At 37.4% G+C, this 253,386-nt stretch overlaps 21 protein-coding genes, 2 long non-coding RNA genes, 1 other non-coding gene and 2 pseudogenes across 37 annotated transcripts in view; 11 read left to right on the top strand and 15 right to left on the bottom strand.

Annotated features, from left to right (window-relative positions):
• Positions 1-8,280: 8,280 nt before the first annotated feature.
• Positions 8,281-8,362, bottom strand: Trnas-uga (transfer RNA serine (anticodon UGA)). The gene has a single exon. It is a non-coding gene; the product is annotated as a tRNA-Ser (tRNA).
• Positions 8,363-11,351: 2,989 nt separating this feature from the next.
• Positions 11,352-15,720, top strand: LOC131787640 (uncharacterized). The gene is made up of 2 exons (XM_059104729.2): positions 11,352-11,781; positions 13,158-15,720. Exons 1-2 carry the CDS (start codon positions 11,657-11,659, stop codon positions 14,770-14,772), a joined length of 1,740 nt encoding a protein of 579 aa, XP_058960712.2. The 5' UTR covers positions 11,352-11,656; the 3' UTR covers positions 14,773-15,720.
• Positions 15,721-16,586: 866 nt separating this feature from the next.
• LOC131787641 (uncharacterized) lies at positions 16,587-20,963 on the bottom strand. Of its 2 annotated transcripts, none has more exons than XM_059104730.2 (3): positions 20,836-20,963; positions 20,396-20,650; positions 16,587-18,245 (listed from the first exon to the last, which is right to left on the bottom strand). In XM_059104730.2, the coding sequence occupies exons 2-3, from the start codon at positions 20,647-20,649 to the stop codon at positions 16,868-16,870; spliced, it is 1,632 nt and encodes a 543-aa protein (XP_058960713.2). In that variant the 5' UTR covers position 20,650; positions 20,836-20,963; the 3' UTR covers positions 16,587-16,867. The 2 variants fall into 2 exon arrangements, with proteins under 2 accessions (XP_058960713.2, XP_058960714.2); XM_059104731.2 differs by having other exon boundaries at positions 16,587-18,242.
• Positions 20,964-22,299: 1,336 nt separating this feature from the next.
• On the top strand, positions 22,300-23,074 carry LOC136277951 (uncharacterized; annotated as a pseudogene).
• Positions 23,075-23,686: 612 nt separating this feature from the next.
• Positions 23,687-26,349, top strand: LOC131787643 (uncharacterized). The gene is made up of 2 exons (XM_059104733.2): positions 23,687-24,200; positions 24,994-26,349. The coding sequence occupies exons 1-2, from the start codon at positions 23,953-23,955 to the stop codon at positions 25,721-25,723; spliced, it is 978 nt and encodes a 325-aa protein (XP_058960716.1). The 5' UTR covers positions 23,687-23,952; the 3' UTR covers positions 25,724-26,349.
• A 1,153-nt stretch (positions 26,350-27,502) lies between these two features.
• On the bottom strand, positions 27,503-32,501 carry LOC131787642 (uncharacterized). The gene is made up of 2 exons (XM_059104732.2): positions 32,018-32,501; positions 27,503-29,295 (listed from the first exon to the last, which is right to left on the bottom strand). The coding sequence occupies exons 1-2, from the start codon at positions 32,170-32,172 to the stop codon at positions 27,906-27,908; spliced, it is 1,545 nt and encodes a 514-aa protein (XP_058960715.2). The 5' UTR covers positions 32,173-32,501; the 3' UTR covers positions 27,503-27,905.
• A 2,549-nt stretch (positions 32,502-35,050) lies between these two features.
• On the bottom strand, positions 35,051-38,609 carry LOC131787638 (uncharacterized). The gene is made up of 2 exons (XM_059104728.2): positions 38,482-38,609; positions 35,051-37,194 (listed from the first exon to the last, which is right to left on the bottom strand). The coding sequence occupies exons 1-2, from the start codon at positions 38,583-38,585 to the stop codon at positions 35,541-35,543; spliced, it is 1,758 nt and encodes a 585-aa protein (XP_058960711.2). The 5' UTR covers positions 38,586-38,609; the 3' UTR covers positions 35,051-35,540.
• Positions 38,610-53,251: 14,642 nt separating this feature from the next.
• LOC131787719 (uncharacterized) lies at positions 53,252-54,100 on the bottom strand. The gene is made up of 2 exons (XR_009340489.2): positions 54,006-54,100; positions 53,252-53,713 (listed from the first exon to the last, which is right to left on the bottom strand). It is a non-coding gene; the product is annotated as an uncharacterized lncRNA (long non-coding RNA).
• An 8,515-nt stretch (positions 54,101-62,615) lies between these two features.
• Positions 62,616-82,169, bottom strand: LOC131787725 (ATP-dependent translocase ABCB1). 2 transcript variants are annotated; one of them, XM_059104809.2, is made up of 27 exons: positions 81,884-82,169; positions 78,644-78,713; positions 77,903-78,282; positions 77,176-77,347; positions 76,487-76,611; positions 75,909-76,025; positions 75,595-75,649; positions 75,402-75,515; positions 74,773-74,889; positions 74,437-74,562; positions 74,016-74,219; positions 73,680-73,850; positions 73,072-73,233; positions 72,640-72,724; positions 72,160-72,272; positions 71,540-71,713; positions 70,914-71,018; positions 70,711-70,788; positions 70,376-70,459; positions 70,031-70,243; positions 69,672-69,772; positions 67,803-67,943; positions 67,502-67,658; positions 67,182-67,379; positions 66,210-66,416; positions 65,643-65,789; positions 62,616-64,401 (listed from the first exon to the last, which is right to left on the bottom strand). In XM_059104809.2, exons 1-27 carry the CDS (start codon positions 82,051-82,053, stop codon positions 64,195-64,197), a joined length of 3,993 nt encoding a protein of 1,330 aa, XP_058960792.2. In that variant the 5' UTR covers positions 82,054-82,169; the 3' UTR covers positions 62,616-64,194. The 2 variants fall into 2 exon arrangements, with proteins under 2 accessions (XP_058960792.2, XP_058960794.2); XM_059104811.2 differs by having other exon boundaries at positions 78,644-78,710.
• A 5,703-nt stretch (positions 82,170-87,872) lies between these two features.
• Positions 87,873-91,366, top strand: LOC131787715 (uncharacterized). The gene is made up of 2 exons (XR_009340487.2): positions 87,873-88,156; positions 90,946-91,366. It is a non-coding gene; the product is annotated as an uncharacterized lncRNA (long non-coding RNA).
• Positions 91,367-105,940: 14,574 nt separating this feature from the next.
• On the top strand, positions 105,941-115,461 carry LOC131787636 (beta-1,3-galactosyltransferase 5-like). 5 transcript variants are annotated; one of them, XM_059104725.2, is made up of 4 exons: positions 107,255-107,282; positions 109,791-109,858; positions 112,444-112,963; positions 114,666-115,461. In XM_059104725.2, exons 3-4 carry the CDS (start codon positions 112,458-112,460, stop codon positions 115,399-115,401), a joined length of 1,242 nt encoding a protein of 413 aa, XP_058960708.2. In that variant the 5' UTR covers positions 107,255-107,282; positions 109,791-109,858; positions 112,444-112,457; the 3' UTR covers positions 115,402-115,461. The 5 variants fall into 5 exon arrangements, with proteins under 5 accessions (XP_058960706.2, XP_058960705.2, XP_058960708.2 ...); XM_059104723.2 differs by lacking the exons at positions 107,255-107,282; positions 109,791-109,858 and adding an exon at positions 105,941-106,261; XM_059104722.2 differs by lacking the exon at positions 109,791-109,858 and having other exon boundaries at positions 106,934-107,282.
• Positions 115,462-117,604: 2,143 nt separating this feature from the next.
• On the bottom strand, positions 117,605-126,768 carry LOC131787637 (protein Wnt-16). The gene is made up of 4 exons (XM_059104727.2): positions 126,475-126,768; positions 126,108-126,346; positions 125,716-126,026; positions 117,605-119,258 (listed from the first exon to the last, which is right to left on the bottom strand). Exons 1-4 carry the CDS (start codon positions 126,549-126,551, stop codon positions 118,797-118,799), a joined length of 1,089 nt encoding a protein of 362 aa, XP_058960710.1. The 5' UTR covers positions 126,552-126,768; the 3' UTR covers positions 117,605-118,796.
• A 3,355-nt stretch (positions 126,769-130,123) lies between these two features.
• On the bottom strand, positions 130,124-135,518 carry LOC131787693 (U8 snoRNA-decapping enzyme-like). Its single transcript, XM_059104780.2, has 3 exons — positions 135,342-135,518; positions 132,297-132,587; positions 130,124-130,972 (listed from the first exon to the last, which is right to left on the bottom strand). Exons 1-3 carry the CDS (start codon positions 135,480-135,482, stop codon positions 130,769-130,771), a joined length of 636 nt encoding a protein of 211 aa, XP_058960763.2. The 5' UTR covers positions 135,483-135,518; the 3' UTR covers positions 130,124-130,768.
• A 2,751-nt stretch (positions 135,519-138,269) lies between these two features.
• LOC131787650 (serine/threonine-protein kinase A-Raf) lies at positions 138,270-160,190 on the bottom strand. Its single transcript, XM_059104743.2, has 19 exons — positions 160,095-160,190; positions 159,780-159,881; positions 158,230-158,478; positions 156,751-156,854; positions 153,869-153,920; positions 153,068-153,124; positions 151,733-151,800; positions 151,421-151,498; positions 148,899-149,055; positions 144,820-144,877; positions 144,126-144,328; positions 143,561-143,678; positions 143,310-143,394; positions 142,675-142,851; positions 142,128-142,174; positions 141,759-141,877; positions 140,960-141,091; positions 140,352-140,486; positions 138,270-139,846 (listed from the first exon to the last, which is right to left on the bottom strand). The coding sequence occupies exons 1-19, from the start codon at positions 160,167-160,169 to the stop codon at positions 139,658-139,660; spliced, it is 2,205 nt and encodes a 734-aa protein (XP_058960726.2). The 5' UTR covers positions 160,170-160,190; the 3' UTR covers positions 138,270-139,657.
• Positions 144,917-146,174, top strand: LOC136278005 (uncharacterized). The gene is made up of 2 exons (XM_066161097.1): positions 144,917-145,216; positions 145,321-146,174. Exons 1-2 carry the CDS (start codon positions 145,201-145,203, stop codon positions 146,172-146,174), a joined length of 870 nt encoding a protein of 289 aa, XP_066017194.1. The 5' UTR covers positions 144,917-145,200.
• Positions 146,763-147,992, bottom strand: LOC131799573 (putative nuclease HARBI1). The gene has a single exon (XM_059117286.2). It carries the CDS (start codon positions 147,940-147,942, stop codon positions 146,779-146,781), a length of 1,164 nt encoding a protein of 387 aa, XP_058973269.2. The 5' UTR covers positions 147,943-147,992; the 3' UTR covers positions 146,763-146,778.
• A 7,525-nt stretch (positions 160,191-167,715) lies between the features above and the next one.
• Positions 167,716-169,274, top strand: LOC131787709 (uncharacterized). Its single transcript, XM_059104795.2, has one exon. The coding sequence runs from the start codon at positions 167,876-167,878 to the stop codon at positions 168,512-168,514; it is 639 nt and encodes a 212-aa protein (XP_058960778.1). The 5' UTR covers positions 167,716-167,875; the 3' UTR covers positions 168,515-169,274.
• A 71-nt stretch (positions 169,275-169,345) lies between these two features.
• LOC131787652 (cadherin-like and PC-esterase domain-containing protein 1) lies at positions 169,346-185,456 on the bottom strand. The gene is made up of 22 exons (XM_059104745.2): positions 184,752-185,456; positions 182,777-183,028; positions 182,342-182,426; positions 181,990-182,167; positions 181,381-181,543; positions 180,802-180,992; positions 180,243-180,315; positions 179,609-179,749; positions 178,671-178,775; positions 178,086-178,243; positions 177,808-177,851; positions 177,403-177,432; positions 177,051-177,240; positions 176,367-176,547; positions 175,759-175,882; positions 174,924-175,060; positions 174,379-174,435; positions 173,718-173,884; positions 172,035-172,136; positions 171,760-171,847; positions 171,529-171,675; positions 169,346-170,919 (listed from the first exon to the last, which is right to left on the bottom strand). Exons 1-22 carry the CDS (start codon positions 185,100-185,102, stop codon positions 170,761-170,763), a joined length of 3,123 nt encoding a protein of 1,040 aa, XP_058960728.2. The 5' UTR covers positions 185,103-185,456; the 3' UTR covers positions 169,346-170,760.
• Positions 185,457-186,092: 636 nt separating this feature from the next.
• Positions 186,093-195,534, top strand: LOC131787628 (uncharacterized). 2 transcript variants are annotated; one of them, XM_066161173.1, is made up of 5 exons: positions 186,093-186,234; positions 191,146-191,266; positions 193,867-194,020; positions 194,640-194,781; positions 195,113-195,534. In XM_066161173.1, exons 1-5 carry the CDS (start codon positions 186,127-186,129, stop codon positions 195,206-195,208), a joined length of 621 nt encoding a protein of 206 aa, XP_066017270.1. In that variant the 5' UTR covers positions 186,093-186,126; the 3' UTR covers positions 195,209-195,534. The 2 variants fall into 2 exon arrangements, with proteins under 2 accessions (XP_066017270.1, XP_058960696.2); XM_059104713.2 differs by lacking the exon at positions 186,093-186,234 and adding an exon at positions 186,610-186,852.
• Positions 195,535-199,240: 3,706 nt separating this feature from the next.
• LOC131787627 (intermediate conductance calcium-activated potassium channel protein 4) lies at positions 199,241-220,718 on the top strand. Of its 7 annotated transcripts, XM_059104709.2 has the most exons (9): positions 199,241-199,296; positions 199,376-199,569; positions 200,782-200,842; positions 202,442-202,670; positions 212,717-213,591; positions 217,129-217,330; positions 217,726-217,920; positions 218,711-218,877; positions 219,033-220,718. In XM_059104709.2, the coding sequence occupies exons 4-9, from the start codon at positions 202,664-202,666 to the stop codon at positions 219,552-219,554; spliced, it is 1,968 nt and encodes a 655-aa protein (XP_058960692.1). In that variant the 5' UTR covers positions 199,241-199,296; positions 199,376-199,569; positions 200,782-200,842; positions 202,442-202,663; the 3' UTR covers positions 219,555-220,718. The 7 variants fall into 7 exon arrangements, with proteins under 7 accessions (XP_058960692.1, XP_066017499.1, XP_066017500.1 ...); XM_066161402.1 differs by lacking the exons at positions 199,241-199,296; positions 199,376-199,569 and having other exon boundaries at positions 200,772-200,842; XM_066161403.1 differs by lacking the exons at positions 199,241-199,296; positions 199,376-199,569 and having other exon boundaries at positions 200,825-200,908.
• Positions 220,719-221,921: 1,203 nt separating this feature from the next.
• LOC131787651 (protein cereblon-like) lies at positions 221,922-229,458 on the bottom strand. The gene is made up of 12 exons (XM_059104744.2): positions 229,328-229,458; positions 228,796-228,881; positions 228,336-228,476; positions 227,672-227,733; positions 227,154-227,312; positions 226,556-226,733; positions 226,017-226,070; positions 225,467-225,551; positions 224,834-224,949; positions 224,112-224,173; positions 223,466-223,597; positions 221,922-223,086 (listed from the first exon to the last, which is right to left on the bottom strand). The coding sequence occupies exons 1-12, from the start codon at positions 229,446-229,448 to the stop codon at positions 222,879-222,881; spliced, it is 1,404 nt and encodes a 467-aa protein (XP_058960727.1). The 5' UTR covers positions 229,449-229,458; the 3' UTR covers positions 221,922-222,878.
• A 102-nt stretch (positions 229,459-229,560) lies between these two features.
• Positions 229,561-233,296, top strand: LOC131787654 (dnaJ homolog subfamily B member 9). Its single transcript, XM_059104747.2, has 3 exons — positions 229,561-229,912; positions 231,113-231,523; positions 232,388-233,296. Exons 1-3 carry the CDS (start codon positions 229,696-229,698, stop codon positions 232,456-232,458), a joined length of 699 nt encoding a protein of 232 aa, XP_058960730.1. The 5' UTR covers positions 229,561-229,695; the 3' UTR covers positions 232,459-233,296.
• A 1,157-nt stretch (positions 233,297-234,453) lies between these two features.
• On the bottom strand, positions 234,454-240,600 carry LOC131787653 (WD repeat-containing protein 82-like). The gene is made up of 9 exons (XM_059104746.2): positions 240,399-240,600; positions 240,178-240,275; positions 238,852-238,918; positions 238,307-238,406; positions 238,079-238,195; positions 237,146-237,301; positions 235,737-235,806; positions 235,430-235,572; positions 234,454-234,726 (listed from the first exon to the last, which is right to left on the bottom strand). The coding sequence occupies exons 1-9, from the start codon at positions 240,557-240,559 to the stop codon at positions 234,664-234,666; spliced, it is 975 nt and encodes a 324-aa protein (XP_058960729.1). The 5' UTR covers positions 240,560-240,600; the 3' UTR covers positions 234,454-234,663.
• Positions 240,601-250,920: 10,320 nt separating this feature from the next.
• LOC131787670 (uncharacterized) lies at positions 250,921-251,490 on the bottom strand (annotated as a pseudogene).
• An 898-nt stretch (positions 251,491-252,388) lies between these two features.
• On the top strand, positions 252,389-252,994 carry LOC131787669 (putative nuclease HARBI1). Its single transcript, XM_059104758.2, has one exon. It carries the CDS (start codon positions 252,389-252,391, stop codon positions 252,992-252,994), a length of 606 nt encoding a protein of 201 aa, XP_058960741.2.
• Positions 252,995-253,214: 220 nt separating this feature from the next.
• The window catches only part of LOC136278300 (uncharacterized), a 1,302-nt gene continuing 1,130 nt past the window's right edge, over positions 253,215-253,386 (bottom strand). Inside the window, 1 exon segment of the mRNA XM_066161812.1 lies at positions 253,215-253,386. This exon segment is cut by the window's right edge and continues 554 nt beyond it. Coding sequence (XP_066017909.1) covers positions 253,266-253,386 — 121 coding nt within the window. The 3' untranslated portion in view covers positions 253,215-253,265.

Raw genomic sequence — 253,386 nt, 5'->3', positions numbered from 1 at the left:
GTCTGACAATCTACAGATAAGATCAGGGTTTGAGATAGAAATGAACGTAAAGTAAACGCCGTTTCTCATCTTCGTTACTCATTAGGCCCCCAAGATATCTATAATTAAGAATGAGAAATATATTTAGATCAGGAAAGTGGGAAGTGCCTTTTTCTAAATATACACCTGTAATTTTTCTCACGTTTAGCTCAGCTGCTTTGATTATTTAGAGACAACGACTACATTCATTGTAAGGGAAAATAATGTCTCACTCGATCCAGTTCTAATTAAATTAACTGTGTTTTGTTTAACTGGCGTAAGGAATAGTGATCTCTCCACTTAATTTCTTGTTGAAGTAAACAACAAACCTGAAAGGATAATTTTGGTTACTCGCGTTTTAGCGTGACTGAGCAGTAGGACTGATCGGCACCCGAAAGACAATTGAACACCTTTTTTAAGCATTTTTCCAAAACCAAGCAGCTCCTGCGGGCATGTGAGGCCATACTTAACATACTTACTTGACCGAGAAATAAAAATAAGTATGAGTAAGAGGAAAACATACTCACGATTTATAAAAACAGTAATCTCAGATCCAGATTTTGATATAAGTTTTCAAACAAATAAATTACGTCTCTCTCTCGGCCATAGGCCGTTCAGTACTTATTGCAATTACTTGGCTAAAGGCACGAACACTTTCTTGATAGCTCTTACTATCTGCTAAAATTGTACAAGCAACTCCTCCGTACCGTTATCGCGAAATATATCTATGAAAGGCCCCCCTTGTTAGCAAAATCTTCGAGTATCTGAGTCACATGTTTGCGAGATTTTGTTATCTTATAGGTTAGCAAACGCTAGGACATAAAGCTAAATTGATTAAGGCTATCGTATCAAAACACTGCCTCATTTTACATCAAGAACATATAATCTCTTGTTTTACATGTAAAAGGTTTTCTTTAAGATCTTTAGCCTTCTGATTTTCACTCCTTTTTTTAGTCATGATGAAATGAAATTCTCGATAAGTTCTTAAAGGTTTCAAAACTGTGAATAGATATATTGAACTGTTGTCTTAAAAACCATGTATTTTACGTTTTAAGGTGAACATGAATTGTTATAAAAGATGTGTCTGGTTTTGAGCAATGTTTAGGGCTTGATTGATTAATGTAGAACTAGACCCAGTACTACAGAACAACTTGCGTTGAAACATTGCCAACAATGGAAATGATTAATAAGATATCAAGTCGGGCAAGTTTTCTTGGAAAAACACACCTTTATTTAGTCGGAGCGAATATGCTCGAATATGTTGACGATATGACTGAATTTACCTATAGCGATAGGGCTTAATTTTTCATTTTCTATCAATTCCTGTTGGCAGTTTCATCCAGTTAGGGTGTTGAAGTGATTTTTATTTTTTTAATTACCCGTTGTAATGAAATTTTCAGTGAGAAAACGAAACAAAAGTAGCGGCAGATGAAACCTACCATGATGAAACTTTTGCATATTTTGCCAAACATGAGTGACTTCCAGTTGTAACATTCTTACTCATAAATCCTTTTATTGACCACGTCGAATGGAGTTGATTTTTTAAAATTTTTAAAAGTAATTATGGATTACCTCTCTGATAAATAGATAAATAGCAAAATAGGCGGAAGAGCCAAGCATTGGAGGAAAAAAATGTGAAACTGAGTGGTATTCAGCTCCGGGCAGAAATGAACATTTAGAATCGTCTTTACATGTTTCTTTAATTGCTACGTTTTGTATTTCAGTCCCATGCAGTCCTCGTTTTGCAATTTATCTTCAAATGGTTCCAGTATTCTTTTTTTGCAACGGTCGACTCATACTTTCATTAGAACAAACTAGTTTATTTAAACTATTTTCCCAGTATTTTTTGTTTATGTCCAAGAAGGTTTTTCCAATCAGTGATGATGAAAATAAATACAATACCTGAATCTTTGGTAAAGGAATATTCGGTCGCAAGCAGGCGCAAAATGGTCAAAAAGGTGGAAAATCACACCGCTTCCATCCGTTCTGTTTATTTTCGAATGAATGAAATAGAGAAAGAACGTTTCAAAAGAAAAAAAGAAGCATTAGGCAAAACAAATTGGATTTTTGTGGTCATCATTTAAGAAATAGTATTGAATTCATTATCAAAGATGTCTCGGGGACTGGCAAACAGGTAAAAAATAAGCTGATTGATGAGAAAATCCAGAATGATATATACATTTTTGTTGTTTTTATGCAACATGTATGCTTCAGAAAATTACAGATAAAAAAGACGGAGCATTTAATTTAACGCAATGGGACTTGGAACGCTATATTTTCTCTGAATATCTGAGAATTCTAAATACACTTCCTGTAAAATGTAGAATAGTACGCCAGTAGGTTTCACAGGCAACTCCTTCAACATTTTATTCAGAAGAGAAATAATGTGACATAAATTGAAGCAATGCTTAGAAAAGCTGGCTATCTAATCTGTCAGAGTTCCAAGTTAAAATCTTACGCAAATCGTTAGGTTCATTACTTCTCAGGATTTCCCAAAAGATTTTAATTGAGAATACATGCTGTCTTGTTGTCTTGTAAATATATTGCAGCGCAGTTTCAGGCATTAATAACTTTATATGATGGTCCTTTTTTCCCTATTGCTAAATTAACTTTGCTCGTTTTGAATTTTCTGAAGCCAGTGGTGCACCGTTCTTGCAGTCTGAATTCATAAATATTCTAATATCAGAAGACCTGGAGAAAAGCAAGAAGCGTATTTTTTTTAATGAAGTAAACATTAAGTCGCTATTGACGTTAGCGGATGAAGTTTAATTTAAGATAAAAGAATGACGGAGATTTGTAAGACGAAATTTTGTCTGCAATTCTACGAAACTGTTAACAAAGAAAGTGAATGTTTTTCTCATTTCCTGTAAGAGCAGGTGAATCTTTTGTCTCCGTCTTTTCCTTGCATACATTTTACGATAACGAGCACTTTATGGCCATCGTTTGCGCAACATTTGAATGCAATTTGGCCAAATGAAATTCTTTTGAATCATTTAGGGCCACAGGGTATAAAATGCAGATTTGTTTTTCCCACACTAGAAATATATATGTAGAGGGAAATTTTAATGTCGGTTACAGCCACTGAGATGTTATCTCTCAGGAAAAATTCGTATATCTGGGCTGGATAAACAAAAAGTAATCAGATCTAGAGAAAAGAACGTTTTCTTTATAGTTTCCATGTCCAAAATTACTTTTGTGAAATTAGGCTGGCATATAGTCAATCTTGCTCTCACAAACAATTTTTATTCACTTGCAAGCGGTAAATTATAAGAGTACATGAGGCGAGGAAAATTGAAATTTGTCAAAAGGCTGAAAACGACAAGAATTTGACAAATTTTTTTTGAGTCAAGAATCAGGATGAACGATTTAGCCCCAAAGTCATCATAATTCGCTTCAATATTAATTTTACCTGTTAGGATTCACTATCTTGTTATAGTCACTTGGTGTTATCGAGTAAACTTTCATCACCATTAGATGACCCTTAGATCGCCCTCAGAAGAATCTCCTTTGCTCTGATTATTTGACAAGCCTTTTCATTTGTACACATTCATACACATCAAGGCTTGCACTATGGCTAAAACTGTTTGCAAAAGGAATTATAAGTGCCGTCAATCCTACAATCCTACAGCAGTCCCTAGTTCACTCCAAAAAATACTGGAATTCATGTAATGTCATCTTTCTTTCTCGTCTGTATTCCATATTTCATACAAGGTGTTTGACATCAGTCAAAAAGGTTCAGTGAGACAATGAAGAAATGAAGAAATTGCTAGAGATCCATCATAAATATGAAACTATCGTCGTCATAGAAACAAAGACATTTCTTGTCTAGTGAGTAACAAATAAATTCGGAATATTCGAAAAATGGTGCATGTTTAAGATCGATACTAAAAGTAGAAAGCAACAGGAAAGTTGTCAAACGATAGAACCACTTGAGAAAAGAACGTGAGAGATGTTTATCGCGAGATTTAAAAAAACATAACAAAGGCCTTAATCTTAAATGGATTTGTCCCCCTTTTCATCGAAAAAAAAAGGCACAACCCATTAGGTTTTTTTTAATTATCAGACAACACCATCAAATCTAATATATTGCTTTTAATTTTTTAGGGAAAAAAATGTTAAATGCATTTTTATCTTCCGCCATCAACCTCACACCAGCATCCGTTTGCGTTCTCCCCGCATCGAGTTTGTTTCATAGTTGATGGCCAATAATAGTTTCAAGAATGATTCCTTGAAGCGGCGGCCGGATGCAGATGCAGCCAGTAAGACTAGACGTTGGTTCCATAGTGCTACTTGTTTAGCCGTAGATTGCACGTTTCCGGGTTAAGGCGGATTTCTTTAATGTCATGTAATAAACAAGAGGATTCAGACTTAAAGCTGTGAAAAATGCGGTTGTTAACCAAAGCTTTATTAAGTCCGTCGAATGACTAACTCTCTGCTTACCAACTAATCTGTTAAACTGGCTACGAGCTCTCTCGCTTTTGTCATAATAACAGTACATTTCACGCAGTGTATCACTGAAATACGTCGCTGTATTGTCACTATGAGAACACCGTGAAAAGATACTGAGCTGACAAAATTCTGTAAGTCTTCAAGAAAAATCTGAGCTGATCTTTGACGCACACCAATTTTCCCCAACAACAAAGCTGCAAGGAGCAGTGTATGAGACGGGAGAATCACATACCTAATCATGGCATCTGCCACAGCCAGGTTAAACAGAATCATGGTAGAAAACGTCCATTTCTTTTAAACGACGTTTAATTCCACTAGCCAGGATTTTTGCATTTTAGAAGATAGTTACAGCGCTGAGTAGCACATGAAAGGCGCAATTTAACCAGGCGAGGGAAAAGTTTAATGTTCTATGCTTGTGAAATTCCACGAGAGTGGCTGTCAGTTTACCATCACGATGAATTGAGACAGCCATCTAGATACCCAAACAACTAGATATTCTTTCCATTGTTTTATTGACCATCATTAATTAATTGAGTTATTCATGACACGTTTGTAGTCACGTGTCTAAAACATGCATTATCATTCACGCATTGACGCCTCCAGAACAGTTGTATATTTAACATGCAATTTATTATGCTGTTTGGAGACAGGGCACGATCTTTACTGAAAAATTGTTGGTTTTTCTCTAAATTGGATTATGAGCGACATTTTTGAAGTACTCCACGTAATCGATGAACACTTAGACGGATAGAGACATCTTATCGACCCTAAATCTCTGAACAATTCAACAAGAACAAGTGCGTTCTAGGGAAGCTTACAAGATAGAAAATAACGATTTTATTCCTCATTAAAGCCCACACTAACTCATTTTGCATCAAATAAATTCCTTCTTTTCTTGTTAAAATGGCCGAACATAATACGCTGTGGGCGGTTTCCGATTTGTCCATGCTTTGAAGCCTCTTTTCTGGTCTCTACATGTAACTTCAGATGAAAATGTTGATAAGCAACTAAAAAGACATTCTGAAAAAATAAAAAAACAGGCACAACGAATGACGAAATCATAGCACCGTTTTCAACTTTTTAAATTCCTTTGAAGGAAAATCATTGAGAATTATCCGTGGTTTACGTAATGAGATGCTTTGAGAAACCTGTCAGGCCACCTGACAGTTTACTCCGATTATTATGTATGATTATTTCAATTGTTTTCATTATGCTTATTAATATCATCAATATCAACTCTTATAAATGGTTTACAGTCAAGTCGCCCGAGAGTCATCTCGCCCGAAGTCATGTCGCCCGAAACCTAAGTCATGTTGTCCGAAATTTTTAGTTATGTCGCCCGAAATGAAAGTCAAGTCGCCCGATGAAACAAATACTAAAAATATCAGAATTTCAGACTGTTAATAGGCAATAACGTTGAGAAATTTTTATCACTAAAGTGCTCTTTGTTTCCGACAACACCATGAAGATTCTTAAAGCGTTGTTCGTTCCTAACAACAAAGGGAAACGTTATTCGTTTCCAACAACAAAATGCAGTGTTGTTCGTTTAGTATGTAATCGTTTCTAACTCTCGGACGTTTCGTGAGCTTGAGAAACCTTTTTTTTGGTTTCTAATAATACCACGAAGACTTTGACCACACAGAAATCGATCACATGCATGTTCGGAATTGAGATATGTTTGAGTAACGATTCTAAAAGCGGTGTTCGTTTCTAACAACAAAGGGAAGCGTTCTCCGTTTCAAACCAAAAAAAAAAGCCATGAAGACTTTGACTACACAGAAAACGATCATATGGTCAGAAAGGCCATATGATCGACCATTATCGTCGCACTGTAGGGCTTGTTGACGTGGTCTAACTTCATCATCACACACAATGCAAGGATGAATGCTCATTTTGATCAGTTCGTATTCGTATTGTAGCTAGCTTTACCCTCTTCATATATACTTTGATCGGATCAAAATATACATGCGACCGCCAGAGGAAACAGAGCACAACTACATAATTCTTACCTATTCTGATCCTAAGGGAAATGATGCTAGCAGACTTCTACTGTGAAAAAAGTCACAAGCATAAACAATAGACTGTTGTCTTAAAAATATCACACTTACCTTACGCAACGCAACAAGTTAATTTTATTTGTGTTACTCGCTTTACCTTTTATCGACTTGTCGAACGCGACAATCGACATTCGTTTACCAGGTGTTTTCATCTGTTAATGTTAGGAAAGTCACAAATAGACACAACAGAACTTTACTTGTATGTTACGCTGCATCCATGCATTTGTTGTTATAGCAACGAACAACTCTTCGCTCTGTTGTTAGAAACGAACAACGCTTTTAGAGTCGTTACTCAAACATATTTAAATTCTGACCATACAATCGATTTCTGTGTAGTCAAAGTCTTCATGGCATTTTAAGAAACAAGAAAGAGTTTCCTAAGCTTACGAAACGTCCGTGAGTAAGAAACCAGTGTATACCAAATGAACAAAGCTTCATTTTTTTGTTTGAAACGGAGAACGCTTCCCTTTGTTAGAAACGAACAACGCTTTTAGAATCGTTACTCAAACATATCTCAATTCCGAGCATACGATCGATTTCTATGTAGTCAAAGTCTTCATGGTATTGTTAGAAACCAAGAAAAAAATTTCTCAAGCTTACGAAACGTCCGAGAGTTAGAAACGATTACATACCAAACGAACAACGCTGCATTTTGTTGTTGGAAACGTACAACGTTTCTCTATGTTGTTAGGAACGAACAACACTTTAAGAATCTTCATGGTGTTGTCGGAAACAAAAAGCGCTTCAGTGATAAAAAATTTCTCAACGTTATTGCCTATTAACAGTCTGAAATTCTGATCTTTAAGTATTTGTTTCTTCGGGCGACTTGACTTTTTTTTTCGGGCGACATTATTAAAATTTCGGGCAACATGACTCAGGTTTCGGGCGACATGACTTCGGGCGAGATGACTCTCGAGCGACTTGACCGGTTACCCTTATAAATATTTTTATTATTTAATAAAACTACGCAGCAAGATGTCCTTCAAATACTGAACTACTTGTTCAGCGATTACATTGAGTTAGCTATTCCAAAATCCACTATTCCACAAGTCCGTTACAAATGTAACCAAAGCTCACGGCTTTTCCGAAAATCTTTCGAGAGAGGGAAGCAAAATATATTTTAATTTAAAGCAGACGCAATTGGTATTAATCATTAGTCATTAATTTAGGGTGAAAGAACTGTTAAGCTGTGGATTTTTGAAGGTCAATAACCACTTTACCCAAAACTATGGTAATTTCTCCAAATGGAGCCTGATTCCTCATATATCACGCGAGTGGACATAATCTAAAAAGTTGCGACTGCAGTAAACATTTTCGTTTAAGCCATCTGTGAACATTTTAACCAATTCTTAGTAATTTTGAAAAGGAATTTAAGTTAATGTAACCTGTTTGTCAATAATACTACCTCAGTTACAGATGTTACATCACAGTCTCGTGTGAGTGTTTTGCAATGTAGCCTCTCCTTGTCTCTTTAAGCATACTGTACAGAGATTTTAAAACGTTAGTTCACTTCATTTGATGTTTCCAACACTTTGAGTTGTAAATTTCTATGACCATTTGGTGTCTTACTCGATCCCCATTGTCACAAGGATGTCACTATGCTCGTTTCAAGTATTTGGGCGCTGCCATCGAGAAATTTTGATGTTCCCTGCGATTTTAATACCTTTGCATCTACTTTATGGACTCAAAATTTGACTTACTCGAAAGAGAGACATGAAAAAGAACGTTTAGGGGGATGGAAAAAAAAAATTAATATCGCTGCGAGCAGGGTTCGAACCTGCGCGGGAAGATCCCATTGGATTTCAAGTCCAACGCCTTAACCACTCGGCCATCACAGCACGCTGCAATTTCGAGGTGAAATGTTTATATTTAAATATGATATTACTTCTAGCACCTTGGATACATCTTCTCATTTTAAGAAAAAAAAATGAGTGAGAAATGCGGGACTAAAACCTGGCTTGTAACGGCTAAAGCACTTCTCCTAACTTACAGTGTAGAGAAAGTAATTCAACTAAAGAGCACCGTTGTTATGGTTCATTTCTGTTTGAAAAGGAAAGCTTGCCGCACCGGCCAACACAGACAACACTTACTTTGCCTTGTAAAAATAAGACTTTAGGATAATTCATTATTCGTTATCATTATCTTACCTTTGAGCAGGTAGTCAATTGAAGAGCTGCAACTGGCAAATACTATTAAATTTAGTGGATCGGGTCACTAGAGACTTGGAATATAGGACGCGATCGGCCTTTTAAAACTATATTGTCATTGAACTTATTGGCCCAGATACCGAAATCACTATGTATCGGACTCACGATGCCGGTCAAGCCGGCTCCTAGTTTCTGGCGGCGTTACTTCTGATCTGAATTCATTTATACTCACTGGTCTAAGTTGTTGCTTTTCATTTACCTCTTTTAATCCATAAATGAAGCTGTTTACTCAAACTTTCAGCCTCATCATTGAATTCAAGGCAAAACTTTCGTTGAGCGCAGCAAAGGCAGTGGACTAAGCGAGAGTTAATTTAAGATGCGTCGTACAAAAACTGTGAATGTCCACTCGATGTACTTCAGTATATTCTGCCCACATAAACCAGCACAGCTTCAATCGCTACACAGCTTCAATCGCTACACACAAAAGAGTAAGGCAGGCCAAATTTCTTGCACTGTGGCTTAAGAGTCATATCAGTTTAGCTTTTTTTGTCCTCCGACTTCAATTTTATTGCTTTGGTTTGATATATATATTTTTTATCTAGTTCTTTCGAAACAAATACACCTCACTCTTGACACAATACCTGTAGGGATTGGAGGGAGGAGGATCAGTTTTGGTCGAAGGTGACTTAGATGAATAAACTAAAAAATCGTCGGGCAACAGCTCAGAGTTGAGATATATTTTTTCCAAATTAAGCATAAACAATAGACATCGCTACGAGGTTCTGAAGAGAAAACACCCCAAACTTCCCAGAGTCTCGCGCTGAGGTCTGTCGTGTAACGCTGTATCTTAAAAAACATCGAAACAATTCACTTCCCGAGCAACGTAAAGCGTCCTACTAATCCTTATTTTCAATTACCTTTTCAAATTTGAGTATATACTTCGGCGGAGGCCCCCCGTACTTCAAAATGCATTTAGTTCTGATATAGGGAAACAGTGGCGAATACAGGAGATAACCTTTAGGAATTGGCTTTGTTTTTTCATGATATATGTTTTAGTTTTATCAACTGAGTTGTCATGTAAATTAGCCACCGAAAAGAGTTTCTAGCTTTATTTAGAAATCGTTTACTGTGGCCTATTATCTTGTAAAATCCCTCTACTGACGCAGCACCACAGTTTCTTCAGCGTTAGAAACTTACCCCTTATTCATTTGTTTTAGAAAAGTATTGAGGTAGAAGGAAATCTTCGCTAGGCTTCATCCATTCTGAATTTCACTGTTCCAATATGGAACACGTTTCGCATCATTTTCAAACCTAGGTGCATTTGAGATAAAATTACAAATTTACCATGTTTGGTTTTTTCTTTTTAAATTTGTCACCGATACAGGTGAAATAATGCAATGATAAACACCTGACAGCTACTTAGTGTGTAAATGTCTATTATAAGGCTAAATATTTTTGTTTCGGAGAGAAAATAGAAACAGAAAGCAAATAGCTCAGAAATTGGAGCAAATAGACCCCTGGTCAGATAAACTCTCTATGCGTATATTTCAGGACTTGCGTTTCTTCCTTTTCAACTTTTTCACCTTTAAATTAGCTGTTTTTTCCAGTATGTTGTAAATGACCGATAACCTCAATAACATCCGTGATGGTGTTGTTTTCTATCTAAAACGGCGAATGTGTCTTTGTTAATGGGTATATGTGCACGTTTAAAAACAAGATTAACTGCCCATGCTCGACAGATTGACCTTCCTCACCCCACCCCCCCCCCCGAACTCCGTGGCCCTATACCCCCAGCCAAATCAGCTGGCGAATTAACCAATTTGGTATTTGTATCCTCTTTCGAAAGAAGCCCCTGTCTTACATCATTCTTCACGTCCATTTTTTTCGAACGTCAGCTCTCAAAAAAAATTCCTGAATATAGATAAAACATCACTTCTTTAGATTACGGGTTTAAAACGTTCCTTAAGAACAAAAACGATATCTTTATTCTTTAATCGTGATTAGCCATTTTAAGCAGGGTAGACATGCTTTGTTTATACTTACTACTTATCAATAAATTATTGAAAAACTTTTTTTAAAGGAAAGTTCATCGCCTAGAATCTAAAAAACGTTCTTCCCATTTTGTTTCGTGACTCGGGGTGATGCAAATTTCAAGGAAACTGAAAATGGCAATTAAGCTGTCAATCATTGTTGCGTGCGAGCCGTTGGCTGGTCGAGGTGGAAATATCTTTCGCTTTCTAGGCAAAATGTAAATCCACGTGGTGTCTCTCAGTATGAGTTAAGACATGAGGGAACACACGATATACAATTTTTTTGTCTCCTTTATTTGTGTTTATTGGTCCCACCAGACACGAATCGACCCTTTTCAAATTCATACTTTGTAAAGCCACCGGATTTATCGAAAATTTAGAACTAGGATTAAAACGAGAAAAGAAAGATATGATAATTTTCAGGCTTATACGTGCTTTCTGTGAATAAACATGAGATAATAGATAATAGCTGTACTTTCTGGGGTAATTTGTAATGGTGTGAGTGGAAGAATCGAACAATGGGGATTGTTTTCATATCAAATCTCGCTGACATCATGCAATGGATAACTCTTGACAGAACGTCACTATAATACGAAGCGTCATCAACAATCTTTATTTCCTTTCATAACAAAACAAGTTGCCACCGTTTGGCGATATAAAATTGTTCGTCGGCGTGTCTAATGCCGAAAGCGTGGTATAAAGTGTTTCTCTTTTACTAGTATTTGAAAGTGAAAATTCTGACACATATGCTTGCTATATATATATATATAAACACCAAGGTTCGGTAACACTCTATTTAGACATTGCCTGGTGAATCTCGTTCGCAGTTTGATCGACGTATTTGTTCTTCTCTGCTCTCTGAAAACAAGTCGCTGCTGTTGTAATCTGAATTCAGGGATTTTGATCATTTTGCTTTTCTTCGATTAAATTAAATCGAAAATCATCCATCCAGCTGATGTCGACCAACCAACTTGTTCGATGCTCTCCAATTTCATCCGATTGTTTGGGAATAGCGAAGAAGCAGGGCTCATTTGTACTAAAGAGGAATGGCTGTGAGATGAACGCTGCCATGACCTGCAGGTAAATTGCTTACCGAGATAATTCGTAAACAAGCTTTCCAGAGGAAATTTTATCAGCTTTTTCATTACCTGTATCACCCTTTCTGTTCATAGTATTCATTACTTCAGAACTAAAACGGATCGAAGTCTTACCATCTAGGCACAATTACTAAACTCTACTTCATGGATCTTGAACTTCTCACCCTAGACGCCATAGATCAGCGCTATTTTGGCGTTGCTTTTTCCTTACTTCATTGCCCATCAATGACCAAGGCTTTGTAGAAAGTAGCGGATAAAATAATTCATTTCTGATGACGTTATTATTCTTGTGAGTATTACTAAAGGTTCGCATGGTACTTCATAGGCTGAAAACACTCATACACCACGCAAATGACGATCAAAATAAACTCCGTACAAGGACTTATATTTCTGTGTTGTGCTTCCTGTTGAGAATTTCAAGTCTCGTGTTAAAAAAAATGATTAGACATATTACTGTTGCTTCGAACAGGTGTTCGCTGTTCACATTTGTGTGCTGCAGGCCAGCCTCTCAAACGCTCCCACTAATTTAGAGGATTATTGATATCATTTTTCGATGATAAATTTCCTTCACAGCGTACTCTTATAAAACTATACTTTAAATCAATTGCTAAAAGATATTTCTGAAAAGCACAATTCTTGCTTAAAACGGTCGGCAGAAATGCGTGGCTATATCATTATATTTATTTAGCCTACCAAATTATCGCGCAGGCTCGAGTATAGATCTTTGTAAGCCACGTCTGAATCCAAAATTACTTGAAAATAACAAGAGATGCGATATGACTTGAACTGATGATACATTCTGTTCTTTCAGAGTCTTTATCTTGTCAGTTGGTCATTAAAACGGTTAAGGGCCAAACAAAACGCCGATTTGAACTTCGTATAAATATTTATTAACAATTCCATAAGGAGCCAAAATTGACACAACAGACTGTAGTTTGTAGCAGTCTCCAGCATTTAAAGGTTGATAACTGGAGCTGTTTCGCACAAGCTGCTGCTACAGCGAAAAAATAATAATAAAAAAGACCAAGCAGTATACTTGAAGTAAGTTTCGTTCACCAATGGTCCTTTTGAAAGTGCGCTAACGAATGAAGGAACGAATCAGGATCCAAAGAGAGCTCTACCGGCAAGAAAGTTTCGACAAAGCTTAGTTGATTGCGACTATTCACCATAATATTTACATCGCTTAGATGCACTTTGGTGCCACTTATACACTTAGTTACCTCTATAAATCTCATGTTAATGTCAGGGTTGCAAATAGTGATTTGGCAAAGTTAGATCCGCCGCCTAATTTTAAAGTGCTTGATAGATTTTGTGACTTCTAAAGAGCTGAATAGACTTTTGCATCTTGATATTGTACAGGGCAAACGATAAAGACGAGCAAGGAATCACCAGTTGTCTGTCAGCGGTTGAAGGACATCTACCTTATTTGAACCGGAAGTGTGGCTGTCCGGAATGTATTATCGCCAGCGAAAAGATGGAATTAAAGCACCCCTGTGGGATCCAAAACGGACGTCAAGGTTTATGTCTGAATGAATCCTTCTTCAATCAAACTAGAAACGAATACATTCATAAGCATCAAACTAAGGAACACAGAAAAGAAACAAATCATTATAACGCTCAGCTACGAAACGGCACTGGTTCATCGTGGCCAAAAAAACACAGATTCACGGAACCAGCATGTGACAAAATTTCCTCTCCTTTACAATACAATAACAATAACAGAATGTCCGAAATGTATGCAACTACGCTGGGTTCAAATGGGACAAATACCTTTTCCAGAATGCTGAGCATAAGCCCTGTCGGTAAAGGAAACCAAACTGAAACAAACCAGTGGGCATGGAATGGCTCCTTGGACTCTTTTGGCAATCATCAAACTCAACTGAAATTATCAAGTATTCAACAACCTCATCCCACCCAACAACTCAGTAGAGACCCACGCTTACGGAGAAAAAGTGAAATGTTGAATGGAAATGATGCTTCAAGTATATATTATGTGTACCAAGCTCAAGACAACGCTCAGCTTGTGCAAGGGGGCCAGGAAGGACACAAACAACAAAGCAACAAAAATAACAACAAGGGATGCCAGGACCAAGGACTAAAGAGAGCTCTAGACTGGAATATGTCATCACAGCCTCAGCACCCCCAACCACAGCACATACCAACTATCTACCCAGAGAGAAGTGGACTGAATACAAAAATAAGGGAACATAAACAAAGTGTTAACGAAAGGAAAGACCAACCATGCCGGGTAAGCAAGCCGTCGCGGATAAAGCTCGAAGAACTCTTAAAGAAACATAATACATTTGACGGACGTTCTTATTCACACAATGCTACTCGTTGGAATTATCCATATGTTCAAGGCGAGAAAACTTGCAGAACATCTATGGCGGAAAATAAAAAAGATATGAAAAGGGCACCGACGTCGGTAGATAACTGTGGCTCTGAAAGCAAACGAGCAAAGGGCAATTTCAATTCATTTCCAAATGACCATGGGCTTCGAAGCAAGTCACCATGGAACACCGACAATGAAGAACTGGAAAATGAAACCCAACATTTAGAAATGGTTGCCCGTGAAGAAAGGATAAGAAAATTGAAAAATCTACTTGCTAAACAAGAGAAAGCACTGGAATCACTGAGATTTCGAAAGAACTCTTCCAACGACAAAGCTATTCCTAAACCCTCTGTAAGAAGTGAAGCAATTTCCCAGAAATCAGGTGATCAAGGGAACACAACCAAAAGCAATGACCCGCCTCACTCTAACTCATCATCAGGGACGACTTTGGGAAATTCGTTGAAGCGGAGATGGCTCCAAAACTGGAATGAGGGAGAGGAGCACTGGCATGAACCCCCCTTTGAGAAGGAGAAAGAAAACGAAAGGCAATCTAGCGGTAGCCTATCTGAAAACGAAGATCAGAACCTCAGTAATGCTGAATTTACAGCATTGGAAGGACTCGTGACACTCAGCAAGAATTAGACTTATGATTTGAACAATCGTTATCATTTCACCTTAACCACGAGCCCATATTTAGGTACTCTACCTGAAATGTTTTAGTTAAACAGTTGTCCATTCACTCATCCTTAATCAGATTTTTCACATGCGAACGATCAAAGATGTGTGTGCTGTACTAAACTACGATCCGGCGCTACTTTCTAGAGGATAAAATGAGTAGCAAAGAGGTACATGAAAGATGGACTTCTCCTCATTACAGAGAGCAGCTTCACGCATAATCAGTTCTTCACAACTTTCAGCGTTACGAATTGAAAAACTGATCACAGTTTAGGTCAGGTTAGACGGCACCAGGTCAGTCCATAGGGCACGTTCTTCGCACGACCGTCTGTAATGGACCAAGGAAATTTTTACCAGGAAGCATGTGTACCAAAACTGACGACTAAAGACTCTTCAAAACTAAGCCCAAAGAATGATACATACGTTCAAGTAACCTGGTTAAACTTGAAAAAGTAAACACATCTTTGACGTTAGCAGCAAACCAAGACTTGGGTCTGCGTTTTACAGACAATTGAGCCCAAAGTGAAATTTAAAAGCTGTTTGAATAATAGTGTCAATCAAGTACTTTCGCTAACCATTATGTGATTCAGTGGATTCAGTGGATGAACCTTCAACATGGAGCAAGAAAGGCGCAATCGTGGGATGACCCCTTTCCGACCCATGCATGCAGTCTGGTCTGACTCTCCCGCCGGCCCTAATCTAATTTTGCCACTGCGTCTCGTGTTTGCTTCGAGGTCATTCCTACAGGTTCTCCAGTCTTTCCAAACACTTTAAATTCCATCTTGGTATTAAAGCATGTACATTTTAAAACCTGTTTTTCGGCAAAGTAATGCAACATCGTTATACTGATTCTAAAATTTTTAATACAATTCTGATTGTAAAATTCCACTACTTATTGCGAGAGCTTGATTTGCTCAATTTTGTTTTCATGTCCCTTCGATGTTTGATCGTGGCCTTTATGAACATATCTTAGGTGTTTTGATAGCTCGCTGTACAATCTTAGAGCTAATTAAAAAGCGAAAGAAGTTCGCACTTGGGGTTGTGCTGACTGGACGATTAGAGTGTACTAAATGCCATCATAGAGTTCATTTGTCAGACCATAAGGTGATATAAAATAAACAGTTAATACAGCCTGCCAATTTATCGAAAAATGTACTTTATTGATATAGACATTAACTCAAGAGTCACAACTGCGTTCAACATTCCTTAAAAAGTCAAACTCGCTTAATATAAATATCCTAGTTACGGTCGATGACCGTTTTTTAACAAGAGTTTTAGATGGCAAAATAAAACCTTGCATGGATCTTCGACACTTGAGTCGACTGTAGCGGCGGCAGAACACAACCATAGCTTTAAATGTCGACTGAGCAACTAACGGAATTATAGAAATCAGATATCAGGAGGACTGAGTAAGAGAAATAATCCATTCCAAAGTTTGGGTCAGAAACTCTAATACTAATAATGAGGGCGAAAGAGTGAAACTAACCTGTAAGTTCAATTACATTTTACGGCGTTCAACACCACATAAAGTTTTAAATACTTTTGAAAGAACACTGACACGAAAAAAAGGTTGAATGGCCATTGGATCCACTGTTTTCTGAACATAATAACCGGAAAGAAAGAGAAAGATTAAGATAATTTATGAGAGTATACTGGCATAGTATGTAATAGCGTATGGTTCAGAATAATATCTATTTTAATAGAAAACATCCATCTCTCAGGTGTTATGAAAACTCCACTTTAGCGACGTGAAGACGATTTCTCGCAATATTCCTGAGATAAATAAGTACTATTATTGTTGGAAACATAAAAACCAATCTTTAAATAGTAATGTGTTTATAAAAGAATTAAAAATTGAAAAACGAAGAAAGCGGAAATTTACTAAATTTAACTTGAAGTTAAAAAAGTTCCAGGCTTTTTCATTGTCTTTTCGGCGTCAGCAACATAACGGACATAGGTTACCATTTCCTTTACTACGGCACCCTGTACTAAAGCTCACTTGCAGAAACAAAGTTGAACAGAGTTAGTTACAGTTCCTTCAAAGGGATGAAAGTTCAAGTGTCTAACTCTGCTTCTGGCTCATTTTCAGCAGGCCAAACAACGACAGGAACTCCTCCTGATTGGTGTCTTCAGGGGTACAAGCTCTGTCTAAATTTGTTACAGGGCTAAGTTCCTCTTGGGCTTTATCATTCAAAGACTGTGTCCCTTTAAGTTTGAAAGTCGACGACTTTCGTTGGCCTCTTATGCGCTTCCGTCTTATTTTGGTCTTTTTAGAACACTTTGTTCCTTTGGCTTTCTTATCGTCACTCGACTGTTCCTGTAATATTCCATTGGGTAGATTGAGCTTTCTCTTCAAAACCAAATTTTTAATCGCTATCTCTGTTGGAACAGTTCCTACATCATCGGCCTTTTTCTCAATCTTAACGTTGAAAGGAGAATCAATTCTGCGAGGCGATCTTTGCTTTCTAGAGTTCTTTCTTGGAAAGATTGTTTTTCGTTCCCCTGAGGGAAAATAATGAATCTGAGCAGAGGGACAGTCTTTAGGACATACCGTCACTTCTCGATCCCCTGAAGATTTGCTGCATTCAATTATTTCTCCTTTGATGTGTCTGTCTTTTTTGTTTTGTTGGTAAATTCTATCTAAATGTCCATTACTCGGTATTTCTTCCTTTATTGACTGCTGCTGTTTAAGCTTTTCCAGCTCTATTGTATGTTCAGCTAGACGTTTTTTCAAGTCCAGTATCTTTTCATCTCTTTCTGTATACTGCTGGGATCTTCGTGGATTGTTCGGCTCTTTCATGAATTTGTCACGATAAATTGGATGGTATTCTATTGTATAGCCTTTAAAAATGCGAATATGGTCTTCTGTGACTTGAGTATCGTGCTCATCACAGTATTTGCTGTTTTTGTCATCAACACTTGTTTTGGGATCATCTCTCTCGTCGCTAGAACTCTCAGAATGGTGGTTATATTCGCTTTGATCCACGCTTCCATTCGCCTTTAAAACAGGATCTTCCAACTTGTTTAGAGAATACTTTTGCTGTTGATTTTTTTCAAAGATAGGCGGTGTGACTCCACGGGGAATTTCAGCACCAGCACTTTCTCTAAAAGAGCATGATTCCTCAAGCTCAGACGGTTCTTCTTTGACATCACTGTGGATGTCGTCGTCACTATCATCAATGTAAATGACGTCATCCTTTTCCTTTCTGCTTTCACGAGCAGCCGCCTCTGTGCTGTGGTGTTCAGAGTTTACACCTAAAGACTGAGTTGTAGACCCGTGATTTACTATCACAGGAACATAGTAAAGGTACACATTACCTCCCTCCACTGGATAAGTAGGCAAGTTCATCATTCTGTATTCTCTATGAAGGATCTGTTGGTATCTTAGTGCAACTTCCTCCCATACACGTCTTTGCTGCTCTGTACTTCCTGACGCGCTGCTGCATAAAAACATCAGTGCTCATTATCAGTCAAGTCAAACTCAAATTAAACTTCGTGCTCAAAGTCGATCTAGTCGTAGATTCCTACATAAACCACATGAATTGGACAACTTCGACTAAAAGTTCGACCTTTTGAATTCACGCTGATGGCGTAATGCAGTAAAAACTATATTAGAGCAATTTTCAATTGTGTCGAGTATATTTGAGATTGCGTTAGCTTTGCATCTTCAGTCTGTGATTGGTGAATAAAACTCGCGTCATAAAAGTTATAAAAGGACTAGATTTCAGTGGTCGTTATACGTTGGTGCAAGTAAACACCAAGTCAAATGAAATCGGAACTTAAGTTGGGTGTGCGGTAATTGCTCTGTTCTATTAAAGACAATACCTCATGTAGCATCATTGTTCTTGTTATGAGCAACGTACCTTGCCAAGTTGTTCATTGTCATCAGACGGAATGGAGACCCCCTCCCCCCTCCCGAAAAAAAATGAACGCTAACGTGGCAGTTTCTCGTTCTGCAAATACGCCATTTTCGCTAACGCTAGGCTTTTAACATTGAAGGATACTTTGTTTTTCCGCCAAAATAACGCAAGTTCGACAGTGGCCGCGGTCTCACTTTTGGAAAATCTCGAAATGATAGTGCACTCGTCTTAAAGGTAATTTATACTTTCAATATTCGGTAGTTAGTAGGTTGTTATTTTACAGGCGTAATCAAAACATTAGAATTTAACCCGAAAATAGCGCGAATTCCAAAGATATGAACTGTAGGCGCCTTCTTTTCACTTACAGAGGTGAACAATTGATCACCAAGCAGGATTGTCCCAAAGCTGTGCCATGTCGGTAAAAAACATACCGATATGGCCTTTGTAGACAAGAGCTTGCTTTCTTTCTTCTTAGAAATATCATTATGGCTAAAAATCAAATGAGAATCCAAATTGTTGTGTTCTTCCTGTTATTTGTAAATTGATAGTTTTAACGAAGTTGGTTTTACCTTCCCGCTATTATGGCTATTTGAAAGAAACCAGTTCTTTTCAATTGAAATAAAGAAAACAAAAGCATGTGTGCCAAAAGGAAAGCGACAATAAACCGGAACATAAATTTTCATCCTTTTGGCTCTAAGCAACGTGTCTTTCGTTTTCAATCTCTATGTCTGGGGCATGACTATTACCAAAACAGAAAACAAAACTTTCGAACCGACGTTAAAAAAACGTCAACAATTAAAACCATTTAAGGTGCGAAAGTGGCTCGCTTGGAGAAAAATAAAACATGTTGCGTGTTCTGTAATAATCTGAATTAAACCGCACACTCGCACCAGGTGTCTCATGGAAAAGCGTGGACAGAAGAAGTTAAAAACGGCGAAAAAGATGTAAACGGAACTCAATATGAAAATATATGGAACTCAACTGCGTGACATTATCCTACCAGTTGGTCGCCCGAGATTGAAGTCATGGCAGCCAAAGCAGCTGCAAATAAAGAATTTTTGCTCCTGGGATAACTGTTTAGCGCTGCACGGTTTCAAAATAGACATAGTATGCAAGAACTGATTGGGAAAATTGTTACAGTCCAGTAACATTTTCAATTGTCTTCTTCCTCAGCAAATAACCTGTATTCATTCAGCTGTCTCGACAGAGCTGACCTTCATTAAAATGCAGGCACGCAAATGATAAGCATGCTATGTCTACACGAGCAATAGCTCGGTTAAAATCTTCACACTTCAAGTGCGGAATTATCCTTCGAACAGAGATTCCGTTGCTTTACCAGTTTGCTCTCTCACAAAACCATCAGCATAAAAAAAAGAAATGGTGCCCTTGATGATTTCTTAATTATTCCTGTCGTAACAACACTCATGAGGAGCGCGTGTTCTCCAGCGCGTGACATCTTGTCTCGCCAGACAAGAACTTAACCATGATACAGGTACTGTAGTCGTTTAATCTCCCTTTTATTGAGCATCGATTTCTTATTTTAAACGATTTCTCAATTTAGGAGTATTACTTTCAACACATGTCTTTGTGGATGATCAACATTCAGTAAACACGTTCACCAACAACCTCCTTTGTAGATGAGTGTCATGACCTTCGACAAATCCGAATGGCCTCGAAAAAACAGACACTGGCACGGGCAGTAATCAATTGTTGTAGCGAATATCACCTACCTGTTTGTAAACGCAACAGAATTTGAAAAGGGGGGTTCAGGATCGTCAGCGATTGTTACAATCGTTTTTCCTCTCTCTGTGGTTTTGTCGAGATTTCCATTTGTTTCGATTTCGTTGTCAGTTCCTGTAGTGGTTTGAGAAGACGTGCCATAGCGAACATCAGTCGTTAATTTCCCGTCTACAGGTGAAAACGCGTTGCCTGGTTTTGAAGAACTCATCAATTTTTCGTGTGAAACAGCTTCAGCATTTCCCATGCTAGGTATTGAGATAATTTTAACAATAAAATATGAGTCAACATAAAAACTGCCTCGCAAACCCGCGACTGACAAATGAAAGCACAACTTAACCACTGCTGCGAATTATGCATGAATAATAACAAGCCAAAGGACAATATCGTTATTTTAAGATGCCCAGCTACTGCTCTCAAACTAGATCCCTACCGTAATCAAGTTACAAGTTGAATTGACTTTGACATAATCTCGAGCCTTTTCCTGAGTGTAAGCTGATTTTTGCCAAAAAGTTCCTAACACCTGACGTCAGCTTTGTCCCTTCGGTTATGAGTTTCGTGCCTTACTCTCGCCCGCCCGCGCATTCGTCAACAGTGACGCAACAATAATTTATATGAATTAAAAGAGCGGTTGCGTGACTGAGGTCAACGAAATAAACTAATTTGCATTTCCGATGCACATATAGCCCCATAGCAACTTCATATTGTTTCACGACACGCTTACGGTCCTAATCGACGTTTTTCTCTCGAAATTTCAGATTTCTTACACACGTTCTGTAGTTTACGTTTAAGCAATTCATAGTAGGCTGACCCGCGGTCTGAGGAAATTCAGGACTGGAAAAGTGGACTTTAAAAAATAATCTGGACTGCTAGTGTGATGGTGAAAAAAGAAAAAAGAACAACAAACAAAGGAAAAAAAAGAAGAAATACAAAAAAAAAAGATCGAGGATGTCTGAACTTCATCTTTTTTAAAGGTCTATGAAATTAAATTTTAGCTTGTCTTCCGCGTAAAAATTAAGATTACGAAAAGTAGAACCATCCATGTGTTCTTACAGGGAGCTAGTCGTTAAAAAATTTACTTTAGTTTATACCCAAGTTTACTGGCGCTCTAGGTAGGTAGACAGCAGAAGAAATGACTGGTAGATGTCGGCAACAGTGAAGCCTACACGACTGTTCGATCTCCTTAAACAAGAAAATGATCTTCAAAGGTGGATTTGCAGAAAAGACGCCTGCAAAAATCTAGGCTTCGACGAGATTCGAACTCAGGCCTCCCAGATACTAGATAATTCAGCGTTAACAACTGAGTTGAAAACGTGAATTGGCCACCATAGAGAGTTGAAAGGTTGACGTTTCGAACGTTAGCCCTTCGTCAGAGCAATTGGAGGAGTTGTGCGTTGTGTGTGGGTTTATATTCAGAATATGGAGCTACGCTATTGGTGGGAATATGGTGACGGATAACAGTCGGGCGCTCCTATCAACTGAGCTACGAAGCCAAATTTCAGCGGATTCTTGACCCGTTCGTCCGTATGACCCCGTTAATTTTACTCCTAAACTAGAACACACAAAAAAGGGAGTTGCTGTGATAAAAACAGAAAATCAGTGGTTTGGCGTGGGCGCATGGTGAACAATCAACAGTTCACTACAATCGCACGCTTAAACTCTCGATAAAAGGTTTTGGAGAAAATGATGACCTAGAGAGACTTCTTTGAGTTTCATGTACTCGTTAGAAAGTTGCATAACCAGTGTAAATTACCAGCTCGCATTATCAACTGGATTATAGATTTTTTATCGGAGAGATCCTAGCGGATTAAATTTGCATCAGTGTTTTTCTGAATGGGGCCCAGTCCCCGCCGGCGTACCACATGGTACTAAACTAGGCCCGTGGTTGTTCGTCCTAATGATTAACGACCTTGATAGGAACGCACAGCAATGGAAATATGTGGACGACACCACGGTATCTGAGGTAGTAGTAAAGGGCGGAGAAAGTCACGCGCAAGCAATAGCTAACAGAGTAGTTGAGTGGTCTCGAGAGAACAGGGTCCAACCAAACGCCGACGAGTGCAAAGAACTCAGGATCTTCTTTGCTAAAGAGCAAAGAGTCTTTGATCCCGTCATCATAGAAGGGAAGAAGGTAGAGCTAGTCACTAGTACAAAGCTACTAGGCCTTACAATGGCGAACGATCTAAGATGGAACGACCATGTAACTGAGATAACCAAAAAGGCTAGCAAGAGACTCTACTTCCTACTTCTACTTCCTAACTCAGTTAGAGCGGGAGTTCCGAAACAAGATCTAGCACTGTTCTACGCATCGTGCGTGAGATCTGTTGTTGATTATGCAGCACCCGTCTTTTTTAATGGTCTCCCCCAGTACTTAAAGAAAGAGCTGGTACGGCTCGAGAAAAAGCAATATCAATAATAACCTCAGGAAAGTGCAACTCGGTAATAGAGGTGGGGTTAACACCCATTTTGGAGCACTATTACGTACTATGTAGCAGGCTTTTTGATAACATTGTCAGTGATCCAAACCATAAATTGAAGGCGCTCCTTCCACCAGACCATGACAACTCATGCCTAACCTAAGAAGACAGCGCCTTTTTAACATGCCAAAGCTTTGCACGAACAGAACAAGTGATACTTTTATATATGCGATGTCGAAACAGTCGGGGCTGTAGTTTTATCCCACTTATATTCATACTTTATCTTTCAACATATTTCAATATGAATATGTTATATGGAATTTTTTAATATTGTCTTAAAAATTAGTTTTCGATTTATTTTCTAGGATTCATTTGTAATTTCAAGTATTGTAAATTTTTTTGTAATAATTGCATAATTCAGCCTTTGGCTGCGATGCAGTTTTAATAAACTATCTATCTGTACCTCTCCCAAATAACGGTTAGGTACTGGGACAATGATGCCCTCAGGGATAGGTTTAAAAGAACTCGGTAAAAGTACCTTGAAAACAGTGAATCGACAGACTCTTTATTTTCAATCAAATTTTGTTGAAACAAGGTGCTGTATATCTAGTTATGCGTCTTTGACCTAAGAAAGCAGTTGTGGGCAGACGTGATTGTTTGTATTGTGTCTCCTTTGAAATATGTGGCGTTCTTCTCTCGTCACTTAACGGACGGCTGATTGGCAGAGAAAACAATGGCATTAATCAGGACGCAATTCTATTTTGCTTATATTTGAATGTGATCAATATTTAATTATGATTCTTTTTTAAATTTGCAAGCCTTTAAATACTCAATGTTCAATCAAGCGTCTCTGTCTCCGTTGTTGATTCGAGGAGAAAGGACAAGGAAGCCGTGACTTACATCACACGGTAAAATATTACAGCGGTATCTTCGACGAGATGACATGCTTTGATTAGAATTCTTTTGCTACAAGCTTCAAATCAAAGGTATCGCTTATCACTCGCCAGTCAGCTTTGATAGCATTTGTAACTGTCTCGTGTTGTGAAAGTAACGCTGCCGATATTGAACTAAACCGGGCCGAATGTAAACGAAACTAGAACCGAAAAGCTCGTACGAAGTTTCCGGGTTTGCAAATGACCGCGGATCCGATAGCAAACCCGACGCTGACAAAAGCAATAACGCTGAAGGGAAATGGAAGCAGACTTAACATGTTTTCTGATGAAGAGAAGGCTATTACTCATGAGAGTAAACAAGACGTGAATAAATTGATCAATTTGAGCTTAGTTTTGATGAACAGTGTCGAAGAAATCCCAGATGAAGACGCTGCTGCGTACCGCGGAAGTACGCGGACACCAGAAGAGGACACACTACCCATTGAAAGGTTGGTGTATTATACTCTGGCCTCGACATTGCATGATAACGAAATAGAGGTTTTAATGATTTCTTCGTCATTTCTCGAGAGCCTGGTTTACCAAACAACCTGTGTCTTTTCCAGCGCTGCAACGATTCAGTGTGCACTCTTATAATCTCAGCAAAACATCAAGCTTAAAGCGAAGCTAGCTTGATATCAGTTAATTAATTAAATATTTTTGCCCCGCGTTTTGCGTTGCGTCACAAAAATCCAAGTTGACTTCGTGCAACTACTATGAACAAAATAACGTTTGATTATTCAACTATAGCAGACGGTCCCTAAACCATGTAAACAAGTGCATGGCGTGAAAATATTCAATTAAATGCTTCGAATAGTGATTATTAGCTCGCGCGTAAATAATAAAACAGATTGATTCGGTACATCGTATGTCTAGGGTTTACTAGTCAACATTCATAATGTAATTTCGAAAATCTGTACTACAAAATATCTTATAGAGGGAAAAATGAGAAAAAGTAGCATCTACATCATTTTCACTTTAATTTCGCTTTCGTTGCCTTTCATGAAGTCCATAAGCTGTGTTTGTGACCAAGTGAAGTCACAAAATTCGGCCCGATCGCCTGTCTTACAGACCTTCAAGTGTTTTCCTACGTTTTTGCACCCGATCTGTTCACCAAAGGAATTGTGAACTATTCCCCTGACAGCCCAAAGCGTGCTGCAACCGTTGCCCTTGGCTAGTCTGCGACGTGATGTTTACTTGCTGTCGTTGTTTCTGTTTTGTTTTTTTATATACATATATATACAGTGCACAAGGTTTTGACGACTGGTGGAACCATTCCTCAGTTCGGCTGTACCAAACAGATGAAGAGGAACAGCTTCCTTATTGGCTCGACTATACCGAGCACATAGACAGTAATGTCTACAACAATGAAGTTAACGACCCTTTTGGCTCATTAAAATTCAAAACTGTTGTCTCAGATCATGACAGCGATCAGTTGAATTCCCCTTATGGTCACGAACATGGTGAGGTCAACATAACAACTAAGACAGACCAGAGAATACAAAGTTTGAAGGCTTTGCTGGCGGAGCAAGAGAAGACAATTAGCCGGCTGAGGAGTGAAACCATTACGAGGCTTCCCGAGTCAAAAGAAGTTCTTAGGATATTAACACAAGAGCAGTCCGACTGCGGTCAAAATGAGAGGAATATGCCAATTACTCAAACTTGTCACTCATATGAAACAAAGAATCATTTTTGCCAAGATCTCAGAAGCGCAAATCGTAAACGGATAGGCCCAGAAGATACAGGTTTGTCGAACTCAAAGCGATATCGCTACAATCTTAGAAAAGATGTTCCACGGCAATTTAGAACTAATTTTGAAAAGAAAACCGGCAAAGTAAAAAGGTTTCCCAAACACGATTTTATGACTGAGTGCGTCCACTTTCCAGACGTAAGGAAAGATGACCTCACGCAAGAGGAGTTCTTGTCTTCTCTTGGACTTTTAAGGAGCACCAATAAGTTAAGTGGAACTAGTTGATTTAATGGCAAGGATGAAAAGTCTTTCCAATTTCGAGTACCAGTGCAAGGATTCAGGATAATTTAATTCTGTAGCAGCCCACACCTCGGAAGGAAATGGTGTCTAAGGGCAATCCTGACAGAAACCAGGCAAAATAAGTGGGGGACAAAGGGAAAAGAACGGGAAGAAACTAAGTTTTGTTTCCTTGCAACAAAGCAACAGTTAAAATAATTCATAGGAAAACCGAATGTCATAATTCGAGATGCGTGACATCTTCAATTCCAGATCGATGGTCGCAGCCTCGCAACAATCTCACTGGAAAGCAACCTTTTATATATATATATATACGAAATACGGAAAAAAATCCGGTTTAATTCTCCTAATCAGACCTTGTCGTTAACCATCACCTAACAAAACTTCATGATAATCCTGAGTCATCGTGATTATCGTACTTGAAAAATAAATCGCCCTCGTGGAAATACTCCGAAACAACTGGATGTGACGTAGACGGTAAGGGCCGATGTGTCTTACTTTAGAGATTATCAAAGCCGGAAGCTTTCAGCTGCTTACGGATTAAGGCATGATTGTATAACTTTCAGTTTGGTTGGGGTTACAAACTGTATCGTTCGTTATCACAGTTTTGAAGAATCAAATAAAAATAAGATTTATATATCATTGTAAAACTTAAAAAGTAAAGATTATGAAAATAACAAAATTTTCGAATATGGAAGCGATCCTCGCAGTTATAAACACTACTTAAGTAGCAGTGAAAATAAGGCCTGAAAAGAATTCAGGGGCGTACGGGATTTAAACCCATGACCTTTGCGATACCGGTGCAGCGCTCTGGTTATTATGTTGGTTTCAAATAAACCCCGGCCTTATTTTCACTACTACTTAAGTAGTGTTCATAACTGCGAGGATCGCTTCCATATTCGTTTCTCCAACCGCAGTTCACATATATGATTTTCATATATTTACAGTCACTTATTCACCATTTCGAGGATTTATTTGGAACCAACAACCATCCCCGCAAACATCGACACCCTGCTGGAGGCCTTTCCAACTTTGACGCGTTTCTTTCTTCGGTACAGGTTTCCCTAAAACATTATGTCAGCCGCATCTGGCGTCCTTTTTCTTCGGCAAATTAAACTTAACTACTTTCTCTAACTAAAGAGCAAAAAAACGAAATTTGACAATTTTAACCAGACTTTGTTGACGGCAACCTTAATTGCTCTCATATTTTCAAGGGATCTTCGCATATTGCATCATTGCAGATTACTTTGAGTCGGGTGAATTCTGTGGGTCCAAATGTGCCACTTACTTTGCTCTAAAGTAAAGCAAAGTAAACCAGGATTCGATTTAAATCACCCCCTCCGTTCTTTGGTTGATTTTACTTTTTCTTTCAAGTGGGTTAATCAGCGCTTATCATTGCTGCAAATCATTTGAAGAGCTCTTTAAGGGGGACCGCCCTGTCTTCATTTGCATCAATTGGACCCTTCGGTTGTGATATCAGAATCGTGGCTTAACAGTAAAGACGCAACACAACAAGGTAGATATTGCTTAATCTGGACAGGTCGTCATCTGGTACTTTCCTGTCTTCAGGCTTAGCAAAATTAAACTTTCGTCACCGAGTCACTTTTCGGCATGAAGTATTAACCTCAGTCGCTTCACTTCACTTTTCAAGATTAATTTTGAGAACACAGATTTATACCAAAGAAAATGTTCTTTAGATTTCGATGCAGAAGGCAAAACAATTTGAGTTTTAAACGAGTAACATTAAACTTGAAATCTCTACCCAGTAGAAACTTGTCTAAGTTGTGAGCCTAACAAAGGGTTTTTCAACCAGCCCACTTTGACTCACCCAAGTCAAGGAAGAAACCTGCTATATTGGTAAACTGTGGCACTCTTTATGTCAACTCTATTTGTCAAGTATTTTCTTACAGTTGAATATGGAAATGATACAACACGACAAAAAATATGTATAGAATAGTTACTTCCTTCCTTCTTGTGAAGTTAGTGAGAGAAAATTTAGTCATTTGGAAAATACGATTTCTTCTTTGTGGGAAAATGACATAACAAGAAGAGCATAATAATAATTAAGGTGGGATATGTTGCAGAGACGGTCAATGTTCAAAACTTGCTCCGGATCCTGTGCAACTGCGCGAAACACTGTACCATGTCCTTTCCCTGAACTGATTAAATTTCAATTTCTTTTTATACACCTTCTTTTCAAACCAACTCGCGACAGAAATTCATCTTGCTCAGTTTGGAAGCAGATATCATTGCCATCTTGCTTAACCACGCAAGTATTGTTAGGAGACTGCGGCGCCGCCTTTTCCTTTTTTCTGTTCCTGAACCGGCGAGCATTAAAAATATCAAATGATTTTAACACGTGTTGACATATGTCATCTACACTCACTGTTTTAAAATTTCGCTTTTGTTCCATATCGGTTTTTGCACATGAATCTGCCAGGCTTGAGAACCATTTGCCACGTGTATCTAAGGTTTTATGGTTTGATTGGACGTGTAATCTTTCCTTCTGAGTTTTAAGCCTTGCAAGCTCTTCTTCTTGTTTGGCTAGTCTGGCTTTAAGTGTCGTAATCTTGTTCGCACGATACGTCGAGTCCAACACACTACTCGCGTCATGGACAACACCGATGCTACTTAAGGTTTGATTCCTGTCTTCTGTAATTTGGCTCATTTCGTCTTTACTCGAACTGCTGTTATTACTCTTGTCCCATAATTTTTGTACACTTCCATCATTTCGATTGTCAACCTTGCTATTGTTACAACTGTTGTACAGAGTTCTTTCACTGTCACATCCCTCGGCACCGTACTTGCTCAAGCTTTCACGATATGTTGTTTGACACCTTCGTTTTCTTTTCCTACCTCTGTCTTTGTGCTTATTTTGGCTACATTCAGTTTTAGCTGCATTACCTTCTTCATTATCAGCTGTGTCAATTTTCTCCTTTAGTTCATCATGCTTACTTGGGTCGTCCAAAATGGATTTTGAGATATTTTCATTCATATCATTAGATCCTTTGTCGACACTAATTTGTTCTTCTCCTTCTTCGTCGATAGTAAGATCTATTATCTTATCCGGCTGCGGAGATTTCTTGACAGAACTGGGGCTACAAAGATCACGATCTTGTATAACCCTTTTTGCGGTTTCACCGTGATTCAACGGAAACTTATAACGGTTCCCCTCGTTTAGACTGAACTCTCGAAAACCGACTATTCCAGTTGTTTTCATGTTCGTTTTGACGGAATTCAAACTGTAGACATCTACAATTTGAGGAAGAATTTTGTTATCCATTGTCTTCTTTAGCACTCTGCTATTGCAGTTATTAACATCGGTGGTGTCATTTCCTGTTTCCGTACGCGTCTCTGTTTGCTTGCATGACGTGTCCTTTGGTTTTCCTTGTAAACGTGATCCGTCATGCCCATTCAAAATTACTTGTGTTAATACCTCAGGTGAACCAGCGCTACTCTGGGTAACCAGTTGATCATCATAGTACTGGCCCAATATTTTGTATTCTTTTTCAATTATCTCTTGATATCGCTTGGCTACCTCGTTCCAAATTGGGTCAGACCTAGAAGAGATGTCAGAAATTATCGATTAGTCGGTAATCCGAGGCGACATTGTTATGTCACAAACCTTGACATGTTAACAACAACAATATTTGAGCCATTAACACTTAAACAGAATTTCTCTTGAATCCTTGGAACTCTAGGAGCAAATGTCTTTCTTTCCTATCTGGGCCAAGGATATTGACTTTTAAGTCCTAGTAATATGAAGCGTAACCTAGTTAGAATAGTTGCGTGACGAGACAAAATAGCCGCTGCGAAGGAGACCACGCTTACACTTCGTCAGAGACCAAATGAAAACATTCGGGTACAGTAAGCTTCCGCGAAATATCATTCCCATTATTTTACAGAGAGAACAAACTGTTTTGTCTCAGGTTTCCGCATGTCTAATTCCGTAAACTCCCGCATATTAGTCCCCCCCCCCCCCGAGTTAAAAGCTCCCAGTTATAGGCCCAGCGACCAGAAAACAAAAAACTATGTATCTGATAATAAGTCCCCTTTGGCTTTTCTTGTTTTTAGGGTTAAAAACTAAAAATTTTGATGAAAGGAGGGCAAAGATGAATTTCGAGGGAAATATATCAACTCCCGCTTCATATGTCCCGGTTTTGTTCGTGTTGTTGGTTTAAATTCTGTTCCAGATGTAACGAAATTAATTCGATTTATTTTGACAATGTTAAGCTTCATTGAATGAAGATAAAGTATCATATTTCAAAGGGTTTCACTTGGGCACAACAATGGGGGGCTCCCTGTTGCCTATCTGGTCTTTGCTTCGTTATTGTGGAGTACGCAATAAATTGCAGGTTGTTTACAAGGAATTTACACACGATAGGGTTAAGTCCATGGTACCTAAGAGCGAATGTGGTTGGTAGAAATGTCGAAACACGTGATAATTACGTGGAAAATTAACCAGTGTTATGATCCCTGTGAATTTTTTTTTCAGTTGTATAGGAATAGTCGCATAATTTAGGTTGTTGACTGGAAAATGTAATTTAAGGAAGCTTAAGCCCAATTCATAGTGAAAAGTTACCTTGTAACTATATTGGGACAATACCATAGCGCTCTAATTGGTACGAGATAAACTCTAATGCTGTGATTTGTTAGGTGCGAGATACCTGTCCTAATGCTGCGATCTGGTTGGTGTAAGATACGTACCTCAATGCGGCGACCTGATTGGTGCGGGCAACAAACCTCTCGATTCTGACAAAAAGTTATTTTACTATTTATTATGATTTTTTCAAACAACTCAAAAACGCCAGGCAGATTTGTTAAACACGCTATGCTACTCTCCGTCAGTGGAGACAGTCATTGTTTGGTCTTTTTCACCGGTAGGACGGGTGCGACAACAACTGGATCTAGTTCGCACCTTAAAGTTGTTAAAGTTGTTTAATTCATTTGTGGTGAATGTGGAATTTTGAAGAATTTACAGCTTCTCGACCCGGGATCGAATCTATTTAGTTTGCGTTCAACCATCGTCTCCTGTAATCCGTTGATCTCCTCGAAAGCTTGATACAGGCTGCATACGACATTCCCTGCATACTTCTAGTGAAGATTTTCGTTTCACCATAATTATTTCCTTTGGTGACCAATGTGACTAAATTTATGCTTATCGTGATATCAGATACAGACCACAGTGTCGTTTGAGAAGCATGATTGCTCGTTCCGCTGCTGTGTTACTTCCGAAGGAGACTATAAAGAAGACTTATGACGTCAGATAAAATAGCACTTCAAAATAAGTGAGCATGGTGATCCTATGGGTCATAGGTTACTTGCTGGTTGACAAAATCACGAATCTTTGGAAGAAAGCGCTTCGCTCGCTATTGTCACAATATTTGTGAGGGATATTTAGTTTTCCGCAACTCTCATTAAAGGATTGCATGATCGTGAGATTCAAAGTACGCGGTATTAAAATGAAACGTGGATTGTCGCGCGATGAGACCCAGGCCACCTCGGCCTTCTCTTCAGCTTAAGCAACGATAAACTCCTCCATTTTTATGAATAAAGCTCCACATGCTATCGATTGATAACTGGTGACCAAAACCAACGTCACGTGTTGTACTTCGTGTGACTAGTAGTTATTTTGTTCGTCATGTTAGTAAAGAGTAAGACCCACTTTCCCGCAAAAAAGAATTTCGAAACAAAAGTCCTAACAAATAAAGATAACTTTAGCAATTAATACACAAACCAACGACGATGTTGAGACGACAGAAAAACTGCAGTTGGTTCGGGATCGGCGCTAGCAAACAATCGTTAAAATTATTACATTCCAACACAACATAACTTAGTCGCTTTGTGATATCAGGTATCTCCAAAACAGGAACTTCGGTCTGCAAACCACCAGTAATTAATCAGTGAGAAAATGAACCGCGGTACAACATCGCTTAATTTGCCGCGCATTGTTTGACACAGTTCTCTGACCTTTGAGTGACGAGAGTTTCGGCGCGACTTCGGTTAGAATATAAATTAGGAACGTTCCGCATGAGCACTTCTACACTTTTGTCTGTACAAATATGAGATTAGAAGCATTCTCTCTCTTCTCAAAAACCTCCCATCTTCGAAATTACAAGTTAAACGAACGTGCAATGTGTAACACGCTTTTCTTTCGTTAAGTCGTGCGACAGATTAGGGCGCGAAGCCTCTGTACGGCTTGACCTCCGAGCAGGATACACCATCGGTCCCTTCAAAACAAACGAAAATTTGCTCTACACTAAAAATTACACTAACACAAACCTGTGTTCTGTTGATTCAGAGTTATCGTTATATGACTGTTGACGATGACCGATCGGGATAAAACTGTTCGAAGAAGATTTACACGCGTCTTGCGGCTTGCTTGTGCCGCTGTCGAGTGATCTTCGAGGACCGCAACAATCAACGTACGATGACATGCTATGGAGGCTGAACTTTCATTTATAGTTGGAGGATCTCTGGATCTTGTGATACTGACTACAAGTGTTTAACTTCAAAAAGTTTGGTAAAACACGTCTTGCTTTTCAAACAACAAGGTGCCTCCGTTCGTGGAGGAGGTCACGCTGTTCTCAATCTCCCACGTGCCTGGAAAAATATGAAACATGAGCGATGATGTTTCTCGCCGATGAAGCGTTGCGAACTTTGATCTGTTTACATTAGTCTGTGACGTCAGAAAGACGTAGAATATCCCGCTTTGGAGGACATATCGTAAGGTGCGACAGTGTTTTCTTCATGAATCAGTAACGAGAGTTCGTACCTTGTGGCAGTCATGCGTGCTTTTATTATGCTAATTTGAAGGTTTCGCATTATTATTATCATATCTGTATCACGCAGCATGCAAAAATAGAGATAATATTGAAGAGATCCTGGCTCTAGAAATGTTCAACTCGATATTTCGCTTTTAAGACATCTTTTAGACGACATCTTTTAACAAACACTTTTCTGTAAGGAATATCATAGCAAAATATAATTGACTTAAGCCCAACAATATCGCTGACAAGGATAAGTGGTAGAAATATAACTCTTCATTACACTCCCCGGTGGCTTCGCTTTTTAGGGCTGCACTAAAATTCCAGAGACATCCATCTAGTGTTCTTCAATAACTCATCTCACTTAAGTTGTCGCACTCAAAAGTATTTCCTCTTTGCATACGTACTTAAAGGAAGGTAAGTGCTGGTTTCGAGAACCGAATGAGTTACACTCGGTCTATAATGTGCACAAAATCTGGCCTCTGAGAATGATTGGGTTCGAATCAAGCGGATCAGTTTAACTATTCTGTATGCTACGTCAGGAGCCTATTAGTGATGGGCTCCTGGCTACGTGGACTGACGTTCGGTAGCGACAGCCATAACGGAACTATTAAGATTTTAGTGCGCAAGACAGAGCGGCAATCAGTCTAAACACTACATCACATTGGTGGCTGAAAATTCAAGTTTACCCATTACTAAAATGCATTCGAACCCAAAGGTGCTTTCTCTTTATTTTATAATTTATTATTATTATTATTATTATTATTATTATTATTATTATCATCATTATTGTTACGATAATTTTATAATCTTTCCGAAAGCGGTAAAAGGTGGAGTCTTCTATCGTCTACTGAGGGAGACCCCCTCTCGGGTCAATGGCCTAATGATGCTCCCTAACAAGGGAAAAAAAATCTTAGCAAGTCTCACGTGAGAAAGTGTTGCTTCAGTCGAGAAAATGTAATTTAGAATGAGGAAATATGAGAAACTTGAAAATTTGTCTAATTAGAGCTTATCACTCAGTTGAACGTGCGACTGTCAACTTTTCGGTAGTATTAATTTCACCAACTTGTCTTTTCGTTACTTTTTACTTGAATAAAGCCCTCTGTTTCTACGGAGATTATTTTTCCCGATGATAAATTTCAAATTTCGATCAGATTTCAAACAGGGTTTACTTACCTGCCCGCAATCGTACTTAATCAACACTTATGAAACTGAAAATGGCTCGATTGTAAATACGTCTCATTCCTTTGGATTACCTCTAATAGGAACAAGTTGCGATTGGCCGTACCACTAATAGTGCCGTCCAACCGAGCTTCATTAAGCTGGTCTCTTACTTCCTTTCCTCTGTCTCATTCATCCGCTTAAATGGCAAGTTTATTCTCGTCAGTCGTAGTGCTGCTACTATACGGGTAACCGATCAAGTCGCGCAAAAGTCGTGTCGCCTGAAAATTTTTTTAGTCATGTCTTTAGTTTTTATACGCGTTAAGAAACAATTGCTTCTAAGATCAAACTTGAGACTGTAAATAGGCAATTAAGTTGAGAAATCTTTATTACTCGAGCGGTGTTCGTTTCCGACATTGACTACAAAGAAAACGATCAAATGGTCAGAATTGAAATGTCTGCGTAACGACCCTAAAAGCGTGGCTCATTTCACAACTACGCCTATTCCAGTTTGTAAATCCGGCCAAGCTTTTGCATTTTGTTGGCCCTGAACGTTATAACAGATACAGTGTGTAACACGGCTAATAAATACAATTTTTTTGTGTTTTTTTTGTGAAACTCCCTTAAAAAAGTGTATGACAGTAAGATGAAACACGTCGCAGAATTAAACAAGTTTAACTACAACAGTTCGCAGTGTGCTGCTCACTACTTTAATTCAGAGAATTAATTGTCAGTATGGAAAACGAAAGACAGCAATTCAGTCGTCATAAAAAAGGTCTGGATAGAAGCAGATATGTAACGAATTTAAGAAAGTGAACGACACTTGTTTATTTTGGTCAGAAAAAGCTCATGTGATTTGAGCCACGTGTTAGAAATAAAATTTAGAAAACATCAAGAATTATGAGATCTGATTGGTAAAAGTAAACTAGTTTTCTGTAATGACTTATTGATGAATTAAAGAAAATGAACAATACGTTTAAAAACATGTTTCGACAGTTCTCCTGTCATCTTCAGTTCTGAAAAATACAACGTAAAAAGTTGAATTTAAAGTGTGTAGCAAAATGCTTATTGGACAAAACAAACAATAGTGTCAGAACAATGTATGCATTTACAAGGAAAGTTAAATTAACATGTGAGTAACCTACTCTTAATCACCAACTTTATCATGTTAATTTAAAAACTTTCCTTGTAAATACATACATTGTTCTGTTACTTTTGTTTTTTGTTCAATCAGCAATTTGTTACACATTTCAAATTCAACTTTGTACTTTGTATTATTCAGAACTGAAGATGACAGAAGAACTGCCGAAACATGTTTTTAAACGTATTGTTCATTTTCTTTAATTCATCAATAAGTCATTACAGAAACTAGTTTACTTTTACCAATCAGATCTCATAATTCTTGATGTTTTCTAAATTTTATTTCTAACACGTGGCTCAAATCACATGAGCTTTTTCTGACCAAAATAAACAAACAGACTGGACGTTAAATCCACAATGCTCCATCCTCTGGCACCGTAAATGCTGAGATTGGAGACAACTGGTAAAGATGGCTACAGCAGGCATTGCTAGCTCAATAAAAAGTTTTACAGAAGTTCTTACTGTAGTTAAGTCGAAAATTTATGCAATTAAGGGCTTTGTTATAAAATTATCCTCAAATATGCCGTATTAATCCTTGCAACCAAGCAGAAACTTCAACAATTACTGCAAAATGTTTCGTTTTTTCAACGTAAGTTCAGGCAAAAATACTATATGAAGTCATGCGTGGTAAAACTCAGCGACGCCTAGTTTTTGAGCACATTACTCAAGCAGATAGTATCGCCTAAAGGCAACAATGACCACTATTTTCATCAGCAAACTTGAATTCCTTTTATTGGCTAGTAGATTCTCAGCAAACCTAGCTGAAACAAGAACTCTTCCTGACTATCAAAATCCCCGGGTATCAATTGGTTGGTGATGCCAGTAGAAAAACGTTTGTTATCGACGCCTACCGCATAATTCCTTGTCGGGAGGTGAGCGTAGTATGGAACTCTTCTGGTGGAATACAATTTGCCATCTAAGGTTCTACTGAATGATTTGATCACCTTCTGAAACGCGTTCTTTAGATCATCCATTTCGCCCATATTAACAGCCTCTTCGATTTCTTTTCCATCGGACCAGATCTTTGTGTCTTGCTTAAGGCTTACATCACGCACTTCGTTGTCTCCCAGAGACTCTGTGTCTTTCATGTCTTTTGGCTCAAACCATTCTTCCTCAGCTTCTTCTGTTAGTACACCTTCAAACTCTTTTTTGCGCTTAAGATTCTTAAGTTCCTGTTCCTGCTGTGCAAGTTTTTCTTTAAGATGAAGAATTCTATTTTGATGAATGTCAATACCAGGTAAGGAAGAAATCGTACCTGACGGGAAATAACCATTACCCTTACTGCTTCCTGCTGGCTCCTTTGAAATCACCCCCGTCTCACCGGGGACGGGTTCCCCATTAAAAACTGCCAGAGAATCCTGAAAGGATTCCTGAGTATCTTTCTCAGACCTTCCTTGTGTTCCAGCAGTGGTCTCCGTCATTTCTGTTTCTGTATCCTTAAATGAGCCACAGTATTCAACCTGAGAACATGCTTGGTTCACAGTATCGCTTTTGAATTCTTCACCTATCAAAGATTGATCGATAGTCTTGATATCATTAATTAAACGCCTCTTTTTGCTCCTCCTTGTCTTGGCCTGCTGAAAAATGGCCCTCCTTTTCCTTCTTTTCCTTTTCTTATTAGCATCGATATTACTTAGTTCTTGCTCCGAGACGTTTTTTTTTCTCGCATTGACCATTACTTCCGCCTCATTAACTCTTTCATTCTTCGAAAAAGGGTTTTTTTCGGGTGTAGAGTTGCAAGGTATTTGGAACCACTCTTCCATGAAGGTTCTTCCTGACAAGCTACCACTTTGGACGTCCTTCTCTCCAAGTTGCATTGTATCAATGTCTGCCATACCAAATATATGCTGGTTCCTTAAAAAATTGGTATCACGCGAACTTTTTCGCCTGCTAATACCAGTACACTGAAAATTTGGTACACATTTATTGTCATAATAAGTCTGAATTTTGCCTCCTTCATTGTTTGCGCTGCTGTTAAAGGTCTCCTTCTCAATTTGCTCGCATGGTTCATTCTCCCATGACTTTCCAAAAAGGGGTTGGGCAGTTGCCTCCTTTGGTGAGATGACTATGGTCACATGATCTCGGAAAATTTGCACAGGTAATGAGGGTTTTAAGCTAAATACTTTAACAATTTTGGGAAACGTTTCAATATCTTTCTTCTCCTTTTGATGCATGACAACTGAATGGTGAAATTGTTCTTCATTATCCACTGGCTGTGCTTGAGGACACTGGGCCAACGGATATGTTGCCGAGTGTGTCTGTTGTTCTGTTTGCAAGGACGTAACCTTGAATGATGCCATAGTTTGACTGGAATTTCGCAGTTTGATATCCTTTTCGATTATTTCCTTATATCGTTTGGCAACCTCCTGCCAGATTTCATCAGCATTTGTCCTTCAGGGAAAAAAAATTAAATCACTGAGAAAAACATTCGTTAAGTCTGGCGGTAAAAAATTAATTTTAAAAAAATCGCTCCGAGAGCAAATACTTACAGAGAGACAGCAAATTTCACGATGTTTCCGACCCTTAGATATAACGAAGTCTTCGGCGTTTTAAAAAATGTTATTCAGCCCAAACTGTCGGCAGCTTTTCGCTACGACGAAAACACTGTACCACTAAAATCGTCTGCTTTATTGAAACTGGAATGTGTGTCCGATGTTCGAAGACTTACTTCATAAACGTGACTAGAACGTTTTAAGAGGCGAATGCGTCAGGTCCGGTTCTATCTTTGATTAGAATGTTAAAATGTTAAAACTCAGCAAAACCAGTATTTATGCCTGATCATGCATTTCATGTCCTAGTACTCATATGTCAGTTTAATTTTCATGACCGAACATTCAATGATGATTTATGCGGTTCAACCATGATTTCCTCTGGTACAAAAATCGATCAAAGAATTCCCAGAGCAACCGTAATTCAAGAATGGTCGGGGTCATGCCCCCCGGCCTGCGTCACAAGGGTAGCCATGTATAAATGTCAGCATAATCTGCTTAGTTGAGACAAAACGTAACCGCAAAATAAAAACTAACTTTAAGTGTGACGTGGTTAAGATCATTCGTTTAAAAACAATCATTAAACCTACTCGTCACGTTCAGATTCTTTCCTAGTTTTGTTTTGAAGAGCAGGAAATCTTTACTCTAAAGTAATGCTAAAATTACTCTCTAAGTTCCCTATGGCTACTCGAGTTTTTATCTAAGGTATGATGTGGAACTATGGGCAACTTTCAAACGACATAGTGTTTATCTTATCAAAGTATTATGCAGGGACGCATGCATGTTAATTTCCATGACGCGGCAACAATGAACACGAGACTTAATGAGTTAAAAAGTAGCTCTACAACCCAGACAGTAATTTACCAACATGGCTCAAATACGGCTAGGTTATAGTAATAACGGAAAGCGAAACTGACATACGCTTTTATTTCCCTCCGTGTCCTTTTACTTCGTTCACCAAAGCATTTGTACCTTGGACCATGATTACATCAGACAACACACGAATTTAACGACAATAAATACTTTATGATGAAAGAATTATCATTTGGCGTCGATATTTTGATGCTTGCAATTTACTGCGAGTATCTGTGAGTATCTGATAGTATAAAAGAGGACATTATGATAGGGTTTCAGTCGAACTCTAACAAACTCCCTTTATGACAAATCACCAAATAGTGTCTTCACTAACCTGTAGTCGGTGAATCCGAAACCTAAAGCGGACGGCTGTTCCAATACATCGCTCGAAGAAAGGCGACGCTGTGAAGATTCTGATACAGTCGTTGCCCAATCCATATTATTATCATGTGCAGATTCCAATCTAATCCACCAGAGCGTGACCGTCATGTGCCCGTGGAGTATTGGGGAGAGTCATGTTTAGCATAAAGAAATTCGATATGAGGCAAGTCCATATTTAGTTATTCAAGTTTGAGCATCTTATACTAAGGAAACGTTAGTTATTTAAGTTTGAGCATCTAATACTAAGGAAACGTTAGTTATTTAAGTTTGAGCATTTGATACTAAGGAAACGTTTGTCCCAAGATTGTAACATTGATTCCCTAATAAAGTGAATGGGAAACAAACCTTCCCCCACCCTTGGTACCCCGGATAGAACGCAACGAGGGCGGAAGAACAAAGCCTTTTCAAATGGTTGGAGAAGATACAAGATGACGCTTATCAAAATTAGGCCTCTATGGGGAGCCATACAGTTCTGACATATAAGAAGCCAAACTAGCCTGCACTTGTAATGTTCCAATGCACAGGAAACATATCATGCATAAAGGCGGCAGCAAAATTGGTTAGTTGTTCTGTTTCTTCAGGTGCAGTCCAAAAACAACCTAATAGCTTAGTTTATTGCAATCTGAACACTTTGTTATCCAATAATCTCTTAACTGCGGAGGATATAAAATCAGAGTTCATTTACTGTCCATCATTCCTATAACGACAACATAAATGAAATCTTAAAATTTGATTTTTATATGGGGACTGAAAATCAAAATATTTCTGTCACATGACAAGGGTGATGGGGGGGGGGGGGGGTGGGTCACTGGCCGTCAGTTAACTTTAGCTCCTCTGATTTTTAACGAAATTGTTTGTTTATCCTCTTTTTGTATATATCTTGAAATGTCTTACTTCTTTGCATTTCTTAGCTAGTTTGTGATGATATTCATTGTTTATTCTCCTTTTGTAAATTGTCTACATCCCTGTATTTCTTACCTAGTATTTAGTCTTAGCTCGCGAGTACCTTCTTGTTAACCACTTGATTGTGATGTTGGTTTCTGCAATCAAAATTACTATTATTTTTATTCATAAGTGTTTCAATTGTCGAAGCCCTTTTCAACTTTCTTCTGGGCATTTTGTGTCTCGCTTGAAAAGCTCTCGCTTTCGAGGAAGGGCCTGATTCTTCTAATCATTGATACATCAACAGGTAGACGTCAAGGGGCGATGGAATAGGAGGCTCAATGAAAAACGCTCATGAAATCTGGGTGCTTTGCCCACTTTGAAAAAGAGTGATGAAAATCGTGGTTCTGATACCACTTTCTAAATAACCATTATTAATATAAAACATTCCTCCTCAGGAATGATCACCAGGTTACCTGCTTTTTATTTTGCTTTTGTTTTTGGGATTGTCCAATCGACACTGACCCTCATCATTAGGAATATGAATGACACACCACAATGGACCCAAGCTAAAAGGAATAACAGAGAAAAGCAATCTAAGTTTAATGTTTTCCAAATGGGTTTCGATGATTTCATTGTATATAAAATTTTCTATAGTGGTGGTGAGATCTGAGTGACTGCGCTTCCCGTTCTCTTCTGTTGATAGTTACGCTTTGTTTTGTTTTGTTTTTTTCAGTTCACAGTTAATAAGAAGGAAAAGGGAGTTTGATAAACATTCCATAAACTCCAACTCTTCATTGAGGTATTTCCATACGAAATAAGTTAGTCCCTGTTTCTTATATTTAAACGTATTGCGACTCGCACAGACCGTTGTCATTATTTTTCTAATATTTACACCTATATAGATTATATAAACATTTTTGCTCGCGCGTTGCAAATTTTATGAAGGATAACAATTACAATAGCCTCTAATTTGCGCGAAAACATGCATGAATATTTTCCGCGGATATTACCCATTCCAAGATACCAAATTTTTCCTAAAGTGAAGCTCAAGGAAATCTGTGGGCTTTGGGGAACAGATATCGTCCGAGGAAAAATATAGAGGCTATTGTATTTGTAAGAAAAACGAAACAAACTACCAAATAGAAAATTCCTGTCCTTACGCCCACACAACAGAGCCACCTTTAAGCGACAGTGCATCAAAGTTTGGAATCAAAAGAAGAAGAACAGCCGAAAGAACTTACCTCGAAAAACCTGCGCGACTCGCATTAAATACCCCAATAAAATTAACATTTGACATGGAAAGATTTTCAAAAGGTTAGGTTTTTTTTTTAATCTCAATTGCTGCTTGAGAAGAAGGGAAGAAACTAAGGCTTCTGATTGAGACTGAGAGTTTTCCAAGTTGCCAGATTTATCTCTGTGTTGTATTTTTTCTTTTCTCTTTCTTTTTTTGTAGTCTTCGATTTAACATTATTTACGTGGGATCAGGTACGTGAGAAACATTTGAGCAATTGTCACAATATTTTTCGCAATAACCGGAGAATCCTACAACATGCAAAGCAGTGGAAAAAAAAAAAAAAAACAAAAATAACGGAAGCAAAATTTCCAACTGCTTGTATTTTTGTTTAAATCTCAAATCAATAAAATTTCAAGGTTGTGATTTGAACATCGAGGTGTTAATTGGGGCCGAAAGGTATATTGGCAGTAAATAACAGAGCATTTCATGACCATATCTTTTCCGTTAACACGTTTCTTCATCCGATAGGTAGTTTGCCTGAAGTTCTCAGCAAAAAAGGCCAGTTTCATCTTATTCAGTAATCAAACAAGGTATGTATTTGTTTTAAGCTGGAAGAAATATCTTCAATATTCTGAAAACGATGTTCCAATGGTTCACTTTGTAATATATATATATATATATATATATAGGAAGTCTGCCAGTCGATTTTCGCGTGGAACAGTGCTCAATACGTTGAAGCAGAGCAGAATAAATATATATATATATATATGGGAATAAGGAATATATATATATATATATATATTCCTTCATTTGATACTTGGATCCTTATTTTTGGTAATACTTTATCGCAATTCGGTGTCTATCACAGTCATAAGTTTCACAAGAAACTGCTTTAATGCTGAAGATAAGTTGTTTGTCTCCTCTAGACAGTTGACGTCTGTCCAATTTATTTTCATTTTATTAAGAAAGAGATGATTTACCAAATTTTTCTCAGCTGATGAAGAGTTATTTTAAAAATGAGAATTTAAACGTTTTCCCCATCTTTACATTCCATATCAGTTATATTTTAGTTCAGGTTTTTTTTCAGCATTCATCGTTTTTGGAGTTTAATTTCTTATTCGTATTTTTTTTAATGCAGCAAAATGTGTATGGTTTTTAATTACATTGTCTGATTTTTCGGGTAAAAGTGGTAATGAAAAGAGCAGTATTGATGACTAACGTATTGACCGTGATTTGAGCGGAAATCCTTTCTCATAACGGCACTCCAGTGAGAAGATGTTTCACTCGAGTATTATTAGGCTGATTCGCGAAAACTAATTAACAAGTAGAGAAGCTTTGACTGTGCTCTGTTCTATTGTAAAGCAAGCAGGAAGACGCGAGACGTAGTCGAGTGTTTCTCCCTACTTCTTCTTCCTCTCCCTATTTTGTTATATAATAAGGAATCCGTTAAATTCTCCACGCATTACTTTCAATTCTCAAAACATAATTTATTTCCAAAGCGAACAACAGTGTCGTCAGCAGAATGCTACAATAAGCCAATCAGAACTCTTGAAAGGAGACAAATAATCTGATAGGTTGAACAAGACTAAAGCTGTCAAAAATGTCAAACGGTCAACGTTCACAGTTCGGCAGGTCGAATTTGACACTTTTTCTTGAAGTTTTTGGTCTCTAACACAGAACCTGGGAGAGAAAGTTTAGTGAAATCCGACCGTACTGAAGCTCATAAAAAAACGCGAGTGTTTTTTAAAAAACAAACTGCTCAAGGCGTGTGTTTTGTAAATGAAGACAGTCGAATTCAAACCTGAAGAGTGCTTGGGGTGACAGCGCCGTAAAACTCGGCTGCTGTGACCGATGTGGCCTTCCACTCAACGCTTCCGAAAGGATATCAGAGCAAGCGCTTAGTCGTTCACTCGAAGGGCGGCCGATGTAAATTCTGAGGCGTGCTTTAATGCGATGACCGGAGATTGCCATGATGAGCTACCCGCGATGTAGCATGATCGCAGTCGCTCTGGCGCCCTCATAGACTTCTTATGCGAACTTTTGGCCGCCGTCAGTAATACCAGATTCACGAACATGTCTTTGCTTCCCTAGCTTTTAGAATAGACCAGAGGGTAGGTGTTTATGTTTAACACTGTTCGGCTCGTGAAATCCGGAATAGAAAATATCACTTTTATAAGTTAAACTAGGTTTCAAAAGGGTCCTAGAAACGAAATTTCACAATCTAGTGCCTTCTAATAAAAATACGCGCGTAGGTTTGCTAACGTTCAAGCCTTCATTAGCGTTAATTTAGTATATTAACTATCATCTTCTTGCTGTTGACGGATCTTCTTTAATTTCTTTCTCTCCAAAAAGCCGCTACCATGAAGCTTCCTTTGAGAGCTGTTGTTTTCATTTTATTACTGACGTTATCCGCCTCAAGCAAGTCCAAACAGAGATCAACGTCTCACGCAGATCATTGCCTTAACCATTGTTCAGGTGTTTGGCACGCGTGCATGACATCATGTGACAATTATCTTCATTGCATGGAATGTACGGTCAAGATATCTAAATGTCGAGAAGATTGTTTGACAAGGCGAAGGCTGAGTCAACTGCACTCTACAGAGAAGAAACTATACCACGTACGTAAATGATTTACAGAACTGTACCACGCTCGTAAACGATTCACAGAAAATGCAAATGAAACATGTATCTAAGTGGAGCTGAACTCATATCTTGAACATGGTAGACGATGTACTGTGATCCGTGCTTCAGCATCACTTTATAAAAAGATTTTATCAGCCAAAAAGGGAATAAATATTCTCTATTGCAATACTGTTTATTTGAAATCCTCCTTCAAACTACCGTATCTTCCCGAATAAGCATTAGGGCGCTTATTAAAAATTTCGGCCTAAAGGGGGAAGGGGGCGCTTATTGGAAGGAGGGCGCTTTATCGAGGGATAACAACTTATTGAAATAGCGCAGAAATAGCAAAAAAATCCTAAAGAACAGATAACACACATAAAGAAACTCTGCAAGCAGATGGAGATAGAAATAACTGGAACGGAAAATTAAAAATATTCTCCTGTAATGATTCCGCTGTAGATGAAGCTTCTAAAGGTCATAAAGTAAACTGCAACAGAAACAATTTTTTCTTGCATCCCTACTATTTACGAAAATGAGGGGGCGCTTGTTTGAAATTATGGCCCTGGGGAGGGGCGCTAACTCGGGGGAGTCGTGTTGTTGGTGTGGCTGTTATCCTGATGGCGTAATCACAAAGCGTTAGTCTCCTCTCATGTTTAGTGCTGCTGAGAAGTGTACAACATGCTCGTGGCGCTATGGAGGCTAAGAAAAACAGCTATTCCTCAAATGGGAACTGGCTGTTAAACAAGGTTGTGGCTTTGTAAATAGAATAAGAAATGGTAAGAATCCGGCCTTTTTAACCCTTGGATAGGTTAACTTTGCAGTAATCAGCAACTCCTTCTTCCTAATAACCAGAGCTCAACAAAGAAAACCAACCAAAGTCAAAAAGTGTGTTGAAATGTTGCAAAACACTTTGGTTTGAAATTTGTCAGCCTAGTTTATCGAAGTTGATCTACTAGTTACCGAGGCCTTATTTCAACTACTTCGTTCCAGAGTGGCTTGTGTCCGGTGTTGTGGGCATGCTCTGAAACGGCGGAGGTCTCGGTACGGGCGAGTCGAATGGCTCGATCGTGCTCCTTAATTCTGTCCTGCATAGGTCTTCTAGTCTCTCCGATGTACACCTTGCCGCATTCACAGGAAATCCTGTTAACTACGTCATCTTGTTTATGCGGGTCGACAGCGTCTTTTGGTCGTACTAACTGAGATCTTAGCGTAGTCTCCGACTTGAAAACAGCGCTTACGCTTGTTGTTGTGGGCAACGGCGAAGCTGTTCGGATAGACCTGACAGACCAGACAGCTTCGCCGTTGCCTACAAAAACGACAACAACATTCTCCGCCTGTAACTGCAACAATATTTTCACAAATTTTAATTTGTATTTTCTTAATTATGCTAAGGATCCCAGGCTTCAGAAGTTAAGTATCCATGCTATATTTCTTCAACTGCTAGTCGCACGGATTTGTGTTTTAATCTGTATAAGTAAATGCGGTCAGAAAGATAGTGTCGTCTTATCCAGATTTTTTAGATATTATGCTGTTGTTGTTGTTTTTGCTGTTGTTGTTGCTGTTGTTGTTGTTGTTGTTGCTGTTGTTGTTGCTGTTGTCGTTGTTGATATTACGGTGGGTACAAATTGGTCTTACTGAATGAAATAGTTCACGAAAAATAGTTGAGTGATCCAAAAGATTCCCATGGCAATCTGCACATATTAAAACGTTTACTGAACTCTTTGTATTTAGCGTTACAACCTTGAATAACTAGTTATTAATAGAAAAAAACATCAACAAAAGGAGGAATTTCATCATTGCGTGTATTTGAGGGCACATTCCTCCCTTTTTAAGAAAACTTTTTTTCGAGTCCCTGGGAAGACCCAAGATTCCTGACAGGAACCAGTGATGATTGTGTTACACGTACTCGTAAAAGATTTACGAGACGGAAGAAATGTTTAAAAGCTAAAATCACGAATCATCGAGCAGCTGAGCGCTCCCAGATAAGTTTATGCAAGTCATTCGTTTCTTTTCTCATCAGTTTAGTCCATAATAGATGTGAAAATTAGAAGGCAGCTCTATCTGTGGGTTTGATAACGTTTTTTCAATTAAAAGATTAATGAATGTGAAATTATAATAAAGAGTGAAAGCCTTGGCAAAGGAGATGATCCAATAAAACTCTTTGGAAACGACATTTTGGGGCGATACTAAGCGGCGTTAGGAGTTTCGGTCATATTTTGTTTGATATAGGATGCTCGTGATTAAAAAAAGTTTTTCACATAATACTCTTCAGTGCGTATTCTCAACTACATTAAGATTTTACTACCGCTCAGTGCTCATAAAGTACCAAATTTGTTGTGCTTCTTACAGAGCTAGTTATGATAAAAACAACCCTTTACATACTATCAGTGCTAATCAGCAATTACAGTGCCTTGAAAATGCACGTTAGTAGAAAAAGAAAAATAAAGAAAAGAGAATAGCCTATGACATTGAAATACTGAAAAGTGTTAATCCTGTCTTGAACAATTCCAGTCTGAAGTAAAGCTTTATGATTCGCACACACGAAAGGGAATGTAGTTTGAGAAAGACATCAACTTGAACTCGTATAAGTGCACAGGCAATCAAGTTTATTCTTGAGTCTGAGAGTGGACATTTATTGCTTTATTTTAGGATCCTGTTTGAATAAGGTCCGTGTCGTTTTTTATTCTATTACTTCACTTTCCCTCATACTTCTTTAACAATGTTGCCCACAACAAACACGAAAATTGAAATTTGCTTTGATTTTATAGCGAAACTGAGTTGGTGGTACCGTTGAGCTACAATATAGGAAAAGTTCTCGTTTTAAAAAGAAAGCCAAACTTATATTTCTTAAATTTCGTAAACTTAATATTTCAGTGACTGATTTCCCATTTTACTTCAGTTTATTTCCCATGCATACATGCATCGTGCCCACGCCACTCCCTTATCCCTCTCTCATTGCCACCAAAAAATAAATGAAATATGGTTTATTAGTTCTTGGGTCTTGGATTTTAGGAAATCTTTACGACAGGACTGGAGTTGAAGTCATAAGAACACCTTCAGTCGATACGCCTTGTTGGCAGGCAAGTATGAGGAGAATAGGCTGGCTTTATCGATTTTTAAGCAGAAAATCCAACTGGGGTAGGACAAACGTATAATTTAGTAATTCCAAGACTATTCGATCTAACGAAAGCAATATGTAATTCTATTGAAAAGCTGGACAGACAATCAATACATAAGAAACACGAGCTGAAGTTAAATTAATTAAAACCGGAATTGTAGCTCTACACACTCACTTCTCTGACGAAATCCAGTTAGATTGTTTTACATGCAGTGCAAATAGGTCATAGAGGAGCAGAAAACAGGTCAGCGGAACAGGTCAACAAACTACGTGTGTTCTCCGTGAGAATATCTATGAATTTGTCATGAGCCTTTTTCATGTGACTTACTGTCTAACATAGTGTTAATCGATGTTAAAAATGAAGTGGAGTGAAAAGTGCATTGCATCAACAAAATATTCTCTCAGCCCCAATAAGGACGTAGTCCTTACCTTAGCCAATGCCTATTCATGCGTCACCTTCAGCAGAGTTAATAACCGCAACCTTACAAATGGGAAGATTGCCGATTCTTGTAGACTGAGGCGTTGATTCTCCCGTTCCGTACTCAACCGTCAAGTCCTGGAAGACTTCTGTTATTCTGCCTAGGAACCAATTGCCTTGAACAGCATTGCTATCTAGATCTGCGACCAGTCGCTCGACTTGCCAATAATCATGTTTCGGTGTGTCTCAAATCCGCGACAGTTGCAAGATAATTTGAAGAAACTTTTAAATGCATAGCAAACTAGCGAAGTATGAATAATTATTCGCAATGATTACATATATAGAAGAAAGAAAAGGATGTAGAGGACCTAAGAAAGTGCAAGTTTTAAGTTAATGTATGACACGTTTTAAGCCAGGTTTTCCAAGTTGACAGTCTCAGTTAAAGTGGGGATTTAAAAATAAAGCAATTAGTTCCCGTACTGGGTGAAATGTACAGAAGGTGGTGTCCAGTCTTCAAGTAACCTTCCTCCGGCCTCGCTTCTCTCGCATAATGTTCGCATTTAAACAAGTACAGTTTATGCCTCTATCGTTCATGCCACTTTGAATTCAAAGCAGAAAAAGTGAAACGCAAGGTACGGCGTCCACGTTCGGTAAGATCAATTTTATATCTGTGCATACACTATCGCTTCAGTTTTGTGTCTCCTATATGGTTAACTTTTAAGAGCAAATGTTACCAAAAATCAAACATTTTTAAAATTTCGTGGCAACAGCTCAAAAATAAATTTGGCTCATAATCTCATATTAGGTAGACCTTGATGTAAAACAAAACATTGCATAGTTCAGTATGCTAAATATCGATTAGTTTTTGAGAAAATCGATAAAACGCCGCTTTTTCAATGAGAAATTTAGGGCGATTGACGGCGCCTCGCATTACAAAATAAAACACTCTAGGGCAATGAAATCAACCACACATTGTAGAACGATGTCAAAAAATACCGTTGAAATAATTTTTAGCCATTCTCGACCATTCACTTTAACAATCTAATTTTAATTTGATCGACCTATTTCTATCGAGAAGAAAAATTATTTAAAATTAACCTAATATTTAAGCTTGTGGTACTGCATATAATTCGTTGAAAACCCAGCGTTTAGAAGTCAAAGAGTTGTTCTTTTACAGCCCCGAAGGATTTCTTGGGGAAATGATTCAGAACGAAGAAATCGATTTTTAAAGTTGGATAAATTGCGCCGTGTTTCAAATTGTCCCGCACGTGACTGCTATGCACATTACCCTTGACAGAAGCACCTTAAAAGTTAAGCAGAATATATTAAGTCTACACATCATTGCATAGAATCTTACCTTTTTGTCTTCAAATCAATGATGAAGGAAACTGTTTTCCTGAAGGTCTCGTTTGGTTCGTGGACTAATCGTGCAAAATCATTCCCACGACATAGCGGTGGTATTGTTTGTTTTGCATGCTTCGGGCGTTTATAGCTTTTGTTGTGATCGTTGTAGAAAAATCATTAACTGAGGAAACCAAAAAATTTTCGCAGCTTTGCCTCAGGGAAACCTTGTGAAATGATAAAAACGTTGTCGCTATCATTTTTATTCGAATGAATTTAATTAAGAATGTCGGTGCTGATTTAAAACAGGTGTCAGTTTTCGTTTGTTTTGAGCGAACTGCACAATTTGTTTGTAGTCTAAAAGTGGAGTCGCCAATTTGAAACAGGTTTAGTGAAACGTTCGTAAACACAGCTAGTTGCGATTCGTGTCATTGAGTGAATATGGAGGTGTGTGGTTCTTTTAGGTCTGTCGTATGAGAAATGTGTGGATTTGATACCAGAGATAGGAAAAAAGAAGCACAAATTATCCCTTAACTGGCCAGTTCAAAACCAATTTCCAACCATACAGCAAGCCTAGGATTTTCCGGTCCAGAGAACGAAGTTGACCCTATCCTCAGCCGAGCAGCAGTATTTACTAAACCTGCAAACATAAATGCTATGACCATTCATCCATTACATCGCGAAAAGCGACTGGACTGGAGGCGGGGATCTATTGTGAGGTGTAGAGTGCCAGAGGCATTATCCAATCACGACAAAAGAGGCAAAAAGTGGCCGAAATGCGACCGAGGAATCAGGAAAATTGATTTATAAATAATTTTAAAGAAAACTGGAGTGTTTCTTCAAATAGGCTCAGGTAAGTTTGCATTTTGCAAACTTGGTTTCACCCTACTGACTCCTCTTCGTTTCCTAAAGAAAACTGATTTTAAGCCTTGACTTTAATTTTCTCAGGTATTTGCCTATCTTGTCGAAAAACCCCCAGGTTGCTTATAACATAAAAAAAAGAGTCGACAGCCATTGTAAGTTCGAATCCTCGTTCTATTGACGACATTGTATTAATGCAGACGGAAAAATTGAATCTGGTAAGCTTTGATCCACATTAGGATGTTTATAGTCAGCTTGCCTTCTGTCATTCTGTTAAGTATCAGGCAACACACAACATGCAGGTTCTCCCTATTCAATTTGTTTGTCTCTTTAAAGTTAGAAGGAACTGGTGACTAGTCTCAAAATGCGTAAAACATTTGGCTGGTTCCCGCGGATTTTCGCTGGGGCTAGTTACAGGAAACTAGTACTGCGGAAAAAGCTCTGCTATCGGCTTCCGTAATGCAAAAGACAGTTTCATGTTCACATGGGATTTGGACATGTTTTGATCTATACTCTCTAAAATATAACTCGAAAGGAAAGATAACCGTGAGGGGACTGGAGCGAATGATTGGTTTTTGCAGTTGACCCCTGTTCAATAAATTGTAATAGAATCTCACGGTGGCGCAGAAAAAAATATATCTGACTGAGGTCTTTCAAGTTGGAGAAAACACTGAGAAAAGAGCAGATCCAACGAGCGTCTCCAAGTAAAGCATAGTGACGGCTTCAATATCCTCGACAAGAACGACTATCTCACCCACAACAAATAGCAGGATTTTTTCCCGCTTGTCAGCAAAGAAAACGTATAGCGTACATCAGTCCAGCGAGGAAGCATAACTAGAAAGGAATGAGCTGATAACAGAGAAGGTAATGGAAGAATTGTCCAAGGAAGTAACGAAAGCATTAGCATCTATGACTGGCAAGCGCAAGCAGCCTTTGTGGAAATTATTGAAGGCGTTGTGGCCAGGTTTGGCTGTAAAACTAGTAAAGCTGACCAGAATATGTAGAGATTAACGTACGAAACAGTCAGTGATGCCGAAAATGTCTTTCTTTAGGTAAAATGAAATTGATGGCTCTGTTTGGCCTTATGTGTGTCGTCTAAAGACTTTTTTAGACACTCTTTTAGGAATGACGACTGACGGGGTTCAAAAGTGTATCGTCAAAATTATCCTGGTAGCTTTTTACGATAGAAGCCAGGGAAGAGCCAACATAAGGAAAAGTATAATAGGAAATATAATAAGTTGTCATAAATCAGTTAATTCTGTGGAGAGATAAGGAATCACAGCCACGCCCACAAAGGGAGAATCTTGTCCATCTTCAAGGAGATTTTAAGATTTCTCAGAAATTTAAAAGGGGGGTTTTTCAAAATATTTTCAAGCTATCCCATGACTTACAATTTAATGCCAATCATGAAAAATCTTCCAATTTACGTTTAAAGTTATTTTTAATCACATTACGTGATCAACCACGCCCTATTTTATCCCTAAATCCTTCGAATTGAAACGCCCCCTGGAAAGAGAGCAAACTGTTCTCATTTTGTAAGTCCAAACAGTGGCTAATAATATTCTTCTTGTAGAAACTGTTAGAATGAAAAGAAGTCATAAACGTCTTGTCCTGACGAAAACTTAAGTTGGAGGAGGACTGGCACTAGTCGATGAACACCAGTTGTATCTACCAATTGGAACGATTCGGGAACCATTCCGAGCTGATTTCGCATACACTTTCTAAGGTCAATGCTTTGATACAGAACAACCGGAGCTACATGTTTAGAACTAGTGGTGGGAATCGCTAGTTACAATTTTCGAACATTAAGTTTTTACGTCAATCCCGCTTTTGATTGAATGCTATCTTTGAAACAATTGTATTTCTGTGTGTTATTTCATAAATTGGAAGGTCGGTTAAAACAGGGCATTTTATCCAACTTTAAAATTCAATTTCTTCTCGTTAAATCATTTCCCCGAAAAATCCTTTGGACATGTAAAAGAACGATTACTCGGCTTTTGAAATGCAGATTTTTCGACGTATTTCATTTAGTACCACATGCTTAGATTAAAGGTTATTTTTTGGAAAGTTTTCATCTTGATAAAAGAGGGTTCGCGGAATGTAATTATATTTTCAAAGTAAATGGAATGGAATTGCTCAAATTCTTTTTCACACATATTTTGGCATCATTCTTCAAGATTTAGTAGATTTCATTTCCCTAAAGTGTGTTATTTTGTTACGCGAAGCCTTCTTTTTCACCCTAAATTGTAAGCTCAAAATGTGGCAAATTCTCAGGATTCGGTTGTTATCGATTTTCTCGAAAACGAATCGATATTTAACCAAACGAACTATGCAGCGTTTTGCTTTACGTTAAGGTCTACCTAACCTGAGAATATGGGCCAAATTGAATTTTGAGCAGTTGCCACGAAATGGTTGACCGATGGATTTGACTGGACTAAACTCATTTTTGACGGGACTTTTTCCAGCCCTGCTATGCTTAGTAAAATGTCAGGATATATGTGGATTATCTCTTTCCATGAAATAAGAAATAGTTTTCCCAGATCCTATAATACTCACTGTTTGCTGTTAGTAGCCATGATCAACTCATTCTACTTCTCGTGGAGAATTAGGTACAGATTACATGTTCATTTACCATAGCACCTGGCTTTTTAGAAGGAAGTGTTAAAATTCCTATTTTATGAGAACAAAAATAATCCCTTAATCAATGAAGTATTCAATTGCTATTGACTTAGGTTGATTTCCGAGCAGAAACTTCCTATGAAACACCTTGCTTCTTTTCCTGATCATTTCCAGTTCACGAAAATCGCCTAATCCTAGAATGGGCCCGAATTTTTTTTTGTCACTGCTCCCATTTACTCTTATTCTTCCGCTGGTATTCCTCTTTTTGTCTTGAGTTGTCTGTCAGTTCTCAATAAACAAGGAGGACTGATGAGCGAGTCAGAAAAGGGTTCCTTCATTTGTAGTATTAGTGCAATTAACTCTTCCTTTCGGGGCCCCTCTACATTAAAACCGACACCCTCTCTCGAGGTGACAAGAAAATAATTTTTACTTTTCACCTTCAGCACGGAATTTATAATTAGGAAATGTAGTAGTCCCAAGAGCACGCACTTTGTTAAATCATGGGCAAGATGGTTGCTCGGGGATGCTCCTCACTCTTCCGTCTTTTCTTTCATTTTCTTGTGGTGTGACAATTTTCGACCTCTATCTTCTTAGAAGATCTCTTTGTTCATGTTCATGTTCTGCCAGCATGTTCCTAACAATTTTTTATTGCTTCATGTTGGTCTTAATTTAGTTTTGTCATATTTTGATTAGGGATGATACAAAACCAAGGAAGAAAGCCAATTTTTTTAGAAAGAGATTATCTTGAAAACAAGATTTGATAAACGTGGTTTGATGTGATCCGTTGGATAAATATTTCAGTAATACTTGAGGAGTTAGCTTGACAGTTCGGCTACTTTCACCTTATTCTAGAGAGTAAGTCAACTACTTTGTCTCAAAGACTAATTACATAACTTAAAGAATTTTCAATAATTCAGCATAACGGTAGAAAAATGGATAGAGTATTCAAAAAAATTTACATCTTGCGTGGATTCCGATATGAAATTTAAGGGAATTTCTTTAGTAGGAACCTCTTCGCTGATAGCAAAGTTTAGGCATACTCTACCGTCAGTTCCTTCTTTTTCGGTTATTTCAATCGGCCTCTTCCTCTGACTATGTTAGTTGAAATTTGGACGTAAAAAAAATTGTTTAAGAATTACTTTGCAGCGTGAACTAGAATTTTAGAGGATTTTTTATTAATCTTATTTCCAAAACCAACACGCTCCAAATACGCTCTCCGTGGTCCCTCAATTTCCGATCCTTACCAAACAAAACCGGTCAGTCCAAAGCACCTTCCACCGGGCTATTGTGTCTCCTGCAAAACACTTTATTTTCACAGCGCCTTAACCAGGAGTATATAGGGGGTACCATGCAGTGAATTGTCGGGAAAGCCTGCGGAAATATCGAGGAGGTGGGGGTATCCTTGAGATGGACCAGTATCTCATCCAGGGGGGAGTAGTAATGCTTCTAGTCGTTTCATGCTATGGAAACCGGGATAAGCTCAGGCCAGATGAACGAATTGGCAACAGATCGCCAGAAATATCATTAGTCTACTTCAGTTCTATCCTTCACCAATGCTGCGAGCTACTTGAGTTACAGTCGAATGTGTGGGTGTTATCCACCAAGAACAAATTCTCATAAAATGATTTGTTATAATTATCCTGGTTTAATGAATTGCATTATGAGAACTTTTACACGAAAAACGTATAGCAATTAAGTATTACCCTAACTAATGCTTTAAACAGATCTCGATCGGTGTTCCATCTTCATTTTACAGGAATCTCATCCTCATCCCCGTTTTCTGTTGTTTCGTTAAAATTAAATACTTAGTTTACCGACTAAAACAATGTTTCGTAATGTAACTGTGGTCGATTTTTATAATTTTCTTTAAGAACGTCTCGAAGAAGAAATCGTCGGCAAGATGAGCTTTGAAGACAACTATTATATCCAATGTCGCAGTTGTCCAAACACGTCTGGGTGATACAAGTAGTAAAACATATTCTTTTTTGATTATAGCAATACCGACAATCTGCGGCAGCAGGAGTCGATAACATCACAAGTAGAGCGGTTACTGTCAAGACAACGACTGACAACGTCACTGAGTTCATCTGCAAAATAAAAAGAAGTGCAATACTATTCCGTTTGCTCACCGAAGCCTTCAAATGGAAATTTTTGTCGGCTCGCTTCCACAATTTATGGTATGGGAAGACCTTTAGAAATATATATTGGACTGGGTTGCAATTGCGTTTGTTTTGTTTATGTTTCTGATAAATACCAAATTAAACGATGTATGAATGTTATGATTCAAACTTACGTGTTAACTTTGAAAAGTGTTTAAAGACATTAAGGCATTAAGTTCTCGTGAATTCTTTAACTGAAAGAGGAACATGCCTCACGTACCTTTAACATTCAATATACTGTCCTCAGAATGCTGGCGAACTCCTTTTCGACTAAAGGGCTGGCTGTACTGACATATCGCTCCATTCGAATGCTACTTATATCTTCATTAAAAGACTTAAATTTATGCGTGAAACACACGCCAGATGTTTTTAAAAAGGTACAACGGTGAATTAAATTTCGATATGAATTACGCGTGGTGACTGTTTGGCGATAACCAACTCATATCTAGGCAATTCATAAATCTTAACTGATAAACTTTGGACACTGTAAGACTGATATAGTGATCAAAGATCTCTGAGCCTCTATTTTGTTTCTATCTAAAACCCACTATCTAAAGAAAATTTAAAAAACCAATAAAGAACCATTGATCTTATTCAAAATCATTAAAAGTTAACACCAAGCTGAAACCGTGATAGCAAAAGAGGTTTTAATGATTGTTTAATGGCCTATCCGGGAATATTAAGGAATTGGTGTACGTTTCAAGTGACAGGAGAGGCGTTTCATTACGATTTCTGTGTATAATTTAAGTTAACAATTAATTTTAGTTGTCCTCGTTTTTCATTTATATGTTTGATGGAAAGAAAACAGGTGTAAACACTTGGCTTCCGTTGAGAAAATGTAATACGCGATATGTGCCAAACTTCCTATTCGTGAATGCACAACTTAGAAGAAAAAAGCAGTACTCGGTTAAGAACTCAGTATGAGCTAAAAGAAGCACTGGAAGAAAATGTCCGATCCTAGCGTCCAGTAGCGAAGACGAAATAGAAGGGAAAAATTATTTTCAGGTTAATTCTTTTTTTATATTTCCCTATCCTTTGTTCTCTCGGTGGGCGTCTGTGAGCAGATGTAACTTTCATGTTTATCGATGGGTTCTTCTTTGTTGATAAGTTCACTGATGAGTGCTGTTTGATGCCTTTCAGACCCTCTATTCCAAGAGATTTCCACTATGCCTGACTTAAAAATGTAAACGTCTTGTGTTTTCTTACCCGTGCGATCTCTACAGGAGCCTTTTAAATTGAAAGGATATCAAATTCGCCGTCTGCGATGTCTCGCTTTCCATTTAAATATAATTTTTTAGAAACATTTGCAATCTAATACTTAACAGGAATTGTTAATAACTCGCCTAAAGTAAAGGGATCTATCGACAGAAAGACCTCTTTCCTAAGTATAGGGATACAAATTTGAAAACTATAACAGGTTGATGGTGATCCACAGTGACTCTCATTTGATGAATAAAACCTTCCGGCGTCAAACGAGAAAGCCAGGAAATTGAAACATGGTTGGAATTTCAAAGAACAATTTACGTTGATTCCGTCTTACAGGTAGAGAATCTCGACACGAACTTCTGAAGCTTCACGGACTATGTATCAGTTCAAACATGCATTATGAATTTTCCTGAAACGTGCTTTGAAAGTGAAGAGACCGCATATATATTATGCATTGTACACGACCACAGGAAGATGACGTACATTTAATAACGCTTGCCGATAGTGTATATTATTTTGATTGAACCAAGTTTTTCTCCTTTAAAAGCTTAGTCGATGATTTTTCCCTTCCGTTAATATGGAAAACTCATACGTAGACTGAATGCAAGTGTTTCATATTGAGAATTTGTTTCCAAAGGAGGTTGTGAAAGGGGCAGACGAAGGGAATGACGTCCATCATTCTTTTGAGGGCGGCTGTTGCCGTCTAATTTACGCCTTCGAGAACAAAGCGTACGCTGTCGAAAAACACACGTACTCGCTTTTAACTTTCATTTTGTGCCCGCTGAGTAATACAAAATTGATTCTGAATTGCCAAATCCTGCATTTTCGACATAATTTTGATTAATCATGGTACTTTTCTTTAATCTTCGCGACTTTAACAGAACATTAAGCTATAAGAGAATCTTCCTTTCACTGAACGTATAAAAAAGGACGTCGAAGCTGTGAGGGTTTTATTTCCTTTCTATGTCTAATAGCTTTCTTACGAGACGCTTCTCAAAAGCAAAGTAGTGAAATTCCTAATTAGTCGGTCAGACAAACAAGAACAAATTGGAGAGGCCTTAAAAAACCGTGCAAGAAATAGCGGCAAGAAGTGAATAAATAAGGGGGATTATCTTGAACTGTTTACATTAAGCCTGCCTGTCAAATATTCTAAAGATTCTTTGCCGTTAATTTTTCGTATGGCTGTGGATAGCACTTCACACTCGATTTACGTTCACGTCAATTGAGTCTCCAACCCGCTTGGCGCGGTTTAAAATTTGACATAACATGTCACTATTATCCTTTAATTGAACTTGTTTAATTAATTTTCGGTTAAATTCGAATCGTCCTTTAGTCAATTAGGTCTTAATTTATTCATGCAGTTATTACAAATATACCGGCTAAATTTCGCCAATCACTGAACGATTCAAGGCTTTGCGTTTGAATTTCGAAAATATAGAAGAATGAATTCTTGTTATTTTAAGCAGCTGAATGAAGAATTCAATATTATATATTATCGGAAAACTTCCCAGCAGTTATTTTATTGATGTTATGCGCTGCTTTCGTTCTCACAATTAAAATAAGCTCATGAGAGAATGTACATCGAATCTTTTCATAAAAACGGTTTTGAGATTTCTTGTTTGAGATCCAACTTCATGAAAGCACTTGGCGTCTGAGTAGACAATTTAAATGAAATGATACAATAGCTTCGACGAATGATTTTGAAAATCTCTTAGAAAATCATAGACAAAATTTCCAGCAGGAACGTTGAAACTAGTAGATATAAAAGGGGAATTCTGGCACATTTTGAAACAACAATGATTTCAAAGCAACCCGTGAAATTTTACCTCGATCTCAAGTCAACCTTGAAATCAACCTTGATTTCCGAAAAACAGTTTTGTGCACATGTTCAAGTCAACCTTGATTTCAAGACAACTTGAATTTTTCACAGGTGAATAATATTCACAATGTCTCAACTCGTGAGTTCTGAAGAGAATGTGAATAATATTCTCTTGAACGATTCTCTTGTCACGTAATCGGGGTGTTTATTTTTTTGTGGGGAGATTTCATGCGTGTAGCATTATTATCACTTATCATTACACCTGAATTTAACAAAATCACTTGAGAAATTCAAAGTCTTTGTACATGTAAGCATGCTTCATGGTTTCATACAACAGGATCGGCAGAAATGTTGTACCTTCGCAAGAAGAAGTCGTGGCGTGCCCTGGTTTGTTCTTCCGTCATAAGAGTTTCTTTGAAAACGAGAAGAGTGTGACAGTCTGAGGTTAAACCTTCATGAAAATCATCTCCATCTTGTTTTGAAAAATTCCCCCATACATAATTATTACAACTAATTCCTCTTGCACTAAAGTTGATAACTTTTTTCCCATTACACCAGAGAGAAGAAGAATGAATTATAGAATCGCTATTACTATCCATATTCCAGTGACAGCAGACAACTTTCCACTTTCCTCCTTCTGTTGAGTTTGCTTTTCTCTTGAATCTTGTTGAAGGTTTCACATCATTAGAAACAAATTTTAAGTCTGATTTTTTCTGTAAAATGAATGATTTTGCGTTTTCTCCAACAACAGTGATTGGTACATCTGGTTCTGATTTTGGTATTGTTCCACTAATGACAACTTCTCTATATTTTTCAAGAGAAAGCAAAAAGTTTTGAATTAATCAATTTCCAATCAAACAGTTTCTTGTATATATTGTTGTTCCATTTAAACTTCTCTTATATATCTTGATAACAGTGATGACAGTTAAGTTTTTAAGATTATTAATAAAAAGAAGATAAAAATGCTCATTTTCATCAAAAAAGAAACAGTGTCTTCCATCATTTTTCAAAGTGGATATTCTCGGCATGAGTGAAATTTTATTTTTTTTGTGGTGCACGGTAGTACAATCCTGATTGATCGAGAGCAATGGCATAAAATTTATTCTGATGAAGTACTTCACTGTTTGACTTGGATCTGTGTGATACCAACATGTTGCTTTTTCTTTGATGAATGTCTCAATAAAGAGACTCCTGGCAGCATATTTTGACAAAAAAAAGAGAATAAATCGATTGTTTCCGTTTTTTCATCAACATACTCCTTGGTCACTGCGTCTTGGTGTTCAGTTGGATTAGCAAGAGTGACGATCTTTTATTGTTCATATCTTTACCATTTTCTTGAATTGATTCATCAGGATTGCTTTAGGCTATTAAGAAACTCATTTTTTTTTTATTTTCAAATCAAAGAATTTCTTCAGGAGGCAACTCAGTTCCAGGTGGAACAATCTGAAGCTCTTCTCTGACGAAACCACGCTTTGGTCCATCTTTCAGATAGTAGAGTACAGGCTCACCTTAATTCACAAGTGATTTTTCGATATTGAAGACCACACGGGAGACCACACGGGATCTGTGGCTCACCTCTGGCCACCTTCCAGCTCACCAGTGACATAAAGATATCTCACATTCTTTGAGCCGTCGAGACTCTTTTCCTTCAGGCCAACCGGTCTTAAAGAAGTCGTTGAACTCTTTGCGTCAACCGACTTGTCTTTTATTGCATCAACAGGTTTCTTTCCTGTCAACCTGGTCACTTCACCATACAAAGCCACTACAACTTCTGGAAGCCCCTTCACCCATTCCGTTGATCTCTTTCCCTCTTTGAAGTTCATCTCCTGACTGTATTGGAAAGTGAAGAGACGTTCACCCAAAGTTAGATTGAATCGCTCTACGATTCCCTGATCTCTGTGAGCGTTCATTCCTTCTTCTTATCCTCACATCATGCTTTGCCATTTCTCTTCTGACACCATCCATGAATTCACGCCCAGGATCAATTTTTTAAAAAAGATTAAAGATTGTCTGAAAAGCCCTTGAGACCTCAGAAGAATTCTTTGAGGTGAGAGGTTCGATAGCCTTGAATCTGCTTGCAATATCAACAACTTTAAATGCATATTTTAAGACTTTCCGTGATCTTGCAGTCTTTCCTCCCTCGCCGAAGGAAAAGAAGACCAGCTTGATGAACTGCATCTAGAGATTCAACATCAAAAGTTGGTCTCAAACATATAAATCTGCCAGATGGCTTGCCTCATCAGCCAAATCTCTGCATTATCGTCAGATACTCCAGCTTCTTGAGCCAACTTCTTCACAGCTGGTAATCCCCTCCAAAACCCTTGGGGACTATAGTGGATTCTTGAAAGTTCTCTTTCCATTTCATTATAGTTCACAAGACACGATTGGCAAGCCTCGAAGAGGCAGGCCCCGAGAAGGCAAGCTCTTCGGGTCAGGGACCGCTTTGCGACCCAAGCCTTCGGCCGAGCCGCAGAGTTTGAAACTATATTTTTCAAGGAAAGAAGCCATGAACTTGAAGCTGTCGATAAAGCAAAGCTCACTCTTGACTTCATCTTCTTTACCTTCTTTATTTCTAAAATTTGCAACGACGACATCCTCGGTAAAGCGGATGTATTTTTCTTCATTATCGGGAATGCATTTGATGTTTCCTTCGCTTTTACCGAGATTCTTGAGGAATAGATGGGATGAGTTGCTCCACGATACTTCCCTGTTATTGTCAAACGAACCTTTGTAAATCCAACAACACACTTCTGCTCTGAACTTAAGCCTCTCCTCTTGATCGAAGATCATCTTCATGGCAAAATCGAATTCCTTATGAATATTCTTGATGTTGTTCTCGGGCATTTCAACGAAGGTCTGAGCAACATCTTCATCCTCACTATTTTCTCTGTAGATGACTGGCCCTTGAGAATAAAGCTTATCACTGAAGCAGACAATATGATAGCAGAACCCACATGGTTTATGCTTTTGATGTTTTTTTGTAAAACTCCCATCACTTATTGGCATGAATGAACATGAACCACAACGACTGACTCATGTTGAGCGGTTGATTATGCTATCCTCGTCTGGAATCTCGATCCTGACTGTCTCATTCTTGAGCAATACCCTTTATGTAGTGCAAGCTTTTCTTTGCTTGAGAAGTGATTGAGTCACCTAAGGCAATATTGTTTCGCTTCCTTGTACTTTGAGGTTTGACTCGGGAGTAGCCTGCTCATGTTGTTTATCAGGCAGTAGTGCTTCTTTTCATCATCTGCTATAAGAAGAAGGTTTATGAAGTGCTTCCTATTTTCCTCTTTACTGATCCTCAATTGACAAAAATCAAGCTTTCAGTCGGGTCTCGGAGGGGCTCGTTCATAGCCAAACCGCGTAGAGACCTCGCCGAAGGCTAGCACGTTTATTACAATGGTTTCATTCTGATTTTCCAACCTGCTTATCTTGTCAAGCTCGACAGGGAGGATAATGCCGCTCCAGTCGAGCTTCTCAGATTGTGTTTTGAGAATCTTTGTTATTCTTTTTGGGTTTGAGACTACAGGGTTGGGTGCTTTTGTTATTGCCTACTTGAGGCATTCTTCATCTTTATTCTCCATGTTTATGACTACTTTCTTACTTTGACTAAATTCTGGGAGTTCGATGTAAGAGCTGCCGTTTGACAGTCTGTATTCTGCAAGATGGATGGCGAGAGATGTCACTCTTTAAAATCTCCAGTTATTTCCTCTTTGATTAAAATTCTGAATTCTTTCTTGAATGGCACCCCTGGAACTGTCAAATTCTTAAGAATCGTTAGTTGCTTCAGGACTTTCGATCACGTTGCTTTGGAAATGAGGATCAGAAGTTCAACATTCTCATCGAATAATTCTCCCCTAACCATTTCACAATTCAAAATAACTATGACTCTTTTCCTGCCATTCTCTTTATTACCTTCAAAACTTCAAGCTTTGCTCTTTGCAAAAATTCTCTCGATCCAAGCTTGCCATACCCTCAATTCTAAATTGCCTCGCAAAATCTTTAAATGCGCTGGCTGTTCGTCTAATTTTGAGTTGAATGCTTTCCCTATTAGTTTCTTTGATTTCATTGATTTTTCTTTCTCGCTCTACTTCTTCTTGACTTGATACTTGATTCTTGATTTGATACTGGATTTCTTTTATTTCCCTTTTTCTCTGTTGGTTTATTTCAACTTGAGGCCTGACAAGGACATATCTTGTTGGTGACCGAAGTGGAGCATCAATTTCTGGAACTGGATGGTCAAGAATATTAGATATCAACTCAATTAAATCCTGCTTTCTCAATCGTGAACTTCTTTTAGATCCGAGCCGTTTTGCCTCAGCTCTTAATTCTGGAACCTTTTTGTTCTCCATTTTATTGTCAAAAATTTTAAAAAAAGTTATCACCTTTCAAATTTGTATTCATCCCCATTACCAATGATTTTTGTATTTTTAATCGCTTTTGCAAGTTTATTTCGCTGACTCTGAAAAAATCCATGGCTTCCTTCTGAGTTTTAATTCAAACCTTTCATCATTTTTTGCGCAAATTTAAGGGTTTGATATGCGTTTCTTTTCCTCAATCTCAGAACCAAGCAATTTTTTTAGCTCGGAATTTGTGAGTAGCGAGTAGCTTTTTATTTTTTATCTCTCGCCAAACAAAGAAAGGTACGATGATTTGGCGTTTTTTTACTCTCTTATACATGAATTATACATGAATTCAATGAGATCAGTTTTGGTTTTTTCACAATTGTATGACCTCTGATGCCTGCTTCTTTTGCCATGTTTCTTATTTCAAACATTTTCATGCTTTTCATCTGTTCTGATATTTGGGAAACGTCTGCCATTTATCTATATTTAGAAATAAAAGAAATGACAAAAATTTGTTAACGAGGAAAGATTTTGTAAAATCTTTGAGAATATTTTCAATGAGAAATTTCCTAATGTCAGGCCCTCATGGCTCATAAATCATCAGACAGGATTTTTGCTTGAATTAGATGGCGTTTGTGATACACTAAATTTAGCTTTTGAATTTGACGGCATTCAACATAATGAATATCCAAACCCATTTCATCAAACATAAAGGCAATTCGAGAGCCAGAGGAGAAGAGATGAGATGAAGAATTATAAATATAAATTATATTGTGTGACCCTTATAAGAATAAAATATGACGTTCAGAATCTTGAAGAATACATGAGGCATTAACTGAAAAAGAAAAATTTAATTCGAGCCTTTCTTTTGGAGCGCTACAAATCTTTCAAATCCATTTTTTCAAACAGTTTGAAAATCTTGTCTGTTGCAACAGATAATTTTGAGCCTGTAAGCGGGTAGGTGTGTAGTGAATTTGAAATTATTTTGAGGGAGATGATAAAACATTTGGCTTTATAAATAGGAATTTACCATATTAATAGGTCACGCTTTCAAGCTCTCTGTTGATGTTAAGCTGAGCATCTGAGAGGATGAAGATGTGACATTTAACATTCCCTGAGCCCGACGCTTTCCTGTTAATTGCGAGCTGAACTCCTTCTTTCGTATTCACCAATCTCAATCTCTTCCATAGAGATCATTGTCTCTCATAATCCTGAGATCGATGAATAGAGCGAGTCTATCTCCGGCAGAAAAGTCTATTGCATTCATCGCCCTGTTTTCCTTTCCAAATCTTCTGAAGACCCCTTCCCACATATCTCTTGTCTCCATTCCCTAACTGTAAACCTTATTTGGGATTCCTTTGACAATCACCTTTACTTCAGTGATGTCGGGATCAAATGTCTTCTCACTGACTCTAGTACCAACGACACATGGCTCGTAAAAAAGAAGAAGTCCCTTTATTGATCTCCTTGGAACATTGATGCTCTCATTGATGATCGTGTCCGATCCCTTATCTACTGAGAGTGGCGTGCTCTTACATGAATCTCTATCTATTTTTATTGTTAGACAAGTTCTCATCGGCGAGTTCTTGACTGTGAATGACTTCTTACTTAAGCTGGATGTTACTCAATTCATAGACGAGCTGTGTCTCGTCAGATCCTAGCATTGCTGGCAGGTGCAAGGCAAAACTGGTTCGATTGAATTTGATTAAGGCAGATCACTTAAGGCAAACCTGACTTGGATAAAAGATTGATATATCTGCCTCATGATATATCAGAATTGAATCAATATGTCTTAATGATGCCTTGCTGTCCTGATGAACCACTACTATATCCTAATAAACCACTCGACGAAAAAAGAAAAAGACCTCTCAGAAAAAGAATACAATTTTATAACATCTCTAAGGCCAGATAATGTCTGCCATCATATGAACAAGGATGTTATACAAATATTTCTAGCCCTGAGAAAAGCCGTAACATCACACATGAGTGAAAAAATACGATATTTTTTTCATGTGTGTTTGATATCGCCAGTCAGCTATTGACACGTCACTCGCCTTTCGCGCCACTCGGTCAGGTTGATGAATGAACGGCAAAGCCTTCACGATTCTCAATACAAGGTAATTTGTCGGAACTCTCTCGGATTATGGCAGCTAAAAACATTAAAAAAGCCGTACCGCGCAAAGACAGTGACGTTCAAACTTTCCTAGAAGGGGAAGAAATCAAATATACGAAAAGAACCGAAAGTTGCGTATTCAGTGGTAATGGCTGAGAACGAAAATTGACAACTGGAAGATTTGCCATAGACCGATTTTGTCCGTTCACCTGAAAGATTTCTTCTGTCGGTAAGGACCAAGTCAATAAATGAGAATTTTGTAAATTGATAATTACGCCCATTGTTGTTTTTGTAATTATGATTCAACGCATTTTTCCATCATGAGCCTTAGCGCCACCACACTGCACGATTGTTGATTCTTCAATCCATTTTCCTTCCTTAGTGATGTAGACGGTCAGGCACGGGATTAAGAGAATAAAGATAACGTTAGCTAATCGAACAAACGATCCCTTGTAACAGAATGAATTTCAATCAATTTTGCACGTGAAGTTAAAACTACACCGGGCTATCCCGAAATTTATATTTGCATCATCGCCAATTCACATTTTTTCGCAGAGCAGCTTTAACCGTAGTTTGATAGACGCTTTAATTGGATTGTTTGGCTCAACGACGAGTGGCTTGCATGAGAAGAGGGAATTAAAAATACCCTTCGAGAGCCAAACGCAAGTCATTATGTTATTGTGAACTTCCTCTCAGCTTATATGTTATGCGGTATAATTATTTTCATAAGAGTATAAAAAAGATCCCAGTTTATAGTTTTTTACTGGTATGAACCTCAAAGTTTGACTCGCAAACTTAAATACATAGATTCGTTGGCCCGAATTAGTTTTACAATGGATAATCATTTGATATAATTTCGTTTTTTCTTGGTATTGTCAGGAACTATATCTGCCCTCTTTTTAGCTTTTAGAGAAACGCTTAGTTAATTATTTGTGTTCTGCATTTGCGCCGTAACAAGACTGTGGTAAACTCCTTCAAGGTTCAACAGATCTTGATGAGTACCTCGCTCTACCACGCGCCCGTGATGAATCACTGCAATAATGTCTGCGTTCTGCACTGTGGACAGTCGATGTGCAATGATGATAGCTGTGCGACCTTCACTTGCAGCATCCAGAGCTTGTTGCACAACCTACAGAGTACCAAAAAACACTTGCAATATTACCAGTACTACAAATTATGAATGATGATATGAATAATTATGAATGATAATTCATTTTCACAAATTAATTATCATTAACATTTATAATACTGGAGTCGCCCCCTTAAAGATATTTGAAGTTAAAGCTTCCTTAATCATCTTATATCATTAGCTGTTATCAATGCAAATTTTTGGAAAAGTTACCATCCACCTTTGTTTTTTGAGGAAGGTAACATACCAAATAGAGCAAAAAGGTACATTTCATAGGAAAAACCTTTCAGCAATTGACTACAAATTATCCAAAGAGCTGCATCATTGTTACAATGAATGTGTCCTTACTCTTTTGTCTTCTTCGCCACTTCGTGTTCGCTATACCCTTAATGTTATTGTAATTCATAGTAGAAATGTATTAAAGTAAATGTTGTTAAATAGTGGTAATAATAACTTATTGTACAATTTAAAGCAATAAATGCATGGGTTTAGGTATTATCGAGTATGTTCTTTAAGTTTTTCGTAAAAAGCTCAATACAGATTGACATAGTATCCCACACATTTTACAATTTGTTGGTGTTCTTTTATGGTGCCAAAGTGATGGATTGCGAATAGTATTGTAAGTATTGTACGACGACTTTAAACTTTAAAATACCAAAAACTACTTGTTACGAAGGCTATTTCGAATTGTGATAGCGTGACTATCAATTCCCTTTTGTTTTGTGTAACGTACCTAAGCATTATGTCTGTTTCGGTTAACTATGATCGTTTCGGTCAAGCTATAATCTACCTGTTAGCTCTACCAACTGAGCTAACAGGCCTTATTTTCACTACTGCTCAGGTAGTGTTCATTACTGCGAAGATCACTTTCATAGTCACGTCTTTATCCGCAGTTCAAATATGACTTTCATATATTCACAGTCATTTATTCACCACTTCACGGGTTTATTTGGAACCAACACAATGACCAGTTCCCAGTTGGCTTGTTAGCTCAGTTAGTAGTGCGCTGCACCGGTATCGCAGAGGTCATGGGTTCAAATCCCGTACAGCCCTGATTTTCACCACTGCTCAAGTCGCGTTCATTACTGCGAAGATCGTTTTCATATTCGTGTCTTTATCCGCAGTACAAATATATGACTTTCATATATTCACAGTCGTTTAAACTAAATTTTGTTTGTAACACTATACCTCAACGCTGTAAATATCCACGTTAAGAAACACAATATATTCAGTTGACTGACCTTTTCACTCTCCGTGTCCAATGCAGAGGTAGCCTCGTCAAGAAGCAGAATTTGCGGATTACGAACCAGTGCCCTGGCAATAGCTATCCTCTGTTTCTGCCCTCCTGAGATGAGAGTCCCCTTGTCTCCTACCAGAGTGTTATAACCCTACATGCGGAAAAACACAGCTATGCTGAGATCAGGGCCGTAGCTAGCATGAGGAAAGACGAGGCAATTCCCAAGATTGACTTTTCTGAAGAAAAATGCCACGGAAAATGCTTAAAGAGCACTTCTGAGCCTCTAGATTTAAAAAATGTCTGGGGGGGGGCATGCCCCCAGACCCCCCTAGCGGCTCGCGCCTTCGGCGCTCGAAACTTGCCTCGTCTTGTCCTGAAGTCTGGAGATTATGTGGGGAAGGACTTATGAGAATCGGCTTTTTAACAACTGCAACACTTGCTCAAGTTGTAATATGCTCATTGGGAGTAATAAACCATTTCAGTAAAATGTCCGGCGATCGTATGACTTTAAAAAGGTTCTGGGTCTATGATTGTGAAAATCTAGATAAGAAAGCCTTAAAATATTTCTTACATTGGGGAGAGAATTAATGAAGCTGTGTATATTTGCTGATTTAGCCGCTGCTTCTATTTCATCCTGGCTGACTTGACGGGAGTTGTCACCATAAGCAATATTATCAGCGATGCTGAAGCCAAACAAAATGGGCTCCTGTGACACGATACCAATATGGGAGCGCAGCCACTGAATGTTCAGAGTGCGGACATCGTTACCGTCGATAGCCTGAGGAACAAAAGGAAAGAATTATAGCCCTCAAATTAGTAGTAAAACAGTAGCCATCCGCTTGTCTTTATTGACTCACTAAACTTACCAAGACTTTCAACCACAATTTCAGGTAGTTAATGGTCGTCCACTACAGTTCATGCATCCTTGTCCTAGTTCGTAATTCGGTTTATGACTCGTAAACTCCATCACTGATCACACGAGTATAACGTTATCACAATTTTCCAAAAGCTATTGTTGTTATGAGTCTGAGCTCATTGTTTTGCCAGCTTTCATTTGATGCCAATTGTTCATCAGTATAACGGTTTGCAATAAATGCTTCTATTCTTAAGTATGGTAGATGAAAAGAAACTGATTGATATCAGCGAGCCCGCGATGTGACATGAATACTGGTCAGAGGAATTTCCGGTGCAACAGCTGTCACTTTAACATCTCAACGTGGAGTTAAACGATTGCATTGGAAGCTTATTACGTTTAGGACCAAATGTTAATATATTTAAGATTTAATTACATTTAAGACAGTTATTACATTTAGGCCTTCAACAACACCGCTATCTTTGCTTTTTCTTCCTTCACTCACTTGCTTCAATGGATCAGTGACAGTTTTCTAACTTGTGATTGATTCTGATTTGGATGCATTGCAGACAAACCAAAATGCTTTCCGGGAGTCAGTACGATCATACTTGAGGTCAGGGTAATAACAGAACTGCGACCAAAAACATGAAATAATCTTCAAGACTGGTCTTTGAACAGCCGCTAACTTACCACTTCTCCGTCCTGAGCATCGTAAAATCTCTCCAGGAGGGAAACAACTGTACTCTTTCCGCAGCCACTCGAGCCAACAAGGGCAAGTTTCTGTCCTTTCTGAACTGACAGTGTTAATCCGCGTAGTACTTTGACGTCTGGTCGAGTTGGATAACGGAAACGTACGCTGCGTAACTGGATTGTTCCCGACACAGAAGTCTACGTGAAAAGAACAAGAAACGGCATTGATATTAATGTAACACAGGACCACACAACATGCGGGACGACAATCAGTAAAAAGGCCCATCAGTGGTCATGAAGTTGTCTGAGAAATTTCTTACCGGAGTTAAACCAACTTGAGACGAACTGTCGATAAGAGATTTACGGTCAAAGATTTTAAAGAGACGAGCAGCAGCCATCTTTGCCTTCTCATAGTCTGGAGACAAAGCGCTGATATGGCCCAAGGTTGCACCGCCAATCACGATGGACATTATGACTCTGAAAAGAGGAAAAAAGAACGGTAACCAGTCGTCCGTCTGTGAGGTTATTCTCATGGGTTTATCTAAATTTAATTTTCAAACGGAAACTTTTCATTTGAAATAGTTAGTTACGCCCTAGGACAACAAATAACGAATATCTTACTTCAATACTTCATCCATGGCCATTTCTCCGTTTGACACAAGATATCCCCCATATTTAAATGCTGCCCCGGTGGCACAGAACTTGAACGCTTCTCCCAAGCCGAATGATATTCCTTGAAGGTGAGCTCGTCTCAAGGCCTTTCTATCAAGGAAATAAAATTAAACAGAAGATAAATCGCTTCTATGAATGTCATCTCAGCAGGATGGGAAAGCTCGTGTAAAGTCAATCTCTGTAACACCCAGAGCTATTGGGGTCAACTGGTGTATTGAGCTCATGGCTGGGTGACCCTTACAAACTGCAAAGACTACGGAGCCAAAGAATGACCTTCTATTGTGGTTCAGGCTCAGAGGTGGCAGAGAAGCCTAAGACCGTTATGATAACGTCCTTCAGTGTTAGAAAACCAGAAGAGCTTGGTGTAATGTAAGTGTAAGGTTTCGTGTATAGGGTGTAGGAGCACTGAGAAGGTCGCTTTGAACCTCCACAATAATAACAATACCCTTAAAACAGCAGTGGTTGGCATTGAAAGGTGCGCGATATTCCATTCTTTACAGTCTGCTACGAGCCTCTCAGTGAATGAGTTGCCTGTAATCGGATCCTTGTGTTTGTGTAAAGATTTCTGGGATCGCCACGGGGCAAACATTCCAAGTTGTTAATAGGAAACATATAACTTCTCTCCTTGCGTAAGGTCTACGATATAATTGTGAAATCGTTATCCTGTAATGGTCTCGACATGTCACAAAATTAGCCTTAAATCGCACGGATATAACTCACTTGAGTCTTTTTAGTTGTATTTTTGTATGTAAAGCCTGTTTTTATACTTGTTAGCGTGTTAAATAAACATATTGCGATGTCTGAAAATACACCTAAAAGGAGAGAAGTCGTCGTCAGCGGGGATGGAAATTGTTTTTACCGAGCTTTCGCTCTTCGGAAGACTGAAATAAGCAATAAAAAACAAAAGGAATTTTCGACATAATTTGTCCAGAAAAATCCGAGGGTATTTGAGCTGCTACTTGCCTCCTCGAACTCCTTAAAGGACCTTGTCAGGAAAAGCAAGATCACGGGAACTCCGGCAGAAAATATGGACGTATACATAATCGGTTATGCATCGCTCTTTAAGCGACCCATTTGTTCATACTCATCGTCGCATAAGAAAGGGTTCAGTTTTGAGCCGATTGTCAACGCTGGTTCGTTCTCATTGATCACAACAAAGAGGCACTGTAGGTGTTAAATCACTAATATATCACGATAATATTTAATGCTCAAGCACTCAATTTCAAACTCCTGCTAGCTGTTGTGGCGTTTATTTATAATTTTTGTTTTTTTTTTACCAAACCAAGAAAAAAGCTAGATGTAGACTTAACAGAAGTAAATAAAACTGAAAAGGCTTTATTGAGTTATTCTTGCTGATTTAAAACTAATATTTCTAAAGTTCGAGATCATTACGCAATGTCAATTTCACTAAACCCTTGTGCATGGAGGAAAGTCAATCGCTAGATTTCACTATATATTTCACGGTTGTTCGAACAAAACCTTGCGCTTCCCTTGTATCAATGCCACCCATACCCATTTCTGATGAAACGGCGGCAAAAAAACGATGATCTCTAACCAAAATCGTTTTTTTTTGACGTCGAAACAAACTTTCGCCTCACATTTCTTTCTGGCGAGTTGCAATGTTTGCCTCATGGCAATCCCAGAGATCTTTGCGCAAACACATGGAACCGATGACTGGCAACTCATTCATCAACGATAATTTCCCTAATCAGCTGTGACAGGCAGCACCACGGAAGGACCTTAGAAGAGGCTGACTCGTGGCCTTGTATCTAACAACTAGTCTGGGGTTCGATGCAACAAATCATCTCTGTCACTTACTTGTATGGAATCATCAAAGCCTTGACATAATCGCTGTAAAAAGTGCTTTCTCTACCGAGAGATGCCACAGTACGAATATTCTGTATTGTTTCAACTGCAATCTGTGGCGTAAAGTATATAAAAGCCATGACAAAAGTTTATTGACTGACCAAAATGATTTATATTTAGTTCCTCACACATACGCCATGATCTCTTAACGATAAAACTGTATTTTATTTTGATGGTAAGATTAATAATCACTGTAGATCAGAGCCAGTGTAATGGTGAATTAATTACTTTGCAATAAACAATGACATGATCATAACAGATATGGTTCAATTTCTAATGCAAAAATTTTTTTATCACGAATAAGGCCTCACCTTGCCGGACTGAAGTTTTTCATCTTCGCCATCTTTAGAACCTTTTCCACTTGCATAAATTACTTTCATTTGAATTGCATTTGCAATTATGAGAAAAGGAATAAATGAAAGGACTACCAGGGTCAACTTCCAGCCATTATAAAAAGCGTACACGGTGCAGGCAACAGCAGTGCTTAGAGATGTCACAACAATGGCGAGGCGACTGCCAGCAGCCTAAAAAAGCACAAAAAGACAGGCAGAAAAGCATACTTTGTGATCTACTCTGATGTCCATATGCATGTTACCTGCAATGCCAAGTTGTTCTTGTTCACCAATGAAAGGAATTCATAAATGTTACAGAATTACCCCTTGAACAGCCGAGGCATGTGTCCCCAATGCTGTGGTCAATGCCCCAGTACTGTGCAGCGGATCATCAAAGTACGATATTTCCTGTTGAATAATAACAAGGCAGGTGAGCTTGAAACTGATAATAGCTCTTGTAGACGCTCGACTCCGTTAAGTACCCGACAAATTTTCGGTACTCTTGAGTACGCGCACGCTTTAGAGAAGAGAACCCTTTAAGGAGAAAGTGAGGAGCATAAACGAGGAAGGAGACGGTAGACCAAGAAAAAGAGGAGGGAAAGAAAATATTTCAAGTATAGTCAAGATCTACCTGGCCTTTATTAGTTCGGTTTACTGACCTGTTTAAGAATCGCTTCAAAAGCCATCTTTCTCAATCGTAAAGTCATAAGTTCTCCAGACTTGGAAAACATCGCGCTCTAAAGAGAGAAATTTGTCAGATTATTCAGCTCACTGTATTAGTGTTTTCACTAACATCACACTCGGAAAAAGACGTAGAGAATAATGGCTGAATAAGGCTTAAAGAAAAGGAACTCCTCTTTACACTGATTAAGTTTGAGAAAAAGCTCGTCACACCAACAGCAAAGAACATCAGGGACCAGAATTCCGCTTTCTTTTCCATTTCCTCTTTGTCCCGCAAAGAAAAAACCTGAAAATGAATGAGAATTAATAACCCAGACACATGATGGTGTATACATCTATGGCTTGCTGGAAAGGTATATCACAACACCGCGTTCATGCGATAAGATCTAAAAAAAAGTAATAAAGCCGTTGTGTGTTCATAATTTCTTCTCCACTGTTTGCACATGTCTGTTGTTAGAACAAATACACGAGACAAGTAGTTCAAATTGAGCATGACACGAATATGGCAGGAGAAAAACCATTAGAGTATTTCCATGCAATGTGGCCCAGCACGCTGATTGAGGCCTAGTGTTTCATCAATTCGATCTTCAAACAGTCTGACGACACTGACTCTAGCTTGAACCTGGAACTCACTTATAGCTTAACAGAGTTATAAAACCTTTCCAAGAATCACTGTGTGCAAGTAACTAAAAATACGAGGCTTTCATAAACTGTTAAGAAGGGTGACGCATGCTTACACGGAGAGAAAGCTAAGCTTGGCGATGGAATTTAGATTTGATTGCAACAAAAAAAAATGGATTCACTTACGAAAAGAATTTCTGACAAAAGCAGAGCAAATGCAAACGGAAATAGTCCGTTTATAATGGCAGCGACGCTCCCTGATAGAAGGTAAGGCCATTCTTTCGCGTTCAACTTCATGATGCGACGAACAGGAGCTGGTTCAACTTCTTCCTCTAAAATCTTCTCCTCATCATCTTTACCCTTGTTATCAACGTATGAAAAAAAACTGTAAGGTAAGTAGGAGAATAAATGCAATTGCCGCAGGAAATTCAAATCTCGAATGAGTATACGCCATAAACTAGTCATTAAACTGCCTGGATAAGCTACAACAGGTATAACCGACAATGCCGACAACGAATTTTTTTAGCTGAGCAACTGATGTGATTTCCCGCGCTCTGCTTATTGCTCTGACAAAGTGCAGCACTCCTTTTCCCTTCAACTTTTGAAACTTCTCTATGGCGGCAAAACTCCCTCATGGACGTCAGGTCGATAAGAAAATAGTAGTTATTGACGGAATATCGATAAATAAGACCAACCTAAACCTGAAACGCAAACTTGTGATCTTAAGTTTCCCAGCAAGTCATAAGCAATCATAATCGAAAAGAGCCATTCCTATTATGATTGTCTAGTATGTATATATTGTCTACCTTAGTCCTGTTTGATGTTGCAATGTCTAAAGCCGAAGTTCTCTTCTCTTCATGTCTACTGTCAGTTGACATGTGGGAAGTGCTTCGAGTAAATTTCACTGTTGGTGTCGATACTGAAATTCAAAAGGAAATATCTAAGCAATAGTGAATAATCGATATCTCGAACAACTAAACTAAGGATCTGAGTGAAACGTGGATGCAGAGAGATATTGTTGCATCATCTATTTTTTGTTAACAAGGCTCTACCCCGGACAAAGAGAAGAGATTAGGATTGATAAAGAAAACTTATGGTTTAGTACAGTTACTCACAAGTAAACCTCGCTCAGTTAATTTTTTACAAGATTACTCTCTCATTTTCGTGGTGAACAACAATGGAACAAACAAAATCACACCAATAAATATAAAAGCAATCTTCGCAGTGATGAATACTACTTAAGCAGTGGTGACAAGGCCTTAAATAAATCACATCAAGTTACCAACCTTTCACATCGTTATTCTCTATCTCCTCGTTGTCGCTTTCATCGTCATTACCAGAATTATCTCCTTTTTCCTCCTTTTTGTATGTCTACCGCGAAAGTGAATAAAAAACTGAATAAAAAAATAACTAAAGACACTGTGGTAATGAATTGAATCGAGTCGCTGTTATGAAAGCTCGCACTCTTCCGACAACTCATACCGTTTCCAGCTCATTGAGAAAATGGGCTTATTCAGAAAGTTCTAATAACTTTTGTTTGTTTTTCATAAAATTGACTCCATTCACATGGAAATGTAATTCTAGCGATTCTGTGGTTGTGCTCCAGGATTGGTCGCCATAGTTTTGGCAAACAAATTTTTGTTCGTGGGTTACATCCTGCCACGCAGAACAACTAGAACGTCGCAATATATTACATCACTCTCGTTCATCCTGCACACCTGTGATGTGACCAGCTGACGATAAACTCCATCAGTCTGTATGAGTTCATCATGACTTCCCCTCTCAACCACCACACCATCCTGTATAGCAGCTATAACATCTGCATTCTGAACTGTTGACAAACGATGAGCAATCACAATGGTTGTTCGACCCTGACGCGCCTGAAAGATGTAACGATAGTCACACAAAATTATGTACATTTAAAGAAACACTACGTACAAATAGTCACAAAGGAAAATGAAAGACAGAAATGGACAAGACAATCAGGGCGGAACTGAGATGAGAGAGAGAATGTATATATCCCCAGAAAGAAAGAAACAAAAATCGTTTCGGAGTTGTTTTCCGAAACTAGACTTTTTCACGCCTCTCGAAACTATGTTGCCTTCACTGGCAACATCACATCAAGATAACTCCTAAGTATGTACATAGTATTACAATTGATATATTCTGAAGCATGGATTCGCATCTTCCCCTAATTATCTTGTTCACAATCAAGACGTTGCACTTCTTTTTTTATTATTATTATTATCTTATACAAAATGTCTTGACAACGTGGAGGAAAACCCTTACAAGTGAATGATGTTTCGTTTATTTTCTGGTTACTTACTTTATCCAAAGCAGCTTGTACGATTGATTCACTTTCACTGTCCAGTGCTGATGTTGCTTCATCTAACAACAGAATCTTTGGATCTTTTACCAGAGCTCGTGCAATGGCAATACGCTGCTTCTGTCCTCCGCTGAGTTGAGTTCCTCGTTCACCAACAAGAGTATCATAGCCCTGACAAACAGTGCAATAATCAAATTATTTTCCAAAAAGTTTAACGCGCATTTCTCGATTTCACTAGGCCTTTAAGCTGGAAGAAAATGGCTCAGGACTTTTTTCCTTCTATTAGTATGAGATTTCGAAAAGGCCATTTCATCAGTTAATTACGTCTCTACTTACTTGAGGAAGACCTTTGATAAAGTCGTGGGCATTCGCCATCTTTGTTGCCCTTTCAATGTCATCCTGTGTCACGCCATCTTTACCATACCTGATGTTCTCAGCTATTGTGGTGGCAAAAAGAACTGGCTCTTGACTCACAACACCAATTTGCTCACGCAACCATTTTAAGTTTAGAGAACGAACGTCATGACCATCAACAGAAACCTTAAAAGACAGAAGAGTAAATACGTCGAGCAAGCAGTCACTGGGATCTGATTCCCATCAGGATCTTAACTTAATTCGTTGAGTGAGATGTTTGTTCAGAGAAACATTTCATCTAAAATTCGCTTAATTAAAAAAAAAAAAAAACGCATGGGACCCTTTCTTGACGAAATTTGATTTTGTTTACTGTATACTCTATCAGTATCGAGTTTAAACTTACCTCACCATTACTTGCGTCATAGAACCTCTGTAAAAGCTTAACTACTGTACTCTTTCCACAGCCACTCTCACCTACCAATGCCACAGTCTGTCCGCTTTCGACAGCCAGAGTCAAACTGTTTAAAATCTGAAAAAAAAAATGGCCAAGATTTTCTTTTTCCTTTGAAAGACATTAAGTCTTCGTATTTCAATAATGTTGATGTTTGGTGTAAAATACTTCGCACATATGTTTCTAGAGCAGAATATTAAACAATCATAACTATCACATAAACTACTAGAGAGAGGACAAATTTCTCCTTCTCCCTTTTCATTTAACATCTTTACAACTGAAACATACCTTTACGTCGGGTCTTGAAGGATACCAGAATTCAATGCTTTTTAACTCTACCCTTCCCTTTAAGGAACTTTGATCAATTTGCAATCCATCAGTAGAACTGGAGTCAATTGGTGGAATCTCACATTAGGAGAAAGAAAAAAAGTGAAATGAATTAACTTTATGTTGAGACGCCTAAATGACACCCACTTTAGATCTCCAAGAATAGATGTAAGCGTATTAGACTGATAATTATTCATTTGGATGGGGAAGTTATACAAATTATTACGTGAACTCATTTTTTTTATAAGGAAGTTTCTTTACTAGGTAGACACCAACTTATTCTCTTAATACCCTTCCCAAGAAAAAATATATATCTATGAAAAAATATATCTATGGCTCCGTTCAGCATTAAACGTCGCAGACAATTTATGACAAAATGGCTGTTCACCTAGGCGTAAATAATGCAAACATCTCCTCAATCGCTATGCACTTAACATGGCACTCTCAAGTTTTCAGTCGCCTAAGTACAATAACTGACAAATGATTCCTATCAAAATACAGCTGATGTCCGTTCCAGCTCAAAATTAGCCGTAATCAGCCGTAGTTAAACTGAGTTTGTTTAAAATAACAAAAAACAATTTGCTACTTACCCTGTCAATGATAAAAAACACTTTGTATGCTGCTCCCCTAGCTGCAGCTATGGCTTCCATGTGTGGCCCAGCCTGACCTAACTGCATGGCCCCAAACATGACTGAAAAAAACACCTGAAGAATGCAAATAAAACAAATTGCAAAGCTGAACAATTTCCTTGAAAAAATAACAAGTAATGCGATATTTTCTTACAATAAGCATTTGTCCTCCCGTCATTTTCTCATCAATTATTAACGTTGAGCCATACCTGTGAATATAGGAACAAACAAGAAAGTTTAGTACAAGAAGCGTTAAAAGCCCAGTAGCTGATGAAATACAGTTGGCTGTTTGGAGGGCTACATGTTTATTGCCAGGTAGGAATGACGGTGAGATGAGTACCTGAATTAATGGAGGGTTGACAGATAAATACGTTCATACTTTAGATAATAGGTTACGCGAAAAAATGGGTAGACATACGTAGGAAAACATGTATATAAAAAAAAAGGTAGAAAAGGCCCCATACATACCAAAAGGCTAAGGCATAACTTCCGTAAATAACAAGTTGAAAAAATCCAATGCCTAGTCCAGTCATTAAACCTTTTTTGATTCCAAAGTCACGAGCTTCTTTCAAGAGGGATGAATACCTGGAAAGTTTAACACAAAAATAAAGTAGAAGATGACGAACAGTAACAGTTACGATACAAAAAAGAGATCTTCATGTAACTCAGAAGAAGCACCGCGAGTTAATCTTAAATCTTTTTGTACAGATTTTCATTGAAAAATGTTATTCAATTATAACCAGTTTTAACTTTGATTAGTCAGGAATGAGATCGTTTCAATCAGAAAATGTTGCCTACTTGGAGGCTGCTAAACAACTGACTTCACGTGATCAGCTATGTGAAACATTTCTTACTGCGTTAATTCGAGCCCGTTGATACACATGAAAGAGCAGCGATATAAGTAACTCCAGGTAAAAGGCGCTGAAATTCGTTACCGTGCCACCCCCATGAGAAATCCCAGGCACGCTTCTAACACCCCTATCCCCAGAGTCATACGTTATTGAGGTATAGTGGGTGGTGAAATCATATCCACATTCTTGGTTTACCTCTCAATTTCTTTCTTTTCTCCTCCGAATGCAACCACAGTTCTGATTGATGAAAGCACTTCTTCTGCTACGCTACCAGCTTTAGCGTAAGAATTAAGACCTTTGGTTGTCATGGCAGTCATTACCTGCAACATTTTAAAGGTTGCTCAAGGCAGCTTCAATACAAATTTTTTTAGTAATCATAACAGAGACATTTCATCGATGAGAAAATAAGACAAATAGATCCGATGTTGATCATTGATGATCCTAGGTTAACAGACACTTTAAGGTGGTATTTCAACGTTTGGGATTCATTCATATGCATTTCAAGCTGCTGGGATAAGATAGTATTAATGTCTAACATTTAAGAACACAAAAGTCGTTGGTTGCAATCGAACTCTTCATAATTCTTTTGCAGCTTACTTCAAGCCAAGGAGGAAGCCATTTACAACTCACGGCTTCTCTCTTTTTACCCGATACACGCTTCGGTATGATAGTGTTTCCTTGAGGAAAAGGAAAATACTTAGACGTTACATCCTCTTGTAGCTCACTCATGTATAGGAAGTACTCCCTTCCCATAGACTAACTATTTGTATTTAAAAACGTTTCCGGCTGGTGATTGTATCACTAACACGACGATACGCGCCGTATAACTATATGAGCTCTGCTGTGAGGAAAATGGCAAACCGTACGTCTAGATAATTGATTACCTTTCCTATCAAGGCGCCAGCAATGACAAGCAGCGGACTCACAGCGATGATAACGAGGGTAAGTTTCCAACCATACGCAAATCCCATCACAAACCCTATAATCACGGTCGTCATGGCTTGAATGAACAAGCCAATCTTATGACCAATACCATCATCCACTTTGTTCAGATCTCTACGGGCAGTAGTAAGGACATCTAATCAGTTTCAGTAAACACAATGTCACAGCGTTTAAATATTAATAATACCTCGGAGGGAGGGAAGTGAAGAATACGATAGCATTGCTCTGAGGAACGCAAAAATAAAACCACAAATAAAACAACAATAAACACAACGAAGAGGAAATAAAGAATTCAATCAAGTATCGGAGCTTCACACTTTATAACGATGCATTTGCTGAATTGCATTGTTTGTTAATTTCAAATTGTGAATACGCTAACGACGAGCTTCCCACTTTGAATGCATCCATTCTGATAACCAACCAAGTCAGCCTGCAAAAATCTAAATCATGATTCCTGGCTATAAATCCCACATTTTTCATTCAAATAAATAAGGAGTTCTCTAATTTTGAAAAAGGGCTTGCCACTCGCTTTCTTAAAAATGTACCCATCCTCGAATCAGTATTGCGAAATGTGTACCATGGTCTCAGATGATAGACAAAAAAATCACGCCTTAAAAACCTTGAACCCTGAATGAAGAAGTTGTCTCTGATTAATCATTAAATACTCACTCATTGAGACGAGTGTTTAGTTCTCCTGAATCAGTTGTATCAAACCAACCAATGTCTTGTTTCAAAACAGATTTAAAGAAGGCCAAGCGCATTTTATTCACTTGGCGTGTGGCAGTAAGTGACCACAGTCCCATGTGACCATAAGCCACAATCAAAGTTCCAATAGAGATGTAAACATAGTACAACGCAAACTTCGTCATCTCTTTATCGAGATCAAATGGCTGCGTATTATTTGGTGATTGATATTTAGTATAATCGATGAAGGTGTTGATAAGATCCCCAAAGATGATAAACTGGAGTGGAAAGGTGGCACCAAGGCCCATAGCAGATAAAGTTCCAAGTATCATGAGCAGGACATCTAACTTATCGCTAAAACGAAACTGCAAAAAAAATGGTGAAAAATCAACATTATTTTGGAGAATCATTCAAAGAAATGCGCCGAACAGTAATCGAAGACTTGTTTATATATATCACTGATTAGTCCCTCAATTATCGCCTCTTGAAAAACCTCTGAAGAAGCCCATCATTGTTGTGGAAATTGATGCTAAAAGCTGCTAGTTTATGCTAAGCTCTTCAGTTCTTCCTCTCAACCACTGTTTCAGTGAATTGCCGCGGATTATGTGCGCAGGAGTCGTCGTTTACATCTTCACGTTTTCCCATACTATGATTGTTTTGGTTTGATTCTAGCTAAATAGGAATGACTAACATCTCTTATTACCGATGTGGAGTTTCACAACTTACCAGTTGGCCTACTGGTACTGTTGGTTGGCTCTCCTCTTTTTTGATTTCCTTTTCTTTCTTTTCATCACTGCTGCATAAAATACAATCATATAATCAATATAATTTCAATTTTTGGCTCTTCTATTAAAAAGGTACACATGCAAATGCGTATTTACAGGTAAACACAATTCAAAGCTGTAGGAGGAAGCATAAATCATGTTAAACGATAAAAATAGAAATATATCTAACCTTAAAACATTGTAAGGGTTTCCTATATTGGTGTTGGAAAATGAATGGAAATAACATATTTCCATAAGCCATTCAGTAAACATAGTAATAAGCCAGTTGATCATTTCTTATTCCGTTTAGCGGTCTTACCTTACAGACAGAGTTTGTCCACCTTTTCTTTATTGTGATCGTGAAATTGACATGGAGACATTTTTGCGTAAACTGCAGTTTGCGGCTAGATACCGGTATATTTTCATTATGTTGCTAAAAAAATAATTAATGACTAAGAAAATGACTCTACCCTATAAAAATTGATCCCGTACAGGAATTTCCTGGAAATAATTCTCCTTTATACATTTATCCATTTACTCTCACTTTTAGGCTTAATCCATATCGAATTCCCGATTAGAAGAACAGTTGTCAATTTTAATTTCTTAGAGGTGACTTAAGGTGTAAACATGTTGTACTTTTCATCTTCCGCACTGAATTTATAATTAGATAACTTATACGACTAGCACGTAGCTCTTTTAGGGGCGAATTTTGTGTTTATTCTGCTGTTATGCAACAGCCTTCAAGGACAATTTTATTTTAGGATACCTTTTCAAGTATGATTTTAATTCTGTTACTAAGTTTATTATAATTTTATATTGTCAATCTTGTTTTCGTTTTGCCCAAACTTGACTGTAAGACCAAGAAATTTAAGCCAGAGAGACATTTCGTAAAGCGTAAACATCGCGAAGGTATCGCGAAGGTATCTACTCTGCGAACACCGTTTTCCGTAGCCCAACGTGATTCGCTATTTAAGTGTAAAAACATGACGAAGGTTAGAGATTGACAGCTCAGTAAGTGTCACCTTTGTAAACGGTGACCCACACTTTCCTCCAGAGATCAGAGCTAGTCCCCGTTGTAATAACTTGTGAAGTAAGAGAGAATAAAGAAAGACACAACAAGACAACGAGTGTTAGAGTTTTACATCTAACAATCATTCATGATCTTTTAGGCATTTTGAAGGTACTGCTTCTGACTTTTTAACTAGGCACGAATCGAAAGTAATGAAAGATGGATAATGATTAATCTGCTGAAATAAAATCCTACATGCACTGGAGTATTAATTCACGTCACCTTTCCGTTTAAATACAGCGACGAAAAGTCACGCTACACTTGCTTAAGGGATAATAAGCGTTTCAAGAACACCCTTAACACCCCTAGGTAACGAGACCAGCACTTTTCCTCGTTGGAACAACCTATAATCAGTATATTTTGCAAAAGAATTGCTTGGTCAGTACATGTATAAGCTTTCCCCTCCCAAAAGTGAGCAATAAATAAATCATTTTATTTTTTAGAAATGAATTCTCAGAGTTTAGTCTTAGGAAAGTACGAATAAAGAATCGAGAGAGCTGATATCAAAATTTATAGAGTGAGCAGGTCTAATCTCAAGCAACTTTATGGTTTTTTAATGTTGCGGCATCGTTTTTAGCATATAAGGTGAATATATTTACCGGACAATAAAAGTGGATAATGAAGTTATTAGACTATGAGCAGTCTCTCCTTTCCACCCCACCACGCAGGTCAAAGAGAAATCAGAGGAGCTAAAAAATTGGGAGGCCGAGCATTAGCACTGAGCAAAGTGCGCGGGAGAAAACTCAGGCTCCCAGTATTTCAGTCTCATACCTCGCGTGGCGGACTAACCCAGAATGAAGGCTGCTAGAAGCATGACAGACGTTTTGCAAAACCATGATTGAGACTAAACATCGCTTGACAGTTTTGAGAGGTGAATGCTCCTACCAAGTCCTCGACTCTCATCGCTCTACTCATCGCCTTCCTCGTATGGAAAAAAAAACGGACTTTGGAGCTATCACAACTTAGCCTTAAGAGAGAAAACTACTTTAACACCACCAAAGAGAAAGATCTAACCAATGAGACCACACGTCGACAAGGCTCGCACATTACTAGATTGTAAATACGTAACTATGTTTATTCTAAGTTAAGAGGCGAAATATGAGAATTAGTATGGGAATGAACGATCGCATCTGTTACTTGGAAATTCTAAACTAGTTTTGAGTCAAAACAAATTCACAACCCTTCTGTCTTTGTGTTTGTTCGTTTGCAACTCGTGTGTTTTCTTGACTGATTTACAGCTCGTCTTTGCCGAATATTTAATCGATTCTGTCTTTATTCGAAGGATTTGCTGGAGAACAAACAAAGGCACTAAGGACAAGCTTAACGACCGCAGATTGCTTTAAGAAACGCAAAGGAAGCGGAGGAGCAAGCTCAGAAGCGAGGTAAGTTTGTTTAATTCAAAACTTGTTCAGATTTTTAGGTTAGGAATACCACCTTTACAAAGTATAGCAATACAACTCCGTAAATAATAAACATATGCATGGTTACGTATTTGCGGAGGATCGTTTACTTTAGATGGGAAAGCAAAACTTTGGATCTTCACCACCATTAATCTTGCTCCAAATCAGCTTAATCGGCGTACAATGAACATGCGAAGTGAATATAAATTATTCCCAGAGGTGACATTTCGAATTGAAGAACCTCTTGTCACGCAATATCACCCATCAATATTGAATTTAAAGGAAATATTAATGAAACTGTGGCTTTTCAGTGAAAGTTAGCCTTCATGTGGAGAAATTTATAAGCCTTGCGATCTAAGGAAGAGGAAACTTCCTGAGATATTTCCAAATCACAAGAGCAGAGCTGCAAGTGCCAAAGTACTAGTATTAGTATTCGTAGGGTGGAGACGTTACCTGTCTGTCAACACTTCTTGCCACTATTACTTCAAGCCGAAATCCATCTTGTTCATTCGATTCTCCCTTCAGTATTCACCTTCATTTCCCCATATACAGAGCGATGAGGGAGCAAAAGGCCTTTTGTCAAATAGCCATGCCAGGAAAGTTTTTTTTCTTTTTTATTTCAATCGAATCAAATGAAAAACTGAGTCGCTGTTATTGTTGTTGGTACATTTACGAAATAAAAGTAAGATCTTGATATGTACAATCAGTATCAAAGTACGATCATATTTTTTACCTCTTGTCGTCGTTTTCGAGAGCAGTGTCGTCAGCAGCGCCCATAGCTTCCTTTTCTTTCGGCGGCGGAGTACCAATCCTCTCAACGACGGATATCTTCAGCTTCGTACCATTTAGATCCTCTCCACCATCATGGCTGTCGCCGGGTTTGTTTCCCAACTCAACATCCATCGCAACTGAGCGGTTAACACCAACAGACAACAATAAATTTCTCTTTTATGGATTTTGAAAGAGCAACGCTCTTACTTCAATGCGGCCAGCGAACGGTTTAATCGTTTTAGTTAAGGTCAGCTAAATAATGGCATGTGGGCGACGAATGAGAATATTTGTGTAAATACGTCCTCACCTATATTTAACCTTTGAGTGATGTCACGCCAGACATGCCAAGATCAGCCCTTGCTCTACACGGGTTGTGTAAGTTCAAGCGTAAATTGAAATAGTACAATCTGGGTTGTAATCATGTGGTAAGTAATTGTAATGAGGTCCCTGACTGATTCCAGACCAGGAGCCCATTACCCTGTTTAGAATGATAAACTAGTGAGCAGAACTGCACGAATTGAAATTGAACAAACTTGTTTTATCTTCCACGTGTTTCGTCTGACAATAGCAGACTTCGTCAGGTGTTGCGTTGTGACAATAATATTTCATTCACTTACGAATCGCGAAAGTGGTTCCGCTCTATAAGGTCAGGTTAAATGTCAAATAAATTTAAAGGACAACTACATGGAAAACCTAAGACAACGATGCATTTAAATTCTGTGCCAAAGAAGACAGTTAAAAAAACATTTGGAAAACACACAAAAGAAGCACGTGCGAGAAACTCTGGCTTTCAGGGTCATGTGACCAAGTGTGTCCGTGTAAGTAGACACGAGATGTCCTTAAGAAAGAAGGGCCTAATCAACAATAACGAAACAAAAAAAATGTCACATCCTAGTTTTAGATTAAACATCAAGGAGTTTTCAATAATAGGGAAAATTAGCTTGCTTATATTCACATAGTGAATGCGATGTCTTTATTCGACCTTTAGTGGTCCACGTATAGTGGTATAGTGAGAAGCACGCGGAAAGTAACTGTCAGGTGTGACAAAGGTATGATATGCGTGACATTTTGCGGACGCTACATGTACAAGTACGTGATGTGTTTGGGGGTCACAAATGTTTTTCGGGGACTTGCAAAAAGATCTTCACTTTAGGCTGTCTACGAAGTATCGCTGGACATAATAAAAAACATTCGAGTTCAGTTGCAAACCCAACACTATCGTGAATCGTAACGATTGAATAAGGCATGCTTACAAAACATTTAATTTTCAAGAATTCAAGCAGGAGATCCTCAGATATGAAGCTTTTCCACAATAGATCTACAAGTTATATTTCCCTCTGCATGCATAATGTTGTATATAGTTTATAAATAATACTGGAATTGTAATATAGCCTATTTTATTTTATTTTAGCTTATTTTCTCGAAGATATTAGCTCTACAGCTACACTGTGAATTTCAAGCATAACTAATGTATATATGCCAAGATTAGCCCAAGCTGTACGCGGGTTGTGTTAATTGTAATACTAGAATCTATGTCGTATTTAAGTAGTTAGAAAAAGTGATTGGGTTCCCGACTGATTCCAGACTGATGAAATTTCCGGTGTCTCTGTTTAGTAGAAGGGGTAATCCTTATCTCGGTTCAAGGTGAAGTGCTTACACAACTGAACTTCTGATCATCACATGCACATCATATCCTCTTTGATTTAATCGCTCGGCGTAAATGAGGAATGGGGCCATGATTCCATGTTTTTTTGCTTGTTTGTTTTTACTTTGTTTACCTTCTTTCTTTCTTTCCTTCTTCCTTTTTTTTTTTTTTCTCTTTTGTTTATTTTTTAATTTTTTTTTTTACTGATGTTTCCGCAAATAAAATAAAACAGATAAACTCTTCGCCAAAACCTAGCTAAGATGTCTTATGTCTTTAACTTTCTACTCCAATACAAAAACTCTCGAGCACAGATGCTCCCATACTCTTGGGTATCTGAGAAACTCTCGAGCGCAGATGGTCCCATATTGTAAGGCACAATTGGTCCATAGATATTGGGCACCGATAGCCCTCGACTCAAATGAAAGGAAGCCAAGGCACATTACAGGGACAACTGGTCCTATGCAAAGCTTCTATAGGATAATGTGTCCCTGTAGGACACAAATTAATAACGCAAGGAACGTGCACTCACACATGGAAATGACATATTGTGTATCCATTAAATACCTGTGAGTAAATGACTATCTCCAGGGCGAGAGTACACCAAGAGTACACCAAGAGTACACCAAGAGTACACCAAGAGTACACCAAGAGTACACCAAGAGTACACCAAGAGTACACCAAGAGTACACCAAGAGTACACCAAGAGTACACCAAGAGTACACCAAGAGTACACCAAGAGTACACCAATCAACGTGAAGCCTTCTTTAAATTCCCTCACCAAATGCCTTGATAGTTTGTACGTTTTCCACTTATTTTTCAAAAACGCGGAAAAAGTCATAATTACAATCATAGTTAGTAGAGGAGACTCTATGTTACAATCCACACGGTGATGACTGTTTTTTGCTGAATCACTGGGTAAATGAAGAGTCATCGTAGGCTTGCCACAACATCTCGTTTCCCCTTGGCTTAGTTGAGTTCTGTTTCATAATGGAATAGAAAGATTAATAAAGTACAGCAAAAGCAGTTAGAGTGAGATTATTTATTTTGGGAGGATCAAAGTCACTTTATGAAATACACATGAATTGATTTTTGTTGAACTCAAAATATCTTTGTGTTCGAACCTCGCCTCTTGAATCTCTGATTTTGAGGCCTGAATAAAGGGTCAGGGATGAAGGTACTGAGATCGGTGGTTGTGATCACAGTAAATGACAAAAGATCAAACAAAATATAGCGAGTTCGAAGGAAAATCACAGCACCTGCAAGTGCTATGACACAAGTTCCCATTTAACCGAAAAAATTTAAATCACTTCCAGCCAGTGAATAATGACTGGAAATACATGAAAATCACATATGTGTACTGCGGTGAAGAAATGAGATATAAGCGATCCTCGCAGCTATGAACACTACTGAACTAGTAGTTGAAATGAGACCTGAAAAAAATTCAGGCCCGTTGGGGATTTGAACGCATGACCTCTGCGGTCCACTTCCGGCCGTTTCCAGTCGATCGGTTTTACCTTCAAAACTACTGCCTGTTGTTGGAGATGTGATCGTTTCCGGAAACCCCTTTTCATTCGGTCCAATTTCGCTCGTGATATCCCATTCCGCAGTGTTTCTTTCAATCGCGACACCGGTTGAAAAAGGGTTCATCGGATTCTACGGCGAACTCGTAATTCAAAAAGCCCCTGCCATGGCGTCAGCGTTTAGTCTTTTTAATTCAATTGTCTAAAACGAAAGCAAGGAGTGCAGTCTTACCGCCCATTTTAGGGATCCACTGTTACGCTTACAAATATTGGTCAATTTTTTGGAACTTTTAACGGTCATGTATGGTAAGTCAATTGAAGCAATATTTAAGTCCGTATCATTTACTTTTCATTTAGCCCCTGTTTAACATTATTTAAAACTTTTACATTGCTATTCAACTCTGGAGGAAAGCCTAGATGAGGGTTTTCCTTTTGACAACTATTTTGTACGGCTCCCAATTAAAATCTCTGATGTCTCAGAGAAAAGCATAAAAAATCTCGCCCGCAACAATAAAAAGAAGTCGGTAAGCGTCTCTACTTGTTTCCCTTAATATTGAATGCAAAATTGTCTAAAGAGGATGAATAAGGGTTGATACGTTTAGCGACAGGTTGTAGAATTTTAGTTGAATATGAGTTGAACATTTGAAAGAGAGTTTAAATTGGGCTTGAATAAGATTGAATACTTGGATAATGAGTTGAAATGAAATTAAAAATTGGTTGAATAGTTGAATGTAAGTTGGACTGAAGTTGAATAAAATGACGAATAGTTGAATAAGATGAGGCACTGAATAATACTACCGTGGACATTCGACGTGCAGCAGTCAATTGGTTTTCAAACTATAAATTTTATGGACCATCAGTAGACCCCTCACACGAGGAAAGTTTTTTTCCTATGGTGGCTGGGTCAGTTGAAGGTGCATGTTTTTAGTGTTACCCCAAAAGGTATCTGAAAGCGCCGTTTTGAAGGAAACCGGCGAGTAGTGTGTCACAAATGTTAATGAAAGTTACTTTCAAATGTAAATTCTTGCTTTACAGATAGATTCCTTTTTAACATAATTATTAAAAAACGTTGCTCTTCAAGCTACGTGAATATTGATGAGAGGATACAAGTTATATGTATTATACATTCTCATGAGTAAAATTAACCACTACTTCAATAATTCTTTCAAAATTCGTTGAAAAGGTGGGTAGAGTTTGCTCCGTAAAATTGGATAAAGATAGAACAAACTTTCCTTTCTAACTCTTTAGAACCGGATGAGCAAAGATTACGTCTAGCAGGTTTAAAGATGTAAAAAGGCAATGGGAGCTACAGGCTATTTAGTCAGTTTATAAGTTAATATTAATTCCTTGTACGGTTTTCTCAGTTCTGCTGCTGGACAGTGTAGATTACAGAAACCTGCTTTAATATGTTTGCAAACGTAGATATTCTCGCTGCAGCATCGTGGTCTTCTGAAAATAATTCTATAAGGTAACCAAGTCGCACACATAAATCGACTCACAAAAATATAGCCAAGATTTTATTTAGTAACTATTCAGTGGCTAGTGGTCGATATTTGCCTCGCCGCCTCGCGGCTCGGTAAATATCCACCACTGACCAAGGACACTGAGGTGAAAAGTTGTTTTATATTATAAATGCTAAAACAGTGAGATAATATCGCACATAAATGTGATTTTAACTCATTTATTTCAGTAACGATTACACTATTTTCGTGCGCAAATCCCAAATCCCACAAATTGCAAAGGATAGTCAATCAGAGCGCGCCTTCAACACTGTCCACCGTTTTAATATACACTAAAAGTGTGTGAGCCAGGCAGTCTGCAGACTGTCAATAATGATACAACTTGATTCGACTGAAATTCCCTTCATGATGCGGATCTGACTTACAAGCAACATGCTGTTCCATAAATAGAAATGAATCCATTACTCCATGTTTCTTCAGTCTGCTGGTGGCTTTGGTTTCCATCTTATTTACTTTATATTTGAGAGGATCTGTGGTCACTTATTTCATGAAAACTTGCGTCGACGGCTACTTTCTGATAGCATAGTCATGCAACCGCGGCAACAAATAGGCGGAAGCAGGCGAAGACCGAATAGGCGGCGACAGCGTCATCTTTCTTCTTCAAACTGGTTCTCTGCGATACGAAGAAAGTCGTCAGCCTGTGAGCTGACGGTCTGTGTACATTTTACAAGCATGTTTCGTCATGTTCTACTCGCTCCACTATTCGTTCCACTATACTGATTCATTAAGATGATACTTAGGTTGTATTCGAAATTATCTTTCATTACAGGAGATAAATACAATTTAGCAGAGAGTCCATCCCAGGTAACTGAAATGAGTTCTCATACAGTTTTTTTCCGTCCCCCTCGTGGCAACGCCAGGAGATTTTCGAACGTGATTCAGAGCAGTAGTCACATATCACAGTTCGCCATCCTTTGTGATATGCCTGAATTGATAACAATGTGGTTACAATGTTACCAGCACGCAAGCCAGGTTGGGAAATAATTCAAAGCTAAAGTAACTCTCAATCGTGTATTCATAGATAGAACAAACAAATTCAGGGTAAATTTAAATCGGCGGAAATGAACTCTTTATGAGCACAGCTGATTTATTGCTGCCGTAAGAAAAGGTGATAATGGAGAAGTTTTGTTTTCGTGTCACTGGTTTCCCACAAAATGTAATTTTCCTATTGGTGGTGTTTTCTGATGCTAATTAGAATGCTACTATGTTGAACATTTTCTCTCTTCAATGTCTGTGGTTTTCGCACACGGTATTGGTAAATTAAGAATGACTACCAAACAAAACTCCCACAATATGTTGGTTTTCGCATAATGACAGTTTGCACATTTTATCTCCAGGTGAAAGACAGAAGTTGATTTGTAGAAACCGCTCTTGATAATTGATCGCAGCGACAGGTGTAATGCGAAACGGTAGCGGGGGAATTAATCTGTTTGAGCGAGGGTATAAAAGCCGTGAAAAGAAAACTATTTAAAAGCAGTTCGGAAAAAAATCGCCTACATCAGAACAAGTGCTAGTCAGCCAACAGAACCAACACAAAGAAACTAACGAAGGTAAGTTGTAAGAGTTGATTTAAACGCTTTCTTGTGAAATTGTAATTACACTAGAATTTTTTAAGCTAATGATCATGGTCGACAGAGAGCAAGCCGAGTTGATCGCACTTTGATTCTTTCGAAACCCATTAGGTGTATTATGATTATGTTAGACGTTAACACAAAGGCTGCAAAGTTGAGGGATTTGAATAGCAGAGGTCATGTCCAAATCGTTCTAGAGTCATAGATGTGTCTCGTAATTCATTTGATGCATCCTTGATTTCCAACAATGTAAAATGTCCTAAAACTTTGCTCGTTGATAAAAAGAAGGCAGTTTAGAAGAATGCTGTTACCGGTTTCCTGTCAGGAGACAAAAACTGAAAGATGAAATCTTTTTGTTTCTCAAGTACAGCCTCATTTTTATAAGCAAGACGTCTTCACAGTGAAACGATCATACGAAAATCTTGATGATAAGGGAACGTGTGCATCTTTAAAGAAGCAGTCAAGTCTCTCTTTCTGTATGTTAAAAGGGTAAATTACGAGTAGCCCGATGTCTTCGTAGTTGGTTTCCGATACAGTACACGTGCAAAAATAAGTTGGAATATTTCGACGAGAAACCTTATTGTCACCAGAAAGCCACGGTTCCGTCGACCAGGCAATAGTTATTTCAATTATTGTGCGACTTACATTTAATTATTCTGCTTGTGTAAAGAACGTATTAGTAGGAAATTGTCTGTTTTATATCAAATTAGAAAGCGGAAGGTTAGCTTAACTTAGAGCTATGTACATATATCAGGCCGGCCGCCTGTTCCGGAGGCATTTGAGATTCTTTGACGAGAGGAGTGCTCCATAAAAATGATTTTAGAACTGACGATAACATAACTAACATTGCTAAAAAAAAATCGAACTCACCAAACGAAATTTTTTGTCTTCGTTATGATAATTCATACAATGGTGACCATGAAAACCGATGTTGAATTAAAAATTAGGAGAAAATCCGAATGTTAGTTTTGGCAAATTGTTGACATGATTTCCACTTTTCTTCAAACACTATCAACTACCTTGTCCGTTCAACGCTTTTTAATTAAAATAAAGTTTTTTGATTGATATATTTGTGGGGAAACGCCTATCTTCAAATGTAAGACTGATCTTACGTTAAAATTGAACGTTGGAAATATTGTAAGGTGAAAACAGGAAGTACTGTGTAATTAACGAACATTCCCATGTTTATACAATACCGCATTTAAGGATTGTGTGTGATTGGCGGAAACCCGCCACACACTCTGCGATGGTTCTATCTTTCCGGGCTATGTTTAACATTATTCATGCAAACACACTCTAATTACAATATTAAAATACGGTAAAAAAATGCGAAGCGGATGCATTCATCAAGCCGTGTTTTTAATTAGGACGTATTATTTGGGTGATAAGTTCTTGTTAAGATAACGAAAGGAACTGTTGCTTCTAAACTTAACAACTCCCCTGTTCTCGCTACATAATGATAAAAAAAAGGTTACTCGCATGATTTTTTATCGCCTGGACCAACAGTGAAAGAGGTATAGGTCTTTTTGTAGTACTGGTGTTCGTGTTCGATAAGATAACCGCAAGCAGTGTGGCCTAATATTACACAGCATACCCAAAGCGGCTTACTTCGGCAAGACCAAGAGAATATCGACAGTTGATATTCTCTCGGCAGGACCAAGATCATTCTCTCAACCGTAGGGGCTGAGTTTGAATTCGCTTTTTTCAATCAGCAGGGGTCCTGAATGGCAGCCCTTCTTTGTAAATAGAGTGATCATGGGTACCTTTGTAATGCTCTCGATCTAATTTCCTCTTCCCCTCTCTTCCTAATGAGGAAATAGCGGTTCCCGCAAAACAAATTAATATGCATATCCCTTCGTCAAACAATAGCCTCTGTTTTCTTTCCTTTGATTCAGATTTCAGACCGAGTAAACTATTCGATGTGTGGCGTGTGTACAAGTGGTTAAGCATTGATCATATGCCAAAATTGTTTTTCTCTTTCTGAAAACCTCTAAAACATAACAAAATTCCAAAAAAGATTACAGACAACCTTTAATACTTCGTACCACAGTTCGTTTGAAGTGAACCTTAGTCAAATTCTTGTTTGCGACGTGTGCAGGAAACACTTTTCGGTCCCTACTCGTGCGTCACGATCTATTCTTTGAACTATCTGATATAAAAATAAGATCATCCGTCAGTGTTGTACACCTGTCTTAGCTCATTGCTCGCTAAAAAAATAAGACATCCAGATCGTGGAGAATGTAAGGTTAGATAATAAAGAAGCACTTAACGGATATATCACCCCCGTGGGTTTCTTGATGCAAAGCTTGGACTTAACAGCACAATTCATGATAGGTATTGATAAATTATCTCATAGATATGAGCTATAGTCTGATATGATAGTTCTATTTTATTCATTCACCGTCGTTCAAAACATCGTTTAGAGAATTCCGGCCGAGAAACGACATTGAATTTCAAAAGAAATGGCATGTCCTTAGGCCTCGACTAAGAGCCGCTAGTCTAATAATTACCAGTTCCCTGGTTGACCCAATCGTTATCAATCACATCACTTCCCCGTGAATAACTGTGGCCACCGAACTCTTTATTGATGCATAAAACAAATAAAATTGTTATCAATTATCTTCTCTTGGTTGCCATAGTTGGCAGTTTACTGCCATATACCATCTGCCAACTCGAACTCCCTAGTTCTGGTTGATCTGGGTGGCACTTGTTTCCCTTGATAATTTGAATTGATAATACTCAACAATTCTTCTTTACTTGCATCCTAGATGAAGATTCGCCATGTGTGCGTTCTGATGGCATTAGTTCTCACATTGTCCATATTACAGACCGCAGACGCAAGACCGTCAAGAAGTTGCAGATGGTGTGTTAACAATTTTAGGCTTTGCTCAAATCTTTGCAAAACTGGTCTCTGCATAAGGGACTGTGATACATTCAAGTTTCAGTGCTACAGGAAGTGTGTAAAAAGAGACGAAACAATGCTCGATTCACTGGATGTCGAGGAAGTTGCAGATGTATTATCCTAATGTCACGCGAACAGAGTCGAAGACAAGGACAATTATGAGCTGGATAAGGGTATAAATACATAAATTGCTTGTTGAGTTAAATTCAAAACCATTGATCAGCAATTCCGGTCAATCTTTTAAAGTTGTTAAAAATACATTTGAACAAAGTGCAGAATGACTCAAAGCTGTTTTCTTATTGTTGTTGTTGCTGCTATCCTACGGCTCAAACTTTCCCACTTTCCCTTTATTTGTAACTTACAGCATATGGCACTTTGCTGCCTTTCCCTACATTTAGGCAGTTCGGAAAGCCGTAAAACTCTAGAAAAATTCTTTCAAGTCGGCACTCTTAATTCCCAACGTAATTTATTCTTGTTTTCTCGTCACCATATTCCCACCAATAGCGTAGCTCCATTTTCTGCATTTTAACACACACACAACCCACGATTCCTCCAATCGCTACGAAAAAGGGCTAATGCTCGAAACGTCATCTTTTAAACTCTTTGTGGTGGCCAATTTACGTTATCAAATCAGTTGATAATACTTAATTACCATGTAATACTGTCCCACCGACGCAGCACCACAGTTTCTTTAGTAACCTACCCCTTTATTCATAAGTTACAAAGTAATCTGTTTATCCCATAATTTCTCAAGCTTGAATATAAGGTTACAACCATTTTTGATTCGGTCCAGTGTGCACCGGTCAGAGCCCTATAAGTAGGACGGCGCGTTTTCTTATCTCTTACCGAGCCTGGATTACATTTTTAGGCAGAAAATATTCCCGTACACTGATCGACGAAACTCCCAAAGTGGCTGCGTGGTAAGATTACGTCCAAAATTAATGATCTCGATCGAGTGTGAAAAAGATGGTGTTTTGTTTCGTTCTTAAATTACGTTTGTCTCCGTAGCATAGTTCATTCTTGCTTTAAGATTACCCGTTATTTAGTCACGTGTTGGGTGAAAGGAGGGACCCTGTTGGCAGAGACGCAATTTACAAATTACAATAACGTTTTGTGGAATCACCTAACATCTCTTAACCAACTTTTGGTACTATTAAGAAGTTTGAAAAAACCTCTCAGTGGAAATTATGCAAAATTTGACTGTTATAACATTCAGAAGGAGAAAGACGCATCAGATGGCCTCGCTTGATCATTCGCCTCCTGAGTGTGCGAAGATGATCATTCATGAAACAGGTTATATTTCGTCTCTTGATGGCTGTATTTTTCCCAGTTTGATAGTTGTTTGTTCGCATGCCAGCTGGTTAGCTGGTTGCATCAACAGTCAAGTCTAGCAGAATAAAGAGATCTACGAAAGTTTTAGTGAGACTGATTAAATGCGTGTTGAATGCTGTAGAGCCCCTGTATTTAAATCAGAATAAAATAGTAAGAACCAGACCTCTGCTGCAACATGGCTTCCAAATCCAACAGCTTTGCGAGCTTGGCAGAATTTGGCTTCTGGTTATGCGCACATTTTAATTTTTTTCCACCTAATGTTTTGTCCACACTCCGCCAACTTCGTCCTGGGGGTTTTTCGGTCACTGTTTTTCCAAAATGGCTGCCAGTCTGGAGACTACTCCAAGAGTTTCTTGGTCAGAATTTTTTTAAGATTGCGGCCGGTTTGTGGAAACCCCAACCTTGTCCTTAGCGGTTTCTCGTTCAATGGTTTTCAAGATAGCTGCCGGTCTACGGAAACTTCCTGCTTGCTTGCTGCAGATCACTTGATTGCTCGATTCAAGACAAAATGGTGGCCAAATAAAAGAATGGGAAGATCTGGGTACGAGAAAGCAAAGAAAGACAATGGGCTAACGATGACCTCTATATATAAAGCTAAGGAAGGAAACACTTCAACGAAACAGTAACACAAAAGGAGAATTAATAGAAATTCGAGCAGTGGGGATACGTAACACTTGCCTAAGTTTTCTTAGTTTAAACTTGGTGGGAACGGAAAGAAACGATACTTAAATTTTCTAACTGCACAGTTTTCGATACCGTACCGGGCATCTCGAGTTGTTGCAATGAATTTTTCCTTATTTTCCATTCACCCTTTCCTCGATGAGATTTGAGAGTTGTTCCATTGCAACAGTTATTCGGACCTTGATTTGAGGGAATAGTTTAGGTAGCTGGTATGTTTTGGTTTAAGAGCATTCCCTACTCACTTATAAGGTGAATGTGTCAGCTGTTTGTTTGTAATTCTGTTCTGTTCTCGGAGTCGATTTAGAAAATAAAAACCACCACGAAAATAAACAAACTTTGCACATACACAAAATCGACTGATTGAAAACGGGTTGGTCTGAGAGCGAAAACGATAATGCCTTTTATTATAATGGATTTTCGGTCAACGAAAGAGCAGTTAACAAGTGTTTTATTAAAAGGCAAATATTGCATAATGATTAAAATCAGATTTTGTTAACAATTTAAACACACTGGGTCAACAAAATTTCCATGCGAAAGTAACAGAAATAGAAATCAGGCTGAACATAATATTGCTGTAGATACAGATAAGACATAACGTGAGGACTTGCTTGTTAGTTGATAGCTATCAATTTAGCTATCATTTAGCAAGTGATGAAAGTTTGTAATTATTAGTGAACAATTCTCTAGGCTTACTCTTTGAATGTTCCAACACAACGTATTCAGAGTAAGATGTTTCTTCATTCCATCAAGCCTCATTCGAAAACATGACATTGCTTTACTCTAAGACATCTTACACTGACAAACGTTGGGTTCATCTTTTTCCTAGCATTTGACTCAGTTCGTGATTTCAGTCTGCAAGGGTGATGCTAATCATAAAATTTTCTCGTTCGAAGAATTTACTATCATCTCCTTATCCTTTCGCGGATTTCACTGGTTTGTAGTTAACTTTTTTGCAGTTTTAGTGTTCTATATGGGTGGTTGTCAGGAACAATTAACAAAAAGTAAATAACTAAGAAAGCTACTGAAACCTTAAACAACAAATCCGCGCCGGCTTTTACCCGTTCGTTTTGGATTTACTACTCCATGCCCGGTACTGCATTGATCTAAGGATCAAATTTCCTATCAAATAGCTCCTATAGTTCACAATTTCATTTAGGCGCGCTTGTATTTTGATAAGATATCTGTCATCTTATCAAGATCAAAGCCTTAATTAAATTACCTAACAATAAATACATAATAATATTACTGAAGTTTATTAAACTGTTGATAGGTGATTATTTTATTATCATATAAAATTTTTCATGGCTATGAGCTTTGATTTTTTCACACTTACCCTGTTCTCAAATCAAGGTTCATGAAAATTTACACTCTGCGAGGATCTTTCTCTTACAGATCTTTCTGAAACAGAGTTCAGTGATTGCTTTTAACAATGCAATTTATTGTACAGTTCAAACAGGAAGTTTTTGTTATCAAAAGTTGAATTCTGGTTATCATGCAAAGCAGAAAACACATGAAAGAGGCAAAAATTTCATTTCCTGCGTTATGAATGTTATTTTTGATCCACATTTCTGATTGGTAGAATACTTCATCTGAAATAGGCTAAACGGGTGCTTTCGTCAACCAAACAGATAACTTAATATCCTGTAGGAAAAATTTCGGGCATAATATACTGAAATCAAAGATAACGCCGAACATGGCTAGAATCGAAACATTATCATGCATTTTTTCCCCTAAAATCAAATCAAACCAGCACATCACGACCAAATTTTATATAATTCATTGATTACAGAAGAAATTCCCTTTAAAAGATATGTAACAGCTCCTGCTCCAAACCAGGGAGTAAGACAGTTCAGGCGAAGAAGAGAAAAGTTTTCCCACGTTCAATAATCGTTCCTTAGAAGCAATGAAACTCTCAGCAGTACGTATTTCCTCCAACCCACGTTTAAAGTATTCTTTGGTAGCAAGAAAATGAAATTTCTTTGTTTTGTTTCCTTGACTGACACAAACAGATACAACATGATCATCATGTTTATATAGTTGCAGACTTTCTCTTACATAAAATAATAAAGTAATAATTACTTCATTTTACAAGAAAGCAACATTTTTATGACAGAACTCAAAACAAAATGCAGAAAGATTTTTTAAATTTATACTCTTTTTAGACCAAGAAAATATTTCATGTTCTTAGTGCTTTATTTCAAGCGCACTAAGTATTTAATCGTAAATTCTGAAAGATCAGTCCTTGATGTTTGACCAGTTAACACTCGTTGATATTTACTTGCCTTGGTATTTGAGGTCCTTAGAGACTTTTTGAATGTTGTGATAATATTGAATGACAAATTATTTTTAATTTTCTCTTGCCTGATATTGACTGCAAAGTATGTATACATGTTAATGAAACTAGTGTACATTAATGATCAGTATCATCTTTCCAAACTTTTTCAATGCCTCCTAGTGGCACGGAGGCATGAATCGTTGTTCAATTTCTTTCCAATGCATCATCTAACAAAACATTTCCACTTTCAGTCAGTCAAACTTGTACCCTACGTAGCCTATAACCTTTCCTGCTTCCCTCCAACGCAAACACAAATTATTCACATCTTATTTTCTTGAAAACCGTTATCTTTGAATGGCTCCGGCAAGACACAAGTCAGTCATCCGGTACAAAAACGGGATCTTATTTACTGTCTTGTTTCGATCAAATCAACTAGTCATTTCGCTTTATCCATATCCACTTGGTTTGAATAACACTGAGAAAACCTAAGAAAAGCTAAGAATGTTGACACAACTGAAAAGAAAGGAACGAGTATTTTATCTGTTATTTTCATTTTAATTCGATTGATGAAATTGAACAAACAGTTGCCGCCGCAAACAAGTTACAAAGAACCCTTCAACACTATCACATACTAAATAACCTAACCCGGCGGACGTCAATAATCTCCATTTAAAAGTAAACAGATACTGCTTTCAACTTTTATTAATCGTGAACGCCCGCACCACGAGACCGGATGGCTATTTTAAAACGGTTATAAGGTGTAAGTGAATAACAGTCCAGCTTACAAACACCTAGAACTCCGGGTACAGTTTCAATAAGATAACCTACAAGCGTTCACCTCTTCAGACGATACTGGAAGGTAGGCTTCATTTCAACATGTAAAATATGGGTAAATTGGCGTTCTACTTCAAGGAATATGTCTGTAGTTTCCTTCATTTCCTTTCCCATATTATCCTTTCTCCTCTGCTAAAACTTGATTGATTTCCAATCATATGTATGGTCTTTAATGTTTTAATGCCATTGAGAAAACGAAATTTGTCCAGAATAGATTTTAATTTTATCATTCCGTGAAATACAACAGCAACTTTCCTTAGAACACTCAACTAGGCAAGATTGACAGCGGGAGGTTTTCATAGACACGACTTCACCTTCAAGAATGCAACTGGGATTTTAAAAGAAACATAAACAGTACAACCTATGGCTTTTTACGGTCCCCCTCAGATATTTTGAGGTCACGAGTCATTAGTAATTGGAAAAACCGTGCGAACTATGTTCATGATGAGTTAATCACTCAGTCAAACTTTATTTTTCGTGTTAAAATCCGATTAGTACCTCGTTTAGTACATATTTACTGAAAGGCGGTTAACGCACTGTTCATAAGTCGACCATCTGGTCACGGGAACTTGCTTTTCTCTTGAATGTCCCATTTCACTTACATAACATACTACATGACTTCTACAGCAAACTGTTTCGCAGAATTACCTCGCTATAGCGAAATCTTGGAGTGTTACGGGAAAATTTAGTGATTTTTCTACTTCCTACGTTGCTCTGCCGTAATTAATGTCGTTGTTTCTGGTTTCGAAGCCGTGAATTTTGAACCAAATTTTCTCTTCTTAATCTCCTTGTGTTTTTTGCATCCACTTTCTTAATTTTACCATTTTTCACTAAGAAACAGATGGAATATTGAAGAAGGAAGCGCTTAACTTCTGATACTATTCAAATAGCGTAAATGTAGAGAGTAACAGAACCACGCTCTCGATAGTACATAAGCAAAAACTTCGTAAAGATCTTTCGATTACACCCATTCCTGTGTTGTGGATTACAACGACCACTGAGTGGTGATTACATCGATGACCGTGTTGAGATTACACCATGTAGAGATTGCATTATTGATTACTTTGATGTTCATGTCAGAGTTCGTCATGCATGAACTAGAATAGACTTCTGTTGGAACCAAGCTGAGCTTTTGATCCTTGACGTCTGAAGTAAGACCATTGAAGCAGGTCGCCGTGTACAAGGAAGTCGTGACGAGTTTTCATACCCACAAGCCAGTGGTGCTTTTCCAAGCAATTTCTCCCCGTCATTACTGCGTTCCCCGCAAAAGAGTCTAGTAGTACCGTCAAAACCTATCGTCACACAAGTCACTGAACACACTAGGCATGGCCAAGTTCAATTTTCTCTGCCTTTGCATTCCTTTGATTGAATATGAAGATGACATAGCTTAAATTTTATAAATAAACATTGATACGTTTCAAATTTTTGCTATCGTTTTAATTTCTAGATGACTGTGACTTCTGCTTATATTGGAGTTCTTGTTCTCGCCTACTGCACTTTTCAGCCCGTGAGTAGTGCATGCAGTGATTGTCCTTGCTGCCTCACAACTTATAAGCAATGTATGGACATTTGCGAAGACCCAAATCAATGTACCACCGTCTGCGTTACAAACAAGGAAAAATGCGAAGAACAATACTGCAATTTAACAAAGCGGAATCCGGAAGGTTGGAGACTAAAGGCAAATGGTGATTCTGTGTCGATTCCAGACATAGACAGCGATATTCCGCGGGGTGATAAAGAGAAGCAACCATTAAAATATTGGCTGGATATTATTCTAGCAAAACGTGAAAAGTCCATGAAGTATTAACGCCAAAAAATTCATAGCTTGTATTTTTTCATCGTTAGCTTTCTCATAAATTTGTGTAACGAAGAGATGTAACAAGATGGTAGAGATGCTTATTATTGTGCTAAGAACCTCCATTACTGGTAAAAATAAAGGTGTATTTTGCCCATGAATCTGATCTTTAAACTCGTCGTCGACAAAACACGTCGTTTATGATGTAGACGTTTCCAATGTAACGTGTAGAGAGCTTCTGTAGCGGAGGAGTATTTTTGTTCGTTGAGGATGTTTATCGCACTTTGTTTTTTAAGGATCGTACATTAAATTGGCATTGATTGTTTCTCTCGAATAATGCCACCACGGTCAAAGAGTGGAAGAATCAGGGAATGGTAGTGTCTAGCTACCATGCAAAGCAAAAGAGCTCTGATTCTCTTAATGAGTCCATGTCACATGTTTCTCGTGCTCGTAATCCCACTAAGTGTGGCACCCAAACATTCATTTGTTTAGAGGAGCTGGCTCCCTCATGAGTGATTCCATGTCAAAATACCGTGTCAAATGCCTATACAGTATGTCAAAAATTCCTACAGCAGAAGAAACTTTTGGTTTCCTGTCGTTATAAAGGGGAAAGTTATTCTTATTTTGTCAATCACATGAGAGTGTACACCCAAAACTAATTGCAGTACTCCCAAACTTAATTCATGCACGATTTTACCGCTGTAGACTTGCCCCGCTCAAAATACTAAAACGAGTCTGCAAAACCGTTCTTAAAAAACCGCTGTCGACAACATCAAGGCATGTAGACCGTTTTCAAGTCTGACACGACGCCTAGGTCTCACTTCGTGCAACTTAAAGACGCCCTAGAACCAACAAAACAAAACGGTGTCGTTTACAGGATCCCATGTGAATGCGGTAAAGTGTATGTCGGTGAAACAAGGAGAGTCAATGCGAGAAAGGATAAAAAGAACATGACAGAGACATACGGTTTGGTCGTACTCAGACCTCTGCGGTTTCGGAGTACGCTAACGTAACGGGGCATATTCCTATTTGGAACAAGGTTAAGTTTATTGATCGTGACCCTTACTGGTACACATGTAGGGTCAAAGAGGCTGTCCATTTAAGACCTCATCCCAACTACATCAATAGGGATAGTGGAATCTAAATTCCCGATCATTGCAGACCTATGAGGGAACACCATCTAACAACTATATTTTATTTAGAAATTTTCCCCTACTATTCGTTGTTTAGTCCTTTTAGTTTGAAGCAAAAAATTAACATAAAACCCGTACCAACAGAAAGAAAGTTTTGCATCATATACATGTACCACCAATCATGAAAGTTACTGTACACATGGAAATTCTTGGCTAACAAAGACGGCGGTAAAAACCACTCTTGTCTTCACCCGATGTTATTTTACTTTTTATAGCACATGAATTGCTTTTCAGGAATGTTTTGGTCTCAGTTATTATTTTAAAATCTTTATTAAACTCATTCACCAACGCCTTAATTACATCTGTTTCACATTGTTACCTTTCAAAGAAGTCATCCGTCGGTTACCGCAAATTAAACCATATCACTCTTGTTATCACAAAAAAGAGAACAAATTAAAAAGATAAACCAAGACAACAACTTTCCTGGGACATGCCGTTGATTTAATTTTATTAACGCTTTGCTACTCCATAGGTCTAAAAGAAGACATCCAATATTGGAACAAAAGTAACAAATAAAATATTTTTATTTCAGCCTTACAAGTAAAAAAAAAAGGGTCAAAAAGCAAACGTTTTCCTTTGCAAAACTAAGCAAAACATTAAATGTCGCCTGTTAAGTTTTGTTTTCAGTGACTTTTATTTTTGAACACTTTTTGACTTATTAAAATGATTCCATGAGCATCTTCACGTATCATAAATTCCTGATACTATCGTAATTTGTTTTAGAAGTACGATTCTTCTCTACTCACATGTACAGGCATATACGGTTTACCCGTGTACACATGTTGCAGGTTTCACCATTTTGGTCAGTCTTGACTTAACTGACGTAACTTTGTGGCTACTCAGAAGGCGTTTCGATTCCTAGTTGAGATAACATTAATAATCCTTAAAGCACAGTCACCAAATCAGTATCGGTAGAATTTCTCTCAAGATCATTATTTCCGTTTAAGGATTAACCGTTAGTTTACACATTGAAATGACAAAAATTGCACAAGCCTCAAATGGACGTCTGGGAAACTTGGCTGATGCCACACAGAAGAATGCTTATGACTGTTTGGAGAAAACATTCGTATAATTAATCATATCATTCGCTAATTTCAACAATTAAATGCTTTATTTCGCTTGTTTTGCCTTATACAGTTAAAGTGAAAAATCGAGAACAGATGTTAGTTGTACCCACGCTTCAGCCTGTGTTCGTTTAAAAAATACATATGTTTCGAGCCAAATTAAAAGTTAAAAAAAGGCTGATTTCAATTAAGAATACCACCTTTTGATCTGAGCAAGGTGGAAGAAACCACACCAATATATATGTAGCTTTAAGCTACAGATGTTAGCAACTTAGGTTAAAATAGTTCGTTCAGATTTGAAAATTCAGACGCGAAGCAGTAGCAGAAAGACAATAAAGGTTAATTCACAGCACTGAAAATGTCCCAATCATTTTTATGGTAATGTTGAATGTTTTTCTGTTTACTTCAGTAACTGCTATTCGAGGAAATGGAGAAGGACAAGGCAACTTTTCTAATGATGGTGAAAAACGTATTTTGGTTTTTGTTTTGTTTTTTGTTCCTTGTCGGATTGTTTTTGCGTGCTAAGTTGTATTAAGAACTTAGAATTTATTTATTCGTTTACGAGTGATAAGATTTGACTTGATCTAATACACACGATTTTGAGCTTTTTGTTTTCTTTGTGGGATTTCTCTTTGTCTCTATTTTCAACTGTAAGGATTGAAACGAAATCAACAGTTCTACCGCACCTTTTAAATAAACACAAAGTAACTTTATTTCTTTTGCGCCTGCTTTTACAATTTATGCCTATCGTTTTAATACCTTGTGGTTCGTGTATTTGACAAAAGTCCTGCTTTCCCTTTTACCTTCAGAAGTACAATTAGAAGAAACATTAGATGACTCAGGTAAGAACAATTAAAATTAATGCAATCTAATTTACCGTATCTTGATTCTGACAATATCGAGAACATACAAGCAAAATCATAGCTGTTGTAAAATAGACCCTATTCGAGGCACATACAATGTCCTTTTTTCAATGGTAATGATAGCAAATTAAGTCGTGGCCATGACCAATTTTAAGTGAAAATTATCACGTGATTTCTAGTGGTACGACGAGACGAACAACCATAAGAAAATGACTGCATAAACACGAGTACATTTTACGAAGCGCATGTTGCTTGACGCATTCAACGTGTTTGCAATCGAGTGAGTCGATACAGAGTAAATTTGAAAACATTTGAAAATATTACGAGTGCCTTTTTGCTTATTATGTCCCAGATAAAATCAATTTTGTCACCGGCCAGGAGCCACCTATTTTGTACCCTCTGTGTGAAAAATCTCGAAACACCTTATAATGGTTTAGAAAATGATCGCATTTTTTCTTGGAATTGAGCATTTTGGAAAGACGATTGTATAATATGAACTAGGCCAGGAGATTTTATAATATGTTGACTAAGACTTATTGTTATTTAAAATACTCTAGAAATAAAGATGTTGAATATATATCTTAAAGCTTGAATTTCGAGAAAGAACGTAAAGAGCTAAGAACAAAACATTTTGTCAAGTATCTAAAAAAAGTCAATTTTACAACGAGTTATTTACTCATTCAAATAACATGACGCCTCATCGAGTTTCTTATGTAATTCCGTAGAATGTAGAGATCTCAGACCAAGGTATTGCAGAGCAATGTGGAAAAATGCTTCCACATCATCCATGTTCGGACACTAAGGAGAGAACGCAAGAAAACTTGCATGTATTGCTGATCCGGATTCCGTGGTAGGTATGTTTAGATAACTTTGGGGTCTATTGATAAGAATTTTGCCCACTTGCTTGGCTTTTTCTCTGGAATTAGTTTAAAGGCTCTTTCTTCATTTACTCTATCTGACTTACCAACCTCGCATGGCAGTTCCATCTGTTTTGCACTATAACAAAGTGATATAACTGTGCATTACTCAGGGTTAGGATTGAGTGGGGCAGCGATCATATTAGGAGTAATTTGATATACTGTGTGTCGAATGCAAATACCAAAGCTCTTTTTTGTAACTCCTCCATGGAAGTCATGTAAAGAAAAAGGTCGAAGCAAGAATAGCCATATCACATCGGATTGACCGTGATTCCTGTGTAGAGAACGGGGTCTCAACTACACGTGTACAAAACTATGATTATGGGATGTTTTGCTACTTTTGTCCAACCTGTTGTGTTAACTATATTCAAATTTCATGAAGAGAGGATACTGTACCAAACAGAATTATGCATTCTTATAATTAGCAGAAGATAACCTTTCCCCTTTTACATAGCCTTTCATAAACATGAGGTTTCAAGTCAAAATAAATTGTGGATTTAGGAAGACCTGACTTTAAGACTAAATTAGAATAATTAAGCGCCATGTCAACGCCTATGTTTAAAGCATCATAAAATGCCATACATGCATGAATTACAACAGTTTTTAGAGAACTTTGGCAAACGAAAGTGAAAGACAACTTTAGCAAACAAAAGTGAAAGACAACTTAAATTAACAAAAGTGAAGAAAACCGTATTGAATGGAAGTGAAATCATACATTGTTTTGAAAATGGACGAGTAAGTTGTTGCCGTACTTTTTCATAGCATTCTTTCATACAAAAATATTTTCTTCTAAAAAGGCCACAAAAATTACAGTGGCTCACGAATTTTGACAATTTTAATCTTTTTTTTTTCGCTAGAGAGTGACTGTCCTCTTTATGGAGAATATTCAGCATAACCAGACGGAAACTTACTGAGAAGCTTACATACAGTAAATGATGCCATATTTGATACTTGCATGTACTCTGAGAAATTCATTAAACACACCTTAACGCTTCTGCGCGTCCATTTTGTCTTTTTGATAGCCCTGCCCTGACTCAACTTCCATTTTGATTATTTTGTTCCAGAAATGATTGTAAATATATGAAAATCGTATAAGGGAACTAATGGACACTAATTAAGCAGAAGTGAAAACTACATTAATTTATTAGAGTGTAATATATCACTTTCCTGAGTGCAACACAGAATGCAAGGTTTTCTCTGCTTTCAGTAAAATTATGAATGGAAGACATTTTCTAAAGACAAATTCCAACAGCTCATGCCAAATTTCGATTTTCTTGATTCAAAAGATGCATGATTATATAAAATATGTAAATTGTCTTTTTTTGTTTGTTCGTTTATTTTTTTTTTGGTTGGTCTCTATGCTTTTATTATTCCTCTAAAGACTAACGATATGGTCAAAATGTTGTAAATCGTCAACGAAACTCGTGCCCATCGGTTCGTATGCCAACTTTTTTGGTTCAGGCTCCCCAGGAAGTGCTCGAAACTTTCATCGGATATACAAACTTATCCATCACTTGTCTATCAGTGGATATAAAAAGATGGTGAATTTTAAAAAACGTTCGTTGGATAAAAGTTCTTTCTCCGTTAACTTTCTCACAGGATGTTTTCCACAGTCAGGCTGATCCTAGCAGTGCGCAGGACAAAAACCACACAATTAACTTCGTACACGGCCTTGCTTACCCAAACCTTCTCTGTAGCTTAGGCGTGATATAGCATCAGACAATGACTTTCGATGCTCTGAGGTTCGCGTTCGTGTTGAGGAAGAACTATTGTCATTTTCTCCTCGATCATCACAAATTGATAAATATCTTTCTTTAACTGTCTGTATAGATTTTCTGTGTACGTTTGGCTTTTCACGTAGCTAGTTTTAAGGTCCTAACCATTTAACTACCCCCTTTCTTTCCGCACCATCCCAACAAAAAAAAAAAGCACATTTATTCGATGACATTAAGATTATATGGTATGAGAAATACGGCGCTTTTCCCTAAAAAAGAAATTGCTTGTTGTAGTTTTGTTTGTTTTTTTGGATTGATATTTTGTTTGTTTGTTACTTTCTTTCTTTGTATGAATGTTTGTTCTGACATATTTTTTTAATCAGTACGTTCCATCTTCGTTCGTTCGTTTACTTGTTTATTTTATTACCTGTCTGTTTCTAATGGAAACGATTTAAATAACTTTAATCCGTTTGTCTTTGATCAGCAAATTATTGAACTACCTATCTGCGTGTACTCAAAACTGATCGTTCGTACTTCTGCTCTTCTACTCTCCGCCATCAATCGACGATCTCCCGAAATGAAATCTATTAAGAAATAATATAGAGTGTCCATATTCTAAGCCTGATTACGAAAAGGCAAAGGAAGAAGATAACTCCGTCATGAAATGAAGTGTTCAGATTATTAGAAAGTCTTATAACGTGCGATAGCGGTTGCACGACGCGGGTGGGATTAAAACGCTTTCACCTTTGACAAATTGAACTAGCTCATTTTCATTTTCCTTCAAAAACAATTCAGTCACAATACATTGCACAAGGGAATGTCAATTAAAAGCAGTAGATTAAAGGCTCAGACATTAATCTACGTAACTTTGTGCTTTCCGCATTGGTGATTTAAATACCTCTGCAGAGTTTAAATTGGATTTTTACCACTACGCGCAAACCAAAACCACAGCAAATCTGTTTTTCTACCTTTTCGTCATTTCTATTTCAATTAACAATCAAAATCCAGAATTTTCGCTCTTAAGTTCAATCAATACATTTTGGAGGTGTCTTATCTAAGCCGGTGTATTAATTAAGAGCTGTTCTAGCACAAAGCTGCAGCGAATAAGCGAAATCTTATTACTTTCTAAATCTTCAGGAGTTCAGAACACGGTCATCAACCCTAAATAAATCCAAATTAGTGAAGGACTTTCGAGCTTCACAGCGGCGTTGTTTCAATTGCGTCTTGTTTACGTGTTCTTGTCGTGGTTAATTAAATCCTTGTGCGAATCAAAGATTGTGGCATTAGAGACAAATGTCCATGTTTAACTTGCAAAGTACTTTCCGTTTTATTTAATACATCTTATCGGTGACGCACAAAGATTCTGTGATTTCATTTATTGACAACGTTGTCCGATTTCATGTAATCGTTTCATAAAATGACTGTCTGATTAAAAGAATAATAAACTTGTTTGGGCCTGTTCCATAGGTTTTTTTTGTTGGCCGAATGGAAAAATGTTATTGATCTCAGAGTCAGTGACATAGAGCCATCTTCCCACGCAGTCATGCCTGTATTCACACGCATCTTCTCAGAGACTGTTTGGAAATAACATAATGCTGAGGAATTAAAGATATTTTAAACAGTTGGGAAATTACCTCATATGCAAACAAAAGTTGAGCAAGATTTCATTGCTTTAAAGAGTTGGCACATTCTCGAAGTTCTTGGTCCAGAATATTTCAAATTCTGCTAATGACCAATAGTTTGACCTATTTTGAAGTGGCTCGCTATTTAGCAGCCACAGTCTTCATATCGTTAGCAGTAAAATATTGATCACGCAAATTAGTTAAGAGTTATTATGAATGCACATTGAAGTGCCATATTGTTATTGTAAAATTTCTCCTAATCTCGACACTTGACGATGTTGTATTCGGCAGCATAAATTCTTCGTAAGAGCTGGAGAGTGATAAGAACGGTTGTCAGCGATAGAAGAGTGTTCTTGTTGACTGTCATCTTGTTTATCAGCGTTTGCCGGCTTTGTGTCGATTGTGCTCTGTCACGACAAGCGTTATGACCAATTGTTATGGAAATTTGCGGCGAAATTTATCACAACTATGGAACTGTCTTTGTTCAACACGTTCTTTAGGTATTTCCTAAAAGCCTATTAACTGTTTGCTTATTTTCAAAATAAAAGACATGTTTAGGCAGGTCCGATTAGGCCATACTTATTTTCGCCCACTTTGAATTCCTAAGTATATATGCAACACGATCTTCACCCTAAATTGACTGCAAGGACGATGAACTCATGGAGAGTTCACGCAATGTACATGGCCATAATAAGTGCGTCCCTCAGAGCAAGTCTACAACCTGCCTGTAGCAAGTTGCACTTAACACTAATGGCGGTACTTAGCTTTCTAATCGATGACTAATAAGCAAAACGTCGATGTTGTTAGAGCCGGAGCAGACATACTTCGACAGAGTCTGAATTTCTAGACTGGTCGGTTCAAGTCTGGTGGAGTGTTTTGACATGATAACAGGTAAACTTTTTAATTTCCAGTAAGTTTTATATTAATGTAACTTTGGTCCATAATTATCGTATGGAGTACAGAAGGAAAACCAGCTGGTTGATATCTTCATTGTAACCTGTCTTCAAAGAGATTTAAGCGGTCGCTTACCGAAAACTAACGGAAATTATCCCAACATATCGTGTAAATGTCTTCGCTCGGTGTCTGCACATTTAATTGGTGATAACCAAATTATGGCGCTACTTGATACTGAATTTATAGTAATGGATAATCTCCAATCCTCAGTTAAGCACCATGTACTGAGCAAAGGAAACCGCACAAAATCCGATTCAATGGGTTTTGCTTCTCAAGGCCGTGGTTTAAAGGAAAATATTGGATACACGTGTTGTAATTCATGTTGGTTTTATAAAATACTGCAAGGATCTGTACAAGTCCTTCAGTACAATCAAGAGACTGTGACACTGGTGGTATAATAGTCTGCAGTTGCAAATTTTACTGTTACTAAGTACTACGTGCTCAGTGAATGACAATTTTTTCTTTGACTGGCCCGAATTCAAATAGTACTTGCATTAATTTCCGACCAAGTATGTTTATCACTTGGGAACCGCATTCTTAATAGACTTATAAGAGTTGATCTATATAATGCAGATGCGCCTTTGTTTCACGAACAATCATGCCCACTTCCAGGGCAAAAAACCTTCAAACGCGCGATCAATAATGGTTTAATCACTACCAGGTTAAACAAAGGTGATCCGTGAGGCATGGCCATATGAATGACAACAAGAACAGTAATGGGTAACCTTGACATAGAACTCCACGTTTCTCAGACATTAACACACCTGTGACGATTAGCTAACCACGTGGTTTTGCAGATGTGTGAATACTGTTTGTTTTCCAGACACGTGGGTTTTTGTGGACCAGCGGATTAATTTCAGGCTTCAGAAGGTTTCTGCTGCGTCTTAATGCTTTTGAATATATATGTCTGCGAGGATTCAATTTATTCTTCTATTAGTTGCACCACTAAAAATAGCTGGTTAGTATAGTATGCAATATTGCGATATCTATGTTTTTAATCTGTCTTCTATAACCTTTTTCAGTTAAGCTCTCTTGTTATGGGTTGATAATTAACTTTCGATTTCACGAAAAAGCAAAACGTAAGTTTGAAACCATTTATTCTGTGCTGAACACAGTCTCCCATTTAGCTGTCTAGTACATGCATTCGCCGATAGTCGATTCCTTCGAGAAAAATGAAGCAAAACTGTCTCAATATAGTGAGATGTTTTCGATGTTTTAGACATTGTATTGGGTTCCGAACCTTGCTAAAAATGACTGTTGTTGGCTGAAGCACAGGTGCTAAATTGTTATGAGAATCTTTGGTTAGTTGTTTTACTCATCTTTCTATTGGGAATTTTCGTTTTCAAATTGAATTCAAGGAATCTCTCTCTTTGTGGCCAATACGAATTGAGAGAGCACTGATTTCACTCTTCGAATACATGGGAGCCATAATCCTTTGTCAGGTCTAACATCATCCGTAACGCAAGTCTTTCTCTGATCTGAAATATAATGAAAATATGCATGCTTCCGGAAGGGAGGTTTTGAGCTTCTTATCTATGAAATAACACGATATTAGCTAATAAAATTATCTGTTCAGGGTCAAAAATTTCAGGTAGCTTTGAAAAGAAAATGAAGTGAAAGCGGCATGTAAGTTCTACACCGTACACAAAGAGAGGCAACTAACTTATACATGCAAATGAAGCTTTTCATCGACGCACTTATTGTATAAAGAAAAGTGAAAGTATGGCTTAAGGGCATTTATCCCTGTTTTTCCCACGCAATATTTATGCGCAGAAAGTTTCACAGTGTTTCCAACATTTGTCGCGTCACTTATTAATTTCCTTGTTCATATGTTATAATTAATGTCATCCCTAACTAATTTATCACAGGTTATGGTGGAAAGAGTAATACATTTCTTGAACAGAAACTCGTTTATTTATACTAAAAGAGTTATTCACACTTTTTCCAAGTTGTAATGTAGGTGCACATGTTTCGTTGTCCAGTGATAGGTATTTTATTGCTGCATCAAAAATTTGTCAAAAAAGAAACTGATCAAGACACATTTTGAGTTTTTCCTTGGGCTTGAAAAGGCAGTTTCCATTAGTTCCGAAACGGCCAGCACCTTTAATCAAGTTGGATCTTTTGTTTACAAAATAATCGTCGATTTTCCCTTCGGAGGTAGGTTTTCAAACATTGTCTTTGTTTACGGTTCGTTCAGTACCAGCTGCTGTGTCAAGTTTCTTCAGGTGTGGAGCATAAACAAGAATCCTCGACTGACCTTCTCTTTCGGAGTTTTTCGGCACCCTAACGATTTTTTAGAACCTTACTGACAGCTGATACAAAAAGCTGTTTTTAGATTCACTAAATCATTGAAAGCCAGTCAGACACTCATGAGTTCTGCTAGTGCGGTTATATGTGTGCACCTAACAGCTCTCAGCACGAAACATGTTCACTTAACCATGTTTTGCCAATATAACAACATGAGATGACAATAAGAAGTTAACCACAAAAAATTATGTTCTCTTCATAAAGCGTTGTTATGACGCATAGTTTTCACCGTGAACATGACTTTTTAATTCGTGTCGCATCTAAATTGTTTAAACAGCATGAGGCATTTTTTTTGGCCAAATTGCCCGCTTAAGTAGTCAATTGACCGTACTCAAAAGCCAACAGAATGATCAGCAAAATCTGCATTTGACGACTCTCGGGAATATTTAAGAGTGTTAAGGAATACAGTTGACGTTCAAGGAACCGCAACTGGTTTAATACGACAACAGATCTTGAGCCATTGTTCTTCAGGTTAGATTTCTAAAAAGAAAGGCAATTTTTATATTCACAACAGATAAATGTTCACAAAATGAATCGTTACTGCTCCTTTCTCTACGACATGAAGGTTGAGGCCTGTAGGGGTCCTGTAGATATAAGAAAAAATCTTCACTGACACAAGTTTTAAAATAGCTGTGATCTTTTAAACTGTTTCACTCCCCAATAATTAACCCATTGGCCCTGTTCATTTTCCTCAGCCCACTCATGCTCGCACAGTTCAAATATTGTTGTTGTCAATCTAGTTTCCTGATTTTAAAAATTCCACCATAAGGACCACAGCCACGATATTTCCAAAGATACAACTCAGAATTGTCAAATGAATATTCGAAGCTAAGTAGGATCGAGGTGAAAACCGATATATGCATCTTGCAGCCGATTACTATCAGTATTTCTGACCGCAGTTATTTTCATTTAATATTTTGTAAGGTGAACATGAAGCCCTTAAAAGATCAATAGATAGCCGTGTGGTGTTCTCACTTTTTTTAACCCAGAATTTTCAGTGCTCTTGCGAATCAAATATTTCTTCACACTGTCTACAAAGCTGGATTGGTACTCTTGAAGACAGATTAAAACGGGCCTATTTTCGCTCTCGAATAGCCGATGTATGAGTTTCTTCCGAGCCTGTTAAGATCAGATGATCCACTACTATTCCTTATTATAGAGTTCCAGAGTCCAGACGTCATGTGACAGTATCTCAAAGTCCACGCATATGTCGAGCGGCGACTTTAGGTAAGACTCACTCAAGTCACCGCATGCTTACTATAGCCAGTCGTAATAGCGTGCACACATGGACTGATAACGGTTATTTTGAGCTAGGTCCTGATATCTATGACTATTTTAACACTTAACAGTTTCCGGGAAAAAGGGTAAACTTGCACTTTTTGTGATCGCAGTTATCTCCTCGAACACTCTTGAAAGGCATTGAAAACGTCGTCCGGTCGATAAAGAAAATACGTAATACATTATTATGTCCAAGAACACAAGGAGTTACCGACATGTGAGGAAATTCTCGTTCTTTCTAAGACATCATATCAAGGTAAATGTGTCCTGTTTGGTTTTCATTTGTAAAAATATTTGACAACAAGGCATTTAAAATCGTCTCATAACACAAATTCTTCCCCTGTTAGTCATCAAAAAATCCATATCACGCCCTCTGGGAAAGGTTACATTTCCGAGCGCCACTCAATGCAGTGACAGAAACTGGATTTAAAAAATTGTGATAAGGTGGTTCTAAGCTAAATTCGGCACTATAGGCAATTACTGCTGTAGCAGAGACAAAAAAATTTTTCATTTTATCACTTTTTACACTGAACGATAGACTTTAGAATAAGCCTCTTGTCGTGATTAACGAGACTTGCTTACGTCAGCTATAATAAACAGGAAATTGTCCGACTTAAGGCCAAGGTTTTCATCATACATGTAATTCCATAAGCCTAAAATACATCAATATTCTCGAGTTCTTTGAAAAGCATTGTTCATAACAAACATTCATGTGGTAGTAATTCTAGTTTCGTACATGTTGTGCCTTAAAATGAATAGTGTGAATTAACTCAGTTAATTTCTCACTTCCTCGTATTTAGAACGTGGTCCACCAGGGCAGCACATCAAACTACCTAATTTGTTTTCTCCTTCATTTGATCACTGACTTCCAGGAAAAAGTCTAGGAATTCCTCTTTTTTGGAGGAGGTTAAGGCTCAGACAGTTTCAAGTACGAAAAATAGGGAAAAGTCTCTTTAAATTAAGAAACTGTCAGCTTGAGGCGTTTTTTACGATATTCGAATAAGCTCTGTTGGTAATCGTGTACAAAACCACAACATGTTGCTTGATAATTGGCCACCTTTGTCTTAATTCTGTGTCTCGCCATCAAAAACAATGTTTAACATTGTGTTTTTCCGGACGGTTTCCGACAACGCCATTTCCTCTCATTCTTTTGCCGATAGTCATACAGATTATTTACGAATCCCAGAAATTTTACACAAAATCGAACTTGACCCGACCTTCATCGTCAGTCTCCGGTACACGCCAACGACTGAACAACACAAACGTTCCTGCACAAGTTTTACTTGATCTGGCATCAACAGTAGGTTTTAATCTTGATGTTTTTTAAATTAATTAACTCTATCTGTAAGCAAATTATATACGACAGTTTAAAAGCAAGCGCTGATTCCCTTAAAACGCCTCAGGGCTTTAACGATTTGAGGTTTCTGTCTGTGTGTGTCAATTGATCAAATTGGACTCTCACTTATTCTTGTGAAGGTCATTTCCCATGATGAATATAAAAGCAAAAGGAAAACAAGTAAAATAACAGACGACACTTCATCCTTTACGTCCGTGATCACTCATACTTTTCGTCGTATTTTGTTTAAGCTTAACACTACTATGCTGATATTTTAAGCCGATTTATCTTCATTTTTTCACCGCGGACTATACATTCCTGTGGTTTATTCTATCTTGAATTGAAGGTTCTGTCTGATCAATTGTTGATTTGCACATTTTAACATGGATTCTTGAGTTTACAACAATAGAGCTCACGCATTTGTTATTTGTTGTAAAAATTTCTGTTCAGTTGCATGTGGCGAGGCTCAGCCGGCTTGGAATTAATGCATGGGGAATAACACTCCATAGTTTTCATTCTCAGCAGGTCAGCTAACGACTTGCTTTCCATTAAACATTTTTTTTTAATTTTTTTTACTTTAATTACAGCTATATTACTTACATCACGGATACAGAAAATAACTTACAGTACAATTACATCTATAGCTACATTACTTACGTTTTTTGTTTTTGTACAAATACGTAAGTTACAGTGCAATACAATATTTAAAGCAATACTGGTTGAAGAACATTTATATATTTCACCTTTAGTGGTATAGCTTCTATGTCAAGCAACCAACTTTTATGCTGAGCACTTGAAAATGTCTTTGGTCCGGGTTCCGGCTCCAGAAAATGATCGTTGTCATCATCAGTAAATGAAAGAAATTTTTCGTCATCATTACAGCCTGTTAAATTAGTTTATGATATCATCACATGGTACAAAAAGGCAACACTGAGCCGATAAAACATAGTTAACTTAGAACACTTCTCTGAACATTTCGAGAAGCAGCTATTATGTAAAGAATTATTTTCTAAACAAGTTTTCTACCAGCGAGTTGATCATTGTGTCTCTTGCATCTTGCTTAAAAGATGGATTATTGTACTGGAGCATCACAGACCACCTAATTATAACAAGACTTGCCCAAAGAATAGCCTTCACACAAATGAAACCCAATTCGTGCACGTACTTATTGAGAAATTTTCTTCCTTTTCATACACAGTCAGTTTGACACAAATGGGGCGCAAAATGAACAAATATTGCACGATCCGGTATCTTCTTTTGCTGGCATCTCTCACTGGGTTCATGAATCTTGTTTACCTAACGTTCCTGGCCGACCTGAGGGGTACTCTCGAGCTTTACACAATGCAACGTTCTTCGTCAAGTGTCCTTCGAAGACAGATAGCAAGCATTCAAATAGACGCGGATATCAAAGCCGCCACGGGACCAACTTTAAGTTACCTGGAACTGCTGAATTTGGATTTGAAAGACCTGGTTCAAAGATACTTGGCATCTTCACAAACTATTGCTAAACAGTATGAACTCAACAACCTGCAAGAGGAACCGCAGGAAGAGCAAGTACTTGTAAATCACTTTTATCTGCCTCGTTGCCTTCCGGTTCCCTTTCTCTTAATCATGGTTCACTCAAATCCTGTTAACTTCATGGATAGAGAATCCATACGGTTATCGTGGGGTCGAGGAGATAATCCAGTAAATCAGGGCAGTTGGACAAGTCCTGAGAGGTATTTACTGTATTTGCTTTGTTTTTGTTCAGGAATTCAGTTACTCCGAACTATTTCACTACTGCCACACGTATTCTGTGGGCTCGTAATTTGTGGGCACGGAACTATAACTGGCATGACGTGGGTGGAAAAAAGTTATTTATGGGGGAGAGAAAAACAGGGTTTCCTCCATCTCTGGGACATTCTTTAGGAAAAAGTGATCGGGCAATGAATTTTCTATCTTCCCTCTAATACTCAAGACTCAAAGGGGTCTTGCCTATTCGGGAATTGAGAATGAATACGTTATAAAAAACAACAACTTTGCTTCAATTTTTTGCTTTGCAATTGTGGCTATCGTGATCTAGAGGAATGTCGCCCTTTGTAACAAGATTTTCAGAAAATGTGAGCATGATTTAATTATAATGTACAGGAAGCAACGCTTTTTTTTCTACGCTCCTTTTTCCGTTTATGTTCTCCTTGAGAAGTGTAAATCAATAATTGCGCAACCGCAACTGAGAGTGCTCATGCACGTGAAGGCTCGTTAATGTCAGTTACCACTATGTGTTTGGGAGATGTCTCCCCTAAATAAATGGTAATGAGACTTTCCGTGACTCGTGGCCTGTCTCGCAACCAAGAACCTTCATCTCATAAAAATATCTGTGGCAGCCAGTATCATTTCATGAGTCCACAATTTCAACAAGCAAATTTCAGATCCGACAAAACCTAGAATGTGCCTAGTCATAAGACTACAATGATGAATGAAAGCCATGAATACGTCAGCATGTGAGCACAGCTACGTCGTAGAATCTCATCAAATGGCTAATTTATGGAATGTGTGTACGAAAGGTTTTTGCTAAATGTCAGCGTGTGTCTTTCGGAATTCAGATATTCATCCTGCGTAAGCAGGTGTGTGCCTTGTTGCTATGCCCTGCATATGTTACCCATATGTTCATATACGACCCGATTTACATTTCTTTGGTGGCAACGGTTTCGAGAAGAGTTCCACAAAAATTTTTAGGGAAAACTTTGTCATTTTAAAGAATTCTTGCTGTCTAATTTTTGATCTCTCGACTTCTTGTTCCCTCACGGTAATTGGATTTCACAATACTAAAAAACATCATGTCCCATAACTTGAGTTAAGATAAGATGAGTAAGCAAACTCGACACCTCAAAAAAAAAAAACAAAACAAAAGAAGAAATCCTTCTTAATTGTGTTGACCTGAGCTACTTGTTCGGTTAACGAAACAACAATTTTTTGCGATTTGTTTGTTTACACGTAACAACTTTTTGTTGTCGTTAAGTTGATAATGGTAATAGGACCGAGTGGAGTCCAATTCGGTCTGTAATCATACGAGTGATTAACAAAATCGCAAGACCGCGAATTTGTCAATCGCTGGTATGATTACAGAAAGAAATATGTGGTGCTGCGTCGGCGTGGTGTATTACAAGATAATTTGGTTTAATCAACTGAGTTCATATTGTACATTGGCCACCGTAAAGAGTTTCTAAATCTAGCGTTTCGAGTGTCAGGCCTTTGTCTGAGCGTATAGAGGAGTTGTGGATTATGAGTGTTTTAAACCGGTTGATAAAACCAAACAATGTGATAAAATATTAATCCAGGTTCAAGCCGTTTATTGTACGTTTACAAATCTCTAAAGAAGTTTGACACTCTATGGAATGAGAACCTTTCGTTTAAGGAAGACTCTTTTTCTCCTTCATTTAGATCTTGGAAGACAATTTTCCTCGTTGGGAAAACGAATAGTTCCAAGCTAAACAATCTGCTGAGGCAAGAAGCTCAGGTTTACAAAGACATTGTCATCGGAGATTTCCTCGATACATACCGTAACTTGTCCTTGAAGACTTTATTAGGTCTTCAGTGGACCTCACACCATTGCAAACCTAAGTATATTCTCAAGACAGACGATGACTGTTACGTGAATGTCCTATCGCTTGTTCAGTGGCTACAAGAATATCACGTGACCAATGGATCAAGGCCGCTATACGCGGGTAATATTCAGAGGGACATGGAGGTTGTGAGAGATAAAACTAATCGTTACTATGTGTCCGTAATGGACATTAATAGACATAAGTATCCGCCTTATGCCTCGGGTGGAGGTTATGTGTTCAGTGCAAGTCTCTTGCCCAGACTTCTCGCTGCGTCTCAGGAGGTTCCTATCATACCAGTTGAAGACGCTTGCTTTGGACTGTATATGCAGCACATTGGTATCAAACCACTTCATAATAGCAAAATTTTACCGTATGTCTTCTGTGATGGCGCGAAGACTAGTTTGAATGAAAGACCAATATGTCATTTACGCGATCCGCTTGTGTTACACGGCATCAGGGACATTCTTCAAATACAGACACATTATAACGTCTTGTTAATGACGTTTCTTCCAACAATCTGCTCGTACGTAGATAATCAGTCATTTAGCAAAAACTTTCAACAATCGTGTTAACTTGTGTATAATGTACAAACTATGAGGAATTAAATTATTGTCATCTACGTTTCAAGCCAACATTTGCATTAAAGTTCTAATAAAAAACTTCTTATCAACCATGAAAGACTTCATAACATCTGCGAAACACGAGCAAATGCCACATACACGCCCTGAGTATAAAGAGTTTTAAGAATGATCTTCAGAGGGAGTAATGATGAGGAGTAATGTTACGATGAATAAGTATTTTATTTTCTAGATCTCTCACGATTCCGATTTTAAGTCTAGCCATTTATTTGTTCATTTCTTTTTCTGCTTTTTCAATCGTTTGAAACCGAAAAAATACTTTACATTGATGGTGCATCACAATTAACAACTAGATCACTGAAATACTTAGCTTGCTCATCAATAGCATTTCGTTCGCTCTTTCCCTCGATACCAATTTTTTATTCATTATTAATTCACCTTACCAATTGTAACGCCTTTCTTCTAAAAGTATGAGTTTTTCATTTAAAATTTCTTTTAGAAACTGTCCGCCTGGATTGATTCCCAAAATCGGGGATGCGAGTTTTCTGAACGATGCTGGACTGAGAGAGAAAGTTTCGTCATTTGCTGTCGATTGCAATCTTTCAATGAATAAACCCGGCTATGTTTGTACGTAGAGTGGCTGTTAACCTCTAAAAGCACATGTACATTTAATGCTGCTTGGTTCTCCTTATTGCTAATTAGCTGTTGGTAGTTTAGAGTTAGGGTTAAATTTCTTTTTAAACACACATCTCTCTCTGTGAGGATCTGCTTTTTGTCTCATTCTTTACAGTTGCACTGTCTCTTTAACATTTGACTCAGTGCCTCCTTGATCAGAATCTTCGTGAAGCTAGCAGGTGGCTTTTTCCCTGAATTAATGTGAACGTCGTCTATTTTGAATTTTTTTTAAAAGCTGGGTGCATAATTATCTTTTACCTGTACCAAAATCTTACGAAAACATCACACACTTTTGCAATTGGAAAGAACGCTTGATAGCTTTTCCAATTCCCAGTTTGAAGTTGAACGCTAAGGCTGTAGTCCGAGCACCAGTGTTGTCCATCGGCCGAAAGCCGGCATAATTAAACTTCTTAAGTCGCTTGTATCAGTAGCATGTTTTACTGTTTATTGGTCTCACTGCAATTCTTCCGTTATAAGAGGGGATCTTGGTCATTTTCTAGCTTTGAAAGCTGAACTGGATCTCCCTTCTTTGATGGAGGCCTTTTTTCCTTCCCCCCCTCTCCCCCCCTCCCCCCCTCTCCCCCCCTCCCCATCTAAATACCGAAATAGTTGTTCTTTTGTTCAAGTAGTGTTGCAGTACAAAAACGTAGTTTTATTTGAGAACCTGCGTTATTCTCTGTTACAAACATTGTAGCCTTTCAACCGGAGAAATACATACTGCAAACGGTATTAGTAAATATGGGACAATTCTGTATTTTCCCACAGTGAGTTATTGTTAAGATCCCTCCCCCTTTTTGTAATAAGCCCCCCGGCTGGGAGCCCTAGAAAAAAGTCCCACTGGAAATTATCAGAGGGTTACTGTAAATGGATTTCGTAGCGAATTTCTCATCTCAGGTAAACTGCAATTAAAGAAATTCCAAACAAAGAGACGTCAGTTCATGATTGTGAAATCTGCCATCATACATTACAGTACTCGTACACAAAGTTAACTCATCTCTTCAACGATGGCCATAACCTATCTATTATTTCATAGCTTTCTTCTTTGATTTAATGATGGTAGATCGACTTCTTACGGCTTCTCAATATAAAGGATAGCCAACTCTGTGAATCACCAGGATGCCAGGACGCCCCTAACAAAGCCGGAAAAACCAGACAATTTAATTGAAGATACTTTTTTGGCTACAAGTATTGCAGAATAGACTTAGCAGAAGCGTTCTGGGAACCGTTGTCTGAGAAAGTGCCTCAAAGCAATACAAATGATCAGAATAAGTTAGTTTTGTACCTCAAAACAACCGTTAACGGTGATTACAATTTGTCACGCGATCATACATTGCCAAACTCTTCTTTGAGACTCATTTATGATCTAAAAGTTCGCATGCCGAGTTATTACAATTCTTGATAAATTTTTCCCATTGAACTAAGTTGATTTTCGTCAGCCAGTTGACACAGACGGACTATCGCGCACTAGAAACCCTTGGCCAGTGTTCACGGCGCATTAAAACGAAACGGCACATTTCCGAATCTAATTCGTTTTATTTAACAAAATAGCTGACAAAAAAACACAACAACAACAAAAGTACAAATATTTTGTTAAAAATTAATTTTAAAGCAGCCAATTTGTATAAATGAACTAAGCAAGAACTTCAAGGTTTCCTATGTGATAAAAACTCGACATAACTTTACACCATATATTATCGATTATTGTCTTCTTGCATGGACCGGAAATGGGCAAGAAGCGAATTGATAGTGATATCTCAAACTTGAAAATGTTTTGAATAAAAAAATATCGTCACCAATTAGAATGTAGGTGGCTTAACCGTGTATCAGTTATATCACTATGTCATTTTGTCGATTGCAAGCGGAATAAAATAGAGAGGACGAATAAAAAGAGAAGAATGTGTCCCCTGCTCTGCCCATTATAGTAAAGTGACCGGCATTAAACTGGCCATGTATCCCTTAAAATGATCAAATCAAGTCATTTACGTGCTACTGGATATAAATAACGTACACTACATGCAAAATGTTACACAGTACCTGACTGACATTTATAACAACAAGAAAATTGAAAATATCGGTTACAATAAGACGCTGTACTCCACGCCTTTGCCTTGAAAATTTTCGTTTGAAGTACTGCGTCTGTTAATTTGCTGGTTACGTATGTGGGTTTGTTGTTTGCTTTTCTGACAGTCTGCCGACTCAGTGTCTTTCTTCTGCTGCCTGTATAAGTCTGTCTTTCTCTGCCTGTCTGTTTGTCAGACGGTCGTTTGGTCGGTCGGTTAGTCAGTCGGTCAGCCAGTAGGTCAGTCAGTCGGTCAGTCAGACTATTTAAAAAAATGAAAACCTTAGTATCATTTGTATTCCACCTCATTAGTTCACTTCTTTCTTACTGCATTAAACTAGACATTATTTGCAGTTAACAGAGTCTAATAAATTATTGATAAATTGCTGATGCACAGCTAGTTTACGAGATACGTAGTTGCTGAGTAGAGTTTCAACTCAAAGCATAACTTTGTTGTTATTCATTGACATTCCCTTTCTTTTGTGCTAAAGTGGAAGTAGGAAAGTTCCAAGAGTAAAGACGAACGCGGGCTTTTAGCCACCATGTTAATTCATATCACTTCCTGATTGTTTTTAATTAATAAATAACTTATTAAACTATAAAGTTGATCTCCACGGGGAAGAAAATTGCTGCTAAAAGAGGGGAATCTTGATGGTTACTTGCAGGTGTGCCGGTCATAAATCAGAGGGCACTTTTCACAGGTCACAACACAACACCATACAAACTTGCAGTTGCACCGTTTGACTTCTCGTACCTCCTGAGTGTTGTACCCTCCTCCGCAGCACAGCATATCACATCGGTCTCCTCCTGAAGACGTCTTGTTACACACCCGGCCAGACGTGCCTAAGATGCCCAGAGTCGGATTAGGATTACAATAGTTTGGTGACCGGTCGATGTACACCAACGTATCTCTGGTAATCTTTAGTCGTTTCTGCTCCTTTCGCCTTATGCGTCGCTTTCGTCTGTTGTAAACTACTTGTACCGCATTCGCGTACCTAGCTTTTAAAAATTCCCCGACTTTTTCGAAGTTCGGCACAGTTTTCCAGCATGTTTGCATGGTGCAAGAGCCAGAGACTCCATGGCAACGACAGCGATCACTTACAAGGGTTTGAACGGCCTGCAAATAACAATATTAAAAATGTTTACATGAGCAGTGGAGATTTATCCTCTATTTGTTTATTTTGCCATTTTCTGATTATAATAAATCAATAGAAATAAAAGAAATTACATATACATTAATATAATACAATATAATTGAAAATTTAACATGTGGCGAGGAAATCCTTTGAGAAACCAAGAGGCTTATGTGCTACAGGCTCCTAAAATTTTACAAACGTGGGGTATTAGGGCGTAATTTAGGTAAAAAATATTGTAGGTTAAAAGGGAAAGAACACAAAGAACATCACATAAAACAACAACAATAGCAGGCACTCAAATAAACATCTAATAGAACAGCTCGATTGAATAGGAAAAAAAAAACAAGAAGGGAGTCAGCTTAGGAATAATGTTAACAATTTAGACTTATACAGGGGAAGTGTGCCAACATTCTGGATTCCTATATTCAGAGAATTTAAAAATCTAGGTCCTTGGAAACAAAACGTAAAGTGTCCAATATTTGCTCTGCAATGAGGTATGTAAAAGGAGTTGCAGTGTCTGGTGTAACATCAATGAATGCTACTAGAAAACAAAAATAATATTTTAGGAGAATCGGGAAGAAGGCCTATCTTGAACAAAACGTACTTTTTGATATAATTCTTACTACCGGCCAGACAAATGAAATTTAAAAACCTAACACAATGAAACGAGTATAGGGTTAATCACAGTATCAATCATTAAAATCCCGCCTTTCACTGGACCAAACAGCCCTTGACTGTAAGCACTCTGATGATACAGTACGGTTAACTAGTATGCCGCGATAAAAGAACCATTCTTATTGGTTCTTTAAGCGACAGACCGCTTTCGATTGGCGTTTTTTTAATATCGAAGGTGTTAAAGAATACGTGTGCTGAATTCATTCATTCTTCTCCAAACTAGAGCAATTTACTTGAAGTGACGAGTTCACTTAGTTCGGATGACATACTTACAATCTCCGATGGCCCATCTTACCGGCTGAGAAAACAATATCTCGGTATTACGTTTTATCATCGTATACTGCGCAATAAAACCCGTTGAATGATCAAAGATAGAAGAAAAAAGATAACAAATGTAACAGATACCAAAATTTTAAGAATAACAAGTTTGGTAAACAGTTATTAGATTCACTTGAACGATGACTGGTCTGACAAAGTAGACAGATATTAATTTTGTTGCTGAAAACAAATGCCGTGTAAAATCAATTCAGGGGTATAGGACACTAAGAGTTATTTCACATGTTACAAAAATCATTGAATTTTTCGGAAATATAGGTAAACTCTAAAGTTTCTTTAAAGTTAGTCACTTTCAGGATATTCTGTTCACAGGACGTTCTGTTTTCCCTCAGCTTATTGTCTATGACTCGAAATAAATTAGAACCGCTAGGGATTTAACGAAGGCAGACACAAAAGTGTGGGTGTTCAACCTACTACGCGGTCGCCCTCAAGATCCACGCTCTTAGTTATGCTCGCTTTACGCGCCCCCTCTGAACTGAAAATAAAATAAACGGCTGTAGACAGACTAGAGTTGGGCAAGATGATATACATTAGGTAACTTTTGTACGCACGTTCGGAAATGTATTGAACATAACTCCCGAGATAGTAACCTGCGTTCAGCATTTTCTGCAGTTTTTCATTTCACGAACCTAAGCAACAACCGAGCCGATGTCAGGGCAGCGATCAGATATGTTTTGATTGCAAACATTGACAAAGTTATTCGGAAACTTAAAGCTGAAGTTTGGTCTCTGTAGAAAATGGGACAAGTAAGCATTGTGACGCTAAGGAGGTCGAAAAAATTCTGATTCCCCATGAGGAATCGAACCTCAGACCTTCGGGTTCCGCGCCCTGAGTCCCCTTGTGGGGACTCGAATTTTTTTCTTTGCTCCACGCTCGTGATAAGACGAAAAACATCTTTCTTTACTTCTTTACCGAGCTCAAAACTTACCATCTCTCTAATTTCTAACTACAAAACTTAATTATGTTTTGAACAATCCTATTTGTGTTTTCTGTAAGCTCTAGAGTGATTGGGAAAGCACGCGCTTGACGCTTTCGACATTGCCGATCCTAGTAGTATGCAGGATGCGTTTCATATGAACTTCGTAATAAACCTCGCTTACCGTGGAGTCTCTGTGGCTCAGTGGGAGAGCATCAGAGCGCGGAATCCGAAGATCTGAGGTTCGATTCCTCATGGGGACTCAGAATTTTTTTTCTTTGTCCTACGCTCGTGACAAGACGAAAACACATCTTTCCTTATGATTATGCTTTATAAATTGAATTTTCTCCCCAGATTGTCGTGAGTCTCTAAAAGCAAAATTATCAACCACCTTTAGTTTTCTTTTAATTTCATCTTAAAGTATGAAATATCACAGGAGTCAGCAACAAACATTGCTGCATAGAGGAAAAATATGGACCGAGGTTAAATTCTGACCTTGGACTAGCGCTCACAACCTTTCGAAAAATCGGCCCCAGGCGTTTATTGGAAACCAAATTTATTATATAAATAAAGACTCAGATTTTTCGATTGGAATTTCCCACGGCGTCACTCTCTTGACTTTGAGTGACAAGCTCTTCAAACCGATCATTTACAAAATTCCCGTCAAATTCCAAATCACTCTAGGAGCGGCCAAAAAGAGATGATTTGTCTTTAATGAGGAGATTAATTCCAAAGGAAAACGGCTGAGAAAACAAATAGCAAGCCGACCAGATTAATAAATTAGTTACGATCCCACACAACAGAGGTGTTTACATCTCCCACATCCGTGTTTTCTGAGTCGCTGTCGTCAGAACATAACGACACACCTATGAACAGTTCGTTCCATCACGAATGTTAAAAGTTCCATTTGCACCCCAATCTCTACCCATTGCCCCACCCCCTGCCCTCACGTTTCCGTTAGACCCAACGATAGTTTGTACTTGACAAAAACAGTAAAGGAGTAAATAAGTGTCACCCTAATACTTAAGCTGTCTCTCATTCTCTCTCTCTCTCTCTCTCCCCCCCCCCCCCCTCTCTCTCTCCCTCTACAACATCACAATGATTTTGTCATTAAAAATTAGCTATGGGTTGGAACTTATAGGTCACGCAACTGTAAGGAAAATTAAGTGGTTCTAACTAATATTCAATAGGAAACGTAATATTGTGCTTTAGAGCTTTCAACCAACAATAGCAAAGCTACATGCGTTTTACGTTAGAAATTTCTGGAGGTTTGTCCAGCTCGTATGCAACGAGAAATTACCGCAAAAGACGGCTTATAAAGACTGTAAACACAACTCAAAAAGGAGAAAAAAGGTTGGTTAGTTTAACATTTTTAGTTTCAATTATTTCCGGTAACCAATAGTCCAAACGACTTTACACTAAAAATTTATATTTTATGCGTATTGTCTCACTTAACTTTGCCTTAATGCCAAAACGTAGAAAAGCAGTTGGACAGTTGGACATGAGTCTAAAAATTAAAAAAAGGAGGTTTCGTGTCCTGACATTTGCTTTCAGTCTGACTATGAACACAAGAATATTCCTTCGACCAAATCACTACTTACAACCCTTAGCCCCAACGGAATTCAAAAAGCGGTAACAAACAAGAAAACGGTTGTGTTTAATCAAAACAAATTTTTAGAGCAAACCACGATAACTCTGAAGTCTTCAAACCGTGCAAGGAATCGTCACCTCAATCGTACACCGACTGAGTGCGTCTAGTTGTATAAGTTGTACGTGATATGTTCCGAATGCGGCCACAAACCAAACACTGTTCAATATCCGACATCGGCAAGGCATTCTTGTTGCCGCCTCATTATCATAAGTTAAGTAAAAATCTTGTCTATGTACACACTACAGAGTAATTTGACAGCACAAGGCGCCGGCCGCATCATCTTGCTACGTGAGTAGCTACAACTAACGTCAGAATGGCAAGCAACGCATTATTTACTGCATTGTCAGAAATCCAAAAAATATTTTGACTAAATGACAGCTGCTGACGATTTTGTGGGGCGACAAACGGCCTAATGGCCGAGTGAAGAGCAGCACTTGATACACACGCTTTTTCAATAATGTAAACAACAATCAAATTCAAACATAAATAAATACTACATATTAATCCCAACTTCATGTGTTTATCGGTGACGGAAACCGCAACTACAACTGAGATAAGGTGAATTTCGCAAAGAACAAAAAACACCGGTGGATAAAGTGCTTTTAACGGACCTATGCCAATCTAAAATTGATTAAGCTGAGAAAACACCCCATTTCTTCTACCCTTGTTACCCGACATTTCCGACATAATCAAAATATAACATTTTGTCCCTAATTGACATGAACCGAAGTTCCATTTGCTCTAAGACATGATAGCTCATCCATAATCGTTTAATTTTGATGAATCTAGACTACGGAAGAACTTTGAGCATCAGGAAACCAAAAACGTGCTTTAAAAAGATATCTGCTGTGCCAAAGGAAAACTGCTACATGATTTGTCGTCATCTCAACATATGAGTTTGATATTTCTAGTATTAAAGGACCTCCAATTATTTTGTCTCCCGTTAAAGTATGGACAGAGGGAAAATACGTTATAATCACATTAAGTTCAGAGTGGGGTTTGATCCCTTTGTTTTCTTTGGCTGGAGGTCAACCTAATAAGAACAATAATGAAACGAAATTCATTTTACCAAATGGTCTTAAGTCTTGCTGAGCTTTTATCAATGGCCCGCCAATAAATACAAACTTAATGGCTTTGAGCGTTAAGTTGAAGTTGCTCTAGTGTTCTAAGCTATAAAATAAGAACGAGTAAGCGATAATTAATGAACACATGCAAAATCCATTGCGTTGAAGTGCGTTGTTCTGCTGTTAAGAGGAAACTGAAGGCAACACATGATAAATAGCTTGTCGAGGGAGGTACCTCTCCAGATTTGGAGAGATTTAAAAGAAGCCACTCAATCACGCTAACATTATCAACTAAAAGAGAAATTCCAAATTCCAGAGATGTAAGCCGAGGAAGACATTAGAGTCGCTTTCTGTAGGCCAATGGTGAAAGAGAAACAAGATGTAAGGTACCACTGTTGTAATATCCGCGTACGAAATTGAACTTTAAAACCACTTGCAAAATCGTTTACATGACTTTTTCCACTCGGATCGTCTAATGTGTTTAACAGCTAATTTTGCGTGTGGGGAAAATTGGGGGGGAAACCAGCAAAAAACTTGTGAAATGTCTGGAATTGAAGATCGCCTACTGACAAACCAACTTCAATTTGAAAAGCCGCAAATAACTCTATTCTTACCCATAAAATCCAAACCCTGTTGCAACAAAACTTTCTAAAGAATTTTACCACGCCAACAAATTATGTGGAAACTTGATAGGTTATTGGCTGATCGTGTCTAGCTTGAAAATATCATGAAAAAACAAGTATAAGTAAATCGTGGTAAGTCCAAATCATATATTAGTCCGAAAATACAGCGCCTAATACGAATTTTCGAGTTCTGAAATGAAAAAAAATTCCGAGTTCCGTTTAGTGGACTGCCATCGAACGTCTGTTAAACTGTTTATCTTGTGCGTACGCAAAATTAATGGCCCATTGGACTCACTTAGTCAATAAATGACTCAATAAAAATGACAATCAAATAATCTTCCACATGCTCATGAAATTAAGAAGATGACCGATAAAATTACCAGCAATATCTCTCCCAAAATAAATGCTATTTACAAGTAAACTGTTTTGCTCTGTTGATCGATGAGGATTGAACCTTGTGTCCTTTTCGTATCAAATTTTACGTCAGACTGTTTTTATTTGGAACTGAACACCATCATATGTTAACGTTACATCGATCTCGAACAAAGTGATCTCACTTTTCCCACGAGATTTTCATGCAAGCCGCCCAGGTTCCTTCTTTCAAACAATCGAATAGTAATTTTTAATTATGCAATTCTAATTCGTCTTTGAAAAAAGAGAATGTGTTGTGAAAGGAAGCCATTTTGAGCAATTAAGAGCAATTGAATACTGGTCATGAAGACTATTGGAGCTGTTAGTACATTCGTGATTCTAATACTTGAAGAAATAGATATTCTACCTTTGATTTTTTTTTTCCTATCGTTATATGCATGAAATTTCGTGAAAACTGGCCATTTCGATGAACATTTGCAGTCTTGGCCAGTTCCGTTTCGAACTTATGTGAGTTGAAAAGTACTCCAAAAAAATTCCTAAACCTAAAACCTGCTCGAACACAACATTCTAAATCGCTTAGGTGACATTTAAACCCAACCATCTTATGTTTCCAGATTTTCTCGCAAACTTTCGGATTAACATTCTTTACAAGATAACACTTTATTTTATTTTCTTCAAACTATTCGATGGTGCCTATAGCCTTTAATCTAAAGTGTCGATCGAAGATTGTCAACTTCATCAGAAGGCTGATAACTGCACTAACATATTTAAACCTTGGTAAGAAGTGTGCTAATGACTCACCAGTCTACCAACATGATTGTTATGAAGGTTCATTGCATGTCTTGCCTTCTTCCGTAAACGTGCCTTCTTATCAGAGCTCGTGACACCTCGCTCGTTCCGTTCAGGTGCATCTACAAACGTCTCTGACAACCAGACACCAAACTTCACGTCATCATTGCAGCCTCCCCACTCCCATCCTCTGGAGGGCTGCTTTCTTTTCCTGCGAGTTTCACAAGCACATTCACTGAGGTTGCCAAGACTGCATGACCTGCTGGCCGCGTGTACCACACCAGCAGAAGTTATCGCGTAAATGAACGCAGCCTCACGACTTCCTGTCACGGAAAAGAGGGAAACTTGTAGCAACGTCACTGACGCACAGTGAGAAAAGTTACACTGAAGATATTTGTACTCACCTATGTTAATAATTCCACCGAATACTGACGAGGAATTTGTGGTGGAGCAATTCCATCGTTCTTTGGCAAACTGGTTTTGACACTCACCAATTCCAAGCTTTGCTCCACGTCTGAGGGTTGGAATGAGGTCCGGTTTGGACTGACAGACAGTCATCTGCTGAGAGGACAAGCCAGGAACTCCATAACAAGTCGTCAGATTTCCACTGCTTCGGGTGCCCAGCGCCGAAATTCCCATCCACCTTCAAAATAAGGCAAGAAACTTTTCATCAACTACACCGCCACCGCTCATGTATTTGTCCATCAAATTGGAAAAGCTTCTGTTTTTGATTTTAATGAATGGAAATGCATGAGATAAAAACGCACTAACATCCAACTGGCAGTGGTCCTGTCTTGGAAGAGGACCAACATTAACAAGACAAAAACGATGGATTCGTTCCTCTCCATACTTATACGAGTTTCTCTTATGAGGCCCACTGTTCTGTATACTAAACAAAAAAAAAATGATGAAAACGTAAATACAATTTCACACGTGATGCAGCTAGTGGTCGGTTGGTCCTTTGCTTTTATATTATTGAAGTTCACGGCTAGCCAATTTCATTTCACCTGTCATCGCTAATGAACAACAACAGTCCTGATTGGTCGCCCAAAATGACATCAATCGGTTAATGGTGACGTATGGAAAAGTGGAAGGACATGTGTCGTTGACTGGTCATACTGCCTTCCAAATGGAAACAATTTAACAGTACAGTTTGATTTTCAAAAATTCCCGTCATTTTTTCGCCCTGCTATGTCCCAAGAAAGAATTGACACATCAACGACCGGGCATTTTGGCTGAAAAATGTAACCCGGTTAATACCTCTAATAGCTAAATTTCCGCTTAAAGTGTTTATCGCTTGACAATGATTGTTTGTTGATCGCAGAGGGTGGGCGGAGGTAAAGAAGCTAATTACAACTCAATTGATCAAACGAGGTGACCTCAACAGAGCCTCAAGACACTTCAACTCGTATCTTCCCAAAATCAGCGACAGGGATGAAATGAGCGGTACAATATCCACCCACTCTTTAGGTTTCATCTAGTATCAAAATGGATCTTAACGAGCTGTTCGACTTTTTGCGGCACGGAGAGCGCGAAACAAAAATCACGTCAGACAGAGCAGATTCCAATCGTTTTTCACACGCAGTTCTCAAACGTTGTGAGTTATTTTTCCCTTTCACGAAGCAAGGTTATAGAAGTGCCGATTGATTACAATAAGACGGCGTTTCTTTTTCACAATTAAATGTAAAGTACACAGACGGCAAGTTAACCTTTTTACATAAGCTCCCGCCATAGTGTTTGTTCGCTCTGCATCTTGACGTTGTTTTAGGCGCGTTTAATTATTCAAAGAGTGGCCGGAAGAATGAGGTCGCCTTTTCCGGTATCGATAGCTAAAATGGAACATGGGATACATAACACTGGCACAAATTTTGTTCCAACGGAGTGTTTATAGAGTGTGTAATCGGTTTAACGCGAGGCCAGCTTAAAATAATCTATCTTGAAATAAATTTGTCTGAGTCAATGAGGCTGTTAAACCGCTGATATAAAAATAATCTCATTGCGCAGTTTTCGTGCGTGCCTACTGTTCCACGAGTATTTGTATCAAACGGATTATTTTACTCTAGCGTCTGTAATCATCACACTTAGGTTTAAACCAAGATAAAGAGATAATTGAATAAAAGGGTTTCCTTTCAACAAGGCACTACAAAAGAGGGCACAAAATAAGATCGCTAAAGAGATAACGACAATTAGAACCATCACAATAACATGCGTCAAAAATTAATTTCCGTATGGGAAGTCTAGCTGAACGACAATGGATGTTTCAAGAATTGCGCTTCAGCGAAATGTTTGATTCGCAAAAGGTTGAAGTCCACCGATAAATGAATTGGTAAAAGCACCGTGGGAAAAAAGGCAGGAGTGTTGATTAACCTCACAGGAAGGGTCGAATTTTCCGCTTTTTAGACTGTCTCGGATGTAGTTTATCATACTCCACAATGACTACTTCATCAACTTCTTTCGAAAAAACGAAGAGGAGGTTTGTTTTCCTGTTTTGTAAAGGTGTTAGCATCCTCCTCACGATTTCCAGCAAAAAACTCTTGACCCTTGGTATTCAAACTCTAGAACTGAGTTAATTGTCGCCTCACGCCCACTCTACTACCGCACGCCATGTTCTCTATCCATGCTGTTGTCGCTCAGTTACCACACTAGACTGGATTAGAGGCAAAACCCGACATGCTCAGATGGCCAAATAATAGCAAATAAAACAAGAATACTTAAGTTATCAACTTAAACCAGTATCAATTTAGTGATAGGTCAGTTCGTTGTTCTCGGCTGATAAATTCATGGTCACATCAACTCAACAAGGTTAACATGGCCACGCCTGGAGAAGGTACTGACTCATTGAATTGATTTTTACTTTCAAAAGAATAGTGCGCTTCGAAACCTACTAATAGCAACATAAAATATGACTATTTAGTACAGGTTAACCTCTTGACAATTATTGTGTATACTGAAGTCAAGCTGCGAAAAACAGACCGCATAATGCCATTGTTGATCAAGGCCCTGCTCTACAAACTAAGCTCCAACTTTGTCGATTTTTTCTTTGTAGACTTAGTGTGTTTTTACTACTCAGAGTCTGGTTAACAACCAACTCGAAACCCAGAGCAAAGAAAAAACTAACAAAGCCGAATTTGGTTGCAGAGATAATGAAAAACCTGCAATTCTTAAACATGGTTCAATGGAAGAAAAATTGTATGAGGAGGAAATAGAAAATATAGCAATCCTGAGCCATCTCTCTTGTTCTATTTGGCGCTTCCGACATTCCTGATACTAACAGTATCCAAGGATCATGTAACACACGAACTTTGTAATCATGACGATGGGCCGGCTAACTTAAGTGTTCTCTGTAGATCAGTGGCAAGAATATTGGGGTGCAAAATCTGAAGAGATGCGGTTCGATTGAGGTGATTCCGCACCTTGCACTCCTGTCCAAAATGAATTAGACCTTTCCTTACGCACTCAAGATTTTACACTAGCCCCAATCATTTTTCAGTAAGTTAAAAAAGACAAAAGCTCGGTCGGTGGTAAAAGAGGAAGAACTTCTTCATACAAAGAGACAGCTGAAGGAAAGGCAAGCCCATTTAGGGAATGTGAAAGCGAGTCACGCACACCACAAAACATTACCCTGAAGAGGTACACACTTAAAATGTGGTTTACTTGTTGTACATTCTCGGCTGAAAGCCAAAAATCACATAACCTACGCGGTGAAATACTCTTCCGACCATCTTAGTTCTATTTTAGTTCTGAGACTATTTTTAAATAATTAATTCTTAAACTTATTTCACGCCTAATGTATCATTCAATCACGCAGAGCATTTCCACTTTACCACACCGGCAACAAAAAGCTTTCAGCCTTGAAAGTTAAGCCTCTGATAGAGAATTGTTGGTGAACTAAATTTCTATTTCATGTAACAAAACCGACAACGCGAAGCCAGGATATCGCGAGTAACGCATGCGCGGATCCCTCGCATAGCTGAAGGAGTTTAAACTGGTACCTCATGATCCCGCAGCGCTCATTTTTGTCAAATTTTTATCAATACACTCGTTTATATCAATTGAGTAAAAAAATTCGTTCTGTTAAGAGGATAAAAAAGGGAAGATATCAAACAGTCACAGACTACCACAAGTAATCAGAATCGAACAGCTTCAAGGTTATTATTTTTAGCAAAAATCTTACGCGCATTACAAGGCAGCAATAATTAAAAAATACCTAGCCTTAGATCCGTAGAACTCTAAGAAGTTATGGTAATGATCGCACACTTCAGCGGTAAAATTAATCGCTAAATTAGCCACTAAATTGCGTGTTAATTAAATAACAGGATTTTTTAAAGGAGGGAGGACGCGGTAGGGAGGTGCAAAAACAAGCTCAACAAACAAACATACGAGAAAACATTGACACTGATTTCCAGACACATTTCACACTTAATATCGTTTATTGCCGTTTATTACCGTTTACAATAAATGCACGTATTTGTTATCTTTGGATTAAGGAAGAGATCAACAGAACCAACATCGCACAATGGACCGACCAATGAGTTCCAGAAATCAGCTGTTTTCGTTTTTGCTCCAGGCAAAAAAAATTGCCTGCGGGAAACTTTAAAAAGCTTTTACAAGTATCATTTGCATTTGGAATATACACACGGTTATATTACAATAATAACAATAATAATATCATCATCACAATAGTAAAAAATAATAATCTAACAAATATTAGTGTTCACTGAAATTCGTCTTGTGAGTCGAATCGTATGAGTAATACGGCCATTGTTCTTCCGTAAAACGCTGTTCGTTCGTGATAAAAACTTGCTTTGCGATTACATTTGCATCATTTCCAAAGCGGCTGTGGAATATCGTTTATTAAGCTCGCAAACTTAAAAATGGACCAGGATAAACGTCCATTTTCACAAGGTTTTATCGAAACTTCCAGCCTTCACCCACGCATCAAGCCCAGAATTGATTGCATGTCCACTCCTCCTCAGAAAAGCAATTGGCACTATCAAATGCCGTTATCTTCTGAAATTAGTTCCACATACCTGTACTTCCCCGGCAATATCAAACACTGTTACTGTCACAATTTAGCCGCCGACGCTGGAATTGATTGAGAGAGTTGCACAACTTCCTTGATCTCCTCTGGAGTTAATATCCCTTCGTGTTCCAAGCCGATTAACAGCTGTTGTCGGGAGTTTCCTACAAAGTCGTGTCTTAGAAATGACGGAAGCCCTCCTCGTTTGTCTCTTAAGATGTACACTGGACATCGAACCAGCCCGAGGACCTACCAACAGACAAATAAGTAAGGTTTGAATTCACAGTTCAGTAATAACAAACATCGCACTCAATCGGAAGATCTGCATATATATTCTCACCGAGTAATTTGAAACTCAAACACGACAAGTTCGAGAAAATGCTTTGTAAGAGAGAAACATGTCCCAATGTCTTTTTTTTGTCACGATCCGAACATAAGTAAAGCGAACTTGAAATGCCGCGCGTACGAGCTAGTCGCACCAGTTTTTCATGGTGTGAATATTTTTCAGGGATAATATCCTCCCGGGAGAGGTGAACTTCAAAACTATTTCTTGTGTAAAAGCACAACAGAAGAAACCTTCGCCGACTAAGAAAATAATTAACTTGACAGAGAAATGCGCTTTCTTTAAAAATCACCATAAAATTTTTCAGATCATGACTTTGGTCGTATAGGTACAGACAAGTTACAGCGGAATGTGCACATTTCCTCACGTCTCTCTTATCTGACCCTGTCACTGCACCGGAAAACATTTTAGATTAATGATCTCCTGGTAAGAAATGCTTAGCAAGAATTCATTCTTTTTCCTTCAATGGGACACGACCCCGATAGTTAAGGATTGACTCTCAATCTCTTTATCCAGAGTCAAACGTGACAGCCATTAAACAATGCTGTGTCTCTCACTTAAGCATTCCGTTGAAAGGGAAACAGTGAAATTTCTGCCGTCTACGAAACTACAGTAAAAACGATAAAAGACTTTTTCTTGCTGGAATGATTTACTAAAATCTTGGGATAAATTTCTTGTGACTACTTCCACTGAGTTTACCTTTTTGCCTCTAAAAAAAGATTAAAATTAACCTCTCCTAAATTACAACATCGTACAATATCTTCTGAATGTGAATAAAACACACAAATCTGTCCACCAAAGGGCGTTATCTTGATATAACAAAAGAAAGGCAAGAAGAATTACTACATTGGATCTTGAGAGCTGACAGGTTAATGAATCCTTTGTTTGAAGCACATAAAAGATGGACATTGTAACTAAGATATCTAACGTGAAAAACATAAATCTTTTGCAATGGACTGCTGAGTCTAGTTGTATTAAGGGCGGATAACGCTATCCAGCGGATAAATCGCTATTCAACAGAAAGTGTTCACAAAACGTAGTGCGTTATCCACCGGATAGAGATTCATCCAATGGATATCATAATCCACGCTTCAAACAACCCAGGCCTGGAGTTAAATAATAATAATACAATAAGTTTTCAAAAAAATAATACTACTTCTAAACTTGAAAAATGTTTCAGCATTAATTGTTGTGTGTATAGGGTGGAATTCAAAAGAAAGACTGACAAACCTCATAACCTAAATACGGTGCCCCTTGTTTCCTTGTCTCAAGTTCTAAGAATTGTTCTAATGGAACATTTTTGGCAAAGAAGTGAAGACAAAGTTTCTTTGTGATGTCCAGTTCTGGCACATACTCCTCATACAAATGAGAGATCACATAGTTTTCTTTAGTAATGTTGACAGGATTTGTTGTTTCTCCAAGCTCTTCTACAACCTCTCTATTAATGGCAGTCTCTAGATCTTCAAAATCGTCCACAAATCCTCCAGGAAATCCCATTCGGCCATCAAAACGAAGCTGCATCTGAGGAAATGCAAAAATAACCTGACTGTTGAGTTCTGACAAATCTGACGAGCCGTAAACCCACCAATTTTTAAGTTGAAATAGAGGACTTCAAGTAGTTAAGCTCTCACACGAGAATTGTATTTCTATTTTGCAACTGCTCATTAGTACTTTGTTCATGGGAGCAGGAGTCATAAAGCACCCTGCCCTGTTGAAGACACCAGTTGCAAGCACATTTCTATTCTGGTGATGTCATTAATCATTTTATTTATTTTTATTAATCTATTTTTCCTTACTACTTACCTTACTAGTGAATTTTTTTTTCTAGATCTGATTGGCTTGCAAAGAGGTTATCAGCCATGCACTATTCACTTTGGCGAAGGTAAAGAGCGAACAGTAGCTAAAAATTTGACTAATAGTAGATTGCTTCAATAAATGAGGCAGCTCTTCCAAAAAATTCATAAATGTCTAATTGACAGCAAAATCTTATTGTGGTGGCATCAGTATTCCACTACAAAAAAATCAAACTTCCCATAATACTTTAATCTTTGCAAAAATAGTTAGACAAAACCTCAGGTTTTGCATCACTGGCAAGAAATTACACTAACTGACAAACTACGCTAGGAAAGATTGAAAGGATCATCCAAAATTCACAATAGGACTTTTTGCTGTCAATCGTTTTTGTCGTAAGAAATCTACCCCAGCCACAAGTGAGCTTAACATGGTAAGATTTCACCCATTTAGTTGCTGATTATATGTTGATATCTTCAAAAATAAATGAATAAGGTCTGCTAGTTCATGAGCTTATGTAACACATCTTAAAAAGCATTTGTAAGAGTGTTGGATATTCTCCCTCCTACGAAATATCCATTGCCATTATTCAAAAATTCCAAAATTAACGTCTCCACAATTACATGTAAATGTAAACTCCCAAAGCAAGAATCTGCATCATTTTTCCCTCACCAGTCCAGCCATAATTCTGCCACTGGCACTTATATGTTATGTTACTTCAGTGTAATAATGTGAATAATGCAATAGATAAAGGCAGAAATTTGCTGAAAGAGCTCAACTTAAAATAAACCATATGTTTACCCAGACCAGAACTGAAATAGCTGAACCAAGCTACAACACCTTATCAAAAGGATTCAAAATATCCTTCCCGAGGAAAATTAGTTTGGAATGAATTTGTCAATGGCAAATGTGTCATTACATGGGTTGACATAATATCCAAGAACTATTCTTAGTCTAATAATCCTTCAAAAAAAGTCACTCAGGAAGTTAAAAATGTCAGCTATTTATTTACAATGAATTAATCAATGTTTCTTTCATTCATTGATTATTTGAATTCTCCAAAACAATTTTTCTGTTGTAAAAAGTTGAGCAAAGTCTTGAGTTCTTTCATGAGTCAAACCCTTTTAGAAAAAAAGTATACCCTGTGTCTTGAGTGCAGCTCTTGGTGGGTATTCAAGACCACCAACACAGTTTTTCTGCTATGAACCTCCCAGTTAGTAAGTAACATAACAGATACTGATGAGATACTTTCTCTCTGAGTTTTCAGAAAGTTTGAGAACACTACACAGACGTGGGGCTAGAAAACTAGGCAGATTTTGTAATCAACATGATGACCCTGCTGCAGATATAGAGAATAATACATGGGTGTGCATAGATATGGAATTCCTCATCAAATGTTTAACCCAATAGCTCACGCGTGAAATGTCGAGTTGAACATGAGAAGAGAAATTTCATATCTACAAGCATCTACATGTATTATTTTGTTTATCATATAAACACAATAGCCTTTTACTGAAGAGAAAAGTCAACCTTATTAATGAATCAAAACAAAAGGATCAACACTCCAAATAACAATTGTAAAGTGCATCGGTACACTCACGGTGTAAACATGCATTAAATCACTACAAAAACAAACAATGGGCCTAATTTTCAATCAACAAAATTCTGAGTTATTCAATAGGTTCTTACTGACTGAATAAATCCTTCAAGTACATGACAAAAAATCGGCCTGTGGCAAATCTTTTCGTTGCTGACTTTCATTCTCAGCTACAAGAAATGCCTTCACCAATTTAGCCACTAAATAGATAACTTTCTGTTTTACTTTTTGTATTTTGATTTTCTTCCCCTTCTGGAAAGTTGGAACATCGCTGTCTGAAAGCAATAGACAAATTTGAGTGTTTAGCAGCCATAATCCGAAAAAAGAGGTAAAGGCTTTGCCATTCATTCATCAACCTGACCAAAAGGCGCCAAAGGCAAGTAATGTGACAGCAGCTGATTGGTGATACCAAACACATATAACAAGATACAGTATTTTATCACGTGTGTTGTTACGGCTTTTCTCAGGACTGGAAATCCTTGTAGAACACCGTAGTTTATATCACAAATTGGATTATTATGTCAACTTCACACGCTATTGTATGTTGACTGTATGCTCTCCACCAATCAGAGTACTCAGAGTGATTCTAATGTATATAATGTATATCGATTGAATGTTGTCGACAAATCAGATTTTTCAGAGTAAATCTAACGTATAATAATGGACGTAACTGGCGTATCCTTTTATCAGTCGATGAACAGTGTTCTTTCAAACCTAAGTCCACAATATCAGTCAAGTGTTCATGCATACGCCTGATTTGCTCTGGAAAACATTAGTTAGCGATAAAGAGATCTTTCCATTACTACTTGGCAGGTGAAATCATATTTTCATTAACTACTGTACTAAATGAAGACTAAAGGGCACAAGCATGACTAACTGGTACTTACCAGGACAGCCTGTTTCAGTGGATAAAAGCCAAAAAGCTTTTCTTCCACAGGCGAATGTAACATAACATGACAACAGTGCTTGTAACCCTGAAGAGCCAAGGAATTGGCGCGTGAAATAACACTCATACCGCATGGAGCCATTATACAATTACTAACTAGCGACGGAAGCCATCTTGAATTTTTCGTTGGCGAAAAGACTGGGGTGAATTTTCCAGCCCATTTCCCCGGCGGAGCGTCTGGGTTCTCCTTGGTGCAGCAGGTGCTGAACTATACCTTAGCTAGAAGACGCATGTAAGTAGAGACTAGATTGCTTCAGGGGTCACCCTATCCAGTGACCCTTCAAGGAAGGTAATCCTTCCCAGTCTCATCATTTCATCTTTCTTTCTTGGGATTAACAGAGTATTTTTTAAACGACAGTGAATATATGAAAGTCATATAATTGAACTGCGGATATGAAAGTGATCTTCGTGGTAATGAACACTACTTGAGCAGTAGTGAAAATAAGGCCTGAAAAAAAAAATTCAGGCCTGTACAGGATTTGAACCCATGACCTCGGACCAACTCCCAGTTGGCTTGTTAGCTCAGTTGGTATCGCATAGTTCATGGGTACAAATCCCGTACAGGCCTGAAGTTTTTTTTCAGGCCTTATCTACACTATTGCTCAAGTAGTGTTCATGACAGAGTATTTTTTCGGTGGTTTTGATAATCTACTTGGCCTACAGGGTGAAGTGATTAGCCACAAGCCAAACCGCTCACCTGAATGACCAGGGTTTTTCTACTAGGGATTTCTTTCCAGTAGCTATGGGCTCCATTCATTTAAAGGCAAAGGAAGCCCATCTTTCGCGACTTTCGTTCTAAGACTATCAGGGGCTAAAGTAGTGTGGCCGTGCAACATTGCTAGAGCCTATGTTAAGGGGACACTGGTTTCTCCACACTTATAAAGTCAACGATAGTGACACTTAAACCAAATAAAAGTGCTTGGTGGCCAAATCAGCCACCAAATGTAGCTGTGATTTGTAATGTAATCATATTCTCACTGAAATCTTTAACAGAGGACGGAAGACTTTCGGTGCCGAGCCGCAGGAACACCCAATTTCCTCTCGGGGCAATGACTCTCTTCATCGTGATAATCTCTGACGGCCCTAGAACCGCTTGAATGAACTAGAAAGACTAAGGTATTGAGTCTCACCTCTCAGCTTCTTATCTCACCCACACTCTTCAATGTTGTTGTGAGTTGTTTATTCAACACAGCAAATTACACAGTACTTAAGGTTTTTTAGTTTTTTGTTTTGTTTTGTTTTTTTCATTTAAAAAATAATAACTCCATGTTAGCGTGTAGAGTTGTATGTTGCTCGCACCGATCAAATCGCCGTATTAGGGTATGTATCTCGCACCAATCAGATTGCCGCATTAGAGTATGTATCTCGCACCAATCATATCACAGCATTCAGATATCATGCACCAATTACAGCGTTTGGGTATTGTTTTCTTGTAAATGATGTCATGGGATTAGGGGGCTGTGCACAAAAATGACAGTAACCAGCACACGCCAAACAACTTACATTCCATCACCTACTACAAAAACAATGTCCAAAGTCCAATCAGAACATACTCAGTCATTGCACTACATGAACATCAGACAATTTTTTACGTGCTTGAATTGTGTTCTACCAATCAAATTCCATTTTGCCATATTAGACTTCGCTCCATCACGTGTCATTTCCTTAACAACCCGCATTTTATCACGTATTCTAATCGCATTACTCAACACCACTGAAAAAAATTCACATGAAATTTTATGTTACTGATAGTAAGTTTTCCATGCATTCTTTTGCGTTTGACTTTTTCTATGAATAAAATTCGCTTTCAGCTACCTTGGAATTAACCCAATTGCGTGTTAATTCCTTCTACACAACCTGCATCTTATCACGTATTTCACACACAGAGGGTAAAGTCCAGATGGGCAACAACCAATCAAGGAGCCCTCTTTGAAATGTCATCCTTTCTCTTGCTCGGTGTATTTTCCCTTATACGAGACCGCAATATATCTTTGTTGAGGGTCTATTGGACATACAGCAGTTCCAGTCTGCTTTTCGCAGTAAAACTACGTGGAATTATATTTTTGAGGCGACTAAATATAGACGAATAATTTTGATTTTCTTTCTGTTAGAGGAACGGCAGTAAGTGTAGGCTCTTTCGCAACCGTTATTTGGTCTCGTCACGCAATGGCCCTCTCTCCAACGGCGAATAGAGGGCGTTGTGCAACGAGGCCAACCAACAGCTGCGAAGGAGACTACAGTAAGCGCGGCACCGGTGCATTTCATTTTTGCTCAAAAGTACTTGGACAATTTCCCAAAAAATTCCTGCGTAAGTTTATAAAAATTGCTTTTTCTCTTTCTCTTGAAGTAAAGTAATGCGATATTTTCGTTCTTTTGAAAGTTATGAAACATTGGGAACACGAAGAGTCCCATCTCGACCTACCCAGCTAAAAAAAATTTCTCTTGCATGCTACGCATCCGACGTGATGCAGACGCGGATCACCGAGAATGTGATTTAAAGCGGGCAAAGTATGAATGGTTCATTACCAAGCTTGCCGCAGCCCAACTTCAATTGCCTACTTCACCCTCTGAGACATCACATTTCGGCGTAAGCTAAAAACCCACATTTCTTCGGCAGTTGGCGAGTCAACATATACCCTATCCTCACTGGTAAGCATACAATTTCTCGACAGCAACCGCAACAATGTGTCAAGTTCGGGGCAAATTATTCAATATCAGAACCTTAATTCCTATGAATTGGGATTCCAACCAGCCTGTTTGAGACAGATGAGCGCAACCACAAAGTTTCCTGCGATAATGTAAAGATTATGAGGAGAAATTTGATCCTGATCGTATTTGGGGCGTAAGGAGTCAACAAAACGCACACATGTGATCTGAACATCATATACTTCCGTGCTACTGCATCATTTACAGTGTAGTTAAATATTTAAAATATACAATTTTATAAGTTAGGAGATGATACTTTGAACTTTGCGCAATTTCATTTAAAAGCCTCGTCTGCAAAATTTTTACACAAATACAGCATTTCATTAAAATAAAGGTATCTATTAACTAGCCCATCAACCGTATTACTTACATCACTACGTCAAAAAAATTCTAATTTTCGCACACAGTGCGTGCCTATGATTGGAGACTATTCATTTCTGAAGACAAGTTAAAAGAAGTGGTCAATGCACAGCATTACTTCAACACGCAGTGCTTCAAAGTCACATATACACTATAAAATAACGTGAAATGATAACAAAATCTTGAAAAATTACTCACGAATTCAAATACACAGATCAGCGATACACACATATAAAACTAACAACATGCGATATCGCACCCGCTTGCGAAGGCATGTTTCTTTTAATTTGTTGACGATTCAGTGAGACTAGTATGGACATTCAAAGTGAATTTAAACATCCGAAGTTTCCTCCTTGTCATATGCGGCTAAAGCGAGATAGGTGGTTTTCTGGTGTCGACAGACAAATGAATATCTAAATACAAATGAATATCTAAACTTGACAGGAAGAAGAGAACACAACAGTAGTATGTTCTTGATGAAAATAAGTCGAAACTAAACAAAGCTTGAACTTTTGCCAAAATTTCTTCAACATTCATTGTCTGCGACAATGTCTGGTTCATCGGTCATCCAGCAATGAATTTCCTCTCTTTCCTTCTTTAGGTGCCTTTAATTAAGACTTGCAAAAAATCAGAGAGCAAGCAACCTTGACACCTTCCACAATCATATAGAGCCCATTTTTCCGATATATATTTTTCATTTCTTTATAAAATTTTGCAAATGCTTCACGCCCCGAGAAAGCGCTGCAGCAGGCAAATTCATACTCGTATGTTACATTGTACTTCATTTCGAGATAATTTGATAATTTTTTCCATTTCAGTCAATTGCGCTGATATTGATAGAATCATAAAGCAACAGAAACGCTACAAATATCCTCCAGTATAAACACCCTGCTTTCCTATCTTGAGGAATGTGTATGTATATCTACGCACGCTCTAAAATAAATTAAGTCTTTAGCGTGAGATACAACAGCTGGATTTTTCTTCTGTGCCTTAAGCTTCAAGGTGAGCATCCTCTTATTTGAACTGGCCACTTTTCTCTCTCCCTGAGAGTAACATTATCAAACACATTGAGTTGTGTGACCATCCCTGACGTACATCGCGCGAAATTGTGCGTGACAGATATTACAACTTGCACCATGTCTTCACAAAGAGCTCGGAGCTTGGAGAGAAGGCGGTTTTTTCTTGCGTCATTTAGTATCCGGCTACTGCAGTGAAAAATGGCTGGTACGCACCAAATGGACTGATAGGGGTCTCGGGTGGGGCCCCAAAGAAACCGATCTCTGAGTTCATCTTTCCAGCACGATTTAAGGAACAGGGTTCGGATGCACTTCGGTGGATCTTCGGCATAGATCGTATAAGGGACTCTAAAGATCCAAGAACCTGCAAAGGATTGTTTGAAAACTTTATTAGCAAAGCATTGGATCTGCCAACAACTCAGATTATCAACTTGACAATCATACCTACAGCAACAGTTTGAAAAGAAAAACAGCAAAAAAAAGAAAACCGATTATACAAAACCAATGTGTAACAGGTACTTGCAGTAAAGAGAAAGACATGGCTTAAAAAAACTATTTAACAGATGGTAGTTGCCGCTAGAAAAAAACGAACTTAGTAAGTCTGGTAAACAAATGTTGGCTTTAACACTGACCACAAATACTTAAAAAAGATCTATACCATACTTTAAAAATAAAACCAGTATGTATGTAGGTAACAAAAGGATCCGTTGTGTTCCTGACGAAATCAATATCAGAGACGCACCTGAGCTGCGATCATTGTTTTGTGTTCTTAAGAAAACCACTTAACTTAAAAGGTGGCCGTAACCATAAAGAGTGTGTGCGGGCATCCGCGGGTTATACCCTATCATCACTCATACAAGTTCACTGACCTGAGTAAAGAGTGGTCGTTCATCTCTGTTGAACTTGATACAATCTGATAGAAGTTTTTTGAAACTCTTTGGTACGTCTGATCGAAGTTTATTTAAGTCAGGCCTAAGAAAACCTCGACCAACCATGTACAAGATCTGTGCAAAAAAAAAAAAAAAAACCAACAAACAAAAAACGGAAAAAAGATTAGCATAAGACAAACCACATTTCCGTTCACTCAAAGCGCATCTGATCAAACAACGAATGTTTAGGCCATCAGTGATTCGTGAAAACGAAGCTCGGCCTGCTGGAAATCATCACGCGAATAAGCCACCATCACTGAGTCACTCATTCTACATTGGCTATTGGCCTGTGGCTATTTTGAGACATGTTTCTTAATTCCTTCTTCTCCTGGCTTCTCTGTGTGAATGTGCGACTGTCTCTGTGTCTCTATGTAATATGCACGAGCCTATCACACGTGGCACCGATAATGAGCAGTGATAACGTGCAATCCACAGAAAACAATCCTACTATTTTCTCTTGGTGCTTCAAAATACCCAGGAATAACCACGATATGTCAGAAATTACATGCAATTGGAAAACTCGCTCATAAATTTAGTGATATACGAACCTGATCTTTATTTCCTACGTGGGGATAGGGTAACATACTAGTTTGTAGCTCGTAAAGTACAATTCCATAAGCGTAAATATCAGAACGGAATGAGTAAGGATTTGGATCCTGCATTCGAACCACTTCAGGCGCCTGCAATGAAGATTGAAAAACCTCACGTTTAATTGAAAACAAGTTCCTTCCATAACTTCGTCTGAAAACATATCAACCGGCACAGTAAATGGCCCTTCAAGAAAATTAAAGCAAACATTAAATGTAGAAGGCAGGTATTGAATCGACGACACTTTTGAGCTGCGTTAATGGCAAGTCAGACAATCCGCTCATGTAATAACGGTAACTGATAAGGAAGTATGGACATTTTGAGTGTGAATTAACTTTAAAATGATGCAAAAAGGTTAAATGCGAACCTTTCATATCCCGACCTTGATCGACGAGGCTATCGCGAAGGCCACAAACCATTACACTTATCAAAATTAGCCCAAATTTATGGTTTATGTCATTCTTTGTGTACAGCCCCCTGATTCCTTGACATCATTTGCAAGAAAGCTGTGATATGATTGGTGCGAGATGCATACCCTTAACGCTGTGATTGTTGCAAGATATCCAAATGCTGTGATATGACTAGTGCGAGATACACACCCTAATGCGGCAGTCTGATTGGTGCGAAATACATACCCTGATGCAGCAATCTGATTGGTGCGAGATACATACCCAAATGCGGCGATCTGATTGGTGCAAGCAACATACCACTCGACATGATAACAGAAAAAAAAACCTCAAAAACAGTTCAAGAACCTACCATCCACAGAATGGATCCGGATGGTTGTTCGAAATTCTGGTTCCCACTCCACCGTGATTTGATAGTTGCTAAACCAAAGTCACCTATTTTAACTGTCAAGTCCTCCTGTAGAAAAATGTCTGTAAAAAGCTAAGGATATCACGACAAAAATCAACAAAATAACAGTGACGCCACAACCCAAACCTAACTGACTTCTAAAAGATGTATTCGGTTATTAGGTTTGACCATTTGGTGCGCCACTAGTTTTTTCACCTTTCCACTGGGTAAAGTAGTGACGCAATAGGAAGAAACTATAACTAGTCATAGAGTGAGACTCATTAAAGAAATTGAAACGTCATGACAGAGAGACGTCTATTAACGAAAGGATACTATTTGACTTGAGATCTCTATGGATTATAGACTTCGCGTGAAGATAACTGTGGATAAAAAAGATATCTATCAGTGCAAAGCTAAAACCCTTGACGGTCCATGTCTCACAATTGCAGAAATGGGTTAGAATGTAGAGGGGAAATATCCCCTCTATAGAGAGGATAAAATTAATTTACTGACACCTTCTTCGAGCAGACGCAAGGAGCAGTGATGTCCAAATCGTTCCCGGTAGACTGTGCAGCCGAACCTATGAGAACCAGCTGGCAAGCTTCTCGTAAATTATTCTTACGATAAGTATTTATCATTATCAAGAGCCAGAAAGATCAACACTATTAACAGTTTCACAATCAGCCATAAAAGACGGCGATCACCTCTGGAAATCGGTATTAGGAGTACAAGCTAAGGCTATAAACTGTACCAACTACAAAAAGCTCTATAATGACACTCTCCTCGATTCACCCACTCCTAGATCGTATTTTACATCACAAGAGTAGATTTTTCTTAAAATAGATACCAACTATTTAAAGCATAGAAAAATTAAACTTACTCCATTCCCTGTGCTGTTTGTCTCGCAATGTCCAACAACTGTAGAACTTCAAATTTACTTTCTGTGACATGAAGATGACGGTATAAACTGGAGCCTTCACACCATTGTGTCACAATCGCTAGTTCTGGTTTGGCCATACAGCCCATAAATAACAGAATGTTGACGTGACGCGTTTTCCTGCGGAACAAGATCGAGTATCAGATAAGAACATAATAACCCTAAGCCATGATCAGAGAAGATAAAACGATTTATTATGCATTACGGAAGAGAGGAAAAAAAGAGTATTTATGGGAAATACTGGGAAAACTAATTTAGCGAGGATGCAAAAATAAATTTATACGATCGTACTTCACATATTTACTGACTTTTGTCTTTAACCTTAATTACCATTTCACTCACGGATTAAGTATTATATAGCAAGCCTAAAAACGCCTGAATCATATTCGAAATTTCACTTTCACAGCTTAAAAAAAACACCTAACTGAATAATTCTTATTGGAGGGCTGATATCAGTTTTCCCGTCCAGTTTCACATCAATTTTTAGCTTCAGCGGCAAATTTAACGAAGGCTGGAATGGTATCGGCATTGATTGACGCTGTCTCACAGGATAGACCAAGTTACATCTCCGTACTCACCTCAATACTGCTACCTCGTTCTTAAATCCCTGTAACTGTTGAGGACTTGGTTCCGACACATTTAACGTTTTAATAGCCACTGCCCCTAAAGATTAAAAACAAAGCAACATCATACAAAGCCTACACAAGTACGTGTAGTTGTCTACTGATTCAACAATACCGATTCCATGGACTATAGTGTGGTTTCAACAGTGTGTGAGTGCTCTGCACGATGTTACTTATCAGGATATAATAGACGTATTAAGGCATACCATGCCATGTTCCTCTGTAAACCGTTCCATATGAACCTGATCCTATTCTCGGTCCGCGATGAACTTCACCTTCTGGGATTTCCCAGTCGTCTGTGGAGTTAGTTCGCATGCGCTGCATCTTAAAAAAGAAGCATGAAGTTCTATTTGTAGTTGGATTTCAAAACAAGGATAACCACCAGCCATCGTCAAACGATGCAATTAACTCTACAATCAAGAAACTAACAGAAATTTACACAATTTTAATTACGTTTATCTCTAAAAAGCTTGTGATAACAACAAAAAATGAACAAACATTATTTCTTACTTTTTACTTAGCTGCAAAGCAAGTTAATACATGTTTCTCTCCTCGAGTACTCATTGAAAATGTATCAGGTTTTCATGTTCATCTCTTCTCCAATTCACGAAGTAATTCTGAATTGACAACCTATTCACAAGAGGAGTAGTGGTACCCCAAGTCACTTCACTTCATTGAAATCAGGACTCCAGCAATATGGGTCATCTTGAAAGCAGACTAAACCCTAATCTTCCTCATACAGTCTTCTTGAGCAGTGATTGTTGAACTTACCGATTTCTTGGGTTTTTGAGGGCTGGAGGGTGAGTGGCACATTACAGTGCCATTTGGTACAGACTTCGCAATAGGGTGCTCTATCCTGTTGGTGTGCTCATTATTTGGCACTAAGGAATTGTTGGCGAACAATCTTGGATTGGCATTACCAACACTTGAAGTCCGGCTGTGTCTCCTCAGCAGTAACTTGCTGGCTTCAACCGCTGCAGAAACATTATTCGCAGTTTATAAATTACCACAACGTTAAATACTTTACTTCAAAAAGCTAGACACAGGATAAGATTTAACAATAAAATGAAGAGAAAAAAGCTGGTTTGTAAACAGAAGAGCATGAATAATTGACACCGGTTTTTAGCACATTTGCAAAATAGCCATGAGACAAACTAGACTACTATTACCAGAATAGGGTAATTTAGTATCATCAACTGAGTTGATAACGTAAACTGGCCACCGTAAAGAGTTTAAAAGCTGACCTTTCAAGCGTTCGCCCTTCTTAATTGCTCTGACGAAGGGCTAACGCTCGAAAGGTCAGCTTTTAAACTCTTCGTGGTGGCCAATTTACGTAATCAACTCAGTTAATAATATTAAATTACCCTGTTATATTCTCCCACCGACTCAGAACCACCCCTTTATTCTGTTATCAGAATAGCCCTAACCCTAAGCCTAAGCCTCTACCCTACCACAGGATTCTTACTAGATACTGTTGGTGAACTCTCCTTGCCAAATGTGGGAACAAATGGTCCGCATCGATCCTATGGATGAAAGATAAAACATAAATTTTACCAAAACGACAAACAAAGGGTGCGTTTCTTTAAAAAAATCCAAATCCGGATTCTTGAATCCAAAAACGGATTTTGCGTTTCTTTAATAAAATCCGAAAATGGATTTTGAATCTATAGAATCCACACTCCGAGTGGATTCATTAGATCAAATCTAAATCCGGATTTTTAGGATTCATGATCCGTGCGTTTCTTTATTGCACGGATACAAAAAGCAGTACGTTTGGCAAGCGGTCGTCTTCTTAAAATCCGCCACATTCCCGCCATTTTGTTGTAAATATTAGCTGCTGCCGGCCATGGCGAATAAACAAGGTGAGTCTTTTGTGTAGTTTCACCGAAATTTTCCGTCCTGTACGTATTTTTATAAATTTTCCGGATGTTTGATGCGTCTTGGCATCTTTTATTTCTATCTACAGGACAATATTGGACGCACAGTTTATCTGCAGGTGAATATCCAGAATATCAGTGGAACGAAAGCCACGTTCAACCGGGCATTCAACCTTATCTTCCTCAGTTCATGTTTCCACCACCGCAGGCATCACAGTTCAGCCATGAAACAGTCAGATCAGTATCACCTCAGCCTGGTCCAAGTTTTTCTTCTTTGGAAACAGCTGCAGCCACGTTCAGTCAGTCGCGTGAAGGCACCGAAGGCGAATCGAGAGCTCTTGTACGCTGGTCTAGAGCTGATGTGCTGTTGTTAATTTCCTGCTATGTCGAACGCAGAGAACGATTTAAAGATATAAACAAAAAGAACAAGTCCCTGTGGGAAGAAATCAGCGAAGAATTAAAGAAGAACGGAGTGTTCTTTAATGCCAAGGCGTGTGAGACGAAATTGAAAAATCTGAAGAGAAGTTATGTTGCTTGTGTTGATCACAACAAAGTCAGCGGAAATGACCGAAAGAAATGCAACTTCTATGACGAACTTCACGAAATATTTTCGAAAGATGATGCCATCGCTCCAAAAACATTGTGCAGCAACATTGATGGTAAACGGAGCAAAGATGCAGTCAAGAGTGTTAAAAATTCCAGTTCCACATTGAGTTCCACAGGTAGTGACACAGAGGAGCCTGTGGTTACAAAAGCAAAGAAAAAGAAGTTACCAGAGCGGAAGAAAAGAGAAGACCTCGTTGGGCTCTTTAAGGAATTTACACAAGACAGGAAAGAGGAAGAAAAGGAAAAGATTAAAAAGTTTGAAAATATGCACAATGAACGCATGGCACTCATCGGCCGATTTTTGAATGTTTTTGAAAAATCATTGAACAAAGAGTAACCTTGATTCCATAATTTTTTATTGTGTTGCAGAACATGGGATTATTTGACCACAAACATGAACATAGATACAGTAAACCTGAGTTTGTTGTCAGTATTGAGTTATCTAAAAGTTTATTATATCATACATGTTAACAGTATTATTGCAAGTTGTATGTTTTTTTTATCACATACATACAAGGAACTACAACAGCAACATTAGGTGAGAGGGCCTAACTAAACTGGTTTTGATATTATTTATATCCTTTACTTTTTTTAGCCTGATTCTCAGATGCTTCAGATCACTTGTGTCACGCACTTCCTCCTTTCTGTGCGTAACACAAGCAACCTGGACTGTCAGAGTATTAGGCTGTTACATTTGTGTTGAAAGTTTACATTTCAAGCAACACCATAAATGTTTCAGGTAGTATAAAGTGATCCATGTACATGGCTCTACTATTTTCTTATATACTTTTAAAAACAAATAAAATATTGATATTTATAGCAAAAAGACTATTATACAGTATAAACTTTATGAATGACATACACCACCTATGAAAGAAGTGTTCATGAAAACACCACAGTACAAAAGGTATCAATACATAAACCACTTATAAATGCTAGGTTTATGGGATCAGTCTCATTATCATGTTTCTCTTATCAACTGCTCCTACACCTGGTGGAAAGATGTCATCATCATTGTCATCATTGTCATCATCATCATTAGAGTCATCTAAAAAATCATCGATGTCATCTTCAATAATGCAAATGTTGTGTAAGATGCAAGAGGATACAATAATTTCCGGTATGTCCTCAATTTTGTCAACATCCATCATTGTTTTTAGCTTCCTAAACCTGTTCTTAAAAAGCCCTATGGACCTCTCAACCACCATTCTGGTGGAACTGTGGGCAGTATTGTAACGTCTTTGTTGAGCAGTCAAACGTCCGTTGTCTCGAAATGGGGTCAACAGCCACCTCTTCAAGGGATATGCTGCGTCTCCCAAAATGTGGGAGTTGCCAGGAAAATAATTGTCTGGGTTCACTTCAACTTCTCGGCAGATCGGAGAATTACGAAACACGCGAGCATCGTGTACTGAACCAGGGTAACCACAGAAAACATCGGTTATGAATAAATCCGGGTCACAAATGACTTGTAGTTGGACGGAAAAGAAACCTTTGCGATTTATGTATTGTTCATGATTGTTATGTGGTGCTTTGATTGGTATGTGGGTGCCATCAATAGCCCCCAAAACACCCGGAAAACCCTTTTTCTCTTCAAAGACCTCCATCACCGCTTGGGCTTTTAGACCAGTTGGAAACTTGATAAACTCATCCATTAAGTTCCTCACTATTGCTTTGCAAACTCGTCTGTAGACTCTGTACGCAGTTGCCCTGCAAACATCAAATCGATCGGCAACAGAGCGTAAACATTCTGGATTCCCAAGAATCCACAGCGTAATAAGGATTTGCTTTCTTAACTCGACCGGTGGTCTTCCTCTATCGCCGGTGTATTGAGGTAAGTCGCCGTGGACCGAAAGCAAATGTTCGAGAACTGTAACTGTATGCCGTGACATGCGGAAGTGACTTCGGAAGTCCTCCGGTATGTAACTAGGTACGGTTATTTCGTAAAAATTCTTTGTGCGAACGTGTTCTTTTCGGACGAGCTGTCCGGCCGCCAAAAGGAATAAAACTGCTTCGTCATCGGCTCCTAAAAGAACCTGTTGTTGTTCAAGGTCATCGGCAAGGACTTCTTCGAACAGTTCAAACATCAAACCAAAACTTTCCGCCATTTTGAAAACTCCCCCCAAAACACGCGAACTGCATGCTGGGGTCGTTACGGCTAATTGAAAAAAAAATCCATTTTCGGATTTTTCGTGTCTTTAAAAATAACGAATCCGCATGATCTCGGATTAAGAATCCAATCTTGGATTTTTTTAAAGAAACGCACCCAAAGTTGTCTTACAGTGTGTAAAGACCTGGTAATTGAGACAACTACTGAGAAAGCTGCATGTTTTGCAATATGCTACCAGAAAACCTTTTCACTACCATCTTCAGTGTCGAACGCACAGCTTGCATGCAAGGCTGTGGTCAGCTGCAATTTGTTAAATATTCAGGCCCGTACGGGATTTAAACCCATGACCTCTGAGATACCGATGCAGCACTCTACAAACTGAGCTAACAAGCCAACTGGAAGCTGGTTATTATGTTGATTCAAATAAACCCTCAAAGTGGTGAATAAATGACTGTAAATATATGAAAATCATATAAATGTGAACTGCGATTGAAGAAACGAATATGAAAACGATCCTCGCAGTTATGAACATATGATTTTCACATATTTACAGTCATTCATAGTTTAATATGTTGAAAACTACATGTATGAATACACCACCACATAAGCCCCTTCTTGGTTCATTTCTAATTAGTTATCACACTTTTATTCAATAATTTAAATATAAACATACCATGTGTGGCAAAAGTGGCTGGCACACCTCCATTCAACATGATAAACAAAATAATCTCGTAATTCATCTCTATTGAGTAAATTAAATTTCCCCAGCTTTTCCCCCAAACAATATTGCAAGAATAAGTGATCATTTTGCAAAACCAGGCAACACTGAAATGGAGAAGAGGGGGAAATAAATAAAAAATACATTGTATAGGGAAAAAATTTAAAAAAAAATAATAGAGCTTGCCAAAACTTTGCCACTCATTGCAATTCTTTAAATCAAGCAGTTCTCCAAACCTCATTTAAAGGACCTTTTCCACTTATGATTCTACATCTGTAAACATCTGGAGCAGATATTGAACGTTCTCTTGATTTGGAAAATACTTCATTTGCTGCCATGTCCGACCCATTGTCCTCTACATTAAAGAAGTCAAATTGTTTCTCTGAGAGTAACCTAAAATGTAAAAACAGGAATTTACTACATGTACCTACTATGCACAACAGTAGAACCCACCAACGTGAACTTTGTCAACAGGGAACTTGAACAAGATCCAACTTCCCTTGACCCCATTTGTTCAGTCATTTATTATCAGCTAACTCAAAACCCTGCAAACTCAAACCCTTTTTTTTTGTTTCCCTTGAGAGTTCATGTTGACAGGGTTCTCCTGCATTACCCACAGCGAAGACCTATTTTGAGATATGCCATAGTTATGGTAAAAAGATAATGTGTGACTCAAAAAAACAAAAAAAACAGAAAAAACAAAAAACACATCAATGTGATCAGTGCAATTTAGCAGAATATGGTGATAAATGAAAATAGAATGATAATTTCCCTTATTCTAAGTACATTGTATAGTTTGTTTCCATTTTTTTTGTTATTCAATATTGTAAGAAAAACTGTAACTGGCAAGAATTTGAGCAGAAACAGAGCTAGAGAATGTAGAAAAAGCAGGCCATAACATTCCTCCCACAACAAAATCAACTCACAAGACCCCACACTGAAAGAAAAAAATTAACAACAGAGTCTTCAACTTTCCTCTTAATCAGCCAATTGTTGAGCATATGAATTCCAAGATGCTCTACATACATAAATGGATGAAATTCATGTATTTAACATTATTGTGTTTTGCTAAGAAGGAAGATGACATCATAGCCACTGGACACAAACAAAAGCCATGGCAGATCTTCAGGTCGTGACACCTGAGTGAAAGGTCAAAGAAACCTATGACCCACCCCACCATAGACAAATTGCAACTCCAACAATTTGCCTTGAGAAACATGGAGGGAGTGTGTGAAAAGGATGGTCTCTTCAACAGAATTTGTCCCTACAATCAATTACAGGAGTTCAACCCAGTTTGAAATAGAGCCATAGATCCACTGATTGAAAGGGCACATACTGGTAATACAATTTTCAATCATAGTCCTACAAGACACATTATTGCAGTGCAGCATTTATCCCAGGAACTTATTTCCCTGTTTTCACTGATTTTCAATAACTTTCTTAGTGGTGTCTAATGAGTGGACATTGATGTGTTATAGATATGGAGTGAAGTCTCTCCTTCACAACTTTCTTAGCCCACTATCTCCACATCCCTAAGATCTGTCTCTGTTACTGGCCTATAGTTTCAGTATGGCAAAGGTGAATGCAAGATTATGAGTGAATCAGTCAAGCAAAAGAAAACTTTTGATATATATCAGAAAACTACATGTGTATATATTATGTATGGTGGATATCCTTGTGATATAGAGCAGAGAGATACAAAAATAATAAAGGAAAAGCCACATCATCCTCAAACTAACAATTTCAAATTATTCCATTTTTCCACCATCCAATCAAACCAATACATACACATGTCTTCCTCCCTAAGTAAAGACAGTCTACAATTACTGCTAAGAATGAGTAAGACATTACAAAAACCTTTGTTTTGCATTTACTACATTACTAGCTAAGATGTCATTGGATACGATCATGATCTCCACAAAGGTAAGCATAATATTATATAGAAATAATAACATAACAATAATAATAATAATAATGATAATAAAAATAATAATCATAATAATCATAATAACAATAATAAATTGCAAGTGGCTTGTTTGCTAATTAGTGCTCATGGGTATTGTTGCTCTTCAAGAGCAAATTAAACTATTTACCACAGCACTTTAAAGTCTCTCGTACAAACAAATTGCCAGATGTAGACATACAATATTCAAATTTTATTTTGCAATGATTTTGGTTATCTGTCACAAATTTCCTTGCACTAATTTACAGCTTAGATTGCACAAGGGTCATACTTTATCATAAAGAGAAAGAACATTTTCAATTTTAAATCTTTCTATTTATGTACCACAATGCAAATTAATTTGGTCTGGAACTAATGAAAAACATTTGAAATAAAAATTACATTGCTACAGGCAGGCTGCCTTCTCAAAGCCTTGTTTAGCTCGATCAGCCTCCTTCCTTTTCTATGATTCCTGACAAAACCATGCACAGGACAACACCATGATGACCACTGATGCTTTTCTTGAGATGTGCAGAACTATTTTCCTTACATACAACCTATCCTAAAATATCCAACTCACTCAAGAGTCAAATACCTACAGTAGTTTAACCTGCATACAATGAAAGAAGTATTCCCTTTCCTTTAAATATAGCCCCAAGGGCTCTTGACCATTGTAACTTAAATTTGAAATAATCATTCATAAAAAAACTTGAACTTTTACCAAATAATTCTCAAACTAAATCATATCCATGTACTGTGAGTACACTATATTTGAGAAAACTGTAAATTTAAAAAATAAGTTATATTAAAACTCACCCTACGAAAGCTTCCTCACAATAGGGAGGAATCATTGCTGCACACCTTTGATGGAATTTGTAACCACAATTCTGACATCTATGATAAAAAAACCAAAATTTATTTATAAAATGTCAATTGAAAAACAACATGGTCAAATGCTAAAAATAAAAACTAAATGAATGTGACTGTTTTACACAATACAAGCACAATGGTCAAAGTATCTGCTGAACTGAACAAAGGATATCCGGTACACCATACAATGCCAAAATGTGAGGAAAAGTGAAAGCCTTTCAATGAATTGAAGTGAAAAAAAATGAAAGGACTGTTTACCTGTATCCAATCCATAGACGCTGTTTACAACAGTCGCAAAATGGGAAAGATAAAAATGTTTTCTTGGCCTGCAAAAAATATTGCATTGATTAGTCTCATTAGCACTGGTAACATCCCTAACCCGTTCCAGTTTGTCTTGATTATATGTAAAATCTCACACTACAATTTTTCTCCATCTCTTTACTTGAAAATATACCTAAAATATTGATTATTGCACAGCTTAAGTTTCCTGTAATAGGCCATTTTACAGCTGTGTACTTAGTTGCCAAGCCTTTGATTTGGAGTGAGGCTGAAGGTCACCTTGTTGTGATGGAGACAAGAACCTAGTTAGCATTATAAAATTAGTAATTTGCATTTGAAAAGTAGCAAGGTTTGTATCATAAAAAGGTTAACCTTGGCCTCACGCCTGTTCAAAGGCTTGGCAACCACGCACACAATTGTAAAATGGACTATTATGCTGATTTTAATTCTTACTTCTCTACAACCAACGATTATTATAACAAAGCATACACTCAAGTACTACTTAATTCCTAAGGAGTTACCATGGTAAAAATCCTTATGCATGCACAACTGTTCATGTGCAGTTTCACTTCAACTAAAAGTTCCCGTCGAATCACATCCCAGTAACTTAACAGGTCTCATACATGCAAGAAATTCATAAGTTTTCACTTTGCTTTTTGAATGGCTAAAATTATTTTTTAGTGTTGATATTTCATAAAAGTATCACACAATAGGAGATTTTAATTTTAAAACCATACAGTTTCAGAATTTTCAAAATTTTTAAACTATGCAATTTTCTGGCTGTGAACTCAAGCAAACAACAATTAAAGTGTGCTACTGTACATGGTCTTCTACATGCAAGAAATTTGCTTTTTTTTTTTGCATCAGAGCAGAAAATTAACAAATCTTTGAATAGAGATTGGTCACAAAATATTTCTTGGTCATTTCTGCCTTGGCATTTATGTGTAGTTTTTGGGTAGAACACGATTACGAGGTAAAACCAGACACAGTTGTTCAAGTAGTAAACTCTTTTTTTTTTTTTGTTTTGAGCACAACTTGTCTGAATGTAATGTTATAAAAAAATTGGTTTGTGTTTTAGCTCTACATATATCAAGTTATGGATGCACTTGGGAGGTTTGGAGAACACTCAAAAAGCAATTCTCTAGTGCTATCCAAACTCCCTGTATGCATCCACAACTTGATGCACACATGCTATGCATGGACTGATTCTTAACTATTGGCAGGAAAATGATGTATTTAGAATTAACTGTTATCCAGTACATATCACACTACAAAAGGATAAAACCAAAAACAACAGAAATTATTAAGACTTACAAAACAGTGGTTAAACTGGCCAGTTTTCGGAAGATCATCAATTCTCTCAACTGATAGCTGCAAAGATGATTAAAACAGTTTGTTAGCAACATGCAAAGGAACATTCTTGCACATGTAAAGGGTTAAACACGTGTAACAGTTTCCAAATTATTCAGATCTTGAACTTCAATAGCAGAAAACTACTATCAATGTTTCTTTTTTTTTTCTTGGCCTCAAGGAACAGGTTACATGAATGGTACATCAGATAAAACAGTTGATGTATGTAACTACATGTATCATTCTAATCCATTTGCCACAGATTTCCAAAATGCATTTATTCACCCTTTGTAACTGGCACCCTTCACAACTACTAATTGCAAGCAAATTTCTTCTAAACAGGTCATTTTCTTTACATTATTACTCTCAACAACCTGCAGCTTGAGATATTTTAACCGCTGGCTAAAAATCAATGTTACTATAAAATCCAACCAGAGCTTTCCAATTAATGAGGAAAAGTACTGGCAATAATCCTCAATAAGAAGTCCATTTGGAATCTTCAAAACTCTTTGAGTCTCTTTAGAAACAATTACATTTGAAAGAAAAGAAAGCAAAAAAAATTAAAGCCCTTCCATGAAAAATCTTTCACCATTTTGATTTTAAAATGTTGGCATTGTTACAGACACTTGTGCACATAGAACTAATTGATGGATGTTATGCCAGTCAATTTTTTCAAAGTTTAATTCATGAAAATTCCCCTCCATGTGGACATGGAGGGAAACTAAAGTTTTCTTATAAATAATTAATATTCTTTCCTGGGGTTACCTCTTCTCCATCCATGAAGTTTGACAGTTCAGTGTCCCACCTAATAATATCTCTGTGCAAAAAACAAAATTAATTCACAGAATTAGTTTTTAAGTTCTAACCAAGTTACAGTTGAGAAGAGAGGAGCTTTACATAAAGGTGGAGAATGGTGCAGCAAGTACAGTGTATGCATGGGTAATTGTGAAGAAGAGCCAGTTTTTAACCCATTTTTCTTTTTTCTTAACCTGTCGGTAACCTGTTGGTTAGCTGTCGGTAGACTGTCGGTAACCTGTCGGCCAACAGTTGACCGACAGTCGGCCGACAGATTTTTTGGGGAGCTCTTCTTCACAATTACCGTATGCATGTCTGCAGATCTAGACTTTATTTCAGCAATTGTATCTCACTAGCAACAATGAATTTCCACCTGTGAAAGAAAATGCTGAGCAGATTTGGTATCAGCCTTGATTTTATCCCATCTAAGAGTGATCTTCAACTGGCCTTAGCTGTTACTGATATGAAATTGACAAACTCTAGTTCTTTTGGTTTAAGGTTATTGTATCATGGTATAATCACAGAGCTGCCAAAAATAGCAATTAGCCCACCAAAACCAACAGTATGTAGCCCACCAAACCAATGGCAAGTATACCATCTTTGGCCAGCCACTTTCAACTCATTTCAACATAATTGCTGATGAAAAATGGTACAATTATTGAGACTCGGTCAGAGTACTTTGTACATCTGTGGAATTGGAGTGGAGTGGAATTGAATGCGTAATTTACTAGTAACAAGTCTAAATGTGTGATTCCTCATTCAGATTTTGCTTGAAGGTTTGCGAGCACTTCTCTGAAAGCTATGAGACTGCTAAGCTGAATAGTTCCCATAACTACATGTAAACGGACAAAACAACATGGCATCCACTACAAAATTGCCACTTTAATTATTCCTTATTTGCCCTCTAGGTACTTTGAAACTTACTGAAAGCCCTGTTGTTGGAAACTGTTAGGTGACCCCTGTTTAAGTCCTTTCATTGTAATGGCAACCAAGATTCATGGTGACCATATCAAATTTGATATCTCATAAAAATTCATAACTAGTTTAATTTTGTCATCAGCTAACAACCTGGAACTCATAATTGCTTTTCCATTCACTGGACACCAACAGCAAATAAATGATTCTTTATGGTGACTCTGCTCACAAATATATTAAAAATGTAATTGTGAGAATCTTTTACTTCAGGTGATCAACTCACTTCAAAATCTCTTTTCATTTTAGTTTCCTCTTTAATCAAATGATGAGTGATGTTAAAAAACGATTTCTAAAACTAGGTAATTTATTACAGTACTAAAACATTATGTGTATTGATGTTTTAGAGAAGGTAAATGTCCCTGAGACAAATGTTTAACAACAGTACACCACACTACAGTATATCTAATACAAACATTATTGACAGTGTGGCTGAAATGAAAGTTGACACTCCCTCAAGCCTCAAGGCTCTTGCAATTCATTAACATTGACTTCATTAAATTCCAAAGCTTATCCTTCCATTTTCAACTAATGTGTCTTTTAAATGTTACTTTGGTTAAAGAATTTGTTTTCATTTAACATCTCACTAATTTCTGAACTTGTTCAAAAAAAGATAGACTGCAATCAACAAACTCCTTGCAGAATGAATCCTGTTGTCTATTGTATAGCTTAATATGTTAATTTTATAATATTAGAGAGCTCATTTTGAATCTTCAAACTTGTTTTATCGTATTTCATTAAACATGTCATATACAATGTAAGTTTCACACCCTTTTAGGTTGTGCTGTCTTTCCATGGTTTGACTGTGAGCCTTGAGGAGTAATACATATATAGTTCAGTGAGATTTTTTGTGTTTGTGTTGTAAGGTGAAGACAATTTCAAACTACAGCATAGGTCAGTTTTCTCTTTGAAAAAAAGAAAATACAAAACAAATTCATTAGAATTCATTTTGACAAACCTAAATACATTCCCAAAATAAAAGTTTTGAGACATCAGACAATGGCATTATGCCAGCTGGCCACTAATCAATGTTTGTTTTGTAGATTATTAAGTACTTGTTACAATGAAAGGGTTTCCTTTAAAAAAAAAAGTTTGTCAGATGAAGTACAACTTACAGAAGAAATGTATGAAAAACTGTTGAAAAAATTTGTTTTTGTTTATATTATTACCAGCAGTGAGTCTTGGTTGCAAGGCAGAGACTATTTTTCAATACAAAAGAGAAGAAAAAATGTTTTATAGTCCTACTGACTAAGCTCAGTAGTTCGAATGTGAATGTAATAGAGATATGAAGGCATTTTCTGTCTGTTATTAGCTTCATGGGAAGCCACTTCAGTCTAGTGGCAAAATGGAAAGTATGGAATTTGTTTTCATACTTTTCAATCAAGTTATGCCGCGATAAAAGGAGGCAGAACATCAAGCACTCTCAAATAAAATATATTAAAGTTCACACGGCAACCAGGTGGACAATCAGACATAGTTTGAAGCTACACTGGTTTGCAGATTTAATGAATGTAACCGAAGAAGTTACAATTCATAGACCCATAGACATTGGGTCTTCGGTTACATTCATTAAATCTGCAAACCAGTGTAGCTTCAAACTATGTCTGATCAAGCACTCTGTTATCATTTATGTCCTACATTCAAAAATTAAGCTGTATTCTTTATATCCTGACATCAAGATCCTCAAAACATTTGATCTTCTAAAATTGAAACTAAACATTCACAACTCAAGTCCCCAATCTCAAAACTTTTGAGTAACAAGGATCAAGTTTCAAGTCAGGAATGTCAACTTACATTTCAGCTGTACTGTAGGTCAGTGTTTTACAAACTGATAAATGATAAGGTCACTAGTGGTGTACGTGCATAACGTCAAAACTCACCTAGTTTGAAAATTACATATTAAACAAGTCTCTGGTGCTAGACCTCTTGTTCTCATTCCTTTATCTAATGCTTCTCTCAGCGTCACGTCTGGTTTGCACTTAACCTTAAAAAAACAAAATACTCTGTAAAATCTGCAAAACACAGGCTAGCAATTTTTCCTTACCTGTGTTACAAAATGAACATCTGCAAATCAGAATCACTAATCATCCCTTAAAGTTTCGTGAGGCACTCCGTGACTATTTACTGTGTTGTGTGTGCGCCAGACAAATTGGCCACCTGGTGGCCACAGTATGGGGCCAAAAAAACAACTCAATTTGCATTAAGTCCATCAAATCAGAACATTTGGTAAACCACTTCAGCAACCATGTGGTCATAAAAGGGTAACCAAGAGGGCGAGCATTTTTTTGCAGTGACACGCACTGGGTGTGTTTTTCGCATTAAATGGGTGGGAACTGCACAAGCATCAAGCTTGCAAAATTTTACAAGTACAATGCACATGAATGATACTGTAGCTCTCAAAATGTTGAATAGACAGTGCCGAGAATTCTATAATCTTTCCAAAGAGAAATTTTGAACACAAACTGAGAGAAATATGCTTTTAAACCATAATTCCATTTTACAACAAATTAAAGGAAAAATACTCAAATTTTCAAGCAAACTATTGCTCTGACTATTGCAGTAAATGTAATAGAGCAATGAACAAAAGCATGCAATTTATTTGTACTTCTGCACAATACTGTATACACCACAGTGCATTGTCCTTTACCTGTTACAAAACTATTTTAATGAAATGTTTAATACTGCAGATTATCCTTTAAAAATACACAGAAAACCCTTCCAATAGATCAATACACTATCTTTGACTTCTGCCAACTAATCAAGAGCAGAAGTCTATGGTTATTCAATGTAATTGTAATAATACAAAAAAAATAATAATTTCAGGACACAATAAAGTTCCTTATGATTACTTCCAACAAAAGTTAGAGTCTTTGTTCCCCATAACAATAAACTACTAACAGCCTGGGGACCAACTATCTGAAAGTTTATTAGTTTACAAATATTGCAGCCAAAATAAACTCCCTGTCCCCTATTACCAAGACTTGCATGTACATTTAGTTGAAAAGGAGTTAAAATAATTACTGATGCAAGTTCTCAGTTGCTGAATATTATTAGTAGTTATCCTTTCATTCTGAGCAGGGATCTTGCTTTTCCATTTCCTTTCCCATTTTCCTTTGCCTCACTTCCTAAGGGGATGCAATCTAGTTTGTATTCTGCTGTAACAATTTCATGCTGTCCAGTTCTTAAACACACTATAACTCGAATGACAGAAAACTTAGTGTAAAATCTAAGCTGTTGAAGCAAAGTTATAGCAAAACATAAAAGACCTACAACCACTGGTAACTCCCATTCACCCTCAACAGATACAAGTATCTGGTTAACTTTCAAAAACACCACACACATTTTATAAATTTACATACCACTGTGTACTGATGATTAGGGAGTCTCACTCTTATGTGGGCACGGAGAGGAGGTGAAAATGGGTGATCACTTCCAGTAAAACTACTTCTTGAACTTGGTATTGGTGATGTAGCACCAGATGAAGATGGGGTTGTACTATGGGGGCTGGGCTCTGCAGATGAAGTTGAGCATGTTGCTGTTCTTCTCTCTAATAGGACCTTTTCTCTTGTTGTCAACTCGGTAAGTCTTTTCTGCAAGTCCACATATTCCTGAATAAATAAACAAAATATCAACTTGAAATAAAGTGGTAAGTTGTGAAAGTTAGGACACTAATCAGCAGCACAGCATGATGATAACATTGGTCAACAGACTTAGTAAAATGGTGATTCAAGTTGTAATCGGTTTTATGCTATTTGATCGACGTACGTAATTGTAACTCAGAAAATAAGCAGAGAAACAAATTTAATCGCTTAGAAGCAGAAAATCCATTTAACGAACACATTCTGTTACGAACGCAAATTTACGCTCCCGCAAGATATCGTATAGATAAGCCAGTGGCGACTAAGAAGAGAATACTGGCTAATTACCTTTTATCACTAGAATTGTTTATGAACTCAAATCGACATAAACAGATTAAGCCATTTCTCACGTCCGCACGATTCCTTCGAGAACGGAATTGTACCGTATTTCAATTCCCTGGCACCAAAGCATCACAGCAACACAGAAAAGTAGATTAAAAGAATTAAGACCAAACCATGTCGCATAATATTTTGCGATGTACAATGTTGAAGACATTACGAACACAATGCGAACAATACCAATGTTGATGATCAAAATCGAAAAACACAAATTTCTTTGAGAAGTTCTCATCGGCTGCTCTCAAACGGTGATAAAATGTAACTGCGACCAGTGAAAATTTTTAAAGAGGTAACACACCAAAAAATCAAAATTAACATGTTCGTCAATCAGAGCTGGCAAACAACAACAAATCGCCGATCTATTGCTCGAGCGGTGAACTTGATTTCTTGTTCGACTTTGTCAAATATCATGACGAGCATTTCTAAATAAATATTCAATCAACCTAACGGATGGTCGAAATTTCAAAATCTTATCGCTCACCAAGTTTACAATGCGTCAAAAAGCAATGACTTCATTTCTCGAAAATAAATACAAATAAGATTGCAGACCATTGCGTCTAGTCTGTGACTCACGCACCAAGCAAAACAACATCAATCGTGCAAGGAAATAAACTGTAAATAAAATTAAATGATTTCGTAGAGTAGTTATATAGCAGAAGGAAAAAGCTAAAATTATGTGTATTAATTCATCGCTTGCAATTTGAATTTCTCGTGGCCGAGATTTCGATTCATATCCTGGCTGACAAATTGAGATAATACTGCAAAACGTTTTAGTTTTAACAGAAAATGCAAATACGCTTAAATAAAAGAATTTTTCAGACTGATGGCGGTTGCTACAGCTTAAACTATTTCGAGGATGTTTCTCTATCGGTGCTTTGTAGACAAATTTCTGATTATTTTCTGCGTGCAACCCAGTGAAAATTGTCACCCACCTCCAAGAAAATCGACGGAGGGTGCTGGACATTGATAACCTGTCCTTCTATCTTGTGTAGATTTTCCTTCGTAAGCTTGATCACCTTTTGTAAGCTATTAACCTGCAAAGGATTTGGAAAGACCGAATGTTGGTAAGATTGCTTTCGTCGATTAACAATTAGCTATTTCCATATTACGCACCATACCACCAAAACAAAACAACATTTGCTCGCAAGCTCTGCACGAAAACCCAAATCGACCACAAAAAAGCTGCAGACAAGCTCGCCAAAGCTTTGCAGTCGTCTCTTTAATATCGACAACAGTTCAGAAATTACCTCCACTTCGTGATTCGTGCAATCTTCATCGAAATCAGCAAAATCGAGCGTGTGTTGGGAATCCACAACCGCCATGATAATTTCTTTTCAGGTAATGATTCATGTCACGTGATAGGAATTTTCGATTTCACACTGAACACGACCCTAAAGAACTCTGGGAAGAGTTTTGGATGGTAGTCGTGGTTACGATAGAGGTTGTTACAAATCTGGGAAACTAACCATTCCTTGCACACGATAATCATTTTGTTTGAAAGGAAGATAAGAAATCGGCTTAAAAATCCTCCATAACTCCGGTGAACTTCTTGCAATTCAATGATCATTTTTGCCGGGATTTCTAGCGTTAAAGAGGTGTAAACGTGTCGTGCTTGAAAGCGACGACATAGTCCTTTCTGAACACAAAAATTATAATAAAACCCTTAGATTTTTCATCGACACTCTTGTGGAAAGCCTAAGTACATGCAAGTTTTAACGGGTAAAAAATTAAAATCCCTGAAAAGAATTTTGAAAGGAAAATTAATACGTGAAAAGAATATCGTTTTGATTGCATTTTCACTGGTCAATTAATAGCATAACAAGTAGTCATCGTTTTAATGACCCCTAACTCTTCACATATTTTCCTCCTTTTCTCCCCACTAGGTTTCTGTAGGAGAAGACTCATAAAATAAATCTGGATATCTCGGTTTATCTGTAGAGGGTATTATTGAAAATAGGATCATCAGATCATAGATGGCGTGTTTGCTTTGCCATCATTTAAAAGAACTCAAAAGAATTGTGTTTATTTTCCGTGAATTACTCAAACCGGTTACAATCTCCAACCTTGTAGCATCTTAGGAATCTTTTATCCTTCCACGCTATATCAGTTTGGATATCATCTGTTGAGACACCGAAACTAACTCTACTCAAGCAATCAAAGACTCGTCTGCATTCAGTCAAGAATATTTTCGACACGAAATCATAACATCTTCCTTAAACTTTCTTTTAAATAAACCACTTAAAAACCATGAAACATCAGCATATGGGCTAAGAAGAAGTAATAGTAAAAAAATGCGACCCGAATCTCTCGATCAATGAGTTGCTATAAAAACTACGAGTCGAATTTTCCAGTTTTTCTCGCCTCTTCTTTAGAAACAAATATTTAATTAAACTAATAAGCTTTTTGTTCCCAAGTCAGACGCACAACCGCGGAAAGAAATATTAACCATTATAGAAGAGCTTGAAAACTGAGAAGGGGCTAAAACTCAAAAATATGTTGGAATGACGCCAAGGCCAAATTTTTAAAAAACCTTTATGGTGAGTGTAGATAATCAATAAAAAAATACGTAAATTACGACTGGTAGGATCGAATTGTCGAATCATCTCATTTGTCGAATCATACCACACAGAAAACTAAGTTTCTTTTTTTTTATTTCAGTAAAATACTGAGTGACATTTCTGATCGATGATAGATTCATAGACCCATTCTTGAGTCTAAGAATATTCGCCGTCCACCTAAGCAAAAAATATGCAAGTTAGAAATTACAATTAAGCAAGATCAAGCGTCACCACACACATTACTGGTGTAAAAAATATATATATATATTCCAATCAGTAACCTTTAAACGTCTGTAAAAGTGTATTTAAGATGAATTTTTTAGTCGTGATTGATTCATACCTATCAATTTCAAAGAATTAATTTTGATTGTGACGGGAAGTGCGAATTTCCTCCTCTCTTATAAACCTATTTGTTCAGAGGCTCGGCGGAAATAAACGATCTTCAACATCAGTTACTTGAAGAAGATAAAAGCAACAGTATTTTATGAAATTTCCTGATTGACTTTAATGACAAAAAGAATCCTTACTGAGGAAAAATCCTAGGGCTCAAGGGCAAAAAAACGTTTTTAGCACCATAACCGCACACTGCGTAAATCAGACAAACTACCGGTTTAGAGATTTAACGAACGTAGTCGAACTACACCAAGTCGAGAAAACGAATGAAAAACTTTGAAACAGCGGCTAAAACATCCGCTCTCTACGTTCTTATATTGGCATTTAGACTATTACCTCCCACGTTGTGGAGGTTTGAGGCCCATGCAAGTTTCCACTTACCAGCATTACTATACTCGTTTCCAGGAATGCTCGTTTTAGTCCCTGAAGCCACATTCCCTCTGTCGGCCGACAGAGGGCCAACAGAGTGGTTAAACGTTGGTGCATAAGCGAACGTTTAAACGAGGCAGGCGAACAGTGGTCTTACAGGATCAATGAAAAACCACACAAGCATATAAACTAGGCTCACAGTCTTTTAAAACAGCACAACTCATTTAATGAAGCCCAAAACAAAATAGCATATGAACAAAGTAACCTTAATGAAATAAATTTTGCCGGTTCCGGAAAAGTCTTGAGTATAGCTCTATTTTATTTATTATTATTTTTTTTTTTTTTGGCATTTTATAGATTTCTATGGGCGGTTAAATTTTTTTTGACAATTTGCATGACATCGGTTGTTTCCTATATTTTCCTTAAGATTTTTAGGCAGGAAATTGGCGCGCAACTGCCAAAATAGCCGACCCATTTGCGTTTACTCTGCGTTTGAATTAGGCCCTATAGATTGTGCTAGTAAATGAAGTATATTATGTCATTGGCATTGCATGATTTTTTCCAAATTATGATCAAAATCATGCTCGCTTTTGAAAATCCTGCTATTTTTCTTTGAGTAAGCTTTTCAAAAAAGGAAATGCAAAACAAGTCCAAATTATATATTTATTCATTATTAATATAGCACGATTTCTCCTTTAATTTAAGTTAGATAATTGCCCTGATGAAACATAATTAACTATTACACTTAATTCTAGACTAGAAGCGGTGACTCGATGTATCAAAATGCACAATGTTAAAATTATGTTTCTCTTCGAATTCGACGCCGTTTTGTTGCCCGTGAAAGCGGGAACTGAGACCAAGGTAAACTTTACTTCCGGTAATCCTAGTCCTTTAGACGACGAACGATTCAGTATTGCGGTAACCTCCCCCCCCCCTCCCACAAGACATTAAAAACTGAAAATAGACTGGACCATGGACCGAACTTGAAATAATCAATTATGCGACAAATTATGCTAGAACGATCTATAAGGGCTTAGTTTGAACGCAGTTTTGATTCTCAACGAGATCAGCCCGTTGGCGCGATCGAATAATGTCCAATCAGCTGGCTAACATAGCCAAAGAAAGAAATAAAAAATAGAGGAAAAAAAAGAAAAAGACAGCGGAATCAGTGAAAAATGCGTCTTCCGACAGAGTTACTGATTTCCGTTAGAAGCTAATTACGACTCTTACATTAACGATATTCAGCTGCCTGCCTGACTGATCGAACCTGTAGAACACGTCAGTTCACTATCAGAACTGGATTGAAAATCGAAGTGGCTCAGCTAATTAATTTTCAATTTTAAAAAGTTTTGAGTGCCGAACGTTGCGGACGTTCCTCGAGGAACTAAAAACAAACGAGAGACCTCAACTCGCATGCCCAGATAAGGCAGGAAAGGAATGGCCCTTCGCTCGCCATCTACACTTGCATGAACTGATAAATGTTCCACCAGATTCTTCCGATCAGATTCTGTCTGACCACGACTTGTATGTTGAAAGCAGTTTTTCTATGCGCAGAGAAATACCGACGGGTAGATACTCTGTCAGGCTATTTTTACTAAAGAAAAGACGATATCAGACAGCAGTTATTCTGCGCTCGATTTACGTGCCAAATATCACACAGTACCGAGAGCCGCTGAAAGCACTTAGATATAAATATTACAACCGGACAAAACAGTTTATAATCGGAATTTACAAAAACAGTTGAGTCATTAGTTGAATCCCAAGTTTCTTGAGGAAAAGGACTGAAACCTTGATGATGGCCATATAATGCTCTTCTTAAGTCGCTTAAAATCGTTTTGTCAAGTTTTCATCTTTCATCTTTTGATGTAGCAAACGAGTTATTTAGCAATACAATTCATTGTGATTAGATTGATAATGAAATGATTACTCATAAAACAAGCTCCAAACAGTTTATAGGGCCCAAAATACAACACCAATACTTACCTCCATACTGGGCGTGGCAAATGAACACGCACCGTATGGACCCTGCAGATTTAACACTCCGCTTTCAATGACTTCTAATCTACGGACCATGTTAGAGAGGCTGCTTCTCGTGTTGATATGAAAACAAATAATCTCACCCCCTCTCATCCCGTAGAACACAGTCATCTGGAAATTGAAAACAACAATCGACTTTATTTGCGTCAGAACGTCAATCGCATCCCAGTCCCCTTACCTACGTAGCTGCTGGTTCACCTGGCGCTTTACAAAGAATGAAAATGGGCGTGGGCGTCGCGAAAGCGATGAGTAGAGTTACAAGTACAGAACTTTTTTCTTTCCCATTCCTTTCGCGTTTCGCGGTTCAAGTACACGAATCACAAAGCCCAACCGGCTTTTGTCATCACTATCACCTGCTTTGTGCCCTGAGGCATTTAATTCTCCAAAAACAAGATGCAAAAAAAAAAACAGATAAATTTATTTTCCGCGTCATGAAAGATATGTTGTTGAGCGAAAGATGACCAAATATCTTGCAAGCTTTAACTTGAATAGTAAGAATTCGTTTGAACCCTACTCCATGTCGGTTTACAGGATACCAGAGTACTCTAAGTGTTTGTCAATAAGATTTTTTTTTTGTTTAAGTCTTTCCAAGGCGCCGGAAACATAAAACTTTCATATCGCCGATATTGCGTCTCTATTAAAAACGTGCGGTTTCCAACGTCAGCTAGTTTAAAGAAAGATAACTATATCCCTTCAATCAAAATTGTAAAACGCAATTCCAACATCAATATCATGATGTGATGCGGCGAAAAAGTAAGCACTCACCTCGCACTTTGCTAATCCGGATACAAAACAGTGGTGTACTTCAGTTGGAATCGGCGAGTAAGTTCTCCTCGGTGGATGAATTCAGACTTGTGTCACATAGCTTTAATTTTCACCAGTATGATTTTAAACGAAGCAAGCATTAGATACTGCAGACTGTTAATAACTGTTTAATGCTTCCGTGTTGTCGGGTTTTAACCAATCGCTTTTGGTCAACGTAGGAGTAAAATGAGCAAAATTGTTTTACTTGAGTATTATGGACCTTACTTCTCAAGGACGTTTCTCGGTGACATGATTGTGAATTGGCTTTGTAATAAAATTTTGAGCGGTAAGGTTACAAACATAAGAGATTTATTTTGGATGGGCAAGTTTGGAAAGTGTCTAGCAAGAATAATTGTCGATACCTTAAGCAAGTACACTCTAGTTCATTAACAGGAAAAAACCGAGAATAAATCTTCTTGACAACAAATAATTCATCACATCATTTAATTAACACAACAAGGATTGCTGAAGGAAGCCTTAGGTATCATGAGCAAAAATAAACATCATTTCCATAGGACCATTTGACATTACGCCTTTTAAAAATGACAAGGAACTTAACAAGAATGAGCTTTACAGGAAGTTAACAGGTATTGTTTCAATCATCCATCATTTGGCTGGATTCCAAATGGATTTTGCAGCATTTATCCGATACCGAAAGCCAGGGGTTTCTAGAACTTTTTTTCATAAGCGGCGGCCAGTGATGCAAAGGCGACTGTGCCCGGAAAGGGGTCGTAAGGCGAAACACAAACACGAGACCCTGCTCGTGAGCTAAAGAGACAGCAGTAAGAGGTCTCATAGGCAGCGGTAGACCACTAGTAATCGGCTTTAGCTGAAACCCCTTGAAAGCTTGTTGCCTTGTTACAGAGAGTGTAGGTCTGTGAAACGTACAAAACTGGGAGAACAACTCCTACTACAACCAATTGCGCTCTGGCTGATGTGAAGTTGATTTAGAGGGCCTCGCTTTATGAACAAGAATTGTCACGGAAACGCATGGAAACCTCGTCAATGAATTTTTCACGCACCGAACCAAACTAAACTTTAATTTCAACTTTTTTTCTTACCACCTGAAATTTTTCATCTAAGGAGACATTTACTCAATTCTCCGACAAAATCCACCAGCGTGTAGCCCAGAATTGATACAATTATCATGTAACTAGACTGAGTTTGCTTCTTCAGAAGCAAATATGGAATAATAAACAGATAAACCAGTAATGGCAACCATGATTTGTTTGTCTACTAAAATTAGGGTGACACCTGGCTCTTGTTTGCAAAACACACGTACCAAATTATTTATTTTGGCTTGTTAAGTAGATCCTGTTTGTCAACCTACTACGTGACAAGAAAGACTAATACAAGTGGTAATGAACTGTGTTTCTCAGCCTGGAGATGAGTGTTTGTTATGTTTGAAAATTCTTTTATTGTGATCCAAGAGAATATAAACTCTGTGTTGCGAATGCCAAGTGAAGCCGTTCTTCGCAAACTTCTCGATTTTTATTTTTCTCCGATAAGATACAATATGCTTCTCTCGTGTCGATCTAATCCTATGTGAAATTACTCCTCTTCTGTATTCAATTTGTATTTTTCAATCAGAAAGTCCCCCATTTCAACTGTAAATATTGACCAAATCATATAACACAACCTTCTCTACACACTCTCTTATATAATCTCCTCTGTGATCTTCCAATTTTTTTTTCTTTTAAAGTTTCTCATACAACGCTGTTAGCAGACACCCACGAAGCTCGATACATTAAACCTGCCGGAGCAGGGTCATGGAGTTGACAGTGTTCGGTTTTGGCATCATTTAGAGACACCTTCTGTCGAAATTGAAGAACGCATGATCAACAGATGTGTGCTCTACCAACTTTCTAAAGTGGGTCAGGAGGGGAGAACGAAAGGTTGGCTATGGGTGGGTAAGCTCTAGACCCTGGACCCTGAACTGAGGACTACGAATCTAGAGATTAAGATGCTGGAGATATCTAACTCAAGCTTTTTTCCTGTAGAACTGCGTTTTGCTCAAGAGAAATAATGAGACAGTCGCATTATTCTCCCTAGGTTACGCTGCGTTGTACTTTGTTGTACTGCCTTTTGTCTGTTGTGTTGCATTGCGTTGTGACATGTTCTGTGCCAATTTGCACCATGACACGGTTTTTGAGCTCACGTATTTACATTACGACTAGGCAGAACCCCTCACGCTTTGAATGTTTAAATTCTGCCATCATTTAAACTTTGATTTGTCAGAACACTCTCCCATTTACTTCTTTCTTTGTGTCGGAAAATCGTTTAATTTGGAAAGTAGTTATCAATCACGATCACAGACCATAAATAATGAACAAAGTATTTGGGTTTCTTTTTTGACGGCAGACAAGGTATACATACTGTGATTAAAAATATTCAAATTTTGTACTCATTGCATGGTAATACGTCACTAGAAAAGTAGCGAGGATAAAGCCATGCACAACGTGAATTATTCAAATATTTTATAACCTCGAACGAAATGTTTGAGATTAATTTCACTTTTTAGATTATTTATACCTCCTATAAGTTTAACTTAATCTTTGACCCATTACACTAAGATTTTCTTGCTTTCAATCTCATTTCAGATAAGTGAGAGATGGATTTGTTTTGAATATAATCCAAGCGCTTCTTTGGTCGTTTACCTCCTTAATCTAAATAATTATATTCAAAACAATTACTACACTTTCGCTCAACAGTAGGGATTCGAATTACACGTGAAACATCTCGAAACATCTGCAATACCTGATGGGAGTTGGTTCCACTTCGAAAGAAAGTGAGAGCGTTCATCGACTTTCAGTTGAAATTTGCATCTACTACATTTCAATAATCAATCCACAACAAGGAAAATTGAAATGGAAACTTACTATGCAGATTTCTTAAAGAAAGAAGATCACACCGGAAAGTGGCGAGTCTACTGGACGACTCTGAACGCGACCGGGCTGTATTTTCAATTGGGAAAAATGGGGGCAGAACATGAGAATTTCCAACAGTTTGTCGAGATTTCCCCTGGATCAACGTGTGCTCTGGCAAAACGAAGAATGTACAGCTTTCGATTTAAGTTGGAGACCGATGGAGTAACTTACACCTTCAAATGTGATTCGGTATTCCAGAGATATCGCTGGATGTACATGATAGATTTGGTTGTGAACGGTCGACCACCAGAAGCACCACCAAATACTATTCCTCGTCCAGTTGTCACTGACTCAAAGCATAATAACACTAACTCCTTCGACGAGAAAGATTCCTGCGATCAAAATAACGCGAAGCCGAATAATTTAATCTTGAAATCTTCCAGTTTCACTCAGACATTTCAAACATTCAAGCGATTAGCGAGCTGGCGCAAGAAGAGGAATAACAGTCTTCCGTCAGCAAGATGTCTACGCAAGATAGGAACGATTTCAACAGGAAAATATGAAAAATTATCCAATATCCATAGTAGCTTCGATTTTGCTGATACTAAGGATTTATTTGATAAACAAAACACGGTATGATATACGTGCGTCAGGCTATGTGAGACGAGACGAAACGAGTCACGCAATCAATCTGATTTGAAATTGCGTGACGTTAAATGTGGACGAGGTCCTGTAGGGAAATGTTTACAAGTGGTTTTCGCCTCGAACAGGCTAATATCATCGTGAAAGATAAGGCATTTTAGCACAGGAACAGTCAGACCGGTGTCAGACAGACGTGAGTCAAATCTGAGACCATTCAAGTAGGTACAACAATTTATGACAAAAACGATCTTGGAAGTTCTCATTCGATTTTTAGACACCCCCTTCTTCCCATAAAATGTTTGAGTCCAACCGCGAAGGTCGAGGGGGAAAATTCAACGATAAAGCGAGAGTGTAAAGGGAGTGTGGCGAACACTGGTACAACTACGTAGGAGTTTTAACCCTTTAACTCCCATGAGTGACCAAGATATTCTCCTGACAATATCAATACAATATGAAGCAGATAAGTGATGACAAAAAAGAAAAATATTAATCAGGGGATTATAAGTTGATCCAATACCAAATTCTCGAAACTAACATCGCAAGAACCATACAGCAGACAGTAAGGAGAATTACTAGTGAGATCTTGGGAGTTAAAGGGTTAACGCAGCAGAGGGAAAAAAACCATATACTCTCGGGCGCTTTATACACTAGACCCATCAGACCTAAACAAGGAAGAATTTCAAGTATACCCAAGTAATCGCTTCACACTGTTTATAAGTAAAGAAGTTTCTTAAGCGAAAAAGCAACTGCTATCAGCTCTATGTTAAGTTTACCAATTCGGTAGTTTATACTTGTTTTGACCTGATGGGAGTAAACGCAACGGAAATCTTGTATTTTTTTCTCTATCGTGATTTTATTCCCTCACTTTCCTTCACATATTTGATTCCACTTCTCCATTGAAAAAGGTACATTTTCCTTCCTGCACAATCAATTCTCCATAAAATTTACGCTATTGCACGTGTATCGAGACATCAGTTAGATGGCTTTATTTGCATGCGATCAACGCAGTTTAGTGAGAGAGTCAGTCCTCCCTTGACATTAATCATTCTCTGACGCCCGTTTCAAACGCCGAACCCCTCGTGTGTCGCACTAACCCTGACTAAATCCAAAAGTGGCCATAAGGTTTTAACCCTTTCACTCCCAAGATCTATTTAGTAATTCTCCTTACTATCTGCTATACAATTCTTATGATGTTAGTTTAGAGAATTTGGTATTGGATTAACTAATCCCATAATTGATATTTTTCTCTATTCTCATCACCTACGTGCTTGATATTGTATTGATATCGTAAGGAGAAATTCTGTCTAAGTCACTTGTGGGAGTGAAAGGGTTAAAAGCCGTACCTAATGTTGTCGACCTCATTCATATCTACAGCAACAAATTGATTCTACCCTGAACTCGCGGCTTCGCCCCTTTTTTTAAGTAAGGACCCAAATAATTGCCACAAGCCACCATTTCGTCTGACACACAGGAGAGAGGCACAACATTTAAATAGGCTTAACACCACACCTACAGTTAGAGGTTTCTCTTGAGAAGATTCTGCGGTAAATGCGGAATGGTTTTACCGCGCCCAAAAGAGGATTAGCTAAGGAAAAACTTGTAAGGCTCCCTGAGGAAAGTCGAGTAAATGACTTTACATGGAGAATTGTCAAAGAAAGTGTAAAGGATTTCAGGGAATTCCCCACAGCTATTTTTTCTACACAAGTACATTTGTCACGAAGAACTTGTAAGTGTAAATGCTGTCAAATGATCAGTCATGGGTAGCACAACTAGCTCCGCTAATGACGATGTTCTGATGTAATCTATATATAACACTATGAATACTTCAAGGTAAATAATAGGTAAATAATATCGGCCCTTTCATAATTGCACATTATCATTCGATATGTATATATCTATTTTGAATTAACAACTCTGATAATAAATATTGATACTCTTAGCTTGAAAGATCTGGAATTCATTTGAAATATTGTAATAATTAATATGTACAGAGGATATGAATTGAAAAACCACGTTATTTTCTTATGTGTAAAAATGATGCCTTCTGAACCATAAGAATTTAATTTGTTTTTTAAAAAAATATTTTCATAGACATTAAAAACGGGTTAGCAATGATCAGGTTTCTGGTTTACTGTATTCGTTATTGTACTTTACCTTTAGTTTACCTGCTATAATCACTGTTGCAGTTTAGTTTTGTAGAAAGAAACGGAAAAACTTATAGAATAACCAAAATATTTGAAAATTCAACTGCACATTCTGCTTATTACCAACTCTGAGTAAATACTATTAATTGGTCCCATCACGTGATATCTGGGTAAGAAGTCGGTCTGTCTGTTACTGTTTTCCAACAATGGAGATGGAACTTCATCCTCTTCCTTTATCAAGGACCTCATGTCTACGACCTGAAAACCACATCGCTTTAAATTTCAGCTCGCTTGATTTAATGCATCTACTTCTATAGGCCTACGACTCCCAGGAGCGTTCATGATTAAGACTGTTTAATCACGCCGAAAACGGGTAACGTCTCGGTATACCAAAAAATTATAAGGAAAGGCCAACAAAGAATTCTATCATTGTTTATTTAGGAAAATTAATTCTCACATCTTGGGATTCAAGTTATATGTTACGTGAGTGGTTAGTATTACACAGAAACTCTGGTATAAAGTGCTTTTCCAATAGTGTCGCACAAAAAAACTTACCCCAACGGCCAATCAGAGTAAAGAAAAATCTTATGAGGAGCCGATCAGAACTCAACGTAAGAATGAGGCAAACTGGCTGAAACGCTGGAAAAGATAGTGGACAAGTCGCGATTTGTTTTAGTTTGGAATAGGATTGGTTGTGGGGGTGATTAGGAATAACTTTGACACTCACTGGAAAATTGCCCCAAATCACTACGGTGATCTCTGATAAGCGATGGTTACCCTCTCAGTATTGACCATCAGTTGCTAGTCGGAGCATGAAGCCAAAGAGATATCAGGAATTTAAACTAATCGTTTAAGAATTAACGTCACCTTGTGAAAATGGCAGCCACAGTTTCCCAGGAGGAAGTCCTTGTATCTAGAAACAGTCATTCCAAAAGTGTCCACTACTTCATACCCCAACCGCGTAGCAGCTTTAATTACCATCTCATTCCGTTCAGCAGTTTTACGCTGTTCTGCCTGTGAAAAACATGCCATTAGCGATCAACGTTGTCTATACTAGAGTTCATAAAAGGGTTTAACATGCAACAATGGCAACTTTACCAAGTTGTGACGAGGAAGTCCTGGTACGGGAAGGTGGAATCCAGAGCCCAGGCTCTTGATAACAACCTTGATTCCGTTCAAGCCAAGACTGAAGAAAAATTACTTCATGATAAGAAAATGAATAGCAGCACATTATTTATAGTACAATCACTTATTTCCATTTTTTTATAATAGTGATAAAATGGAAAATTTGACATTCTCAACAGTCATCTGCTAGCATTCCAAACAAAACAAACCGCGTCAATAACGGTTGATGGTGTAATTACACACTTCACCTGGTTAAGGCTTTATTGGTCTCCACAATGTGTTGGGATCCCATCCACTGAACTCCACCCACAACAAGAATGGTGTTCGTGTTGTTTTCTAAAGGAAGAAACCTGATAGATGAAGAAAAATCATAATTACAACTTATCTCCTTGCAGGCGCTAATTAGACCGCGGACGCCTTAGTGACAGGGGTTAGGCAGGATTTTCCACTGTGGGATACTACACTGTTTTTTGTTTTCGTTTTGTTTTTTTTCTTTTAATTGGTATTTTAGGGCATTCAATTATTCTAATAGCATAAATGATCATTTTTTTAGAAGAGGGAACGAGCACCATAATCCCCACCCCTTTCCCCTTTTCTAGCATACGCCCTTTTAGTAACCACAGGATGTTTTGAGCATATCAGTCATATACCAGGGCGTGAAATTGCGCCTAATACAGGCGCCAATGCGACTAAATTTTTCACTTTGGCGACCAAATCCTGAAAGTTAGTCGCCAAATTGGCGACTACAACGTTTCATCATCACCTTACCAAGAGATATAGTGAATTAAATAAATTTGCAAAGATAAATCCGCGGCAAACTTCCTCGTTTAGTTTGTTTCCAAAACGTAGCACATGTATCTCGATCGATAACTAGACGCCATCTTGGATTTAGATGAGCCTGAAGGTTGTATATCATACATTCTAGTGTCCACTTTGTAGCACGTCAAAGATCTTTTCCCTAACTTTATTTTGGAGGGTCTATCTAGAACGCTGACAGCGTAAAGAAAGATTTTGTTTGTCGTTGAAAATGGCGACCAACTTTTTTTGAATTGGCTACCACTCTGAAGAATTCAGGAGCCAAGTGGCTATCAGAAAAAAAAGTTTATTTCACGCCCTGTATACCCATGCATCCCTCGAACAACAACAACAACCACCAATTCATCATTTTCAGAAGAAACCTCCTCAAACTAAAGGCACTGGAGAAGATGTCAATAGATGAAACTAAAGCGAAACCAAGGGCATATTACTCTCCAAGGTAGACTTCTAGCTATGGTCGTGAATGTCTCTTTCAAATTTTTCCGCAGATACTCCAGGTAAACAATTTCCCTCTCTTGTGGTATTTTTCCACCTGTTACATCAGCCGACTTAACCCTTCAACCCCTGAGAAACACTAGCGTATAATTTCTTCTTACAATATCACCCCTGAAGCAAACAAAACATTTCCGATCCCAGTGGAATATGAACGACTGAAATCATGTAATTCCATCACGAAATCGGTAGAAGTGTTATTGGATGTGTAGGTTTAGGTGATTGGTTAACCGATTTTTCAAAATTTCCTTTTTGCGGTTTACATGGCTAATGTCTCTTTAACCCCTAAGAGAGAGTAGCAACTAATTTTTCCAACAGTATTCCCCCTTGATCAAACGTTAAGGTCAAGAGAATAAAAGAAATGTTCACCTACTAAAGAAGCTCTTAATTGTGAAACAAATTCTTCTTATCAGCACCTTAGGAAATGTATCATTTAAAGAACAGTATGGAGAAAACCAACATGAATACTGTGCTGACTGATGTTAGGATGGAAAAAGTTCATTAACAAACGCGATGACCATGGAAATTAAAATGATTGGGAGGTAAACGAAAGCTACGAGAGTTATCTACTTACTGGGCTTTACTGTATTTTAAAATGATACAAAAGACATATAAGGAGATACCTCGCTATAAGCTGGTAGAGCGCTTTGACAAAGACAGGTCTCTTGTTCTCACGAAGCCAAAACTGAGGGTAATACGCGAAGCTGACAGAGGTACGGCCGCCGTTCAACTCGTCGCTGTAAATTTTCATTGTATGCGTCTTTTCCCATTTTCTTAATGAACCGTTCAGCTGTAGTAAAGGAATAACCAATCAAGGATAAAGGAAAAACCGACGGTTTTCATACGTCTTCATCGACTAGATATAGATTACTACACTTATTTGTCATCGACAAGTAGAGGCACTTCATTTCATAAAGAGTGATTCCAACACAGTTAATACAAAGGAACTAAGAGTTCATACACTGAATAATAACATATCACTGATTAACTGCCATAAGGTTGTGCAAGTGAGAAACAGAGAGGACTTTAACTTACTTTCGTGAACTGGAAACAAGATAAAATCAATCTTTAGTGCAGTCAGTATAACCAAGTAATGAAAAACTACTACAGCTCTTTGCCTCCTTAATAAAACACAATTACACCATAAAAAAATTTAGATATAAATAGAAAGCACCTTTATTCAAAAGCTAGACGTTAACTTCTGCTCTCGTCTCTCCTATCTTCATAGATATAACACAGTTTCATTTGCAAAAATATGGGTTCTCTCGTTTTACGTAACTATACCTTTTCCATAAGGTAATACATAATGCCGCGATTGGTGGAATCTCCGACAAAAAGAATCTAAAGTAAACGAAAAAAAAGAGAAAACGTTTGTTACTAAAGTCTCTTCTTTTCTATGGCTAAAAAGGATTAAATTGATTCGTAAGTTCAAAACATTCAAAGGTGTGTTACCAACACAAAGTTACAGAAATTCTCGGTGAAGCGATGAATGCAATTCCTAGTTGTATCAGATTGCATTATGCTCATGAGATGCGACATCAAAACCAATTGGAACTTAATCACCCGCATTTTCCCGCCTTTTTGGCAGTTTTCTTATTTTATCATGAGATCTCACTGGCTCCTTATGGAATTTGATTTTGGTTTTACAATATTCAAAAGAAATGCACTCTTCAATAAAAGTCTGGAAGACAACAAGCCTCCGAAAGTTGAGATGTCGAAAGCAACGTAACTTTAACCACAAAAAATGGAAATAATGCTTCGCATAGAGACGCTTATAGTCTAGTCAAGCTACCAAGTGCAATGTGAATAATGTTTAATTTGCCTCTCACCTTCTTGTTTGCAAGGCAATCTCTGGTATAATTCTTGGAAAAAACACTGTACTGACATGTGAGTGGCGACCAGACTGTTTGCCTCCAGAAGCAGCTAGAAGGGTAATCACAGCTGGCACAAGGTAAAACCCAACGACCTGACGATAAGAGGAATTTATCCTAGTGGTAAATGTTTTTCTCACTTTAAAATAGGAAAGTGGTGACACCCAAAGAAACTACATTTTAGCATTTCATCTCCTCTTTTGAAAAAAAACTTGCATCTTCTTTATATAAGATAAAACTTTAGAAAATTAGTTTTCTATGGGTAACGTCGGGTTGGCGAACTGATTGACAAGAGTTTGCGTCCAAGGTTATGAATATTAATGGCCAATAGTTTCCCTCCTGCTAGTTGTGAGTTTTAACCAAGCTATGTTTCATTCGAGTTAATTTTTTTCATTGATTTTCACGGCCTTTGTGCCATTGGCACATGCTGAGGGCAAACAGTACTTTCCTATTTTATTCATGTACCTAAGGTAAGTATCCTATGATATCTGATACCTCAGTCGAATTCCAATCTATTGCAAAGTACAGGCAAAGTACTAAGGGTTATGGCCCCTAAGAGTGACTGTCATCAAACATGAAGCTCGCAAGAATAAAGGAAAGAGGCTCTTGATTGTTAAACAAATTATCCATGTCAGGACCTTTGGAAATGGACTTAGAACAGAGCAGAGAGTACGCATACTGATGTTCGGGTATAAAGGGTTATGGTCAAGCAAGTTTAAAATAAGAACATTTTGTCTATCCTCTCATGACAATTTGGTGTCTTGTTATTACTTTTATTATAAGTAATATCCACCTGACTCGTGCCCAGTCTCACAGTGAGGGAGTTCTTTCTGTTTAGAGAGAAAAGTCTTCCACGTTGACTCTGACAACTTCTCAAGACCACACGGCAAGTCAGGAAAAACTTTGAGGCTGCACTCCTTGAAAAATTACAACAATAATTCCAGTAACTACATGTATGCAATTTTATATATAGCTTGAGCAAAGCTAGTTTAAAAAAAAAAGTATCTCCTTTAACTGAGTTTGAAGTCTGTACTGTAAGTTACATACCAAGAAAACAAGGTTAGTAAGATATTACTAGCTAGTAAGATTTCAGTTAAAACAAACTTTTGAATTTAGCAGGCCATAGAGTGAAGACGTCCTACTGACCTGACCAATCATTCTGTACATCCTGACTGAGAAATAAAATAAATAACAAAAACCAGCTGAATCTAATATTCTCTGGAAGGTGGGAACATCACCACCACTGAAATCCCAAAGATTCAATAAATACACATTTATAACTCAAACAATTTTAGTTCTCATTTCACCACATTGTACACTGAAAAAATGAAAACACAAGAAATTCTACATGGCAGCATTTAAAGACCACATGTGCCACCTGGATGTGAACAGATCCACTACCTGGTAAATAGCACAAACTTGATGGGTAAAATCTTGTTCAAATATTCTCTCTGTCTCAGAGCGTCTTTTACGAAACACAAACAGATGATAGGTATTCACAACTTCAGGCCTACTCTTCCTGGTATCAACAACAAAAATGGAAAATTTGTTCCACCCAACACCAAGAGAATGATTAGAATTACTGAAACAAAATAATATAACCAACTATTAATAATATATAGCTTTATGACAGAGTTAATTATTCATAACTATTTATGATTCACTATGTCAACAAATAAATTAAAATGATATGTTCACATGATAAAGAAAAATTTTGATTTATATCAATTTCGCAAGCCTATAAGTAGCTGACACTATGACCATAATTTAAAAAGCCTAGTATATTTATCTAGACATAGCCAACAATGTGTGCAGAATAACATAGCTATCCTCTTAGAGAACTTAAGTACCACAAGCAACTAACTTAAGTAAATGGATGACTTTTATAAATTGACTTTAATAAAAGTTTACGAGAGCTGGGGCACCTCAAATCTTGATACAGCCAGTGATTCTCTTAAGGGCACAGCCTTGCATGGCCAATCCTCATTTTCCTTTCCTTATCTATGGGATTCTACTCATAAAACTGACCCAAGGTAATTTTCTATCCACAATATCAAATCTTTAGAGTGACACATATTTACAAACCTATTGTCCTCAGATTTGGTGTCTATTCGCACAGCTAAATGGCACTTTGAAGCTTTACCCCAGAGCTGCAGGATTGTGGCATCAAATGGAACAGTTGATTGATAAATGAAGACATCACTGTTGAAAGGTGGATGAAGAACTATTTCGGGCTGAGAACTGAGTTCTGTCAGGACACCATCCATGTTTGGATCTGGATAAAAGTCAAGATGCAGGTCTTCTAGAAATATTGGTTTCATTTATCTGAATAAGCCTGATGTCAGATTTTGAATTGGCACTCTTTTGCCTCATAAAATACACACATTAAAAAAATTAAATATCACCTTTAAAAGAAAAGCACTCAAAATAAACCTACCATCAACACAAACAGTTTCTTTTGATGACCCTATAAAAAAGAAAATGGGTTTATTTTATACATGCATGAAGCTTAGAAACCAGTAAAAGTTATTTTTTCATGAGAATGAAAAATCTGTTCCACAGAAATCTCAAAAAGTAAACCTGAATACGTCCATATCTCAAAAACTACACAGTCAAAGATTTGCAACCAAGCAATGTCACTATTATCATGAATCATATTATTGAATAAACCATCTGAATCATGGCTTTCTCACATAAGTCCCTCTAGAACTAGTTGTAGTCCTTAGAGTTTTCAAAAGGCTATGTGGTCTTTGGGACATACAAAAATATGGATATGAAGTGCTTGCTTTTACTGGGTACAATTAAGTCTAACCTCAGCTGAATAAGACAAATTCATTCCTACCTTTAGATATGTGTGAGTCACTAACTGAACCATCTCTGTGTTTCCTTTAAAGAAGGAACAGAAATGCAGCTGTAACAAATTTTTATCAAGGGTCTTACCACCAACAGAAAATGAAAGCTCACACATACTCATAGATTCGCATGTTAGTGCTTTTTACCTGGCATACAACAATTATCATGATTTTTATCTTTTTTTGGTATGATCATTTTTGCTTGATAATCATCATAACATAGCAAAGTGGAAATAACCTAACCTGCACGGTACACATAAAAACTTACGAGGGTTGTGTAGATCTCACTGCCTCAAAAGCTGTCAAAAAATCATGAACATCTGGTGTTCCTAAATCAGCTCTTTGTTCTTGATTGAACTCAACTCCATTGTCAAGTAATTCTAGCATCAGTGTGTTGTACTTATCACCATAAGGGGTTGGATAGAGCTGTTATTATAGATCACAAATAGAAACAATGAATGATTAACCCTTAATAAAATCTGCAATAGACACAGTATTAGTTTAATACAATATTACAAAAAAACAAATTTACATTAAATAAAGTGTGATCTAGATTTAATTGTTGAAGTTATGATGATCATTACTTGATAGCAGTTCATTAGATGGAATTTATTATTTACCTACCTTTAACATAGGAAAGTTTTCTTTTAAGAACAAAAAAAATTCAACCTCAGAAACACCCTGAAATCATAAGGCTGTTATTTTCTGAAGGTTTAATACATAAAAAAATTTCCACCAATTTCTCCTGTTATCCTTTCCAGTGTCTTCAATCTAAGAAATCAGGGGGCAGTTAAATAAACTGCATACAGGGAATCTTTCCAACAATAGAAAAAAAAGTTAAGGATGTTAGTACCTGTTTAAAGTCTCCTCTATGTTGCTTCTCCACTTGAGATTGTAATAAATACTCTAACAAGTCATCTGTCAAACAGTTTTCCAGTACTAATTGGCACTTTCTATTCTAATTTGAAAGAGTAGGGTAAGATATTTCAGTTAGGAACTGCTGCAAAATTTGGACATTTGAAAGCCCCATTTAATGACTCTCTGTTACAAGCCATCTTTGAAACTTATTCACTTTCCATTTACAATTTTTAAGTGTCTCATAACTGAAAAAAGGCACACACATGCAGCTTCATTCATTAATATACAGTATGAAGACACTGTCCTATACAGAAGAACAAAACAAAATTCAACACAATGTTGCAGAAAAAAAGGAATTCTATGATTCAATTTTGAAAAATTGTATTTTGATAGTTTACAAGAGCAGGAAATGGTAATTATTCAGAGAGCTTCATACTGCCATCATTTGAGCCTTCAAAATCCTATATCATTTCTCAGAAGAGCTTTTGTGAGTTGTCAATTGAAAGACACCAGTGATATTAATTTTGACGCAAGGACAATGGGGCAGTTTTGCCTTTGATTTCCCAGTGATTCAATAGTTTTCTATCAAATTTCATGAGAGAATATTAAGTTTTCAAGAACACATACATAACACAGTAATCTGACCAGGGTTCAAATCCACTCTCTCAATCCAGAGTTTTGACATAGAATGCCAACTGACATCAAGCTACTCCATCTTCCTCAACATAATAACACACCAAAACACACATTCCTAAAATATTTAGCCTAGTGACTTCCCCTAAATGTTAAAATCAACATTGTAATAGGGAAGGGGAAGTAGCAAAAGAGCGTGCATCAAGAAAAATATGTTGTTCATTTGTTAGGCTTCTTTCATTGCTGCATAATAACTAATTATTTTGTTAATCAAATTCATAACACAAACATAAAAAGTACCTGGATTATCACAGTTTCCTTCAAGGCTTTTACAGTCTTGTAAACATCATGGGAAAATGGTACTGATATCATTTCAAACAAGAGATTGACTGTATCTTCAACTATTTTTTGGGAAACAATCTCATAAGAAGGAGCTTTTGCCTTGAAAGGGTAAGAATAACAGAAAGCAAATATTGTATCAATGTCGTAATAAAATTAATTAAACTTGCAAGATATAAAAATCACAATTAAAAACAGGACAGTGTTTTATACTTTTGGAATAATTGAATGGTAAGAAAAAGAGAACTGCTAAAACAATGTACATATAACCTTTGTATTAATTAGACCAGAAGGTTTCAAGTTAAGATTACACTGTCTTTCAAAGGTATGTCATTATTAAGCCATTATTTTCTCGGTCATAAAATATAGGTATTCAATTGCCAAAGCTAGCAAGCAGTCATATTTGTTGATTAAATTCAAACACATGTTATAAGCATTACAGTTACTGACGTTCATCAGACAACATCAAACTGTTTCCACCCAATAATGTTGTACCATTTTAGTGGTAAAGCAAATCACAGTAATGCACATAAGCAAATGGAGCAGTAGTATCATTAACCTCATAAATTTTTCCTGAAGCTTAATTTGAACCTACCTCCAAAATATAAGGACTGAGTGATGAACTAAACATAACACTGATCTCCAGAAGCTGGAAACACGACTGGCATCTAAACATGAAACAAACAAGAATAATTTCAATTTATATGCAATATATAAATCAGTATTTCTGAAAATCAAAAACTTCACTAAAAATATGTCTAAAAGTAATTCAGACTGAGTTCCACAACTTCACATAAACAAAGCAAAGGTGGCTTGATTGACAGTTCTTTTGGACTCCTATGGCTGCTGCAGATCTTCTATCTTGCATTACAAATCATTCCATATGAGGTAAACCCATTGCCTTGTACTGCAGGATGACTTGCCTTACAGGGTAGGTAATCATATTGAGGTAAGTTTTTCCACTGAAACTGTTTTGCCTGACAATGCATGTTAGCACTTGCATCTGAGATTGTTCCCCCTTACAGGGCTGCCATGGATACCTCTTTGGTTTGTATGGCATATGCCCCAGCCCTTCACGTACACTTATCAGAATGGGACTGAAGACTTAAAGCCCTTCCTCTCACGTGTTGTTTCATCCAAAGTACTGTACATACCTAAACCTTCTTTGTCTTCCACCAGTATTCAGCCCTGTAAAGTGCATAATCAATGACTGCTCCAATAGAAGAAGCATTTTCACCACAATTTCATCCATCTCCTCAATTGCTTTACTTGTTTTGTCTTCACCAAAGTTTTCAACCAAGTGCTGATAGAACTTTTCAAAGTTCCAATTACTTGCCAAACCATCCTACAGTAGCATATGCATTAGAGAGAACTTTCTGTGGTGTTGAGAGTAGTTTAAATAGAAGTGGTTAAAAATGGTACAATGAAACAGGCCCTGAAATTCAATATTGCAACTTTTTTTTTTTTTAGCCTGTAATCTTAGTTCTTAAACTTGGTATAATGCTGTTTGTTTGAAGTGACAAGCCCAAAGTTAAACTTCATGACTGAACAAGGTTTTTATGAAAATTGATCACAAATAACTGAAGGGAGAATGCAGTAGTAGTCAAGATATGATAAGCAAGCTAAGCATGAGATGTTTATAACCTAAAATGCCCTCATTTGTTTTTTCTACTACACATACTTGAAGTGATCACTAAACCATCAGGGTAAAAATCACCTAATAGCTAGATTACCTGCTCTCTTGCCACAAGGTGTGCATGCCCTTTTCTGTGTCTGTATATCCTGAGAGGAGATACTGAAGTGACCAGAACATACACCTGAGCTATAACAGCCTTGCCTTCAATCAAAAGAGCATCAGCTGGAAAAATCTGCATGACGCCCTCTGAAGACTCACCTCTGTGAGAGAAAAATGAGAAAAAATAACTTCAATGAAGATAGGTGATTGTAAGTTACTTGACCAAATGCATGTCTCTCAAAAATGACTGCTTCATTGCCTGCCAGGAGTTATACCTACATATTAACCTTTAATGGTATTAATAACAAATTAAGAGAATTAAAAGAATACATGTACCTTTCAACACATTATATACAATATTTACTGCATTCACAATGAATGCTACTTATCAACAGGATGCTGTTGCTAAGGGGAAGGACTTGACCAAACAGCCTTTATCAAGGAAACAAGTCACAATTAATCTCTGGGACTGAAAATTTCCTTACTTGTTCCTGACATTTAGTATGTGCCAAGTACATGTTCCCCCAGCATAAGTTTGACATCTTAACTATCCCTTCCCAACCCAGGCTACCCCAATCCCCTCCTTAACAAAATTATACAGCCATACCTTTTCTTATCACTCAGACTCTTCATAGCTTTCCAGTTATGAAGTGATGTAGAAATTGTTCCAAGAGACTTCAAAATAAAATACTGGCTTCCTCTTGCTTTAATATCTTGATCCAGAGACACATTGATTTGCGCTGGTAACACAAAGCATGGAGGTGATATAGGTCTGTTTTCAAACACTATAATAAAATAAAAGCAAATCAGCTCTTTTCTCCTCAATTTAATGCTTTTTTAAAAAAATGTATATATGTATATATAATTTGAGCCAATTAATATGAAATATTCCAGTACTACAGGTTTTTGCTTTTAAGAATTGTTAATATTCTGACACCTTATGACTTTTCTGCAGGTACCTGAGATGAGTTTTGATGCTGACATCAAGTAACAAAAGCCATCATTCCTTAAAAGTAATTTTTCAATGCCTGGAACTGGAGATACCTGAAATTAATGAAAAAAACTTACAGATACCATCAAGCAAGAATTTAGATTAAAAAAACTTTCAGCACAGGGAAAAATTTAGAGTAACCCACATCAAATAATGTTTAAGATTGCTTGGGTGGAAGACCCATTAAAAATCTAACAACGAGGAAAGTACCTGAGCTCTTGTCAATCATCAGTTTCTGAGTTCTTATTATTCTGGCACGTCTGGAGCTTAATTTTCTACTTGCAAATATCTGCACTTAGTCTCAGATTGGGAATTTCTAAAAATCTCAAATTTTACTGTAGGATCAAATGTGATCTACAAGCCTCTGATGATCTCTGATTTGTTGATAACAACACATTCTTACTCTCTGATTCTTTTGGAGAAAGACAAGATCACTGCTATTAAAACAAGGTGATGTCTCTCTGCCAGAACACCAATGAATTCCCTGCCATTTCTTTCTCATGTAAGGAAGTATTTCTGTATCTGTGGACAAAACCACTCTGTAGCCAAGAGCCTCAAGAGCATGCTTGAAAGGTTCTAAAATATCCTTTGTATTTGATTGGGAGTGGTTAGCCACCAAAACATCCAACTGCCTTCTCATCATCTTTTCTTCTAACTGCAAGAATGAAAAAAAACATCACCAGTTAAATAAAATTAAACTTTTCAAAGTAAAAGTTAATGCTGGCATTCTGTGTTGAACTGGAATAAAATACAATGAACATTCCAATAATAATGACACTTAGTATTTGCAATCTTCCTCAGTTTCTTTCAGCTGGCAGCTGGGTTCCTTTACACAAAATTGAAGTAAAAACAGAGTAGGAAGAAACTACCAGCTTGCAGGATTAAGCTAGGCATCATTGAGCAAAATATAAGTTTATTCTTTTTCAATAAGTTTCCTTCTGTTTCAGCGGTTAACTATAGTTTTTGCCTTTTCTAACGGCAATTTTACTTTAGATTTTCATCAAAAGATGATCTCACAGGATGAGATTGACTTGCCAATTAGATGATGCATCAAAGTACAGGCATAAATAAGCAATCAACATTTTGAATCTTTCATTAAAAGCTTTTTTGTCTCAACAGTAAAACAATCAAATTGATGAAAAATTATTACAGCCAAATTAATATTCTTAATGGGGAAAGAATGCACTAAATGATTTTCCTCAGCAGTTGGAAACTTCTTTACAAATGCAATTCTACCTTAGGTCATCAGAAGCCTGGATATCCAAAAAAAAAATGACTCTATGCTTCCAGTCAGATCTGACAAATAAATAGCAGTGCAGGCTCACTAACAATTAACAGCAAAGCAAACATTTTGAATCAAATTAATTCTTTACTTTCAGAGTGTTATGGGTTTATAGTGCAGATCATGTCCAGCTTGCTTTTCTCATTTTGTTCCATAGAATTATTTCTATACCATATCCAAGTAAGGTATTCCAAAAGAAAAGCAACCTTAATTGAAAATAGAATTACAAACTATGATTTTTTTTTATCCTTTTTAGTAATTCAAAATGTAATTTGCAAATTGAACTTAATTCAAAGGAAACAAGCTAAAAAGAAAGTTAGTACATAATTAATACAATTATCAAACTTTCATAACTTAAAAATTATCAATTTCTAGAGAGCATCACAATTTTATCTGTGCTGTCAAATTTCAGCTGCTCTTATATGAATGTTAACATAAATTTTTTAAGAGGTATTTGCAGAAATCATTGAAAATGTCAGAGATCTCAATTCTAATCACACAGCAAAGTTCTGCTATCGCTTACAAGGGATAAAAGGTAAGCTGTAAAACGTGAAAAAAAAAACAGAGGAGGAAAAACAATCAAATATTTTGAAAAAACCGGTGTAAGAGTCAGAACATATTGAAGCCTAAATCTGAAGTAATTATTGCGTCTTCTTCATAAGAGAGAGTATTACGAAAAATGAAAAAATGCCACTCAATTATTCAACAACTTTTTCACCAAAAATGTCAGCTTGTGTTTAAATTGTTTCACTGTGAATCAAATCCTATAATTGAGAGACACTTGAAGGGTATTCCCCGACGACAAAAGAACACAAAAGCACTGTAGTGTACATGAACAAAAAGAATATCATCAAAATAACGCTGGGATAATTTAATGCTAGTACATCAACACTAGTGAATCAAAATGTGTTCGGCCTTCGCATGAATGGATTCATGAATGGTTTTTCAACGTGATAGTGGTTAATTAAAAATTCACAGCTACCGAAAGAAGTAACACGTGGGGAAAATCGAAAAGTTCAAACATTCCGATGTGATATTCAGCTTCTCGAAATTAATTTAACTTTTCACCTTAATCTTAGCGTTAAAAAAGACATACCTCCTCAAGCCTTTGAAGTAATCCTGTTTCCCTTATCTTGCTGGCTACCATTTCCTCTGTTGTAACGTTATATCGCAGTTTCTGTAGAGGAGTATGGGAGACTGCACTATCACCATCAGTTCTCGTAAACGCATTTTCTTCAATACTAGTTCCCTTTACTCTCAAAACCTCAATCAGCTTCACCTTTTCTTCTGTATTTTTTATTTCCTTAGAATGCGAACCGTCGTTTAGAAAATCAGGGTCATGTTGAACCCAAGTTTCAATCCAGTAAGTCGACAAAAGCGACACTAATGTAATCAAACCCAACAAGAAGACAACACGTTTTCGCCTGCAAAGCTGAATTAATCGCATAATTTTTTGGCCGCAATGTGGAGACTATTAGAGCTGCAGCACTGTGGTTGCCATCTCGAGAACAAATCGTCTCCTTCCTCACATCCATTAGCGAAAATTAGAGGAAACTCCAACGGTGATTCGTAGTATCATTTTCCAACTCAAGGTTGACATAGCGCGGATGGCTGAAACCAGAGAAACTATTTCTTTGTGAGTCTTGGTCCTTCTTATACCGATACAAATTCACCTACATCAGCTCTAGACCTCAACACTTCTAAGCTTCTGAGGTTTACGTAGCTTTACATAAAAAGATATTTAAAACTCCCTGTCGGTCAATCATAAAGTGTAATGATAACAAAAATGTCACGCGCGTTATCCCTAGTATCCAGGCCTTCACTCCGTGACACATTCAAGGGAACCAATAAACGCTTGGGGCCCTTACAAAATCCTAATCACTTTGACAGATATATTTGCTGTCGCCGTGTAAGTGTTAAGGAAATATGTCCATATTTTTAGAGTTCTTGGTGAGTAATATCACCGAGATTTACCAGTTTGCCGTATTTTGACGATCCCGCAAGAAGAATCAAAATACGAACATCGAGTAGTTAATATCCTAATTAATATTTATCACAGGGTGCGAACTGCACGTAACTTGAGTTTCACTTTTCAAGCATTCTCGAGTATATTTCTTATATTTCCTTTATCATACATGTATATATATATATATATATATATTTGTATATATTTCCTTTATCCATTTTCGAGTATATTTCCTTTATTATTATGCAGGTGTTTTTAATTATAGCCGACGTACGACATGTGACGCGCGTCCTGATCGACCAAATTAAAAAGTAGCGTTAAGTTGGCATTAAATTATTTTTAAGACTAGCGTTATATCTGAGAGAAAATGCGGTCAAGGCCTGAATTCACCTTTAAATACCTCAGAGATTTTTTTTTCTTTTCGGCCAATATTGCGCAATCTAGTGAGGTGCTCTTTCGAGATCCAATTGATCAATATTCATATTAGTTTAGGGCACTCGCAGAAATGGCTTTTCTATACTTAAGAGCATTTTCTTCATCAGAGTACCGCCAGTTGACGTATTGGTTTGGGAATGGTAGCCTGCTTAGTCAGCGGAAGCGAGTGAAGAACTGGGTAAGCTATTAACTGCAATTGAAGTTGTCTGAGAAACGGCTGCCTGACCGGACCTGTACAGCGCGCTTAAGACAGGAAATTTGCCGTGCCGAAAAAACGGGAAGTAAGCGCATAAAGCTTCGGTTAAGACCTTTTCAAAAAAGAAAATTAATAAGGTCTGAAATCTCACCATCATCTTTGAAATAATAAATACTCCACCGCAAATGGAGACTCCTTTAGGTCATAAATCTGTGAAAGAAGAAAAGAAAAGAAAACAATGCCAAACCAAAATGCACTTAAAATTTTCCACAAAAATAAATAGCTCTTGATTGGCCTCAGTCAGTGACGTCACCACGCTAAGATCAGAATGACATCGCGCGACAAATTGGTGTCGATTTCATGCATCGGCGACGATAGAAAAACAAAAACGTTCCATGTAGTCACGGCTCGAGAACAAACGGCTGAATCATGGAAATTTACGAAGCAAAGTATGACTTCTGTGATGATTGTGGCGAAAGCTTGCTTAGTTTTAACAAAGGCGAGAAATTTTTAGTCACGAACAAATCTGATGGAGGATGGTGGGCCGCTCAAAATTTGTCCAGTAACGAAATAGGATACATTCCTTCAGCGTACGTTGAAGTAAGAGCGGTCATTTTTTTGTTGTCCTTTTTATCTATATCTATGAATCTTCTTGAAATGTTGGCGTTCTCTACCAGAAATTCTGGTTTGTTTGAAGAGTAAATTAAAGATAAGCCTTCCGTTGTTTTTCGCGGTTGTTGTAACACAAACATTGGGAAGCCTCCAGCTCAGAGGCAAAGATTGCATTGCCTAGCAGTTATTTTCTCTTCGCTGGAATTCATCTACATCCCAGGTAGCTATCCAGATATATTTCTATTCATTAGTGGCATGATGTAGTCCAGGATCAGAGTGTTTACACTCAAAACAGTTCAGAACCGCAAACTATTCATTGTTAACATAAATACATCGGTGGTTGTGCTGTACACGAGCGGAAACTGTGCGAATCGAGAGTTCCCCCTGTAACTACTTAGGGGTAATCACGACATCGTTAAATTGCTTCCGCCCGAATGAATGCTCTAAACATCACACTGCTTTTAGCTTCGCTCAAGGTATTCGTGTCTTCAAAATTATGAACGAAAAATTTTTGATCGTTCTGCAACGTAACTTTCGCCGTAAGATATATTGGCTGCGCGAGTAGTCGCCAGTGATAAGCCTTACTACTTTAAACTACAAGGCTCGATGGTCTGCATCTACGTGGAAAAATCGAAATCTTTGTATTATATACTCGACGCAGACTCGTAATATCTTACCAGTATGATAAAAAATACAACGCCAGTAGATTGGTGTAATCGATCGTTTGAAAGGAGGTAACATTTGATACAACATGATGGAAGCCTCAAGTGCGAGTGGGGCTTCGACGTGCGATGAATTCAGTGTTACTAGTTTTACTCTACTTATCTCAGCTACAGCTGTGACTTAAAGTACATCTACAAATACTTCTCCAGGAGAAGGTACCTTTTTACGTTTGCATTAAATTCGAATGTTAATCGATCATTGTGTCATAACTGTTGAAGCGATCGGCTATTTACTCTGATGATTGTGCGCGTGTTTGTTTAAGGAAAATTAGTCGGCAACAATTACTTCTTAATCTGACTGAAATTTACCCCTTGGCTAGCCTCTCATGAAAGCGCTGTTATTTTTGAGTTAAAAAAATCAAATTCTTTTTTTTACATTTTGTTACAGTTAGCTGGTAATTGTCCTGTGGAAATACGAGATCCTTAACGATTTGACAGTCAAATTTCTTCGGCGTTTAGCGCTAATTTCCGCAGTGCTCTCCTGAACGTTTGCGATCGTTGAATATTAATTATTTTCCTAGATAATTCACTACTTGATATTGCATACAGGTGTACCCAATTTTCAAATATGAATGAGTACAGATTCTTTAGAATCTGAAATGACTGCTTAGCTACGATAATTTTGCGATTTTGGCTAAAAGCTTAATTTTTATAAACATTCACAACTGCCAACAGTAAATTGATGTACACGATTAAATTGGGAAGAGCATTTACATGCATTTAACCTTGGAAATTATCCCGAAACTTGGTATTTATCTTCTTTTCCGTGATGTGAAAGGCCACACCTCCTTTGATCGTATGGATGAGGAAACAATTCGACAAAGAGAAAAATCAATCTTTTCTTCTCTAACCGGGTAATGCGACTGCGCCACGCTTTGATTCCCAGTTGGGTTTTTCCACGGAGTTTAGATTTTATTTTGTTTTTTGTTATTGTTTTCGTTTTTGGTTTTTTTTTTTCTGATTCGTGTACTGCCATTTTACTGTTCATTTGTCTCTTTCATTAGCACAACAATAATAGCTATGAGCGTTTCACCAAATTAGGAATCACGCCCAGTACTTCTCGCGCGACTTCATCTCAAGTATTCACTTTTGACACTGTTATGTCCGTTGTTGCTCAATCGCCGGAGGAAAACTTGCAACGTAAAAGTTTGACCAGTTTCTAGTTCGCACCTTCAAGCAAGAATTTTACTTCTTTTTCAAGGTTAGTAGTGCAAAACTTGTCGCACTGACTTATTTTTGTGAGAACTCGATGTCATCTTTAAAATTAGCAAGAAGGGCGAAGACCCATTTGTTTACAGGTGTTTGGAAAGTACTCTTCGTAAGATTCTTCTGCTCCTGTGGCTTTTCGACAGCATCAAGGAAGCGCTCTATCTATTTTTATTCACCGTAATTTTAAATATTATGGTTCTGAATCAATCTAATATTTTCCAATCTTGTATATTGCTCATTTTATCATATATTTTCTTCGTTCAACATTGTAGGAAGAAATTTATTCGAACGGTCATGTTATGAACTCTGAGTGTCACTGGGCGTCGTTCGATTGGAAGCCATATTTTCTCTCGGAAATTTTTATTTGTAAAGTAAATTTATTTTATTTCTTGACGTTATGCTGTAAGTTTTACAGGGTAGTGACTTCCATTGCAAGATTAAGCGAGTTTCAAACAAAATTTTGCAAACGTAAATGTTCGCTATCGGTGAAATCGTCAAGTCGCCTAAATTTCGCTTTCTAGTGGGATGGTAGTCACTAGAATGGTTTCAAAATCTCGAACCGTATTTCTATTCCTTTGCTTTTTAAACTTTCGACTGATAATTTCGATAATAGCGCTTTTGTTTTCTAGAGGTTTACTTGTTGTTCTTAATTCGCGGTCGCGCATTTGAAATTCAAATTTCCGATAATTAGATGTACAGCTAACAAAAACAAGATTAGGTTTTAAAAAAAAAATAGAGCCTTCGATGTTTTTGACCGCCGTTTTACCCCGGTAATTCAACGTGGTAGTACCTTCGGGTTTTTTTTCCGGAAAATCTCTCAAAGTTGTCGCGAGATACGCCGAAAGTGCTTTAGTTTCGAGGTCTTTTACGAAGCAGACCCTCTGTGCACACGAGTTACAGACAGCGATCACAACAGGGTTTCTGCTATGCTTTATCAGTTGTTCGCTTTTTTCAGCTGCACGGAGTAGAAACCAATCTGTCAGCCACAAGGGTGCGCAGTTTTCTTTGAACATCCGAGAACTGTTGTTTTTCTTGCTGCCGTTTTTTTTGCTATAATTTCCCTAAGTATTCGAGCTATGTAAGAGATGGACAATGTGTTTAACCCCGTAAATTCGTTTTGAGTAATGAATCTTATCGGCTTATATTTTTATTTACAGAGGCACAGGGTAAAAAAATTATTGTAAATGCACATAAGTGACTCAAAGTCGCAGTTTTGCATAATTTACTAAAAATATAGCATTAAGTTTACCATTGTGGTTATTTTCTTAAATGATGTTCATGGCAGGTGCCAGTGAAGTGTTTGTGCCTCTCTGCTACTTTTTTCACAACATTGTCAACCACCAAATGAACATTTTCAAACAGATAGTCGGCTAAATAGCTCTTTTTACGGTTTGTTTCCAAAACGTGTCTAGTAATATTCTTAGAATTGCTCAAAGCCTTAATGTTAATCACCTGTACTCTCAGTTATTTACACAATTTTTCATCATCCCTTTAAAAAAATTTACTTTATCTGAGTCTTATTCAATTTATATTCTGTGGTTTTGAGTTTCTTTATATAATTTTCAATTAGACCATACCTAAATCTCTTGAAACTGACGTTTATGTCTTCAGACCATACTGTACTGTCAACCACAAAGTAGTTGACTTCCCTTCAATGTAAGCACCTATATCATTCCTGTTTTAACCCCTGTCATTAAGGTAGTCTGAACAAGAAGTTTAACATGTTGGATTCGTAATCTGATGGTTGTAAGTTAAATTCATCTGCCCTGCTGCCCAGTTGAATTTGTTTTTCATGTCTTAGAAAGACTTTGTAAACAGCTGACTGGTTTTATCTCCCACTAGTTGGAATTCTGAACAACTTGCCTGATGTTTACTATTTGTTTTGTTATTTCAATTTGTCCTGTTTGTGCCAAATACCAATTGACACTTCTTTAAAGTGTTTGTATTGCTTATTCTAGTATACTGAACAACAGAATTAGACCTAATGACCACCTCTTACATGTCGCTTGGTTCTCTTTGCCGCACCTTTCCTTAAATGTCAGTGTTTACTCTGCCATTTGTTTTCTGAAGAGATCTGATGTGATAGGGTTAATTTAAAAGAAATACTTTCAGTGGCCATTTGGCTCTGAGATTTTGTGTTTGTGGTGTCACTTCCATTGGTTAAATATTTATAACAAGTATTTTTTTTATTGTCTTTTAAATTTACTTTTGGAAAGTTGTCTTTTATATGCTAATTCTTGAAAGGGCATTCACCAAGAAGAGTTTAAAGTTTCTTAAACCTTTTAAGTATCATATTTTATGCAGATCATTATTTGGTTGATGTTGGTACTTGTCTAACTTTGCTTTGCAGTGTACTGCAGTTATCGATCCACTCACATTAGACCATATGGATGTGTCTTCAAAACAAGAGAAAATCAAAATGGATGCCTTATGTGAGCTCACAGCAAAGATTCAGCAAAATCCTCATCCAGGTAAAGTGTTTTTACTTGTACAAAACAAGCACAGTGTACATGTGTCTGTTGGTTTTGCAAGAACTGCCAGTTTGAATTCAAATTAAAAAAAAACACCTATTACAGTAGAAACTCTGCTCAAAGAGGCTGGATACAGTTTTTCTAGGCTCTGACCAGTTATATTCATAGTACGCAAAAACCAACTCTCCCTCTGTGTAGTCAAAAGATTTACTGGCATGTGTTGGCCAAAGGTTGGGTGTTTAATACAGTGGATTTGGCATGGCAATTGTTATTAAGGTATCACAGAAGGAAAATCAAAGTTTTCATTCAAACTGAGATAGCATGACAATTATGTTTGCTAACCCTGTAAAAAAATACATTTTCTTAAAGCTTTATGAACACTGCTCTTGAATATTTGTTTTCTTATTTTTTACCATTGAACAGATTAGGAGCTTATTCATTCTCCCCAAGATGTTTTACAAGATAACTTAATTTGACAACATGTTTTGATTAACATGTTTCTTTTTTATCAGAATATGATCTCTACATATTGAACTAAAAAAGTCTGTCTGGGATTTTTATTTTAAAGCCTTGTTAATTTTTTTATCATTGTTTTAACTTCAAGAGCTTTTGAGCAAAGTTTTTATGGTGGACACTATATCTCAAGTAAGAAGGAGAAAATTGAAAATCCAGGACATACTTTTAGGGTTTGTTATATTCCCAACACAATCTCCACATTTCACGAAAACTGACTGAATATCAGCCAAGAACAAACTCTTCAAATATAAGAAGCGGAGCCAAAACACTTTACCACAAAAGCCACTTGAATTGTTTTGGGCATCAGTGTTTGTTTACATAAATGCCTTTCCACTTCACACCTATGAAGTCATTTAACACTGTTTGCCTGTCAGCACTGATGCATCCTACAGTAGAGGACAAAGAGCAAATACAATTTGTAAGGAGTTAGGTTGAGAAGGTTTTAAATAAGTGAATATGTAGTCATTTGTGTCAATGTGGAAGGTGCTTCAACCAGCAGAAAGAGGAGGAAAGAGGTTTGGCAGAGAAAGGAGAGCTGCACAATGTCACAGCTTTTCATTGATCTATTATCAAAGTGCAATGCTATGCAAATGACAATGGGCTGTCTGTGATATTTTTTGCAAACTAACACCATCAGCAACTTCAATAGAAGTAGGGTCTGGCCACTGAATCTCTTAAGTCTAGTAGGAACCCCTATGGCCATCAGTGAACAATATTTCCACTCCGATGCAAACTGCAAATAAATTTTCCTTTTTTGAGAATGGCATAAGGGACTTGTCACTTTTGGACATGATAAAAGCTTGAAAACAACACTTGAATTACTTAAACAATCTCTCTATCTTTCAAAAGGAACCAGTGTTGGGAGACTTGATAATGAATTAGCAATTTTTGAACTGTACAGCAGGTCTCGAAATTAAAAAAAAATTCCAAGTCGCCTTTTGGCAACCATCAAAGAAAAAATGGTCGCCAAATGCAAAAATGCAGTCGCCAGATAGTACAAGAACAGAAGCTCAGATTAGACCCCTATTTAATTGACATAGTTGTTTGGCTTCTGGAACTAAACACGTTGAAAAACATCCTCTGGTAGCTGCTGCATGAGATTCACGCTCCAAACAAACATTTTTGAAAGGCTTTGAAACGCTACTTGTTTGCATACTGACAACGATCTTGCTTCCTAGTAATTTCAAGACTGCAGCAAATTACGAAAATCACTCAGTGTATCCTTCTCTTGTGATAAACAATTCATGACTTTCAGTGTAGACTCGTCTGACTTGATTGCGTACATGGTGAAAGAAAGCTATTACTTTGAAAGCCGGCTCCTTGTGACAGAATCTGCTACAGAACGCTTTTAAATTCAGCGGCCTTTCGACAAAATATTGCGCCTGTGGTTACCGTATAGAAGCCACTGTGATGTCGTCTCAGAAGTCGCAATCTTGAAGTGATTTCAAGTTTTAACCTTAAGGTAAACAGACTAAATTTGCATTTCCTTTAGCAGAAAAGCAGAAACAAGACTGAGGAAATTGTTAATCTTTTATTTATCAGAGGAACATAGTAGCCAAAGTGGCGACTAAACTCAAAATTTTAGTCGCCAAGTTATAAGATTCAGTCGCATTGGCGACGGTATCAGTCGCAATTTCGAGCCCTGTACAGTGTGCATTGTAATCTTTAGTAGAAATTGTTAATTAGGTGATGAGATGAAGTTGACATGATGAAGTGTCATCAATCTTACGCCTTTCATTTTACTCTCAAATTACATTTTGCTTTATATCTCCTGAAGAAAAAAAGATGCCAAAATAAATTTTGCAGAAGTTGATAGATCTTTAGATGATGTTAATTATTCAGGAAGTTGAAAAATAATTTTTTTGTCTATGATACCTTAATATCTTAATGCTATGGGAATATCTTGTGGCAAAATTTTTAGGGACAGTCTCAAAATCTTAAATCAAGTTGCCTTGACAGACTGTGCTGTACCAAGTATTCATGTATATCAAAGTAGAAAACCAGTTGATTACTATTGGACACCTAACTCTTTGTTAAAATGCCAGTAATTCATGGCCAAAAAACAACTTTTTGATGTTTTAAAGGAAGGAATCATCCAAAGTACCCTAAACAAGACTACTTGGGTGATGGAAAACAAACTCCCCCCACAACTCCTGAGTTAAAGAGGACTGTCATACCACACTCTGCCTCTAAGGAACAGGATGAATTACGTAAAGACCTTAAATTTAGCCAGCAAAGGTAGGTTATTTTGACATGGTTTGAGTACTTTAGTAATAATTGAGCACAAAGTCTTATAAAAAATTTAAGTGTAAGACTAAAGAAATTATTCCACCTGCTAACATTATCTACCAGAAGGTGTTGAAAGTTCCAAACATAGTAACAGTTGTTCTGTCATACTGTTAATTGAAAATGACAAGTAGTATGCATGTGGTAATCATTAAACCTGTTTAATTCAACTTTTGATAATACATTATAATAGCTTGTATATGCATCTAAAAAGATGAAAGCTTACTTTTTTATACCAAACATCAGTAATGGTCAATAGCTAGTACTGTTTGTGGAGCTTAGTTTCTTCTGACAAATAAGAATTGTTCAACCAATAGCTAGTGAGCATAAGCTCATAGTGACCTTGGTTAAAACACCAAGATTTTCTTTTACTGGGATGGCATGTCTTGCTGATCAAAAATTAAAGTTGCTGTTACAAAATTAACCATAAATAGTCAACAGATTTGACATTGAATATCCTTAAGGTGGCTTTCCTCATCCACTCTCTCCAGACAAAATTGCTGTTCACTACTTCATTTCCATTGTGTCTATTAAGGGTTAATTGAATTATGATTGTAATTCCTCCCTTTAGGGGTATTCAACTGGGAAGACCCGAACTTATGAAAACATGGGAAAAGTTTGAACACAAAAAGTCCGTCAAAGCTGAAAAGGGTAAAAGTAGTGTTGACAGTGAACTGGAATCCAGATTTCGCAGTATCTCTCAGAAACAAGAGGTGAGGAGAGGATGGTCAATTTATCCATTATATTCTTTTAGCACATTGTTGTAAAGTTTGTACATAGGATTCATGCATTTTTGTTGGTTAACTCTCCATACTCTAACATCAGTATGTATATTCTTCATACTGTTCTCTATACATTTTCTATGGTGCTGATGAGGAGAATTTGGAGAATTTGTTTAACAATTAAGAGTTGCTTTTGTTGGTGATCATTTCCTCTATTCTTGTGACCTAATGTGTGATTCAGGGGTGATATTGAAGGGAGAAATTAGATGCTTGTCACTCTTAGGGGTTAAAGGGTTAAAATTATTATTTTCTTTTTCTCAAGGATTTTGAAAAGCAGAAAGAGACAGAAGCAACAAAACCAGAGTTCATGAGAGTTAGTCTCAAGAAATCCTCAAGGGAAGTTGAGGCCACCAGCTGACCAATCACCATGAAGCTTAAGCCAAACTTAAGGCATTGAATACTATGTTTTAAGAAAAAATGTAAGAAAGTTCCTGGATGTGTAAAGTTAGAAAAGCTTATAGCAAATGTGTTATTTTTATATACTAGTTCAAGTTACATTGCTGTGTTTTTTGGAAAATATTCTTAAGAGGCATAGGTGAGATACTGGTAATCCAGAACAAAGAAATGCCCTTCCTAGGGTTTTTTTAACTCTTTTCATCTTTGCTGTTCACAGATAGTGTAATTTTTTGGAAAAACTCAAGTTCAGTATTATTACTAGTAAAAGAATGTGCTGTTTCATGAAAATTATACCAAATCCCACAGCTGGTTGTTTAGATTCTGATATTAAAAAGGTTCTCTACCATCTTTGAATAAGCCAGGCATTCTATGTAAACGATGTTTTTTTGTAAACAGATTCAACAGTTAAGGCTTTAACACTGAAATTCAAATCTTAAAATCCATTTGTAAAAAATTGTTGCCAAAACCGTACCAGTCTTTATACAGTAATTTAAATAACAAGCCCTTGCAATTAAACAGAAACATCTTCAACTCAGTGTGTCCTGCTTGTTTTCAACAGATGATGTACATGTTACCATCAGGCTTAATGAAAAAGGCTATAGTTAAGAATTATTGTATACAAGGAAAACATTGACTTGAGATAAAAAGAGGTTCAGGGCAATGTTAAGGAAAATCTTCCTCCTCTCAAGACAGTGAACATTTTAAGAACTGATGTTTCCCTGTTGTTCAAAAACTAAAGAGGCCAATAAGGGCCATACATTGTTGTGGGGGATATTTGGTCTTATTTAAACATTTAAGCTTTTCTGCTTTAACACATTGTTTCAGGGGATATTTGGTCTTCTTTAAGCATTTCTGCTTCCCAACCACACAGAATTTAAGGCTACATACAAGCTCCAAGCCTTAATGACGGGGGTTGGGGGGGGAAAAGGATATTTTATTAAAACTACAGAAACTTTAGTGTCAACATCTCAGATTTTACGTATGTAAACTTATGCGTTTATGACAAGCATGATAAGTTATACTTGTTTTGTTTTAAGAAAAAACCCTGTCAGAGCGTGAAGCTTGTTTTAAGAGCAGATTCACATGTTTCTGTGATGCACTTTGTGAACCATGTCATCTCGAATTGCTGGTCTAGGTTATGACGATGGTTATCACAGCAGACTGCAGCCAAAGCGAAGTCATTCTTCACCAATCCTAACACTGCTACACTGTCCCTTGTTGTTGGGTGGCCTTTGAGGGGATAGAGTAACGCTAACCATATTCCTCTTTGTCATTCAACTTGCTTACTCTTGTAATGTATGGATTATGAAGGCATTGTTTGGTTATCACTTTTCCTTTTCATTTTTTTGGTTGTTTCAAGTTCATAGAAAAGCTTGGTGACTAATTGATTAGTAAGTCACCATCGCTCAATAATTATACAAAATTTGTATGTTGTTATAGTTCTTTTTCTTGTTATGTTTACTTTCATTTGCATACTTCTTATGTAGTACTCATGAATTTTAGCATTAGTTGATATTATTTTTTGCCACAATTTTTGTATGGAGAGTTTTGATTGACTTTTGATTTTTTTTTTTTTTTTGGTGCAAATTTTTTTCATTTTCAAGCAAAATAAGTTATTAGTTTTTAGTTAGTGTATACTAAGTGTTAGATGACTTCCTTAGTTATGTATCCATTGCATTTTATCAGTTTATTTCATTGACACTAATATTAACATTAAGAATAATCTGCAATATAATTTATGACTCGTTTTTATCAAAGTATGGGTTGATATACCAGGAAGTGACGTCAAGTAGCCATGACAAGACTACTTCAGAATAGGTATCATCACTGTAAGACTACATGACAAGCGGATACTCACTATTCACAACTAAGTGTTTTTTTTCTCCTCTAATAGTTTGCTGCTGACGGTTGGAATTTTTTTTCATGTTGTGTTGATTAGTTAATCTCCGTGTTTACTGTTACACTAAAGTCAGCCACAGTAAATCACATTTTGACGCGTCACGAACAAAGACAGATATTTGTAGCTAATTCTCAACAACAGAGGTTTTGTTTCCATTTTACGGAAAGGCAGTTTAGACAAGTATGTACTTAAAAAACAACGCAGTTCCTAAGACAATTTTATCAAAGTGAAGTGATAGGACATATGTAAACTTTGCTATTTTCGTTTGTGTGATGTACAGAAGGAATAATTCATAGGCATTTTATTGCCAATAAACAGAAGATTTATGTTGTTTTGCGAACTAAATACGAAATTAACAGTCAATATTGGTGACTTTGTGGGGTATCTTCACAAGTTGCAAAGTTTTCGTAACAGCATGTGTCCCCTAGTGATGTCTGCGGGCACCAATCGGTACAGTGGAACCTCGATTATCCGATTTCATGGAGAGTGAGCTAGACGGTCCGGATACATATATCTTATTTGATGTTTTGATGTGTAGTATCGTTGAGTATTTTTACGAGTTGTGCCGTATTTTGAGAGGCCCGCAGGGCTATCAAAAATAAAAACAACGAGCAAAAATATTAGCGACAATAAACGCCAAAACTCCTAACAAGCATCGTATAGATGTCTTATTGCAACGATTTAAAATTAGCTCCGTAGATTTTTCAAATACTGCATTTCAGTCTTGAAAGAGAGAACGTAAATATAGAGACAATGGCTTCTAAATTGAAAACCAGCGATAAGAGAGTGGTACTTTTAAATTATGTCCGCACAGCACCCATATTTCAAAAGAATTTGGAAGAACTGTCAGGAAAGTTGCTTGATCAAAGGAGAAACAAAATATTCTACTTCTTGGAAGACTGCAACATCATGGATAAATCACACTAGAGCTAGCAACTGTTCGAATCAATCGCTTTCGTTATGATATATTCACACCAACAAATATATCACTCGAAGACTTCAACATCATGAGATAAATCAACTCACTAGAGCTAACAACTGTGCGAATCAACTGCTTTCGTTATAATATATCCACACCAACAAGAATATCACTCAGAGGCACAATGTAGAAGCAAAACTTAACCATCTGATATGTATACTAAAGAAAAAAGCATTAAAAGAAACAATATTTGATCAGGTTTAGAACAAAGTTCAAGTCAAAACACATGGTGTTTTCTGTAGCGTCAACTTGGAGACAGATCAGTTCCTGCAAAGATAACGCATAAATTTACTGAATAACTTCACAAATAAATCTTTTTTTTAAACGAAAATTCCAAAATCGAAGATTACGCATTTCCAGTATTTCTTCAAAGAGACTTAACCTAAATGTTCTCTGTTGACCTTCTAAGCAAAGAGGAAGTTGAGCGAGAATTAATGAAATTAAATTAAAGTTAATGTGCTGGGTATGAAGCCCAAATTCAATAAATAGCTTCCCTTATCAAAAAAACCACTTCCCTTTGATTTTTAATAAATCATTTTAAACAGGTATTATTCCTGGTAGACTAAATAGTTCACTTATCACTGTATTAAAAAATGATGATAAATCATTCTCAAACTATAACCAATTGCTGCACTGCTATTCTGAAAATAACAGAAAAATTAATGCATAAAAACGATTGATAAGGTACATTTTGAAACACAGTATTCCATATTGAAAACAGAGAGGATTTGGACCTCTGTGGATTCGACACCACAATTACGGGATGTAATTGAGGAAAATAGGCTAACAGCAGGGGTCTTTTAAGACTTATCTAGCACATTTAAGGAAGTTCAGATCCCAAACTAATTGCGAAATTAAAACATTATGGAATAAGAGGTATTGCTCGAGATTGGTCTTAAAAAATTACCTCAAAAATTAAAGGGGGTAAGTTTCTAAAGAAACTGTGGTGCTGCATCTATAGGGGTGTCACAAAATAATTTGGTTTTAATTAGCTGAGTCGATAATGTAAATTGGCCACCGTAAAGAGTTATAAAGCGGACGTTTGAGCGTTGACCCTTTCTTGTTCGCTCTGACGAAGAGCAACCTCAGAAATAATTGTCAAATTGTACGATTCAAAACCACCAGTCGAAGAAAGCCTTTCTTTGAAAGTTAACATATAGAGATCCACAAGGTTTGGTTCTTGGCCAACTTTCATTGCGCTCATTTAAATGAACAAGTTCAACAACAACTTCATTTTTATCTTTCTTTAGAAGTAAATTCCTAACTGTTAACTGAGGATCTCCAAACCTTAACTGAGGCCTTCGATGATTGATTGGTAAAGGCTGAGCCATCGAAACAATGAAGTGAGAGATATTTAAGAATCATGAAAATACAGTCTTTCTTCTTAAAAGCAAAACAGAAAAAGAAAGAAGGAGGATCTAAAGTAACCATCAGTAATGGAGAGGTAAAACAATTACATGTAAATTATAAGAATATACTACTGGAATAAAAGGGATGTTAAATTTGGACCAACCTCCAAACAGAGATGAAAAGTGCTAGTTTAATTCACATTTTTTTGCAAAAGAAAAATTAAGAATTATGGTCTCCAGTCATTTTAAAAGAAATGAAATGCATTATTGTGAAAATTGGATATTGATAGAGGGGACGATTAGCTTTGGCCTTACGTGTGAGACATGTAATATTCATTACAATAATGGAACAGAAACGTGCATCAGAGCTTGTCACCGTTAGACTCGCAAAGGTTTTTCAAGAGCTCCTGCGTAATAAGAAGCCTTTATTATTCGAAAATAATCTTTTTAAGAACAAAAATGTTTTTTGGAGGCGAAGTATTACTGTCTTATTGATGTGTGAACATTCTCACGCATTTAAGGTTCCTTTTGGGCAAAAATCAGTGAATCTATCCACATCGAATGCAAGGCGTCAAATTAATAGGGCTGAACAGCGTCACGAAGTTACCAAAGTATTGAATACATCGATCACACGCAATCAAGAACTAAATGATTCTGCGTCTCATCAGGTTAAGTTTTGGCTGCGAGAAATGAGTAGTAATGTGATTTAACGCGAGTGTTTTTGACGATTCTGAATAGGAATAAACGCTTGTAATGAATCACCATTGTAAATTGAGCGCTATATGAAATGCTTCACAGAAAACCACTGGCCTCTCGCCTGAGGCCATTTTAAAGAAAGATTTCCAACGGATTCAAAACTTAGTCTTTCAGTAATACAACGTTTGAAGTATTGCGATAAAGTCTTGATTCTCCCTGAAAAAGGCCACCATTTATGTCACAATGAACGGGAAGAGGTGGTCGCGTGGTTGTCAAGCAAAATGAAAGATTTCAATATCAATTTCTTGGCACAGAGTCGCGACCCAATAGCAAAGTCAATTTGTGTAAGGAATAATCTTTTGCCCGCTGGCTAATATGAATGATTCCTAACTGATCACAATTGAAACGTTTCACGGCGTGAACCCAACCGGTGAAAATTACTTGAGATCATATTCGTTAAAGTGGCAGCTTTTGGTCGTGTTTCATACTGGGAATCGTACAGAATAAATAAATTTTCAACGACTCAAATAACAAAGAGGTGTCTCGTGATATCAATTACTGCCTACTAAATAAACATTTTCAACACCTTCTTTTATATTTACTGCCGGAAGGCTTTTATTAAAGCACAAGCGAGGGACGATGCAGTGAGGACGAGGAAAAACCAGAAGTGCGGTGAGTTTCACAGTTTGATGACTTTCGCTCGAGTGCTACATGACGCTAAATTCAGTTTTCTTTGAGGTAAATTCGTCCACTTTGGTAGTTTTGAATTTCAATTAAGATTTGGCAGTCGCCTTTTTAACATATTAAGCACAGGCTCTTAGAATAATAACAAAAATTCAAAATGCATCCATAGAGGAAAAGTGTTGAGATGTTTTTTGAGCGGTTTATAAGAGATTACTTGTTTTGAGGGTCAGGTGTTTAAATTTATGAAACGGCTCATTTTTAAGTACAGTTACATCATCTTCTTTCCATCGAAAATCGACAGATCAGTATGTCCTGCTGAGAATCGTATTGGCTTTACGTTCAATTCATCTCACGCACTGTACCGTTCAACCATTCACTGTCTCTCAATCACTTTTTCGTAATATTAACATTCGCAATATTTTATGTTCCAATCTTCTTTGAGATTTCCAGAGCTCGTAGAAATGGAAATATCTCCTCCGCTACGAAATCCGCCGAGAGCTTTACATGAAAAAAATCTTACGAGCATGTAATGTTTGGCTTAACTTCTTTTTTCGCAATACCGTTGTGACTGACCTCTAAATATCTTTGCATTCAATGTTTTTGGACTTCTTTTGTTGGTTTGCATTATTATCTTGGCTTACTTCAGGGCTGAGTTAAAAAATTCCTCCAGGCGAAATGTGATATCAAGTAGAAACTTTAAGTTTGAAAGCTAGCTTGAAAAACAACATTTTACCCGAAGTACCTTAAACTCCATTTGCCAATCCATCTATGTACCTCTCCATATACACCTCGGTAGACAAGAACTTCTGTGCAACAAATTGAAATTGTTAAAAAATAAAATAAAACTACAGAAAAATAGAAAATAAGAAAAGATTTTTAATTTGTACGTATTCCATAACTTTAACCCGCCATTTATTGAATTATTAGATGAACAAATGGTAATGTAAATACTTTCCTGTGAATGTTTATTGACGGATACTCAAAGTCCTGTCTTCTACCGAGGTTTTCCGCATGCATGAAATAGCATGTTTTCCTTTCAATGCAACAACACACTATACAATTACGGATTTACGAGAGGAGGTCGGGGGTCTCATATTATGGCTACATCGTTTAGTTACGATAACGGCATCTTAATTTCTACAAAAACGCTAAAAACTGCCAACGATTGAAATGGTAAACTTCTCGTTACCCTTAGGCCCAGTGCTTCAATTTACACTATAAAAGGGCAGCTGCGTTTAATAAGTGTAACCTTAACTTAAAGACTTTCTGACACTTCACCTGTCACTAAATGCATAATTTTTAACAACGTGTTAATAACAAGCGTGGTTGGACAGATCCATAAAGAAAGTAAAGTGTATAGCTCCATTCAGTATAAAGTTTGACTGCTCAGCGAAACAATAGCTAAACTTGCAAATTATTTAGCATGATGATAACAATTTAGCATAAATTTGATATTGAACAGTCAGGTACCTGTCGTGTGTATGAGGGACGATGTAACTGAAAGCGGTTTTTACTTACTGTTTTTAGTCCAGGCTTCATCCAAACTGTGGTTTGTTCTTGCTTTTGCGACTTGCTTTTGTTTTCAAGGTGTAATAAGATCCATCTGATTCAAGAACCGAATATGCTCTCGTTCTATCTTTGCACGGTGCGTTATGAACATGAAACGAGTGCTGAGTTACCCTCGTCGAGCTTCAGTCTTGGATGAACAAAGGAAACTCACAAGAGAGTCAGCTAAACCAGAGGCAGGGGGAAGAATAATACTGAACGGGTGGTAAAAATCTAAAATTCATCGTGCGGTACTTACCAGTCATGACAGGTAAGAAACAAAACTTGTTTCATCAAACCCTATCATAAAGATTGTGTGTTCAATCTGCGCATTGCCTTCTTAACTTATTTAATTGTCTTTTCTCCAACGCCCAAAAACTCCTAGTCAATAGGCAAATATAAAAATATACTGGCAAATGAACATTTTTGCAGCATGATACTTCCAACAAGCCTGTATTTTTTACGATATAATACAAGAAATTTAATTTGTTAAACATCACGGCGGCGCTGTCTGAAGAACGACGCCAACAGATTTTTTTGTAGTGGATCAAAAGTATTTATCAGTAATAGAAATATTTTTCTCAAATTTTCCCAACAGAAAGGAAACATCACTGAAAAGAAAGGTTCAAATCGAAAATTTAAAGATCAGATATTTCTTTTAAACTTCTAAGGTTGTTAGGTAAACAAGTTTTCGTACTAAAAGCTTCCCTGTTAGTGGTGTTAATGAAATCCATATTACATCTGATTTGAAGCAAAGTGTTGAGATACCTATTCATCCATAAAACTTTCGTTTCAAATTTCACACTTATTAAGAGAGAAAGTCAGAAAAAGATAGTTGACTCCCGTGACCGAAGCCCATGAAAACTTGAAAGAGTTGTTGAAGCTCTGAAGGTTAGTCATAACACTATGATAAGTTTTCGCTCGAAATTTTGATTCATACATAGATTCAAATTGATGATTTCAAATCCTAACCTTCAAGAACCTCTCGAGAAGATATGGTAAAAAAAATCCCGCACATGAGAACCTACAAAATTTAGTTTGATGGATCTGTTTAGCTAAGATTTTCATGTAGATCCCCTTTTTATAAAAGCTTGTTTTGGCTTAAGACTTGAAAGATATGATGAAGACAAAAGCTCAGCTAGATTGCACTAATTAGCGAAACGAGGGAAGGTCTATATATAGACGTTAACTGCGAAACGTTTTAAAATGACTCACCTTAAAAATTACAGCGAAAGAAAATGAATTTTAAAAAGTGATAAAATCAGAAGTAATCCATCAAATGCTTTCCAAAATGAATATTTCCAAGACAATTTTTTCATTTCTAGGTAGTCACCGCGATTACTGTTATCATAAAAGTAAAATATGCTCAGAGATTTATTTTGGTGATTTTTCCACTCGCAGTAGTTTATTACACAAATCTCTTTGAGCTAACCTCGATCTGACCATAAGAATGGTCCAGCATATCTTATAAAATATTTTTCATCAAATGGTAAGTAGCATTAAAACGGACAGCATAAAAAAATCACTGTTCCGGGGCAAGTTTGACAAGTCCTTACTGAGTACGACACGAAGAACCCTGTTTTGCAAGACAATTTATGCCTTCATACGTTAGCACTGCAAAATTTTAGGGTTGTTATATTTCGGCGTTCACTTGAAAATTAGATGGTGATAAATCAAACAAAAACAAGGCTCTCTCAGACTAAGTGGCAACGAAAAGATGCCAAATAACTTCCAATGATTGCAAACGTCACTGAGTTTGGATTTACATGTAGATAATCTCGATTCTTGGGTATTAAGGGATTGAGGGAAATAAAAATAACTTAAATCCGGGTTCACTCGTGTTTAGACTACAGCGATGTGGACGTGATGTCGTGTATACTATCTACAAAGAATGTATGATATTCGCCAAGCAGCAGCAGGAAAAAAACATGAGGTTTTCCATGGGGAGGAAAGGACTATGTTCAGAACCTGTGAAATAGTCAGAAAACTTGAATTATATGGGAATCTTTTCAAGTTAACTGAGAAAATTTGAGTTATGGGTAATTGGTATTCAGCTTTCACTTACTTGTTCTTCATGAACGTTCAGTTTTCTCGCCGTTGTCATCGCACCAGTTTTGAAAAATTGCCAGGAGACATGATTCTCGTTATCACTAGTTTTTCCAGTTGCAATTCGTTAGGGCGGGAGATCTAATTAGAGCTGTGAAAATCGTCATTGAGAAAGGCAAATGAGCCTATTGAGATCAGGAGAAATCCCAAACAGTGACAATTTGTGGACTTTACTACCTGTTGTGTTGGCAACAAGACACGTACCCTCTGAATGCCTTTAAATAATATTTTATTCTGCTAAACAAGCGGCGTTGCTTTTGTTTGCCGTGAAAGAGTCACGTAACGAATATAGCTTTTCATTCAGGATATTTGAATAACTGATGTAATGACATTCTCTTGGATCCGAGAAAACTGCCACAACATACACGCCTTTTTGTTTATCTTACGAGCAAAATAGGGTTGGCAGTTTTCCTCGCGGAAGAGGTAACAATGTAAATTTTTTATGATAAATGATTGCATTGTTATTGTGTTGACGGGCTACATTAATGGAGGGAACCCCAGACGTGCAGAAACTGGAATAAGATTTCTGCTGCTTGTAGAAAGCCCTTGTCAAGGTAGTGCAGTACCGTCATAACAGGTAAGAAAGGTGGTTTTCCTCAATTGAGGAATTTGCGGGTTAACCTGGGAGTTAATGATACTCCTGAGTGACAATGCAAAGAGGACCCATCCAACATTGCTTTATAACTCAGTTAAAGTGGACAATGTTCGTAGGGGTAAGTAATACCTGTTGGATGGATTAAGCGGAGTTGTAATCACTAGTGTGCTTCACTATAATGCTAATTAGTTTTGTCTTAGCGCTTTGTTCGTCCAAACTTATTTATAAATGGCTATCGCAAAGCTTCAGTTAGAGTCGCAACTAAGGAGAGGAAATACAAAAAGTAAACACTAAACAAAAATGTAGGATTCAAATGTTCAAAGCGCTCATCTAAATAGACGACCGTTTACATATTCAACTGATATGCTTTATTTTTGGCACGAGTTGAAGTAGCAATAACTCAAACAGCATGACTTAAAACAAACAAGTGGCCTTACAATACAATCAAACGACTAAACCCGTCTAAATAGCAGAGAAATAGCTCATCTTACTGTTAGCTGAACAACAGAATTGTTCTTCAGTTATTGTTGCATCGACATTTTAGTGAATGATATTTTCATACCTTTTATATTTTTGTATATATGTATATAATTTTTTCGCTTTGGCACAAGCTCAGACCAGAAAATGCAAAGCCAGTCCGCTATCTAGTGAAGCAACATAAAATCTTGTTTTACGAGTCCACAATAGGACTAGTCCTCCTTCTTTTGTATATCTCCTTAACCATCAATAGCTTTTTTTTCCTTTCATCGGTTACTGGTAATTCCCACAATTCTCACAATTCCATGGATATGATTTACTTTCCCTTATAATAATGTACATGAAAATTACGCGCTTCTGATTGGCTGAAAACGAGTGCATTCACATGTAACACGAGTGCAAATTACAAATAGCGCGCGCGCTCCTTCAAAATTTTTGTCTGTTTCGCCTTTCTGTGATGTTTTTTTCACGTACATTACAAACAAGTAATTACATGATTTCTCTTGCAATGTGGTGTCAGTAAACACTTGTAAAATTTTCAAAGACTTCAAATTTCACTTGCCCTACAGACTCGTGCAATTCTATTGTTTTGAAAATTTACTCGTGTTTTTAAACACCAAATTGCGCTCAAAATCACGTTATTACCTAGACTTATTGTCAAAGTCAACACAAACAATGACAGTATAACTAACGTTGAACTCAGAAAATTGAGAGGTACACGCGCATATCTCAGTTGTTATGATGTAGATAATTTTTACAAGATTTTGACATCTTTTTTAAAGACCTAGAGATTACTATTCATGTTTGCACGCTCCTACAAACAAAGGTATGATGACCAAATCTAAAGACAACCTTATGCTAACTAGATAATTTACCCAAAGCTTGTTTTGAGGGTCATGCATGTGGAGGAGAAACGCAATTGAAAACAGCTCATTTAAATTCGTATCTCTTGGAAAGTAAAAGGACATTTAGGGCAGATTTACACCGTACCATTCTGCGGTTACAGCAATTACTTGCGATCAGTTCATGACACAACTACCGCACTAGTGTCCTCTAACATTCCTTTATGCTCATAAATAGCCAGTGGAGTTCAACTTGGTTTGCCTCCTGCTTATTGGAATTTTTTACCCGTGTGTTATATTTCACTTGAATTAATCGTTTCATTGATTCTCAGCCTCACCAGCTAACTCTATGTGAAAAAAAAAATTGAAATTTTTAAAATAACGTTGCTTAACCAACAAATTATCGCGACATGAAACACTGAATGGTAAAAAACTGTGGAAAAAGCAGCAAAAATGTCTCACAACTTGTTGTAGCCGCAGGCATTTATGAAAACTGACAATGAATTTGGGCCAAGTAAATTTGTTTTTACGGTACATTTGAAATGCTTCTTAGCAAGCACAAACACGCATGGTTCATATTTGACAAATCATGGATTTTGTTACCTTTTCTCGTGTAACAAACAAGTCAGTAGAATAGGTAAAGAAACATGCAAAAGTTTTTCAACACGAAATCCTTTGCCAACCCATTGTGGCAGTTGTTTGCCAACTTGTGGTCCAGCGAGTTGATGAGCACGTATGTTATTATTATAATTATTATTTTAAAATAAATTAAAATCTTATGTCTAAAACGATTTCTCTTCCCTTAACTGTAACACACAGTCGAACCTCTCCACGACAGCCATCTTGGTGGCATTGGTCGTCGTTGGGAGGTTGGAGTCTAGTATGACACTTTTATTTCTGTAGGAGATAGATATGAGAGACGGTCAAAGCAGAAATAGCAATATTAAAACTTCATTCACCGAATAAAATGTTAACAGATAAGTTGAAGAAAGCGAGTACAACAGCTGCACAACTTTTTGATTGGCAAAATAAACCTATCGAGGGTAGTTAGCAAAAATTGTCATTGCAGACTCTTATTACGGACGAGTTATCAGTCTCCATGGGGCTTGGGTGGTGTCTAGATTATTTTTTAGCTTTCATCGTTCAGTGGAGGTGGTTACTGGGGAGAGGACAAATGTGAGGTCTGTCTGCCGGGGTATCACAAAGTGGCCGTTGCTAGGAAGGGGCTGTTGTAGAGAGTTTAAGGTGGTCGTTAGTGGACATTTGACTGTAATTGTCTACGTCCTGCGTAAAAATTTCCGAAGAAGTGAAACAGCGACTACGGTAGCTAATCCTGCGATTCCCATAATCATTAAATGTTCTCCATCTTTTCTTCCCTGATTATAAGCAACTTTTTCTAGAGCTCTTTGTTCGTATCCTGAGGTTTGTCTGGTCAGTTTTGTTCACGTGAAGGCAGTTAATGGCAGGTAATTACATGGTAGGATTCGCTTTTTTTAAAACACTTTCTTTTGACTACACATGAAGAGAAGGAACATTTAATCAAAAGTTTGCTATTATCATTGAAAGCACCGGCTCTGCTCATCTTTCGATGATCCATTCAGCGATTTGAATCGGAAAACGTTGTTGTAACTTACCACGGAGATTCTTGAAATCTAGGCTGCAGATAGCAATCTAAATCTGTGAAGTTGTTGAATAGTTGCTGTAAAAAGAAGTCTTCTCATAAACATTAGCTTTGGGGCAAAGGAAATGGTATACAAAATCGAACGTTTTTAGGACGAAGAGGGGGATGTTCGAGTAACCCCGCCAGCAGTTGCCCACGAAAAACAAGGCAAAACTGGGTGGTTGATGTGCAGTTTTAACGAAATCCTTCGCTTTAATTGGTTCGCCTATCAGACATTTCTACCATTATTCGGCTATTCTTCACAATTTTTTTCTCAATAAGTGCGGCGTTTTCTACTAAAAATTTAAATTTTTTTGATGCGATATTTTTGAGTCAAACACTTTCTATAATGCAATCTTTGTTCTGCCTTAGTCAAAATGGCCGTGAAGTAAAACAGTTGTAATTTCGTCCAAATGCAAACTTTGCCTCTTTAATTACAGAGAAGTGACAGAAACTAAAAGGGTGTCACTGATGCCTATGCCAAGCTGTTTACATAAAAGGCAAACTGATACATAGCGAAATTACAAACGAGTCACTTACTCTGTGGCATTTCTTAAAAATAGTTACAGCGATGATGGTTGCCTCGACATCACAACGCGACAGTAATTAATTTAGGGAGAGCAACTAAAATCAAAGGACACATCAATTTGCAAGAAATCCTATATGTATCTAACATTCAACAGTTTTGTGATCATATCCCACAGCGAAAGAACTGCTTATCACATTGATGGAGATAATTTAGTGACTTCCGTTTCAGGTGAGGCCGAAATTTTCAATCAATATTTAAAATACCCTTTCACTTTGCGTAAAGGAAGTTGCGAATACTCAGAATTGATGCAACTAGCAGTGCTGCGGAATTGTTCTGTTTTCGACCAAAAAAACCAACAATGATTTAATGATTTTGAATACAGCCTTCTCTTTCTCACTTAAAACACGTCTACGACTATTCACGCATCATGCTGACCCAGGTTATTGTTGTCAGTACTCAGTAACAAAAGGTATTTATATTTCAGACTAAAGCCGGCTGCATACGATATGGGAAAGGAAGTCCGTATTCACAATTACTAACCTGCGTAAGGGCTCGCTTGTAAGAACTGCTTCATCTAGCAACACAGCAGCCAGAAAAATAAAAAACAAAAAGACTCTTTACGTACATCATACAGAAATTAATTACGAGGTAGATAGGTGAATTCTTCTTTCGGAAAATTAGGTATAAGTAGCCTAATATCATCTACAGCGGAAGGAAGCTATCAGAACTTAGTTAGAGGTGTCAATGTCAGAGAAAGCCAGTTATTCTCAGATTGGTGAAATGCTATGTAAACGAAAGGACAGACCTGAGAACACAGAATTGAGTGCAAGACCATCAGAACAACCAGACAAAAGAAAACAATCGCAGAAGCTCAAATTTTTGCGCAATACCCTCTTATGAATCCAACCAATTAAGGTGAAACAATGCTGACGTTTTAAGAATGATGGAAAAAGTTGTAAATTTTTTATCAAGCGAGAGACTGTTTTGAGACCGTTAACGCACTCGGCCGCCAGACTGGGTTGTACTTGCTTTTGATGACCGCCGCATACCACCTACAAGCAGCGAGAACGAACGAGCTTGCGAGTAATCGCTCTCTTAAAGTTTTCCAACAGAAAGGTTGACTGACATAAAGGGTCTGCCACAGTATCGATAAGGGACAAGGTGAGCTGTCGGAGATAAGAAAGGTATTATTCCATTGTCCTCAGGTTCCAGATTGATAGAAAGTCCTTTCTGAAAATCCACTTTAAGGCCCAAATGCATCACTTTAAGAGATAATTAACGGAATTGTCATTGGGGTTAGAATAACTGGGGTATTTTGGTGAAAAATAAAAATAAGAGAGCGCATAGAAGACTAAGATGATTACAGGATGTCGTTCGGTTTCTGAACATTCGCAAAGACAAAGCAGGGACACGTGCAAAGGTGTAAAGCACGGCTTGATATGCATTCTTAATAACTTGAGGTTAAAGGTGTTTTCCTTCTCAGCTTACTAAAAAGCTCCTAGATCATGATGGTATATATTAACAGCATTCATTGTTCTATTTTATTTCTATCGGCATAAGATTAGGGGGCCGGCAGTCCCTAAGTGTTCCCGGCCAAGTTAACTTTCCTCAAATGATGATATATTTCATGATGTGCTTGATCTGGCTTCTAGCTGATTTGTTCATATTCCTCTAGCTTCCACTATCACTTTAATAAATTTGCTTGGGTATTACCATGAGTGAACGTCCAATTAAGGAAAAGTTGTTATCCAAAGGCTTTTCAGTTCAATAATTTTTCCTTTGAAATGAATTTCTCGACGGAGCAGAGAAAGTGTGAAGAAATATATATGAAATGTATGATGATGCCTAACGGGACTTGGTACAAATGAACAAATCGTACAGTCTACTAACGAGTGTGTACAGTAAGTAATGCAGTTGTTTTACTCCCTAAATTAATACCCCACCGGACGTGTCAGCGCTCTAATTTCTTTCATCATAAAACAACGAAAAATAACAGTTAAGAAAATGAAGTACGCCTTTTTAATTAAGCGTCGTTGAATGAACCCAAATGGAAATAGTCATCGTTGCTTCTTGAAATCTTTTAAATTTTTTCCCCTTATCTTTTTTTCCCGCTGAATATGGAAATATTTGGAAATATTTAGTTGGTGTACATTTCATTCTTGTCGATTTCATCGCGTTCGGTTTCTTCAGTCTCCACGATAGTGTCAACAAAAATTTAAAAAAAAAACCATTTCATTCGCCGCGGCAAACATAGCTTTTGTCACCAAATGATTAGCATAAACAAATAACAGCTTCTTACTGTAGCTTATGACGGTGTCTTTCAAAGACATAATTGTCTTTCCGAGTTTGAAGCGAAAACAAAAAATTAATACATTTCGCTAAACGTAAACCAGCTGTTTACATCGAAAATGAACTTTAGTTATTCAATTTGTCATCTACCCATACACCAGTTATTCCTTTCGAAACAAATATCTACGAAGCCAGGGACAAAAGCTCAAAGGTGAATAAAACTGAGAGATATGAACGAGGGATATTTCTTCCCACTGTTAATCTTGCAACGAGTTTAAATGATATGGAGTGGACAAAGTACCCGCCCTTTTTCTTGGATGCGACACCTTTCAAACAAGTTTGAATAAGGGAACTATCTATTCCTGTTCATTTGGCAAGGAGACTTTTTTTTTTTTTGCATGGATCTAGCACGCGATTCCGTCAATCGACCAAATTTTACATCATTAATGTTGTTATTATATTTGAATTTTTATTTTAGCAACCATCGGAAACACTTATTACAGTGATAGCATTGGCGAACGATATATGAATAATTTACAAGAAACACACGCTTGTCTCTGCTTTGAATACAGCCGAAGCAACGATCAGTTAGAGAAGATTATTTGTTTTTTCTTTATATCTTCGAAACTGATAACCTGCGATCGACTGTGATTTGTAACCGATTATACTACGCCTGCTACGGAGGAATCTTTCTTTCTTTGTGACAAACTAAAACTGTGACAGTTTCCCCGTGTTACTTGAGAGAACGCGTTGCTGGCCACATAGGCCTGCAGAGAGTATTTCAGTTTATTTAAGTTTATATGTTCCATTAAACATCGGGCCTGCATCTTTTCAAATGCAGTAAACTACTGAATGCCACAGTTTCTTTCATAAGCCACTAATTTTTTTTAAGGAATTTTATTATTATTATTAATATTATTATTATTTTGAAATATTGTCATTAAAGCACATGATATGAAAATATAGAAAAACTCATACATTGCAAAAAGATTCTTATCATTTCAGTTTTATGCCCAAAAGGCATATGTGCATGACTATATTTACCATTCTAACAGCCTGGTGAACTTAATTGTTTGTTGTGCGACTCCTGCGTGCATTCTTGGCGATAACATGGAAGATAAAGAAACGGCGCGACTGGAAACTTCAAAACAGCGTTTGATTCACTCTTCTCATATTTTTTTTCCACATATTCCGGTAATGAATTCAAATGAGAAACAATAGATCCTTCACACAGTACTACGCTGTAGTTAATAAAAATTTAGTGCCTTTTGTCAACTCTCTGTGGAAGTTATTGACGTCGTTGTCAAGTGTACCGTAATTGCGGTAAATAAGAGAACCGACATGCATATAAAACATAAAATAAACATAGCTTCATAATTATTTGGTTTTTCCGTTGAGCTTGTTTGCGATTTGAAAACATTGTTTTTATCTTGTCCATCTTTCACTTAAGTGTTGCCACAAATCCCATAACAAGGAAACAATTTTTGAAATGAAAATTTATCGTCGTAATATTATCATCAGTGAGTCTTAAGAGCATATGTTTCCACCAACTGTAGATCCCTTGTAGGGTTTAACTCATTCTAATATGATTGTACTTTTTATCTATTTGATAGCGGCAAACCGAACATTATTGGTTAGTGTCTACAAATACACGCTACGTGCTGCGTTAATTATTGTTCGTGAGGTCGCGTAAATTACCGCTGGCTTAGTTACGGGCATTAGAATAATTCCTTGTTTTGGTTCATGTGTCCGATACCGACCTCTGAGCTTTAGGTATTACAACAAGAATTTAACCAATTCTTAATGGATTTCTCCGCAGAACAAACACATACTGCGAGGGATAAGATACATTTAAGGAACATCAACATCATTACGGACATGGAAAGTCATCGGCGAGTGAACTGTGTCAATGTAGAGCCGGACAATTCTTCTATAAAACCTACGGAAAAGTGTAGGACTCGGAAGAAGGTGATTACCCGCAAAATATCTGCAAGGCTCGAGGCTCCTGATCAGGCATTGCTATCTTTTAGAGATTTTGACGCAGCTAAGAAATTTTACAAGCGGAGGATTAAGATGTTGTCAAGTGTTGCGTGTGTCATGGGACTTGTATCGGCTGTCTTAGCACTGGTGGATATTGAACTCACCACGCGAGGTAGAGTCTCCGATGAAGAGCTATCACCAGGAGATTTGCGTACTGCTCTTGATAATCCGAACAGACTTGCAGCTTTAGTAGTGAAGTCCGTTCTCTCTGTTTTATCGCTGCTGACCTCCTTCACAATTTATCGTATGAATGTAAACGAACTCAGCTACTTAATCGTAAGGAACATTTACCACGAGTCAGAGAGATTTGTTATGACTTCGCTGTTTCCCACCTGTTTGGTAGAAGTGGTTCTCTGTCTGTTTCATGTTCCGCCTCTGTTAGACCACTATGGCATGCCTTATGAACTTCAGCTTTTGGTTTTCCTAAGATTATATCTGATGGCAAAGTACGTGAAAGAACACAACATGTTTGTAGACAATCGTGCCACAGCATTGTTCGCATCTGTGACACAAACGGAGATCTCGTCCATTTTCCTAATAAAAGCCTACTTTTTGAAGTTTCCTTTCCAACTGATATTTACATTTTACTCGCTCAACATTTTCTTGGGTGGCTATTGTGTCTACGTTATCGACAGGGCTCACAATACTTATTTGGTAAGTATGAAAACTTTTTTCTACAATTTTGCCAAGATGTAATTTTTTTACCCAAGCTAAAAACATCGTAAGGTCGTCCAAATACAAACCAGTATGTTTACTTAGATGGCCATTTGAGCCATCCTGAGCGCTTTCTTGCTCTGACGAACCAAAAGCAGGTTTTTCAATGAGTAATTTGTCGAAATTTGTTTACTTTTCGGATATGAATTCCGGTGCCAATGGTTTACAAACTGTCGGCGTTATTGTGCTCAAAGCCAGTGTATTACTTTACTAGACAAACGTTTGTTTTGGTTAAAAAATAATGGTTTCAATTTCAATCCTTTCACTCTGTCATATTCAAAAATGTAATTTGTCTTTTATTGCGATTGACCCCTTTCAAGATGAGCGAACTAGTTTGAAATTTTAGAGCTTTTCCTCTGTCTACTGTAAATTCGTTACTTAATATTCTTCTATAATCTCGCACGTTCAAAAATTACGTGTATGTTTATGGTGTAAAATGTTTTATCTGTTAATCTTGATGCACATCTACCACAGCTGGGGCTGGAGTGATTAAAAATTGAATAGCTCTTCATCAAGCCAACCTCTATTGTAATTCTAATAAGTTGTTTTTGTGCTAGTACGAGTTACTCTTTTCTTACACAAAGCACCGACAGCAAATTAAACGACCCCACACTTCGCCAACAAGAGAAAATAAATTCATTTTTTGATCTGCTGTTCGTTCAGCTCTTATCTGCTGTTAACACTCTATTCAGCGCTATCTTTTACGTCTCGCGGCGACCTCTCGCCTCCAAATATCACAAACAACAAAATGGTGTTTATTTCTTACTTCTGTTTGTCAAAGCATATTAAGAAAAAGAAAATCACGCGCCGAAACGATGTCGAACACGCTGTTGTATATTTGAAAATAAAGCGGCGATAACCACTGTTAAAAAACAACTTAAATAGTGATGATTTAACTTCTAAAGAAGAAGTAAGCGACGATTCAATTGTGACATCCCATCGAAAGCTTAGACTTCGTCACAGGACGCACGGAAGCTTCAAAGAATTTGGGGAACGCTAGTTTCCCTCTCCTTCGAAGACAAACATGTGCGACTCTGTAATGTTCACGTGTTATATGTGAATTCAGGAAAACAACATTTAGTAACTGTCCATAGAGAACTGAAAATGCTTACTTTGCACTTAAAAGGCTACCAAGTATGTACAGCTATCAACCCGTTCCTAAAACTAAGTATTGAGAGAGTTTCCGTTTCGGCGCGCATGAACCACACCAAAATCTCGTCATCACCTGATGTTTATTCAAGTCGTAGTTCGTGCCAAAGAGTGACAAAAAATAACGATTGTTGGCTTTGCACACAGCGTTAAAAGTGTGCAAAACTCGGTGAAAATAAGCTCGCAATAATGGTCGAATATACTCTTTTTGTGCGTTTGGTTCTGCAACTAGAAATCGATAATTGGTCGTGTAAGCCTGCAAAGGAACTTAATTGGAGTACACAGGTTGGTGGTCAAGCATGAAAAGCTGTTAAGCTTTACGGGAACAATGACTGAGCTTGCTTTAAAAGCTTACATTGTTTGGATGACTTTTTGTGTAAAACAATAGAACGCTGTAGGAAGTAAAGCGATAAAGCAGCCCGTTCACAAGTAACTCTACGGACTAATTTGCTTGCTGGGTTTGCAAATATGCATGCATATGTGGCTCTGTAAAGTGTTAAAGATCTCTCAATTTTCAGAAAGGGGGAGTAATAGGTAAGTAAGAGAAGACAAATTAAAATATAAAAACACTCGCTAGAAAAGGTTCTACGCACGAAATCCCCTCCCCTTCCCCCTCCAAAAAAAAAAATGAGGAAAAAAAAGAAAAAAAAAGAAATAAAAAAGAAACACTCGCTAAGGAAGCTCCAAAACTTTCATAAAACTTTCAAGCTGACATTAGAATAATTTATTTGACTCCTGAACACTTTCATAATTACACAATCGAGAAAAAGTAGTAGGATTGGTAGTTAACAATATCCTTCTACGATATCATGGAACAGCAGGGAATCTACCTCCAATTGATACCACACCTCCCTGTTATTTTCGCTAACTCACATGCAAATTATTCGCTCAAATATTCGGTGCACGGAACTCATAACCTTTTTTAATTCTTGACATTTCTAGACGAGTCTTAGTAATAAAAAAACAAGTTCGGATAACCATGCCGCTAACTAGTTTCAAAACAAACGTGACTTGGCATCTAATGAAACTAATTTCAACTAATGAGGGTGGCCCCCTTTTGATCAGAACACTATTAGAGGCCAAATTGAAATAACACCAATAACACTTTTTTTGAGTTGCTGAATAGAATAACACCAATTTGTTTAACGGCAATGTTGGAACTTTCTTTGTCTAGATTAATGATGACTGCAGAAACACGGTTCTTTCTCCATAGGACGACGTATTATGTTTTCAGTCTAAATATAATCAAGATATGCAATCGTCGTCTGAAACCAAGGATACAAGGCAGAAAAAAATTCCAAAATTCATACAATGTTAAGTGAACGTTGGTTTTATCTCTTCTTTTAGGACTAAGGCTCTGCCCCTGGGCAGAAATCGATCGAAACGACCTTGAAAACAAAAACATCAGGCGTTTGAAACTAATTCGAGCTTATTTATCGTATTAAGTTAGTCTTATTAGTAACCTTGAAACAATCCAGTGCATCACATTATCACACACACCTGGTGCAGTTGTTAACACATGATTCGACAATCTTGAGCGGCGCCTGTAATATTTAAAATAACACGAATCAGAAACACAACAGTAGGTCTTCAATAAAACTGATCTACATTTCTTCCTTAATTAAGATCTATTAAAAACAAAACAAAACAAAACTCACAACATATGAAAACAATTCCTTCAAATTTATCGGATCTACAGTTGATAAAAAATAGAATAGTTTCATCCGTACACCTGTGGAAGGGGAATTTCTATAATATACAAAGAATCAACCCTTATTTCGAGGGGATATTTTTGCTATGCAGTCACAAATATTTACTTCTCAGCATAAATATGAAAAAAATATTCTTAGCTACACTGGTTAACCGTTCAGTTGAGTAAGATTCCGGGAATAAGCGAATCTAAGTTTGATCTGTAATATTTGTGAGTTCATTGTCTAGCTGCACCTAGCTTATTTTGCTACACTGTTTCCTCCCCATTCCCCCTCCCCCATTGATTCCTGACGCTATCTTTGCCTTTCTTACCACAAAAACTCTGTATGATTTAATAGGAATCTTCTGGGACGCAGATGCTGATGCTTCAATTAACTTAGAGGAAGTCATTATCAGAGTTGGTTGATGGGGGAGGGGGGACCGGGGGGCAAAGAAAATTCAGGCAAAACGAACGCTTTAACGCATGTTAAAGGACAATTGGAAAGTCTTAGCGATAATCTAGAATATTGTATTTTTTTCCTTTTTTAATTTCAGGTTTAATCTTGGTATCAAACAAATTCTCGAATTGTATTGCATGTTCTTCATTATGTTTTAACCTCTTTTAAAATATTTGGCCAGGACACTGTCTGGATGCTTGTGGTCACCATGACAACGCTTGGGTTTGGTGATGTGGTTCCCAAAGCTATCTTAGCCCGCGCGTTTGTTGGTTTTGCGTCAGTGTTGGGAATATTCCTCATGGCGTTATTCATAAGTGTCGTACACGAATCACTTCAACTTAAACAACAGGAGAAAAGAATACTAGCGACCATGGAGAATGCAGGTAAATTAATGCACTCTCATTTTTATCCCCCATTTGTTTTGCAGTATCATTGTACCTGTTCAATATGTCACTTTTGTTCAGTTTTGAGATTAGAGAGAAACCGGATCCGAATCGAGCTAACTCTATCTTACTAAAACGGTTGAACTTTGTATTAGTGTAAGCAATTTATTGGAAATCTTCCTCTGTCAGAGTAAGCAGACCATCGCACCGTAATAATTTAGAGTTCAACGTGTTGATTAAGGCAGCGCTTTTTCGTCACCCAAGGCTAAAAATATCGGGGCGAAGTCACGCAAAAGTGAAACAGATTATGAGGCCCTTAGTTCATCGCTGAAGGTGGATCTCAAACTCTGTCTTCTCCACGCATCGTTTATTATGAGCATTTATCTTTTTCATAGATCATCATTCGGGAAAAAAGAATCTTGCAGCCACATGCATCCAGAACACATGGAGACTACATCGCTTTATACAGGAGAATACAGAACCCCTCGTGATGGGAGACTGGTTCAAATCTGAAAAACTCAGAATGTTTCAACACAAACTAGCGGAAAGCGTGCGGCGGTGGAGGATCGCAAGGAAAAGCTGGTCACGAGGTATGTATGATAGCTAAGGGGAGAGGGGAGGGAAGGGACTTCACTTGCCAAACGTAGACTAAAGTTAAGTTTCAAATCATACGCTATACAGATTGTGGATAAGTCTCACATCACTATGTCCTCAAGAGAATTCAAACAGAAACATGTCTGCCGTCTCTAGGACAGAAAGAGACATGCGGTTAACTAACAGTTTAACTGCTTCTAGGTCCGCTGCAGTTGGTGTGATGACAGAATAAGCAAAGAGAACATACTACACATGGCACATTTTCGCTGTTGACCCACTGAGCACAAGAGGTGTTTCCATTATCACAGAGAATTCGATTCCTGGTGGTGGGGGGAGGGGGGGGGGGTTTGAACATGACGCAGGATTATGCTATCAGGATATTTCCATTAATTATTGGTGAACCCTTTTTTTTTTTCATCGCCAATTTATAAACCTCATACTCTTAATAGTGTACCCCACCGAAGAGAAACATAATAAAAAATACTTAGGGCTAGCCAAGGGGCATGAGTTATCCTCTCTTGAAGGGAGTTTAAAGTGTGATCAAGAATACATCTCGTCAGGATGAAGTCTCAGGTCCATAAAAGGTTCTCTATCCTCGAATATTATAAATTTAGGGTTCATATGAGGCGGGTACCGTGACTCAGTAACTTCTGCTTAAAGGGGTGTTTGCTGGCTGGAATGAACGCCAATAGAATCCTGGCCAAGTAGCAGTTTCCTTCTTGTTACACGCATGACTTTTAGGAGTCCAATAATCACTCTATACTTTTTCTGTCAAACTATTAACAGATGATTACTGGAAGAAGTTCTTCTTGGCTGACGACATTGCCATGTTGCTGACTGACGTGTCAAGAAGTATCGGGAACGTTGAAAATTTTCTCCAGAAGCAAAATGTCGGACGGCGCACCAGCAGAAACTCATTGAAAAGCATTGGATCTCCGCCGACTATCTTAGAAGTAAGTTAACAAACTTTTAGGACACAAAAGGCTAAACCTGCATTTATATACACGCGCATTTTATTATTGGCAAAAACGTGATGACCAGGAATAAGAAATACTTACTACATGAGGATGTAGTGTTTTCTGATAACCTTTGTTTTTGCGATTTGCAGGGAGAACAATCCGATCAGCCAACCCTACGGGACAAAAACAGAAAAATACAGGCAGTATTTGTAGACTCGTGGCGGCCTTCAAACACTGGGCAAACTAAAGAATCCCCAGCCACGTCAAGACGCACATACTCTGACACGAGCCACACCCATCCGGGACATCTCCAACACCTCTCATTAACATACGGTCATGACAATCAGACGTCACATGCAAAACTGAACGAGCTTACTGAAAATGGTCGGGTCACGCACCCTACTTGTCGGTCACGGTTAGAAAGTGATCCAATTGACAGAGGAGATTTGCCTGCAGACGCTCTACAAGGAAAAGTAGAATCGCTTGAGAATTCACTCGATCAAATTTATCGGAAAATGAAGACCGAGCTTAGAGACGTTAGAGAGTCGATAAGGATGATCAACAGATATTCAGCTGGGTCGAGTTCTAGTATGAGCCCGTCACAGTCTATGAAAAACAATAGTATGTATCCCTATCGATATTCACGAACAACTGACCACGTCGACGTATGACGGAACGGGGAAGAAAATAATAATTTAGCAGAGAACATTTCTCAAGTCACGTTCAGTTGCTGATCTTAAAGATCTCACAAAAAATGCTTCAAACTGGAACAAACCAAGCGGAAGGAAAAAACAGTATGCAAAAGAAAAACACCAAAGTTGATCACTCTTGTAGACGACTTTTACCGTGTTTGCTCTCTATAACCGGACATTTGTAAAAAAGAGGTCCTCGTGCGTCACACTGGCGTATCACAGGTCTTACCCTCGTTCTTCAGTGGTGTTTTTTTTTTCGCTCACATATTTCATACTCTGAAAGACTCGAAATAAAAAGCTTAAAAGAAACTTTGTAAATCGAGAAAAGTTTACTTTCACCGCAGGAAAAAAAAATTGGACTCACATTATTAATTTAAGAATAGATACTTGAGGGAGTTAAATAGTTTATAATCTCCTCGTACGTTTGATAAACTAGAAAATCTCGTGCAGGCCATGGGATTTAAGAGATTAATCACGATAGGAGATTACGTAAATTCTTCAAGAATATATTATTTAACTGGGAGGAGTCTCCGTGATAATTTCTGAGCTAAGAAGGAGAAGGATGAGTAGACAGACTAAATAGCAGATTTGGAAGGCGCGCTAAGGCAGGTATCATAGAAGGGTGGATGCCTCTTAATGAAACACCCCTCATTTCTACCTAATCAGTGCAGTTCATAAAGAAAAGGGACAAAATAATAAAAATACTAAGAGCTTGAAATAATGAAGAAATTAGCTTCTAGAGAAACTGTGGAGCCACCATAGCGGTTGAAGCAATGTTTAGTTGGTAACGGCAAATTCTCGTTACTTATCTTGAACAGCAGGAGTTTTCGTTAGTAGTAAAACATTCCTAGTTCGCTACAAAGGAGAGGAACACGCATTTGACACTATCTTGGATAACATTTTGACCAGCGACGGGATGAATTTCTTTGACGGTGGTTCATCGCAACGTCGCCTGTTGGACTGATCTTGTAACAACCCGATGTTTTAAGAATTGCAAGTTGTATGTTACACATACTGCTATTTTTATGAACTTAAATAGATGATTTGTATATAGTAGTATTTTGTACCGATAAAACGTTCACTCGATGCATTTCTATGGCTCTGAGCGCTTGAAATAAAATTGTGATGATGGAAGCATCATACTCCAGCAACTTCGCGTGTCCTAGAGAATTTCTTTTTTGTACTGAAGTTTCACTGCGAGAAAAGAGGACGAATTTTATTTTTAGGTGGAATACATATCCCGGAAGTGACAAATAATTCTGAAAGACTTGACCTCTGTCTCAAGACTTACTAGAACATGATAATGTAGGGATTAAAAGAACAGAAAAAAACGCGTGGAACAGAAATTCTTACTCACGGTTGCGGGAACTAAAGTATCTCCCCCTTCTAGGCAGCGGAACAACTTCCCCCGTTAGTCAGCGCAATAGCGCTTTCCACGAAATAAATCCTACTCTACGTCAGCTTTGGCTCTTTAAAAATTTGGCTCCGTTTCATGTAACCCTTTACACCCTAACATCAGCATGCACTTTCTCCATGCTGTTCTCTTACCATTCCTTACGAGAATGAAAAGGACAAATTTTTTTTGAACAGTCAGGAGCTTAGCAATTATTTCCTTCATTCTCGTGATCTCGATATTTAATTCAAGGGTGATATTGTTAGGAGAAATTAGATGTTATTCACTCTTAGGGTTTTCGGAGTTAAGCCTAGATTCCTCCCAGTTGCGTTGATTGCCGAAAATGTCGAAAAACGCGGCCAGCGATCGTAATGATTGATTTGGTTTCCACATGCTAGGGAGTTTCTGGGATACATAAGACGATTTGACAAACTTTTTATGCTTTTCAGGATATTTCTAACGCTATTTTTGGTTAAACCTGGTTTCCACATGATCGCCACTGCTGCCGAAATAGTGATCTTTTCATCGCAACGGTTTTTATTTGCTGAGGATCTCCAAGACCACCGGGTAGAAGGGGTATCTGGAGGATTCTCCCCACTGCAGGTTCGCCCCCGTGCCACCTTTGCGAATTCGCCCCTTTAGTAAACCAAATTTGTCCCCACCTTAATCACTTCGCTTCTAAATCTTTCAACTCGTTTCCTTCCAGCAAAACATTTTCCTTTTCTGTACAAATCAAAATACATTTTGATCAACATGCAATTTTTTTTACTGAGTCAGTCTCGCAAATGTCCATGACATGCCCCATTTTTTCAACTTCTTTTGAGGATGTTAAATGGCCGTCCGCTACACTTTTCTTTGTCTTCTGTGTTCTTGCTTGTGATAGTAAAATCAACTGATTTGTGTCAATGTGGGTGTCGATAGAAGATTCGTGACAAAAAAAAAACGAATTAAAATCATCAAACACCATTACAGGTGAAAAAGCTTCATTTCTCGTTTCTCTCGTCGAAGACATTTGTTATGCGAACTTGCGTATTACGCCATTTCTCATTTAAACTACATACGAGAGAATTCCATCTAATCTTTGTATCAATACGACCGCAAGGCTTACTGGTTTTTACTGAAAAAAAATTATATCGCCGCCTCCTTTTTCATTAGAAGTAGCACAACTCATGCTTCCTCAGTCAACAATGAATCCTAACTATGCACGTTTCACTGTTCTTCTTATTACCGCCAGTCAAGTTGGCCTTACTTATAACTCTTATAACATTAACCGTCAAAGCGCCTCAATTTCCTCTGCCTTCCCGTATTCCCTTCCCTGCTCTGATTTTTCTCACTCAGAACACTACGCTGAGAGAAATTAGAATTTCTCTCGACATACAGCAACGCTGATTAAGGCTCTCAGACAGCCCTATTCTAGACGTACACCGCGTCCTCTAAAATTATTGGGTAATTGCGACTTCATTTACGTATCGAAGGTGTAAAGAGCGCTTTGCTAACTATAACGATACATTGTGTACGCGTGTTTAGAGCTTAAACTAACAAAGAACCTTGTGGCGGATACAACTGATCCCTCGTCCATGTTTGATACAATTTTTATCAAAACAGAGAAAGTTCAGTCTTCTACAATATAACATCAAACTTTTGTTCTACATTTTCAAAGTGTTGTGCGGTCATAGCTATCGTTGACAAATTTTTTGTCTTTCACTCAATCCACATGAATTATCGACGTATGGAGGTACATTATCTGGAACCCTTCTAAAGAAGTGCATTGACATTCACAGTTTTCTAACCCCTCACAAGTTAGAAAACTTGATATCCTCTCTACAACAACGAGCCAAGACAGGGTCCAAGGTTTTCAAAGCTGGGGTTTCCAGTATTTTGAGCTACTTTTAGCTGCACTGCACGGGTCTCTATGGGGACGAAGAGGTGGATGAGGAGGATGACGCCCTTGTATACTTTCCCGACGTTTCTTCTTGCTCGTCGTATTTTAAGGTGGGACGCAGAGACGCTCGGGTTAGTCCCCAAAACTTACTGGGCGACAGACCCTTTTTGACCGCAGTGAAACGCCATCCTAAGTGATCAGCGCATTGGGCACATTCAGCTATAGTCCAAGCATACCTAGAAGAAAAAAAAAACTCAAAAATCTAATCTGCAAGTAGTGTACACTTAACTCGCTCTGCTTGTAATCTGACTCGATTTTACACATTCAGTCAATTTCTCTCCCAGAATGTCAGGTTCTCTTTCACACTGTACATTTCTTCAATTACCAGCATCTAACTGACTTTCAGTATCCATGTTTATCTCGCATGTTGGTTTTACACTCAGCTCCGCTTTGTGAGGTCACTCCCTTACCGAGATAAATTAGATTTGCAAGAAAGCTAAACTAACAGAAAAACCCCATAAAAAAATACACAGAACAAGAGAAAATTACGCAAAGGTTACTTCTAACAAGGTTAGCAGCATTTAGCAGGGGTGGGTGGGGGAGATACCGACTTACCCTGGAAACCAGCTGTTCTGTGCGGTGGGTTTTCCTCTAAGTCTGATGCCGGAGGCTCGGTAAAATGTGAGCGTCTCGTGCACCCAGCCATTTGGATTCACATAAGCACCCAACGGACCATCCAAGGACATGCTGAAAAATAACATAAAAATACTGGAGAGTTAATTGAACTATGATTTAACGTTTAACGGAGTTAAAAACAGCCAGATGCGGGATAACATTTGGACATAACTTTTAACCCTGTTGCAGTGTGGCATTGTCATGCTACAACTAATCATTGAGAGACCAGAGTAAAAATGAATTAAGGAAAGACACGCTCTCAGGTGTATTTATCGGGTTCTCTCCTTCGTATGCGCAATGATATGTAGCGGTAGCCGAGATATAGAAAAAAATGGGTACTTTGAGGACAAACGTTCTTGAATATACCTAAAATTCATTTACAACAACCGTATAAATCACAAAAAAGGCCGAAAAGTTCTCACAAGGCAAATATGTGCGCTGCTTTCTAGCTTTCCGTCGATTTGGAGCAATATTACAGAGGAAAGTTTCATGGAACTCTGAAAATCATCATTTTAAACAATTCTACCAAAAATAAATAACACAATATTCACTTAGAATGGTCTTAACTCACCAGATGACGCCTCACCTGAACAAATCACTTTTTTCCACGATCTTGGTATCACAACTACGACAGCACAACACGCTACACTGTAAGACAAGTGGGGTAGTGGGTGTGACGTCAGTCGTCCGTCAGTCGGTTGAAAAAGGATTGGAAATCAATCGATGGTAGATAGGGGTTCGTCTATTTGAGAAGAGTTATGTACCTCTAAAAACTGGATTCGATAAGGGTCAAACAAAACTCTTAAAAAGTAAACAGTCATTCTCAACTTTACGAAAATTTACAATCCGTCTTCGTTGTTCCCGGAAAAACGATCCTATGGACTTGCGCGAAATAAAAAAGAGAAAAAAAATGGGGTCTTTGATCCCATTACTTCTTGCTAATGTCAAACATTCAGTTAACTAACGAGACCAAGGGTAATTGAGTTCGCGTAAACTTATCTTCGTTGGCACTTAAAGGCGAGTAAATAAAAACCAATAACAACGAAACAAAAGTAAACGATCCAGAACAAAATTAGAACTCGTTACTTTAAATGTCAGTTTAATCCCTGGGCGTGAGGAAAGCTGGTATTCTTTGACGTATGTCCTACATACCAAGGTCCACACAAAAAGAGAAAAACCTAAACAAAACAGCAGGAAAAAAAGGGGGAAGGATCGAAAAACGACAGGTGCACATGTTACAGTAAAGTATATACTTTGTTTAACAGTAAAGAGGAGGTTGCTCTTAAAAGTTTGAATCTTTTAAATTACCTTACGGACTATTTCTAGCTCTTTTCGTAGTCTTTGAGTAGGGCAGTTGATACCAAGTATTTGAAGTCTAAGGCTATCATCTAAGGGCATATTGGCTGCCACCCAAAAAGAAAAGTCTGAAAATGATAGACACAAAAAAATATACGACTGTTTCATCTTATGAAGCAATTACATGTACTTTGAACAATAAGTGTCACTCTTTTAAGATGCCTGCATTAGCTGTTTGCAAAGCATTGAGGTTATTGCGTTTCTTATCCTTCAAATACAGTTGCATCACACAGAAAAAATACTTAGGAACAACTCACCATTTACTGTGCAAGATGTTAATTTTTCAATGTTCTCTGGTATAATTTTATAAACAAACAGACATGTCCATACTTCTGTAACAACCACAAAACGTTCTCTCATCTTGAATTGAATTTCAAACAATGACTTTTTTGAATTGGACAAAAGTTTAAAAATTGGGTAATATCACTTTGGGTATATTCTTGGATATTCACCAGTTTATGCTGGGGATATATTTTGTTATGGGTTGCATTTAGACCAATGGCATACAAGAAAAAGGATTTGATGGATTATAACCTATGATATCATGCAACACTAACTGAAGCACTAGTTCTTAATCATTGTTACCTAGTGGTGATCTAGGAACGTTGTCGATACGTAGAGTTTCACTCCAACTTTTTAACTCTTTCTTGATTAGCTCCATCAGAAGAAACTGTAGAAATTTAAATTTGACACAGTAGTGAGATTATGTTTCCTTAAAAACTGCCAAGTTGCTGTTAAGTAGTGTGTTCTTGGGTTCTATTTTGTATACAGGAAAGAAATGATTGGTACACAATGCATGGGCTGTTGTATTTTGGGGAAAATCCTCTACTCCACAAAATATAAACAGTTTCCAGTAAACTGTTACAAATCATAACACTTGCTTGTGGACACCAGCAGTTTCTCATATTTCATGGAAATATTTTCAAAGTTGTAGCTCTATTGAAAAGAACCTTTATGATTCAGTCTTTGAAAAGTCACTGCTAAGACCCATGTGTTTTATCCTTTACTTTCACCATTCCCAAAAGAACTGTAGGTGATCTTGTTGAAGATCTGGAATGTGCCAGGTTGATCATGTGACAGTATCCAAAGGTTTTCTCCTTGATTAATATTTTTTATTGAACATTTTATAACTTACTGGATTGTACAACTCATATACCCAGCTTGGCCATGAACTTAGACTGGTGGGTACCTATAGAGTTGATCAGTGATTCAAGTTTAATAAGGTACCATATATGTATATATATATAGCTCTGCAGCAAACATTTAAATAGACTGTCCTGCTTTTGATGCCATAACTAGTTCACCTAACTTCTCTCTTGCATTAGAGAAACTTTCACCACCCTAGACAGCATTTCTTAAAGATTTTAGAAAGATTTTGAACACAAAACAAAAACTTTATTAAAAAAGATGAACGTCAAAAGAAGGGGGAACTAAATCCTCATATCAAGCAGTGTCCCTTTTGAAAAAAACAAACAAACAAACAAACCACAGGGATCACCAAGCTTGGTTCTTAGCTTTTGCCATATAGAGAAACATAAGATGGACTAATTGATCAATAGCTACATAAGATTGTCACTCTGCAGCTTGATCGGTGAAAACGAAATTAAGAAAAGTAATTAAGAAAAAGTAGTGTTACTTCATCAAAGTAAATTTGATGCCTCCTTAAAATCTAACCTTGTGATACTTATTCTTCCCCAGTCTGTTTTTTCTGGAGGTGACCTGGTGTGGTTTTTCATGGTAGCCACTAGTGGTTCCCTGGCAACCAAACTTGTGGTAACAAGACCAAAGTGCACCCTCAGGATGAGAGGGAAGGTTGACTTCTGGTAAAACATGCACTGTGGCCAGTAGAATACTGAGGCAGGAAAAAGCAAAACTTGGTTAAAATTTCAATATTTGAGCTCACTCCTTCATTCTAAAGACACTAAATGTGACGAAAATGTTATCAACTGGTTGTGACCCTATTCCAGTTCATGCCTTCCCATTGTTTTTCAGGTACTACATATTGTACAACAACTGTACATGGGTAAAAGTGAACAATATTTCATTGATTCACAGTTGGCCATTGGTTGGCTGACAGTCGGCTAACAGTTGGTTGACCGTTGGCCGACTATATCTTTTAGGAACTGTTCTTCTCTTTTACCATGTATCAGTTAGAGTTATTAGCTTAGAGACTTAAGCTACAAGGACTATAAGAGGTTTCTTTACAGAAGTATAAGTCTTTAAAAGGTATTGACTAAAACACGTTACTATCTTGCATGACCTTGTAACTCACCCATCCACTTGCCTACGCAGTTCTTTAATTCGAAACCTTTGACGGCCTGTAGCTTTGATACGCAGTGTATTAATTCCTGCATCAGACTCTTCTTTCATGGAGAATATCTCTGCTGTGGTTCCAATGGCAGCAAGCAGCTGGCTTTGGTTAATGCCATATCTAGAGGACAACATGATATCAAACAATAAACATTGATATTATGAAATAATGAGAGGCTTGTTAAGAGATACGAACTTGAGCTCTTGTCTTTAGTCACTGTAAAGCTTTTAAAGGAAACAAGAAAGAAAAGTTTGCATATTTTCAGTTTCACAATTTTTATCAAAATATCATTTCAAATCATGTTCGATAGAGTTAAAAATATTTGACCTAGATAAGATATAAAACAATATATAACATTTAAAACCTGAAATGAGCTTGCAATACAATCTCCCAACAGAAGAGTTACTTATGAAAAAAACATTGGCAATAAATTAGAAAAGAAGACATGTTCTCTGAGGACTGTGGCATAAATCTCTCACCTTGCATTTACCATGCCAAACGTTCTGTCTTTTTCTATAATATTTTTCATCATTGACACGGACTGGTGTTAAGAACAATTACATATGTAGTTAATAAAAGTCAATACATCCATATTTTTTTACAAAAAAATTGTAATCAAATAATACTAGATGTGCAGTCCCACCTTCCCACCCATTAAAGAGAATTAATGGCTATCAGAGAGATAAATTCCCTGATTATTTTATTTCCTTCTGAGCCCTTTTCAACATAGTTTTGAAAGACTAAAACCAAAGTTAAAAAGACCAAAGGAAAATATCACTGGGAGCCAATTAAAACTCATTAAAGAGAATGAAACTGCTTGATGCTTAGGAAAACATGAGCAACCAAATCTTAATGGTTGCAGTTTTTTATTCATTGGAAGTTGGTCAAGAGAGTTTTCTAGACCAGTCATAGGGCATAGTTGAGTAAAACCAATGCAATCTTGTATTACTTAGACATTCAATTGAAAACAGCTGCAGTTTAGTTGGTCAAATCATTTACCTTGTAATGTAAAAGTCAGTCAGTTAGTTTCTTAAAAGTTGCAACAGAGTTAAGTTAAGCTGACCATTCACCTATGTTAAAGTGAAGATTTGTCTAGTATATCTCTCAAGTCATGAATATATTTCTTAAAAGTGTATGTCCAACCTGAGGTTGAAATAAGTGAAGAGGAAGAGTTTGTCCAGGGACCAGAACAAGACCAGGTAACATCAGTAATGGAAGGGTGATATGTGAACCAGGCTCATGATATGTGCGTCCACTGAACTCATCCATTTCTTCGCCAAGATACTGCAAGGAAAACAGACAAATACCTTAATTGTTCAAGATTTAATGATTCCAGTCATAAGTCTTACACTTTGGTAAATATACACTAATTTGTGTTTTAACCATTTAACCTCTAAAAGTGACTAGCATCTAACTGCTCCTTACAAAATAATCCTAGAATCAAACATTAAGTTCATGAGAATGAAGAAAGTGATCACTAACTAAAGCACCTCATGATTACTGAACAAATTCCTCTTAGTGACAGCTTAGGAAATGTAGGGAGAAAAGTATGGAGAAATTGCATACTGATGTTAGGGTTAAAAGAGTGCAGGCTAATGCTCACTTGATGGCGAGTTGGAAGAGACTGGTCAAAATTCACTGTACACTCATTAAGGGCTCCGCCTTCATCACTATCCTGGACAATTTCAGCTGAATAAAAACCACAAAAAAAATACATTAAATATTTTAGTAAGTCAGATAAATCACTCATTACTGACAGAATGTCGAAATACAAATTCATATGCTTGCTATACGACAGCTGAGTTCATGAATGTCTTGTTCAGAGTAACTCTAGTCACAAAAGTCGAAGTTTAACGTCAGTACAGTCTAGAGTCTCCATCAATTATTTCATGTGTACACATTGTTGTCAGTTCAAATTGTCTTTGGTCCTGATAAAGCAAAAAAGTTTCCTATAAATCGAGCGTATAGCCCTCTTGATAGTAGCCCAAACCATACTGGCTTTATATCCACTGAGGAGAAAATTAGTCGAAATCTCTTTACTATTGCATTAACACTTCTTTCTGCACCTTGCTACATTCTATGCAAACTTCGCCCGTTACACCGTTTTAGAGACTTCCCTCACAACATTATACTACCTGCCGAGTCACTTGTATCTGATTCAGAATCACCCCTGAGGTACAGTTCAAGTTCACCATCGTATCCATTTTGAACGTTAAGATCTTCATATTGCTCCTCGTCCGAAGACTCCTCCGCCATGTTTGTTTTGATTCTGCAACTGCTGCAAGTAGTTCTGGGACTGGCCGCCTTCGGCGGAAATCAAACGTCATCTTTGCCAACTGACCAATCACAGAACGCTTCGTATGCTGCAGTTCGAAGGGAAACGTTCTGCTACCAAGAAAACAACACGTTTGCTTAGGTAGACAACTTTGTGTCGTTCTTCTTACGGATCGAAATATTCTTCACTCATCAACTGTTTGCCTGTTGAATCACAGACAAAAAAACTATGAACTGTGACAATCTTGTTCTACTTGTAACGGCGGCATTTAGTATTCTGGTCATCGATTTGGCTTTGGCCAAGGACTATTACAAAATTTTAGGGGTTCCTAGAGATGCGAACGGCAGACAGATTAAGAAAGCTTTCAGGAAGCTTGCTGTAAAATATCATCCCGATAAAAACAAAGCTAAGGATGCAGAGGTGAAATTTAGAGAAGTTGTGGAAGGTAGGTAATGCAAATACTTGACTGAGACGTCAATATCTCGCTTGAAATGTGATTGTCGATAGTGTTTGAGCCCCTTAGAGGCAAAACAATCGTATTGAACAAGATTTACCAGTCACCTTCACCAATTCTTTTTTTAATTAAGGTTTTATTTTCCTAATCGAAATGTAAAAAGAAATCTTGAATTCGTTTTTCGTGGATTATAGATTCGCAAAAACCCACTAAATAAGTTAGGTATCTTCAAACACCGGGTGTCGATTTCTGTGTTGTTCTGTGCTATAATCACTGTCAAACCACTTGGCGAGATATTTAAATTTTACCATGGTAATTCATGATTGAGTGGCGATCGCCTCAGTTCCTTAAACAAATGTTCTTATTTATAGAGATTGATGGATTCTAGTAAATTCCGCAATTGTTTGCATTACATTGCACTTGTGGATTGCACAACAATATCTTAATGTTTTTAATGTTTTGATTTTCAAGTGAAGCGTGTTGTCAACATTTGAGTCACAATGGTTTAATTTCTGCTTAAGACGGAATGAAATGTCTTGAAACTTTTTGAGAGGATTTGGAAATGCTATCATTTCGGTTTATGTCGTGCTAATATTTCTATCTAGAACCAACTTACTAAAATTGTCAGAGAATTATATGGTTACGTTAAAAGTACATGATTACATAAGGTGTACCCGAACAATTTGAGGAACAAATTAAATGTGTAAGAAAATTCAAGGGTACATTGTACAGTCAGGTCAGAGGTGAAATGCATGTCAGTTTTCATGCAGGATCGAAGATGTCTAGCAGTTTCCACGAACATTTTAGTTTCATCCTCAATAAATGAACCTCCAGTCTACAGACAAAGTTTTGATGTCTTCATGTGTGTTATATTTTACTTAGTAAACACTTTTTGTCATAATGTATAGGTGTCTGTCTTGTATTGTGGAAGAAATTGCAAGTGTCTGTTTGAGAAAGTAGTGTCAATGGAACAATCAAAGCCATTATGAAACCACAAAATCCAGTCTACCAAACACTGATTTGTACTGAAAGGAATTAAAACTTTCAATGCTTTTTTTCAAGCCCATGCTACCTTCAATATTTTAACTGCATAATTAGTTCACTATCATAAAATTAACCATAAAACATAATCTAACACCACTGACCTCAAAGATGTTGCTAACAAATTTACTTCCCCTTCCATACCTGTAGCATATGAGGTACTATTTGATGAGAAGAAAAGGCGACAATATGACCAATTTGGATCAGAAGGGATGAATAATGATGGCTTCAACTTCAATCAAGGATTCCAGAGCTTTGATGATATATTTAAAGACTTTGACTTTGGTTTTGGAAATGGACACAATCAGAGGGGAGGAGGTGGAGGTTTTAAGTTTTCATTTGGAGGAGGATTTGATGATTTCTTTGATGATGATGATGAGGAGGATGATGACGAAGATGACTTTTTTGGAGGAGGATTTAAGTTTGGTGGCTTTGGAGATTCATTTTTTAGTGATGACAGCTTTCACAGCGGTAGACATAGAGATGACTTTTACTCTGAAGATAATGGGGATAGATTCCACAGAAATGTCAGACACTCAGAGTTTAAACAAACACAATCAAGTAAGTGAAACATGAAAACTTATTTTACATGGATTTAAAAAGTAGCTCATCAGATTTATACCACAGAAGAGCTAATTAATGTTAAAGCAGCATCTAGCAGTGTTACTGATCACTACAGTGTTACTGATCAAATAATCCATAAGGTTTCAAGTGTAGTACTGGGGAAAGTAGAAGCAAAATTCAAAGTCAGGTCTTTGTTTCTTATCAAATTGGATGTGGCATACTTTTGTTAGGTGCTTTAACTCCATCCACTGAAATGAATCTTTGGTTGAAATAAAATAAAATAACATTGGTGAGGTGTATGTGTATGACGTTAAAGAAAATGCTAGATGTTGTGTTGGTCATCCTAGCTTTCCAAGTTTCTTTCATGCTGGGTTAATGAAGAAGTGTGAGTGGGTGTGTTGTTGCACTGCATTTAAATACATCCATGTTGCAAATAACATTAATCTACATCATTATAATATGCCAAGGTTGTCCTGAGGTAGATCTGAACTTTCTAATTGGTTCTTGCTTGGTCACCATTTTTCCATACTGACCATTTCTAAGGAAACAGTCATGAGCCATATATTTTTGTTTGCAAAAGCCAGCAAATTCAAAATGTACAAGTTTGGTCCAAATACCTTATAATTAACTGTTTACTAACCTGGCTTGCTTGAGGCATACTGGGAATATTGGTCCTTGATTGTTTTTGTACAGTCCTCACAGCACTCAGTCTGTACTACCACAACCTCATAGCAATATATTCCTTAGTATGGCCCTCATGCTTAGTTGGTAAGAACATAATATAATTCAAGTATTCTGAGTGATGCAAAATTATGTCTTTGTTGTTATGTTAGTAATAATCATACATCTTTTGATTTTTAGGAGGTAGAAGTTGCAGAACTGTCACAAGGAAAGTGGGAAATATGGTTACAACTTTTACAGATTGTTCGTAAGGATGGTATTTAGTAATTTTTAGAATACAATCCTCTTGGGCTGGGGAATTGACTAATGTAATGGGGAAACTTATCATAATCAAATTGGGTTTCCCCGTGCCACAGGTAGTTGAAGGAACTGATAAAGAGCTGTTAACTACAGTTGGTAAAAAATTACAAAGAATAACCTAGTTTTAACAGAAATCTTATGTAATTATGTTAGGCAAAGTATAAAGTTAACTCACAGGAAATAAATAGGGAAAATTATTACTTTAAGGAAATCTAAACAGTACAAATTTACTCATGTTTTCAGTGATGGGTTCAAAAGTGGGCAAACTTGAATGGAAGCCCAGGTTGACGGTACCTTAGAATATTTGGTGGGTAAGGGATTGGACTGAATATTTGTAGGAATAGTGCAGGCAGTCACCAATAAAAATGGTCTATTCTACTGCTAAAGAATTGAGATAGTTTTGTACTTGATTGAAGGTTCTCCCAACTAACTGTGGCTCTGAGGGTGGTATGATATTTTTCTCAAATCATAATGTCATAAACTGAAAAAAAAAAATCTTTTTGTTCTTTATTTGTATTAGAATGAGTTTAGATTTCTACAATATTTAAAATGAAATACCATGGTAGTAGTGAAGGATTCATTGTTTGCCATTAAACACGGTAGTTTCACTCAGTAATTTAGTTATATTATTAAATTATGTGTTCTATTACACACAAGATTGACTGTATTTAGCAACTAAATGTAAAGTACTATAGACCTTTGTCTGTACATAATTGTACATGGAATAAAGTGATGGTTTCTTAAAGATGTATCCTTCTTTTGATGAGATCTTTGAAAACATCTCTGAACATTTCTGTTTAAAAGAGTTGGGAAATCTTTTTAATGCATTGGAAATAAAGATTTATTTACTAAATTTCTTGAAAATATAGACACAAAATGTCAAGTGAGGTAACAAGATGGGTGCTTTAAACATCCTACAAAACAAAAATTTCCTTCAAACAAAAGAATGAGGAGCAAAATTTGCTTTTCATTCACATTTTACTTGTTAATAATTCTGTCCAAATGAGGAGAGACAAGTTAGGTTCACCTGTCATCTGCACCAACCTCTCAGTCAGCAGTAGGACAACAATTAAAATGAGCCTAACAGAAATTCAAATAACAATGTATTTGGCACCCCTATCAATGGAACCTTACTCCTTAATAAGGGTTTTGGATTCAAAGAGGCTAAAACAGCTACCTGAGTTTGAGACTGACTGGTTTGGTCATTTTTAAACCCCAATTCTCTGATGGATCAAAGTTCCCAAACTTCTTTAGTTTCCTTGAAATTACCTGATAGTTAAAAAATGCCATAGCATTTCACAACAAGTTATGTTCATTTTTTTAAGAGTTAGGGGTACAATAGTAACACTTTACCATCTCAATTAATAAAACCCCAATTCTTGCTTTACATGTCTCAACCCTTTACACCCTAGCATCAGAATGCATATTCTCCATACTTTTTCCCATACATTTCCAAAGAGGCTGACGAGGAGAATTTGTTTAATAGTCAAGAGCCACACTAGTTGGTGATCATCTCCTCTGTTCTCATGACTTTCGTGTTTGTTTCAGGGGTGATATCGTAGGGAGAAATTAGATGCTAGTCACTCTTAGGGGCTAAAGGGTTCACTTAATAATGAGCTGGCTGACCCCCATTTTCATTGATGAATTGTGATCATCATATTAAGATGTACCTTTCTCTGAATAGTTCAAAATGTCTGTTGATACAATTCAGAGTCATCCTAGTAATATACTAACTACTGCAGATAGCAAAGCTTTAATTTTGCAAACAAAGCTGCAACACATTTCACCTTGACTGATAGCTGTGTTCATTTAAGTTTACAGTCCCAAAACATTGAAACTATTGATTGTTCAGGTGCTTGACTGATGTTCTGAGACTGAAAATGCAAAGGCACTTTCATTAGTTATCCCACTACTATGTAAAGTTGAGAGAACTAGTTTCCTTGACACAAATTTTCATGGTTTTATTTCATTTCGGTATTAGAAAACAAACAAACAAAAAAACTAAGGATGCCACTAGATATGCTATATACAACATTTATACTGTTTCTTTTACTAAATCAACCACAGCAATGTAGCCAACACCTCATGGTGACACTGTTTATACTCAGTTCATAGGGTTCAGTGGTAACTACATCTGTTCAACAAACAGTTTCATGTTAGCTTGGTAATGATCTTTTGCTTGCCTCATCCACCTCCTCTAAATTAGGTAACCAGAATGCCTACAAATACCAAAATAAAGATAATTTGTCTCAACACTGTTTTGGATCTCAGCATGGTTCCTCACAGCTCAAGCCATCATGCGGTTCCAGTGAAAATATTTAACTACTTAATTTGAGTTTGGATTGAAATCACACTTAAATCAAATGGGCATTACAACCAAGTGAGTTCAGACAGTCACTACCATATGAAAAGTCATTACCTTTTAAAGAAGAAAAGGAAGGAGGTTGTATTGTTGTTAAAGATCTCTCAGATATCTATCACTGAAGTAAAACTTAAAGTATCTACTTAGGAGAAGGGAGTTACAATTTTCAGAAACACATGTGACTACTGGTAATTGGTTGAATGGCTGTAGAATCTGCATGATATCAAAGGTTGAAAGGAAAAACAGTGCCCTTTTTTGTTCACAGTTTGGTTTACACAATTGTTGTCAAACAGAAGGGGATTGCCCAAATGAGTAAGAAATGTACCACAGAAATGAGCATGGAGTACTGCTCCCTTTAAAGATAAGTATTTTTCTCATCATCTCCTTTACATGTGACAACAGTGTGTAAGGTTTCATGGGAAAGCTATTACAAGTTTCATTATGGGGAATCACCAACAACTCTAATCAGTTATCAACTTATAATCTTCCAATCTACCATCCTTTCAACTGTGCATAATGTGTACACATACATGTATGCATCATCTAAAGATCATACTGACCATGTTGGTACAAGCACTGGCCAACATCATGTACTTGGGATTGAATGCAACACACTGGATAGGACCAGGGTGATTACCCTCTAACACAGTCAGCTTTTGTCCACTGTCTGACCCCCAGACATGAACACGTCCATCTTGAGAACCTGTTCAACAATGTAAGAGGCAACATTTACCTGTTTCAGAAGGTAATGTGATGAAATATAGTTCAAAAGTATCAAGTTTGATTCTCAGTAACTGAAAGAAATTGCTCTCTGATTCAAAGATTGCACATATGGATATACATATATATGGATGTGAAATATTTTACCTGAGATGACATATTGTGCATCAGGAGTGAAGCAAACTTCAACTGGAGTAGACCTTGTAACAGTATGACCCTAAAAAGATAGCATAAAATAAAGGGAAATTTAGCAAACTAATATTAGAGCAGGTCACTGAGCAGTTTCTTTGACGTACATTGTAGCTAATGAAGTAAGCCAAAGCAGCAGATTCATGTTCAAAATACCTTTGGATTGCAGATATTAGTAGGTGATGGATGTTAGTTTTGAAACGCCATTTGTTTTACTGATTTCCTACAGAATTCCTTTTGATTTACATTTACTTATCATGTAGTCTCAAATGAAGGTGTCAGCAGAAATCGAGATTTCCTGGAATTCTATCATAACTTTGGAAACTTCACTAGCCAGGTAATAGTTCTTATTGTGAGTGCTACTTTTTGCAATGCCTTAGCTTTTTTCACTCTTCATAGCCTAAAAAATTATGATATTGGTAAAAAAGAACTTAGTTGAAGCTACACTGCCACCTTTGCTACAATCAGAAGGAACCAAGCTACCACTATATCAAGTGTCTACTTTTTTTTTGGTGTGAGTTGTCATCCAAAGGACATAAGTCTTTTCTTTGTTGTTTATAAGGTCACACAATCATCAGCTTTTTTCTCAGTCATAGAACATCTCTTTTTCAGTCCACTCAGTATTATCGTTACAGTATTATGGTGAAACGATCTTATTCATCAATTGTCCTTGTTTCTTTTCAAATTGTTATTCTCTCATGCTCATTTTAGTTGCCAGTTAGTATGACACTGTTGTTTGTATCTTCTTATGACATGAGAATCATCATATCTATTCATTTCATGCTAGAAGTTTGCTAGCTTTATTTTTGTACCATGTCTCTTGACAGTTTACCATTTCTTTTAAGCCTTATCTAAGTAAAACTCTACTTTGAATCATCGTATTTCAGTTTGAACCTACAACTTAATCTGCACCTAAACCTACTACTATTTTTTCTACTACTACTGCTACTAAGGCCAATAAACTTCGATCTTCACTATCTATGACCCTTCATGTCAAACACTATTGATCAATCTAAATCTTTGAACTTTGATCTGTCATTACATCAGTTTAAATCTACATAGAGGAGTTTGAATTATTGTAACCTTGCATTGTGCCACCCCTCTAGAATCTTCACAATTACAGTTGATTTTACCATAAAAGTCATGTAGTGAATTATCTTGTTACCCATGAGTTTTTTTGCAGGTTTTAGCCAAATTTCTAATTTTTGAAGCTGCTATGAATCCTATTTCCAGATCACACAACTGTGAATGAGCCCCAAAGAAAGCTCTACATATTGCCGGAAGTTTTACCAATGACAGATTTTTACACTGACTCTAAGTGTACTGTTGAATAACATTATTGTACATCCAATAAAAGCGGTACTTACAGTGAACGTATGTAACTGTGTTCCTTGGAAAGCATCAATCAAATGAATAACTCCTCCATTTGTAGCCAATAAGATCATTTTCCCATCAGAACTAAACTTAACTCCTGTCCACTCAATGCTTGGGTCATTTTGAATGTGGAAAGTAGAAAATGGACCCTGAAGGAAACAATTCACTTATGCTTAAACATTGTTCTGAAAGTACAAGTCAGATAACACAGAAAAGCAAGGTCAAAATAAAGAAAATTTTAAAACTAAAATAAAAAAGAATTACCAAAAAAAAAAAAAACCAGTAAACTTTGCCCTTAGTGTTGAACAAGGAGGGTATTTAAATCTAAGTCCCCCTCCTTGTGGACAAATAAAATTAAAGTAACTTTCCTGCATAAGTGCACAATGCATTTAAAACATCACAAGTAAACACATAGGGCTGGTTGCTTAAACAAAGTTTAGCTGTTGTTTAACAAAACCGCACTCTTAGCCTTCTTCAATCTGGCCAAACCTTTTATCTAAGAATCAATTTTTTGTGAACAGTGTCAACAGGCTGAAACCTAAAAGTAGACGGACATCTATTAAAATGAAATCAACCCTCTTAAGGAGAATCACTGAGGCCCACTGCTTGCGGAAAACCGCAGTTTGGGTTAGATCTTTTTTAAATAAGCAGCCCATATAATGCCCATTGAAGGAACTGTCAACTGTACTTTAAAAAACTTTTAAAACTCTTAAGACTTTTAAAACTCTTTTTGTTTTGACCAAACCTTCCAAAGTGTTCCATCTACCAAATAGATATGGTTGGTAACCCCTAATGTAGTTCATTTGCTTTTTAAACAGAAGTTTCCAGTGCTCTTTTTGTGGCAACTGTTCTAAAGGAATGTTATATGTGAACATTGAGCTAATATTGTTGGATATGTTTCATTACAATATATTGGCAAGAAATACCTTGTCAAAAGACCTCAGATCATACAGTTTAACCATTTCAGAGTCCACTCCAGCTGCAAAAATCAGACCCTCTGGATCAAAAGCTGCCACAGGTCTCCCATTCACATGCATCAACCCCTCAATGAAAAGACATATGAAAATAATATATAAATTTTCTTGTTTCCATGTGATAATTAGCAATCATTTTTGTGATTTCTTCTGTAACAAACTCATAGTCATTTTAAGTACCTGACAATTAGGGGATCTCAGATCCCACAACCTGAGTGTCCTATCCAATGATCCTGATACAAAAGTATCATCCATAGGAGACATGTGTAGGGTCATAACTCTACAAAAACACACATGTATGTGAGGCAAAGAATTTACCAAATGATGTAAATAACAATAGAAAAGGATGTGAAATAATATCACTTGTAAATTACAGATCAAGTTTTTCATTTGGTACTTACTTTTGTTGTTATAACAGACACACATTTTAATGGTCAATTATCTATCAATTCAAGTAATCTACCATATCCATATAGGTTTAAAACGTACTTAACAGAATCTTTGTTTCTCTCTTACAATTACATACTGATTGTTGTTCAAGTCTTCTGTTGGCTTAAAATGCTTCAAATCAATAAAATTTATGTTCTTTTGTTTTGTTTTTGCTTCTTTTTTAGATAAGCAATACTTAAAAGTAAACAATTAATATAAATCTTTGTGACAAGACACCAAACTTGCGCAAAAGCAAGGGGAAAAAAATCAAGTGTAATTAAAATTAAAATTCTTACCTCTTTGTGTGTCCTGTAAAGTATCTGAGATATTTATTGTCATGTAGAGAAAGATAACGGATAGTGTCTGTTGCAAGAAACAGTAGAACAGGAAAATTACAATAGTTGTTTAATCTTTTTGACAACAGAGCTTGACTCTATGGGAAAACAGAGTCTGAGAAGAGTTCTGATCTTCACACTGCTACAATCAGTCGCATTTTAATCTAAGATCCTGTTTATCATAAAGAGTAGATAAGCTCCCCCATACTTCCATGAAAAACACACAAGAAGGAAAAAGAAAGAAAGACTGTGTGAAGGAGACATTGAAATGCACAACGGAAAAAAAGTCCACAACTGGGACAGGGGCCTTAGGCTTCAGCCTTCAATATCCTCAAGGATTTGAGGCTGATTTCCCTTCTCTAATACATTTTTATGGAAAAAAAACAACAACAGCAACAAACAAATTTTTTACCAACACTGATATTACCATAAATGCAACCTTCTGAGCTGAGTAAATTGGCAGGTGAAATACATATGTGCTGAGCACTTTGGATTTAAAAATCTATAGGTAATATACATCAGAGGCTTTGAAAGTGTAGATTATTTTGATTAGAGTATTCTGAGTCTTCCCTAATAAATCTTACTTAATTTTCAAGGTTAAACTTGTTGATCAGACCAAGAAATTCCATCATTTTTAGTTTAATTTTTGACAATGTCTCCTGCATGAAGCTACTGATGACAGTGACTTAAATAATTCTCTAATTTTTTATGCAAAAATTCATCAGTTCTTAACTTGTTACATTTGGGTGTTTGTGGTAGTAGCATTATGATAAAAATAAATCATAAAAATAATAACAACTTGGCAACAATTATTATTATTCCCTAAATAAAGTTTCTAGAGGAAGGTATACTGCAGTGAATATAGCACCCTAGTTGTTTTCACTGTGTGGCTGTTGGTAAAAATCCCTGACAATTGAATGGATTACAAGAAAACACTCTTTTACATAATTTTTTTCCCAGTAAGCATTTCAAGTGACATTACTTCTTCTCTGGAGTTTACCACTACAGAATAGGGTATTAATTACCAGTTTAAAAAATTCTTAATTTTTGTTTTCTTATCTAAGAATAAAAATTTCCTTCATCTCTCTTATATTATCATTCAAAATGATAAATTTTCATTGTAATTATTTACGGTAATTAGTAATGTATTGTAATTTAGGATTCCCTCATTAGACCTTATTAGATATCAAAGACTGGCCCACCAAGATTCGTATGAGCTATCTGCGTGTCAGAATAGCTGTAAATTTTATTCTAAGAATAAAAAAAAAAGTTGTTGTTTGAGCTCACCATCAATCTTGGTCGAAGTGTGAATCACTGTGTTTGTTGCATGTGTGTACTGGATTTGTGCCACACCATACTTCTTGCTGTAAAGGGTTCTTTTCGGCCTATAAAACGACAAAAAAGTTAGAGTTTTGTGTTATCGTTAAGATATCTGCCATGACAACCATGAAGTGAAGTCATTCTTCTCTCTAGGAGTTGAATTGAAATTTTCTAAACTTCGTGCTCACTTTCCCTCAAGGCAGTCATAAATAACTATGGAATCATCATCACTGCTAGTGATCAGAGTCTCGCCATTTGGCGAGAAGTTTATGTGATTGATTCGGTCACTATTTTCTCGAAATACTTTTGCAACTCGAAAGCTACGAATAGTACTGTCCACAAGCTTCATTGTGTCCAGGAGCAATAGACTGCCGCCATTTGCAATTTGTCTTCTCGTGCTAATTACACGACGCTCTTGACAGCTAGCCTCGTTTTCGTAGAAACGTACTACTCTCCCTAGGGTAAGGCGAGGGGAGAAATGTTTGTCGGTTCACGTGGGCGGTATATAAACTGAAAAATCATAACGCTCTTCACAGTGAGACCATAAGCATGACTTGGGGTGGTAAGTGGAAGTCGTAACGCTCTTCTCAGTGAGACCATAAGTGTGGTTTGGGGAGGTAAGTGAAAATTCTCTGTTCCTTCCCTTCCTTTGGTGAAAGGCGATTCGTTCGCAAGTTTAGAACTTCACGTAAACGGCGTTTGTTTAGAAGTAACGGATGCTTTGGCCTCAATTATGTGATCCTGCGTGTGCCACTACATAGTGAACAATAATTCTACAGATACCATCTCGCTGGCTTGGTTGAGTTTGACCAGGTTTTCCTTTCTCAACTCGTTGAAATTTTACAGCAAACGCGCCTCTCCGCCATAGTTGTTTTGTGTGTTGAGAGGCAAGCTAGCCTGAATGTTGGCAAGATCGTTCAATTGATATTTGAAACGTTTCTGTATTCATTTAGTGGAGACTCGCTCTTCAAATGCTTTTCATATTCTTTCTATATTCATCGATCAAGTATTTAATAAGCTGGTACAATCATGTTGCTTGATTACAGTGCTTTCACATCGTTCAGTAGTCCTACAGTAATATTGCTATGTTCTCAATACCTACAGTTTCACTTATTTTTGCAACCCGTTAATCTAACAAGTTCTCAAGGTTTCTTATTGATCAAGCCAACCATTGGGCTCTGGTGAAATCCATACTTATCTATTTCCATAGAGATGTCCTTGTCAATAACAACCAAGTGCTGGTACCTTGACTCAACATCTCTAATGTGCTACCAGTGCAACAACTTAAAACTATTTCAATGTATTATCTCATCCCCTGTGCGCCTTTTATAACATCTTCTGAAAATCTTATGGCAGCTGTGAGTTGCATTTAACCCTTTAACTCCCAGAAGTGATTAACATGTAACTTCTCCTTTTTAATATCTATAGATTATACAGCAAACAGGTAGTGAGAATACTCAAACTCATCAGGTATAAGATTTACCTTGATTGAGCATCAAATATGAGTAACCAATTTATAGGGAAAGGTGTAGCAGCTAGAGGGGAGAATAAGCAATCACATCTGGGGAGTTAAAGGGTTAAGAGGCATGATGGAGCCTGTGAAGGCCATTTAAGAAATAATGACACAAATGAAAAGTTGAAATGAAACAACAGTACCTATATAAGTGTAACAAGAAGGAAACAGTGGCTTCAATGTGGAGTTTTAATCACAATGCCAAAAAGAACTTAGATATTGCACAATCAAAGCAACATGAAATGAATATATTAACTACATCCAGGGTATCGTGAGCTGTGTCGTGCTGTTGGTATTGTCACAATAAGACACATCTTGATGTGAAACTCAAAGGTCAATTCGAAGACCATTTGAACCACTAGCACCTTAAAACACAAAATACATTCTTTAAAATACAGTTCCAGTCAAGGTGAAAGGACATATTGAGTCCTTTATGGCTCTGTCTTATGTGCACTTTCTTGAAATATTGTTGCACACTTGTGACTACATAGTAGAAGTTGCAATCCCAGTACATGTCCCTGTTAGAGTTGGAACAAGAGCTTCTGATTTGTATCATACTGAAGATTAAAGTAATGGTACACTACAAGAAGCATTAATGTAGCTTTGGAGCAATTCAAACTACCATCTAAACCTGTAAAGGCATTTGTGTAAATGACAGCAAAAAGCTGGTTTGGGCAGTGTCTTTAGAGCTTACTGTAAAAGAAGCCAATTTCAGTGAAATGGTCTTAGCTTCCATCTTGATGAATTCATCTACCTCCCCAGTAGTCTAAAGGAATGAATACTCAAATGGTTAGTGATGAATATACAATTTCATTCATATTTGGTCTCATTTGACTTAAATTTCTCCAAAAGTGATAATGTTAAGAGAGCAAATTTTGAAAAAAAAGACTTTTTTGTAGTCATTCAATTTTGATTAAAAATCTGGTGATCTCACAAGAAGAATGGGGAATACATTTTTGAAGGCACTTGGGAATAATAATCACAATAGTGGAATCCAGGAGCATGTCTTAAATATTAACTTAACATGCATGTACTTACTCTTCATTGTTTTTGCTTGGTGAGAGGAGAATTGTGAGGCACAACTGTTGGCTTCATTGGATCTGAGCCCTTGATAAGCTGCTTTTTCAGCTCCAGAGGTTGTCGCAGTTTGTCCATCAAGAACACAGGCTTGTGTTTGAAACAGGTCCTCAAAATGAATCACACATAAACATAAGACTTCTTGGGGACAAACTCTTTGCAATGAATACACACAAATCATGTCCACTTCTTGTGCATGTGTTCTTTTTTGGGAAAATAGTGTGTTGATAAGCCTGGAGTTTCAGTTTTGTTTTTGCAATTTTCTTTAATGGGGCCACCAGCTACATATTAGCTCACTCCCAACACCATTTGGAACCTCTAACTACATCACTTCCTCTGTAAGACAAATGTTTTGGATGCTCACCAACTGGACCCTCCTTAAACCTCTGAGGTTTTGACTGTTTAACTCGCTGATCTGTATTTTTTTTTTAGTTATAAAGTAGCAACCAAGAAAAATATATATTTTACTTCAGATGCATTTTAAGAGTTAAATGTTTCAAGAACTTATCAGCTCCAGTTCATAAGTTGTACCAACAATTTGGTGTATTCATGGTATCCAAAAAGTTTATCGAGGCACACAAGATTAAAATGGGGAATAAACAATATTGACTTTACCAACTTGGCTGTTAACAAAGATTTCCGGTGGTGGATATTCTGTGAAGAATGCACTAAAATTTGTCACTGCAGAAGCTCTAATTCCATCTAGAGGCGAATTAAAGGAACAAGGTGTGCAACCAGGCTCACCAAAACTTACTGTGTGGTAGCTATGTTCCCCTCCTGTGGGAGAAGTGCTTGGGTTTTTTAACACTTTCTAACCAGTCAAGAGAAGATGTTTATCCGAGAAGACTAGAATGAACCATTGGTAGATGTTGTAACAAAGGCAGCACCTTCTCTTCAGATATTTTAAGACTCTGGGTGTTGGTCCAGTTTAGGGTTTGAACCTATGACCTCTTGCATGGCAGTCCAGTGCTCTACAACATCAGCTAACCAATTGCTGTCCTGTTTAACTCTTTATCTCAGAAGTGTTGGTCATCAATGTAAACTTATTAATTTATTTTTGATTACTTCTTATGTTAAAAAAATTCAATTACAATAGTAGTAATAATATTGACACAATAATTTGCCTAATTCAAATATATGCTAGATAAAAAAATTACTAAATGATAAAGAAGTGACAGGGGTGTGAGAGGGGAAAGAACAGGAACTTCAATTACAATTTCTTTCTAATCTTGAAATTTAAGTGGCTTCATATAGCCAGGAAATCAGCAATAGATGTTTTTATTATTAAATGCTTGTTTCACTTCTCAAAAAAGTGGGCCAACAGCAATTTACTAATGGTAAATTATATATATAAAAAAAATAAAAAGGCAAGGCATATCCCTTAAAAGAAAAGAGCCTCAATGTTTCTACTTTCTATCCATGTTTACATATCAGTTTCAATTCTGTGCTCATCAACATATCTTTCAACAATAATGTACCACTGGCCATTCCATAGAATGACATCAGCTTTGAGTCAAAATAAGTGATGATGTTCACTCTTAGTCACACAAAAGTAATCAAGATACTGTAACTGATTTTATTTCTCTAGAAAATTATTATCTTGCTGTGGTAATTAAAATGAAAGGCAGCATTCCTAAGAGAATTGTGTTATGTGAAGGATTATCAAAGATGTGGGAAATTCTTCAGCTTTTTCAGTGCTCACCTTAGAAGGTGAGTCCATTAATAGGGGAGAGAGAAAGAGGAAAAGGTAATGAGTAAGTTGAAGAGGGATAAAATTTGTGTTCAGTGTAAAATGTTGATGCATCTCTGCATAAATGTTTCTTGTCATTGTTTTCTTGGCATGGATAGTGGAGCTAGTGACCTTTGTGGCTATGTAGATGTGTGGTTCATACAGAGGTTCTCCTCAGAGTGTCTTTTCAAGTTTCAGAAGTACTGCCCCTCTGATTTTCGTAGGCAGAAATGAAGGACATCATGGCGGCTAAGCATGCGCAGAGTTTTCCTAATGCCCTTTAAAAATGTCCGAAGCTTCTAAGGATTTGTATGGCAAAGTTCTAATATTAAAAAATTTTGACAAAATGAAAATAATTATCGTGCTTGCGAGCATCGGTGTGCTATCGTGTTAGTGAGTTGCTGCTTTGGACGAAATTTCGAGGTTCACACTCGTTTCGTCTTTGATCCCAAACGAATTACGCAAATCCCATATAAGACTCATATTGCACTTCCATACAAACACAGTAAATTGGCCGAAATAGCCAAACTTCGACCCGGCACATCCGCGAAAGAAGACACTATTGGTAGGTTGCGAGCATCGCGCTGCGAACAGGGGTCTCTTATCTCTCATTTTGTGCCGCTTTTTTGGATGAATGTGGCATTCTTTTTGATCCCCGTAAAGTTGAAGATTTGCAGTATTCATCGGCGAACAGAACTTTCGCCTTTAGTCACGCAGAAAGGATGTCGCAGAAGTTGGATCGACGGTTCTTCCCGAACAAATGGTTTCCGACGCCATTTGTACTTTCAAAGGCTTGGTATCTTAGCTTGTTTACATAGGTCAGATGATATAAATAAAGAAAACTGATTGGTTCAAGGGTGATATTAAAAAATAACCGTGCTTTGCCGTAACGCTATCCATTCCGTGACATGGTTGCGTGACTTCCAATTTAGGCATAAACGTGACGCAAGTTTCTCATTTCTTTCCGGTCTCGATCTGTTATTTTGCTATAAAATAATATAAAATCTTACCTCTCCAGTTTCGTAATCACTTGAAACATTTACAATGTCGGACGCACCTCCTCTCAACTATATATTTAATACGAAATTGGCACCACAACCTCCTTCACTGAAATATGTCTCGCAGTCCATGGCGGAAAATGTTACATTTACCTTTGACATACCTTTCCCTATGCTTAAAGCTTGGAATGAATTCCTTGATAAACCAGAAAATGAAGGGACAGAGGAAGAAGAACACGTGGATGGTGAACTGACGCAAGGTCCGATCACGCTTGAAGTATTTCAGAAACGTATGAGGAAAAAATGTAAAACTTGCATAGACTTGTTTGAACTTATTATTCCTAGCAATCTTTTTTCTATCAGAAAATCGGAAGAAGTGAGAAAAGAGTTGAATGAATCTCTGCGAAAATTAGCTTCTTCTGTGAAGTCTCAATACAAGCAGATCAGCGGGAGAAAGGGCCTTGCCCTGAACTGGAAAATAAAAAAAGTTCCATGTGTTTGAGAGACATGTTCAGTCAGTAGCAGAGCTGGAGTGGGAAAATGAACAACTAAAGGAGTTGAACTCTTCTCTGCATGAAGAAATTGAAGAGTGGAAATCAAACTATGCGAATTTGGAGGAAGAAAAGAGAAAAATGCTTCATGAAATGCAAGCTGAAATAAGAACACTTCAAGATTATGTTGAAAAAGCTGAGACCACAAATAAAGAATTAATTGATTATATTGAACGCCTGCAGACAGCTCAGCAAGACTACAAGGGGAAAGACATTTCTCAAGTAAAGAAAAAGTCGAGGACTTTGAAGACTTTCATGACAAGAGCTCAGACAGCACTGTGGTTTGCCAAGTCCTTTGGACTAAAAATTGAGTCAATTGCCATGAAAGAAGTCCAGACTGGAAGCAAGCATAATGTAAAAATGGCCAGTGATGAGCAGCAAGAAAACACTGCCACAGGGTTTGACTCCCTTTCAGAAGAGGAAAAAGAAAAAGTAGATAAAATTTTATTTCTTTTAGACAAATTTTGTGTGGGGGACTCATTTTATCATGAGTTCTCAATGTATAATGATCTTCCAAAATCATATCTAATTAAGCAACGGCAACACAACTAAATGACACGTGCCATATTGTATCTACACCTGGGAGGGCTGAGGGTGCAGAAGTTTCATTCAAGGAACTTCTCAAGGAAAGGGTGCAAAATTTAATCAACCAAAATCCTGAATTTGATTTTGAAAATGAAAGTGTTAAAGTTAAAATATCAGGGGATGGGGCAAGGATGACTCGCAATACAACCTTTATCATTCTTTCTTTTGCTTTGTTGCAAAATAACAGTCATTTAATGTCAGCAAGGGGAAATCGCCATTGTGAAGGGCTCAGAAAATTGTGAAACACTGAAGGAGTCATTTGCTAAATTATTTTCAGACATAAATGATCTAAATTCAATGACCAAAATTACAATTAATGGGAAAGAAATAAAACTTGAATTCTTTTTGGTGGGAGATTATAAATTCATTTTAATCATGTTGGGTCTCAAAGGTGCCACCTCATTCTATCAGATGTCCTAAAAGTTGAGGCCAGACAATGGGCACTATGTAAATCAGAAAGGGAGAAAAGGCCATATAACAAATCAAATACAGAATACCTGGGAAAAAGATCTCCTTGAGGCAAGGAGCAAGAAAAGGAAAACAACATTTGATCCTGAAGAACCTGAGTAATGGTTAGTTTACCATGAGGGTAACATATATATCTAGGGTAGTTTCAGTAGACCACCACTGCACTGAACAATGGAGAGAACTCAGTATTGAAAAATAGAACAATAACAACAATGAGTGGGATAGCAATCTCAAATACTACAAAACTATTGATTTTTTTGTTCTTTGGATTGTAAAAATGTTCTCTTAAAGCTGGCATTCAATGAAGTGGAGGTCTACTCTTGTGTCCTTTATACTTACTAAACAAATTGTAAAACAGCCCGCACACCGCAAGTACTTCTAGGTTGTAAATATGAAAAATTTGACTCAATATAAGAATATGTGATGAACTACTACAAAAATATAGATTTTCTATTTCGTAATAAATACACAATGCCAAATAGAATCAAATCAAGTCTTGGTTTCTTTAATTTGTCTCATATCAGGCTACATGCTGCTTTACAAAAAGAAATACTCAATTTTTCTGGTCTATATCGTGGGCAAGGTGTAATTAACTCCCCTGTCAAGTTATGAGTCTTTGGACTCCATGACAAAAACAATCTGACCTTCACAGGAAAGTCAATTTGCACCCCATCCCCTATACTATCTATTAGCCTGTGCCACCCATTAGGAAAGTGGCATCTTATAAAATTCTGTTTTTCAAGGAGGATGTATCCACTGTCGTTACTTTTCCGTCCCTTATCTTTAAACAAAAAGTTAAAATAAGTGTGGTTAAAAGCAATGACAGTGGGAAATTGAGACTTTGATTTTAACTGCTCTAAAATGCCAATGTGGAGACCCTCACTGGCATCAGCAATCTCTTGCTGTGTGAGCCTTGGGTTGTTGAATGTTCTAAGGGCAAGGAAAAAACATTCATCTTAAAAAATAGTATTACAATTTTTACATTGAGTAGGAAATTATTCCATACAAGCACAGAATATCAACAGAGGAAACCAATGTAACGAATTCCCCCTGTTTTTTGTGTAATTATAAAGCTGTTAATCACACATGATATCTCACCTCAAAGCAAAGGCGTTTAAATTCTCTTCTGGCTCCCAGGAGGTTTGTAGGCTCGAGTAGCCCTTCCACTTGATGAAATATTCAATCTAGACCAATGATTGAGTAAGGTTTAACGAGTATTCATTATGAAAGAGAGATTCATTTCAGTCAAACACTCGGAGCAAAGCAGATTCACTTACCTTTTCCTTACCGACTCTTTTTGGAACGACTCTTTCGATCTCGTAGAATCTAAATTTTTTTCTCTTTCTCTCTGTGTAAAAATCCGCGGTACTGAGATCATTCAGCGATTTATAAAACAAAATTTTTGGCATTTCGCTCACTGATTAGCTTTCTAACTGCTTCACAACCAAGCTACGCAGACTCAGTAGGGTCGAAATATACAGAATAGAGCCTGCGTCACGAACCGCTGACTGTCCTAAATTTCTGCCCATGGATTATGTGTTTCCTGGCTCTGTGTCTGGAGTCATGGTAGCTCTTCAGTATGTTGTAGTATTGGCTGTCTCTCTTCCTGACTTCTCAATTCTTGGTTTCCCTGTCGGTAGTGATTGAGTTTGGTTGAAACTGTTTGATTCCTGAGGAGTGGGTATAGAGTGGCTCCTGTTGCAGGGTGTGATAAATTAGTCAAGTGACAAAATAAGTAAAGTAATTAAGTATCAGAAAGAAAACTGAAACTCTTTGCTCTTTTTGGAGGAGGTGATTCTAATCATCCCTGTCTTTATCTTTATCTTTCATTAGATACTCTTAAAACAGTTTAATAAACTATCCTAAGAGATTATTAAGAAAAGAAAAAGAAAAGGTTACCACATATATTTTATATAAATATATATAGAGGATATTACACAGTGGCCAGAAGATATGAAATTTTTTTGCACACTTGCTCATGACATAAGCTAACATGCAATTTTCTTTTTAAAATATGGGCTATTACTATACATGGTAGAGATTGAAAAGTTGGCTTTAATACAAATTCTGCGTATTAATACTTATCTTGTGGCAAAATTTTAGAAATTCCTTTGGTTTGATACAACAGGTTTGAATCAAATTCCACAAGAGACCAATTTGGAACAGATCTGAACTTATATCACAGCACAAGAGAAGGAGTTCCAAAAGTATCACTAAAACACATTTACTCTTTTAAAATGATAATCAGATATATTGACATCATGGAGGAAGAGGTTGTCTGAGCTAATGTATGTGAGTGATATTGTTTGCAATAAATACGAGTAGAAACACCTTACTAACATAGGTACTACTAATGTCAACCTTTCACCACCACTACATTCACTAGAAATGCACGCAAACCTGTATTACAACTCACCAAAATTGATTAGTTTTCACATATGATCGACAAAAAGACTACAATAGCATTGTTATTACAGGTGAGGAAATTAATACCCTATTAAAATATGAGATAAGCTAATGGTTATGGAAATATATTGATGTGAATGCAATCAAAATGAAAGAGAGTATCTGCATGATATTCCATTTAAACTGTTCATCGATCATTTCAAACTCTCATAAATTTTTTGACTGCTTTGAGAGTAATTATTGTAAGTACGTATGAGCAGACAAAACCCCAGTGATGCACATGTGCAGGCTCCAAGAAGAGTAGTGTATTAAATCTTTGGTATCAAGTTTATCTTTAAGTACAAAGTATTCTTACAAAGTACATGAGAACAGGACATGAGAGTCAAGGTACAACCCAACATTTGGGACAGTTTTAAATCAAGATTGAGCAAGTTTTGGGGATAAATAATTATATTAAAGTGTCTCACAGCTCATCGTGCATATTGAACTACCATACATACACACATAACTTTATTTCCATTAGAACTTAAGGTAGGATGGTAATGATAATTTGTTTGATCCAAGAAAAACATTGAAATAAGGAAATCTAATTCCTTAACTTCACCAATTAAATTCCTTAGTTACACAACAATAAATGAAACAATATAAATCAGTGATGATAATTTTGAATGATACTTCAATCACTCTTCCACTATTTTCAAATTCTTATGTAGAATGTAGAGGTGTTGATAAAGGAACGAATATAGTTTTGTTTTCTTTGATAGGATAAAGAACATTTTGTGTAATAAGCATTCATATTCCCCACAACATTTCTTAAGGGTGGTAAATTGTTCATGTAGATCTTTGTTCCTGTGATTGTGGGCATCACAAAGGTGTTTTCCAATAGTGGAGGGCTTGTATTCATCAGAGTGTTATGAGTCTATGTACAGTAGAATTAGTGAGCTTCTTTAGGTACTTCAGTTTACTTCACGTTTATTGAATCAAAATACCAGATAGTTTTTGAAAACATCACAAGAGCTGATAAAATCCTCTATCACTTTGTAAATGAATCTGAGTTCAGGATAAAATTTACTCTTTGGGGAAATGCTTTTAATCTTAGTAAAAATTGTTCCTGTTGTTTCTCTATCTTGTACTCAAGTGTGTGTTCTTGGAAGATTTTCAAACGGTTTTTAGTTATCATAATTTTTATCAAAGAACAAAACTGCAAAAACACACAACCTCCAGTGATGATTTGCACTAATCTGATTACTTGCCATGGCAGTACATATAAGATTGTAGTAAAGAACAAAAAAAAATGTGATACAATTTAAGAATTAAGGTTATTTGTATTTTATTGTTAATTTCTTCCATGCCATTTTGAAAAGCAGAAGAGTTCGCCACACATTAGCAGACATAAGGCAATGCCACCTTGTTTGCAACTGTACGAGGTTTTGAAGATGCGTCCTCCACTGCATTTTTTTCCATCTTTTGAGCACATGGCACACGCTTTCTTTCTGCCCTGCAACTTTTCAAGAAAGTATCCTTTCAAGTTCTCTTTACTTGAGAGAGTTTGGATGACACACTTGCCTGATGTTGAGGGATGTTTATAGCCATCATAACCAGCTATATGGAGCCTTGCCAGTTCATGCTGGAAGGCTAGTTGGCTTTGCACCTTCTTTCAACTTTCTCTAAAATATAACCATTGATGATGGACAAGTTTAAGAAGAACCAAGGCAAATACTTGCACCTCTTTTGGGAAACTGACCCTTGAGTATAGTAGCTCTGGTATTGATCGTTGGCATTGACCCCATTCATGCCTTTGTTATACACAGTGACCACATCTGGCTTTTCCTTCAAGTCTGCGGGGACAACTCGCTTTCTTCTTTCTCGCACAACCTGCTGTACAGCTTGGATCTTGGGCTCCAGAGGAGTGTTTGTTGATTAGAGAGATACAACATGTTTGTCCCTTCACATTGTAGCCACCAAATTCTGCACTGATGAGTTCTGATCTCCCCAGGAACTAACTTGGCATGCTTCAATTCAGCAGGATAGTCTCTCCTGTCTGTGTGCACAGTGCTGCAAGTGTAAGTACCCCTCAACTCCAAATCTCGCATCAAATTAGCTGAAGTAAAAAAATAATCAGGAAAAAATGTCAGCAGTTGTCCAGATATGGTTCACTGAGTGTCCAAACAATATAGTATCCCAAACCTTTTTGTTTAATTAGTTCACTAGTGTGATTTGGAACCACGAGAGGAGGAAGTTTTTGTCATCAGTGAGCACCAAAACTTTGATGCCAAATTTATTGGCTTTCATAGGCATATATTAGCTGTGGTTACATACACCTTGGGTTTGGGGCTTTATGGAGGGTAAATGGCTTGGGTTTGTTTAAGCTTAGGTTTCATGTTACCCTTGGGGATGTGGTTACACAGTAACAGACTCCCTTCAGGGTTAAATATAATTAGATATGAGTTCACTGACCCGACAAATTGGCGGGAAAGTACAGAGCAACATGGATGTTACGAATCAAGATCTATTAAGCTCAATTGCAGTGATTCTCCTGCTTATTATATGACAGTCCACCATAAATATAACCATCCAGCAGTTTTTTGGGAGAAGACACCAAAGAAGGCGCTTTCAACTATGCTACCTTCAAGGTTTGTCAGCATTTTGTTTACATTAACAAGCTTGTCATAAACTTGCCTGCCAGCCAAGGAGAGCTTGGATATTTCCATGACCACACAATTGGTTTCAGCAACTTCTAAATAGCAGTGCACTGGATCACTTGTGGAAAGAAAACTTTAGAGTTTCTCGTGATACTTTTGAATATATATGCCAGCTCGTTGGACCGGCGCTCCAGCGACAAAACACTAGGATGCAAGATGCCATTCTAGTTCCAAAGAGCGTTGGTGCAAGCCTCTGGCAACTAGCTACCAGGGATTGCTACCGCTCATGCGGATTCATGGTTGGGTTGGCAAAACCAACTGTCCTAAAGTGTTGCCATGAATTTGTTCAAGCAGTCTGTCAACATCAAGATGAATTCATCAAGTTTCAATCAACTGCAGCAGAGATAGCTAAAAAAATTGAAGGCTTCAACAATAAAAGTAAACTACCTAATGTAGCTGGAACGATAGATGGAAGCTATGTACCTATTAAGGCCCCAAAAATTGACCACAAAGACTACTTTAACTGGAAACATTTCTACAGTTTTTTAGTACAGGGAATAGTTGATGCTTCTGGCCTCTATTTATCTGATGCCACTGGTTTTCCTGGAAGTCTACTTGATGCTTGGATGCTACGTTTGACTGACGTTTATTGGGCTGCTGAAGATGAGAATATCCAAATGGAACCCACCTTTGACTTAGGCGGAACTATAGAGCACCCTCTTATCGTGGGAGACACTGCTTATCCAAACAAAAACTTGGCTTATCCAACCATTCAAGGATACTGGTGGGCTTACGCACTACCAGAGAAATTTTAACCAAGAGGTATCTAGGGTGAGAATAGTATCCGAACACGCATTTGGTTTGACCAAAGGAAGATGGAGGGTTTTACTTAACTGCCTAGAGGAAGACACTGACAGAATACCTGACACTATCATTGTGTGCTGCATGCTACATAACATTCATGTTTTTTACGAGGAGATGAACTCAGCATAGATGATAGCGATGAGATCAATTAAAATGTCTTTTTGCAGCAATCAAGTAAACTCTTCACTTTTTTTCTTTGGAATAAAAGCACTGAGTTGAAACCTATTTTTTAGGAGCAAATATGTCCCCAAGTTTTCCTAACATGAACACACCAAATTCTTGGTGTAGTTGTTGAGCTTCTGCCTGAGATTTGAGGAGAGCTTCAAAAACTCTCTTGTCATTT

The sequence above is a fragment of the Pocillopora verrucosa genome, chromosome 14 (assembly GCF_036669915.1).
Source record: "Pocillopora verrucosa isolate sample1 chromosome 14, ASM3666991v2, whole genome shotgun sequence".
Lineage (NCBI taxonomy): Eukaryota > Metazoa > Cnidaria > Anthozoa > Scleractinia > Pocilloporidae > Pocillopora > Pocillopora verrucosa.
The sequence above is the reverse complement of the archived record's forward strand: the minus strand, read 5'-3'. Positions and strand labels throughout refer to the sequence as shown.

Bases quoted from the DNA above. Each gene is read 5' to 3' on its own strand.
- LOC131787640 (XM_059104729.2), top strand. From the start codon at position 11,657: ATGTCGACCAACCAACTTGTTCGATGCTCTCCAATTTCATCCGATTGT. The intron at 11,782-13,157 runs GTAAATTGCTTA...GATATTGTACAG, and splicing joins AACGCTGCCATGACCTGCAG to GGCAAACGATAAAGACGAGC.
- LOC131787641 (XM_059104730.2), bottom strand. From the start codon at position 20,649: ATGGGAAATGCTGAAGCTGTTTCACACGAAAAATTGATGAGTTCTTCA. The intron at 18,246-20,395 runs GTAGGTGATATT...GTTTTTATGCAG, and splicing joins TCTGTTGCGTTTACAAACAG to CAGCGCGTCAGGAAGTACAG.
- LOC131787643 (XM_059104733.2), top strand. From the start codon at position 23,953: ATGACCGCGGATCCGATAGCAAACCCGACGCTGACAAAAGCAATAACG. The intron at 24,201-24,993 runs GTTGGTGTATTA...ATATATATACAG, and splicing joins GACACACTACCCATTGAAAG to TGCACAAGGTTTTGACGACT.
- LOC131787642 (XM_059104732.2), bottom strand. From the start codon at position 32,172: ATGTCATCGTACGTTGATTGTTGCGGTCCTCGAAGATCACTCGACAGC. The intron at 29,296-32,017 runs GTTTGTGTTAGT...CATCTCTTCTAG, and splicing joins TCTGAATCAACAGAACACAG to GTCTGACCCAATTTGGAACG.
- LOC131787638 (XM_059104728.2), bottom strand. From the start codon at position 38,585: ATGGATTGGGCAACGACTGTATCAGAATCTTCACAGCGTCGCCTTTCT. The intron at 37,195-38,481 runs GTTAGTGAAGAC...TTTTCCCTGAAG, and splicing joins TTCGGATTCACCGACTACAG to GACAAATGCTGATGAAATCT.
- LOC131787725 (XM_059104809.2), bottom strand. From the start codon at position 82,053: ATGGATGTTGAGTTGGGAAACAAACCCGGCGACAGCCATGATGGTGGA. The intron at 67,944-69,671 runs GTAAGTGACAGA...TTTCCTTGATAG, and splicing joins GCTTTGATGATTCCATACAA to AAAGGCCTTGAGACGAGCTC. The intron at 64,402-65,642 runs GTCAGTCAACTG...GGTACTCTGTAG, and splicing joins TGGACACGGAGAGTGAAAAG to GTTGTGCAACAAGCTCTGGA.
- LOC131787636 (XM_059104722.2), top strand. From the start codon at position 107,228: ATGTCTGCGAGGATTCAATTTATTCTTCTATTAGTTGCACCACTAAAA. The intron at 107,283-112,443 runs GTTAGTATAGTA...TTTCATACACAG, and splicing joins TGCACCACTAAAAATAGCTG to TCAGTTTGACACAAATGGGG. The intron at 112,964-114,665 runs GTATTTACTGTA...TCCTTCATTTAG, and splicing joins AGTTGGACAAGTCCTGAGAG to ATCTTGGAAGACAATTTTCC.
- LOC131787637 (XM_059104727.2), bottom strand. From the start codon at position 126,551: ATGGAGAGGAACGAATCCATCGTTTTTGTCTTGTTAATGTTGGTCCTC. The intron at 126,347-126,474 runs GTTAGTGCGTTT...CTTATTTTGAAG, and splicing joins AGGACCACTGCCAGTTGGAT to GTGGATGGGAATTTCGGCGC. The intron at 126,027-126,107 runs GTGAGTACAAAT...TTTCCGTGACAG, and splicing joins CGGTGGAATTATTAACATAG to GAAGTCGTGAGGCTGCGTTC.
- LOC131787693 (XM_059104780.2), bottom strand. From the start codon at position 135,482: ATGGCTCCATGCGGTATGAGTGTTATTTCACGCGCCAATTCCTTGGCT. The intron at 132,588-135,341 runs GTAAGTACCAGT...GCATTTCCTCAG, and splicing joins CACTGAAACAGGCTGTCCTG to ATGCAGCTTCGTTTTGATGG. The intron at 130,973-132,296 runs GTTTGTCAGTCT...GTCTGTTGGTAG, and splicing joins CACCGTATTTAGGTTATGAG to GTCCTCGGGCTGGTTCGATG.
- LOC131799573 (XM_059117286.2), bottom strand. From the start codon at position 147,942: ATGGCGGAAAGTTTTGGTTTGATGTTTGAACTGTTCGAAGAAGTCCTT.
- LOC131787650 (XM_059104743.2), bottom strand. From the start codon at position 160,169: ATGGCGGTTGTGGATTCCCAACACACGCTCGATTTTGCTGATTTCGAT. The intron at 159,882-160,094 runs GTAATTTCTGAA...AATCCTTTGCAG, and splicing joins GCACGAATCACGAAGTGGAG to GTTAATAGCTTACAAAAGGT. The intron at 141,092-141,758 runs GTAGGTTCTTGA...TCTTCATTGCAG, and splicing joins CCGGATCCATTCTGTGGATG to GCGCCTGAAGTGGTTCGAAT.
- LOC131787709 (XM_059104795.2), top strand. From the start codon at position 167,876: ATGGAAACTTACTATGCAGATTTCTTAAAGAAAGAAGATCACACCGGA.
- LOC131787652 (XM_059104745.2), bottom strand. From the start codon at position 185,102: ATGCGATTAATTCAGCTTTGCAGGCGAAAACGTGTTGTCTTCTTGTTG. The intron at 177,852-178,085 runs GTAAGTTTTTAT...CCTTCTTTAAAG, and splicing joins GTGAGATCTACACAACCCTC to GAAACACAGAGATGGTTCAG. The intron at 177,241-177,402 runs GTAGGTTTATTT...ACTTTTATCCAG, and splicing joins AGAAACTGTTTGTGTTGATG to ATCCAAACATGGATGGTGTC.
- LOC131787628 (XM_059104713.2), top strand. From the start codon at position 186,682: ATGGAAATTTACGAAGCAAAGTATGACTTCTGTGATGATTGTGGCGAA. The intron at 191,267-193,866 runs GTAAAGTGTTTT...GATGTTTTAAAG, and splicing joins TCAGCAAAATCCTCATCCAG to GAAGGAATCATCCAAAGTAC. The intron at 194,782-195,112 runs GTGAGGAGAGGA...CTTTTTCTCAAG, and splicing joins GTATCTCTCAGAAACAAGAG to GATTTTGAAAAGCAGAAAGA.
- LOC131787627 (XM_059104707.2), top strand. From the start codon at position 208,743: ATGTATCTAACATTCAACAGTTTTGTGATCATATCCCACAGCGAAAGA. The intron at 213,592-217,128 runs GTAAGTATGAAA...ATATTTGGCCAG, and splicing joins GGGCTCACAATACTTATTTG to GACACTGTCTGGATGCTTGT. The intron at 217,331-217,725 runs GTAAATTAATGC...TCTTTTTCATAG, and splicing joins AGCGACCATGGAGAATGCAG to ATCATCATTCGGGAAAAAAG.
- LOC131787651 (XM_059104744.2), bottom strand. From the start codon at position 229,448: ATGGCGGAGGAGTCTTCGGACGAGGAGCAATATGAAGATCTTAACGTT. The intron at 228,882-229,327 runs GTAGTATAATGT...GTTTTTATTCAG, and splicing joins AGATACAAGTGACTCGGCAG to CTGAAATTGTCCAGGATAGT. The intron at 227,313-227,671 runs GTGAGAGATTTA...GTTGTCCTCTAG, and splicing joins TTTGGCATGGTAAATGCAAG to ATATGGCATTAACCAAAGCC.
- LOC131787654 (XM_059104747.2), top strand. From the start codon at position 229,696: ATGAACTGTGACAATCTTGTTCTACTTGTAACGGCGGCATTTAGTATT. The intron at 229,913-231,112 runs GTAGGTAATGCA...CCATACCTGTAG, and splicing joins ATTTAGAGAAGTTGTGGAAG to CATATGAGGTACTATTTGAT. The intron at 231,524-232,387 runs GTAAGTGAAACA...TTTGATTTTTAG, and splicing joins GTTTAAACAAACACAATCAA to GAGGTAGAAGTTGCAGAACT.
- LOC131787653 (XM_059104746.2), bottom strand. From the start codon at position 240,559: ATGAAGCTTGTGGACAGTACTATTCGTAGCTTTCGAGTTGCAAAAGTA. The intron at 238,919-240,177 runs GTGAGCTCAAAC...TTCTTGCAACAG, and splicing joins CACTTCGACCAAGATTGATG to ACACTATCCGTTATCTTTCT. The intron at 235,807-237,145 runs GTAAGTACCGCT...CTATCTTTTTAG, and splicing joins CACAGTTACATACGTTCACT to GGTCATACTGTTACAAGGTC.
- LOC131787669 (XM_059104758.2), top strand. From the start codon at position 252,389: ATGCAAGATGCCATTCTAGTTCCAAAGAGCGTTGGTGCAAGCCTCTGG.